A 259560-nucleotide genomic window follows, 5' to 3' on the forward strand; every position below is an offset into this window, starting at 1 on the left:
CAAAGTCCGACCGAAGCTTTTCAGAATTGGAGATCTGGTGCTGAGGCGAGCTAAGGCATCTCAACCTACGGAAGGTGGGAAGCTAGCGCCGAATTGGGAAGGCCCGTATAAAGTTCGTTGGGTAAACCGACCTGGCTCCTACCAGTTGGAAGCCCTAGATGGCCGAGAAATTCCAAGGGGCTGGAATTCCGCTAACCTGCGGATGTATTACCAGTAGAACAACAAGGCCAGAAAGACAATTTGAAAAGGTGCAACACTTTTCATTTCAATAATTTCTGGTTACAATGGCGTGCTCGTGTGATTACAAGGAATTCCCAGAGGGGAATTAGGGAGTAAAGAAAGCAAAGAAGAGGTGGAGAATCCGTGGAGCTGAGGACCGAGGATCCCAAACCCTCAACCCAAAGCAGCTGCAATCCCACCGGAAGTGGGTGCTTCTAACCGGAGGCGCCATCCAGCACCTCACCAAAAAGACGAGGAGCCGCCGCAGAAGAAGCTCCCGCTGCCCCCAGGGGAACGCCGCCTCCAAAGGATATTCCCATCCTCCCCAGTGGTAGGAAAGAGAAGGAATTCGAGGGGGAAGAGCATATGGAGGCGCGGTCCCGGACTGAGCGTCTGGTGCAGAGCTCAATCGGGAGGCTGAACTTCAAGGAGGGGAGATGTGATCCCGGATGAAACGCCTAGAGCGGAGTTCCGCCGGAAAGACCCTCCTTGTTGATCCCAGATGAAACGGCTAGTTGGCTGAAGTCGCAAGGGGAGCGCCTCCCCTTTCCTTCAACAGGAGTCTCTCAGTCATATGCCAAGGAGGAGGTCCGCGATCCATGGCAACCTGAACAGCTCCGGCTTGGCAAACTCCATCGTACCTGCACCTGTATTTATAGCCAAACTGCGGCCCCCTGGTCGTTCCGATGCGGGTGGCTCCAATAAATGCAGGCGCATTGAAACCGGAGCCGTTCCGGCTCCCGAGGCGTATCTCCCCGCGATTTCCTAAGCGTCATTCTCCTTAAACCGCATTCTTTGTGCAGGACAATCCGGGTGTCATGTACCCCTAGGTCCACATATCTCCGCTCGCGCCCAGGCCGTATCCTCCTCGAAGAACCCGCGTATCGCGGCCGCTCAACTAACACTCCTCGCAAGCAGCAGCTGGCGATCCAATTTTCCAGGTAACGCATTAATTAGCGTTTAATGCCCTTCTCGTGTTCCCCCAGGCAACGCTTAGAGAAAAGGAGAAACATGATCGCGGCTGGCCACGGAGAAACCCCGTCGGGCAGCGAGCGACAAGCGCACAACCAGCGAGCGGAATTTCCCGAGGCTCGGCCCTCGGATGCCTGGCTAGCCCGATGATCATCCCGGGAGCAGACTAGCCGGAAGCCCCAACCGGTCGCCTCGGCTTGCGCCAGCCTTGGCCGACCAACGAGTGGAATGTTCCGAGGCTCGGCCCTCGGATGCCTGGCTAGCCCGATGATCATCCCGGGAGCAGACTAGCCGGAAGCCCCAACCGGTCGCCTCGGCTTGCGCCAGCCTTGGCCGACCAACGAGTGGAATGTCCCGAGGCTCGGCCCTCGGATGCCTGGCTAGCCCGATGATCATCCCGGGAGCAGACTAGCCGGAAGCCCCAACCGGTCGCCTCGGCTTGCGCCAGCCTTGGCCGACCAACGAGTGGAATGTCCCGAGGCTCGGCCCTCGGATGCCTGGCTAGCCCGATGATCATCCCGGGAGCAGACTAGCCGGAAGCCCCAACCGGTCGCCTCGGCTTGCGCCAGCCTTGGCCGACCAACGAGCGGAATGTCCCGAGGCTCGGCCCTCGGATGCCAGGCTAACCCGATGATCATCCCGGGAGCAGACTAGCCTGAAGCCCCGACCGGTCGCCTCGGCTCGCGCCAGCCTTGGCCGACCAACGAGTGGAATTTCCTGAGGCTTGACAACCCTCGGATGCCAGGCTAACCCGACGATCATCCCGGAAGCAGACTAGCCTGAAGCCCCGACCGGTCGCCTCGGCTTGCGCCAGCCTTGGCCGACCAACGAGAGGAATTTCCTGAGGCTTGACAACCCTCGGATGCCAGGCTAACCCGACGATCATCCCGGGAGCAGACTAGCCTGAAGCCCCGACCGGTCGCCTCGGCTCGCGCCAGCCTTGGCCGACCAACGAGTGGAAGGTCCCGAGGCTCGGCCCTCGGATGCCAGGCTAACCCGATGACCATCCCGGGAGCAGACTAGCCTGAAGCCCCGACCAGTTGCCTCGGCATGCGCCAGCCTTGGTCGACCAACGAGTGGAATTTCCTGAGGCCTAACCCTCGGATGCCCGGCTTAGCGCCGGAAGAATTTCCTGAGGCCTAACCCTCGGATGCCTGGCTTAGCGCCGGAAGAATTTCCTGAGGCCCAACCCTCGGATGCCTGGCTTAGCGCCGGAAGAGTTTCCTGAGGCCTAACCCTCGGATGCCCGGCTTAGCGCCGGAAGAATTTCCTGAGGCCTAATCCTCGGATGCCTGGCTTAGCGCCGGAAGAGTTTCCTGAGGCCTAACCCTCGGATGCCCGGCTTAGCGCCGGAAGAATTTCCTGAGGCCTAACCCTCGGATGCCTGGCTTAGCGCCGGAAGAGTTTCCTGAGGCCTAACCCTCGGATGCCTGGCTTAGCGCCGGAAGAGTTTCCTGAGGCCTAACCCTCGGATGCCTGGCTTAGCGCCGGAAGAATTTCCTGAGGCCCAACCCTCGGATGCCTGGCTTAGCGCCGGAAGAGTTTCCTGAGGCCTAACCCTCGGATGCCTGGCCTAGCGCCGGAAGAATTTCGGGAGCCAGGAGTCAGCAAGACGCTACCGAGAGTTAAAAGAAAAAGAAGGACGAAGGCGAGATGAAGAAACATTCAACTTGCATTAATTTTCATTGTTTCAGGGCCGAGGCCCATACAATTTGGCAAAACGCCGGTATACAAAAAAAAAAAGAAGACAACGAAAGGTACAAGAGGTCAGCTTGGAGGAACTCCCGGGTCGGGAACGTCGGGCTCGTCCGCAGGAGGTAGGGAAGCAGCAGGAGAACCAACAGGCAATGGCGCCGGAGAGGAGTCGAGAAGGGAGATCTCGCTCAGGTCAACTTCGGGGTACTTAGCCGACACCCTTGCCAGGCCCTCCTCGAAGCCTAAGACAAAGGCTTCGGCCCCCGCGTCCGACGCGTCACGGACAAACTCGTCGGACTGACGATAGGTCTGTACTGCCTCCGACATATCATGAGCGAACTCGGCGGACTGGCGATAAGCCTCTACCGCCTGACGCCCGATTTCCGCACTCCTCTCGGCCAGCGCCGCCTCTGCCTGCTCCATAATCTGGGCTTTCGCCTCCAAGACCTTCGCCACAATCCGGCCTTCCGCCTCGGTGGAGACCCTCAGCAGCTCAGCCCGAGCCTCCTTGTGCTTCGCTTCGGCAGCAATGCGAGCAGCCTCAGCCTCCGTCAGGCGCGAATGAAGCTCCTGATCGCTCGCACGGGACTTCTCCAAGGCCGACTCCAATTCGCCCAGCTTAGCTTCAAGAGACCGGGTTCGGTTGCGGGCGTTGTCGGCTGACCGCTGGGCCTTCTCCCACCTCTCCCGGTAGTCGGCAGCCTTCCGGGACTGCTTCTCGGCCCGCTCATCCGCCTTCTTGACCTCGCCCTCGAGACCCGAGGCAACCTTGAGCTGCTCCTGAGCCTCCAATAGTTGCTTCTCGAGGGCAGCAAAGCCGAGTGCCCGCTCTTCGGCCTCCCGGAGCCTCGCCTCGAAGTCCCCGGTCGTCCTGCCTGCCACAGCCTGGCCTCCCTTTTCCACTGCTTTCAGCCGGTCCTCGGCCTTCGCCAGAAGCCCCGCCTGTTCCTTGTAGCACTCCTCCAGACGGATCATGTACTGGGCGAGCTAAGAAATAGGAAAAATAAGGGAGTCAGGCGGAGAACAACAGAGCCAATAAATGGTGAAAAGCGGCCAGAAGAACACTCACCGACATGAGACAGACACAGCTGGCAGCCCCAATGTCAGAGACCTCCAACTCCCGGACCCGCCGACGGTCCTTCTCCAGCAGCACTGTTTCGATGAGATTTCGGGCGCCATCGGTAGTGAAGGCAGACCCCGATTTCTCCCCAGAGCCGGACGGTGGTTCTGCAGCCTTACCCCTATCCATCGCCTGGGGAAGAGTCCGGCCGATCGCGCTCGGGGCGGGGGTCACCCCAGGAATTGATAGGGTCCCGCTCGGTCGGGGCCTCGGCGCGTCCCTCCTCGAGTCATCAGGAGCCGACCGAGTCGAAGGCCGGGTCGGGGACCGATCACGTCCGACCCGTCCGTCTCGGGCAGGCTCGGATGATACCTCCGGAGTAGCGGCAATCTTACCACCGGAGGGCTGATACAGCGTCAGCTGCCGGTCCGTGCCCACGACGTCTCCCTGATCGGTGGGCCCGGACTCGTCGGTCGGTGTCGGAGGCACCTCCTTACGGGACTTCTTCGCCGGTGGGGCCCCGCTCGGAAGAGCTCGTTTCCTCCTCTGGGCTGCTTCCAGCAGGGACGCCCTACCAACAGCCTTTGTCTTCACCGACCGCATGACGTCGTCGATCTCTGCAAAAAGGACGGGATAGTCGGAGACGGAGAAACCAAAGAAAAGAACGGGACGAAAGAAGGGAAAAAGTCAAGAAAGAATCGGTGGCGGACTCACGGTCGGTGGGGACCGAGCTCAGACCGACATTCACCAAAGTATCCTCGGAAATAAGGCGGGCCACCGGGGGGAGCTGGCCCTCGGCAACCAACCCCTTCAAGGCGGCCAAGCCATCGGACTCCTCCCTTGACAGTCTCGATAGGCCGATCGGAGACTTCATCGGGGTCTCCCAGGTCGCCCTGATTTCCCAAAAGGGATCTGCATCAACAAAAAAGAAGCGCTCCTTCCATTTGTGAATGGAGGTAGGAGCCTCCTTGACAAGGCCGCATCCTCGCCGCGCTGCGAAGCACCACCACCCTTTGTCCTGGGGGTGGCCGCTCAGGCTGTAGAACTCCCAAAAAACATTCAGGGTGGCGGGGATCTCGTGCATACGGCAGAGAACCTGGAAGACCGTCAGGGCCCGCCACGAGTTCGGCACCAGTTGCGTCGGTGCCACTCTTAAACCCCGTAGCACCTGCATGACCAAGTCCGAAGGGGGAAAGCGGAACCCGGCCTGGAGAATGCCCTCATTGATGGCGATCTTCCCTGGAGGAGGATGGGACATCCTCTCCTCAGGCCCCGGGAGCGTGGCGTTGCAGGCCTCGGGAAGGTGGTACCGAGCCACGAGTCTGTCTAAGTCTGTGGCGACCAGCTCCGACTTAATTTGGTCTGCTCTCACTTCGCCCATTCCTAATGGCCAATAAACCTACGGTCAGGACGGGGACAGGAAGGGGGGAAAGACCGGAGCGACTGGAGTACACTAGTATAAGAGGGGAAAGTATGGAGAGCCCTAAGTAGAAGAATGGGGAAAACTCACCGGAAAAGAGGTAAGAACGGCTCCGAGAGCGCCAAAAGGAGAAACAAATGAACAGTCCGACGGCAGCAACAGCTGCGCAAAGGGGAAACTTGAAAATATCTGTAAAGAAGAAGACGGACGGGGAAAGGCCCCCGATTAAATAGGCGGAAAGGCAAGTGACGCCTCGATGACGCCAGAGGACGCCTGGCTGCCGAAGGGTCGCTCGCGCCCCAAAGGCGAATCGACACCATTAAGGAAGGATGTCCGCCGAAATCCTCAGACTGCCAGGTCAGCAATAACCGCCATACGCCATAAAAAGGGCGGGGAGCTCGAAGCGCGCGCGCCTCTCCGAGGAACGGCGGCAATCCCGAAACATCACTCCCTTCACCTGTTCCCCTTCTGGTTCCAGGCTCGGAAGTGGGGGGCTACTCTTACGGGGGAAATAAGCCGCCATGCCCCACGTGACCGGCACGCGCGCCCAGGAAGACTACGGCTGCCCTTTGATCCAGCAATCCGATCCCGAGTCGGACATCCTCGGCTCCGCAGCCCGACCCCGAGTCGGCTGCCCTTTGATCCAGCGCTCCGACCCCGAGTCGGACATCCTCGGCTCCGCAGCCCGACCCCGAGTCGGCTGCCCTTTGATCCAGCGCTCCGACCCCGAGTCGGACATCCTCGGCTCCGCAGCCCGACCCCGAGTCGGCTGCCCTTTGATCCAGCGCTCCGACCCCGAGTCGGACGTCCTCGGCTCCGCAGCCCGACCCCGAGTCGGCTGCCCTTTGATCCAGCAATCCGACCCCGAGTCGGATATCCTCGGCTCCGCAGCCCGACCCCGAGTCGGCTGCCCTTTGATCCAGCAATCCGACCCTGAGTCGGATATCCTCGGCTCCGCAGCCCGACCCCGAGTCGGCTGCCCCTTGATCCAGTGCTCCGACCCCGAGTCGGAGATCTCTTGATAACGACAGGCTATTCCCCAGAGGCACGCCGCGGCCTCCTGCTCCACTACTCCCTGCAACGGCTGTATCCGATGCTGCTCCACGATCTCCTGCATCAGCCGTACAAAGCGGAGCCCCACTATGCCCTGACGTGGCCGTACCCGGTGCTGCTCCACGACGCCCTGTAACGGCCATGTCAGTGGCCACACCATCGTGCCCCACGATAACGAACCCCCCTGAGAGACCCCCCAGCCAGGTATATATGCGGCTGGGGGGAGAAAGGGGGGGAGGTGAGCAATATCTCCCAGAGCACTCTCTTACTTGCGATTATCACCTCTCCTCCTCCTCCAATCTCCTCTGACTTGACCGTCGGAGGGCCATCACCACCCTGGTGGTGGTGCAAGGCTTGTTTGCAGGTTTCTTGGCGGAAGGTGGAGCGCAACCAACACCAACCAAGACAACTCAGACGGAACCCCGTTCACACCGCAGTGCCAATCGTTCTCGGTTTGGACCACCAGCAACACATACATACATATATATATATACACACATACATATATATATATATACACATACATATATATATATATATACACATACATATATATATATATACACATACATATATATGTATATATGTATATATGTATATATCTATATGTGTATGTATATATGTATATATACATATATATGTATATATGTATATATGTATATATCTATATGTATATATGTATATATCTAGATGTGTATGTATATATGTATATATCTATATGTGTATGTATATATGTATATATCTATATGTGTATGTCTATATGTATATATCTATATGTGTATGTCTATATGTATATATATATATATATATATATATATATATATATATATGTATATATATATATATATATATATATATATATATATATATGTATATGTATCTATATGTGTATATATATATGTATATATATGTATATGTATATGTATCTATATGTGTATATATATATGTATATATATATATATGTATATATATATATATATGTGTGTGTGTGTGTGTGTGTGTTTTATATATATATGCATATGTGTATATATATATATATATATATGTGCGTGCGTGCGCGCGCGTGCGCATGCATGCGTGCCTATGTGTGCGTGCGCGTGTGCGTGCGTGTTGAAACTGCTAAATAGAGTTCTCAAATAAATTATAAAAAAATATACATGAATGGCTAGCAATAGGTCCATGCAATTTATATATAGAATTGTTCGGACAAACAAGTCATTATAAATTCTATAAAAATATATTAATTGTTATTATAGAATTATATATGTATATCATTATTTACATCCCATCTTGATAACTTGGCTGGAGGTTATGAGTAAGTGTTATATAGATCAGGTTTGATGGAATCAGAGAAAATAAGGGTCATATGCTCTCGTTAAAGTAGACAAAGGATTGGCCATGATGAATTTCACTAAGTGAGAAGGTATAGGCCAAAGAATGAAGGATTGGGTATTTATGCTTCACTTTAAGTAAAATGTATTTTTCAATGTTTAATTTATTGTTATTTTGTAGCTAACAGCATATACTTGTTGTCCATGATTTAATTTTTTAAGCATGTATTAGATATATTATTAATAAACTTCTTAAAATATGGAGTGCCTAGCTTAATTGACTCTTCAAGATATAATATTTAATATCATATACCTCCATCCAAACCCGAACACGAAACATATTTTTATTACCCTAACCTCGTTCCGACTTATCCTTCAATAGATCAATTGTTGAACAAAAGTTAAACCAGAAACCTGAACGAGTGGTCTAGGTTTAGTAACACTCGGATATGGCTCAACCAATAGCACTTCTAGGCCTAAGATGCCAAACATATGATTGGGCAATCCAACAATGATTTCCAGTAGAAAAGAAGCCATTCATCGCTTGACCCAAGCTGTGATGAGCAATAAGGGTGTTAAAATTCACTTCCATAATCTCTACTAATAGTCTCTGATTGAGCCATCTCTATGGAGTGTTGACAATGTACTAAAGATATATTGTAGAAACGGCAAAAAAAAAGAGAATTTTCAATATCATCTAATGCTTACAAGCGACAAGGACTTCGAGCCTTCCATAGTCAAGGGTTTTGCCTCATTGACAATGAAATAGAGGTAGATGGTTGTTGAAGTCTGCTCCCCTTCTTTCCATGCTTTTCACGTTGAGAGAGAGAGAGAGACTTCGATGAGGACTTGGTAACTACCGGACCAAATTAAGAAGTGGTTATCGATTGGAACAGGTCTACCACTCAGCTATTCGACCAATCCAACCACCAAGGGGCACATATAATGATGATCAAAACAAAAAAGAGGACGATACAAGTATGCTTATGCATGTTGCTTCTTGGTTGGACTAATCCACTTACTCAATGGTGGATCTGGTCCAATCAATAATTACACGGACCAAAAAGTCTACAGTGTTATATCACTTTTCATACAGCTATCCTAATCTTCGGAACCTTGAACTTAAATGCTGACTTTGTCTTTGACTAATTCAGCCTTCAACGTCAGCCATAGATCTGATATCTGATATTTTCATTTTTACATGATAAATTATTATTTTTATATTATTCAAAAATAGAGAGGGCTTCTACTTAGCCTACGAAGCTAAAGGTTGTATATGGGCCTCATCTCAAAGCAAGGAAAAAGGGACCATCTCATTTCTCATGTCCTCTTAAAATTTTACAATTTTTTTTTGTCCACTAGGCTACTTGTTTCTAGCAATTACTCTCATCTATTAAGTTCCAATCAAAATCTGCCGAATCAGTACCAGAACCTATATCGATTGACGCCTGGTATGGTTCGGTACCGGACCGAACTAGTAGGGCTGTGGTAGGTGGCTCGTATCCAACTCGATTCGAAATAAGGTTGACTTGGTGTGAACCTGCGAACCGACCGGTTCGCACCGCATCCGCACTGAACCAGCCAGTTCTGAGTGGTAAAGGACCAGTTCCGACCGGTAGGAGCTGGAAGCGAATGTGAATGACGAATCGACTCAATTTCGTACTGGGTCGGTTTGGTACGATCTGAACTGGACGGTTCGGTCTGGTTCGGCAAATCTTCATCTTAAATTTTTGAAACTGAGTATTTCCGAAGATATAGATTAAGATAATTCTCACTCATTCTCTCTCTCTCTCTCTAATTCCTTGGTGATGGGAAAAGCAACAGGAGTCAAGGAGATGACAGAGGGGAAGAAGAAGAGTTTAACATATTTCATTTATAGCCTTAAACCAATTTAATAAGTTTATTGCTGTCGTTATGCCACATAAGCTGTCCCATGCCTCTGTCCCACAGATGGTTAAAAATAGCATTTTCCTATTTTAAATTGAGTTATCAGGTAGTTGCATACCATACCTATTTTTATCTTTGCTAGGTGTATATTGAATCTACAAATCTAATTGTGGCTCCATTTGTTGGTCATTTATTGTAAAGAGTAAGAATTAAACAGATTCTCAATGAAAAGTTCCAGAATTAGATGTTTAAATAAACTAAAAAGAAGAAGAAATTAATGTGAAGAAAGAAATGATAAATCTAAGATGTGTTGTTTTCTCTAGTATTTTTAATATTTTTTATTCTTTCACTTGGCAGTGGAACTATATATTTTATAATCACGGAATCCAAATCTACATTAGCCCATAGTCTACTAGTATCTTAGAACATAATTTCTAGTTTTAAGGATTTATCCAATTTACGGATAAATGACCCATCAAATCAAAAAGTCATACCCAAACTCAACTTGTTCACAACTAGTGAAAGAATAATGCCCTACAAGATAGGATTTCTTTTGATTTTCCAACTCATGTACATGACATTTTATTATAAATAAAAAAAAGTATTATATTTCATCATATGCTGCATCTTATATTTATGATAAACCTTATAGATTAGGGCAATGGTTTTAGGGCTATGATGAGATCATGCAAGTGAGACCTAAAATCCTAAAATCCTAATCTAAAATATTTTTAGTTGTTGGTACATTAAGTCGGGGATCAATGTTACCGAAAAGACTAGCACATCCTTTGTATGCTTAATGGAGAGGGTGATTGATCTCACAATCACTTGTGTGGAGACACTAATACAAGAATGTGGGTGCTCATTAGAGAATGAGTTCACTGAATTGACCTGCTAAGAGAATATCTTATGGAGTCTTATTTACATGTCAAAAGATGATTCTCTTAGTGGGAGTTGTGCAACTGATCCTTTGACCTAAGAATATCATGGTATCTTGTGCACATGAATCCATATTTTGGTTCATACTCATTCATAACTAAAGTCGTGTACGAGGTGTTCTGGATATGGTAGATTGTGCACGAAGGTTGTGAGTAGGTCAACAAGAAATCAATCACTTCTAGTAAGAGAAAATCGCATCCTACTTACTCTAATCATATGATAATTCATAAAGTCTTTGATCAAAACAAAATGAAAATTAGAAAGAGCTTCTAATGTTTCATTATTAAAATTATCATTAAAAGATTGAGAGAGACATGAATATGTAATTGAGTTTGACATAGATCCATACTCATATACATATTCGGGATGCAGATTGATTGAAGAATTAAATTGCACATTAACTTGCCATTGAAGGATATATTTGGTATTTTTACCAAATTTTATATCTTCCAGGTAGACATAATACGTTGCTAGACGTCAATCTTGTCTTGTAGGTTTGATCGAATTAAAGAATTTGATTCGATCACCAATTAGAAAGAGTTCGAATTGTTAAGCTCGAGTTTGCACAGTTTGAACCTAAATTGATTAGAAGAATTCTAATCAAATCGGGTCAACTTGCACCTGGATCTACTGTTGGCTAGATATGGAACCCAATGGGTCACACACAAGAAAACTAATTAAGGATCTAATTAGATTAGATCATGTTTGCAGAATGAACATGCTAGCACGTGTTGCAAACTCTAGCTCCTAATTTGAATTGGATTTGAATTTGATTCTCGATTTGGATTGATCTAATTAAATTGGCCTTTTGGTTAGATCATATCCTAGTTTGGGTTAACCAAGAGTTGGCACCTAATTGGCTTGGTTTGAACCCAACTGGATTGGGTTTGATGGCGCCATAAATAGATAAGAATGAAAAATCTGTTTGGATAAAGGAATCTTATCCATTTAACTTTCTACTCTTATCTTATCTTTTCCTCTCTTATCTTCTCACGTCTGTATCCATATGGGGCGCCACCTTCTGATTAACTTCAGCCCTTGGATGATTGGTTGGCGCCTCACTAATGCTTGGCACCCCTTCGGAAAAAACACCGGTAAAATTCTGCATGAAGAGTCCTTCTGCTTTAAGGCGACTCTTCAGTGTTTTGGATTTAAATTTAAATCCAGAAGGGGTGTGGGCATGTAGGGCATGAAGAGATAAGGTCTAGAGGCGCCACTTATGGCGTGAAGAGATAAATGAGGCACCTCTTCCTTTTCTTTAGGCGTGTGGATAAGGATGCATCTTTGGAGATGCATCCTCCAGCCAAAGCCAAGCACCCCTCCGCCAACTATAAATAATTGGCATTTCTCAGGGTTTTACTCACTTAATTCCAATCCCTTCTTTCTTACATCTCTCTCCAAGGTTGTTCTAAATTAAGACAAAAGATCTTCTTTAAGACAAAAGGCTTAGAAGGAGAATTAGAAAGAAAAAGACAATTAGAAGGAGGAAGAAGGAAGCCAAGAGAAAAGGGAGAAAGGCAAAGCACTTGAAAAGTGTTATTTTGCCTAGAAGCCAATTGAATTCTTTAGAAATATTCAGCATCAAGAATCAAGTTCTTTCGGAGTTAGAATCTTAAAGCAAGTTCCCGTGTGGATCAACGTTGGAGGGCGAACACTTGGGCGCCTAGTGAAAATTCTGAATTTTGAAATTAGCGTTTCAGGTATTCTTCTATTTCTATATTTATTTTAAGTTTGATTGTAATCATTAAGGTGCTCTTGGGTTTAGAATTTGATGTTTCGAAATTTTATTATGAAAATTTTTTGAATTCCCGCGCTTTCACTGCGCCCCTACATCATAGAAATCCTAACAACTAGATGGGTCTCAAGTAAACAAACCGAATTATACTGAATATCTCATCCAACTTCATTTATATTTTGACGAGTTAATGGATTCTAATAATGAAATCCTCATCCATAATCAAAAAATTATCTAAAAGGTTGCTAACCCAAGTTTCACATAAAATTATCGAGGGTGAAAGTGATGTTTGACCTTGGACTAACACCCCAGCAGTCCACCTGCACGCGAACCCCTCATAAATCTTTTATATTTTTGCGCCAAAAGAAAGTTAAAACTATCACATATTACAAATTCGTGGAGTAGGAATCAGATACATTGCAAGCTAAGTTTGCTCCAAACTCCATAAAAAATCTTTGCCATTAGAGAACCAAAATTCTCAAGGTTTACTCACATGGTTCGAATTTGCAGCTGCATTGCTCTTGTGGTGAGTATTCACAAATTTATTTTGTTATACCATCGCTAATTTTAATACGATACGGTCAGTATGGTACATTTTTTTTTAAGTTTAAAATGGACTTGCTCACTAGCCAGTTTCACTAGGAACGAAGTTTACACTTTTCTTTTACATGGCAACATATATATTGTCATGAGATTATTTCATAATTCAATTTCATTTCATTTTCATAAAAGCAACATCTGTGAATGGAAGTCAAAAAAAAGGAAATCACTAAAATACTTTTAAAAGGAAAGCATTAAAAATGTAGATGCCACGCATGTTTGAGAGAAATTGGAGGTCCTGTTTTGAATTTTATTTACACCTTTAATTTGTTTCCATATGAATATTGTCAATTTGATTCAATTTGAGTCGTTCCTATATAAATATAGCCATTTCAATTTCAAATTGTTAGAACCATAAGATGCCAATTAATTTGCCAACTTCCATTCCTTTTCTATTGATACCTTGTACCAAATGAAATCTATGGATATTCCGCCATCACGGGGATTGGTCGTGCATTTTGTCCGGAGATTCTTCCAGCTTTTTGAAGCAAGCAAGGTGGCAATTTGCCGAGGATTTGGGAAGCCTATGACGTCCCCTGAAACCTAGAAGTTCCATTTTAGACATTTGAACAAATGGATACCATCACTCACGTCACTAATTCCTCGGCTCAATGATCTCGAAATTTGGTTCCTTTACTTCTAAAATCCCAAATGCCAGCACACCGAGGTCTTAATTAGTCCTCAATTTCAGTCATACACAGCATCTTTCCTTCTCAAATCCATGCTCATGGCCAACTTCCCAAATGGCCAATTTAATCCCAAAAGCATTATTAGCCTCCATGCTTTCAAATTCCTTTTGGTTTCTTGCAATTCCAACATTAGGTCCCACGCCGGTCCAACTTTTGTCGAGTTCGGCTCTGGTCCTCTGTGGAACACCTTAGAAAGTATAGTTGTAGCCTTACTTTAGTACATATTTACATCAAACCATGCAAAAAGATTGCACTTGTGTAACTTAGGTCGATCCTGACATCGTAAGATGATTCCATTGCATTCTTCAGCTGCTATTGCTAATGAAAATCTATGCCCAAGGAACTAATTTGCGACTTGAAAGAAAATGCAAAAATTGACAACTCTAAAGTTGTTTTTTTTCTTCACACCATACGAATATGAGTACAGCCAATCATATAAGAGAAAAGAAGTTGGCTAAACTCTAAAGTCGCGTTTGCGAGACACCAGAATCATATTGGTTTCTCTGTCTAAAAGGGCCGAAAGGGCCAAGGCCCACCTGTCCCCTGGAAAGGGAAAGAGTCACCCAACTTGACACAAGGCCTACAAAAGTTGGTCATTTTTTATAATAGGATCCCTCACTACTATCACTTCTTTTCATAGATTTTTCTTTGTCAACCAACATAACCAACCTCCTCCTTTGTATACTATTTACACTTTCTCAGTGTTTTATATTTTATTATGCTTTATCTCCACTCTTCCAGGCCAGCCGATAAGAACACATCACAAGATCCCTTAGGCCATGGCTGACCTCAATAAACAAAAGGGTCATGTGAACACCCCACAAGAGGGGCATGCGAGGGCCGGGCCACAGCCCAAAGGGTAATTGCAATGCCTTGGCCTAAAAGAAATGGCAAGCCTGCACCCTTTGCTTTCACCTTTTTATTTCCTCTCTTCTCTCTCTCTTCCCTCCACTTGTCCCCCCTTCAAAAATCCCAACCTCCCCTTATAAATCTCCACCTCCTTCCCCTTCTTTCCTCCACGGAAGTGAAAGGAGTCCATGGCCCAACAGCAGCAAGAGAAGTGGGTGACCTTCGACGAAGAAGAGGAGGCCCTTTCGCTCTCCGACTTTCCGGTGATCGCCGACGGAGCTAAACATGAGGAGAAAAGAAAGCCTTCTCCCGACCCCGTCGAGGACTTCGAGTTCCGGGTATCGGTAGGAGGGGGCCTTCTCTCCAAGGCGGCGGAGACCGACATGTGTGCTGCTGATGAAGTCTTCTTCCAGGGCCAAATCCTGCCACTAAGGCCCTCCGTTAGCTCCGACAGCAGCCTCTTCAGCACCAGCCGGTGCGCATCGAGGTCGGAGTCCATGGACCGATACTCCTCGGCCATTTCCAGCCTAGGATCTTGTGAAAGCAGCCGGAGCAACAGCAGCAGCAGTACAAGCAGCAACAGCGTCAGCAGAAGCCACTCATCCAGCAGTCGCTCCAGCATCATCTGCGATCCACCCCGGGCATCAGTATCCAATAACTTCTACACCCACCCGAGCCCGACGCCACAAGTTCGCATCGTCGGGGGGGGGAGGAGTGCAGGTCGGAGGAGCATCAGCTCATCAGCACCTGGGTGGGGAATCCTTCGGTTGGGCGTGGTCAAGACTCCCGAGATCGAGTTGTACGACTTGCGGTCTCGAAGATCCAGCAGTGGCGGCGTGAACAACCACCCCAAGAGGATCAATGGCGACGCCGAGCATCGGAAGAAGGTTTCGGAAGCCAACGATGGCAGCAGGAGTGCTGCATGTACTCATGATGCTGATGGCAAAAGGAAAGGTGAGGAAAAAGTGGAAAAGAAGGTGCAGTGGCTTATGGGACGTGGGTTCGGGTGCAAGTGCTCGCTGGATTCGGTGGAGATAATTTCTTCCAAGGTAGTGATTGCAAAGAAGAAAAAGGAGGAGGGGGAGGGCTTGAAAAGGGGTGAAAGCATGTGCCGCAGTAGGATTTTTGAATGGTTGGAGGACCTTTCTGTAACAAAGGCCACAGGGAATTAATAGGAGGAAGAGGAAGAGGATGTAGTTGGGGTGGAAAGAGGATGGTTTTGACTTGTCCATCATTTGAGTCCTGAGTTCTTTCCTTTTGTTCTGTGATGGTTTCTTTCTTTCTAGGGGGTTTAAATGGGTGGGTATGCTCTGCTTTATGGAGCTTTTGTTTTGTTTTTTTTTTTTCTTGTTTCTTTTCCTGCTCTCTGACATGTTTCTTGTGGGGAGATGGTATGGTGGGTTGGAGGTCATGATAAGGCCGTGAACTTTATACGGCGCACTGATGGTGGTGGTGGTGGTGGTGGAAATGGCAATGTACAATTTGGTTGGTTAAGGTACATAAGTTCAATGGTCTCTCTCAAATGTTGATGAGTTCATACTTGGTTTCTTTACCTTAGTATTCTTTTAAATGAATATTTTGATTTTTTTTTTTCAATTGTCAACTAAGTAATCAGTGATGAGGAAATTTGAATTGCTGTTATGAAATGGATGGATATCACAGTATTTTTTTTTTTAAGAAAATTTTGGCCACAATTCAATTAAGATCTTCTCTCTCTCTTTTTTCCCCTTCTTTTTCTTTAATATCCATTTCAAACATAACTTGCTTTCTTCCCTTCGCTTCACATGCGAGATAAAAAAGGGAAAGGTAAAAAGTCAGGGTCCAAATCCATAGAAAAAGAGAAAAGAGAATATAGATGAAGTTACGGAAGGGAAAAAAAAAAAGGCAAAAAGAAAAGAAAAAGGCAGTTCTACTGTAATTTGATGTGTCCAATAACAGATTTTTTTTTCATTTTTTCTACATCAAAAAACAAAAAAAACATTAAATAAGGAGGCTTTTGCATAAAACTACATCCTCCTCTTCCATTGGCAAATCGAGTTTCTTTTCTTTTTTCTTTTTTTTGCAGCTTTGTTATTTTTGACAAGAATATCTTGGCAGTCTAGCGTTATTCATATGTTTTGTTTACGAGAGTGGGGAGAGAAGGAAAACATAGGTAATTTAGAAGGGTCACGTCTCCCTGTTTCAACCCCCACCACCTCCTCTCTCTCCCTCTCTTAAACACTAAAACCTCTGTCTCTCTCTCTTACCCTTTCTTTTCCAATGGTCCAAGTCTGTCTCCCTCTTTCCCCAATCTATGCACAACACCACCCTTAACTACAAGCTTTTGGCTTCTCCTAGACTCAGTGAGGAGGACCAACGCAAGACATGGCTTTAAGTTTGAGATGGAACTTAAGGAACCAAGCTACGTCCGGTTCTCCAACCTCATCTACTATGAGAAGAGAATAGCAAGCGTTCATGCAATGGCAGACACGTCGAGCCATATGACTTTGTAGAGCATTGGATCATGGCGGATGCTACTATGCAATATAGCTAACAAAATCCAGCCTGCTCGTGTAAAAGAAAATTAACTAGAATGAAGGGATGAGCCAAGGATGAAGCTCCAAATGTTCGCATGCATCCTGGTCAACCATAGAAGAAGATATATCCAAAACCAACGCTGTAAAGTAAGAACAAGATGCAAAAATTGCATACAAAATGGACATAACCCAAGGTCGTGCAAGTTATGTGCATAGCATGCCTCCATATGGGAAGGCTTAGAAGTTGGAACTAATTTATCTTTCATTCCCAGACAAAGACTACATGTTCTCAGATAATTATGATCTTGTCTTGTTTTGCTTCAGCATTTTGTTGCAATCTTGTGGAGTTTTGAAATACATGTCATGTTTGTCCTCCTTTTTTGACTTTGTTAACAATACTCTATTTTGATCTTTTTTATGAATGAGATATTTTATGAACTTGGAGGTATGTATGGCCATCTCTGTTGTGCATACTTTGTAGTCCCTCGTAGCGTACAACTTGACAAGTTCATGTCAAAATTTACAAGAAAAAGGCTTGCACAAGTATTAATTAGGGAATGCCCAAGTGTTGAGCATGGAAGGGAACAAAATCGTCGATGGTGTTGATCAGAAAAAATCATATGGAGCGGGCCATTTTTTTTTCCACATCTTCTATAGCATGCAACTTAATATAGAAACTCAAAAGCCATATTGGGACGGAACTTTTTTTTTTTAATTAATGGAGTCTATCCGTTTTGTAACTTAAAAAAAAAAATATCACGATATATGCATGAAGAGGTTAGGCAATCCGCTCATCTGCATCTTCTCTTCTTCCTCATCAATCTTCTCTTTGTCCGTCCGTAAGATTTCCCTCCTCTTGAAGTATGTATTGGGTTGCCGGATAACTAATTTGTTAGGTATGTATCACCTAGCCATAGATTATGTACTAATAAATACTATATCCTGCGAACTATGTATCGATTTGTTTGGAGGAGTGTATTAGGTTCTTACTGTGTATATATCAAAAAAGCATATGGTATATATCAAGAAGCTGACAAGTATGTACCATCTAGTCATGTACTGTGTACTAGTAAATATGATATTCTGTAAACTTTGTATCGATTTGCCTGAAGGTATATTTGAGTCACTAGATGACTAATATGCAAAGTGTATATCGCTTGGTCATGTTCTATGTACTGGTAAATACCATATTCTAGAAACTGTGTATCGATTTACCTAGAGATATTTATTAGGATGCTGCTGGTTATATATCAAATGGGCTAAAAGTATGTATCGGCAAATCATCAAATATGTATTAGCCTCAAACTCCGTATCGCATAACCTCAAGTTCTATATTTGAAAAAAATGCAAAACCTTGAAATAACCCTATCATTTTTATTTGAATCAAAAAATCTCATGAGTGAGCAAAAGAGGAAAGTCTCACGGATAGACGGAGAGAAGTTTGAAGAGGAAGAAGAGAGGATGCATGTGGGTGGATAGCCTAACCTCTTCATATGTGTCTTGTGATTTTCTTTTTTAATTTTCTTAAGTTAGAAAACAGATGGACTCCGTTAGTGAGAAGAATCCTATCCGAATATGGCTCTTAAGTTTCCACATTAAGATGTACGCTATAGGAGATACGGTGAAAAAAGAAGCTCAGTTCATACAATTTTTTCTAGTGTATGTACTGGAGGATTTTTGTTCAAATATAAAAAAGATTTGATATTCCTCTTCAGTTAAATTCTAAAAGCAGGTTGACTATAAATATTGTGGATATATTTTCTTTTAAGCTCTTTAATTTCTCCTTCCATCACATTTTTAACTTTTGTCGTATCAATTTGCTTCTCCTCAACTAGTTCTTCTATATTTCCAACTTTTGATGGACCACAAGCTTGAAGATATGAGCATGTCAGAATACTCCAGAACTTATAATTTGAAAACATCAATATCTCGTGGGAGAAAATTAACCCATCCTCTCCCTCTTTTTCTTTTTCCCCTCTCTTCTCTCCTCCTTTCTTCTTCCTTTTCTCCTTTTCCCTGTCTTTTAACTCACCTCCCACCATGGGGCCAATATAGCTTCTTTTCCTTGGAGCTACTCTTAGCTTCTTCTTTACCACAATCCCAACTCCCGAAGCCTCTTTATTCTTGAATAACTCTGTTTTATTATTTATTTTGCAGAATCTTTGTGTCTTTGTGACTAACTTTAAAAGTATGAATGGGCTCATAAGCTTGAGTTCTAATACCACTATGAAGCATAGAAATCTAACATCAAAGTACTTAGATGTGAAGGTAGAGTCTCGAAGAGGATAGATAGAGCATAACATTATTATTTTCATTCCATGACTTCTTGCTTGCACCCAAGATGACTCTTTGCTAGGACTTACATAGTTACATTGTGATCAGGGGCGGCTCAACCCTTAGGCAACTGAGGCGGTCGCCTAAGGCCCCAGCCCAAAGAAGGCCCACCGTAGAAAATGCCTCAAAGATAAAATGAAAAAAAAGGCCCCTTGTGAATTCGCCTTAGGCCGGCCCACTGTAGAAAAGGCCTCAAAGACAAAATGGCCTTAGGCCCCCAAATACATTGGGCCGCTCCTGATTGTGATCCTTCCCATCTCCTTACATAAATGTATTATAAGTATCCTAAATATATTTCCTAAATAACTATTAAACATTGAGTGACATTATTGAAGAATATCAAAAAACATTCATCAACACTCTAGCATTAACACTTCATAAAATACCTAAACTCATATGACTCTTCACACTTGTCATAACTCTTGACTTATCTTGGACTTGTTCACTCCTTGATATTATAACGTAGGATGGCATGTAGGATTGCTCATGCGAAAAATCAAGTCTACTTTCCATCATATTCTATTTTGAAGGCATAATATACATATTGCCATTTTTGCTTCAGGCTATTATTGCTGATATCAAGTTTGATAGCTTGCAGCACTAATAAAGCAATAAAGAGCAAATCAATTATTTAAAAAATATAATAAATTATATTTCAATGATGTGCATCTCCTCTTTTTTTTTACCTAGCCAAGTAGAAGTCACCTTTGCCACACAACTACAGCATATCACTACCTCATGCCTTACTGACTCAAGCTTTCATTAGCTCTTACAGTTGACAGTCACAGGAGTTGTTGGCCAAAAGTACAGTTGTTAGCCAGAATTATACACACACACACACACACACACACACATATATATATATATATGGAGGTATGTATGTATATGTGCAAAGAAAACCTTCCGGATTATAATGGTCCCCCAATGGGCACCTCATGAAAAACAACAATCGGAGCTCTCTAACTTTTGACATGTTTTCAGAAAGATAAAAGAATGAGAGGGTCACCCCTATTATTACAGTAAGTCATCATGCCACAAGACGTCAGCAGTCTCCAGGCTCAATTACCAAGCTTTAAGCTCTCAAGCCATGCGCCCAAAGATGGCCGGATTTTGAGGCCTCGTTGCAAGATAAAGAAGAGAAATGGGAAAGTCATCCAATGGGAGAGGGCACAAACTCTAAGGATCAGCAACTGCATGTAAAAGCACAAGGGATGATGATTGCATGAGGTTAACGTGAATCAACCGGAAGGGAAAGGCATCTTTTTCCTTCTCTTGCTTGGTGAAACACTATAGTTACTCGAGTGGAATGCCCGGTCTGACCCACTGGGTGTTTGGTTGGAAGGTTTGGAGCCTTGGAGTTTAGGCTTGGAGGTGTTTGATTTGCTGAAGTCTAGCGGCAGTGGACTAATAGATAAAGGTTTAAATTAGCACAATCAGCTCCAACAATTGATAAGGAGGATTCGTCCATTTGAAACTAGCAGACAAATGGAATTTTGTAGGGGGCAGAGGCCATTTGACAGCACTCTGTTTTGGGCTTATATTATCCAAGTTCTTTTTAAGTGGTTTACATCAGATGCTGCTGGAATAGTTAATAAAAGTATTATGCACGCTAAGCAAACCAATCAAAGTTATAGAGTTTGAATTTGGACATTTTGATGAATCAGACAGGGGCAAGTGCAATCCGACGCAACAAGCAAGAATAACAAGTCTCCTCGCATTTTTGTGTCATCTGGCCCTACCTTGTTCTTATCCAGGATGAGAATGAAAAGCATTAGGCAACGGCAAACCCCCTTACCATGTCTCCAGCCCAATAGTATTGCTGGCTTGAAGAATGATGAAGTTTGTATTACCTAACTCGAGAGATATCAGAGATGTGGCATGGCAAAAGACCAAATTCACTATCAGCCAAGACCATGTAGTCCATCAAGAAGCCTTTTTCCACTAATTTTGTTTTTAAAACAAATTCGAACAACATACAACATATCATATTTTACACTCACAGGCACAATAACAAGCACATAAGAGAGAAGGCTGGTACAAGTTGTGCCTCTGCTAATCCAACAATACAAATGACATCACAAGAACAAAATCAGTTCTGTGGGCATCTCCAGCATTGGGCATGTCACGTAACGCTGCGAGAATAAATGAATAAGGGGTTCATTGGATCTTTGTATGTGTTGCCCCATAACCGAAAGATTATAGACTTGCCCGACAATATGGGCAATCCCCACAAGCCCGCAGCCATGGCTCCAAGCAAGTGAAATGGAACCTATGACCGCAACAGAGCTGAATCAGCTCATCCCCCACCAAGAACCTCTCCAGGCATATTGAACACTCGGGCAATGTTTTCATGGCATCACCACCTTCCTCCACATCTTTGAAAACCTCCAGCTGCAGGCTGCAGATAGCCTCCCAGCTGAGTCCCGGAGGCTTTTTCTTGCAAAAATTTTGGAGAGAATATACGTCATCTGCATCATAGGTGAGGTCGGTATATGGTATGCCTGATTCAAACCACTCTCCTGGAGTCTCAGATTCCCTGTCCGCAGAGTTTCTGATGTTGAAGTCATTGCTGAATGCAAATTCACCCAATGACATACCTGAACTTGTGGTTCTCCGCCTATGCAGAGATCGAGAAATGTTATCAACACGGTTTATTGAACTAGAACCCAAATTCTCCATATAAAAGGAATGCATATGAATGACTCTGAAAAACAAATGCTGGCATAATATTATGTGTTAGAGAACCAAATAGAATACGGACTGACCTCCTTTCTGTAAGAGACATTCCTCTAAATCGCTCTAGAAGCCTTGCCTGTGCCTGTATTACAGAACTCGGAAGTCGATCATTTTGAAGAAATCTCAAACTTTCGGCTCTGCTGTTGGCAGTTCCACCATAATTATTGTTGGGTGTCCCAGATATGTTGGTAGCACCATTATCTAACCAAACTGATTCATGTTCCTGAATATGCCAGAAATCAAACTAAGTTGTCATTTCGACATAACATCTCAATAGTTCTGATCTAATCAAAGAAACTCGTCTACCTATTCGTAAGAACTTCAACAATGTATTATTTGTAGGAAAGTCTTTAAGTTACTCGCTGTAGCTCGGATTCCGAAAATACAAGTGTCTTAACCAATAGAAGAGTTTATACTGATTTGATTATTAAAATGGCATATAGGTTCTTGCAAGCAGTAATGGGAGACTATGGATATTGTTGATTTCGATTATTGGCATTCTTAATAAAGGAAGAGACTCAACTGCCCAGGAAAGGTTTTCTTTTCTTTTCATATTTTGGAAGAAGCCCAAGAAAGTCTTTTCAGCTTCTCCGATGTCTTATGCAAATCTGGCATGGAAACCTTTCAGTTGCATTACGCTGCCTCTGGCTTCAGCAAGAGGCTGACCATTTGGTTAAAACTAGCATTGCTGTGACGAACCCTTCATTCTTCTGATTGGTTCTTCTAGTTGAATTGCAACAGGCCAAAGACAGACTTAAGCACTATGATTCAATATCTTCTTTGCTACATGTAAGCCATTAAATTTCATATCAACATAATCTAGAAGCTAAGAGACAGACTGTACTAGGGCAGAAAGAAGGAACCTTGTATTCTATGCAAGGATTCATGTCCCAACAATGCATGTTCTATTCACGACGGGTGTAAGACACTAGTTCTTTCTTGAATCAGGATGTTCGATGGGTGCAAGATAAGAGCTCTCTCTTCAACTAGCACATCCTAACCGTCCCAATTAGTATTGATTGGATGGATGAGGATGGTTGCTTCCCAACACTTGGGATGACTTCGCATCCCAGGACACAATTTTTGCTTCATTTTTTTTTTTTTGTTATTCTTGTTGTTAATGTTTCTCAATCTATCCCATCCATCTCGTTACTGTAGCCACCTAGGACCAGACTGGGACAAGCCCTGATAACAACATTTAGACTATCACTTGTATTTCTGCCTTATAGATGGATTAAGTTCCCCATATCAAAGCATACTTTCTTTACTAAGATCTTAGACTCTTCCAAGTCTCAGTTGAATCATATAAGGTTGCTTCTCGATGCATGAGCTTAAGCTCCATAACTAGTCAGATAGGATTGTTTATCAATCAAATAGTATGTGTCTCTATTTCCCAAAGTTACTTTCTTGGAACTTAGCACAATCATATGGTGCTCATTCAAGCACAGGATTGGTTGTAAAATCATTCTAAATCTGGCCTTTGTCTACAAAGCCAACCCCCAGAACAGATGTTGGCTAAGTTAATCATTACGGATGTTAGGATTTGGCAAATGTTCCAAATTTGCAGCATGTTAATAGTATTATTATCATGAGAAGCTGAATTGGAACACCTGCATCTGTGAACTGAAATATTATTGCTAAATTTAGTTCTCGGCATATTAGCAGAAGCTCCTGTCTGTCTAAGCTAGGAATGGGCAATCAATGCTAAAAGCTTTTCTCCATCATTCAACAATAAGCTGGGAACAGCTCGATACTTTTTAACCTCCCTTATAAATGAATCAAGAGAAAATGGCATCTGACGATTGAAAGAGTAGACATAAGGATTAACAAAAACTGGAACTCTCTTTAGAAGGCAGACCATACTAATTTAACCTTAGATCTTGTTCCTGTATACATATCTGAATCATGTCTTCTTTCCTTCTGCCTCCATTGATCACTAATGTAATAGAGCTGAAGAAGTTCTTATGTAACAAGGGAACAATGAAGAAGGAGCTATCATCTAGTGCAATGGAAAAGCATTTGCAAAAGCCTCAGGCAGGGAAGCCTGAGGGTTCAAAATGTCAGAAATAAGCATTTCCTCTATCAGATAATAGCATCAAAAATTTGATGAGGGCAATATTGGATTGTGGAAGATGCTTGCACTTTGCAATAAAAGCTATTAGCTGAGAAAGCTATTATAGAATATCAGTATTAAAAGATGGCATCTGCGTGCATGGCAAGCTGGAGGACAAACAGAGAATCGAGCATGCATTGCCATTTCTACATTAGATAATGATTTATTTAGACGATGACAATTTTTACTCTGAACCTACTGGTGCCCATGGAAGAAATCGAAAATTTATAAGAACTAATAATGTGAATGCATAATTGTGGAAGTACAGATATCAAATATGACGAGATGTTGCATGAAACAATTTTACAATTTTTTGAACTTTAAAAATGGGCAGGAATCGCATTGTCCCAGAATACTTGAAACAAATTCTAAACATTCTTGCCTCATTTTGGTATGAGCAAAAAAAACCTCTTGCCAGGGCTTTTAATAAAGCACAAGCAGGGTGCTCCTTTGTTGAAGAATGATAGATTCCATCCAATTTAGAGACTCAACTGGTCAATCCCAATTAGTTTAATGGACTGAAAGTTTTCACAGAGATTGAATGACTGCTAGCACAACAGGGGCTGTTGTGAGATCAATCTTAAGAGGAGATAGAACATATGATGGAGCCTACCATTGGATAATAGAAGCTGAATTTTCATCTCTTTTAAGATTGATTGGAAAGATAAATGACTCTCATAAGGAGCCCAAAGGATGGGAGTTTTAAGCCAAGAGTTGGCCAAGTCTTTCTTTAAAATCAGAGTAGGAAGTTGGCAATGCTGGAGTCTTGTGTCCGCAAGAGTTTTTGCAAGGATACAATCCACCAAAAGTGATGAGCAATGCATCAAGTTTGAAAACTGCAAAATATGACAATTTTTATCCTCAGTTATTTTAAAAAATTGGGGTACATGGATCTAAAAAGTGTTTTTCCTTTAATGATAAAACTTTTCACTCGCTAAAGGCATTGAAAATATTTGATCTTTTACAATGTTAAATAAAACTTAATTAATTAATTAGAATCATGGTCAGGCATTTGCTATTCATGTGGAGAGCATACACTAAATTTTGGAGGGAGAAAAAACAAAACTTAGAACAAAAAAAACATAGCCTTTTGTAGAATGAAAGTCATTAAAGATGTTGAAGTAGTTTGTGAATTCCCCTGGTATCCATGCTTGTTTGTCCAATATAAAAACTTAAAACAAATGTCATAAGACAATATTGACCTCAATATTGACTCCGGAAAAGCTTACTAAATAATCTGAAGCATCAGATCAAACACCTTGAGTGCATCATCTGTTATGTACAATCATTGTATGGATAATCAAAGATATAGAAATAAAATCTAGTTTCCAGTTTCTATTATGAACGAAAAATCTAAGACTTCTAGAACCAATTCCTGGATAACTTGATGGCGAAGACCTCATGGTATCGTCAATTTGAAGAACCGAAGACACCATGTACAAAAATTGTTCCACAATTTATCCCTCAAGATTTTACCTTCATATACGTTATACGTACCATTTGGGAGGCGCGATGGTGGCAGGGATGCCGGGCCGGGGGAGCCCCGGCGTTAAAGCGGCGCGAAAAATCGCAGCCATCCCCTCGGCGGTGGGGGCGGTCGCGCGGCGCGCGGCGGCGGTGGGGATGGCGGAGGCCGGTGTCTCGGTCGGATGAGGGGAGAAGCCCGAGCGCTGGCTCTGCCTCCGAGCTCCGGCCCAATCGAGACCTCCGGCTATAGAACAACTCCGAAGCGCTCGTCATGAAATAGACCCCGTCCCTCTTTTTCTCTTCTTCGTCCCTCTCTTGTTCGCAGATGGTTAATATATATATTTAATTGTAAGAAGAATAGGAGGCGGAGGAGGAGAAAGGTAATGAAACGCTTGGGATTTTTTGGCAGGAAAGAGCGAAGGAAGCTACGGTCGAAGACTTTGACGTAATGCGGAAGCTTCAGCGAAGGATCTTGATGAACGAACAGACGGGAACCGTCTATTATTTATGACGATAAGGGCAGTGTTACGAACGAGGACTGATGGCTGCGGCTGGGGCTCGGCTTTACTTCTGATTAAGCTTGAATCAGTTCAGATAAGCTAAACTTGGCTCAGAATTTTTGGACAAAAAGTTATTTCGGTTCAAGCCTGAGCATATCGAACCCCTACAGCTTGACCTGCTCTGGTTGTGCTAGGGCTGACCTTGAATCCAATCTAAACCTGATTTTAAGCTAAATCGAGCCCGACCAAGTCCAACTTAGCACAAACTGACCTAATGTATAAAAATATAATTCATAAAATATGAATTATATTTTATATAGATTATTTATATATTATATAATTATATTTTTTATAATATTGAAATTTATTTATTTTTTATTTTTTGGTATAACGGCAGCTCACATCCGACGAATATAAATGCAACCTATAAAATCATAAAACAAAAGGCGATAAAAAGGCTATGGCGCAGACTCGTGATCCACCCAGATGAACCCCCGAGTATAAACAGCGAAGAAGACAACCTAGTCAGCATCATCGTTTACCTTTCGGCTGCTCCTTAGTCGTGCATTATCGACCCCGAATCCATTCGATAATCATAATCAAATCCCCTTCCAAGAAAATACCGTCCGTGCCTAACATCCCTCGCACATAGGTGATGCCTTCCTATGTTGCGCGAAGCTCGGCGCACACCACGAACATGTTGAAGACCCAACGCCCTCCTGCTGCCACCTGGCATCGTAGTCTCTAAATAATTTATTAAATTATTTTCTGACATGAATTAGATGCCTAACAAAAACTGGTTTCCCACTTCAGCACAAAACCAGCAGTTTCACACCAAGATTCATTGAATAATACTGACCATATAACCGAGGCCTCCTCTTGACACTTTTGTTGTAACAAAAAGCATGCTTAGAAGAAACAAAGCATAAAGTAGACGTTACTGGTGAAAAACTTGGTTCTATTCTATTCTATATCAGAAAATACAAAAGGAAATACACATCAGATAGAAGCCAAGAAGTCAAACTATTCCACATGGTAGTTGATACATTCGTCAAGAATTAATACCGATTCTAAAAAATTGAAATGTTTTTCAACAGGCTCTGGTTTCAGTCACCTTAGTGTGAAACCCCATCATCCCACCCCATGCAGTAACTTTCAATGTCCGATTTACTGACGGAGTGAAGGCGGCAACATTCTCACAGTAAACATTAAAATACAATCACCTGCATCAACAGGAAGGAGGTAGCAGCATGCCATCAGATTAGGCAAATTAAACAGCACCTATCTGACAAATGTGTCCTGTGACCTGGGATAAACAAACTCCAGCTTGCCTTTCCCAATACTATGTTTCTTTGGATAGCCTATTGTTGCATCACTCCTGGGAGTCAAGTAGCTGAACAGCAGGGAACCATGGAAAAGAGCAGAACTCGAGATGGATGTCAATATCCCAAATCTTCAGGAAGGTACAGTCCACTACCTTCAATCTGGTTTCTTTTTATTTTTTTGTGCCTTTTGGCAAAGACCACACCGACAACTTGACCGAGCGTCTCAAACAAGTGCCTTCTCCCGCATCAGGTGTCATTCATCCATTGCCATGTTCTGGTGACCCACTACAGTTCTTTGAAACACAGCAACATGCCGCCGGCTGTCTCACAATCATTTCTCCATTGGAAGCTCAGGTGGCCAGTTGCACCTGCACTTCAATTCAAGTCTCAAACCAACAGGTTCCAACAAATGCGCTACTAACCATTAGGGCTGCCAAAAGTAAAACAGATAGCACCCACCCTTTGCATGCAAAGTATTCAAGCATTAAAAAAAATATCAATCATAGGAATTAAGACACATGAATGCACTTGTAATGTGAAATGCCGTGCCCACGCATGCCTTCAAGATTACCTGCTGCAACAGATGAACTCATACCTCTTCTTTTATCTTTTTGAATAATAACGCTTCAACGAGTGCAAGTCTGTAGGGACTGTTAGAATGCCAACCACTTTGTCTGTGAGATATCTCCCACATGCGTAAGTAATACTAAGGAGGCAGGCGGATGAAGAAATCAAAAAAATCAGAGAGAAGTCACCGACCCCACAATCCCAAGATTTTCAAGATACAAGAAATTATTATTGTGAAAGGTTGTCATCCTGAATTGGTACTGGCAGTTAACAGCCCCAATCACTCGACTTTATCTTTTTATTGACCTTCGCTATATAGCAACTCCCACCCATGTGAGAGATATCATGTGAACATGGGGCTGGGGCCTGTTTCGACCCTTAGCCACAATATCCCTGTGATAACTTCAAGTGAAATGTTCAAACGAGTAGGCCAGAGGATTTAGATGTGGAAGGGATTAGTTGAGACCATTGATCTCACAAACCTGACACAGATCGGTTTTAGACAGATTCTGATATCTCAAAAGTTTCAAGATATTGATTTAATAGCCTTTCTGATCATACCACTGGTCCCTACCTCTTAGCCCTCTCTTCCCAGCCAGCTCCAACTCACGTCGAGGATATGACATGGATACAACAGCATAGAATCCAAGAAACCAAAGTATGTACCGGTGACTACAATACCATAAAGTACTATCATGCCAAAGCCTCACAATCAAGATATGCATGCCTTCTACGCTTGAGGCTGTTTTTCAATATATTCGGGTAATATTGCTCCATATTGCAATTAACAGACCAAAAGCCACAATATGCATCAATACAACTGATCATACTATACTAGATCCAAACCTCATGAATATGTAACTTGTGTGAAATATGCTCTTAAAAGTTGTTATGCAGATATAGATTTATTTTCTACAGTTATTAAAGTTTGGTGTGTGTGGTTTAAGTGATATTCATTAGTAAAAATAAGGCTCACAACATTTAATTATTTTATAAGATTCACACAACTTATTAAGGATTGAGAACATTTTCATCATTAAAACTAACAATGATAGTTTATCCATGGAGGAAAGATAGCTTCCTGTCTCATCCATGTGAATATTTGTTAACAAACTTGTGTAAATTTCCTTGCCACATGCAAGCTTGTCACTTGGCAAGGTAAGCCACTGAGATTAAGTTAAAGTTATGACAAAATATTCAAATTCTTGACTAGCAATAATTTTAAATTTTAATTTTGCAAACCACCATCCTATGTATTACAATTAATGGCCAGATTACAAAGGGCAAAGAATATAGTGTGGGGACATTATATAGGGCATGCAGTTATTAAAAAACTGACCAACCCAATCAATTAATTGCATATGATTTCCTTGTGTAGCCAGATATCATTGAGAAGATTGCTCATCCATTTGCAGAACATAAGTGCAGTGGACATGGGTACAAGTTACAGAAATACATGTACGTACCTTATCAACTATTGAGGTAGCAAAGCTGTCTCCCCAGCCCATACACCAATGAAAAATTTCCACTAGCTCCTTTAAGTAGCACAAAATGCAAATATTACTGCATGAATGAGTTAAATGGTAAGGCTTTTGTCCAAAGCAGACAATTCTATCATTTGGAATAAAGAAAATCAAGAAACTAATATCATAGAAAGTTTAGCATTCTTATTTGTTTCTGTAATAAAATTGTTGTGATTTATTTGACATGATGCTCATTCTTGGCTTGAACGATTGATTAAAAGACAACATGGCAAATAAAAGATGTCACAATAGTGACACAACTCGCTAATCTCTACAATACTATTCTTCAAGATATTGTTATCAATGTCATACAGTCATGCAAAAGTTTTTAAGGTATGATATTTGTTTAAGTTCACATCAATGAATGTAGAGCACCACTTGTGGTATTGAGTTCAATAAACATAATACCAAATAAGACCATGGGTATTTCCTGATAAGCTAATAAACAGATCTGACAAAATTTTATTATTCACAAAGGTTCAAGCAAGAAGAATAGGAAATTTCAAGATGTGTTTGTCTTTATTCAATTCTTGAAATTCATATACTCATTGAAATCATCCATTGGTATCCCTCTCCTCGAAGCATGCATAGGAGAAAGTATCAGATTCCAAAACCAAGTGGCATTCCCACATATTCCAAAACAAAACAAAAAACGCTCATTAAAGAGTTGAAATAGATATAATTATGTTTCAACCCTATTTCAGCTTGTTTTGGACATAATTGAAAACATACAGCCTTAAGTATATAACTTGGATTTCATCCGAAACATATAAAAAAAAACCTAATTACATATACGACTTACTACAGCTTGGTACTCTTGCAACTAATGACTTTAAATATTTAAACAGTTAGCAAGTAAGCATTATTTTGATGTGTCAAGCTTTTTAATTTATTTACCAGTATTCATAGTTTTCATTATGATGTGATCAGTACTTTCACTACTTATTGTTCCGAAGTTCTAAACTATCATGCATTTTAACATATTTATCAACATTACTTATAAATCATTGATTGTGACTTCAGAGTATAACAGAAAAGTACAGACAAAAATTGTTAAGCCTTTAGATTTTTTCATACCATTCTGTTAACTTTTATAGTTCTTAGCAACTTTTCCTAATTTCTTCCCTTTTCTCTTAAGTTTAAAACTTCTGGTTGTAGCCCATATGTTCACACATTTTGGCCCAAAGCTGGATCAATCATTCTTTCTAAGCAAGATTTTGAACCTCAATCACATTTCATCGCACTGGGAAAAAAAATGAAAGACTTCCCCATGAAAATAGTATCTTGCATTTAAGGAATCAGATAGAATTTAAGCATGTTTTCTAAACCTAAATCCTAATTGGGATATATCCATGATTTACCTACAATATCCCTGGGTTTCTGCTGTATATATATTATAAAACAGATCTGGTTTCAGGTCTTGAAAAGTTCTGATTGCTTATGGCTCCAAGCTATTCCCTTTTATCTCATTTCTTCACTTCTACTACTGACTACTGTTTACAGCAAAAATCAGCAGTTAAGCAGAAGATAAAAAATTATTTCTTGCTGCTCATTATCAACGAGCAAACCAACTTATGTTATTATTTTCTTTCTCAAATAGTGGCCCACTTTCCTCTTCATGGCCAAATCAAATGTTTCGTTGAAAATTTAAAAACAATATAAACAAGGACTTGTTGCATATTAATCCCATTTCTTTTCGTTTATCCATCATATTCCAGTTCCAACGGGTAATCACTTTCAGCATGTAGGATTGAATATTCATAGGCAATTGGAGATTGAAGAGGATGTTGTCCAAAAGATCAAAGCATGTTGGATAAAATGGAAAAGTGCAATTGAGATATTTATGTGATAGTAGGATATCTGACGAGTTGAAGAGAAAAATTATAAAATAGACATACCACCAGCTATATTTTATAATACAAAATGATGGATAGTTAGAATACATCTGCACAAGATGAGTGTGGCTGAAATGAGAATGTTGAGATAAATATGTGGATAATAAGAGAAAAGATAAAATAAGAAATGTAGTCATTCGTAAAAAGGTAGAAGAAACACCGATTTAGGACAAATTGAGAGAAGAATAACTTAGATGGTTTGATGTATGATGTAGGCCGAGGGATGTACAATACAAAGGAGTGATTTCATTCGTGTAGAAGGAAAAGCAGGTAGAGGTAGACCAAAAATCACATGAGATCAAGGAGCAAGGAAAGACTTTGATATTTTTACATCTTTCAGAAAGTGTGCCTCTAAACAGAGCGGAATAGAGGAAAAGGATTCATGTAGTCAACCACAGCTAGTTAGGAATTAAGGATTAGACCATAATATTGCTTTGGTTGCCCACATTTTGTGTTTGCTATTTGCTAGGTTTGGTGTTACAGCCTGCTTGTTTCTCACTCTCTTCCTTTCATGCTTCTTCATCCTCAATTTTTAATGACTCTTCTAGCATTCCTTCCATCTTCTTGCAAATAGTCTCTTACTTTACAAATTCAAAGATAATAGAAACAAAAAATTTTACCCTTTTCCTAATTGATCAGCTAGGACTATCTATATTCAGTGACCCTATAGAAAACTAATCCATATCATTTTAACTGATAACCAGTATTGGCAAGGCAAATAGGCAAGATTCACCATCTAGGCGAAGAGTGCTCAATATGCTTAATTATATTTTTTTTATGTATGTTAATTCAAACTCAACATATTAGTTGTATAAAAATATATATATACCTAAACTAACTAATATATATATACTTCAGTATAAGAACCAACTTGCATACTATATTATAGATATAAATTTCGTATAATGAACACATATCACTTATACTAATGAGGTGTAGACATACTTATGATTCATTTAATAACAAAATCAATACACAAAACATACGTGACTATGTAAATTTTCTTTCGTATATAAATATTCAATACATAATTCACATATATCCTGACATAGTAAAGTACATGTTTTTGATATATATATATATATATATATATATATACACACACACACACCATTTACAAGTTGCAATAGTGTAATTAGTGTATGTATGTGTCAAAGAAAGTGGAATGTCTAATTCATTTAAAAGTTGCATGTAGAACCTACCTTAGTTTGACCTTACAGATTGACAAAGGAAGACCAGCAAGGTCCAATGTAGATCATAGATAACCCAAATGAACAATATTTAATTAGGAGTATAGGCATCAGGTTTGCATATTAAATATGACAATATTAAGACATCAACAACGCAACATCATGAATGATATATGCTTTGTACATTTCAACTCATTACGCCCTTCATAGAAATGAATGGTAGAAAAATGCTTACTTGTTATCAAGATCGGTGGAACCAACACCAAGACCCATTCTATTTGCCCCATGGTACAGTATGGTATGGTGTCGTGCCGCGCCAACTTGCGGCATACCAATAGAGGGGAGCCAAAGAGGGAAGGGGAGAAGGAGAAGGAAAGAGAGGAAGAGAGAGAGAAAGAGAGTGAGGGGGGGGGAGGGAGGGAGGAGGGGGGGAGAGGGGGAAAGGGGGGAAGGAGGAGAGGGAGGAGGAGAGAGAGAGCTTTTGAGCACCCTCTGCTCTAGTCACGGCGTAACAAGGGAGGAGCCCCTGTTGCATTCGAAACAGAGGCTTTGGCCCCTTTTTTGATTTTTTTTAAGTGAACTCGGAGCCAACTTCACTTAAAAAACGAAATAGGGCTCAGCCACCATTACAATGTGGCCTCCCTCCCCCCTCCTCTCTCTCTCTCTCTTCCTCTCTTCCCTTCTCCCTATCTGCCGACTTTACTTTAAAAAAATTCAAAAAAAAGATGGGTCTGAGCCCCTATTTCATTTCAAAACAAGGTTTCACCCCTGTTACGTCGTAGCCTCCCTCTCTATCTCCCTTCCTCCCTCTCCCTCTCCCTCCCTCTCTCTGTCTCTTTTTCCTCTCTTTCTTTCTCCCTTGCTAGTTTCTCGAACTAAGGGGAAAAACCGTGCCAGTCGGCTCAGTACGCCTCAAACTGAGCAGTTCAGGATGGTACCACCTTCCATGCTTGTTATAGCTATGGCCCTTTTCTTAACCAACTCACTTGCTATATCTTATGCTGTCATGGTTATGAACTTACAAGTTACAAGGTTTCTACTAGCTATTGAATATCTTCTTCTTTCTTGTATGTTCCTTTTTTATTAGTTTCCTTTTTTATCTTATACTCCTCTTCCTTCCCCTTTTCTCCTTACCATTCCTCTTCTCCTTCTATCTTTCCCTCTTCCCAAGACACTATGCATCCACTAGAATTGCAAGGGAACATCTTACCTCAAGCTCGGCTCAATAATGGCTTATTTCAACTCTGCTCAGCTAAAAAAGGAGGAAGCCTTAACATTTCTTAAGGCCTAGGTCATGTATGAGCCAAGCTTGAACACCTTGGACTTCCAAAAATCAAAAGCAGCTAGCTTAGCTAAATGAAAAGTTCATTCAAAATTAGTTCACATTACAAATGAACCAAGCTTGAGCACACATTCTCAAGCTTGACTTGAGTTCAGCTCGAACTCAATTACCCTTTTATATATAACAAGCCAACCCTGAGCAACTACCATATAGCTCAGCTTAGCTTGTTTACACCATAGCATCCACCAAAGGTATTTAGGGAAACAAACGGTCTAAAACCACTTAGACCCCAGGCCACAATCCAAAATTCTGTCCAAAGAGTATAGTTGTTTGAGAACAAATGGAATAAGCTCATTAATATGTGTTTTTTTGTTGTCGGGAAAACAACTTGAAGGGGATTGAGTTTCTTTCATATGTTTTGGTTTTCAAAATTTTGTTTTGCTTTTACAAATAAAAATGACTTAAGAGAACGAAGTTTTCTGTCCACTTTCTTTTCTTTTATTGTTTTTTGGAACATATTGCCATTGTTTAAAATCTGACGAAGGTCCAGAAATGTTTGACATCGTAAAGAGCACAAAGTATATGTCCTCAAATAATGAAAATGACTTTTTTCACTTTATAGAGTTGAAAAGGTAATCGGAGCCACCAACAACATAATCACACCAACAAAAAAAAGACATTTAAAGGAACTAACCAATCAATAAGGCAGCAAGGATTGCCCAAACAATAATCTGAATAGGCCGACCATACTGAATTTGATACTGAGACCTTTGAAGTTGTCTTTGAAGAGCACCAACCCACCCATCAAGCTGCTTATCACATTTCTCCTCTCCACAATCACTAAGGCAACTTTTACTTCTCTCGTAGCAAGCATTGAATTCCTTGAATAATAGACAAGGAAAAACAATATAATAACAATTAGTATCAATCACCAGAAGTAATCATAACCGCATCCTTGAACTATAATGAATGGACAAAAGACATTAAGACAAGCAGAAATTCTAACCTGATGATTTCGTACAGGGATCGAGCATGTTGCATCATGTTGGTGCCCTCCTTTCCACTTCCTGAACCCATTTTTGTACCATTTCATTCTAGATGTTGATTCTAAAGCACCAGTTAACACAGAGAAGCTAAGTATCCTTGGAACGGGAGCATTAGGTCGATCATCAGATGATATCTCAGAAGTCTCCTCACCCTCACTGGGAAACGAAATCTTCCATGCCCCGATATCAGCACTGGCACTTGCTGTCCTTCGAGGCTCAGGCACCCTCTCACCCCCCGTTTCCCATGAATATGATTCATTTGAGTTGCAAGAATTCTTTGAACTGCCAACAGAAGCCTCTCCATTCATTTTCATCACACCGTTCCTATTCTCAAGGTCACCAACAGATGGAATCATCAATGCCTCCTCTCTTTCCAAGACAGGGCAGGATAGGAATCGAGCGAGTTCGTCTCGTTCTCGCTCATCCAATCGGACCCAGGTCAGAGCAGTCTCGCCCGCCTCAAGATTTGATTCCTTCAAAGCATTCTCCATCACTGATATCCGATTTCCAATTGCTGCCACGAATTGGCTGTGCCGAGCTCTCGTATCTTCCCCCGCCAAAGAGGCCTCATCATTCGACCTGACCGCCCGCTCCAATTCCTCGAGCTGAGAATTAAAGTAATATCAAAATCCCATTTTCGAACAATTCCATCCATGAAAAAAAACCCAGGACCCGATTAAAATAGAAATTTTTGAAGAGAAAATGGGATCAAAATCCCATTTTGAACGACTCCTTCCATATAAATCCCTAGAAACGAATCAAAATCAGAGATTTTAGGGAAAAAAACAATGGGAACCAAAAATCACCTGCCACTTTGCGGTGCCGAGAGCTGTGTGAAGCTCTCTGTGGAGCTCGACGGAGGCGCATTCGCTTCTTCCTCGGAGCTTCGACGCCTGTTTCCTCTCTTGGATCCACTGCCTATAAATCGATTCCAACCTACAAAGCGGAGACACAACAAAACGCTAAAATCCTCCAAAGTCTAAAAGAGAATAAGAAGAAGAAGAGGAACAACAAAACCCTCAATGATCCCGTACCTGTCGGCGGATTCCTGGACCTCCTCGGCGGCGGAGAAGAAGGGATCCTTCTCCCATCGATCGAAGCTCGTGGCCATCCGAAGAAATCCCCTTCGAAATCGAAAGAAAACACGGGACAGGTTCGAGATTCCAGAAGAAAAAGAAACCTAACCCTAACCCTGGAGTCGTAGTTGGGTGGCGACCCTCTCCCTAATTTAAGAGGGCGAAGGGAGCGATTAGTTTTACGGAATTGTTAATTAGTTATGTGGATGCGATCAGGGCCGTCGGATCGGATCAGATTCTCCACCGACGGGTGCGGCTCGTCGCCGGCGGCGCGCGGACTTTCGAGAAGGGTGGGCGGATTTGAACGGAAATGGTTGAAGTTGCCATTCGGGAAATAATAAATATGAGAATTTCAGTTAAATCATAAATATTTATGTGCAGCCTTCCGTGATGTACTTGTGAAGGATAAGAAAATATTTATGTCACACATGGAACCCGTGTCTTAAGATAATTACACTGCTTTTTTTTTTTTTTTTTGGGTTAGGGTGCCCATAGGATTGGATAGGATAGTTGACAAAATTTCATATGGGACGAGATAAGACTGAAGTGCGACGGGATGGGGCAATTTATTATTCAATTTGATCCGAAAATGGTATATTTTAAATAGGTTTAAATTTGGCATAAATAAATTTGAATTATAAATGCATCAACCTATCTAAATTTGTTTATTAATGGATTGATTCAAATTTAGACCTTTAGCTCATTTAATTCTATTTTGATTCGTTCAATAATTAGATCGGATCATAATTTAACCTATTTAACATGTTTAACCTCTTTCTGACCAGTTAACTCGACCTACTTAATCTATTTAAATTTATTTAATTCATTAAAAATCTATTTAATCTATTTGATCCGTTTAATCTGATGTTTAATAAATAGATTATGGATGTCAGATTTGTTTAATAAACATGTCGGATTCAAATCTAAAAATTTAACCTATTTAATAAACAGTTCAAGTTTAAGTTGATTAATTTTGACTACTTGCATCTAATCCGATCCTTATATGATCTGTTTCAACTCAATTGCCATCTCTAAATACTGTTATGTTTGAAGTAATGATTGCCATAATATTTATTATAAAAAAAGATTACTATAGTATTATTATGACTAGTATATGAATTTGGCTAGCGATTTTTGCTTTACACGTTAGAACAACTATTTAAATAACACTAATTGCCTTTGGATGCTCTCAATGACATTCCTTTTTTTTCAACAGGTAATAAGAAGAGGTTTCGGGTTTGAATATAGAAAGGTAATGCTCTCGACCCTATTCCAGAAGTATACTAATTGATTTTTGTATTGCTTGTTTCCACTATTATAACTGAAGTTTTAAGAGGGTGCAATCCTTTCTCTGGAATTACACTTTCATCACCACTTCCATATGTATTCCCTATGCAAAATACTAATTATATTAAAATAAAATTTTTAAAATTCAAGAATACATATCCATGTCTATTTTGAACAACATCATTCCATCCGTAAATAAAGACCTGACTAACAATATTATTATTCATGTAATGATGTTTATCTTTTGATTATAGCTACTAACGAGGGAAAATTATTAATAATAGCTAATTGTCATTGCCATTGCCAATAGCCCATCTTCTTCCCCAGCGCATGTTCCGACACGACGAAGCACTTTCCGAAGCAGAGAATGCTCTCCACAGATCTCCTATCGCAGCTGTCAATGGCCTTGGCTGCGGTCTTGGGGATGAACAGTCTAGTCCACTGCAAGTCCCACTCCTATATGCCTGCTTCACCCCTCCAACGAGGTTGACCATGCCATCACCTTTGGCCTCAATTTCTAGGGGTCAACGCCTCCTGCCCTTCGGCAGCCTTCGCACCCCCTTGGTGGTGCGATTAGGGATTCCAACTCAAAACTTTGCAAGAAAGGAAGCCCTTCGCAAATCTGGGTTTAGATTCACTTGACCCTACCCGATTCAGATTTCCTTAATCAGATCTTGGGAGAACAATACTCATGCCAAATTGGCGTTGGAAGTGGAGTGTATCCATTTTGAAGACGATACAGCCATAGTGATCGACTGGACTCAAAAGAGTATTAACAGGCTCACTGTATTGACTGGCATCTACTATTATGAAATATGTGTGAGCTTGTGAGAGAGCTTATAGCTTTTCGGGCTACTCAAGTTTATCAAGAGGAGAATAGTGCTGCTGACTGAGTTGCTTCTTTCGCTGCGCATCATTTAAAAGAGTTATTTTGGGAGAGTTTTAATTCCATTCTTTCTCCTCTCCGTTTTTTTTTTTTTTTTATGATGTACTCATCGGCGTACGGCATGAGATACTACTGTATTTAGCAACATTTTCACTATAATTATTTTTTTATTCCATAAAACCATTTTATTCTCCTTAAGAGAATAGTACATAGTAGGAACTCATGTCACGAGGATGTGGGTTTACATATTAAAGAAGCGGATGGTCAAAGACGTCGCCTGCGGAAGGATCCGAAGCCGGCTTCTCCACACCTTCGAAGCTTCGCAGCCAATACGTTTGTCCAAAGCAGGAAGCACCACGTGGAACATCCTCCATCACCCATTCATGTCCTTTGGGATAATAAATCCCTGTCCTTGGATGCGGGACCCACCACGATGAATCATCCACCCTCCCGTGTCGCTCCGTCCCTCGTTCCTTCTGGTCTCCCCCACGTGCGAGCTCTTGGCTGAAGTGGCTGCGAGTTGATCGCCTTTGTTTCAGCTCCCTTCAAATAGAAGAAGCAGAAGCAGAAGCATGCATGAGCTGAGTTGCAAAATGAGTGAACTCCGGCATAATGATATGAACCATATCCAAAATTGAAATCTATGGATCAGACACAGGACCTAAGCGGAAGACTTAGATTTCCAACCAAGAACGATATGATTGAAATCACGGAAATAAACCTGATTTGATCAGTCATGAACAAAGAAGAATCTATTTCAGGTCTCTTGGTTCCAACCAGATACCTTTTAATTTATACATTAGAGCCTAGATCAGATCAAGCTTTAGATTTAGGAATAGCATGGTCTAGGTCTCGGTCAAACTGAACCTAGGCCTTTGTCAACCCACTTGCAGCTCTAAGCATAGGAGACAAGCTTCAGCTCCATGCAACACACTTGAACTGGGCTTGCTAGCTTTAGGAATGCGAAACAAAAAAGGATAGTTTTCCGCAATATGAAGTATTATGAAATATTACTTTCTTCATTTCCTCGATGCCTTTCGAACTAAAATTATAATAATATATTGATGAGAGTTATATATATATATATATATATATATTAAAAAACTGTTTTTGACATGCATACCTTAAGCTTGGATCCTCTACATAACCAAAACAACTATGACAAAAGTAGTGTATGCATGTTGAATAATAGATATTATATGTTTGCGTTCAACAAGCACCATGAAAATTTTCTCCAAATAAAGAAGCCAACTGGGAGGGAGAGAGGAAGATCTTTTCAGCATACTTGAAGGTCATGTTAGCTGGATTATTCTATGTATTGGTTTTCAAAAATATAGCTAGGCTAACTCACGAAATATATGTAAATTAATAACATTTTGCTTTTGTTCTTTTAAGAGGTTGGTAAAAATAATACGAAAAGAGCCACCAAATCATTATGCTTAAAATAAAATAATGCTACGAGAGGAAAAAAGAAGAAGAAGCAACATATGCTTAAATAAAAAGATGTCAAATTACATGCTGTGACATCTGTTGTCATACTTTTTCTCTTTTCTACTAAGCCTTAGAGAACAATTAATTCCATATGCCTTCTGCAGGGCAGCATCGATGCTAGCCAGATCAATCCACGAAATCCAAATATCTTGTAGCTACTAAGGCATAACTTTTTCCATCATCATGACAAGAATACGCTTTAAGAAAAGAAAATATTGGAAATATAGAGGGGATAAAGAAATAATGCATGATGGCAGCCACAGTTTAACTTGTCGCTGCCTTTTCTCTAGCTTGAAGTTGAGCCAAAAGTTTCGAATATGCTGGACTAGTAGCATGAGAAGTTATCAAGAGCTGGTCTTCATTTGAAGCGAATAAGCTGAGTGATAGATGGTAAACTCTGGGATTAATATATGCACCAAGCATGATTCCAATAAGGTGGCTAAAGTTAAAAAGAAAAGTGTTATACTTTAAATACGAAAACACAACTCTCAAAGTTTCTCCAGTTAAAACTTCCATCAGGCAGCCAAGTTTGATGCCACCGTCTAAATGTTCTTTCCAATTGATGGTGGAGTTTTAATGACTGTAGGCACTCATTCATTGAAGGAAAGACTCAAACAGCTATATCAATTAACATAGTGGTAAAGCAGCACCATCTGATGATGCCATTCATGGTTGAACCATATTGTTTCTTGAGGTGGAAATAATTATATCATCCCTGGGTATCACAATATTTGATTATCGCTTAAGACCATGAATAGACTTAGATATAATGCAAATAGACTATAGAGGATCAAAGAACTTTATAGGATAATGGAAACCAAATGAGCAAGAGCATATACTTGTTTAAAAAGAACAAGAGAAAAGAGAAAAAAAAAACAAGAAAAAAATGTTCAACCTCGTGGTCCGATCCAAAATAGGGAGCTTAACTGTACTAGCTAGACCAAACACCAAATTCTAAAAAGTTTAAAGATAAAGATCAACTGATTAATTAATCAATTCTACCCTCAAACAAGTTTGGAGGTAACAAAAGACGGCCTTAAAAGAAAATTTTAAAAAAAGAGAGAAAGAAATGAGAGTCAATATTACCGGATAAGCGTAGACGGTCTCGCAAGCATCGGTCTACTCATAATCAAAACCAAATAACACTTAATTCTCAGTTCTTGAACTCTAGCAGTATTAAGCTGCTCTTGATCGACTGAAAGCTATATGTTCTAACCCCACCCTAATTTATAGGATTACCTATAACTCAATTCCCCGTGGGCATACCTTAACTTCAACCACAGGAAAAGACACTCCAAAATTTTCCAATCTATGTGGCACTAAATGATTGGTACAACGTGTTAGATCAACTTAGTATGCCGACTTCCTCCATTGCTCACGAACCAACCTTTTTGTAGTGAGGGAATCAATTCTCTGAGGCCATTGAGTACCACGGATGCTTTAATTTACGCGCAAACCCCGTGTCCTTATTTTCCACGGGGTAAAGCTAAAGGAGCTTCCTTCCTCCCCTCTCTCTCTGCTCATAACCGTAGAGTGGGAACCCGTGTCCTCATTTTCCCCAGGGTAAAGCTAAAGGAGCTTCCTTCCCACCCTCTCTCTCTGCTCATAACCGTAGAGTGGGAGTGATTGAGTGAGAAAAGACTGCATTATAGAGAGTATTCGATCTTATATTCCAACCACAAGATTCCCATTAAAACTTCCAAAGGGACTTTAACTTTGAGATAAGGGAATGTTGTGGCAGTCTTCGATAACCTGCAAGGAATTTTTCCTATCAAGAGCAATAGTTTCGGCAAAGTGATGTTGCCTTTGTCAAAGGTGCTAATGGCCTTCTTTTTTTTTCTGGCAACCAATGACCTTCTTGGTTTGTGTTGAAGGTTTGAGAATAATTTAGCTGATGGTTGAGACAATTTTTCTGGGGAGCAAATTATCAGTTGAGTCAAAAGAGATATCATCAAATCAAGATCCCTTTGAGATAATTTGTGTAGTTTAAACTTGGATGATCACTCATTTAAACTCTTATATATCCTCCTCTCTTGGGTTATTTTTATGTTGAACTGGCAGTTTAACAGATCTCTAATTTAAACACATCTACTCACATCAATCAAAAAAATGTCCCAAAATTAAATGGGTAAAATTAAAACAGCCTCCTAAAACACCAACCACTATCGTCAGTCACATCTAAAGCCATCCAGTCTACCGCCCCATTTGCCTCTCTGGAGGTATGAAGGTATGCTTGAAAACATATGAAGTAATATTCTCTCAGGTCTCATATAGGGAATTCAGCTCAATGATATGTCGTGTAATTTATGACCTGAATCCTAAAGCAAGTTCATGCAATCTCTCCAATCAAAGTGAAGAGCTTCAACCCATGCGAGTTGTTTAGAGTTTGGATTTTGGGATTGGAGGGAGGTTGGAATTAATAGGTACTTCTGACCAAGTAAAGTAAAGAATCCTGACCTTTGTTTGAGATGAGCCGGTATACCTTTTTAACTGACTCATTTTATAGCATTGCCTTGATATCCATACGAGAAACTGGGTCCTCATTTTACAGCATTGCCTTGAAAAAGCATCGGGAATAAAACCACCAACGCTTTTTCGCGTCGGTATATACATTAAAAAACGTCGGTAATGTCTGATTTTTCTGCAGTAGCATAAGAAGCAGTTGGATGCAGGTGGCTTGGTTAGACCCAGTTTCAATCCAGTTTAGACCTAAAACATGCTCAAACTTAAGAACCACATTGAGTATGATTTTTCAAACAAAGATAGACCTCCAATCAGGTTGTATGTGGATCTCACAAAATTAGCTATGGATTAAATAATCATGCAAAATGAGGCCAACTTGCTCATGAGATAGGGCAAAACTGAGTAAAAAGGAAATTACTTTAAATTCCAATATTGAACCCTTAGAGCCAATTTGAGAAGAGCCTTGACTACTCTAGACCTGGAAGGTGATGAGCCTGGGGTTTATGTTTGAAGAGAGGTCCTGGTTTAATACTAGAAGATATCACTAAGCCAGCACATTCTCACTACAATAACATATGTTTTTAAGAAGAAAAAAGCCCCCAAAACTCATAAAATTGCCACTAAAAAACTACCACTACCGCACAGAGAATTGCTGAGAAGAAACTCAATAGACAGTGTTATGAAAAATTTAACAGGATTAAAATTTATATTTTAATTCAAAAAAGTTATCCCGGAGGAAAATTTTTTAGGGGCCATATTTTTGCTGCCGTAGGTTTGGTTTTTTAGAAGCAATTATTTTTGTCTCTATCTATGCAAAATATTTTTAGAGACAAATATTACTTTGCCACTATAAAAGTCATTGCTAAGATGATATATATTTTCTCATAGTAAATTTATTATTTTTATTGTTGATGCTCTTATTATTGTTATCGTTATTAAAAATAAATTTTAGACTGAAATCATCTAAAGATTACTGGCTCCTCTGAAAAATGTTCAATTCATGCTCTTTTTTTTTTTTTTTTTTTTTTGAACGATCAAAGACGAAGTTGGCATTTAGCTCTGTATTAATAATCACCCGCGTATGATGCTGAAAACTCAGGTTTACACTTCGCCGGAGAAGTTGGTGGTGAAATGTAAGAGCACCATATATGCATGAGGCCATGAATTTTGCACCATATGTCAAGCTTTAATAAGCCAAAATGTTCTAGGTGAAATTTTCCTCTTTTTTTTTCTTTGAAGAAATAATTTGGGGTTCAAAGCTGATACCATATGTAAAAATGTTTCATTTCCACATGTTATAGGGAGATTAGATTACGCTGACAACCTGAATGGCATCAATCACCTTTTGTCGGCATTTCTGTTTTGTTTAAACCAATGGCCATGTGAATTTGGTCTAAAGATGCACAGCATTTATGCTCCTGGCTGGAAAGAATTAATTTTTCTATGCTTCAGGTGGTAGAGGATTCTTATTTCTTAAATTGGACCCACAAGGACAATAAAACTAATGAGCTACAATCAGAACCAACATTGCAAACAATTTCAATCACAACAATTATTTCATGGGCTATTTATGGAGGTTATCTTCTATCAATGTCTAAATGCATAACATAGTGCTGGTTATCTTGAACTAACATAGTGAATATAGCATTATGGGGATTTGTGCAGATGTGTATTGAGTTCTATATCGATTATTTGTCGAAAAATTTTTGGATACTTATATAGGACTAGAAAACTTAAAAAAATATCTTTCGGCTAGTATTTTTTAGATGAAGTTCTGAATTGTTACAAGGATGTCGCGAATTTAAGAGAATCAACAATTTTTTTTTTTATAAGATAAAGTGCTTGAGTGGTTGCACTGCATCTGAACTGCCACCGATCGAGATGCACACCTCTCACCTTCCAATCACATCAAATTTGCCTAGCGTACGCGCACTTGGCATGCACATGCACCCATACCCATTAGCATTTGGCGCCATATAACAGCATGCATGGCTCTAAACACTAATTAATACTCATCATTTAACTGGACCACGTCACACCTTTGCATGGCTACCTAGCTTCTATTGCATGGTCCAAGATCTCCATAAAGCAAGCTCTCAATCCCCTCAAAAATTATACGTAAGTCGACAACTCAAAGGCAGACAACGGGTAGTGGAGGGGACTAGCAATAATGCACCTTCTATTAATTGCACGAATCTTCTTTATGTAAAGAAGCCGAGCTCCGACTCCTCATGCATGCACGTAGCTTGAGATTTACTCATCCTTCTCACTTGTAGTATTGCCTATAAAGAGGTGTTCTACAGACTTGTAATCTCATTGGTGAGATCTTGGGAGAAGATGAGGCGGTGCAACATTCTTTCGTGGCTGCTACTTATGCTATGCATTGGGGTGCTAATTAGCTACTTAGATGTGGAAGCAAGGGTGGGGAAGGCATTAGCTCATGAGGATAATGACTTGGGGAACGGAAACCAACCTTTATATAGAAGCTTGTTGTCAAACGGGGGCAATGGTGGAGGTGGCTATGGCTCGGCAGACGGCGGTGGAGTTATGGGTGGTGGGAGTGGAAATGGAGAAGGCCATGGTGGAGGATCGGGTTATGGTACGGGAGGTGGTGGTGGTGGTGGTGGTGGAGGGGGAGGACATGGCGGTGGCTATGGAGATGAAGAAGGAGAAGGACATGACGCGGGTGGTGGTTACGGTTCCGGAGGCGGTTTTGGTGGTGGAGGTGGTAATGGAGGAGGAGGCTTTGGCGGTGGAGGCGGTGGTGGGTTCGGCTCAGGCTCTAGCAGGGGCCAGGGAGGTGGCTACGGCTCGGGCTTTGGCAGTGGTGGTGGCTCTGGAGGAGGAAGTAATGGCGGTGGATATGGCTCCGGTGGTGGGGGTGGTGGTGGAGGTGGCTCTGGTGGCGGCGGCGTAGGTGGTGGGAGCGGCTATGGCTCAGGATTTGGTGGGGGTGGAGGGGTTGGGATTGGAGGTGGGCAAGGAGGTGGTGGAAAGTAGAGCTCCTCATGGTGGTAGTTTCTGCTGAGGTCCTGCGCGTCTTAGCATGACCCAGTAGAGACATATCTTGAGAATTAGAATAAGGGTTATTGTATCTGAAAGGCTCTAATTGTGTTATTGTAAGGGTCCTTAGTTTTCCTCCCTTTTTCGTGCTAAAGATTAATGTAAGTCCGTCTACCTTTCGTGCAAGTAATAAACCAGATGTTTAGAAAATTTCCCCAAGCATGAAGTCACATGAACACAATGGCATATATGGCTGGTAGACGTATCTTGAACATAAGCGTATTTCTCGCATTGATATTTCAGATTGCATGCATGATTGGGGCCGATGGTATGAGCATGGCGATGATGTAATCTACCAATAATGCTAGTTGCAATGGAATTTAGAGTGATATCCAAGGGATATTTATTTCCAGAAAAGATATCCAAAGGACATGACATCTATCTCGTTGTTGAGGACCTAATAGATCGTGCCAAGCAAGGAATATTAGAAAAATTAAAGAACGGGATATTTTTAGATATCTATTTTTATTTGTTTTTGTTTTTTTGAAATATCAGATTTCAAACATCAAACTATTGATCCCAAATAAAATTGAGTCCGCTTGTACTTTAATTGTTTTTCTATCGAATAATTGAAGGCATGTCATGCAATGAGATGCAAGTAAGAGAAAGTTGAGAGATGCTTCAATCTCGCAATCTTGCCTTTGAATTTACCTTTTAATCCATACTTGCCAACGTTTTCTTGAATGTGGACTCAATTGCAATTTATTAAATGTCAAAATTTAAAGGATTTTTTTTTTTTTGCATATATACTCTCCTAAATATATGAAATTACATAAATACCCTTGTAAAATTACTATTGGCATATATACACACACGCACTCTTTTAAATACTTATCTTGTATGCATATTTTATTATATGTATCCGTACCATCTAATGTCGTTAAAAAATAAATGACTTAAAATTAAAATGACTGAAATATCCTTACGACTGGACATGCAAAAAAAATTATAAGGGTATACATACAAATAACATATTTACGAAAGAATTCATGTAATTTTTTATATTTAGAAGAGCATACATTTAAATAATCCACTAAAAATAGATCAAAACTTGGCTGAGACTTGCCAAGTCTTTTAGGATTCAGTTGGATCAACAAGTCAGAAAAATAACAAATCACATTGTCAACTTCCCTTGCTTAAAATCTTGACTCCGTCAAGTTGGAATATTAGGTGATCATCTTGATAATTCTATTATTCATTTGATTTTGATATAATTATCATTATTGAATCTATGAGATTTATATACTCTTCATTATTTTTAAAAGGTTAAAGTATATCAAATTTAAATTAATTATAGATGCCTATATTAGTAAAATATTTTTTAATGATTTATAAATGTTGAGTTGTTGTTTGTTTGTTGATACGAGAATAATGTAAAAGTAATATATGATTTATTCTATAAAAGTTGATATTAATATGAGATCATGCAGCATGATAATATTATTATTTTTTATTATTTAATTAAAAATAAGAGAATTATCTTTACTAGATTTTGATATTTTTTAATTATTTTTTTAAAAAATGAATACCCTCCTAAATATGCAAAATTATGTAAATATTCTTACAAAGTTGCTATTTGTGTGTGTATCCTTATAAAGTTATTCTGCCTGTCTATTTGTAAGAATATTTCAGTTATTTTAAATTTAAGCTGTTTATTTTTTAACAGCATTAGATTGTATAAGTATATATATATATAAAAGAAAGAAATGAAGGATATACATGCAAAATAAGTATTTTATGAGGGTATACATATAAATAGCAACTTTATGAGGGTCTTCATATAATTTTGTATATTTATAAGGGTATACATATAAAAAAAACCAAATTTAAATCATTTGGCTAACATTAGTGAACAAGTATTAATTAAATAAACTCAAAACAAATCAATAAGTTCCCCAAAGATGAGACTATAATTTGATTTTGAAAAAATTACAGAGATACCCCTCTAAGTTTGGGTCATTATACTTAGGCCCCAAAAGTTTAAAAAGTTTTAGTTAGCCACCAAAACTTTATTTTCTTAAGCAATATGAATTAATCCTCTATCTAGATCCTGACACCATTAATGGAGTCAGAAAAAGATCAGAATACTATTTAGAGAGACTGGGACATAGCTTTATGTAATCTAAGAACACTTCGTCCTCTATGATTCATCCACTTGCACAGATCTCAAAGTGCTCCATTTTCTATGATTCATCAATTGCCTAGATCTCAAAATACTTCACCATCCATCTGCACAGATCTCAAAGTACTATATTTGGCATCCATCCGCCGCATAGATCTCAAAGTGCTATATTCTCTATCATTCATTAGTGTGTACAGATCATAAAGCATTATATCCTTCATCATTCATCCACCTGCACAGATCTTAAAGTGCTTCATTTTCTATAATACTAGTAAGGTCTCTTTTTCATAATTTAGCTTTCCAATATAGCAAATTTTGCTTGTGGACTATGTCCAACCCTACTCGTAGTAGTCAAAATGGCCTACATTGAGTCTGAAAATTCTTCTGAATCAACAAAGCACTTCGTTCTCTATCATCTATCCAACCTGCACAGATCTCAAAGTACTTCATCTTCTATCATCTATTTACCAGCATAGATCTCAAAGCGCTTCATCCTCTATTACCTATTTATCTGCACAGATCTCAAAGCTCTCCATCCTCTATCATTCATCCACTCGTACAGATCTCAAAGCACTCTATTTTTTGTTATTAATCCACCTGCGTAGATCTTAAATCACTCCATCCTCCACCATTCATTCACCTACACAGATCTCAAAGCAACCCATTCTTTGTCATTCATCTACTTGCACAAATCTCAAAGTACTCATAGATCTCAAAGCACTCATTCTCTATCATGCGTCCGTCTGCATAGATCTCAAAGCACTCATTCTCTATCATTCGTCCATCTGCGTAGATCTCAATGCAATCCAACTACTTACACAAATCTCAAAACACTCAATCTTTCATTAGTTGCGTGCTTGCATGGATCGTAAAGTGCTCCATCCACATTACTCTTCTTTCCTTCTTTTTCAATTCACCCCAAAACAAAAGTCCCTTACTAAGTTAGTAGGAAGAGTAATTCTAAAATTTTACAAATGTTTAGCTATCGGATGATCCTTATATAATAATATTTTGTAATGGAGATGGACGATTAGGCCATATTGCAATGAATTTGAAGTTTTTGCCGCTATTTGACATTTTTTAGACTTTTGAGGTTTAAGTGTAAATAGCTCAAACTTTGAGGAGTGCCTCCATAATTTTTCTTTTGATTTTTGAACTTTAGTTTGATTGGCATGATCCTATTGTTTGTTTTATAGACCAAATACAAACTTTATTCCTAATCCTTGATCTTGATAGCCATTTCAATCCTAGTGTTTGTTCTATAAATATGTATTAAATTTACAAAGAAAATTATTTTAGAACACCATTAGTTTTTTTTTTTTTTTGCTAAAGAACACCATTAGTTCACATATTTTTTTTTCTCATAACTCAACAACTCTTGTCGTACCGATTCTTGTAAGTCATGCAGATCCATAAGACGCACTCATCGCTTATCTGAAAATATGAATAAGCCTATACAAAGTCATAATTTTCTTTTTTCCCATCAATATATGTTTCAACTTTCATTTTATACTTTAAAATTATTTTTTGTAAATTTTTTACACTCTACCTTGAGATTGCAGCCCGCCTTTACACAGTACTATGATCAATTTCAAAAACTAAATATACAATCAAATATATTTTTAAAATTATATAAGCAATATCTAAGAACGCAGCAACCAATTTAATATTTTTCAAATAAATTTACTTTAGCCCAATAGTTTATTAGTTTGACCTAAGTTTTTGGAAAGAGACTCATACATGGTTTAAACTTGGTTTGCCGGGTCCTCCCCTTACCAGGAAAAGACCCTCCAAAAATTAGCGTATGCTGCTTTATGTGGCGAGCACACGGTATTCTTTAGTAAAAGGCGAAAGAATAGTTCGCTCTGCGCTCACCACGCAGCTGCGTGGTTTGGGACTGTTCCATCCAAATGTATATAAAAGTTTACGGTGCGGGGCACTTAAGAATATTAGCCGATGTGGGACTAAACGCATACGCGGGACACTTGCCTACCTCCTTACTCCCGTATTAACGGCTCCCTGGTTTCTGCTCCCAGAGTACGACCTCAGTCGCGTCCTGGCTATTCCTCCTCCTCGGTCCAGGTATTCTTTCCCGATCTACTCCTATTTCTGGCTTAGAATCGTAAAACCACGGTTTGGAACTCATGTATGCTGGATTTTCTGCCTTGCATCTTGTCTCTAGTTTGTATTGGTGGGTTATTTGATAAGTGGGTACTGTATTGTTCGGGTAACTGTTCTTTAATCTCTGCAAAGAAAGGCATTTCTTGATTCATGTACGGTTTTTATCATATGTTCACGCCATCAATTATGCGGTGTCTATGGAACCATCAAATATTTTGCATTTTAAATCAGTAGGAGAATGGGAAAAGCATGAGGTTTCCATCAAGTTAGATTGCAAGAGGGTGCACAATGCTACCCTAAGGAGGGATTAAATTTGAAGCTCCAACTTAGCTTTAGTTATTGAATGATGGTGGATATCTAGGAAGAAGAGTGTGGAGCTAGACTTTGGATGCTGGTTGTTGCTGGTAAGCATGGTTCTTTAGGGAATGCACGGGCTCAAGTTGGTCAAAGTTCTTCAAGTATTGGAACATTTCGTAGGTTTTTTCAACCAGTTGTAGATGTGAACCCTTGCATGTAATATTCCATCATAAATAAAAACAACAAGGTTTTCTATGATGTTACCTTTTGTTTCCAAAGTATGGTCCTTTGATGCTTTAAGAGACATATCTTTACCATTGAGCAGCAATTACCTCTCACTCATAAAAGTGGAAGCCTGGAATGATAAAATATTGGGCAATCCATACCTACCATGCCCATTAGTCAAACCATTGCTAAGCCACCATCTTTATGAAGAAATTACAAAGGAAAAGAAAAGAAAGGATGCATCATGTTTTAGGTGCACTGGGCTTGCCTTGTGTCTCCTCCTTGCAGCAAAAGCAACAGGAGGTGTGCTATTTAGTCAAAAACAACAAATATTTGTTTGTCAAAGCTTTTGCTAAGCATAGACAATCTATAAAGTATCATGTTCTGTTAAGAGATTGATGCTATGTGGGCTAATTCAGTAAATCATCCCACTTGCAGTACTGTCCGCCGGCTAAGGCACGATAAAATCTATCTCTGCAGTACACTGGCCTTCCATCAGCAGCCTTAGCTGCAGCAGCTGCTAGGTCGTCATCATCCTTCACTTCCACTGGTAAACTCAGCAACTCTTCTTTCCTAGAAGATAAAAGAAAAAAGAAAATCACTAAGAGGGAAGCCTAATTTGCATCCAATACCAGAACAGTAAGTGAATCTGTACCTTAAGTTGAATTTGTTCTTTGAAGAAGTTGGAAGATTCAAATTGTTTCCTTTTGCATCAAAAGCTGAATGGAGGAAGTCCTCCACTGGAGCAGCAAATATGAATAGCGATACAGCGGTAACAAGCAACACTCCAGTCCCAACTAATGTTTGTTTCAACAACTTAATGACCGGCTTTACCTATTTCAGAGGTTAGAGACATCTTTCAGGGAAACTGTCTACTTTTATTCATCTTTTAAGAAAATTTAGCTGCTAATGCATGAGATTTTGTGGGCGCAGGAAACATTATCTGCGAGATGTCATCCCAATAACTGGGTTATAAAGAATAGAAGCTCCATCTTATCTTTTTCTAGGGGAAATCTAATGTTCAAAAAGTTCTTTCTTTGAAACAGCAGAAAAAAGAGGGGAATTAAATTAATAGATAATAAGAGAAGAACAGGATGGTGGTGGTGGTGGGGTGTGTCACTATGTATCTTTGAGTCTTAGGGGTTCCTCCTCTTCTTTTTAACCGCTGGAATCGTGGAACTTAAAAAAGTTACTCCTCATCTTTTTCACCCTTCTCATCTTCTTCTTTTCTCATATAATTTTGCGATTAATCTCAGTCTAATTCAAGATAATCTATTTTGGAGAGATGTAAAAATTCCAAAGGAAGTGGGCTTTGTGTAAAGTGGGAACAAGATTGGAACTTAATCATTTAATCCTAGTTGTTCATCTAGGTGCAGAAGGAGGTAATATAGTGAATAGTTTTCTTACTATCAACGAAAGGCAGCTAAACCCATGCCCCAGTCTGAGTTTAGAAAGATATGCCAGTAATAATTTCCTCTAGACAATCCAAGGTTACCAGAGTACCATCTTATCCATATTCTCTGTACCTCGGTGTCTAGTGGTTACCAAAAAATTTAGAAAAGGGGCCAAGCATTCAATAACTATAAGATGTCCAAAGGAAATTGAAAATTCATGGAGGACAGTTGTGCCCCACCCCTCTGGTTCTGTCCTTGGTGGTGATATAGCATGGAAGATTAAAGACTTTATCTGAAAAATGCTCGAGGACAAGGAGACTTATGTTTTTCTCAAGAATGGGAAAGAAACATAGTTTTGGCATTGTCAAATACTTATCAATCATGAAGTCTTTCTGTTTGCCATTAATTTCAAATGACTAGGCAAAGGTGGCATACCAAATATTAGCAAGAATGCTCTGAGACCATAGTTTAGAATAGTCATCAATTTCCCTATTCCTGCTACTGATGCCCATGACCCAGAAAACAGAAAAAATGCTTTCTGATGCACTGGTATACAATTAAAAAGAGGCTTGTCAAATTGATGATTGGTTATTAGCTGTTCGCTAATATGGAGAACTGGAAATGGAGGAGGAATTACTTGTCATTGTAAGGAATCCTTTAAAAGGTATACTACTAGGAAGAGATTGCAGTTCATAGTATCTACTTTGAGGTGCTCCTCTGAGGTGGACGTTCGAGATGTTTCAATGGCATCATTTATATAATTCTGAAAATATGACTATGGTAATTGATGCCACAAAAAAACTATCATAGGTTGATTTGTCCTGCTCAAGGGACATGATATACCTGAAGGGACTACCCAAAATATTTTAGTCACCTATCATGTTTTAGCCTGGTAAATGTGAAAAGCGAGGAGCCTGGTGGTTTCCAGGAAATAATAGAGGAACCGCAACCAGTTCGATGAGCAACTACTCTGGCTATTCTGTTTCATAGAGAGAAGGGATTAACCTGTGATAAAACAGGATAGGGGGAATTGAATGGTGCAGTATTCCTTATGATTATGCTTCAAAAGGTCTGTGGATTGATTCATTGACAAAGCGGAAGTTTGTATATTATTAAATAACATAGCAGCAGAATTAGGGCTAAGTACTATTTTCCTTGAATCAGTGCTACAAATAAAGCTAAGTGATGTCATAGGGGATCTATTCTTCAGCTTCTTTGCATTAAGTCCACAAAGTAAAACTGTTATGTGTGCTGAAATATTGACAAAAAGAATAATAGGAGGGGAGAATAAGAAGAGGAGGGCGGTGGAATAGATGAAAAAGATGGAGTTCCGAGAGACCAAAGACCAAGATAGTGGGAGAAACCTCCGTAAAGGAGCTATTTTTATTCAAAATATTCCTTGAGTCATATAATATTCTCCCCTTCTTGTGGACTGCACGCTCCCAACATACCTATTGTGAACCCATAACTTGTATAGTTTGGCTTAACATAGGATTTCTAGTCAACTTAAAACTCCACTTCTTTAGAGCTAGTTGCTTCTTAATTAAATATAATTTGCATTGTTGTACATCTTTACATAGAAAGCCATGGAGATCATTACGAAACAAATTCCCATGTCTTGGAACCTTTCCTTAACCAACCTACATGTAAGTTATGAACTGGAGACAATAACCATACTCAGAATATGACCAAATGCGCATGTTTTGTGTTTGATGTAAAATGGAAAATGGGTTTTTGTGAGGGGGCCTGACTGCAATACATGGACACTAATATTCATGTTCAACAAGTTATCATGGAGTGCTTTAAGAATTTCAAAGAATGCCATGTATTGCAAGCTGGCTCCTAGTGGATTGTTACTCTATAATGGATCTAAACTGCACACGACTCAAAAACCTACTAGAGAAATAGCCCTAAAGTTTAGTAAAAAAATTGTAATAAAATACTAAGTACATGGACTTAGATAAAGGACTCCAAACACTCACCCAAAAAAAGAAGAAAATAAAAACAAAAAAAGAAAAAGGTCAATTAAGTAGAAATAGACTGCAAACAATTTAAAATTAACTAAATCTGAAGTCAAAAAAAAGAAAAAAACTCTTAGCTACATTAATCTAGAAGAAGTAGAATGAAAGGTAATGCTCATAGTTTCATTAAAACTGTGCTGGAAATAGTGCTGAGTGGGATATTGTACGGGATTAACCTTGCAATTCAAGAATGCCAAGTACATTGCTTTTGTTTAAAGTAGAGACCTCCATGGTGGTGTTGATGTTTTAAGGTGACAGCATATCAAAACTCTTTTCTTGAGTGATTGCAAAATTACAACAGAGAAGTGAACTAAGTGTGTGATGTGGTTAATTTGAGAAGTAAAGAAAACAGAGAGGAGGAAAGAACGAAAGAAGGAGGAGAAGTCAAGAGATAGGGAGTTCTCGACAAAAGAGCCTTTCTCTATTGAATTCAATTGGCTATATTAATAGCCTTACATCCAACAGAAATCAAGCACGTTACAACTAATGCCAAAAGACTAGGAGTTACAGCTAAAGAGTAGAACTGGTGCTGAAGAATAGGAACTCCTTCTGGAACTGGAGCATGACCTGGACTTCTCCAGCATATTTGATGCAGATGATGATAGCCAAGCACCCCACGTTCCAAGTGCCTGCCGAGAGTCAAGGAAAATGGAGCACGTAACATCCCCCCCCCCCACTCAAACTGTCCTTGTCCTCAAGGACGGAAATTGAGATAGGATTTGAAGAACCGCCACTCATTTTTCCAAGTGGCATCGGCTGAGGCTCCCACCCATTTGACTAGCACTTCAGATTTGGGGCGGTATTTCCCTTTCTGAATTTCACGTTAGGCCAAAATGGATTCTGGTTGGAGAAGGATGGAGGAGTCTTCCGCAACTGGAGGAAGGTGGGATGATGCAGGTGTAATGGAGCCTAAGTGCTTCTGCAACAAACTTACGTGGAAGACATTGTGAATTTGACAGCCCTCTGGAAGGTCGCTTGTAGGCCACAGGACCCACCCTCTCCACTACCTGGAAAGGACCATAAAACCGTGGAGAAAGCTTCAAAGAATCCCGAAATGCAACTGTAGTCTGGCGGTAGGGCTGTAACTTCAAGTACACATAATCGCCGACCTCAAAGGATACCTCTCGCCTATGTTGATTGGCATGGCTCGTCATCCTCTCCTGAGCAAGACAAAGATTCCGGCGGAGATCTCGCAGGAGGGTGTCTCGGTCTTGAAGGTATTCTTCAACAGCCTGAACTCGGGCTGTGCCTGGGACATAAGTTAGCAGGTTCGGGGGTGGAGTGCCATAGATAGCCTCAAAGGGCGTGATTTTGGTTGAGGAATGGGTCGAAGTGTTGTAGCTGAACTCCGCCCAGGGTAGCCATTCCACCCATTTCTTCGGCTGTTGGCCTACAAAACAGCGAAGGTACTGCTCCAAAATTCGGTTGACAACCTCCGTTTGACCATCGGTCTGGGGATGGTAACTGTAACTCATACACAGGTTGGTCCCTTGAAGGCGAAATAAATTCTGCCAAAATGAGCTAGTAAAGACCTTATCTCTGTCACTGACAATGAAGGTGGGAACTCCATGCAGTCGAACCACATTGGCAACGAAGGCCTTCGCAACCATGGCAGCAGTAAACGGATGTTTCAAAGGAACAAAATGAGCATATTTGGAGAGACGATCTACGACGACCATAATGACGGAGTAACCATTTGCAGTAGGAAGCCCTTCAATGAAGTCCATTGATACATCAGTCCAGATCCGAGTGGGAATAGGCAGGGGTTGAAGCAATCCCGCGGGTTGCATGCAGTCAGACTTGCATTGCTGGCAGACCTCACAGGTTCTCAGGAATTCCTTCACAGTCTGTCGCATTTTTGGCCAAATGAAGCTTTGTCTGATTTGGTAAAGGGTCTTGTGGGTCCCAAAATGTCCACCGATAGGAGAGGAGTGGCTGTCGGCCAGAATCAAAGGAATCAGAACGGAGGTGGGGCTCAAGAAAACTCTACCATGTTGGAACCAAACACCATTGTATAGAATCAACTTGTGGGAGGCATTCCTGCTTGCTAAGGAGGCATAAAATGGATCCTGTTGTACCTCCATATGTAGTTTAGGCCACCAATCGGCATGAGGAACCGAAATAGAGAGAAATTGTACCTCCCCTATACGAGATAAGGAGTCCGCAGCCTGGTTCTCCGGGCCTTTCTTGTACTCAATAGTGTAGTCGTATCCCAGAAGTTTGGGAAGCTACCGTGTCTGGGCAGGAGTGGTAATGCGTTGCTCCAACAAATATTTAAGGCTCTTATGATCTGTGCGAACTGTGAATGGTTTCCCGAGCAGGTAGGGCCGCCACTTCCTGATAGCCTTGACTATGGCTAATATTTCTTTCTCATATGTGGACAAGGTGAGTGCCGTTCCTTTGAGGGCTTCACTGAAATAAGCGATGGGCTTGTTGTGTTGAGTGAGGACTGCTCCAATCCCGGCTCTGCTGGCATCACATTCCACCACGAACGTTTGGGAAAAATCCGGTAGACATAAGGTTGGTGGGGTAGTGAGGGCTTGTTTGAGCTGATTGAATGCCGTCTCTGCCTCCTCAGTCCAGTGAAATTTCTCTTTGGTCAAGAGCTTGGTCATAGGTGCTGCCATGGTGCCAAAGTTGCGGATGAATTTCCTGTAATAGCCTGCTAAGCCAAGGAATCCCCGGACTTCCTTGGCCGTAGGGGGTGTGGGCCAAGCCACGACAGCTTGTACCTTGTCGGGATCGACGGATACTCCATCTTCAGTGATGATATGCCCCAAATACTTAACCTGTTGAACCCCAAAATGGCATTTCGATTCTTTGGCAAACAACTGGTGAGAGGATAAAATCGTAAGGACAAGATGCAAGTGAGTAAGGTGATCTTCCCATGATTTTGAGTACACCAGGATGTCGTCGAAGAACACCAGAATGAACTGTCGTAGATAGGGGCGGAAGAGGTCGTTCATGAGGCTTTGGAAGGTTGTCGGGGCGTTAGTGAGCCCAAAAGGCATGACAACGAACTCATAGTGTCCCTCATGAGTTCGAAACGCTGTCTTCGGAATATCATCTTCCTGCACACGAATTTGGTGGTACCCAGACCGCAGATTCAATTTCGAATAGAACTTAGCCCCATGGAGCTCATCAAGCAATTCATCAATCACAGGTATTGGATACTTATCTTTGATTGTAATGTTGTTTAGAGCCCGGTAGTCAATGCAGAATCGCCAAGTGCCATCTGCCTTTTTTATCAACAAAACTGGTGAGGAGAAGGGGCTCTTGCTTGGTCGTGTGAGTCCAGAGTCTAAGAGCTCCTTTACCATTCGTTCGATCTCTGTCTTCTGATAGTATGGATATCTATAGGGTCGTATGCTGACTGGTCCTGTGTTGGTTTGGAGTGGAATCCGGTGGTCTTGCTGGCGTTTTGGTGGAATACTGGTTGGTGAGGCGAAGATCCCCGCAAACTGGTCCAAGAGTCGTTTGATCTCGGGAGGATATGGAGGTGTTGGTGGCGTTGGGCTGACTTGTTGGATCTGGAAGAAGAACCCCATCTCTTGCAGGCCTGAATGCTCCTTGTTGTTGAGAGCCTCAATGCTAGACGCCTCAGCCATCCGTCCCAGTCCCTGAAGAGTATGTTTGACTCCCCCGATTTTGAAGGTCATGGTGAGGTGTTTGTAGTCCGTTTTGACTGGTCCAAGGGTCTCTAGCCACTGCACTCCTAGGACTACCTGACATGCTGCCACAGGAAGGACATAATAATCAACAATGATGGGAATACCTTGAATAGCTAACATGATCCCTCGGCATTGGCCAGCACATTCTATTCGTTCCCGATTGGCAACCACCACCTGAAGTTTCTTGTCTCGGATGATCGGTAGGCCAAACCGAGTTGCAGTTGTTTGGTCGATGAAATTATGGGTGCTGCCCCCATCGATCAACACCATCAGGTTCTTGTTTTTCAGCTTCCCTAAGACTCGAATGGTTTGGGGATGTTCAGCTCCGGCAATAGCATGAAATGAAATCTCAGGCGTTACCTCTATAAGCTCCGCTCCTTGCTGGGTTTCTTCAAAATTTTCATCCTCCTCGTAGGGGGAATCCTCGATCATGAACAATTGGGGCTGCTCACAGCGATGGCCAGTGGAGTACTTCTCGTCACAATAGTAGCATAGTCGCTTCTCTCGGCGTTCCTGTGCTTCCTGATTCGTGATTCGGCGGAACGGAGCGAGCGAAGGAGTGGTCCCAGCTCCTGCCCGTTGATTAGGGGTCGGACCCAGAATCCCAGGTGAAGGATTGGAGGTCCCTCTCGGCATTGTTGGCACTGGTAGTATGCGGCTGGTCGAGGTGGGTTTGCGTGGAAGCTGGTTGCGTTCCTCAATCAGTCGTGCCACTCCAATCGCATCTGCCAAAGTTTTGGGCCGTTTAATCTTGACGTCTAAGCGGATTTCGTCTCTTAACCCTGCGATAAAACAGCCGATTAGGAATGACTCTGGGAGGCCATCAATACGGTGGGAGAGTCGTTCAAAAGCTTCCTGATATACAGCCACAGTTGTTGTTTGTTTCAGTCGAGTCAAGGCCTCTCTGGGATCGTCATATTCAGTTGGACCGAATCTGAGTGAGATGGCCTTCGTGAGTTCGTCCCATGAGAGTGGTCCTCGGAATTTCGTCAACCATCGGTGCCACTGTAACGCGATGCCTTCGAAGTGGAATGAGGCTAGCTGCACTCGTTGTTCCGCTCCAATGCCTTGAAATTCGAAGTACTGTTCTGCTCTGTAGATCCAGCTAATCGGGTCGTCTCCAGTGAATTTCGGGAATTGCAGCTTGAGTTGAGGTGGTTGTGAATGATCGCAGCCGGCAACAGGATGCGGGCCGTGTGGCCGACGGGAAGAGGATTCTTGTGCAAATGGGTTGATTTCAGGTGTGATGGCTTGGGATCGTTGGACGGAGCGAATGGCTTGCAATTCTATGAGGATGGTTTGTAAGGCTGCATTGAGTTGGTCAAAGCTTGTCTCATGCCGAGCCAAAGTCTCATTGACTTCGTTGCGAAATTCGGCATTAGATTTCCCACGGATGTCCATGGGTTGTAAGGCTCTGATACCAAATGATGTGGTTAATTTGAGAAGCAAAGAAAACAGAGAGGAGGAAAGAACGAAAGAAGGAGAAGTCAAGAGATAGGGAGTTCTCAACAAAAGAGCCTTTCTCTATTGAATTCAACTGGCTATATTAATAGCCTTACATCCAACAGAAATCAAGCACGTTACAACTAATGCCAAATGACTAGGAGTTACAGCTAAAGAATAGAACTGGTGTTGAAGAATAGGAACTACTTCTGGAACTGGAGCATGACCTGGTCTTCTCCAGCATATTTGATGCAGATGATGATAGCCAAGCACCCCACATTCCAAGTGCCTGCCGAGAGTCAAGGAAAATGGAGCACGCAACAGTGTGGTCTGTAGGATTATATTATGTTTTAAGATTTCTTGATTGACTTATTTGGATTTAACATTTCTTATATACCAGGTCTTTCTGTTTCCTTGCTTTCTTCTTCATTTCCTTAGCACGTGTCTGTTCTCATGTTAGGTTAACAGCATGAATTTTCGGATGTGATGCGATTAAGCACAAGAATTAACTAAGATATTGTTTAGTCTTCCCCCCTTTTGGTGAGTGAGTAAGGTAGAATTGCTGAAAGTAACAGGCTTCCTCTACAAATGCAAATGCCACAGAATAATGAAGAGGTTTATGCACATCAGTGTGTACCTTATAGGATCCCAGCAGCCTGTCACGAGCCAATATCTAAGATAAAAGACATGTTGTAAACATTGTCTTAGAACCATGACAAAGTTTCTCAAATGCTCTGCAACCTAACTCAAGTACTAGCTTGGTTGCATCAAGTAGTTGAATTTTTCATGCTCATATCACATGTCATCATTTAATTCAGCTAGAAAGGCAGTGAAGTTACATTAAATTAATGGGATGGGCTATATGGGAACTTGTACAAGGCTCTACTACAAAGATGTAAACATGCAATGAAGGTTGAAAGGTCAAAACATAAGGAATTTCTGCTGGCTATTATTGGAAAAACTATAGTAGATTGACATTTTGAATGTGATTGTTTTAATAAAAAAGGCTTTGATGATCATAATCTTCACTCAAGATTTCATTTGAAAACAGCAGGATATTTAAAATATTTAAATGCAATAGTCATTGAGAAGGTTTCTAAAACTATGAACAATTGATCAAAAAAGTATTTTATTGCTCCATGTATAACCTTATGGGCGACTTGATGATGTGGTTTTTGAGGAGTTTCTCTTTTCAAGAATGGACCAGTAATTATTATGTTTTCTTAAACCTCAGTGCATAAATCCCAATAACTGTTAAAGCTTTGAATAATGACAATGCCGGACCCTGATGTATATTTTTCATTCTTTTCTGATAGTCAATTAACTTTATGTTTTAACTTGTATCTTCTTGGGACATAGCCATTTAGAAATGAGTAATGGCAGTGCTCTCTCTTTCTCTCTCTATGTGTGTGTGTGTGTGTGTGTGTACATGTGCATGTTTGTCTGTACCAACCCTCCCCCACCCCCACCCCCACCAAATGTGTATGCATGTGCTGGGTGAGTGCATGTGGCATGTGCACTTTTTGGGAGTCAGGGGCTTGTTGTTTGAATGTCTTCTTTCATAGCTATGAATTTGGATATTTGTAGACCTCATATTATGTTCCAATAAATGCATGGAAATCTTTATAATTTTAGATATATAGTGTGCTCTGTTCCATGTAGGCAAGCTAAGCTTCAATATTGTAATCAGAGCTCTAGCAATTGTCTTTTGCTTCCTTACTGTTGTTCATTCCTTAATATGGATTACTTTTCATTAATAGGCTTGCTTCTATAATGGTTGTGCACTAACCTCTGGTGGCTTTACCCACATCTGCCCATCGTACCACCCACTTTCCTCATAAGGTATCACTGCCGAAAGCAGCCTATCACCTACATAACTCCATCCCTGTGCAATTAAAATGCATAGAAAAATCAGTGATTTTACCATTACAACTGTTTTTCAACAAAACATAAATTCAATTTTATAACTGAAATTAGCATCTCAGATATGCCCCCACCCTTCTTCTCCAAGCGCAGAAAAGAGGAGAGGGAAGGGGGAAGGATTTACTTTATCTGGCATGGGTATTAGGTTCTGCTAGTTACGTCGGGTCCTTTAATACTCCTTTCCTTATGAAGTCTCAAAGACTCAAACCGACCTCTTTCTGACCTAACTTTGTATGGTAACTACTAATTTCTGTTGTGGCACATTTACACACTGTTTGTGGCTGCAAAACTATTGTATTGTTGAACATATATAGGGGCCATTAAACTAATATATATTTTAATTGTCCACTTACACTTAAAATTGAAAAGAAAATCTCAACACATAGAACTTGTGTATGCTGTATGCATACACACTATTTCTATCCATGACAGTAAGTGATAATATGACTTCCTTATCCTAATCCAGAATGCAGGGGACAACTTAAAGAACAATTCTTATGTCTAGATGATAGCATAGAAATTTCTGTGCTGGCTCGAGATATCTGCATTTCCCTGCTGAAGCTGTCTCATCACTTTTGTATGACAGTCATGTCGGCATCACACCCAGGGCAAAGCAACTCCTTACATGTACACGAGCATTTGGAAAATATTTCCTACTAAACATTGCTAATAGCTCTAAGTGACATTTTATTTTAATGGTTCTAGTTATGTCAAGTGCTAAATTTTCAACAACCTGTGTCATTAATGTACAGCCTTGTCAGGTGGAAAGTTACTTTCTTTTAATGTGTTATTTTTCTATTTTATATTTTTATGAACAATATCTAGAATTGAAGATACCAGATATATTCGCAGTACAACCAGAGACACCAGGAGAAGAGTTCCAGTCCCAGCAGCTAGGACAAATTTCAATGGGTCCTGCATGCCACCAAAAAGGAAAAAAAGTTGAGTCATTCGTAGAAAGAAATTGCTATTCTACAGATGACCCTAGCAGTTATGATTTTAGTTGCATGTCTAGTTTTAAATTAGTTTTTAAACAACATGTAATCTAGCAAAGGAACATTCTGTTTTCTGACTTGACTTTCCAGCTCATTTTCTGTAATAAAAAAATGTTGAATCTCATTTCTATAAAAGTGGGAGTTAAATTTTTTTAATCATTCTGCAGGGATTAATCCAGTTTATGACGAATAATTAACAGGTAAAGAATTATTTTCCACTAAGAAATAAGAAATTGAATTAGAGCTTTCTGTCATCCATGATATCAATAACATTAATGTGTGTTCTTGTAGTCCCCATTGCATTTCTTTAAGCTAGGTCTAACCAATTAAGTAGTACAATTTTTTGTCATGATTTCCTTCCTTTTTACAAAATGACAATGATTCAGTTTTTTTTTTTTCCCATGACAGAATATGGTAAAAATCTATGTACCTTGGCTGGCTTGTAGATTTTTCAAATTTCAGTGTTTTATTTATTTATGCTCCAAAATAAAATAAGCATCCAATTATACTCTCTCTTGCAGCATCAATACTGTAGTTGTTTGATATAGTTTGGACAGCCAATCATTATGACCTGTTGACTACTCTAGCATGTAAATCTTTGCCTTGTCATTTGAATTTCTTATGAAAGCAAGCAATCTGTACTTACCTTTTCTATGACACTTTGAATGTTTAAAAGACTTTGTATTAGTATGATGAGGATATGTATTATGACATACCTTGGAAGGGTTAAAACTTGCAGCTGCTATTGGTGCCCCTAGAACTGTAAAAGTTACCAGCCACAAGCTTCCAAGGCGAAGAAATAGTGACCGTGGACTTAGGTCTCCCCATGAGTAAAGGATGCTATTTTTCAACAAGGAATACTCGTTTACCTATCATACAGAATCATAAGCATGTGGAGAATGAAAACTATGTTAGATGATAACAATGCAAGAATTGGAAGCAATATTAACATGTCTAATGTTGCACTTAGATAACCACACCATGAGCTGTAAGACATTTAATGTGAATAGAATCAATCAGTTCGCATTTCGTGCAATGGTGATTGCAGTAGCATGATTTTAGCCAAGCAGAGTTACTAAAAGATATTTCTATAAATTTCTAAAGTGGCTTCTGAAGGAAAAGGTTGTTGTGGAAAAAGGTGTACCGGTTACTTCTGAAGAGTATGAAAGAGGCAACATAACTATTAATGATAGCTATTTTGCCATGGAGGCCCTTATTGTTGCCATCAAAATTGATCCTATGCTCTGTTTTATCGTAATCCGCATTATGGCAAATCATCTGACACATGGGCTCCATTTGTCAACATGACCATATTATGGCAAAAGTTATTCCATCATGTGCCTTTTTCTCCATTATAATTCTCCTAGATACACCTTTAACATAACTAACTAGTCTTTTCTCATTATTATAGGATTGATAAATTTTAGGAATGACCCGTTTAGTACAAAGCATTTCACATGAGCTTCCCATTTAGGCTTTTTGCAACCTACGGAAGAAGTTGGGAATCTGGACCAGCAGTGGACAGGCCACCTTTCAGTTGGGTCATGAATGCTCCTGCATTTTAAGAAGCATCTCGCTTAACCGAAGAATATCTCAAACAAAATTTTCAGTAAAACACTATATTCCTGGATGTATGGTTTTAGTAACTTTTATGCTAGACTGAACAACTCATATTTTGTCTTTGTTGTATTCATGTTAATGAGGTTTTGTCTGACTACCACTGATCCAATTTATATTTCTTTTCGTTATCTGGGTATACTTCCAGGAATATGGACAATCTAATCTTGAACCAGTCTCATAGATTTTTTTTCTGTATGTCTTTCATAAAGATTTGATATTTAATTGTACTTCGTATGTAGTTTTATATTTTCATTCAAGTTGCAGTTGTTGCTCTGCAGTCTTGTCTCTTCTTTATATCTGGAGCATGAGCCGCATAAGATCCATGATTCAAGTGACATGTTCCCCTTGGATACAAGCCTAACAACTTACATGTACTCTATAGAATCTTCATTAAGATAGGAGGTCGTTTCCTGTTTCCTATGATAATCAGTTATCTATCTCCTACCCAATTCTACGGAACCTTGTATTGACCCACCTACAGCAGATGAGGAAAAATGATTTAGATACAGCAATCCTTAATGTGATTAAACCTGTTCAACCTCACGGCAGATGTCACCTGATGGTCAAGAAGTCCTACGAGTATGGGATGGTTGAACTCAGGGATTAGTTATGTTTTTCTGCAATGTTATGAGTAGTAGCTCCTTTAAATAGTTTGTATTCCATTAAGAAAGTATGCCTACATATTTTCAGACAGGTGCTTTGGCACTGCTATTATGATGAAGTATGCCTACATGTTTTCAGACAGGTGCTCTGGCACTGCTATTATGATCTTTCAGTGATTTTTTCTAGTCATCATTGTACTATAGGTTGTAGTTTTCTTTCCTGCTTATATATTGTCAAGATGTGGCTGTGGACAGGCAATTGCGGGGAGAGAATCCTTTCGAACGAGAATTTTGTTGTCTTTATTTTACTCAATAATTATTTTCAAGTTACCATCTCGACCAGAGGAAGCTAGTTAGGTCAATCATCTATAGCGATTTATTGATTCAAAAAACTAATCAGGCTAATACTAGATGCCTCTCTTTCCAAAACTAAATTCAGGGCTTCGTGTCCCTCTGCTTTGCTCCGACTAAATGAATGCCTTAGTTCTGAGAACTGGTAAAAATATTTACTTCATGAGTCATATATGTAGGGGTTTGAGCCATGGTAGTTCTCTTCCTTTTCCGACAGATTTATTGCATCGTTCACAGATAATTATTATGCCTTCCTTGATTTCTTTTGAACTTTAGCATGGGGCCATAATTTTAATTTATCAGAATTTTTCTCAAGAAATCAAGAACCATCAAGCATAAGGCTAATATTCATTTGATATTCAAAATGCAAAGTGTTTGTTTGAAGGATATTTCCTTTCTTGTGAGTTCAGGCATCACATTTGACAGGCCAGATTTAGGAAAGGTGTTAGATTGCTGTTATGAGAAATGATTCAAGCTAATTTCTTCTCTCTACTCGGGGAGGAGAGGGTTTGTCTAGTGTATACAAAATCTGCTTCGGCTAAAACCACATGCAAAACCATAGGGGAAGGTAATGAAAAATTTTTAGTTATGCGGTTGTGTGTGCAGCTGATTTGTGTTGTTCCAAGAGTTTGGCCCATCTCTCAGGACTCTTGAAACATACAAAATTTTGGAAGTTTAATGACCTCACAAGTAAGCTTCTCTTGACTTTTCTATCTCATTCAAAGTATACCACTACACTTTCAGAAAAAAAATCAATCATTTTGTGCTTTCATCAGATGATTTATAGTTGCTACTCTACTGACCAGGATCCAAAGACTGTTTACTTCTGATATGATCCAGGTATGACATGCTCACCGGTCTCTGCTCGAAGGGGACTTCAATCTCCAAGCCAGGATCCCATCTTTGGCCAGCAAATCCACCCGCACCACCTTCAGCCTCATCTTTCAAGGCCTTGACAATGCTCACATGGTTCCACCTCGACGAGCAGTTCACTCGCCAAACTCGAAGAACCTGCTCGTTCCGATAGCCTCCAGAACATGGAAGTCTGTTGTCTCTGATTGCATGGCCGGAAATCTGTAGCCGGAGCATAGTTTTCAGCACATAGCTCATGATACTCTCAGTTTCATTTCTTCCAAGCCAACTAAAAGAAGACCATATCCAGCGAGAAAAGAAGGTTGCTATGTTTTGTTTGTGGCCATGCATCTTTTACGTGGTAGGAATAATACTGAGCTGGAAAATTTTGTGGCCGTTGTCTACAGAGAGGCAGCTGTTGTCTGAGTTTCTATGCACCAAATGCATGATATGGACTTTATGGAGAACAATAGCTGCTTTCTGATTGGAGATCCAAGGGTTCTGGGAGAATGTTTGATATGGGTGCAGCTTAGGTTCAGATTTCATGGTTCTGGAATAGATCTTATGTTATTTTTGTGGTCCTAAGGGAGCATATGGGAGAAGCTCTCCAACACGTGGCAGGTGGTTTCTTCACACGTTGCCTCTGCGTGCAGTACCTTAAGAATTGCCAACTGGGCAGGCACACATCATCAAGTTTAGCAAGATGGCTAAATAAAGGATTTATTTTTCTTAATTTTACTACTTCCCAAACTCAGTCTCTCTTGGCTGCTTCATATATAAATTATGAGCTGATACATGCATGACTGTGCTTGCACACTTCATGAATACTTATGCAGAATTCTGAATTTGTAAATATTTCGATGCAAATATATTTTTTTTCTTTCCGTGGACAACCATATCACTATTGGACATAATTCTACACATGTTCATTATCAGGTTAAAGGTTCAAATTCATTCAAATCTAATTACATATATCATGATCGACTTATGGTCAGCTCCAATAGATCCGTGTTACAGTATTTTCTAGTTTATATAACTTATGAGTCGAGTCTGCTCTAATACCATTTGTAATAATGTAGGATCTCATAGTTGGAAGGTATTATTTGAGTTTTTGATCATGTATAAGTACTGTAGATTTATCCAACGAATAATCAATGTGGAGCTAAATATGCATCCGTACGAATCTTTACAATAATATTTTATCAAATGGTTTACATTGCAATAGAGCTATTGTAGTAGTAGCATTGATGGTTTACAACCCAGCAAGGCAAGAGATGTTCCTTAGACGCAAAATGTTGTAGCTGCAATTAGCTACCATGCACTGCCCCACCCTCCATGTTCATGGAGCCTGTGGCCTGGATGGACTACGTACAACAAAATTATAAGCCTGCTCAGCTTGTGCCATTCTACTAAATTTGGCTAGTTCAAATGCTGCTCATCAACCAAGATGAAGCGCAAATTTCAAAAGCGGCTCGCGGAAAAGAAAAAAAAAAAAAAGGGAGAAAAGAGAAAGAAAATCTACAAGTCGCCAAAGGAATTTCCAACAAGCATCATATGATAAAAGGCATGCATGTAGTGATCTTGATCAGACCAGATGAGTTGAATGTTAGGTTGGTACCAGCAGAAATTTCTTTTAGAAAGCCGAAAATTAATGTCATTGCAAGGTCATTTTAAGCAGCAAACCAAGACAATGATAGTTTACAACTGAAGTTATTCTTCTTTAAAACATTTTATGATCTAGACAATAAAGATGAATCAGAAACAATGTCTACTTTCTGAGAATGTATTCGATGACATTAGGAAATAATAGGCCTGTTAACAAGCCGAGCCGAGCCCGAGCCTCCGCAGTGCAACAAAAAGCAGCAACCCAAGAAAATGATAGTTTACAACTGAAGTTATTCTTCTTTAAAACATTTTATGATCTAGACAATGAAGATGAATCACAAACAATGTCTACTTTCTGAGAATGTGTTCAATTACCGTAATTGATTAGGGAATAATAGGCCTGTTAATGAGCCGAACTGAGCCGAGGCTCGGGCTTGGACTTGGGCTTAGTACCGAGCTCTGTATTAGGCTCGAGCTCGGGCTTGCTTGGCAAATCAATGGCTCGGGCTTGAGCTCGTAAAACTCGTTTCAATAACAAGCTCAAATCCGAGCCCGAGCTCGATAAATCTAGCTCGGGCTCAGGCTTAAGCTCGATACTTTTTTTTCTAGTACGTAGAATTTTTTTTTACTTTTATGCTTCCGTCTAATAGAAGTATGTCTAGAATTTTTATAGGACGGTCCTCTATCACGAGAAAAGAAGAAAATGGGCGAAGAAAGACTTGAGGGATTGACTTGTCTGTTGCAGAACAAAGGAGGAAAAGTCTCCCTTTTTTTGTTTATTTGTTTGAGAAGGAACGTTGTAGAGAAAGATGTATCGACCGGCAAAATAAGCTCGGTTTTTAGAAATTAAGCATCCATGAACGTGACGAAGGCAAATGATGAGAGCTCATAAATCCAAATAAACCGTCAATCGAGCTACCGTTCCCTGCTCAGTTATTCGGTTCCATGCGGTACTCAAGAGTTGGAGTACGGGTGCTGGGTGAGCGTCGGGTAAGGCCCGGTGCGACTCAGTCATTTCATAGAGCACCACATCTGCGCGCAGAGTGGGACAGGAAGATTCAGGAGGCGGACAGGGTGAAGTCGGCCATGGATCCAGAGTTCTGGAGCTGCCTTCTCCTTTTTCGGCCGTCTATCGCCACCCACGTCCCCGACTACGCCGGGATCCGCCGCCTCTTCCTTCATCGCAAGGCCCAGTTCTTGCCGTTGATCGATCGCCGCAAGGTGCCTTTTTATTTGATCCATTAGTTGTCGTTTGTAGCCTGAATGGATCTTTAGCGGATTCTTGCCAAGGATGTGGCGAAAATTGTGAAATCTTTGCATCAAATTGAGTTGAACGAATGAAGATGCAATTGCAGAGGGTATGTGCCGTTTAGGAGACTTAGGAGAGCCGGTTGGATGTAGGGTTTCCAAATGAATTCCGATCTTATTTGGTCGTGTTAAGTTATGAGGTTATTTGGGCTCGTGAGCTACTCGGACTTGAGCTCGGGCTCGGACTTGGATTTAAACGGGCTTCATTTTGAGCTCGGGCTCGAGCTCGTTTAACTAACAAGTCGAGCCCGAGCCGAACTTTTACCGAGCTGAGCCCAAGTAGCTCGGCCTGTTAACAGCTCTAAGGAATAAAACTTTTTTTCTCTTGTGGATTGATGTTCCTAATTCAACTATGCTTCGTTAGTTGGTGCTAATGTTATGGGCTGTGCTTACATAAAAAGGATGTAATCTGAGGTTTTTTTTATATGAATAGAAAAAAAAGAGTGGGATCCGTTTCTCTCCAGAGGAGAGATATCTAGCTCTTTATTTTAAAATCAATAATGAAACATCAAAATTGAAAATCCATACTCCATATTGTTGATCATTATTTATACCATCAAAGAAACCCAAAAATCAAAAATTATATATTTCAATAATCTCTAATCCATGCAGTTTGTTAACACAAAACAGATGGTACGACAAAATGCATGGCAAATTGTTTAAATTGAGAATCTATTTCATTGATCTTGATTCATCACATATTAAAATGGATTGGTGCTGTACCTATTGTGCGAAAGAAATATTCATCCTGGGATCGCACAACAATTGCTCTAAGATCCGTGTAGATGGACGGATAAAAGAGTTTAGCATGCTTTGAGATTTGTGTTGAGTATGATCTAATGGTCAGCATCATGAAAGAAAAACAACCACCCCTTCGCACGAAAAGTATGCCCCGAACCTTATTAAAATTAGATTTTATCTATTAGATTAAGCACGACATGGTTCTAACTTTTTTTTTTTTTTTTATCATGTAGAGTGCAGACTAAATATTACCAAATCATATTTTTTTTGAATTTCGAGATATTTTTATTGAATTAGTTAAATATTTAATTTAAATATGTTATTATTGTTTTTGAAATTAAATAAAATGGGTATTTTTCTAGCAAACCGATACTGATGCGGAAAATACTGGCTCTGGCTCATCCCAGCAAGTGCAACCGGGTTAACGGGTCTGGCTGGACCATATGAACACAAACTTATCCTGTATAAGCCACACGACAAGTTGCGGTGTCCCACGATCGGAAGGCAGAGGAATTCTCGTGCGTTTCTTCTACGCGATTTCTTCCCGATATCTGGTCGCCGGTCGTCGGGCAAATCACCCGCAGAATATCGGAGTCTTAGCGAGAGGCGAAGGAAAAGGGGCAAAAAGAGAGCGGAACGAAAGATGCAGATATTCGTGAAGACGCTGACGGGGAAGACGATAACGCTCGAGATCGAGAGCAGCGACACCATCGACAATGTCAAAGCCAAGATCCAGGTCTCCCTTTTTTTCTAATCCCATCTACCCCGTTGGATTTTATGCTTCTTGTGTCGATTTCTTTGCTTTATTTTTCTTTTGTTCTGGATTTTTGGTAATCTTGGAGTTTGGAATCAAGGTTCCTACTCGCATTTCGTTGTCTGAAGTAACGAAATCTAGAGTTCGCTGCTATTAGGTTTTTCTCCTCCTCTCCCTGAGATGTTTAATGTTGTTGTTGATTTTTTTTCCTATTTATTGTAAAGTAAATGCCTGAAGATGTTTCATATTTGTAACTCTAATTGGGTGCGTCCATTTTTTATTTTAATTTCATTTTTGAACCTGTTCTTCCCTTTCTGTGCTCTACTATTGTTTGGATACGGTGATTACAACACGGAGAGTCCATAGTTTCTAGTGTTTCGGAATCTTTTCAATCATTGTTTTTGTTCAGCAGAATATGCTAAAATTATTTATTTTACTGACTGAATTTTCTTTCTCTTCTCCTATTACTCCGTTGATTGCTGATTCTGGATTTTGTGCGGAAGCGATCCTTTACTACAGCTGATATAATCAGGAAGATCCCGATGCATTTGAAAGTGGCAATAATCCCGCATAGAAGAGGAAAAGGACTTTAGTGTGCTTATATTCTCATGAGCCCATCCACCTGCTGGATTAAGTTTTTGGTTTGGATTTTAGCATGGTATTAGTGCCCATGATCCTTTTTGCCTGCCGATCCTCCATCAGTCACACTTGCAATCAACAGGTCTCACCCCTCTTTCAGGAGAGAAGTTGTCGAGGGAGTGGTAATAATCCTACATCGAATAGGGAAAGGACTTTAGTGGTGCTTATATACTCATGGGCCATCCACCAATTAGCTTAATTTTTTAGGTTGGACTTTCACAGCCCTCACAACCTCTTGGGGTGAAGAGTCGGTGCCTCATGGTTGGTAACATCCTTCCTTTATTTCTTAGTTCTAGTGATACAGTACTTTGTGGTTGGTACTTGGTAGCATTTTTCCTTTCCCGTATTGTTAGTTCTGGTGGGGCACTTGGAGTGAGTTATAGTTTTCCAGCATTTTGGTCCACTGGCCATACCATAGGATGTGGTTTATCATCATGTCTTGCCTGATCATAGCATAAGTGGTTGTTTATCATTATGTCTTGCTTGGTCATACCATAGAAGGTGGTTTAAATGGGAAGAGTATATGAGAACTTATGTGGGTATGTGTCTAGTCCCACAATAGTTATGCATTGTATAGATCTAGGTACTTATACAGATTTAAGAAATCCAAATTAATACTTTTTGGGTAGCCTTTTTGGATGAGTTCTTGGGTTGTTACAAATGATATAAGAGAATATTAGTTCCAAGACCCATGTGGATAAGGCGATGATACAGTACAAGCCCTTTTGGATCTAACCACAGGGCAATCATAGTGTTTTTTTTTTTGAATTTGCTTGGGTTTGGATCCTTAGTCTAGTGAGGATGTTAGAGTTTAAATGGTGGGGAGTATGTGAGAGTGTATGCATGCATGTGTTTAGTCCCACATTGATTGAGCACTAAGAAGATTTTAGATACTTATACAAGATCAAGCAACCAAATAAAAGCTTCCAACTAGACTTTTCGGACCAAGGGACATTAAAGCACCAGGCCCTTTGAGGCTGATTTGATTGGATTTGGACTCTTGGCTTGACGGCGATGTTAGAGTTTAATTAGAAGTGTGAGGATCCATGTGGATGTTTATTTATTCCCATGTTGGTTACACACTAGACAAACCCTGGGTATATATACAAGGTCAAGGAACTTAAGAAATACTTTCTGGTCATATAGTAGGAAGGCCATCATCATGTCTTGCTTGGTCATACCATAGGGGATGGTTATTATATCATGTCTTGCTTTTATTGGTCATATAGAAGAAAGGTCATCATGTCTTGCTTTATTTGTCTTATAATAGGAAGGCCATACATCATTATCATGCATCCCTATCGTTTTTAGACATGGTGCCCGACTCTAAGTTGTGGTTGAAGATTTGATATTCATATCTAGCACTTGATGTAGACTCTGAACCCTTTAATTAGTTTTTTCAATTTGTTAGTTTGATTTCTAAATAGAATCTTTGTAATATCATCCTTGTTAAATGGGCATGAGAGAGATAGGCAAGAAAAATTGTAAAGTTCACAATGGTTAACTACTTACGTCGTACATGAGGGGATTCATCATTTAGGATGGATGATGATTCATAAAACTTTGATAGATTTGGAGTGCAAGAATTAGTTGCATCCAAGATAATAATATCAAAAGTGAGCTTTTGTTCTTTTCAAAATTTGGTCAATATTGTAGGCTTAAAATAACTTTGAAAAATGTTTTTTTTGGAATCCTTAAGCTACTTGGGAAGTTTGGATGAGAAACATGGATTTTGGAATTTGGAAGACCGTAACAAATAATATCTTTTAATACTTTTTTAGTAAAATATGCAGACATACACGCTCATATACATATCGGTTAAAATTGTTTGTATATGTGTGTCCCCATATCTCCTTTTTTTCATCTTGCTGAGTCAAATGCTTGGGCACTTGTCTGCATCCAATTCTTGTGTCCTTATCCATTGACCACTATTTATATGCAGAAAGTTGATACTTAATTACTTTTGTTATATAATCACAATTAATGTCTTTGATTCAAATAATGGAATTCAAGGATACCCATATACGTGTTTATAATTGGTCAAGTATGTTGGAAATGAGAGAAAATTTTTCAGAGAAGAATGCTAGGTACAATGGAGGAGCATGAAAGATGGGGGGCATGCTTGATTGACGTATTAGACATAAGGGGTGTGTGCATGGGTATTTTTAGGAGGGGCGGTTCACTTGAAACTGTTATGAGGAGTTTGTCGGGGTTGTTTTGTGCTTGGTATATAGACAGGAAGCTCATGTAGCATCCAGTTTAATGTAATTTATCCATTTTTTTTAACAAGGAGGCTGATTTCTTGGTCATCTGAATGGATCAAGCTTTAGAATGAAATAAACAAAGGCAGTGAACCTGCAGAGAAAGTTAAGTGAATTTATCAATCATCTCATCATATGTAAAAATATGGATAAGTAAACTTTTGATAGGCAAACTCCCCTTACGTCTCTCTTGACATTTTTGAAAGAGAAATTTGTAAAAAGGTGCACTAATTACAAAAATGTATTGTTTTTTTATTTTCAGATCCTTTTTGATGAGAAAGTTTCCATCCTAGGTAAATATCTAGAAATCTGTCATACACACAAAGATGTACTTGTTTCTATAGTAAAATAGTCTTCCTTCTCTTCTCCTCCTCGCCCTCCAAGATTTCTACCATCCAATGTTTCTCCCAGTTTTTTGTTTTCAAACTATTAAAGCAACACATCTAGATGACACAAACCTGGATATCTTTGATGTTCTATTTCTCCACCCAGTTTGGGAAGACAATGGAGATTGACACTATTAAGTATTCAGTTAATCCTTGTTCAACTGTGAATCTTGTCTGATTGTTGGTTGTAACTTATAGTGAGATATTTCTGGATGATTTATTTTATAAAATTTAAGTTATTGTAAATTTAGCTTTTTGTCATGCACATATAGTCAGTCAATATCAGCTCTTTTGTTCTTTTTAACCTTCATTTAAAAATGCATTGTTTAAATGAAAAGAACAATGTACTTCCACCGGGACATTTCTTTGATACATGGCTCTTTTTCTTCTTTAGATGTTTTAAAATATTTTAGGCAGCAGATGTATGGCCAAGGGGCTGCTAATGCCTAGACACTAGGTGAGCCCTGAGGTCAGGCAGCCCAACAAATATAAAGTCAAAAAAGTAAAAGGAGAAAAAAATAGTTAATCCAAAATATGAACTTAAAATAGAAAATAAGATGTACAAAGTCAATGGGAAGAATCAATAGGCAATATTCAATGATAATTCATAAGTTGATTTCATCCTCCATGCTCATGCATAATACAAAAAAATTAAGCGAGTACCTAGGTGGCCATTGCAGGTATCTTGTGAAAACATTCTTTTCTTTTTTGCTACAGAATTCTATCGTTGAGACTTGTGAGTGATCATCTGTTGCACCTTATTCCACTCAAATTGTAGGGGTTACTGGAAGATAATTTTAATGGAGATAGACTGCATATAGGTCTTGAATTTGAATAATAACCACCTCACAAGAAACACTACATGATGATGACCTGTGGCAAGCATAAATATTTGCTATGTTTTTATTGCAGTAGCATATACTAAAACCTTGGATTAAACTAGAGATTACTATAGAGAACTTTTTATTTTTATTCTCAGCTAATGTCTTAAATTCTGGGGTTCACCATGCTATCAGCTTTGTCTTTCATATATCTGATTGGGTTTGCAGAACAAAATCCACTGCAATTGGTATGTGCAGAAAGAGGGCCACTCTTCCCCCTTTTTCCAGAAACAGTTTCTTTTGGATGCTGGACTTTACTGAACTATTATGCCCCTATCATCTGATGACTTGTGAACATTTATCTTACATACATGTAATGGATGCACATGTAATACAAGGCACTTCTCAAGAATGTTCTTATATATAGTTATTGGGCATAGATATAGCGGTCTATCAAAATTTAAAATTGACTGTTTCTGCCAAAAAAAAAAATGGCCTTTTCTGTAAGGTCAACAATTAAGTTGATCTGTTCTGCAAAATTCTCAATATCTTATTACTATTAGACAGAGAAAATTGATTGAGAAAGAATTTCTTTTACTAAAGTGGTAAGATAAAGTAAAAAAAATTAGAAGTGTACAGCGACGGCAATGAAAGACAAAGACATATTATATAGTAGTGAGCTTCGCTAATATGCTGACTTATAGAATCATCTGGGACTTGTAAAATGCGCACCCGGACATGTCTAGTGATAGTGTGGCTCTTTTAAAGGACCTTCCTTTGAGTTTCACCTAAAATGCAATAGGACTTCTCTTGTTAGTTTACCATTTTTATAACAATATGGTAGTTCCTATTTATCATCTGAAGGTCCACACAGTTAGTGGCAGGAGTATTATCACAAGGCAAATTTTTTTTACTTTTGAATAAAAATGAACAAGGTTGATCATGTTCTTATAAGTGATGACTTTGAAAGTAATAAAGGTATATAATTTTTCTTTTGTATCATTTGAAATGTGTAATTTGTTGATTTGCAGGACAAGGAGGGGATACCCCCAGATCAGCAAAGGCTGATTTTTGCTGGGAAACAGTTGGAAGATGGTCGAACTCTAGCTGATTACAATATTCAAAAAGAGTCGACTCTTCACCTGGTTTTGAGGCTTAGGGGTGGAACAATGATTAAGGTGAAGACCCTTACTGGAAAAGAAATTGAAATTGACATTGAACCCACTGACACCATTGATAGGATCAAAGAAAGGGTTGAGGAGAAAGAAGGCATTCCACCTGTCCAACAAAGGTACCCTTTTTTAATACCTGTAATTGATATTTTATTATGAAAGTACTCTCTGATTGATCTTCCGCCCTCCCGCTTTCTTCATTTCCTTATATTTTGATGGGTCTCGGTTAAGTAGCTATTAGTGTGTGCATATCAGTTTCCCTGCATCAGAAATTTTATCCTAATTTGCAGTAACTTTACATTCAATTGACATTTATTATGACCGAGTGGTTTTACTGGGCAGTTCATTTATACCTGGTGGTTTCTATTTAACCGAGCCTCTTTGTCAAGATTCTCTTACTTCATGAAGCACTTGTAAATTTTACTAGGCAAGAAATATCCATCTTTGTTTTCATAATAATTTGTTTTCTTTCCTCCACTAGTACATTTCTGATGTTGTTTATTGTTGTTGTCATATGCATTATTGTAAATGGACCATGTCAATTGTATATCAAGAACAAGTCACTTGGGTGGCCAGAAGGAGAAAAACTGCTTTGCTTCAACTTCGCTATGCTGTAAATGTCTTGGTTATGAATATCAATTTGTGTTACTTTAGATTGATCTTTGATATTGACACCTGCGGTTGGAAGTTGCCCTTCTTAGGATTTCTTGGTGATTAAGGATTCATAAAGCAGGCACACGATAGTTGGAAAATGCTTGATGGTTATGGTTTTGTATGGATAGCTTTCGCTTATATATCGTTCCTGAAACCACTTCAAAAGATAAGTTGTAAGTATGATTACAAACATCAACTGCTTTATGGATTTGTAGGATATAGACCTCCAAAACATATGATTTTTGATTTCTAGGCATTTTTAGAGGTGTAGATAAATGTGAACAATGTAAATCCTTAATTTGGATCGCTCATAGTTGCTTTTGAAATTGTTAAATCTTTTAATTGACATTTATTTTGTGGTTCAGCTGTTTGCAGTTTGATCGGAAAATCTATAGTTGGATGGTAGTGGCCAGGATTTTGTTTTGCAAACTCTACTGGAAGTCTTATCCATGTGAAGCTCTTAATCTCTTGATCCATGTGGTGTGCACCAAGGGACGACAGAAAATGTCCCAGTTCATACTCTTTTCATTATGAGGATGCCATGATGGCTTGGTCTTCTTCTTTTTATACAAAGGATTATGATGGCTAGATCTCTCTTTTAGGACCCAGTTCCTAAACAGTCATTTTTCTTAGCCGACCAAGATTACTTGTGGGTCATTGCCGTCTGCCACCAAAATACTGTTTTTAAACCTTTCTTTTCAGATGGCGGAGATGGATGGCAAATATGGTTGAAAGGTATGAGAAGGTATAGTGAACTCTCTCATAGGAGCTATTTTTGTTTGAGGGAAGTGAGTAATGGTGATCATGGATTGGTATATGGCGAGGATCGCTATGTCCACTTTAGAAAACACTCAGGTGTGCTTGTGGTTAGATAAAAAGAAAAGTACTGTTTTGTCATTGGATCCCAGAATAGCAACCAAATATAAAAAGATGCGATGGATATTCCTTGATTTTATGCCTTTAAAGCTTGGCAAGATGTCAAACAAAGTTATGTTTTGTTGTGGTTTCAGAAAAACAGGCCCAATGCTTCCTTTGGATAAATAAATTGCTGCTAAATTACTATGTTGTATGTGTGTTACTCTTCTAGTAGTTTTGAGACTCTGATGTTGAACCCCTCAGGGCGGCATATCACCAGTTTATTAGCTGTATCTGGTGGAACCTTTTTTTTCAGGCATGCATTTTTACTCAGTTCAGGAGCGGCCTAATGCATTTGGGGTTCTAAGGCGAACTCACTAAGAGAGGCTTTTTTCTTTCTATTTTGTCTTTGAGGCCTTTTCTGTAGTAGGCTGGCTTAAGACGAACTCACTAAGAAGGGTCTTTTTCCTTTCTGTTTTGTCTTTGAGGCCTTTCTTGCGGTAAGCCTTTTTTGGGCCGGAGCCTTAGGCGCCTAAGGGTTGAGCCGGCCCTGACTCAGTTACAAGCTCCGCAGCTAATAGCTTTCGTTTTATTTATTGATTCTTGTGCAGGCTGATATATGCAGGCAAGCAACTAGCTGATGACAAAACTGCGAAGGACTACAACATTGAGGGTGGTTCTGTCCTCCATCTCGTTCTTGCTCTAAGGGGTGGTAGCTCGTAGTGCTGGCTTCTGTGAAAACCATTTAGTAAGAAGCCAATAATTCCCATATGTTTTGATGAACTCTTTTTGCAAGAGATTCTTGAGACTAAATATGCAATGCTTTCTGTCAAAAGGCACTAGTTATTGCAAATGGTTGCTTGAAATAACAAGGAGAACGCTTCAATTGTACTCATTATAGTTCATGGTTGACTGTGCTACTGCCTTTTCATCGAAATATAACATGTTTGGTCCACTTTGTGATATGATTTGTGGGTTAGTCTTAACTGTTGAAAAGGAAAGGCCTGTTTGGAAGCCAGAATAAACCAATTCCTGGAATATATCTATATATGTTTATGGGAGAGGATAAGCTATCAAGGGAGGAGTTTAATCCTTTCTGAAAATCCAATCCCAAAGAAAGAATAAAGATAGGGTAAATCACCACCAGGGAGGAACTTAGTATCCCATTTTTCACAGGCTGACTAGTCTTGCTACTTTTCTTCTTGCCTTCAACCATTTTTGGATATTATTCATGGATAAATTATCCCTCCATGCAAACAGGCTCAGGATTTGTTATACTTCAATTCAGGAGCATGGAACTTTATGTGGTTGTTATAGTGACAGAAACTATATCATTGCATTCCTTTCGGCTGGCCAAAGGGAAACGGATGTTAGTAGGAGGGAGGCTTCTCTTGCCGCTACCGTACTCATTTATCATTGCTGCCTGCTGCAACCGTCCACTGTGGCTGCTGCCTGCCGCTCCAAAACCTGGTGAAGAGGACTGGATGACCTGCTTTTGTGTAGAGAAAGAGCCTATTTAATTTTTTTGAAAATAAAAAAATAAAAGAATTATCTTGATGCAACCAAATACAGTGACCTTCACCTACGTCATTCTTGATTTTGGAGTTATCACCCTATACTAAAAGCCCCCTTATAGTCATCATTTTTCTTTATTTCTGGTGTATGGCATCATGAATGGAGATGATTCCATCAATTTAATTGGGGAAGATCATAGTGATCTTATTTGTGTCTGCTAAACAACTTGCCATCCTAAGCTCTCCTACGAATAAGAGTAATTTTGGAAGAAATTTTTTTCAATATGGGCTTGAGTCAGCCAAGCACTGGCTTGCATTGCTGGTCGACTAATGGACTTAGATGGAAGTACAACATTGCAGACACAAAAAGGGGGCCTGTTGGTCCTTTTTTTTTTATATTTTTTTTAAAAATGTAACACGGAATTCAACTGTGCCTTGCTAAAGTACTCTAATTCTCCGTCCCCACCCTTCGGCGTGGTTCCCTGCGGTTTCCGCATACCGCAGTAGTAACCATTGTTGCATTTCAATCGTCCCCTTTCTTCCATTAAATATTATCTATTTTTATATTTTATATTTATTATAATATAATTATTGCACTGCCAACTAATTATTTAAAATAAAATAGAAGATTCAAATTAGCAAAAAAAAATTATACCTTCGCATATAAGAGAAATAAAAAAATTTTACTACTATTTTTTAAAAATAAATTTTCACTCTTCTACTCTCAACCTATTTTTTTTTCTTCCATCCAATCCTTCGGTCTCATTTCTCTGACCTATTGCCGAATTAATATTCTTATTTTCTCTCTCTTCTTTGTTTTTAACCATATTGCCTATCTCATCCCTGCTTTTCATTTCTCACCATTAGCACAATCGATGACCAGCATTGTAAAAAAAAATATAAACCAAATAAAAATTTTATTATCATAAATAAAAAAAAAGAAATAAAATTTCCACTTTTATATATTTTTTAAAAAATAAATAGGATGCCAATGCATCCTAACATGCTTAATTAAATCTTTTTAAAGAAAAAGGGGGCTATGTGTAAGCGGATGAGATCGAGAAGGTGCAAATATAACTTTTCGTTTAAATTATTACGTTTTTTTCTTTTCTTTTACTTTTCCCTCCTTCGACTCGTCGAGACCGGCCTCCTCCTCCGCGGCGTTAGCCTTGTGTTCTTGGAGCTTTCTTTTCCTCGTTTTCTTCTCTTACGACAAGAAAGCCGAACGCGCAAGGGAGAGATCGATCGATCTATCGATCGACGATGGGCGGAGGCAACGCTCAGAAGTCCAAGATGGCGCGGGAGAAGAACATGGACAAGAATAAGGCCTCCAAGGGTTAGTTTCCAAAATGCTCCTTCTCTCTCTGTGTCATTCTCCTAGTCTCGGTCTAGATCTCGTTGAAATCCTGAACGGCTTTTTCTTTCATTCTTTGATCCGTTAATTTATTTCCATATTTGTTGTGCAGGGAGCCAGCTGGAATCCAACAAGAAAGCCATGACCATCCAGGTTCTAATCGTTTTGCCTTTCTTTCTTTCTAATCCTTCTTCAATTTCCTTTACAGAAATTTATATTAAGGGTTTTAGGCTTGGGAATTTTAGGAATTCTCATCGCTTGGCCTCTATCGGAAGACAAATTCTTGGATAGAGCATGAGAGAGATATATGTTATGAAATTGCACGCAATCTTTCCAAAAATTAGGTGTTAATTTTTATTCTTTCTGATGTCAACCAAGGATAGACCGGAAATGGAAACTATCATGCATTGGAAGGTTGTTTTTACCTGTTTTTCCCCCTCTGTGAAATCTGAATCTTACTCATCTTTTGATTTGTTATGCCTGATCTACATTGATGAACGGTTCCCTAAAAACTTAAGCTCTTGGTCTCATGCAGTTAATTAGCATGGTAAGGTCTCCGGTTCATATTTCCTCCAACTTAATTGATTATTTAATTAATACAGTTCTTATCCCAACTCATTTGATGTCGTCTCATTTATCCCTCCATGTGCATGGTCTAGGCTTCACGGGAGGAGTATTTGAGCCTAAGATACATTGTTATCTAAAATCTTAGGCTATTAGGCCAACTGGTTAGGTAACAGATTGAGCAGAAGAGTAGGAGCTTCTTGTCTCAAAGTCTTTGTAGATGGTAAGGGACTCCCTTGGTTTTGGAGCAATGTATAATAAATCAAACCATTATTATGCTTTATGATTGGAATTTATTGTGACGAGATGGGAATATATTCTTGTACTCATGCAAAATAACTAGAGGATGTTTGACGTACCTGCAGCGCAATCATCATTACCTTTTCTTTTGAGCTATTGTGTGTTTTAGCCCATTTGGGTAGGTTATCTTTTTAAGATTGAGTTACTGATTGCTTTCATGTTTCTGATCTTGTAATTCTTGAGTGTTAGTTTCGCCAACTTATCCAACCATATGTTGAGTGAACATCTGAATTGAGATTTCATTGGTGAGATAGCTATTCGTCTTCCAAGGTCAATGGTGCCAGTTTGAGTCCCAGGGAAGCCACTTGTGCAAAAAAGAGGCTAAAGGTTAGGTTTGTAGCCCGGTCAGTCCCTCTTAGAATGCTGCATTGCAAGGACCATAACTGGTTAATAGCCTTTTTTAGATAGTTGTGAGCAAGGTACACCATACCGGCCCGAATCAGGTAGTACAGGGTATACTATACCATATCGGTTCGGTACTGATACCCGGTACAGGTGGCATACTGACATTCGGTATACCAAAAAAATTTTATACCGTACCATACTGACACTATGCTAGTGTAGTACTAGTACGGGGTTCGGTATTGAGATGGCGAACCTTGGCTACGAGTATCTCTGCTAATCAATTTACGCACTCTAAGATGGGGTTTTCGACTATGAGTGGTATGAGTGGGGATTATGGAGCATTTTCTTGCTCTTCATGATTAACATGCTAGGTGGTGATAGGTTTCGAGTGTTTTAATGCATAAACAATGAATGCTGTTTTAAAAGTCAACAACTTTGTTCTTGTTACTTTTATCCTCTTTTCTTTGGTAATATTTATAATGGTTTCCCTGTATTTTATGTTGACCTGAATGCCTGTTGAATGCAGTGCAAGGTGTGTATGCAGGCATTCATGTGTACCACATCGGAAGTTAAGTGCAGAGAGCATGCTGAAGCAAAACATCCAAAGTCAGATCTGTACCACTGTTTCCCCCACCTCAGAAAATAGAGGTAAAATAGAATGGAAGCATATCCTTGAATCAAATTAAATTTTATAGGGATTTGCCTGGATAAGCCCTCTAACTGGATGAAATATGTTGAACACTCTATCTGTCAAGACCATACAATTTGTCTTGTGTCGCTGTGCTTTATATTATATGACAGTGGACATGGTTTCTATGTGTAGACCCTTTTGCTGCTTTGGTTTTTCCTGCTGTATCTATATCACAATTTTAAATAACCTTGGTGGATTCATCTGATACTTGATTTCAAGATGAAGCAGAGTAGCAAGGCAACCATGCATTTTATATTCTTTAACACAAAAAATCATTCTTTAACCTGTTAAATGATTCTAAGGTTATCCTTGTCCACATAATAATATAGTCACCATAAGTTGATGCATTGATGCCTGCTGTAGATGGAGAGCAACCACCTGTTGCAATGTATTTTCTTTTTCTTTTTCTTCTTCTGAGTTTAGGAGGGGCTAATCCCCACCTGCTACCCTATACCCACCCCACCTCTTGAGGGTTGGCTCTAACTGTAATTGAACCCTCGTCCCCTGCTCAAGTGGCAAGGGGTGATACCATCCATGCAACTGCTCGGTGGTATCAATGCTTGTTTCCTGCTTGATATTCTTAGTTCGGAACTGTTGAGATTTAGAGGTTTAAGTTTTGGAAATTGAGCTTATTCTGCCTGATGCTTTAGTTGATCAAACTTTTTGAAATTGTTAGTCCCTGTAGTCACTCTCTTAATCACAAACCATATTTGTAGGATATCAAGTGTCATAATCTTCTGTTGCCTATGCTGTTTATTGTTCTTTATTGCATAGAATACAATCAGCATTATTTCATACTCTGTGATATATTTGTTTTTAAGAGTGATTGATCCTCTCAGTAAAACACTAAAATCTAATCATACCATTTGGTTAATAAAAGGTGAATCAACAATGAGTCTTGTTTGTGAGTGTGGTAAAATTTATGTACCATGAGTTGAACCTTGAAGCCCTATTTAGATTCTTTCTTTTTATGTTGTTCGTATATGTCTCCATTTATGGCTTTTCTTTTCTCTTTGGAGAGAGGGGGAGAGGAGTGGAATATGGTGCATAGTTTATATATACATGTTAATATAGCTATAATATTCATATTAAAACTGTTACTAGACACTAGAGCAGACAAGCACCTATAATATTGATAGATTATTGATCAATCTAACCATATATTGATTAATCAAAACTGAGATGACTTAAAAAAGTGACCACTGTATTTATATTTTCCAGCATTCTTTAATGAAATTGCCTTCTTGCTGAGTTTGTACATGTTAATTGTCACGACCTGGATCCATGACATGGCCGTGCTATTGCAGACTGCCGCCCACAATAGCACGAAGCCTCATAACCACATAACAGGATAGTCAAACTGGTCAACTTTTATATACAATATTTTCAATATAACTTACTGGGTAGTACAAAGTATAGGGCTTCTAAAACAGTTTATGTACACAAAATGTATGTTTTACCCAAAAGAAAACCCTGATGCAAAAAGTCTCTTGCTGCTAACCCTGGCGGTGGTCTGAAAGAAAAAATATAAATAAACTGGTATGAGCTACACGGCTCAGTAAGTAATTATGCATAATCTTACCGGATCAAATATAATACTAAACATTTTTAAGTAGGATTTGAGAAGCTAACATGTGCATCAAATAACAATTTTTCATAATAAAATATCCATACTTAGCTGGTAAATCAGTGTATGTGCCAACATATCTTTTCATGAGAATGCATCGTAAAACTTTATGCCGGTAATTCAGGTTTAAAATCTACACTCTCAGATTTTTAGCTACGGCCGTACTTAACTCCCATGGCAAAGATTGTTATGCCTAGTTATTCTTACCCACTGGCGGGGGCCCATATGCTAAGTTATTCTTACCCACTGGCGGGGCCATCCATAGGATCTGAGAGACTATAAGTAGTACTTTTCACAAATTATACTCATAAGTAGAGTGAAAACTCATTAATAGCATCTTAAACAACTAATCTTATGTTCATGCCACAAATACTATTTTTAATGTAATCATAACATCACAATTCATGTAGTGCATAATTTAGAATGCATAAATAATACTTTATAATTTCTATAAACAAAACATTTTCATGATCTATAAAACAATAAGATTAGGGCAGATTACTTATACTTTAATTTTTTCAGAAATCCCTTTAAACTTGCTTATTGGCTCTTTGATCACCTATCATGTCAAAGAGGACATTTATTTAGTAAGTATACTTATCTATTTAATTCCCCTAATTTCATAATTAATCTAGTCATTAAGACCCTACCCAGGGGTTTTGCTTGAATTCGAGTCGTATGGGGAACTTAGATTGAAATCCTCTTAAAATTTCTGGCTTGTTGGACTTTTAGGAATATGTGGAGAGATTAGGATGCACTTAAGAATGATATTGCGCTAACATGTGATTTATGGTTCTCCCATACCATTATACAAAAGGATGGAGAGATGATAATCTCAAATAAGAAACTGAATATGTTGTATAAAGTATACTAATTTTAATTTCTGCAAGATTATAATGAGGTTTCTATTCCAAGCTATGCGGTTAGATTTCTACATTTCCCAGATGATTGATTGCTAACAGAACAGGGATGATGAAATAAGGATTTCTAACTCATTGTCTCTAATTTCAGTTGCATGGGTATGCATTGGTTCTTTCCGTTTATTTGTTTATGATGAACACTAATTTCTGCGGGACAGTGCACTAAGAGTAAATTCTTATGTGGATTTCCTTTTAGATTGGACACTGATGTTTCTATGTGGACCAAAGCTTGGCGGGAAGATAGCTCTTTATTTGGCTACAGACCTATTTGATATGGAGCAACATACAAGAACAATAGAAGACAGATGAACCTTAAGATGTTTTTGGTCCAAATGTGATTAACATGAAATCCAGATAAAGGAATAACTATAAAAAAAAAACATTTTGGCATGTACATCTATTTCATTTCTTTCAAGGTTTGATTGTTCAGTTGCAGTGAAATCTTTAGAAAAGCATACACTTCCCCATTCTTCCATGACTTAAAGATGAGGTCTTGTGCTTGCCAAAGTGCCGTGAATCTGAGTATACTTCTTATGGTAAGCTACCAAAGTGCTGGCCTTCATGCCATCAGGTAGAGATCCGATACGGAATCTGAACTCAACAAAGGTTTAGTGCTTCTGAGAGAGCTCAGTAATTCTTTTCACTGTATTATGATTTACAATATCTTTACCTTTATTTCGTTTGTGTTTTCCAAGCAATTATTTGACTGCAGTTGATATATGATGAATCCACCAATTCAGGTTGCTCAGGGTTAGAAAGTAAATGAATTGGTAATCTTCAGAGTTTGGGATACTGAATTAATTGACTGCAGTTGATATATGATGAATTTACCAATGCTGGTTGCTAAGGATTAGAAAGTAAATGAATTGGTAACTTTCACAGTTTGGGTTACTGAATTCATACTTACTGCTGGCAGTGGAACTCAGCCTCCTAATCTGCTTGGAATTTAGCCATTTCTTTTCCCAGTTGTGGCTCTTTTCTGCGCTTTTGCTGTTACCCGTAAAATGAGAGCTGTTCCTCTTGGTCGTAGGACAAGCCGGTCGGTACCAAAGCAACAGCATGCTGCAGGAGAGCGTGGGTCAGGTAAGGTGGGCCCTCCATTCTGGTCCTCTCGCATAGAGTTGGGCAACGGGCCGTGCCGGGCCGGCCCGGCCCAGGCCCACCGGGCTCGAGGATTAAACGGGCCGTGCCTGGCCCGGCCCGCTTATGAAGCGGGCCGTGCCAGGCACGGCCCGTCCAGCACGGAACGCCAGCCCGGCCCGGCCCCAGGCCCGTCTATTGGCGGGCCGGGCCGGGCACGGCACGCCATGGGCCGTGCCAGGCACGGCCCGTAACGGGCGCAAACGGGCCGTGCCAGGCACGGCCCGCAACGGCTCCAAACCACACAGGCTCGCGATTGGGGTCGGGAGGGGAGAAGAGGGATTGGGGGGCGGAGAAGGGGACGAGGGGGGTGGAGGTGGAAAGGACGGAAGAGGGGGAGGAGAGGAGACCGTGAAGGGCGATGTTCCGGACGACGGCAGCGAGGAGGAGGAGATAGCTCTGGGCGGCGTGGGTGCGCTCGGCCTGGGCGAGCACCCAGAGGTGTCCGGCGACGTCGGAGAGGAGGAGGGGATTGGCACGCTCGAGCTCGCGGAGGGACTCGCAGGCGAGGGCGCGGGAGAGGCGGTCGGGGCCGTGGTTGGGGCGGTTGGCGACGGCGAGGAGGACCTCGGTGAGGGACTCGAGGTGGGAGGCGGCGGAGGGGGGGAGGGGAGAGGGGAGGGCGGCGACGGCGACGGCGGTGGCGGAGAGGATGGCCTGGTCGAGGACGGCGGCGGCGTCGGGGGATGGGGATTGGAGGAGGGCGCGGAGGGCGTCAAGGAGTGGGGGGAGGGCCGCGGCGGGGGACGGGAGGGGGAGGGGGGGGAACGAGTCCTCGAGGAAGATGAGGAGGTGGGGCTTGAGGGCGGAGGGGAAGTCGCGGCGGAGGAGGGCGTGGAGGGCGAGATCGAGGAGGGGGAGGGAGAGCCACCGTGCGAAGCGGCCATGGACGCCGGACTGGAAGTCGTCGATGAGGGTCTCCCAGTCCTGTGGGGAGAGCTGCAGCGGCGGCGGCGCCCCCGCTGGCGGGTGCCGGCCGGAGGCCTGCTTCTCCATCGGGTTCGGAAACACTAATAACCCTGACCGTAGATTCGGGAGGACGGAGGGTTCCTCATGGATTCCGGTATGATAGACTGGGGGAAGAGGAGATGGGTGAGGGTTTGAGGCGTTATTCCGGTATGATAGTTGGGCCGTGCCGTGCTTGGCCCGCGGGCCTAGAGCGGGCCGTGCCGGGCTTGGCCCGCGGGCCAGTACCCTGTGACCCAGCACGGCCCTCTCAAATGGGCCGTGCCAGGCACGGCCCGGCACTGTAGCTAGCGGGCCGTGCCTGGCACGGCCCGCTTCGTGCCGGGCCGTGCCGGGCCGTGGGCGGCCCGGCCCAGTGCCCAACTCTACTCTCGCATGTGAATCTAATTGCCTCCAACCTGAATGAACATTAACTCTAAACTTCGCACATCGAACCAAAGGACGTGAAAAGTCCTCGTCTCATTACTGTTTATAGATTTCTTGCGAAATAATTAGCAGGGGTAGATGCGGAGCTCCATCTGCTTTTATTGGACTGGAGTGAAAGGTGGTATATAAACCAAGCTTAGTAGTAACATTTCCGCTGAAAGATGCTCTTTTGCCGGTATATGTCTAGTTATAAATATAATGGATAATGACTCCGCGTACTTCTTTTTCTTGTTTCTTTTTTTTTTCTTTTTATTTTATTTTATTTATCTATTTATTTAAACTTTTTTTTATTGAGAAGAAGAACCAAAGAGCTCTAGCTAATTTAAATCAAGCCAGATATCAACCTCCTTCTGAAGGGATTAAAATTAGTAGTGGCAATGCTTAACTGTTTGATTTGCATAATTTTTTTCAATTTATTATAGCTTAGATTAAATTATTTATTTAATAAAATAGTCAAATTTAAATTTAAATTTTTGATCGCCGGATAGCTTAGATAATGACTCCAAAATACTTCTTCTTCTTTCTTTTCTTTTCCTTACTTTTCTTTTCTTTTGTTTTATTTATTTATTTATTTGAGAAGAAGAACCAAAGTGCTCTAGCTAATTTAAATCAATTCAGATATCAACCTACTTCTGAGGGGATTAAAATTAGCTATTTTAATTTATTATAGCTTAGATTAGATTATCTATTTAATAAAATAGCTAAATTTGAATTTAAATTTTTGATCATCGGATTTGGATTGATAGATATTTTTTTTTCCCATCATGTATCGGTCCGGATCGTATTTTGTGCGATCGTACTGCCACTCTTAATTAAAACTCTAAAAAGTTAATGATCTCCATGGCTTGATTGAAGGATAGGGAGTGAACCTATTGCTCGTTCAAAGCTCAACAAATGATCTCCACCGTCGAATGAGAAGACACGCTCCCTCCTAACGCCTAATTTTGCACCACCTCCGGTTTTTCTGTCACGTGCGGCCCTAGCATTTGGGTTTCAGAGTTACGGGCTGCCCACCAGCCTGCCCGCTTCCGTGATACGAAACACAGCATGACGCATGCATGCGACGACGGCGACGGACTTGCCGACTATTCGCCCCACGACGAGACTCGAGGGTCGGGAAGACCTACCAACTCCTCCCCTTCTCTCTCCTTCCACTTTTGTTTTGAAATCCTGCCCCGCGGGGCCCACCAACGCGCAAAGCCAAGCCCCACGCCCACGCGCATGGCGTGCCACTTGCGCTCTCTCTCTCTCTCTCTTTATGTTTCCGTCCTTTGACTGCTGACTTCCATGATGTCTCGCGTTGACTGCTGGTAGTGCCTTCCACCTTCCCCATCCCTCCCTTCCTTCCCCCACTTCCATTTCCCCCATTTCAAAAGCATCCACATCTCTCTCTCTCTCTCTCTCTCTCTCATGGCGTCCCGGCTCCGCTTCGTCTCCTTCCTTCTTCTCCTTGCTGTGTATCCTGCCATCTCCACCAACTCCGAAGGTACTCCACTTCTCCTCTCATCTCTTTCTCTTTCTAATTTAATGGATTCTACCACCCTGCCTTTCTTCCGACCAGGAAGCGAGAAACTTGACTCTGTTTGATCTTTGATCTTCTCCTAGTACTGATTAGTTAATGACAAACAGGGGAGGCGCTGCATGCGCTGAGGGCGAGGCTCTCCGACCCGACCAACGTGCTCCAGAGCTGGGACCCCACCCTCGTCAACCCTTGCACTTGGTTCCATGTCACCTGCGACGATCGCAACCGCGTCATCCGCCTGTCCGCCCCTTACTTCCCCCCTTCCTCTTGCCTCCAAGTAATTCCTTCGTTGTTTACCTAAAAACGACGCCTTTTTTCTTTTGGTTTTCAGGGATTTGGGCAATTCCAACATCTCTGGTCCTCTGGGTCCCGAGCTCGGCCGCCTCCAGCACCTTCAGTATCTGTGAGCACTTCTACGTCTTAATCTTTGCTTCCTTGGATGCATGTTTTTGGTTCGAAGATGGGATTTTTGTTGATGGTTGGTGTTGGATTTGGCTCGGTGAATACAGGGAGCTTTACAGGAACAACTTCGAGGGGAAGATCCCTGAAGAATTGGGCAATTTGAAGAGCCTCATCAGCATGGATATGTACGGAAACCGATTGCAGGGAGAAATCCCCAAGTCTTTGGCCAAGTTGAAAGCGCTCCGATTCCTGTAAGATTGACAATTTCCTGGTGGTCATAGAAAAGTTTTTTTTAATTTTTTTTTCTAATGTTATAATTGAAGATTTGGTCTGAAAGTTTCACCTTTAATTTTTGTGGAAATGGTTGATACAGGCGTCTGAACAACAACAAGCTTTCGGGATCCATCCCAAGAGAGCTTGCCACTCTCTCGAACCTAAAAGTCTTGTAAGAAGAACTAACTAGGAAACCATTTTTGTAGCTTCTTTGCATGACTTTATGATTCAGTGTTGAATTGGTGCTTTTGATATCTGCAGTGATGTTTCCAACAATGATCTTTGTGGAACCATTCCGGTCGATGGCCCGTTCACCAATTTCCCCTTCCAAAGGTAATGATGGAAAAACCCATCTTTAATATGATATAGAACTATTTAACTTCTAATTTAGACTTTTCAAATCACCCACAAAATACTTTGACTTTAGATGTTTGTATTATTGATCTTTCTTGAATATGATGAAAGCAGAATGTAGAGTGATCAAGGGCATATTAAGAGTATAGGATACCAACTGGCTGAGTTGGTAAAGTCACCATATATGTATATATGGTGGTCCTCTATTCTCCCATGCGTCTAATGTCTATTAAGTGTTCATGCATATGAAGTCTTATTTGCGGATGCATCTAATTAGACTCTAGGACCCCCAGGGCTAGATAAAATCTAACTGTGGTGAGAAGATATGATCATTAGTTTTCTCTGCGTGTCTCAGCAAACTCAATTGCTTGAGCTCAGGTGAGCGAAAAATCAAATGGCAGGACTCCTGTAGCTAAATCAGGGTGAACCATCAGTATGACTTGTGGAGTTGGAGTTATATTTGAATGATGTAAGTTGGTCCGGTAAAGAATTGGAGCAGGTTCTTGGAGATCATGGAAGTAATATATAATCTGGTCGAGCTGCAGGTTCTGATGTGGATGCATAGACGTAGTTACATCCATGAAACTATGATATCTTATTTGTTTTATTTTTGGTTACGGACTGGAGAGGAGACTGACTAACAGGAAGAAATTCCTGTTTTCATGTGAGCAAAAATTTCTTCCATCAAGATTTTTCATGTCAGGAAATAAACTTGTCCTATGGAGAAGAGTAATTTGGAGAATAACTAGTTACAAAGGGGATAACTTAAGAAGAAAATAGCAAGAGGTAGCCCTTGAATCTAGCCGGCGATAGTAATTGGTGTGTATTAAAGAAGGCATTTCAAATAACAAAGATAGCATATTTAATGAGAACTTATGATGCATAAAAGGTATGGATATTTATCTTAGATAACTTTTGGATACCATCATTAGTTGAACACTTCATGATTAACAGTCAAGAGCTCAGTCAAATCTTCAAGGTAAGCTTCAAGACTTTATTCAGTGAGCCAATAGGAAGCTGAATCTATGGGGTTAGAGCACCAAGATAAGAATATAATCGAAGCTGCACATTTCTTTATCCCATAGGTATGCTTCAAAACTTAAATGCACTAACTAATTTTTACCAGTTAATAAACATATAGGTTTGAAATGGTGAATACATGCAAAGAAACTTAATAACAAAGCAGAAGAAAATTGATTAACATCCTAAGATCTTCTTTATTCTGAATTTTCATTCACTGCAATCTTGATCATTAATCAGTCACCCTATAAAGCATCATGATCACTTGAAAGAAAGTGAACTCTTTGAAAACATGAAGTTTGTAATAGGCAATTTCCGAAGTTGGCTTTTACAATGGATCAAATCTTTGCCTTTCACCCCCTTTTCCAGAACCTTGGGAGGTCGCTACATAACTGCATGTCTTAGACTGCATGGTGAATATGGTAGGTCTCTCTGCTCACCAATTGACCTTATAGTGTTCATGACAAGCACATCTTTTATCAAAGTTCTGGGAACCATGTGCCAATGCAAAAGAGGGTAGAATGTTATTTTTTGACAATAATGCCTTGATCCTCAAAGTTATGAGGGGGGATGAAGCTTGTTAAAAAGGCTAATCAACTGTTTTTCATCTAGCACATGAACAGCATCTCCAACGACTCCAAATCACCTTATAGATCAGAAGCTATGGTCCTTAGGTGGTTTCATGTGAGATTTCATTGCTCAGTTATTGTTGAAGGGGCATCAGTTGCTGAAAAATTATTACAAATGTCTCATGAAACCATTTTATTTAGATCTGAGTTGCAAGATCATCTTTAGGTTATAATTGATGCATGTATTTTCAGGATAATGTTGTTGTATTGTTGTTAATACCTGTGGTCAAATCTTGGTGCAAAGAAGTCGTCCATTTGTTTGATGGCTAAAATTTGGTTGATGTTAACATGTTGAATCAACTATCCTGCCTCTCACCTTGTTTAAGAGCAAGCATATGTGGTTTCTTGCTTGTAAGAGTGCAAGGCCATCTCTTTTGCATCCATGGTTTGTGAACCAACGAATGCCAACCTGACATTTACAACAATGCGGGGCTTGAACATCTCATGCAAGTGTTGGTGTATCGCCTGCATGATGTATGGTCATGATGTCATGTGAGCCTGCCTAGAGATAATTCACCAACTTCTATCTTTAACAAAGAGAAACCATTATATACTAAAGACTGTCACTCTGTGGAAAGCTTCCATTCCAATGTGATGTAATGGAAGCATCTCAAGTTGTGCATATGAACTTGTAATGTGGATCACGAATTTGTGTACATAAACATTTACACTGTAGTGCTGTGAATTTTATTCAATTTTCCTGTAAACATGTACAATTTCTTGTTTATATGAGACTGCAGAATATACATTCGCTATCTAGGCTATCAGAAAGTTCAGTAGCTTGGATGACCGTAAATGAATGATATAATTTTATTACCTTAATATGCTAACTCTTTACTCTTCTTGCTATATGGAGGCATCAAAGTTCTTATTACTAAATCATAGTCTTAGCAATATCTGAATGTTTGCCTCTCTCTTTCCTTTTGGCATTTCAGTTTTGAAAACAACAGCAGACTTAATGGGCCGGAGCTGCAAGGACTAGTCCCTTATGATTTTGGATGTTGAACATTACACGATCTACTACCCCTGGAGAGGGAAGCTATTGTAGAAAAGTATAGAAAGCCGGAAGGCAGGTGGAGCTATATTTATGATGTTACCTACAACAGCATCAATGAACACTCAAAGATGATGCTAAGATTGATAAGTTTATATTATGCTGAATTGCACTCTTTCATATCCTTACGATTCTCTTTCTTTCCATTGCTTTTCGAAAAAATATTTAAGCTCTCGCTAGTCTTGAAACAGTAATTAGAAACTATGAGTTAGTGTTGTAAGTGGGGTTCCTGTTTGTCAGTGTTTCCCTGCAAACCAAATTGAACCTTAAACAGGCCCGAAGTTTTGTCCCAACAGTCAAGCCTGGCACTAACCATCAGAAGCCTCCGAAAATTGAACCATGTTGTATCAACATATTCGCGGAACTATGGAAGATAAGCGCATACTATGTTTCTTGGCAGGTCGATCATTTAAACTTAGTCAACTGTTTCAACATATATTCTGAATTTGGATATATAATCTTATTTGGAGATATAATCTTTCCATTCCAATCAGAAAATTTAACTTAAAAATCATAGAAAATTAGATTTTGTGAATTCTTGATCCGATTATAATATACTCTTAGGCATTTGCTTATTGGTTGATGGAATCATGGCCATTGATTCATTGCGAGAATGAAACAACAAAGTACCAATAGTAGGAAACTCCGCACAGCTTTAAACACTCACATACCCTACCACCTTCCTCTCGTCTTACGAAGATGCATTCAGGGCTGGTGCAAGTTTCAGAAGCTTCTTCTCACTACATCCTCCATGCGTCCTTGAATGCAGTAGTAGCTAAATCCGAATTTACTCCTGGGAAAACCCATGCACTCCTGCATCTCACCCTTTTCTCCATGATGGTTTGATCCATCGACTGGGACTCTAGTCATCTTTTTCTTCAGGTTAGATATTTCATGAGGGTGAATGGTCCCCCTGCTTCAGGGGTTTTGGTCAGAGTACTTTTAGACAAGCTTGCAATGAGTCTGTTCCCATGGTAAACTTAGATGGATCATTAACTAAATCTAAAGATCAACGATGGAGTAGCTCAATCTTGCCGACTAGGTGGATGCTCAACCTTTTCATGTACAAGGTTTGATAGACAAATTCTTCTTTGAAAATGGTCATCCATCCTGATAATTTCAGTTGGCTTGTGCAAAGGGTGCGAACAACAAATCAATCATAACAAGAGTAGTGCATAGCCAATGCTTACCTTCCCCAACAAAGTTGAAAACAAGCTTCTATCTGTGGTTGAGCTTCAAATCAACAGAAAAACCATCTTCCTCTGCCCCCTTTTCTCTGTTCTGCTTTTATTTTTCACTCTATTTGAGCTTCAAATCAACAGAAAAACTATCTTTCCTCTGCCCCCCTTTTCTCTGTTCTGCTTTTAGTTTTCACTCCATGCACTGTCAACTAGATGGCATGGGCTTTTGCCGAAGATTATCAACTGCAAGAAGTTCAAATTTATGGCACAAGGCATGCACCAAACGCTGCAGATTAATTTCCATGGTCAACAAGAACTGGCAAGGATAATTGGAACAGAGCAAAAATGACAGCCATAGATCCGGTTGCACTACTCTCTAATCACCAATGGAGGATTATTGTCGACATAGTATGTTGATCAAAGTTGCCACTGCCTAAGGAACTTGTGATTACCACCAAGACACCATACTCGTGCTCGAAAGAGATTGCTTGCCTATAGGTCCAATCTCTCTAGGCCAAGGTATATACCCTACCTAGGAGCTTGCGTGCCTAGGTAATTGCAAGGAAGAGATTTTATGGAACTACAACTACTTGCATGCAGTGACTAAATTCTTAGATTTATAGTCTTCTTATAGGCTTACGAGATCCTAATCAATCTTACCCATTAGATTTGATATACATGAAGGTGCTGCTATTGGATTTGATCGCCTTTCAAACAAGATTCACTGTACTGATACGTACCGCACAATACTGAGTATACCTACTATACTGCCACCAAACGTATTGAGACAGAAACTTTGTTTTTAATTGTTTATAGAGTTAATCTTAGCCTTCAGATAAGTAAGAAAAATTTTCGGCCATTAGAATTTACATGGCCTACTTTAAAATGGTTCGATGAGACTAATAAACCAAGTCCAATTAACTCTTATCCATTGATCCTCTAACCTAACTTATTGACAATGAGATAAAAAAAAGGTTTATGAGTTTGAAAATGTAATGTATTAGATCCATTCAATTCTTGTCGAAACGTTGTCTTATTAATTGTTACATGAGCAACTCGTTTAAATTTTCTCTGAACAAGCTCCTCTCCCATCTTGATGGGGATATTGATGCAAAGGTGCCTTCATGCACATATATTTGTGGATCTAAAAACCAACATAAACAAAGAAATTATGGCAAGGTTTTAGGGGGAATGATCTGGTATTGGTTTCACTCACCCTATAAGCTCGAACCAGTTCGAAATTTGGCATTGGAGGCTCCCATAATATGCACAGAAAAATAATTCTCTTGCCATGGGGCAGGAAGGGATTGACGTAACTCATGGAATTTGCAACCAAACAAGGAGGTTAGTTCATTGATGAGTTGCAAAATCAGCAAGTATGAACTTGATAAACTTTTCGTTTGTGCATAATGGTTTCACCAAAGTATTTCTTTTTCTGTCTCTAGAACCATTTCGAGATTTGGTATGAGATATGCTTATCCTAGATTTTCTCTATATTTAGAACCATTTTGAGATCTAGCATTGGATTCACTCTCCCTCGTTGTCATCTATTGGGAGCTATTTTGAGATTTGGTATTGGGTTCACTTACCCTAGATATCTACACCTAAAACCATTTTAAGATTTGGTATTAAGTCCCTAGATATTGTATATCCGGAAAAATTTTGACATTTGACCATATATTCACTTGCTCTGGATTCCGCGTATCTAGAACCATTTTCAGATGTGGCATTGGATTGACTCACCCTAGGAGCCATGTATCTAGAACCATTTTAGATTTGGTGTTGGATTCGCTCACGCTAGATGCGATGTATCTAGAGCCATTTTGAGATTTGGTATTCGATTAGCTCACGCTAGATGCCATGTAACTATGCCATTAATTACTAGATTTGGTAATGGATTCACTCATTGTATATTCAGATCCATTTTGAGATTTCGTGTACCCAAAATTTTCTGTATCTTGAACCATTTTGGGATTTGGTTTTGGATTCACTCGTCTTAGATGCAATGTATTTAGTGCCAGTTTTGAGCTATAAATTGGCCATCCACTCCATATTGGCCGGAGTCTGAAGTAAAATATAGAGGCGGCAGTGAGAGAATCAGTATACCATGCCATTCTACTCTATCTTTCCATCATGTAGGGATCGTGCAATTGTGAAAACTAGTCTCGGTGATCATAACAATGATTTTTCTATGCAAAATGCAGCAACATCTTTTTTTTTTTTTGAGGCTTTGAGTTTGATCCCAACCTACCTATCATCGAGGAGTCATCCCGTAAGTATGAAAATCGAATTACATATATATTTCTCTAATAAAGGCGTCATGCATTTTACATTTTCTTTTTTATTTTTCTTCATTCTTCTATGATTGTCAATTTTTTAAAAAAATAAATCAAATAATAGCATATGTACCTTAATTCTTGAAGGGGTGGTGCATAATTGGCTTTCCTCTTCTCAACAAGAAGAGCCAATGACACTGTAATAACCGCCCATAACCTCACTCAAAAAGACTAGTCATACTCTTCTTGCTTAACCGACCGTACGGGTTCTCACATACTTCTCTCGATTAAACCATGACGTCCTTGTCAGGCCAAGGCTTCAAATTTATTTAAATCTATTCATAAGTACCATAATCAGTCCGTGATCAGTCTCAATGAGCCCTTACTGTAGTGTCCCTCAGTCCATACGGGCAATTGGCCGGATAAGGCATCACTTAAAAAAATTAGCCGAAAGATATTTTTTAAATTTTTTAATTCTATATAAATATCCAAGATTTCTCGGACGAAGAATCGATAAAGGACTAAATATACGTTCGCACGAATCCTCGTGATAATAATTCAGTTTGGAGCAACTACTAACATATTCCTTTGAATTTTGCATTTACAGTGAATCTGAGATCGCTGATGATTCCCCTTCACCAGCTTACTACAAGCCTAAAACCAAGAATGGGTGAGGACTTCTTTGAGAGCACGATCGGCATGAATTGTGCTTATGAGTACGCAAAGAAGTACTGCACAGCTGGGCTCTTTACAACTCTGGTTCGAGGTTTGTTTCCCTGGAGCTGCTTCCATGAAAACAGGCGGGGAGGCCAGAGATTGATGATAGAAGCTGTGCGATAAGAGATGGAGAGGCAGTACACTGGTGCTGTTCCAGGTCAATCCGGTTCGACTGCATCCAACTCGATTGGCAGCAATCTCCTTCCTGTCTTCTTGAGTAGAGTAAAGGAGTGGACGAACGAGTTTTTGAGTCCTCAATCATCTTCATAGCGGTCCGAGCAGATGCAGCTTGGGATGTCATCATTCTATGATTCTATCCAATGTTTTCCATGTAAAGCATAGAGCATAAAATTATATTGCTTTGGTGTAGCATTGTAAATTGGACCATTTTAGCATTGTACACGTTCATAAGGGCGTTATTGTGAAGTGACCATATGTATAATGAGAAGGTCTGAATGGGATTTTTATTCACCCTCGAATCATCTCCTGGCTTCATATAATGACTACTTGAGCTGAAATCTTGCTTACTGAATCAAAGTATTCCATCATAGTTAAGCTAGGTTGCAAAAATTATCGTTTGTGCGCGTTCCATTTTCAAAATTTGCTTATAGGGGACAAGATTTTGGGGAATGACTCAAAAGTGAAGCCAAGCGATTTGGACGAGGCTGGAGAATGGTCGATCAAAAATTTAAATGCCATTACATGGATGTTAGATTCTAATATCCACAAGGATCTTCATATACTCCCTCCATTAAAGCTCTAACATTTTCGTCAGGAAAAAAGTTTAAATTCATTCAAATCTAATCACAAATACCACGATCGGCCCGTGGTCAGTCATGAACTCGTGCTACAGTGTCCCTTAGTTCACATAGGCTATGGGTCGAGTTCGCTCTGGTACCATTTGTAACAATTTAGAATCTCACCGAAAAAAACTAGCCGGAAGATATTTTTTCGGAATCCTTAGTTCTGTATAAGTACCTAAAATCTTCTCGATGAATAACCAATATAGGACTAAACATATACCCGCACGGGTCCTCACAAATGAACAAAAAAAAACAAGCCATTCAAGAATTTTTATGCTAGCATGTCATCCTTATGGTGTGAAATGGCAATCTAGAACCAAACTGCTCAGGTGAAGCAATTTGGATGGTTTATGAATGCTGCAACTGCGCTTGACTGGTGCAATTTTTGATGAAGTTTTAACCAGAATTTGAGCATGCTAGATGCATCAAGAAACTCTTCTCATGTTAGATAAAGCCATTTTCTGATCTCATATCTTTAAACCCTGGGTTTCAATCTTCATAACCACCTTCACCAGATATTATTTTGCTTGCAGGCTACACAAAATTGAGGAGGGACAGGAGCAGTGTCCAATGCTACAATTGTAAGAAGATGGAACATATGTCATCACAATGCAAGAAGCTGCCTATCTACAACTACTGCAAGGAAATAGGCCATACCATTTCCCAATGTAATAAAAGACCTCAAATTCGAGAGGCCACAAGCAAGGCTTATTTTCCAACAGCTACCACTTACCCATCTATGCCTCCTAGTACTCAAATCAGAACGTGCTACACAGCATCCATCTACAAGCTCTCCATCATCCTATCTATCACCTGAGGTATCCAACAAATTTTTCAGGTACTAGCAGGAGCTAGATGTTCAAGTAAACCCCCCTTCGAGGTATTCGGGGTCTTAGATTCAGGGCTACTTATCAAATGACAGGTAATAGGGACATTTTGATCACATAAAGCATCATTGTTGTGGAAGTAGAAATAAAATGCTGATGGTGATGCTCTCAATGTTTGTGGGCTGGCTCTATTGCTGTCTCTCCATCCGCTGCACATTCCATTCATTTATCTGAAGTTCTTTAAGTTGCAAATCTTGAAGCAGATCTTATTTCTGTTGGACAACTTATGGATGATATCTTGTCTCCTTTTCTGTCTCTGGTTGTCTCGTGCAGGATCTAGTAATCGGGAAAGCGACTTGGGAGAGGCCGTAAGGATGGGAGGCTGTTCTATAACTCCTAGGACATCCTTTTCTTCTTCTACTGCCTGCCTTCTTGCACCTCCTATTAAAGATATGGATGAGACAAATAGACTATGGAAACCATCGCATAGTCGTTAAAGACATCCTAACACTGTTAAATTATCTTCTTTGCTTGATCTGATTTGTTTGATTATGAATTTGGTTTTGATGTGCAAGCTTTTACTATCGATCATGCTTTTGAAAGTCGTAGACTTGCTGAAGGAATTTCAGCGTCCTTTAGTCTAAATACTGCAAAATCCGCTTCGGAACCCTCTCTCTCATCCACTTATAAATCCTTAAGTTGTTTGCAAGTTTAGTTTTGTTATCACTTGTAGCCTGGCAAATTTAATACACGTGAGAAGGGTTAATCAGAAGCTTGTGTAATGCGATGGACCGCCATTTTCGTGATAAAAATCCCCAATCATCTCCGTGGCAAAGTTCATTGCATGAGCCCAGAAAATCACCAAAATATTGGCATTGCCAAATTGTTCAACAATTTTATGAGCCAGAAAAGGACATGTTCTGCCTTTTTATGTGGAGCTGATGTGGCACGTTCTGATTTGACAAACACCTGTGAATAGGACAAGCCTCCTCATGCCACGTCAGCATAAGGTACTCCTGGTGTGATTTGTGGCACCTCATAGCACCTATTCCGTCAGCACTTCTTTTCTTCGCCCATTCATTCCTCCAGGAGCATATGGAACTTGAGGTTTGAGGTACAAAAAAAAACACAATTAGATACACTTCCACAGATACAAATACTGCAAAACTTTTTTTTCCAAGTATAAATGGCTCATGTAGGAAAATGCAGGTGTTTTTCCCCTCTCCTGATAAAAGGTAGGAGTTAATACATGCATTCATATTCATAAATTACAAAGAGTAACAAACACAGATCAAACGGTTAGAGAAACTGCAAATATCTCAGGCAACCGGTCGCGACTACAGCAAGACTTGTTGATACAAATATAAGTGCCCCAAATCAATGACAACATCCATTCTGAAGAGTATAGCCACCAAGATCACCTGAATCTCCACTACTGAGTGCGCATCCTGCTGTTCTCTGCAGCTCTCACTTGAAAAAAATAAGGATGTGCCTGCAATATTAAGACGACCAAGATCAGAACACTAAAGTAAAATTATAGTACAATAAAATCACCTGCATCTACACTAAAACAACACGAACAACCATGCGAAATTCCTACAGCTGCATCCAGCGGAACGACGCATGACATGGGATGTAGACCTGGTCATTACCAAACCGAAGACTGAATACACTGGCAGGTATTAATATTTACTTTTTTTCTAGAGAAATTGCATACTCCAATATAAGAGAATGTGCCTACAAGATGGATCTTAGCTATTCACTCAACTTATTTTTCATATCATTTTGCTCCAACAGAAATTCCTTATGATGTCATTTCACAGCTGTTCAGATATGATCACAAGCTTGCTTAACGATGCTTGTATACTGTATATTCATATGTATCCATCGAGGCAGGAAGGCATGTGCTGTACGATGAAACCAATTCTTTTGAAGATGAGATTAGAGCTGCTTCAAGTTCTACACACGTTAGTGCAGGCAAGAGAGAGGGCAGGTACAGATATAGCTTACCAAACCAAAAACAATTATGCAGGCCAATCACCTGACATCTGATCCGATCTTCTTTCAATCAAGATCACTCGTGCAACCAATGTCATACAAACATTTCCACTTTGTGGCCTTGATCCTAAGAGAAAAGGTGTAACGGACCATGACCATAAGCAGGTCTTCACCCACTCAGGCTCTAGATATCCTCTTGCTATTATCTCTATTTGGTAACAACTTCTCTGCCTGATGCAAATTTATTCAAATCCACACGTCATAACTTTTTTAATCCTCTGATGTACCATGGCCTCCTATGTAATGAACCTTTACAACTTTATCGCAGTCAGTTCCACTTGTTTTGTAGATATCCTAATGGTGTAGTATTTGTTTTGTAGTTGGAATATAACGTATACAATAACTCAATTAAAATGAGATTTGCAATATACTGAAATATCTGAACTATACAACTAGCGACATCTATTATTAATCATCCTACTTTGCCCTTCCCTCATGTCCTCTCTTGTGCCAAAAGGAAGGCATCATGTTGGCACTCATGCCCGTGCACAGGAAATCATATACAAGCAGTGCATCAGCATCCAAACACGCCCCCCCCCCCCCCCCCCCCCCCCCCCCCCCCCCCCAAGTCTGCAGATAACTGCTCAAGGAGATCATTAGCATGAACACCATCAGAAACTCCCCAACATAATACTTTTTCTATCATCTAAAATAACAAGTCATACCAGATTTAGATGTTTGCAATCAAAATTTCAATTGCATGGTTTCTTTTCAAGTACTATTCAAGGTCCCATATTAAGAACCCCATCCATAGGTCAAACCAAGGATCATCCCTGTCAATTCCAATCACTGTCTTATCCGTTAAGGACCACCTTTTCCATTAACTTGTATCATTTCCAAGGAGTAAGTTATATATCCTTGAATTAAGATGCTTAATAAATAAAGTAACTTCCTTTGCAATGGTTGTTGGATGATATGATGTTAAGTTAGATACTAAAGCTAGGTAATGTAGAGAGTTGCACTCACAGCTAACACTGTCAAACTAAATAAAAGTTCAAAATATTACCATTGCCTCTCGTGCTGTAAGCCTATCCTGGTGATCATAGCGAAGAAGCTTATCAAGAAAATCTATTGCCTGCATGCCACATCAAGCCAGAGTGATGCAAAGTAGTGAGGATGCTGATGATGCTAAAAATTATAAACAAGATGCTGATTGTTTGTAAATTACAATAATAACCTCTGGAGAAACAAGATGCTGATTGTCTACGTTGATAAACTTAGACCAAGGTTTCCTGCTGTGCCTACAGAAAGAAAAGCAAGCATGACAACAAAAAATGTGCTAATCAGTTCTTGGATAAGGTGCCCATCACATGACCTGTTACTACAAAATTCTAACATCGATTATAAATCCATGTCAGAAGAAATATACCTTCCAACAAGAGCTTCAAGCTGAGGATCAAGCTCCAAACGATACTTATTTAAATAAGCATGTAGTTCATCTGTACCAAGTACCTGGAAAATTAAATAAAAAATTCAGCTCCAAGCCATCAATACCTCATCTAGTAGTCACATAATACAGCTGAATACACCTAGCACACTGATGTAGTGGCAAATGGACATTTATATTTGACATGACACTCATAATCTGTTTGGACTTTGTCCTATTCTCTCTCTCTCTCTCTCTCTCTCTCTCTCTCTCTCTCTCTCATACGCACGCAAGCATAACCTAACCAGGTTCGTGCATAACCTAACCAGGTTACTGAACTATCTTTCTATATTGTACTATTTTTTATTTGTAAGATGACTTTTGATACCAAAGCTTCAAGTTCTAAATATTCATTGACTGACTGGTGTAACAAAGTAGCTCTGGATAAATATCAACATCAGATATGAGCAGGAGATGGCACAAAACACAATCATACCATTTTGTCACATCATCTTCGACATAGAAGTAGAACATCAATATGAACGCTAAAGAACACCAACTATGAGAAAGAAATGATAGCAAGTTATTCTAATAGTAGAACATTGATTTAGGGGGTCAATGCTAGCACTTGCGCAAGATAGAGTCACGATATGCTGTCAAATTTTAATTAATGATGCCTCAATCCATAACTTAACTTTTATAGGCAAATGCCCAGACTAATGACCAAGGTTAAGACTAAGGTGACTATCATAAGTTGAAACTGAGCATTGAAACTAATGCAAGTCAAAGTTCAGATTATCAAGCTCAACATAGTAATTTAGAAACCAATATGGCAAATATTCAATATATATATGGACGTTTGTATGTACACATACATACATACATGCATTCATGTATCTATGTATTGTATGCATTTATATCAAAAGGAGGTCATAGATCTCCAACTAATGATCAGAAAAAATGATATGGATCTAATGCAGAAAAGATTTGTAAGATCCAAACCTAGAAGCAGAGATATTTTCCAGAAACAGCACAAATACAATATAAGAAATCAAAATGCTTGTGACCTTGGCAATTTTAACAAGCTGATCATGATTATCATGGCCATAGAAGAAGGGTTCCTTGCGAAATATCTGCAAGACAACAGCAGAGAATTGTCACCACTCACCATAATCAAGAAGTCATTGATGAGCAAGAAGGAACAATCTAATAGCATTTAAGGTAACTAAGGAACTAAGATAAGATAAAGTTAAAAGCTTTTGGCACGTACCATTCCAGCAAACATGCAACCAAGACTCCACATGTCCAGGGAGTAGTCATAATCTTGCAAGTCCACAAGGAGTTCAGGCCCCTTGAAATATCTGATTTTGAATGTAAAAAAAAATGAATATTAAGTAGCCAAGCAATTGTATAATAGAGTAACATCAGCATTTGCTCCATCCACTTGTAATCATGTCCACAAATCTATAGCTATTTATATATCAGAAATAGAGAACCTCATTCAGAAAGGCAAAAGAGCTGCAAGACTCAGCTGATGCATGGCTTTCCCTATGACTTCAGCAGTATATAACCCATGGGACACTATTTAAGAACACAATAAATATCATCCAAATTTCTTCAAAACATTATACAGAAACAGTTGGAAAATATTGTTCCTATAACCACCATTATGATGCTTTCTTTTTTTTCTATTGCTACATGAATGAAACCTACAAAGTCCGAGCCAATAATATCTAAATCAGGGTCGGTAGAACCATCTCGAATCAGGCGGTTTCGGTCGTACCGAGCCATCCCGGCGGCAGACTGGGACGGTTTCAACAACAAAAATAAAACTCGTCGCCGGAGGGGGAGAAGGATAAGGAAAGAGAAAGCGAGCGGGGGAGGGAGGGAGACGGGGAGGAAGAAGAGAGAGGGAGGTAGAGGCCGGTCGGCGGAGGGCTAGCAGAGACCGACAAGCTGTGTGGAGGAGGCTCTTCCGGGCTTCGTAGCCGGATCTCCTGTTTCATTCAAAACAGGGGTCCGACAGCTTTTTTTAATTTTGTGATATTTAAGTGAAGTCGGCAAGCAATTTGCCAGCTTCACTTAAAAGTTGCAAAAATAAAAAAGCAGTTGGATCACAGTTTCGAATGCAATAGGAAATCCGGCCGCGGAGCCCTCCTCTGCCTGGGTTGCCGGCCTTCGCCATCCTTCTCTCCCTCCCTCTCTCCCCCTTCTCTCTCTTTTTCTCTCTCTTGTTCGCCTTCTCTCCTGCCTCCTCTACTGTGTCGGTACATGCACAACACGGCGCAGGCCCATACCTACCCGAGCCATCGGACAACCGGTCCGGAGCCAGGTACCGGCAAAGCAGACACTGATCTAAATCCTTTAAAAATATTCTCTGTGCTTCACAGGTACAATAATACCTTTGTCAAGCTGCAATTGTTAGGAATTATACATGGCAACATGGGCTCCTCGTATCAAGACAGGATGTATAGTTTTTTTATAACACGTTTGTTATAAGAGAGAATGAGATTGGAAAGAGAAAGTTGTGAGAATTTGAACAAAGCAAAGGGTCGTAGGAGGTCAAGGTGGGAAGTTCCCCTCCAACACCAACTAATTGTTATAATAATTATAGCAACACAATGTTCGTATTGTATATTTTTTGTGACTTTACTATTTTATTTGTTTGAGCAAATATTAAAAATATCTATCTATTACTAACATGAAATCCTTGATTAACTAAAACAACATATCAATTTTAATTAACAATAATAGGGATATAAGATGTTTATTTGATTTTTGGTATTTGGTATTTTGTAAATAAAGCCAATATTATATAGATATACGATCATGATTTTTTCTCATAATATTATGTAGAAAAAAGGTTAACCATTATAATACATTACAAGGTAGTGGGTAACTTTACCGTTCACTTTAAGCGTGACTGCATCCCAGCACTTTCAATACAACCAAACAACAAAACTGGCTGGAAGCCAATCCAACAAGCAAATGCCAGAAGTCTTAGAACTATAGTTGTCTAGCATTTACTTCCCAGACAAACTAAACACAACAATTATCACTTTAGCAAAAGTAACTCATCAAAACTCGCCATTTCCCACTTGGGCCACTTCGGTGCAACCAAACAGGCCCTTAGTCCTTGTTGAACTCCCACTCTTGGTTTTGAAGAAAACTGAATTTCAATTTTACCAAGGTAAAAGACCACTTAGCCTCTAATAAAATGCCTTATCCTTTCTCCCTCAACACACCCCCTCTCCCAGTTGGATCCATTTGGCAATGTGAACCACTCCCTCCACCTTGACCCATCCAATATCCACTTTTATAAACCCTCATGAGTCCAAGGTTCGTCGTACCAGTACTGAATCCCGTACCGATGCCGCACTAGTATAGGCGTACCGAGTATTGGTACGGTACGGTATGCGGTACGTCAGGCATACTGATACTAGTAGCCATCGGTACGGATACGGTACGTCCGGTACCAACCGGTATCGATCGGTACGGCATACCATGCTCACGACACTTTTTGCTCTTTTGGAAAGGGCTATGATCTTAATCTAACTAGGCTTTTTTGATGTTATTCTATCTCCTAGTGCAGTTGAAGGATTATACCTGGCCCTTTTATTGGGCTCTAAGTCATCCAAATTTGAGTCCACCTAGTTTATCTATTTTGGTCCACCAAAGTCCACCCTTTTATTGCCGGTTGTTTGTCCGATATAGTCACACCAGCAGTGTCAACAAAAAGAGAGAGAGGGGGGGAAGAAAGGGAAGGGGAGGGGGAAGGAAGAGAGAGAAAGAGAGAGAGAGAGAGCAGAAGAGGAAAAAAAACTCAAGAGTTGCCAGCCTTCCGGCAAAGCCGCTGCTCGCTGCTGGTTCCTCTCACTCTCCAACTCCATTCTCTACGTGGATGTTAGGGTTCAAGAAAAAATCAGATGTGGAGAAAGGGGAATTAGAAGATTAGTCAATTCAATGCTTCAATTGGGTCTAGTTGCTTGCAGAAATTTCTAGACAACATCCAGAAATTACTTAGAATGCATAATCTGTCTTCCAAAAGAGCACGCAGACCCACTTTTGTCAAGCCATGACCCTCAGACTACATCACAACTACAGGATATCAGCTTCCTAATATAACACAAGGATAATTCTGCTGAGTAGTAAAAGCCAAGTCATCTCAGAGGGATCAATTGATCTATTTTCATATGCTAACAATTTTAATTTATAATAAAAAAATAAAATAGTAAAACTAATAATGGCATGGCTCGTAAATAAATTGTCAACTCATCTAAAATTACTTCTTGACAAGTAAATCTCTCTTGTCCTTAGTCTTCACGTATCAATATGTTTAGAAATATTGCTATACAGCCACCATCTACACCAGATTCTCTCTTATATGTGAGTACTTGTAAGAAACTATCTGAATAATCAATATGCCTACAATCTCCCCTCAGAATACCCATTGGACACTAAAAAAACAATAATCTGGTTGATAATGAGGTCAAATGAAATATTTATATATAACTTCGTCGGTAATGAGGTCAAATAATATTAAATTATTGCTTCTTTGAAGTTGTGAAAGTAGTTTGACTACTCTTTAAGGAACATTCATGGAATAAGTACAGGAATATAGAGTTGAAGAAAAACAAAAAATCTAATCAATTTGGAGTAAAAGGCATGGCCAATTGCTAGATGAACAAGCATTAAGGCATGAGATAAGATCCATGTGGTCACACTTACCTTGAAGCCACACGAACATTGTACTCCTTTCCAGGATGGTAGAATTCAGCGAGTCCCCAGTCTATTAAGCGGAGTTTTCGGAGTTCATGATCGATCATAACATTGTGAGGCTTGACATCCCGGTGCATTATTCCTTGGGAATGACAGTAATCTAATGCCTGCAGTTATAAGAAGTTAATAATGCAATACTGAAGAAACTCCTATTACCACTGAAGCACTTTGAAATCAATAGCAAGATAAATAATCTCAACAACTTCAAGTAAAAAAGTGCTGCAACTAAATGATTATCATGATAAGCATTCCTAATCTCTAATAACAGCTGCAAACAAGAATGCTTAGGGATGTCTATATAAAGGAAACACAACAAGGTAGAATCAGAAGGGATGGAGAATTAGAAGAAGAAGAATAAGAAGAAGAACAACAACAACAACATGACACCTTCATCATAGACAATAAAGAACTACAAAACATCACATACAAATGTTCAGCTGTTGCAGTAACAGAAAGAAGTTTAGCTTAAAGCTAACACCCATTAAACAAAAAATAGTAACATAATTGGTGTTATTACTTTTATATATGGGTATTGTGAGAGATACTTATTAGATCTCATGCATAAAAATTGCAAGAAAAGGTTTGGAAGAGGTTGTGGTGAGAATTGTTCCAGCCTCAGTAGGAATAATTGTCAAGAATGGTTTTTGACCTGATTGACAGTTGGGACCAGTCTGGATGACTATGGTTTATGGAGGGGTGTGTTTGCTTCGGCATAGAGCTGACCAACTCACCTGAATAGTGGTTACACGTGGACATTGTTTGAAAGGCAGGTTTGAGACTCAACTTGCCTCATGCCTCAAGATGAGACTCTACAGAAACACCTTGAGACTCATTAGTGAGGCTTCCTGATGTGAAGACTATCAAGCTAATATTTCATCATTCATGTAAGGCGCAGTCAATTTATGTTTATATTATACCTTATGTGGGAGGCAAACAAGTTAGGTTTTTACTATTTTCATAGTCAAATAGAAGAGAAGAAAAAAATTTATAATTTCTGCATGTTCTGTGAATCTAAATCCAAAACCTGGGCATAATAAGAAACATTACCGTGTGCTACACTTTAGAATTTGCACAGCATTGGTATGTACAATCACACCAAATTGCATATTCATGTAAAACTAAATAGGATTAACATTGACATTTTTTTACCTTGCATATTTCATATTATTTTTTTCATACATTCTAAACCATATAAAAAAATAAATGAGACCTATTGACATGCCTTAAAATGAACTACTTGGTTTCTTTTTTTTTTCAACTTGTTTTAGTTTTACCAATCTTTTCCTTCTGTATGCTAATATACAAGAGAGGAAAATAGACTGCCCCTTGTTAATATAAAGCCTCGCAAGACCCAAACTGGCCCATACCATCGTTCAACCTTCAGTCGACGACACTTCAAGCCTGTACCTGTTGGTTACTCAAGTAAACTGAGTGCATACCAATTCATAGGATGAACCATACCAGTTACAGACTCAGACTGTGACCTGCTAGTTTTTGATTCTGAGACATATTGAATATGAAATTGCTAGATATCTACAGTCATACAGGTTCTACTTCTTCACAGGTTTTGCAAGAATATAAACATTTCATCATTAGATTGATTTCTCGTCAAGAGTTAAAGAACAGAATGCTTTATTTTTACCTGTAACATCTGACAATCTAATAATTATGTTTGCAAAAATGTGACAGGTAATAGGGTCACTTTAAAAGACGCAAAATTAAGCTTCCCCTCAATCAGTACTCGGACAAGATATGACATGCAACTGCAGGATGTTACACTAAATTAAAAGCCGCCAGTGAGGTTATGATGGAATACATTTTTTCTCTAATATCAATGGACATGTTTCAGATAACTCAAATAGAGCAAGTAAAACACCAATAGAATAAAAAAATGAAATGGGGATTCTAGCACTACAAGTACCTGCAAGAAGTAAATCACAATATCACAGTCTAAAAGCACCAAGAAAACAAAGGAATACAATGCACATACAAAAATCAGCACTCACCAACAACCTAATGTTCTCGCACTCTAAGAGACAAGCATCTATACTCCTTTTCTCTATTGGTGGACCAACCACTGGCTCTAAGTTATTCACCTTCTTTTCTTTTATCCAACTACACTTTCCAACATCTCAAAATTGACACTAGTTCAGAGGCCCTAAGCATGCTATTGAGGAAAAAATATGTGCATTCAGGTTGCAGGATATGTTTAACCTATCACTTAATGAGGCTAAACAAAGTGCCCATCATCACTTGTGATTCGCGAAAGCTATTGTTTCTCCTAGTTGTGTTTGGCATTTTCCCTTTCAATGGATGCATATATGAAAAATATGAAAATTCGCTGCTGTGGTCAATATATTGTGCACAAAACAAGCACGAGACAGACCACGTATAAACATAATAGGGAAGAGTAAGTTGAAAATGAACCTTGAGAAGCTCATATATGTAGTAGCGTATGTCATAATCTGTTAGCGTGGGATATAAGATTTTGAAATCTGTACTGTTCACATATTCAAATATTAAGCTAGGAGTTTTCGAATGCTGATCCCTGACAATATCAAGAAGCTTGACAATATTTGGACCACCACAGAGGTTCTGAAGTATTTTAATCTCCCTCTTTATCTGCAAAAAGTGACAACAGAGAACTTATTTGTAAGAAGCTCGAAGATAAACCAGATTAACCAAATGTTGTCATTGTTGTTTTCCCCGTAATTTCAATAACTGAGAGACAGTGCCAACAGAGTACAAAAATCACTCAGATAATGAAAGCATTGTAAGAAAATTGAAAACTAAACCACATGCAAGAAGAGTAAAAATGACAATTACTACTAGATGCAAATCTTCCATGATCAACCCATATTCAACTATACACTCCCAGTTTCTTTTTGTGAATGTTTTGTCAATCAAACAACTATTATGAAAATCAGTAGTTACAAACTACCCAAAAAAAAACATTAGTTATTAAAATTGCCAAAAGGGATGAGAAAGTATCTTGGTCCATCTTAGAAAAGGGATGGGATAAAACTAGAATAAGAGGTCCTGATGTAATTCAAGAGACTTGTGATGTAAAATACCCACTCAAAAAGGGTTAACAGCTGAGGAGTAAATTAAAGCATCTACCGCCTCATTAGGTCTTCCTCAACAGGTCTATAATAAAGGGAAGGGAATAGAGAGAGAAATATTCAGATAGGAAAATTTTTCCCTTCTTGCAAAGACATCTTGGCCCTTTTTTCTTGTTCTTCACATATGTTATCCTTATCTTTCTACAATTACAAAAAATAACTTGGCAATTATTTTCAAAGTACTCGGACAAAGTGGCTAAAAAAAGATAAAAATACGCCTTGTTCCTAAAGTAACTACATTACATCTTAACCAGAATGTTGTCTCCCTCAGTTAAGCGATACTCTGAAACCATGCTAACTTGAGAAATAAGCATATCTAGGTCAGATTATGTAAAATGGACAGTCAAAATGTTCATGGCATGATCTATTAAATTAAGTGGTAATAATGAACCTGTCATTGGGATTTTTTTTTTTTAATCTAGATAATGAGCCTGTCCATGGACCTGATTGATGAAAAAATGAAGGTGCAATTACAACAGAACTTCAGAAGACAACTGCACCTTAGCTAGTAGATCATAAAACCTGTTCAGAAATAGATCTTACAACTTCATAGTACTGACTTAAAAAATGGTTAAACTGGAGTATTTTATATAATCTACATTTTTTGGAATCACAAATGGATCACCACCGCATACCTGAACATCAGTTCACAAATTGAATGGTTACATCTTGACTCTTGAAGGTACTTGATTTAAGTGTTAAATTGATATAATACATTGTGCTTTGATTTTGTTAAGAACTTCATGGGTAATTTTAGGGTAATTTTAATGCTATTACGAAGACATCAGTTCATTTCACTCATCTAGATTCCTGAATTATCATACTGCAAGAATAAGCTATGTTCTACTTCCCCTCCTTGTCATATCTAACTTATTAGGGAACAACAAAATCTGACTCCCACAATTATAGCCATTAAGCTTTTGTGTTTATGTTTATCACTCTTAATATCAAAATAGCAAAAAATATAAAGAAAAAAAAAACAGAAAAAGACAACAAACTAGTAGATTCATGTTGGTTCTGAACAGCATAATTGAATGCTAATAATATTATGAATACCTTCTTCTTCTTAACAGGCTTAAGGATCTTGATGATGCACCGTTCATTGTTGGATACATTTATACCTTCAAAGACCTCGCTGTACTTTCCTCTCCCAACTTTCCTGACAACCTCGTAATCTTCCTGATCACTGGAGAGAGAGAGAGAGAGAGAGAGAGAGAGAATTTAACAATTTGATCATAACCATTTTGGCTTTCTATAAATTTCAGACTATTTGTAGCTTGCAGCTAACTAAAGAACATAATCAGTTCCATGATCTAGTGGTTATGACATAAAGGCCATTGCTTGATGCAATAGTAAAAGGCTTGGGCTGACAAACGCAACGGCACTAGTTCAAGTCCTAAGACAGCCACTTTGTGCCAAAAAAAAAGGGCAAAAGGTTAAGTTTGTCCCCAGTTTGCCCCTCTCAGAATACCGGATTGCCAGAACCATAATTGGGTAATGGCCTTTTTTAGCTATGTCATGCAAAATGACATATATGCAAACAGTGCAGCTACGTGAAATATTTATTGATTACAAAAAAAATGTATTTTGCAGAATCTTTTTATAGGTACTCAAAAGTTCCAGATATTAAGGGCACAGGCCAAAAGTTGCAAAAATAAATTACAATGGTATCAAAAAAAAAAAGAGAGAGAAAAGAAAATGTAATGAAGTAGGGTATCATTTTCTTTCTAGAAATTTAGGTGTATAAACTCAAAAAACAATATTTATTCAATTTAAATTAATGGAGCATAACAGTTTTAAGAAGTTAAGAATCAATAGAGCACCTAGAAACATCCAATATAATCTTAATTGATGAATAAAATTTACAATATCAAGCATAACACATATACACCATAACGTAAAATCTAAATTACAAGGAGAAAAGGTTGAACAAAATGTTTATTAGTAACCTCATTTAGTATCGTCACTCTTAAAGACCTTGTGAAAAGGCATTTATTGCTGATACATAATCTCTTTAATTACAAACAAAATGTCACTAATATAAAGTGATGGAAAAACACAATGCGCTAATAATCTAGCATCGTCGTACCAAGTGCACTTAGGTTCTGAAACTAGAAATGGTACATCGTCCATTTCATCTGACTAAATCCTGAGCTCTATTATTGGAGTCTTTTTGTATAATGACAGGAATTTACAAAACATGTTGCTATGGTTTCCACCTTTATTTGCTGGGTGGTAGGGAAGCAGTGTAACAAGCACGTCTTCTAAATGAATACTTACAAACGGAAGACATTAGTCTAAATACTGTATCCTCTCTATCTTTAATTCAAGAATTTCAGAAGAATAGTCGCTAAAGAACTTGTAGCTTTGTTTTTTCCACTTCCAATCCCTTTAACCTGTTTCACTGAAACACTGAGGTCATTGTATTCTTCACCTTTCCAAATTTGAAGAATCATATTGCTTCAGCAAGTAATAATTGGTTACTCCTGACCACTTTGAAGGATTTCCAACAAGAAATCAACGAAGAAATATCTGTCTAAGTTTGGTAACTTCACAGTATAGCATTTGTCATGAGGCTCTATATTTCATTAATATTAAATATGCTACAAGATGAAAAGTGGCTTCACAATATGAAGTAACATATCTATGAAAAGAATGGGAAGTTTTGGAGCATTGGAAAGGATATAATTAAGAACCTGTTAGGCTGGTTAAAAATGAAAGAAAAGAAAGAAAAATTAGTTGAAGGCGAGAAAATCGAGTATTTTTTCATGTTTCATTAGAGAAAGAGCAGAAGTTGAGAATGTGGTTAGAAAAGGGTTAAATTAGCTTGAGAAATTTGCCTAGCGGTCATTTTCTCTCAAAATTGCTAACTTTCAGAGAGAAAATTTACACTTGTTGGAGAAAATATTGTCCCTATACTCTCTTTGAAACAGTATCTCCTTCCAAATGCACAAAATCAATGCAAGAAAAATGGAGTAGCTTCAAGTAAAGGTTCTCTGAAGAAGGGGAAGAAGGCATATCGTCAGTTGGTGAATAGAAGACAATTATGATCTTAGGAGGCCTAGAATGAAAATAACAAAACTCCATAGTATGAACTAAGGTGCTATCTGAATAGCAAACCAACTTATTTATATAATATGTCCCACTTGAGTGGGAATGGGTGAAAAGAAGATGGAAGGATAAAGGAAAAGATTTGGAGGGTTTGGAATTTATAGGCCTGACAAGCCTAAAAATTTTGGGGTACTAGATATTATTCTTCTAAATGATTCCAACACCCAAAACCTAAGGGTCATAAGAGTCGTAACGACGAGAATTCCTTGCACTTTTTTCTTATTTTCTTTCCACCATATAGCATTTACCACTGTAATGATAGATATCTCCTAGATAGGGCATTCAAGCGCCTGAACATAAGTTGCTTTTGTAATTTAACAAACAGCAAAAGGCATATGAAGCATTAATGAAGGACCTTATCAAGAAAAGAAGCATTACTAAAAATGGGAAAGCAATCTTCAACTTCAAAAACTTATCGCACTTCAAACTCATTGTAGCATTATTTGAAATATGCAAACTTCGGGAATTCAAGCAGTCTGTACAACATATTGAAGCTCTGCCCTCTCTAAAACATATGGTTCACATATATTTTGATGATTTTCTACATCACCTCTTTGGAACCCAAACAATAAAGTCCCTTTTGGAATTACTTTAGGAGGGACAAAAAGTGCTTTCTCTAGAGCCCAAAAGTGTGTGATATATAGGTATTTGGTAACAAGCCTGAAATAGCTTTCTAGTCCTCCCAAAGCTAAAAAAACTCTACTTGGCAAAAGCTCTAATTTCCCCAATAATGCTTTTTGAAGGCCTTCGGGAAGTTATTTGAGCAACCAAAATACCCTTAAACTTTGTAAATATTATAATAAGTTATAGATTAACAATACTTTGCAATAATAATTTTACATTGATATATTTTAATAATATTATACTATGTAATAATATATTAATATGTTATAATAATAATGATTGTAGTACTGTATATCAAAACACCGTATTGTAATTATTAACTATAACAGATAATTAGATTAAATTATATTATATTACTTTATCTTATTATACCATGCTATACTATAACATATTACATTAAACCAATATTATGACAACAATACATAATTATCATTATTATATCATAAGAATCATATTTCAATAATATGTCATTATCATATTCCTATAATACTATACTATTATATTACAATATTATACTATCCTAATATTATACTATTCAAAATAAATAATTTGTAAATTAAGATATTTTATAATAATAGTTCTTGATAATATAAAAAGTTTAAAAATTGAAAGCACTCTGCAATGTCCTTTATTGTCATTTTCCCATAATAAAAGCACTTTTTCAGCTCTACTACCAATTGCAATCCCAAACAGAGCCTAGGACCAATAACTATAGCGGCAAAGGGAGTGAAAAAGGCATGAAACAAATCATAGTTTTATGTTTTAAATATTAAAAGAGGTGTATGCATAAACAGGGAAGAAAGACAGAGTGTTCAATTGAAAAATAGCTGAAACACCATAATTTCAGAAAAACTGCAGATTCTAGCAATCTAAGTTAATACCAAGAGAGAATCTACATAACTAGCAAGCAACTCTCCTTTTCTATCGGATATTTCATACCTTTCCGGCAATTTAAGTTCCGAGATTCAAGTCAAACACCGCACTTCTTTAATCAGCACTCGTTATTGCCTTCTTTTAAATCAATTCAGTCAAAAAAAGAACAAGAGATGAAAACAAAATATTCGGTGACCAAAGAACATCTCAACATCAGGAAACCACAATTTTTGGATCAACAAATTTTTCAGGAAGAAGAATCCAATCGAATCCATCAGATGATTCGGATCCCACCCGATCGCTAAAACTGGATCAGATCAATAAAGCAAAATCGCAAAAGGGGAAACCACAGTCAGAGCTAGGGTTCCAGAAATCCAATCTTACCCCCATTGGACGGTGAGGGACTCGTAGTCCCAGTAATCCTTAGGGCGGTGGACGTTGACGTCGGCGTAGACCCGAGCCTTCGACATGGCAGCGCCGCCGGCCCTCCGACGAGATCTCGCGGCGGATCCCTGCGGCCGCTTCACCCGACGGCCGTCGGGGCCTTCGCGCGAGAGGGCGAGCGATAGACAGAGAGAGAGCGCAGAGGATTTCTCCTATCGATCGATCGTATTATACCGATGGACACGGAAATATCATAGTGGGGGCTGGGGCGGCGAGGAGAGCGTGACGAGGAAAGGGCGCGGGGGCTCGGGCGCGTCGCGGATTGGGGGGCGCCCACGGGATTTTGCACAGAGCCCCGGGCTTGGTTCGCGCGCGCGGAGCTTCCGAGGGCCCGTAACCGTTTGGGGATGTGATCGATGTGATGGCAGTGTATCTTGATCTGTGAGCCGACTCCGATTTCGGAAATAAAATAGGTCCGGGCATGAATGAGTTTATTAGGATTTGGATCCAGATCTAACTCATTTTATTTTTACTCCTCTAGGAAAAGTAGAAGTGTTCAATTATTCAATTTTTTTTTTATTGTCCATGTTCTCTAAAAAATTGAAGTTTATATAAATATTTTTTCAAAATTAATATTTATATATGTATTCTTAAATATTTATTTTATGTGTGTACTTTTTTTTAATTGCATATGTACCTAAATTATCTAATGTCGTCAAAAATTTAGCAGTTTAAAATTAAAAATAACTAAAATATTTTTAATTGGTAGATATATAAAAAAATATTTATAAGGGTATATATGCAAATAACAACTTTGTGTGGGTATTTATTCAATTTCATATATTTAGGACAGTTTATATGAAAAAAAAATCTAACTTTATTTTTGTCTATTTTAACTTATTTTAATACTCGGATTTGTCTAGTACCCACTTCTCAATATTCTGTAAAAATATTGCTCAAGAAAAAGATTTATTCAACAATTGGATAATACAAAGAGTTTTGAAAATTCTTTTACTAATCATGGGATTATTTTACTTTATTCTTCTTCATTTATAACGACCACTATATTTATTTCATCGAAACATAGCTTGTAATATTTATTGTTATCGATGTATATATAAGGGCATGCATTAAAATATAGAATCTCTTAAAGACACATGATAGATTATAATGATCAAGCTTCTTTGCTATTGTTATGTTTATAGGTGGAAAAACAATATCAATTATCCCCAAGCAAAATCATTGAAGGATTATTAACAACCTCTGTGGCCATATGGTAGAAGGTCATACTTTACGTTGTGCACCTTAAGCCACTTTTCTTTAAAGCTTCGATTTTCTAGAAGAACAAAAAATCTAGTGTATAGGGCCCATCTTGTCACAGTAATATTAAATCAACCACCAATATGCATACGAAAAATTATTCGAGCCTAAAAGATAAATATTGCAAAGCTCATACACTAAAAGATAAATATTGCAAAGGTTTCATAACACTTTTCTATATTTCATAAAGCTAAAAATAGGATCTGACCAATTTCATATAAAAAAAGAATACAATGAAGGGTTGCGTAGGGTAGAGAAGGAAGTCGAGGAAATGATTTTGATTACGAAAAAGTGAGAGAGGATCGAGGGAGATCAAAAAATTTGTAAAAGGAAGTAGAGATATTAATTTCCAACGAGACTTATTAACATGTTACCCACTTCAAAGGTAAAAAGATAATTTCATAATTTTAATTATTTTTTTAATTTAAATAAATATAATTTCAGCTAACTACATCAGCTGAATCGCTATGTCAAAGGTATTTATACAAAAATAGCTTTTCTCCGAGGCCCGATAGCACCGGTAAGTACCGTGCGTGTCTCTCGGGGCATTCGCTATTCCTATTTTATGAGGGCATGCATGTATATATGTCAATTTGGAGGGCATTTATGCAAATTTTAATATTTAGAAGGATATCAGTGGCCTGCTACGGGGTTATCTTGACGCTTGGGTCATATGTGTTCTGGAAAGTGAATAGGACGGCCGATTGGGTGGCATCCTTTGTTGCCGAGCATTCTAGTAGTCTATTGTGGGATGGTCTGGAGTCTTCTCCCCTTCTCCTTTACCCTCTTTTCTTTTCTGATTTTGTTGGTTGTACTCATACTACAATGGTATGATATTATCCATGTTATCAAAAAATATATACTTATTTAGAAGGATATTTATGCAAAAAACCAAAAAATTTTGTTTACCTGTATACCCTCTTTAATATATGAAATTGCATGGATATTCTCCAAAATTACTATTTACATGTATATCCACGTTTCTTTTTACATGCTTACCCGTTAAGAGCATTTTTGTCAATTCAATTTTAAACCGCTAACTTCTTAACGGCGTTAGATGGCATGAGTACACATATAAAAAAAAAACATACAAAATAAATATTATATATATATATATATATATATATATATATATATATATATATATATATATATATATATATATATATGCAAATATGAAGGTATTCATGTGAATTCAAATATTTAGAAAGATATGTACGCAAAAAACCTCTTTTTTTCTTTTACAAGGCTAGATGTTGTCTTCTGATTTAATGAACCAAACTAAGGAAGCCACAAGCCTTCTAGCTTAAATTCCAAAAAATTATGGCCTGACAAAATACAGCAACACATTTCTTGCCATGTAATGCTTTACCGAGTCCGGATTTGCATTTGTATACCAAGCACATCTTTGTACATCCTACCTCTTTACCCACCTCCCATAGTTTACTTCACCTTTGATGAATACTTCTTTATCAGCTCAGTTCTTATTCTGAAAGAGGAAACAAAGTCTAGCTCCCAAAGTTGGATTCTATTTATCAAGAAATATAGGCAACATTTAAATAAAAAAAAAAATCCATTGATGCAAGGTTCTACTTCCCATACTTCTTCTGACACATATTGCATATGTGAGGTTGCAGTTTCCCACAGATTACCATGAGGCGTGCAGAGTGGTCGTTCCCATAAGCCATAACACTGGGTCCGTTGGCCGGAAATGGAGTCAGGTTGGTTGGATTACCGAAATACAATTCAGCTACAGATCGCACAGAATACTGCAGCTGACTGCTTTGCTCTTCTTTCAATTAAGAGAGTCTCCACAGGCAACACTCCCACTGCGGATGCTCTCGCAGTTTTTAGAATCTGGACAGTAAAAGGATAAAGTATTTTCCACCAGATATTATATCTATCGATATGACAACTCATCTATAAGCTATAAAGAAAAAAAATTTCAACACAGAAATCCTCTGGGGCTGGAGTTTCTCTCTCTCCCTCTACCCACAAATGTTACAGTATATTATGATGTATTAATATAATATACAAATTACATTTTCAAGAACAGATAAGATAAATATACAGTAGTTGATTCCTATACAAATAGTCGTACTTTCCTAATCTTTGCCCCTATAACCTTCAGGATGGGTGCTGCTGAATTCCATACTCGAAGGTGGCAAACATCCTGAATCTAAGAACGGCAAACAATGGTTCAACTGGTTGGACATGCTTGCTGTTGTCCAAATTCAAACTACTGTGCTGCAGAATCACCAGATAATCTCTCATACAATCGATAGATTAGAGTTGATTTTGACATCTGAGGCTCCCTCTCAAGGGCTGCGATCACATCCTTGACAGAAATGTTGTGTGCCATTCTTGGAAGGGGCACCGCCGCTGTGCTTCTCCCAAATTTCCTTATGCCGCCTAGGACATTAAAATAGAGATGTTTAGTATTCATCGGTGGTTCTTCAAAGTTCAATCTTTTCTCCAGGATAGGGACATGCACCCAACCCAAGTTGAACTGCATGCTTTGTAATTTATAACTATTCTTTAAGACAGTAAAGGAAAAAGAGTGCATCACTCTTACCAGATACAGCAGCAGCAGATGAACCTTTCTTTTCAGCTTCTTTCTGTTCTCTTGAAATTCTTCCAAAGCTTGATAAAGGCTTGCCAGTGGTAGTTTTACCGGACTGTGAACCAGAGGCTCCATCCAGTCCTTCACGTTTCTGCCGAGCCTGCTCAGCCATGAGTTGCCACTTTGAAAGCATATCATCTCCCCCAACAGCAACTCGGGCAGCGACATTTGCAGCTGTTGTTCTCATCTTATCATCCTCTTCCTTGTTGGCCTGCATGCAGTGGAGAAATTCTTCAGTGGAAAAAGGACATGGACAACTCTCCTAATAAAGAACAAGAGTTTCAAAGAATGATACCTTAAGGGTCTTTGAACGCCCTTCATCCTTATCCTTGTCAGCATCAGCCCCTGCATTCCCCTCCACCTGTGATTCCAGATGAGGAAAATAATAGCTAATATAGATTTTGTTCATTTACAATTCTCTTCACGGACATGCTTGAATTTATAAATAACATAAACAAAATTGAAGGAACACAGCACACAGAAAAGTCTGAGGCGATATTTTGACTCCTAAAAACTGCTTAGTTTCATTCATAATCAAAACTAGTGGCTAGATTTATAAATAGAAGTGCAGGGATGCCTGGCTCAGAGATGTTAATCTCATTTTGTGTGGACCGGGAAAACTTCCACAGACCAATGCTTCAAGTTTTCTTCCAAGATTTGATGGTCATTTTCACTGAAAATGCTATGGTGAATGAGGATATAGAATCACATTTATCGGCTACATGGTGGACTGCCTATCTCTTATATCGTACTAGGTTAATAAATATATTAATCCACACCCAGTTCCAGATTCTCTGGACCTTCCTTTGTACATGGGCTATCTCTTTGATTTTAAACAATTCAATTTTCATATCCATTCACACTCTGTTCTCCCTTCTTGGCCTTTGTGAAAGCTAACTGCTAGACCTCAAACATTGCGGAGTTTTAATTGAAGACTTCCTTGGTACTCACATTTTTTCCACTATAAAATCATAAGAAGTTAATGGAAGATTAATGAACTGGCTTACAATCATAATTTCTTAAAATTAAGCACATCTTATCCTATGAACACTAGATCAAAAAAAAGAAAAAGCTAGAAGGAAAAAACATCCAGAACTTTGAAAGTTGAACAAAGATTTACTAAAGACAGCTAGAAATAGAGAAGCAAGCATCAAAATAAAAATAAGACAAACTTAAGGGAATATTTTGCTGAAGAAGTAAATGATGCCAATAGTGTGACAGAACAAAGTTCAGTAAGAAATAATAAGACACCCAACTACTTACTTCATTTAGTTTACGGAGCTTTTCAGCTTCTTCAGCCTGCTTTTTGTCCCACTCCTCCTTAGCTTTCTTGTTCATTAACAAAATCTGGCGTCGAACGTCTGAAGTAATGACAAGTCGATGTCTTGTCTTCTCAATATCAACCCTCTATTGACAAATACAACATAGTTAGAAGATGGAAGATAACAAGAGGCTAAGATTAAGGGGTAAAGAATATTTACCTGTTTCGACAGTCTTATTAGATAACTTATCAAACCCTGCAAACGCTCTTCCACACACTGCAAAATAAAACCAAATGAAATTAGGACATCAATTCAACCTTAAGAAAGGAAATTAATAGGTAATATTTCACCATTGACAAGCAACGCTCCACATCACTGCTTATGCCCTTTAAACCACATCCGGACACTGCCACAAACACAATTAATCATTTGCTTCATGTTCTACAACTTCCATAACATCTTAAATGTAATTAGAAAAGGAATTGTATCTGGTTCAGGTGCAAAAGTTGGTAACTGATATTTGCTAGCTTTTTCTGAAGGGGACCATTCTGCAGAATCAACCGTTCTTCTTCCTCTTGTACAACTCTTCTAGTTGCTTCTGAAGCTCGGTTCTCCTCCTTGGGGGCAGTTAATAGTTGTTCTTCCTCTTCCTAAAAGAATCAGTGGGAAGTTAAGTTTCTAACAGTAAATTATTTAATAATGAACTAATCAAATAACTAAAAGCACAAATTCTCTGTAAAGAAATGCGAGAGATAAAGTTCATACCCTCAGGTTAACTCCACTAACAGCTGTAACATCATTTAGTTGTTCAATGCTTTGATCAAGAAAGGCCCCAGATGTCTTTTGCTTTTTGCTAATGGTATAATTTAAAAGATTTGTGGAAGTAAATAACAGAACTAAAAAAGATTGAAGTACGAATAAGATCAAATGAACTATGAATGAAAACTGCACACTAAAGGCATGAGGCTAACCTGGACGTGGGTGGGGTAGTGCCTAGTGCTTCATGCGGCTTCTTCTGTCCAGCAGACGGTTTCTTTTGGGGAGTTTTCGTACCAGATAAAATCTGAGATTGCATCCGATTCTAAGTTGTGGCCAAAAGAGTTTACAAGTGCTAAGATATTTATGTTACATTACATGGAAATGCTGTTTTACAAGGGTGAAAAAAAAAAACAAGAAAATTTTTCTAGTAATATAAAAGCAAGTAGTTCAGTAATTTAGAACAATATTCTACAATATTCCACAGATATACCTATAAAGAATGAGCAATTTAGCATACCACATATCCTGCCCTCTCACGTGTTTTCTTAAGGCGTGTAAGCAGGTCAAGATATTAGAATGCTAAGTAATGAATCTAATGATATAATGATACTAAAGGCCATGCAGCTGGCAGTTTTGCATGGAGATGGAAAATAGAGTTAGATAACAACATAACTGACCATTTACTTTGGGCAAGAGGGAAAAAATTGATAGGGTCATAGATAGGCAAAAAATGCTGATTAAGTATTTTCAGTACTACATAATTGAATAACATTAAATAGGTAATTTTGTTACAGTGTTTTAGCTTCTATACAATTAACAGAGTGCTCCTCTATTGATAAAGCCCAATCAAGTATTGTATCACATTGACTTCAAATATTCTAAATTCTAATTATTATGACTTCTTTTATGTGCATGAAAAGGAGAGTAAATTAGTGGCGCTTGAATCGATTCTAGAACTTGACCTGAATTCCAGAGGTTAAAGTCCAGCAATATTTAAATTTTATTGAAATGAAATTTTTTTGTTTAGTAAGTGTCTGACATGTATGCTACTCATCAATACATGCTGAATGGATTCTTCAAGCTTGGTGGGAGATTGAAAGAGGCCAAAAGCCAAGTAAAACAGACAAGATTTATCGGAATCAACATTCCATGGAAACCCAAGTAAGCTACCTCAAGTAGGATCATTTGAGGGCTCTTGTAAGTCTGCACACACTAGCAACCCATGGAAAGTGGCTTGACAGTTTGCATGTTTGGATGCCTAAGATGTGCAGCAGGATGCCACTTCAAGTAAGCTACCTCTTGGGAGTGGATGTGTAATGTCTCCTCGGTGAAAGCATAATATAGTGCACTTTCACCACCAAAAGAGAAAAGGAAGCTAAACATAATTCTTATTAGATAGCGTAATCAACAAACTGATTTATCAAAAAGAAAGCAGCTCTAATAGATAAATCCTTCTCTTCATTAAACTGCTTAGAATTAATTATTAGCATGATTAAGATGTACAATAACTTTTAGCCTTCTGTTGAAGAAGAGAAGAGCATCTAAAATTCTGCATCTCTTCTCCTTTTAATAATAATAATAATAATACACTTGTACCCCAGTCAATGGCTTACTTGTAGCACTCAGAACCTAAAGATTTGATAATGCAACTACTAGTCCACAACATGTGCCCATCTCTTTCTAAAATTGAGAAATTATAATAGGCAAATGCCGTGAATAAATTATTCTGTGGTGAACAAGGAATGTGGAACTATCCCGAACTGCTTGGTTCAGAACGTACCGAGCCATGGAGGAGGAGAGGAAGAAGGAAGGAGAGGAAAAGAGAGAGAGCGGGGGGGAGGGGAGGGGGAGAGAGAGAAGGAAGAAAGATGGAGGCCGCCAGAGGGGGCCATCTCTCTCCCTCTCCCTCTCCTTCCCTCTCTCTCTCGCTCTCGCTTTTCCTCTCTCACGTTCTTCCTCTCTCCCACCCTCTCTATCGTTTCGGACTGCACTCCACCGGCCTTCACTGTCTCTCACCTCCCTTCTTTCCTCTCCCTCCCTCCCATGCTCCCTCTTCCCCCCTCTACTGTGTTGGTATGGGCCCAGTATAGAACGACATGGGGGCAATACCGAACTGTGCCGCCGGTTGATTGGTACGAGCCCTAATACTGGCACAACGATCCTTGGTGGTGAAACATGGACTAGCCAAAAAAGAATAAAGAAGTTAAATTTAACGGTCTTTGAAGATTATATTAGAGTGTGTTGTTCTTTGCCATCTCTACGGAGTCACAAGCATTTGACTACAGATAAGAGCAGTTCTTCATTTTGAAAAAGAGTTGAAAAAAGTTTAGGGAATTCTGTTGATTTTGTCATTTATAAGAACATAAAATCCTGCCAACTAACAAGGTAGATAGGCAAATAAATCTCCTTGACTAGGTGAGTCAAATTTCCTATAGTCACCCCTAGTTATGGTGAAAAGAAGGGAAATTTATTGTCATAGTTATAATCACAGTTGACAAAGTTTTTGCTAGTTCTAACTGATATCAAGATAGTATGTTAAGATTGAATGCTATTCCAAATTGACCTTCTTAACTTTTAAGTAATTAAAAAAAGCATTTATCTTTGGTATTAATGTTATCGTCAGAAATCATGGTAAAAATAAATCTAAAGACATACTTCAACCTTCCCAGGACATTAGCCACACTGTTCACCTTTCTTATCCAAACAAGACAATTATCTTACAAGATAACTTTAACGAATGTAGTCAATGATCTTATCTAGGATATGCAAACAGCATCATCAACACTTGTATTAATAACACTGCAACAGATATCACCAATATCCGCAATCTATCTTTTCCATTGCAACACTAGCATCGTTAGCATCATAATGCATTTAACATTGAAGTTTGAAGTAAATGGTGCAATCAACATAATATCACCATAATATTTGAAGTAACAAAAGCAACCGATTCATTAAAATCATGCTAATACATGCTCCTTATTTCTTTGATGATAAGATGGTTTGTAACGTGTTAGACCCAGAACGAACTTGATACGACACCTCGTTAGTTACAGAGTAGATTTAGTATAAATTGGTGAATGTTTTGTGATGATGTTAGGACTTAATATACTTTTTTTAATATACCATCAATTATGAGTAATTAAATAGTCACCAAGGAAGCCATGATCTTAAGGTTTTTAAATAATTATGGCACAAAGAGTTATTACCTGTTGAAAGGACATGATGTGATAGGTCACTGAAGAATCATCTTGACTAGTCAAAAAGTAAGCATTTGACGGGTCATTGAAAAGTCATCTAGGGTCATTAGCAAGTTATGGTATTCTCCTCAACTGGAAGTTGTAAAATCTAAATTATGCTCTCTTTCTTTTCTTAACTTTGTTTCTTCACCTTTCTTTCTCTACAAATATATAAACTATTTCCCCTCATACTGCACTCAACTTTTCTACAAACCTTCTCTATTACATTCTTCATATGGAAATTCAAGTCTTCCTGTTATCATCTTTACTAGGACACCCACAAATCATGGCATCTTTTGCTGAATAAATTTATCAAGAATCTTCTCCATTTTATCCACCATTTATAGCTTTTAAAATCACTTATTGACTTCTAGAATCTCAAGTCTTTGATAACTTTTCAATAGAAGCAAACTGAAACCCCCAAAAAACTTGATAGTCTATATTGGCTAAATTTTCAATCTGGGTTAACAAAACTTTCCACACTCAGATCTTGTAAAAGAAGCTTTGTGATAAAATTATAGTAGTAATTGTTACCATCTTTATCTCTCACCATTTCTTTTGATATGATCACTGAAAGAAATAAACTTTTTGGTACATGGATTGAAATTATTGAATTGTTACAAAGGTCTAGATCATTTGCCTTGTTATTTGCATGCATGAATAGGCTTGCATTGCATAATACATCAGCATGATAAGAGTTGTTCCAGATTCTGTGGTACGATAACGGAACAAAATTTATCGTTCTTTGAATAGTTGTATGCAATGTGCCGATCAAGACTAATATAATTATGAGGTAACATGGCTGGAGATACTCTCCAGCCAAGGTGGAATCTTCCCAACATGAGGAAGACTTAGTAATCCTAAGCTACTAATATTCTACCTAAATTTCCCAGATATCATAATTCATATGGAACTAATCACAATATGCAACTCATTTAAGTATAGTTTCTGCCAAATTCCATCATTTTTTATTTACCTTTTCTCTTGGCTCTCTCTTGTTTAAATCTTTGGATAACTAATAACTCTCAACTTATAAAAGAAATCATCATTACCGATACAGCCTTCAACAAAAACTTGGAATGACCACCTTCAACATGAGATTGTTGGTGTAGTATCCACCTAGAGTAGGTCATGTGCGAAACATGTGCAATTTTATTTTTAATAATAAAATTTATAAAAATAAATAAAAAATAAATTCTAGAGCAAGGATTTAAACTATGGTCTGCCATATTGGTCCATACCGGCCGGTACGTACTGGTCCAGTCTGAGACCGGTACCGGATCAGCGTGGAATCCGATATCGGTAGATTATCGTTGGAGAACCGGTACGGAACCGGTCCCAGGCCGGACCAGCGTGGATCACGAAACCAGTACCGGACCGGTACAGGACAGTACAGAACCAGTATCGGGCCGCCACCGATACGCTGACCAGTACCGGTACGGCAGACCTTGATTCAAACCTTTCAACTCTTAGTTAACAACCACATGCTCTAACCAATGCAGTTGGGATGGGGAAACACAAGGATGGGAAATGGACGATCAAACATTCCTCATGCATGGTGACAGAGGAGTTGGTGTTATATGGTAGAATATATATAGGCTTGAATTCCACAAGGGACCATTTAGTGGTAATGACCCAGCATCTTAATGTATAAACAGGGCTACAAGTACAACATACTAAAGTCTTCATTATTATTTCCTTTTGCTTTACCCTTTTTCAAGAGTAATGAAAAAGCACTTTTTTTGTTTCCATCCTACAACTGTTGGAATGCTATGCAATTAAGGCTACATGAGCTTTTAAAAACCAAAAAAGTTATGATGCCTTGATTGAAGACTTCTCTTCTAGTTTCCCCCTTTTGACTTTAAATATAGTAGTATGAAACCATGATGTTGTCGAAATTCCAAATAGTGAATATATGCATAAAATGTGCGCCACTAACGGTTTGAAATATACTAGGTAGGTATTTGCAATGAGTACCACAAATAATGGAGCTCTACCAACTTCAATAACTCCAAAGTAACTGTAAGTTATTATATTATGAACCAAAATTAGCAGAACCGTCCCAAATCGGGCATACTGAAGCGAAGCAGTCAAGAATCGGACAGTTCAAGTGACCAGGATGGTTCGACCCTGCAGTCCCAAATTTCACTCATCTCTCTCCCCCTCTCTCACTCTCTCGTGATCTCTCTCTCCCACTTCCACCATGATGAGAGATCATGCACAACATGTGGCTATCTATTTCCTTTTGGGCGCAGCCTCTAGAGGGTTCTCAAAACTCTGAGAAGGGGGGGAATGGAGAAAAAGGGGAGGACAAGGTTCAATGATGGTGAGCCTCACCACAGCTGCCTTCTCTAGCAACGGCTTTGCCCAGCGAAGAAGGATGAAAGGAAAGGAAAGAAAGAAAGAGGCAAGGCGATGGCAAGCATCACTATCACACTCTCCTCCTCTGAAAAGTTTTCCATCATCCATGGCCTCCTTCACTACTAGATTCGCACTCCCTAGACCATGATCTCGGCTATCGAGCATCCCTTGAGATCTATGATGCTGGGGATGCACGGGATCTATGTGGTGCTAGCATTGGACTCATCATCACCTACGACCTCTGGATCTACCCTAAGTCACTTATTTGCCATAAAAGGAGACCGATCTAGCCCTTGCCACCATCCTTAGTCTCGCTCCCACTGTCTCCGGTGACCATTGGGGGCAAGACTGCCGCCTATCTATGGTCTTTGAGGTTGCATGTCGCAGTGTCGAAGGTCCAAAAGGTGGGGTACATAAGATCAATCTCTCTCTAGATCTCTCATGCGCGCGTGATCGATCCTCTCCCTCCCTTCCTCTTCTTCTTCCTCTCCTCCTTCTCCCTCTCTATCCTTCTCCCTCTCCCCCTTCTCTCTCTCTTTTGGTACGCTTAGGAATAGCACAGTACGGACTTGTACTGTCCCGAACCAGTTGCCGGCCAGAACGAGCCCCAATACCGGTTCGGCAAACCTTGTTATGAGCTATATAATTGAGTTATAAAAACTTCCATCACTAAATGCAAAATAGGACAACAATGCACGAAATGTCATAGAAAATAGCACACAAAGATCTAATTGACAAAAGGCAATGTCTTCCATATTGACTTTTTGATGGCTCAACAATAAATTCAGAGTTCCAGTTTTAAAAAGAATTGATTTCAAGACATACAAATGATTTCAAATGCTTAGCCTCAAAGGATGAAGAAACATAGAAATAATGGTGAATGCTAACCTGCAAGGTTTGTTCCCCATGGGTTGCCATGGGACTTGAAACCTGAGTTGTTCCCATCACACTTGCAAGTGTAGAGTATCCCATTTTAGACGACTGTTTTTCTAATATTTCCTCCTTTGATGATCCAAGATTTTGATTTCTTTGGTTAATATTCAGTGAAACAAATGAAGAGCCCTCTGAAGTTGAGAATTGAGACTTGCTAGGAGGTTCCGAAGGTTGATCAGCAACTTCTTGTTTCCCAAAAGGCATTGGCGGGAAAGCACTGTTCCGCTGCTCTTTGTTCGCTGATAATTGCCGTGCCCCTGGACTTTGCTGTGGTGTTGCATGGCTCGTCAAAGATCCACCATGTAGTCTCTTGGTTTCACTGGTAGTATTTTGTACTTCATATTTAGGCATGTTCATTACATTCATTGGCCGAGTTGACCCTGACTGCACCATAACCACTCCTTGAGGATGTGGAGCTTGCCTCATAACTGAATCTTGAGTTTGAGATTTAAGAGAAGTTGTTGCAGAACTGATAGATGGCCTAGGATATGCATGGGCATGAAAATTACTTTGAGTGCTTCCATACATCGAGAAAGACGTCTGTGGAAGTTCTGTGTGTTGCAGCTGCTTGTTAACTGCTTGTAACGAATTCATAGAAATGTCTCTTTCTGGATTTGCCGTACTCACATTACTGGGATAATTCTGGGTAACCTGCACCCCCTTCCCATCTGACTTCTTTTCAATTTCTCGAGACTTCTGACTATTGCTATCAAGTTTTGAAGTATCATTCTGCATTTGGACTGTTGAAGTAGGAACATAAGACTGGCGTGGAGGTGATCTGGTGCCTTTCTGGTTCTGAGATGAAGGCATTGAATGAAGAGGTGGAACTGATTGCGACTCAATGAACTGTTGAGCACCACCAGATGCCATTTGCTGAGAAGAAGCTTCAGTCTGTAAGGAGTATTGGTTTGGATTTGTTTGCAGATTTCGAGCTGCCTGGGCCTGGGTATGAAGCTGCCGACAGATTTTAACAAAAGAAAATTGTGAAAATAATTAAATTTATTCCAATACCAGAACAATAAGTGTGTAGCATCTAGATGGGCTGGCATGACAAACCATGTATAACGAATTATTCTAATCAAGGATCATAAGTTCCAAAATTATTAAGTAAAAATAACCAAAACTCCATCAAATGCATGATCTACTCACCTGCATTTGTACTTTGTGAGCTGCCTGCCTAAGCATCTGATCCCCAACAATATTCCTTATGACTCTTAAAAAGTCTTCTTTGCTGACTTCATTGGTCTAGGGAAAACAGCAAGTGCAATGCAAAGTCAGAGTCCAGATTTTATCCAGGAGGTGTGGGAAATGGTTCTCAGTATTACTGCAAATTTTAAGTTATTAATCAAACAATTCCTATAATTTCCTGAATTAGACAAATTCATTGAGTTCGCCTATATATCAATGACCTAATCATTTTCTCTTCTTTTTCTACTGCACCATCAGAAATAATATAGATGCAGCATTTATCCAACTCCCTGAATTTTACAGATCATATGTGATCTTGCCCAACTAGTTCTGAAGCCTGGGTTCTGATTTAAATGACCATGACTCCAGCTAAATAGCAGAGCACAAATATTAAGAATATGATTGTCAAAAGACCCACCCTTAGTTTTGAAAATATGGACATAAGCTGCATGGATCTGTCTTTGTCAAGGTGTGGGCGTAAGATTGGAATCAACATGTGGAATGGTATGCTAGAATTAACTTTCATCCTCTTCATTGCATTGTTCGCTTGGTTAGCAGCTGGTGCTTGCTGACTATTCAACTGCTGCATTGTATGCTGCTGCAGGCTCTCAGAATGCTGACCAATCTCATGTTCTGGGCCCTGAACAGTAGTTTGCTCAGACGTGTTGGCCTGCTCTTTTTCAGAAAATTGTTGGGAATTCGATTCTGACTGTCGCTGCTGATTATCAGAATGAGATTGCTCTTGTTGTAACAGCAACCTGTCATGTTCTGGTTGGCTGTTAACTTGTGGATCTGGATCTTTGGTGCCAGATTCTTGCTGTGTTGGCTCTGTTTGAGATAACTGCTGCTCTGAGGACTGCAAATGGTGTTCTTCTTCTTGTTGGATTTGCTGGCCAGGATTGTCCTCCTGCGTACAAGTTTCCCATTGTCCTCGCATTTTGTTTGATGCAGAACTGCTTACTTGGGATGATACTCCCACTGATGTCATGTAAAGGTCAAAACTTATAATAAGTTAAATCAGTAATATAAAATAAATTAAAAATAAAAGGTCGACCACAATATGAAAAAATAAAGATAAAATAAATAAACAATATCATTTTCTGCATAATTATATGAAATGAAAAAGTAGGCATAATTATCCAGTCAAGTTTAACATAACCATTTTGCCAATTGACGGGTACTGACTGATGATAATAAAAGCCTACCATGCTAAAAGCATAGTGGGAATTTTTTGCTAACCACTATACAGGCCTCAATATGAAAGCCAGATCTGGCAAGGCCATTGTTAATTGTCTATTAGATATCCCTTTCCACAGAATTCAGTAGAGATTGAGCTATTTGCATCTTGTAAAGTGTCGTATGATCATATGGAAAAATAAAGAGCATGCATGAACCAAATAAAAGGATACAGCTGCATGGAACTCATCCTAGTGATAGATTTGGCACATTTTGTCATGAAAAGCAATCAAAATTGTCTTCTTTATTGTGACCAATGATCCACAACATGTGTAATGCTTACCCAGAAACTTCCATTTTATTGAATTTCCAAGTGCCAGCACATTTTGGATGATTCTATACATTTCTATTTTACATATTGTATCAGATAAAGGTGTCCCATGCCAGGATCTTCTTGAGGTAAGTGTTGGATGCTAGGAGACTTGGATTAGAGAGATAGAAAAGGGGCCTGGGTTGGATTGGAGAAACAAATATGAGGTTTTGTGTGGCGAGAATGTTAGCTGGTAGCTAAGGAGAGGAGTGAGATCCACTTATTGACAAAAATATAGAATGGGGCTAGGCCTGTTGATTAAGGAAAAGATAGAAGAGGCAGGGGACATGGGCATTTATTGAGGCAGGTATCCTACCCTTCCCAAACAGCACTAAAAGTTACATAGCTATGCTTCTTATGATTTTTCATAATTTTTTTGAAAGACATCCCTTTTAGAATTTCAGATTTGTCTCTTTCTTTCTTTTCCTTTTGGATGCAAAAACTTTGTTACTTTTATTGAATGATAAGATATTCACCTATATTTAACTCTAAATTGTGAAATTTTCTTATCATACATATATTGGTGGGGCACTATAGAAAACCTTGTAGACATATCTGATCATCTATGTTATTTTAATATCAAGTACTATTAAATGTTTATATTCCTGCACCTTTTATATATGCTTCTCTATAGTAACTATGTTCAAGCATTAAACTCATTTTTTTTGTAAAAAAATAAAACAGGGGAACAAGCAATTGTTCAGTCATCTCAATCTGCTGTCTCTTGAAGTTCATTTTGTTATCTTTTTTAATTTTTTTCTCTTATTAGGATAAATAAAACATGCTGAAATCTCTCACAAGCTCCGAAAAGATAGCAATTAACATGAAAACTATTTAGTGATATTAACTTAAATTGTTTTATGTTATAACCAAGGTTCGTCGTCTCGGTACTGGACCCCATACCGGTGCCACACTAGTACAGTGTGGGTACGGTACACTAGCACATCTTCGTAGAAGATTTTCATTCTTATCAATCTAAGTTCCACAACAGGAAGATCCTAGGGGCTCGTTTGGTTCGCAGGAAAAGGAGGGGGGAAAGTATGGTCAACGGGAAAGTAATGAAATGCCTCTTGTTTGGTTGGAGTTTTCAAAGGAGAGAGATGGGAAAGTTGTATTCCCATGGGAATATGATTCCCACATTTCATGGGAAAGTCTTTCCCATGAGAAACATGGGAAAGTTACTTTCCCATGTGGTGGGAATCACTCCTTTTTTATTTTTTCCCAAAAAGACCCTTCAGCATTAAAGAAGCATTAAAGAGACATTAAAGACCTAATTTTTATTAAGGGCATAATAGGAATTATACTTAACTTTCCTAGGAAAGTGGATGGTCAACCAAACATAAGCACTTTGGAAATTTGTTACTTTCCCATGGTTAACCAAACATGCCAAAAGTACTTTCCTAGGTATCCTCTTCCTAGGAATCTGATTCCCAGGAATCATATTCCCTTGGAGGAAAATACTTCCCGCGAACCAAACAAGCCCTAGAAGACAAAGTCTCGATAACTTTGAAAAATCTGTCAAGAATACAAGTAACTCAATTAATAAATCTTGAAGAGGAAGGGGTGGTGCAAATCCTTAAATCCTCACCATGGTTATTGTAGGGAAGAACCCTTAGATGCCAAGGCAGGAGGTGCTGGCAACCAAATTGATAAATCAATTGCTTGCCCAAGATCTTTGCAAAATGTTCACCAATGGGAGGTTGCTCAAAAGCATATAAAAGAATTGGTTGCACACCCTATGGTTGCAGATTGATATTAGAAATTCTGTTCCTATGATCACCTTTTTAGCCACTGCCCTCTGAATCCTTCCCTCAATGAATTCACTATATCTTCAATAAGTTCAATTTGTTAAGTCCATAATTCCATTACGACAGCTAACCTTCTATGTCTCATCAACCAACTCCATTCTGCCTCTGATTCCTTGTGCCATTTCAGAACATTTGTCATCAAATAAAATGCAATATCTTCTTGTAAAAATACAGGCTTGTTCACAGAAAGGAAAATAGAGCAGAGATAACCACTCCTTCCACCCTATATGATGTTTACTGCCTTCTCATTAAACCTTTGCACACACATCAAAATTCACATTTTCCTCCTGCTAACTGGGATTTAAGAAAAAGTTTTAATTTTTTCCTTTTTCTTTTTAAGGAGACACCTTCATAATGATCTGTGTGGCATTCCAGTCTTCATACAATACTAGCGGCCATAAAAAAAAAAAATTCAAACGAGGAAAATTGAACCAAGAAAAATTCATGAAAGAACGAAAGAGTAAATGGATTTTACCAGCATCGGGCTGGGAGATGGCGGCAGCGTCGCCTCCGATATCTCGATTCAGCGCAGCCGTGAATGCCTCCACATCCGCACCAGAATGCATGCTCTCATCCTGCTCACGAGCATCAAACAATCTTAGGTCAAAACACTCGGAAAAACAATTAGGGCACAATGTTCCGATATGCTAGCATCGAGTGAGGCTTTAGCATAAGAAAACCAAGAGATGGAAGAGAGGAGGAGGAGGAGGACAACCTCGTCGTCTTCGAGGAGCTTCATGATGGATGGATCCATGGCGGTGAGCTGTGGATTTTGGGAGCGGAGCGTTACGGCGAGGCTCGAAGCCCCGGAGCTCGGTAGGGGGCAAAGGTGGCTGGGGTTTTATAGGCGCCTAGGGTCGGAAGCTGGTCACCGCTTCAAGTCGTGACGGCTCGCGGAGGGTGGGAGGCCGACAGGGTTTTGCGATGAAGCAGCGAGGCTTTGGGCTTCGATCCTTACGGAGTTACGGACGCCGCTGGTCACAACCGGTGCGCATACCAGGTGCACGGTCGATATATATATATAGAGAGAGAAAGGGAAGAATATAAGATGGATGGCTAAGATTTTATCAATAAATGATATATTTTACAATAAAAACTGATTATGCTTTAACATCATCAGCTAAAAATACAAATTTTTTTTTTTTGGTGCACACTAAAAATACAATTGGAGAGGCAATGTTGTATAAACAAATATCATTTGATAGATATATGTCTAAATAGTAATTTTTAAACAATAAATATGTAATAAATCATATTTATCTGCAAAAGGAACCATATTTCTTGAGTTTATAGTTTATGGATTATCTTCCTTCTCTAATTCTTGACTATCTTTCAATAATACAAAAAATGTATTGGAGAATATATGCTAATGTAAAAGCAAAAAAAAAAAAGATCAACCCATCTAGATCTATTCATTAAATGGATTAGATTCAAGTTTAAATTTTTGATTCGTTTAAGCCATTTTGACTCGTTTAATAATTGGATCGGCTCACAACCCGACCCATTTAACCCATTTAAGATATATTTAACCTATTTCTGTCATGTTTAACCTAATATGTTTAACTTGTTTAATATATATAAATCTATTTAAACTATTAAAAATCTATTTAACCGTTTAACTTAACTTGATTTATTTAATAAATGGGTTATGTGGATTGGGTTGTGTTACGGGGGAACTTAGCCACCATGCCCTACGTGACCGGCACGCGCGCCCAGGAAGACTACGGCTGCCCCTTGATCCAGCAATCCGACCTCGGGTCGGATATCTTCGGCTCCGCAGCCCGACCCCGAGTCGGCTGCCCCTTGGTCCAGCAATCCGACCCCGGGTCGGATATCTTCGGCTCCGCAGCCCGACCCCGAGTCGGCTGCCCCTTGGTCCAGCAATCCGACCCCGGGTCGGATATCTTCGGCTCCGCAGCCCGACCCCGGGTCGGCTGCCCCTTGATCCAGCAATCCGACCCCAAGTCGGCAATCTCTTGACAACAACAGACTGTTCCCCTGAGGCACGCCGCGGCCCCCTGCTCCACTACTCACTGCAACGGCCGTATCCGGCGCTGCCCCACGATCCCCTGTAACAGCCGTACAAAGCGGAGCTCCACTACGCCCTGCCATGGCCGTACCCGGCGCTGCCCCACGACGTCCTGTAACGACCATGTCAGTGGCAACCCCATCGTGCCACACGATGACCAATCCCCAAAAAAAACCCCCCAGCCTGATATAAATGCGGCTGGGGGGGAAGGGGAGGGTAAGCAAGATTTTCCAGAGTATTATCTTACCTGCTACCTCTTCTTCTCCTTCGATCTCCCCTAACTTGATCGTCGGAGGGCCCCCACTACCCCGGTGGTGGTGCGAGGCTTGCTTGCAGGTCTCCCGACGGAAGGCGGAGTGCGATCGAAGTAATTCCAAGGGAACCCCATTCACACCGCTGTGCCAATCGTTCTCGGTTTGGACTCCCAGCAACAGTTGGCGCTAGAAGGAGGGGCCCGGATCTCAGAGCGATCGTAATGGCACGGCGAGGTGGTCGTGGAGCTTCCAATGCTCCCGGTCGCGGGGCCTCTCGCGCCTCTGGTCGGGAGGCCGCTGCATCTCCAACACACTCTCAGCAACACTCCACCGCCCCACCGCCCATTCAGACGGTCGAAGCCGCCCAGTTCGACCAGCTAACCCAGCAGGTTCGCACCCTCGCGGAGGCGGTGCAGAATCTGCAGGGTGCGATGTCCCGGGCGCCGCAGCGGGCTCAGGAGCCGCCGCTGCCTGAGCGTTCGCCTGTCCTCCTCAACCCGCGCTCCTTCCTCTCCCATGGGGAGGAGCGCCGGCGCGAGGAGGATTCTCGAGCACGCTCCATTCTGCCGGGACCTTCCCACCGGAGCTGCGCGGGGTACGAGAGGCGGGCCCGGGCGCGTTCCCAGACCCCCCAGTCCTCGAGGAACTCGCGCTCCAGTCGGTCCCCCTCTCGCCGCTCCTTGTCTCCCACCCACCGGTCGCACTCCCTGGACCGGCGGGTGGACGATCTCCACCGACAACTCCAGGTCCTGAAGGGCCATTCCAAAGATCCCTTCGCCGACTTAGAGATCTCCTCCCAGCCGGTGCTTGCCTCGAGGATCCTGCGGACCCCGAATCCGCCGGGGTTCAAAATGCCGGCGATCGAGCCCTATGACGGGGCGGCGGACCCGCGGGATCACGTCGAGAGTTTCAGGACCCTTATGCTCCTCCACGGAGCATCAGATCCCCTTCTCTGCAAGGCTTTCCCGGCAACCCTCCGTGGCCCGGCGAGGGCGTGGTTCGCCGGGCTGGAGGCTGACTCAATCCGGTCCTTCGACCAGTTCACCCGCCTCTTCATCACTCATTTCGCCGTCAGTAGCCGGCGGCGACTGGTCTCCGACTCCCTCTTTGATGTCCGGCAAAACGAGGGAGAAAGCCTGCGGGATTATCTTACCCGCTTCAACAGGGCTACGCTGGAGGTCCGGAACCTGAGTCAGGAGGTAGCTCTTTCAGCCCTGAAGCGTGGCTTCCGGAAGGGCAGACTCACCTTCTCCCTGGACAAACGCCTGCCGCGGAGCTTCCCAGAGCTGTTGTCCCGGGCGAACCAGTATGCGGACGCCGAGGAGGCGGCCGCCCACCGGAGCAAAGAGGCCGTCGAAATCCCTCCAAAGCTTGGGAAGAAAAGGCGGAAAGAGGCACGCCAGAGGAGGAGCCCGACGCCCCAGCGTCGGCGCAGAAGCCCGTCGTCGGCGAAGAACCACGGCGCCCCACGCCCTCGTTCTCCGCCCCGACGTTTCAACCGGTACACCCCTCTCCTGACTCCCCGGGCCCAGATCCTTATGGAGATCAAGGGGCGGGAGGACCTCCCGGCCTCGAGACAGATGCGGAGGATACCTGGGAAGAGGCCCTCCCGGGCGTACTGTGAGTACCACCGAGACCACGGCCACGACACAGAGGACTGCTTCCAGCTTCGGGACGAGATCGAGGCTCTCATCCGTCGGGGGCATCTCGGTCGATATGTGAGCGACCGACGTCCCCCCGCAGACCCGCGTCCGGCCGACCCGGCTCCTCCGGAGCCTCGGGAGCAGAATCGACCCGTTGCGGGGGTGATCCACACTATCACTGGGGGCTGCCCCCGGCCCGTGAGGAACGCAGGGGGCTCGACGGAGGCATTAGGGGCGGCCGTCGCAAAGAGGCAGAGGGTCGGCAATGTAATCACCTTTTGTGATGAGGATGTAAAGGGGGTTCAGACCCCCCACGATGACGCCATGGTGATCTCCCTCACTATGGCAAACTATGATGTAAGGCGTGTTCTTGTGGATAGTGGAAGCTCAGCTGATATCTTGTTTTACGAGGCCTTCCAAAAGATGGGCTGGTCCAGACAATTGTTGCACAAAATATCCACCCCCCTTATAGGATTCACCGGTGACGCTGTCCCGGCGGAAGGTGTTGTTGAGCTGCCTGTGACTGCGGGCGTCGCACCCGCAGAAGCCACGGTGCGACTCGGGTTCTTGGTCGTCCGTGTTCCCTCGGCCTACAACGCTATCCTCGGACGACCCGGACTGAACGCCCTTCGCGCGGTGGTCTCTACGTACCACTTGCTCATGCGGTTCCCCACGGCGGTCGGGATCGGAGAGGTCCGAGGCGACCAACCGACCGCACGGCAATGTTTCCTAGCGACCCTCAAAGGGAAGAAGCCCGCAGAAGCCCTAAGCGTCGAGTCCCTTGATGCCAGAGACGAGGTGGCCTTGCGGCAGGGGGAGCCGGCCGAGGGTGTGGTCGAAGTTCCCCTCGAGGAAGGCCGCCGGGACCGGGTGGTCCGGGTCGGCGCCAATCTCGACCCGGGAGCTCGGGCCCGGTTGGTGGAATTCCTCCGAGCCAATGCCGATGTATTTGCCTGGTCGGCGGCCGATGTACCTGGGATCGACCCGGAGGTCATTTCTCACGCCCTCAACGTCGACCCGACCCACCGGCCAGTGAAGCAGAAGAAGAGACACTGTGCCCCGGATCGGATCCGGGTGGTCGACCAGGAGGTAGACAAACTCTTGGAGGCAGGATTCATAAGGGAGGTGAGTTACCCCGAGTGGCTGGCAAATGTTGTACTTGTCCGGAAGGCGAGCGGGAAGTGGAGGATGTGCGTCGACTATACCGACTTGAACAAGGCGTGCCCTAAGGATAGCTTCCCGCTTCCGCGGATAGACCAACTGGTCGACGCGACTTCCGGATATCAGCTGCTGTCTTTCATGGACGCCTTCTCCGGTTACAACCAGATAATGATGGCCCCACAGGACGAGGAGAAAACTGCCTTTATAACGGACCGGGGGCTGTACTGCTACAAGGTAATGCCCTTCGGTCTGAAGAACGCTGGCGCCACTTACCAGCGCCTTGTCAACAAAATCTTCAAAGAGCAAATCGGCCGGAACATGGAGGTGTACGTGGACGATATGCTGGTGAAGAGCCGCCAGGCAGACCAGCACATCGTGGATCTGGAGGAGACTTTCACCACCTTGCGGAAGTTTCGCATGAAGCTGAACCCAGCGAAGTGCGCCTTTGGCGCTTCGGCCGGGAGGTTCCTCGGTTTCATTGTCAACCAGCGGGGTATCGAAGCCAACCCGGACAAAATCAAGGCTATCCAAGGTATGTCCCCTCCGACCAAAGTGAAGGAGGTTCAGGAGCTCGCTGGAAGGGTTGCCGCGCTCGGACGATTTGTGGCAAAATCGGCCGAACGCTGCCAACCATTCTTCAAGGTGTTAAAACGCCCGAAAGACTTCCTCTGGACGGCCGAATGTCAAGCAGCGTTCGACCAGCTCAAGGAATACCTGGCGTCTCCTCCCCTGCTATCCAAGCCGCAGGAAGGGAAGATGCTCTACCTCTATCTGGCGGTCTCCCCAACCGCGGTCAGTGCGGTGCTGGTTCGGGAAGAGGCAAAGCTCCAGAAGCCTGTGTACTACATCAGCCGGGTCCTACGGGACGCCGAGACGCGGTATACGAAGGCTGAAAAGATCGCCTTCGCGCTGCTGACCGCGACCAGGAGGCTCCGCCCCTATTTCCAGGCCCATTCTGTCACCCTCTTAACTGATCAACCGTTACGACAGATCCTCAGCAACCCCGAGAATGCGGGACGGCTGGTGAAGTGGGCAGTAGAACTCGGTGAGTTCGACATCCGCTACCAGCCTCGACCCGCCATCAAGGCCCAGGTGCTCGCGGACTTCCTCGCTGAGTGCACGGTGCAGGAGGCGGAACCTAGACCGCCGGAAACGCCCAGCCTCGACCTCCCGACCTGGACGCTTCACATCGATGGGTCGTCGAACCCCGAGGGTGGAGGGGCCAGGCTGGTCCTTACCAGTCCTGATGGAGTGATAGCCGAGTATGCCTTGAGGTTTGGATTTCCAGTTACCAACAACGAGGCGGAATACGAGGCCCTAGTCGCGGGACTCAAACTCACCGGGGAGCTCGGCATCCGGCGTTTGAAGGTTTTCACCGACTCCCAGCTGGTGGTCGGGCAGGTCCGTGGGGAGTTCGAGGCCCGGAGCCCGACCATGCAGAACTACGTCCGGAAGGTGCAAGCACTCATTCCCGACCTCGGCAGTGTCGACATCCAGCAGGTCCCCAGAAGCGAAAATGCCAGGGCCGACAGGTTGTCCCGCTTGGTGGGTGCAGAGGCGCACAACTTGTCGAGGGCAATCTACCTGGAGACCCTGGATGCCCCGAGCATCGGCGAGGCTGGAGCGGTGATGGCGATTGATCCGGAGCCGTCTTGGATGGACCCGCTCGTCGCCTACCTCGCCGAAGGGATCCTCTCTGAAGACGAAGATCAAGCTCGGCGACTTGTCAAGAAGTCCGCCCACTACGTACTCTATGAAGGGAGGCTGTATCGGACCTCGTTTACCGCCCCCCTCTTAAGGTGCCTCCGCCCCTCGGAGGCGGCCTACGTCCTCGGCGAAGTCCACGAGGGCGTCTGCGGATCCCACTCGGGGGCTAGGTCCTTGGCGCACAAGATCATGAGGCAAGGCTATTATTGGCCTACCTTGTTGGAGGACTCAAAGGATTATGTACGGAAATGCGACGCCTGCCAGCGCCACGCCAACGTCCAGAGAGTCCCTTCTGTCCCCTTGGCACCAATCACCGCACCCTGGCCCTTCGCACAGTGGGGAATGGATATCCTCGGACCATTCCCCGTCGCTTCAGCCCAGCAGAAATTCTTGATTGTTGCAATCGACTACTTCACCAAGTGGGTGGAGGCAGAGCCGCTGGCCACTATCACGGAGGCGCAAGTCCGGAAGTTCGTGAAGAAAAACATCATTGTCCGATTTGGGGTACCCCGGGTCCTCATCTCGGATAATGGTCGACAGTTCGACAACAAGCATTTCCGTGACTTCTGCGAGGAGTTCGGGATCGAGCATCGGTTCACATCTGTGTCGCATCCCCAAACCAACGGTGAGGCCGAGGTGACAAACCGGACAATCCTCTAAGGAATTAAGGCGTGAATCGGTCGGACGGGGCAAGCTTGGGTCGAAGAACTCGAGAACGTCCTTTGGGCGTATCGGACCACGCATCGGACCCCTACCGGAGAGACGCCTTTCAGCCTAACCTATGGCACGGAAGCGGTTGTCCCCGTGGAGCTCGGACTCCCCTCGCCCCGGGTGGCTGCGCACCGACCCGAGGCCAATTCGGAGCAACTCCGAGGGAACCTGGACCTCTTGGAAGAAGCGAGGGAAATGGCGCAGGTCCGGATGGTGATGTATCAGCGGAGGGTGGCCCGATATTATAACTCCAAGGTCCGACCAAAACTTTTCAGAATCGGAGATCTGGTGCTAAGGCGAGCCAAAGCATCTCAACCCGCGGAAGGTGGGAAGCTGGCGCCAAATTGGGAAGGCCCGTATAGGGTTCGCTGGGTAAACCGACCTGGCTCCTACCAGTTGGAGGCCCTAGATGGTCGAGAAATTCCAAGGAGCTGGAATTCCGCTAACCTGCGGGTATATTGCCAGTAGAAAGACAAAGCCAGAAAGACAGTTCAAAAAATGTATAGTCCTTTTCATCTCAATAATTCCTGGTTACAATGGCGTGTTCGTGTGATTACAAAGAATTCCCGGAGGGGAATTGGGGAGTAAAGAAAGTAAGAAAGAGGTGGGGACTCCGTGGAGCTGAAGATCCGGGATCCCGAACCCTCCATCCGAAGCAGCTGCAATCCCACCGGACGTGGGTGCTTCCCCCCGGAGGCGCCATCGACGCTTCACGCAAAAGACGAAGAGCCAGCGCGGACGAAGAAGTTCGCACTGCTTCTAGAGGAACGCCACATCCAAGGGATATTCCGGTCCTCCCCAGGAGAAGGGGAGGAAAGGAATACAAGGGAGAAGAGCGCGAGGAGGCGCGATCCCGGATGAAGCGTCTAGCGCAGAGCTCAATCGGGAGGTGGGACTGAAAAGAGGGGGGATGTGATCCCGGATGAAACGCCTAGAGCGGAGTTCCACCGGAGAGAATCTCCCTGTTGATCCCCGATGAAACGACTAGTTGGCGGAAGTTGCGAGGGGCGCGCCTCCCGTTCCTCCGGCGGGGGTTTCCCAGCCACGCGCCGGAGAGGAGGTCCACGATCCATGGCAACCTGAACAGCTCCGGCTTGGCAGGCTCCACCGCACCTGCGCTTATATTTATAGCCAAACTGTGGCCCCCTGGTCGTTCCGATGCGGGTGGCTCCAATAAATGCGGGCACATCGAATCAGGAGCCGTTCCGGCTCTCGAGGTTTATCCCCCCACGATCTCCTAAGCGTCGTTCTCCTTAATTGCATTCTTCGTGCAGGACACTCCGGGCGGCGTGTATCCCGCGGCCCACATATCTCCGCACGCGTCCAGGCCGCATCCGCCTCGAAGAACGTGCGTATCGCGGCCGCTTAACTGGCACTCCCCGCAAGCAGCAACTGGCCGGTCCGATTTCCCAGGTAACGCCTCAATTAGCATTTAATGGCCTTCTGGTGTTCCCCAGGCGACGCTTCGAGAGGAGGAGAAACACGATCGCAGCTGGCTACGGAGAAACCCCGTCGAGCGGCAAGTGATAGGGGCGCGACCAACGAGCGGAATTCTCCGAGGCTTGGCCCTCGGATGCCAGGCTAACCCGATGATCATCCCGGGAGCAGACTAGCCTGAAGCCCCGACCGGTCGCCTCGGCTTGCGCCAGCCTTGGCCGACCAACGAGCGGAATTCCCCGAGGCTTGGCCCTCGGATGCCAGGCTAACCCGATGATCATCCCGGGAGCAGACTAGCCTGAAGCCCCGACCGGTCGCCTCGGCTTGCGCCAGCCTTGGCCGACCAACGAGCGGAATTCCCCGAGGCTTGGCCCTCAGATGCCAGGCTAACCCGATGATCATCCCGGGAGCAGACTAGCCTGAAGCCCCGACCGGTCGCCTCGGCTTGCGCCAGCCTTGGCCGACCAACGAGCAGAATTCCCCGAGGCTCGGTCCTCGGATGCCAGGCTAACCCGATGACCATCCCGGGAGTAGACTAGCCTGAAGCCCCAACCGGTCGCCTCGGCTTGCGCCAGCCTTGGCCGACCAACGAGCGGAATTCCCCGAGGCTCGGCCCTCGGATGCCAGGCTAACCCGATGACCATCCCGGGAGCGGACTAGCCTGAAGCCCCGACCGGTTGCCTCGGCTTGCGCCAGCCTTGGCCGACCAACAAGCGGAATTTCCCGAGGCTCGGCCCTCGGATGCCGGGCTAACCCGATGATCATCCCGGGAGCAGACTAGCCTGAAGCCCCGACCGGTCGCCTCGGCTTGCGCCAGCCTTGGCCGACCAACGAGCGGAATTCCCCGAGGCTTGGTCCTCGGATGCCAGGCTAACCCGATGACCATCCCGGGAGCAGACTAGCTTGAAGCCCCGACCGGTCGCCTCGGCTTGCGCCAGCCTTGGCCGACCAACAAGCGGAATTCTCCGAGGCTCGGCCCTCGGATGCCGGGCTAATCCGATGATCATCCCGAGAGCAGACTAGCCTGAAGCCCCGACCGGTCGCCTCGGCTTGCGCCAGCCTTGGCCGACCAACGAGCGGAATTCCCCGAGGCTCGGCCCTCGGATGCCAGGCTAACCCGATGATCATCCCGGGAGCAGACTAGCCTGAAGCCCCGACCGGTCGCCTCGGCTTGCGCCAGCCTTGGCCGACCAACGAGCGGAATTCCCCGAGGCTCGGCCCTCGGATGCCAGGCTAACCCGATGATCATCCCGGGAGCAGACTAGCCTGAAGCCCTGACCGATCGCCTCGGCTTGCGCCAGCCTTGGCCGACCAACGAGCGGAATTCTCCGAGGCTCGGTCCTCGGATGCCAGGCTAACCCGATGATCATCCCGGGAGCAGACTAGCCTGAAGCCCCGACCGGTCGCCTCGGCTTGCGCCAGCCTTGGCCGACCAACGAGCGGAATTTCCTGAGGCCTAACCCTCGGATGCCTGGCCTAGCGCCGGAAGAATTTCCTGAGGCCTAACCCTCGGATGCCTGGCCTAGCGCCGGAAGAATTTTCTGAGGCCTAACCCTCGGATGCCCGGCCTAGCGCCGGAAGAATTTCCTGAGGCCTAACCCTCGGATGCCCGGCCTAGCGCCGGAAGAATTTCCTGAGGCCTAACCCTCGGATGCCCGGCCTAGCGCCGGAAGAATTTCCTGAGGCCTAACCCTCGGATGCCTGGCCTAGCGCCGGAAGAACTTCAAGAGTCAGGAGTCGGCGAGGCACTACCAGGAGTTAAAAAGAGGAAGGACGAAAGTGAAATGAGGAAACACTTTGTTTGCATTAACTTTCGTTGCATCAGGGTCGAGACCCATACAACGTGGCAAAACGCCAACATACAAAGAAAAGAACAAAGAAAAGTACAGAGAGTCAGCTTGGAGGAGCCCCTGGGTCGGGAACGGCGAGCGCGTTCGCGAAGGGTAGGGAGACGGTTGGAGAATCGGCAGGCAATGGCATCGGAGGGGAGTCGAGGAGGGAGACCCCACTCAGGTCAATTCCGGGGTATTTAGCGGATACCCTTGCCAGGCCTTCATCGAAGCCTAAGGCAAAGGAGTCGGACCCCGCGTCTGACATGTCACGGATGAACTCGGCGGACTGACGATAGGCCTGTACCGCCTGACGCCCGATTTCCGCGCTCTTCTCGGCCAGCGCCGCCTCCGCTCGCTCCGTAATCTGAGCTTTCGCTTCCATGACCTTCGCCACAATCCGGTCGTCCGCCTCGGAAGAGACCCTCAGCAGATCGGCCCGAGCCTCCATGTGCTTCGCCTCGGCAGCGACGCGAGCAGCCTCAGCCTCCTCCAGGCGCGAATGAAGCTCCTGGTTGCTCGCACGAGTCCCCTCAAAGGCCGACTTCAATTCGGCCAGCTTGGCTTCGAGAGATCGGGTTCGGTTGCGGGCGTTGTCGGCCGACTGCTGGGCCTTCTCCCACCTCTCCCGGAAGTCGGCAGCCTTCCGGGACTGCTTTTCGGCCCGCTCCTCCGCTTTCCTGATCTCGCTTTCGAGACCCGAGGCAACCTTGAGTTGCTCCTGAGCCTCCAACAGTTGCCTCTCGAGGGCGGCGAAGCCGAGTGCCCGCTCTTCGGCCACCTGGAGCCTCGTCTCGAGGTCCCTGGTCATCCTCCCCGCCGCAGCCCGGCCTCCCTCCTCTACAGCTTTCAATCGGCTCTCGGCCCTCGCCAGAAGCCTCGCCTGTTCCTCGTGGCTCTCCTCCAGGCGGATCATGTATTGGGCGAGCTAAGAGGTAGGAAAAATGAGAGCGTCAGACGGGGATCAATAGAGCCTATAAATGACGAGAGCGACCAAAAGAACACTCACCGACATGAGACAGACGCAGCTGGCAGCTCCAACTTCAGGGATACCCATCTGCCGGACCTGCCTACGGTCCCCCTCCAGCAGCACCGTCTCGACGAGGTTTCGGGCGCCGGCGAAAGTGAAGGCCGACCCCGACTTCGCCCCGGAGCCGGATGGTGGTTCTGCAGCCTTACCCTTACCCATCGCTTGGGGGAGAGTCATGCCGACCGTGCTCGGGGCGGGGGCCGCGCCAGAAATCGACAGGGTCCCGCTCGGCCGGGGCCTCGGCGCGCCCCTCCTTCCCGTATCATCCGAAGCCGACCGAGTCGAAGGCCGGGCTGGGGACCGACCGCGTCCGACCCGGCCTTTTCGGGCGCGCCCGGATGACACCTCTAGAAAAACGGTAGTCTCATCACCGGAGGGCTGATGCGGCGTCAACTGTCGGTCCGAGCCCGCGGCGTCCCCCTGATCGGTGGGCCCGGACCCGTCTGTCGGCGTCGGAGTCGCCTGCTGGCGGGGCTTCTTCGCCGGTGGGACCCCGCTCGGAGGAGTCCGTTTCTTTCTCCGGACCGCTTCCAGTAGGGACGCCCTACTAACAGCCATTGCCTTGTCCGACTGCATGACGTCGTCGATTTCTGCAAAAAGAACGAGATGGTTAGAAACCGAAAAACTGATGGAAAGAAGAAATGAAAGAGGAGAAAAGAGCTAAAAAGAAGAAGTAGTGGCGGGCTCACGGTCGGCGGGGACCGAGCTCAGACCGACGTTCACCAAGGCATCCTCGGAAATAAGGCGAGCCACCGGGGGGAGCCGGCCCTCGGCAACCAACCCCCTCAAGACAGCGACGCCATCGGACTCCTCCCTCGACAACCTCGATAGGCCGATCGGGGACTTCATCGGCGTCTCCCAGGTTGTCCCGATTCCCCAAGAGGGATCTACGTCGATGAAAAAGAAACGCTCCTTCCAGCCATGAATGGAGGAAGGAGCCTCCTTGACGAGGCCGCACCCTCGCCGCGCCGCAAAGCACCACCACCCTCTGTCCCGGGGGTGGCCGTTCAGGCCGTAGCATTCTCAAAAGACGTTCAGGGTGGCGGGAACCTCGTGCATGCGGCAGAGAACCTGGAAGGCCGTCAGGGTACGCCATGAGTTCGGCACCAGTTGCGTCGGCGCCACTCTTAAACCTCGAAGCACCTGCACGACTAAGTCCGAGAGGGGAAAGCGGAATCCAGCCCGAAGGATGTCCTCATTGATGGCGACCTTCCCTGGAGGAGGATGGGACATCCTCTCCTCAGGCCCCGGAAGCGTAACGTTGCAGGCTTCGGGAAGGTGGTACCAGGCCACGAACCTATCTAGGTCTTCGGGGACCAGCTCCGACTGAATGCGGTCCGCTCTTACTTCGTCCATCCCTAACGGCCAGTGAATCTACGGTCAGGACGGGGTCAAGAGGGGAGAAGGGACCGGAATGACTGGGGTACACTAATACGAAAGGAGAAAGTACGGAGAGCCCTAAATTGAAGAGTGGGGCAACTCACCGGAAGGGAAGGAAGAACGGCTCCGAGAGCGTCAAAGGAGGAGCGAACGAACAGTTCGACGGCAACGGCAGCAGCACAAGGGAGAAACTCGAGGATGCCTGTGAAGAGAAAGACGGACGGGGGAGGGCCCCCGGTTAAATAGGTAGAAAGGCGGGTGACGCCTCGGTGACGCCAGAGGACGCCTGGCTACCGAAGGATCATTCGCGCCCCAAAGGCGAATCGACGCCATTAAGGAAGGATGTCCGCCGAAATCCGCAGACCGCCAGATCAGCGACAACCGCCATACGCCATAAAGAAGGCGGGGAGCTCGGAGCGCGCGCGCCTTTTCGAGGGATGGCGGCAATCTCGAAGCATCACTCCCTTCACCCGTTCCCCTCCTGGTTCCAGGCTCGGAAGTGGGGGGCTACTGTTACGGGGGAACTTAGCCACCATGCCCCACGTGACCGGCACGCGCGCCCAGGAAGACTACGGCTGCCCCTTGATCCAGCAATCCGACCTCGGGTCGGATTTCTTCGGCTCCGCAGCCCGACCCCGAGTCGGCTGCCCCTTGGTCCAGCAATCCGACCCCGGGTCGGATATCTTCGGCTCCGCAGCCCGACCCCGGGTCGGCTGCCCCTTGATCCAGCAATCCGACCCCAAGTCGGCAATCTCTTGACAACAACAGACTGTTCCCCTGAGGCACGCCGCGGCCCCCTGCTCCACTACTCCCTGCAACGGCCGTATCCGGCGCTGCCCCACGATCCCCTGTAACAGCCGTACAAAGCGGAGCTCCACTACGCCCTGCCATGGCCGTACCCGGCGCTGCCCCACGACGCCCTGTAACGACCATGTCAGTGGCAACCCCATCGTGCCACACGATGACCAATCCCCAAAAAAAACCCCCCAGCCTGATATATATGCGGCTGGGGGGGAAGGGGAGGGTAAGCAAGATTTTCCAGAGTATTATCTTACCTGCTACCTCTTCTTCTCCTTCGATCTCCCCTAACTTGATCGTCGGAGGGCCCCCACTACCCCGGTGGTGGTGCGAGGCTTGCTTGCAGGTCTCCCGGCGGAAGGCGGAGCGCGACCGAAGTAATTCCAAGGGAACCCCATTCACACCGCTGTGCCAATCGTTCTCGGTTTGGACTCCCAGCAACAGGTTGGATTATCTATTTAATAAACAGATCGGATCTGAACCTAAATTTTTGACCAATTTAATAAGTAGGTAGGATTTGGGTTGACGAATTTTTGGTCAAGTCTGTATCCAACCCGACCCAATTGTCATCCTTAACAATAAAGGAGATCGATCTCTTAAGTCAGATTTAATGAAGGCAAAGCAGAGGAAAGGGTGGACCTTGTTGAATGGTGGTATGTGATTGTGTTTGATGAAATGGCAGGATAAATGCTACAGGTTAATTACATTATACATTGATTTTCTTTATTTTTTACTCATAGTTCAATGGATTCATTATTTTTTCCTTCATTTTCTTTCATAGTTCGATTGATTCATTCTTTCCCCTTCATTTTCTTTCTTTTTAATAGTTTATTTATTTATTTATTTTAAAAGAGGAGATAGAGGGCTTCGAAGATTTGATCACTGGCTTTAACATTGCCAGCATGGCCATCAACAACCATGCCAATGCAGCAGCATGGATTCTCTCAAATTCAAGAAGTTATGGAGCAAGTGAGCAAATGCCACCATAAACATGCTCCATCTAGCTATGCTACGTGAGTTATAGTGGCTGAGGAAGATTCTAAGCAACATGGATGCTTAAATATAAGAACTGTACCTACAAGGTTTGGGAGGCTAACTAATACTTTTTTCCTACTAATTGTGCTTGAAGATTTTCTTGAAAAAAAATATGCTAATAGAATCATAACTAGCTTCAGTCCATGTTCTTCACGATAGAATTTATGAGTTATGTATTAGTTGTCAGTACGTTTTTCTTCCATCAATTTTTCTTCTTTTGGGCATTAAAAAAGCTTCCTTTTGATTTTTCACTTGGGATAAGCTAACACCTTCAAAGAATTTAGGAGGACTTCTTATATGTCAGTTGCACCAATGGGGAAAGGCTTTGTTTGAAAGCAATCTACAAAATTAATTTTTGAACCTAATAGTTTATGGAGCAGGAATGTCACAACTAAGATTTTTTTTTTTTTTAACTGTCTCATGGTGGAAATGTAATCTCGCAAGGTCATCCTTAACAGCATGGAGAACTTCTCGTAATGTAGGGATGGACGTTGTTGTAGTGGTTCTCGAATTTAGTCCCACATCGACCGAGTAGCGAAAAGGTCTATGCCTTAAATTGGGGGGCTCAAAGTCTTTCCTCAAGAGGCGCCTTTTGTAGGGCAAAACCATGCGGGGTGGCTCCCTCCGCGAGCTTAGCGCTCGGAGTGGTCGACGATTCCCAAAGCGGACAATACCTTCTGGGGGACGCAGCTCGCTTTCCCAGCTCGACTCGGTGTGGGACTGTGCTATTGACCGGATCAGACCCGACAATAGATGGCGCGCCAGGAAGGGGCCCCGACCGGCACAGGACCTTCCCGCTAGGAGGGCTGCGTTGTAGGGGTTTCCAAATTTAGTCCCACATTGACTGAGTAGAGGAAATGTCTGTGCCTTAAATTGGGGGGCTCAAAGCCTTTCCTCAAGAGGCGCCTTTTGTGGGGCAAAACTGTGAAGGGTGGCTCCCTCCGCGAGCTTAACGCTCGGAGCAGTCAACGATCTCCAAAGCGGACAATATTACCTGGGGGACGCAGCTCTCTTTCCATGCTCGGCTCGGTGGGGACTGTGCTGTTGACCGGATCAGCTCGGCAACAGACGTCACATGTATGCTCTCCTGAGCCATGGTTGATGGTGACATATCTATCCTTCACTCTCCCTTGCTTTCACATATACACATGGAATGGATAGCCTTGGAGTTGAACTACTAGGCTTTCACATATACACATAGAAGGATCACCTACTGCACAGATCTCAAAGCAGTCTAAATCTCTTCAGTTGTCCATCTGCAAAGATTTCAAAGCATCTTTAGTGTACATAAGGATCACCCATTACACATATCTCAGAGCACCCCTTAGTATATCTCGTATAGTTAGGGATCACTCGTCGTACAGATCTCAAAGCATTTTAAAGCTTTTCATTTGTCCGTACTTTGAAGAGAGCTTGGGTATTTTAGTCATATGTAACAACAGGCTAATGCCGTTCGCTGGATAGGAAGCCAGAGGACCAGTTTAGAAACTTGAAGGATCTGTTTGAAACTTTAAAATCAAGAAAAAATCTCTAAAACAAATCCTAGATTGAGAGGGGGTCTCTATAATTTATAGGGTTCGGGTTATATCTTTCGTATGAAATAATAATTGATCTTCTTTTCCGACGTCAACTATTGGATCACCCATTGTATATATCTCAAAGCATTTCAATCTCTTTCTTCCATCATTTTGTGTAGATCTTAAATTGCATGATCTAATGGTTGATGTTAAGATGAGCCATTCTTTCACACAAAAGATACAACCTGAACCCTAATTTATGTTGCACAGGGGACCAAGGGAGCAAATTATGCACACGTCATACATGGGAACGATCTAAACCGCCGACAAGTCAGTCGGTCAACCCAGTGACGGGTCAAAACACCATTCGCAATCTCTCTTCCGATTATACCCGCCTCTTTATCATGGGACCACCACCCAGGATCTCGGAGATACCAGCAACCCAAATCCTAGGAATTTAAAAGACACCCAAAATCGCAGTGGATTCCCCCACCCTATCCTGGCGTCCGGTTAACAAAATGCGCACGAATGAATGCAGCAGTAATTAATTTATCATATATTGGAACGGGTCCTATTTCGAGTCCACGATAGACGTCCGTTTCCCATGCGGCTCACGTCAAACAGAACCGGTCCGACCGCGTGGGACCCGGCTCAAAGTCCCCCTCCCCTACCTCTTCGCGCCTCTCCGCGATAAAAGGACGGGCGGGCGGGCGGGCGGGCATGCGGGCGAGGGCGAAATAGAGGGGTGGGAGAAAGGGCGAAGAGAGAAAGCGAAAAGGGGGAAACCAAAGAGAAGAAAAGAGATGAGCGGTGGCCTCCTACGAAGCGGCGGCCGGCACGCCCACCAGCTCCTCCTCCACCACTCCCGGCCTTCCCTCTCCGATGCTCTCACCAAACACTCGCCGGCGAGAGCCTACGTCCGAACCCATCTTCTCTCTTCCAAGTTCAAGGAGTCCTCGTCCCATTTCTCGCCCGCCTCTCCTTCCCTCTTCGCGTCCTCTTTGTCCTCTCCCTCTGCCTCTGCCGCTGCTTCCTTCGCGCGGAATGGGTTCGTGAAATGGTATTTGCGAATGATCAAAGCCCGCCCGGTCCTCACAAAGAGCCTCACCTCGGGTGCGATCTTCGTTGCCGCGGATGCCTCTTCTCAGGTCCATGTCCATTGCTCTGTCTCCGTTTTCTCATTTTTTGCTATAAAATTCCTATCTTGCTGCGTGTTTTTTTGGTGAATTCTTCTGGTTTTGGGGTTTGGATGTGCGCGGAAACAAAGGGATGTCTGCTGAGCTCTAAAGCTGCCTTGAATCTCAAGTTGTTGATTACTTTATTGAATTCTAATTGTCGGTAGGCAAACTGGAAGTGGGTTGAGTTATATAAGAACCGACGTGTCACGTGTGACTATCCATTGTATTCCTAAAACTAGTTAAAAATTTCACTTGATAAGAAATTAAGGACCAAACTTTCTTGAATTGATGATTGTAGGAAAAATGTATCTCTGTGTCTAGAGAAAATCCCTGTTGTTATCTTATCTAAGAGAGATCGGTTAAAAGAAGATGTCTGAGAATGGGAAGAATTTGTAGTCTTCATTCCCATTGCCATAACTTTACCCCATCCAGATTTTATCTTGAATACTCTATTTTTCTAGTGTTTATGCTTTGTGCATACTGATTCTAGATTTAAAGTTTATTTTTATTGCTCTCTGTATGCATTTGGATCTCAAAAAGAATGGGATTCCTTAAGGCTGACCCCTACCGAGTGACAATTCTAAGTTGCCAAACCGCACAAGGGCGATGCCTTAATATCAGAACCAATAGGCTCATGGTAATCTGATTCTTAATTCATCTTATATAGAATAGAAGGAAAAAGAATCTTGTTATGATTGCTGCACCTAGTTCCCAATTGTAATAACTAATAATACATGAGACAATATGAAACACATACAGATAATATATTCCAATTTTGAAGCAATGCTTTATCTCTAGGTTTTATATAGGAGCTATATATGAAACAACTTGTGACCATTATGAAACACTAAATGGTAATATGTACATGAGCTTAAATCAAAAAGATATTAAATATTTTCAGCATGTATCCTCGAGCAAGTTTCATTGTACCATCCCAAAGAGCATACTTAGCTGTACCATGGGTAGACTGATACCATTATGTCCCTTAGTTTGAGAAACCGACGAGGGAAGGGGAGGGGGAGAAGGAAAGAGAGGAAGAGAGAGGGAGGGAGGGAGGGAGAGAGAGGCAGGAGGGAGTGATGTTGGGAGAGGGAGAAAGAGGGGGCCTGAAAGTCCTCCTCTCCTCCAGTTGTCTGTAGATCCTGCTGGGCAGAGCTCTTACTTTGAATAAAACAAGGGCTTGACCAAATTCCTTTTGTCGTTCTTTAGGTGAAGTGTTGACTCTCTCCCTGCAGACGAGCGGAGGAGGAGGGTGGGTTTCCGAGCCTCCTCTCTCTCTCTCTCTCCCGACATCTCTCTCCCCCTCCCTCTCCTTCCTTCTTTCTCTTGGTTTGAAACAGAGGCTCCGCCTAGCAAGTCCAGTGGATGAGTGAAGGAGGAGAGAAGGGCTTCTGAGCTCCCTCTCTCGGCATCTCTCTTCTCCCCTCCCTCTCCTTCTCTCCCACCCTTCCACTCTCTCTCTCTCTCTCTCTCTCTCTCTTGGTCAAGTCTTGGTTTGTTCAAAATAGGAGCCCTGCCCATTGGGCTTGCAGATAAGCAGAGGAGGAGAGGAGAGCTTTTGGGCCCATCTCCCTCTTCTAGCATCCCTTTATCTCCCTCTCTCCCTCGCTCTCTGATTTTTCTTTGTCGGTACGTATTGGAATGGCATAGCACATTACCATACCGGACTGTACTTTTGGCCTACCGGCATTGGTGCCGGTTTCGGTACTATGGACCTCGTATCCAAACCTTGAAAAATCATCACCAAGAGTTTATATATGAGAAATTTGGAAGACAGACAATTCTATGAGATATTATGAGGCAAGATTAACAAAAGATCTAAATTTTGACTTATATCAATTTAACATCCAACGATAATATTCTATATTTATTATAGTTGTTCTTCTCAAAATCATAACATTCTAGTTTTGGCTAAAATTGTCTCGAAAATTCAAGAGATTCTATAAGGTTTTGACTGGTTTCATTTGAAATCAAGTCGTTTTGGTTGTTTTGTGCTACCTTTTGAGCATTTTGTAGCATCATTTCCATATATTTTCTTTATTAAGTTAAGATCTCAGTAGCTGGAATCTTCTACTTAGGCTAATACGTGCTTCCTTCCACTTCCCTGAACTTGCAAACATATATGCTTCCGCACCTCTACCCAAATCTGGCAACTAAGCTTAAGATAGGGGCATATCAACTATAGGTGATCGGTCAAGACTTCAAGCTGTGACTTTTGTGAAGTTTTGAGAATACTTATGCTTGTTCTTGAGCAAGTCAATCTATGTATGATTTATTTATTTTTTAATCATTTTTATCGGTAGTTTTCCATTGATTTATAATAGGAAGGCTTGATATATTATACTTGATTTATGTTATCTAAGCAATTCTTATATCTATAGTTACTTCTTTGATTGCTTTTCATGATCATTCTTTTATTACTTATTATTTTTAGCTGATTTGATGCCTTAAACTTCAGATTTAGTATTCAATTGTTGCCTGTTACTTAGATGTTTCCCCAAGGTTGCACCATTCTGTGTTAGATTGTCATCTTATAATTCACTACTACATTCTATAATGACATTCAATATATTCTTTATCCAATATATATTCTTAGACTTGTTCTATCATCTCTAGTATTTTCTTCTTACCCGCTTAGACTGATTTCTTTGAAAATTATACCAAAGAACATATGATAAATGAAAATGATATTGCATGCATACTTCTTTATCTTTTTTAAAGTTTGTCTTTTTGTTTGTTCCCATTTTGAAATAGCTTTGGACAAATCCCTGCCAAAATTACTGAAATGTTGAAATGTTCGAGTGTAGTCTCTGAGAGAAACTGCCAACAAATTTTAGTTCTTAAACTTGCTGTAGTCCTTTTTCATTTGCTTTCTAGATATGGATGTGGCATGATTAGGTCTTGTATTTGAATTTGAAATGTTGGTATGGGCTTTGAATTAGTTTGCAGGGTTATGGGGATTCGTAGTTTGTCTTATATGCAGGCACGAATTTGCAGATGTGGGTCTGTTGCTCAATGAACATAATACACTTAGAGAGAATACAATAAACCGAAAGAAATAGTTACTGTTAGACTCTAGTTAGAATGCCAAGAAAGTACACAAACTCCTTAGAGAATATACCTCGTAGCTAGGCTTCATTTCTGTTATTTTCTCTCATGGATTTATCTTAGTTCAACTGCAGCTTTCATTACAGCTGGCTCAATTTGCTCTATTCAACCAGCTACGGAAACAGTTTTAGAAATTTTCACATATGCCCCGTAAAGTAGGGCTGTCAAATGAGCAAGCTGTTTCTTGAGCTAGCTTGAGTTTGGCTTGCTTGGTTAAGAAACAAGCCAAGCTAGACCAAGGGTTATCTCACTCAATCTCAGCTCGAATTAGCTCAAAATACTGTTTTATAAGTATTTTATCTATTTTTATATTATTTTGCTTATTATTATTTAAAAATAACTATTTTATATTATTTACTATAAATTATTATAGGCTATGTAGAATATACTGTATTTTAACTCTGGTTTAAAAAAAATAATGGGGACTATTACTTCAGACTGTATAAATGAAATCCTTGAATGATCCTAGACTCTCACTGGATATCTTATACAAGCTGTTCCGAAGCAGCTCTAGCTTGCTCAAAATTAAATGGGCTAGCTCGAGCTTGGCTTGATTATTAAATGAGCTGAGCTAGAGCTAGGTCAGGCTCAGGTCTTGTTAGGCTTTTTTATACCCTTACTCTAAAGTATAGATATAATGCGATATTCAATCACATGATACGTGGATTTTTATCTGTAACGTATTATAAAAGGGGAGTTTTGAATTTTGGAACATTTCTTGTATATTCCATCTGTCAATCTTTTTGACCAAATTCCTCTTCAATTAATTTCAAAATATTTTACACTCTCTAAAATATAATCTCACTTGGGCTCATCTTTATTTCCTTAAAAAATCAGCCACTCAATGCCGACTTCTCTCTTCTTTGGCTTCTTTCCAAACAAACCAGCCTTCTTTAACCGCTAATAATAAGGAAGCAAGTGAGGAAATAATGGCTGTAATGTTGTTTCTTAATTTGTTAGAATATATTTATTCAAGGGTATTTTTAAGAGAGGCCCTTATTGTTAAGGGTCCTCATAGAAAGTGGATTATCAGGGTTCTCAGATTCATAATCTGGCATAGAGTGGTCTATGAGCATAATGATGTTGATGGCTGTTATGCTTTTCTTTTCTTTGTACTGTATATTGCTTTTATTTTGTTTTATATTATTCTCTATTTTAAGTTTTTTCCTTTTTTTGTTTTGTTTTATTTTTTATTTTTAATTTTCTGTTTTATAAGTATATATCTATTTTTTCTTGTCGTAAATCATATTTTTCTCTTTCACATGCATCACATGTGCCAATTTGCCAATAGCATTAAAAAAATCTTGCTATTAACTACAGATAGAATGTTACAAGCTGAATATTCTTTCATAGAATGGCGTTTAGCAATAATTAACCACTAACCTTATTCTGGCCTAGTCTTAAAGCAATGCTGATGGCTCTATTGTGGTTGCCTTGATGATCTACTGCATCCGTCCTAGTCTTAAGTCAATGTTTATGACTAAGGGCTGTTTGGATGTCTCTCTTTTCCTAAAACAGATGGTCATAAGGCATAATACTCTGTAAAATAGGTTTTATGAAAACTAGGGAAAGGCTTATTTTTCAAGAAACTTACTTTTCAGGCTTTATGACTTTGTCAATCTTGACAAAAAATGTTTTATAAATTAACAACCAAACTGTCATTTTTATAAAACCCATTGATTTTAGTATTTTAGCCAGCCTGTTTTACTAAAACTAGTAAACCAAACTGCCCCTAAGTCTCTAACATTGTTGTTTCGATGATCTACTCCATTTGTTGCATGGATCTGAAAATTCCTGCCGCATCACAAGATATATGGTTGCCTTTCTTTGCAATTTTTTGTAGATATGTTTATTTGGCGGTTACATGACACTTGCACAAGTTGCTAGACATGTGTCGACTCCATTGGAAGTAAGAACTTTGAGTATTCAATTTATATTACTAGCATCTTGACAAGGTAGCATAAATGCTTGAAAGCTCTTCGTCATGAATGCATCTTGACAGGGTAGCATAAATGCTTGAAAGCTCCTGGTCATGAATCCATTTTAGTCAAGACCCATGCCTTAGTTGGCAAGGGGTCAAGGCATCAATGGTCTTGGTTCGAAAACTTATTTGAAAGTAGTTAGGTGAATCAACTTTCCAGGGTCATGTTAAGAATTTATGACAGTGAATTGTGTCTTACGGACTTCTATTTGTTCATGATTTTCTGAAGATCAAGAATAGTTATAAAGAACTTTCATTGTAGACTAGTGAGGGATCTTTATGATAATTTGAACGCACAGTCACCTTTTTCTTCTAATGCATTCTAAAATATTGCTTATTTATCATGTAATAAACAATCTAATGTTTTTTGCCATGTCATTTTGTTCGTTCATTTGTGCACTTTGAAGTGCATTTGTGCTTGTTTATTGATGTTTATTTTGGGTTGCAAAAAGGCCGAGGGGAAATCTGGTTGTTTTTGTGCCACAGAATTGTTTAGCATACCTAGACTATGTCAGTGAATAATTACTCAGTTGTGATTTATGAGAGCATGCTGGAAAAATGAGTAATATGTAACATTGGGAAAGGAAGAAACATCGAAGGACTCAATTCATCATTTTTCTACTAAATGTGAAACTGTCTTTGTAGAATGTTTTTATTTAACTCTTCCTTTTGTTTTGCTTTATCTGTGAGTTAGAAAGATGACAAGATGTAAATCTCATTAATCATTAGTTTCAGGGCATTGAACTTAAAATTAGTAAAGATAGAGCAATTGAATTAAGTAAATGGATTAAATTAGCAGTATTGGATACTAAATTGAGCATAAAATCTATACTTCCATGCTTTCCATCCATTAGATGAATGTGGGAGACTAGGGGCAGCAATGGGCTAGCCCAAGGTACACCATAACATAATGAACCGGGCGGTATGGGACATATTGAACTGTATCGGTTCAGTACCAATACATGGTACGGGAGGCATACTGACACTCGGTATATGCCGAACCAGCCCCTATACTGGGCGTACCGACATAGTAACAACGTGACACTAATATGGGGCCGGGTACCGAGATGGTGTACCTTGGGCCAGGTAATGTTAGGTCAATTTGGATTGAGATTTAGATAAGTGGCAAGCAAACTCAACCTATACAATGAAGAAGTTAAAACCTCTAACCAAAAGTTTATTTGTTCATTGGATTGGAAACATGATATGACTCTTGTAACTTGTTTATTAGTTCAAGTAGGATCGTGTGTGTCAGGATGCAAGTGACTTGTTGACTTGATGTGTTTGAACAGTCAACTTGATATGAACTTGATAAGCTTGATCAACGAAGGTTTCAAATATTTCCTGGCGTTGACCTCCTATCAATTATAATTGAATATTTATTGCATCATTTGCATGTGTGCACTGTAGGTATTGTTGGTGCAGGTTTATAATTCTTGCACATGATTTATATCTGAGTCATGCTCATTATTCAATATAGGATAGGAATGTTCATATCATATTAACATGGAGGACTTTGAAATTTAAGTATAGGCTATGTGGTAGACTATGAGGTAGATCATCATTAAGAAGCAAGGGAGTTTTAATTAAAAAAAGAAATAACTATGCAAGGATCTTTATGCCATAAGATATTTACAATGATTGGCGAGGCCCCTGAGAAAAATTTCACTTGAAATGAGAATTATAATCATATGCTTATTAATAATCTTTTTTATAAGATTAAGTTTTCTAATTTGTTTTGATTGGAGTAAACAATGGCATTTCATTTGTCAGTGAAACCATGCCTGCTGTATGAATGCTTAATCGATGATTATAATTAGAAAGGAATATAAGCTGAATGTATGTCATGAATGTATGTCTTTTTGATTCCTTAGCATTCCTCTTACATGAAACCTGCTCCATTTGAATTCACTCCTTTCTGATTCTTGGATTTTATCTTATCAGATGATCACACTTCCACCCTTTGATTCTTTTGATTTAATCAGAACATTGCGCATGGCTGGTTTTGGAATGCTAGTTTCGGGACCCTCATTGCATTTATGGTTCAATTTCTTGTCAAAAATACTGCCAAAACAAGATGTTCCCACTACTTTTAAGAAGATGTTTCTTGGGCAGGCTTTATATGCACCTATAATGAACGCAGTTTTCTACTCAGTAAATTCAGCATTACAAGGTATTGTTAATTTTTTTACCCTCCCATGATATGTAAATTGAAAGTTTACATATATGATATGAAAAGATATATTATGTCATACATGATGGTCACATTTCTTTTTCACTATTGAGTTTTGATAGTCAAGGCAATAAATTGTATGTTCTTTTCTCTGTTTTCTAGAAATTCTGTATTTTTGGGTTCATATTTTCTTGTATGACATCATTCTTTAGGTGAAACTGGTGCTGAGATCATTGCCAGATTGAAGAGAGACTTGATCCCTACATTGAAAAGTGGGCTTGTGTACTGGCCCATGTGTGATTTCATCACTTTCAGATTCATCCCTGTCCATCTACAGGTAACATCTGAGACTTATTCTGTTGACAACTGCTAATTTAAAGTGAGCTGCGACTGCTCTAAACATGGATGCGATTCATTTTTCAGCCCTTAGTGAGCAATTCATTCTCATTTCTTTGGACCATCTACATCACGTACATGGCAAGCTTGCAGAAGGCAGGTGTGGAAAGGATCTCAACTGACTGACTCCGTCTCCATGCTATATGTTTGTCTCACCATTCATATCCGTTCAATTTTTGCAAGTTGCCTGAATGGCACAGACCAGAATGATATTGACAAGCAAGGTGGATTAGCACCTCTGCATTTGTTGGATTCTGTAGAAAATGATATATTTCACATGCTAGCCCATTTTAAATAGGCTTGTTTATTCTTGCCATGGTTCTTTTATAAGTGTTGAGCACTGCAAAACCTTTTTCCATTATTCCAGTTAAAAAGTTAATTACTGGCCGGGAGCCATTTTTGTCAAGATCAGCTTTGTATGTGTTATTGTAACATGATTTCATGATGCTATATAGTGTTTTATGCACTTTTACACATTGGTTGCATATCTTCTCACCGGAGACAGTCACCTAATTATCATTTTGACCCTGGGTGCAAGTGAATAAAGGTTTAGCTGTCCACTTCATGCTTGCAGATGAGGGTACATATGATTTTAGTTGCATGTCCCATGGTGTTATCTCAATTTACAGCTTGGGAGAAACTCTTCTGGGCAGTAGGTTTCTTATTTCACTGTCTGAAAGAGGATGAGCAGAGTTCCCTTACATGATACTGATAGAATCCCAATCAACAGCTCATGAGGTTATGATGCTAATAACTTTCCTGCTTCATATCTGGTCTGTAGCCTACCAAGTTTTCCATCAGCTCTTCTTTTCTGTTGTCTGCTGACAAGGACAGCTCACAATTATTTTATCCACTCCATGAGCAAACTTTGATTTAGTCTTGATTACATTTCCTTGTCTTACAGTAGTTGATATTGTTTATTTCGATCAATTTTGAATTCAGACATTACATGTCCTTTGATCAAACCAACCAACGTCAGTCCCCACCCTTCTGTGTTTTCCAACCAAGCCAGGCAGCCTTTGCATGATGTCGTCGGACACTGCCAAGAATGCCTGTCAATAGTCGTTGGTCCTTTGACAGCAACTGTCTCCAGCCACTCTTGGACATGGGGGCTCCTGGCTAACCTCAGCATTAGAAATTGGAACACCTTTGATGGAAGGATTTGTGTGCTGTTCTTTTAGTTATTCCTAAGGTTGCAGATGGGCTCCCTGGGTCCAACCTGGTATGATCCAGACCTAAACTGAATCAATTTGAGGTCCTGTGTCTAGGCTAGAATGAAACCATGAAAGTATTAACTCAAGTAGCTTAACTCAGCTGTGTCCCTGGGTTTCAGTAAGCAGTGAGTTGGCAGTGGACCCTGACCAGGTTCACAGTATCTGATGATTCTGATCCCTTCACACTGCAGTTAGATGGCAGAGACTACAAGCCTTCAACCAATTGCCAACTATCTGCCAAGCTTAGCTTCCACCTTGGACTGTTGAAAGGGTCAAGTTCAGCAACAGAACAAAAATGAAAACCAAAAGTTCTGCAACCAAGAGAAGCAGACAATGCCCTACGTCTCCTTCAGCTACTTGGCCTTTCATGCTTGGACTGAAGCAGCATAGTAATCTGGATCGCATAACGTGTGGCTGATCTCACGCCGATTCCAGCTGCGATGATTCTAATCTTATCAGATCAGGTAGGCCATCCCGCAATCTGCGGGAGAAAGCCGGGCAATCTCTGGTCATTCTTTCTCTACAAGAGATAGGCCAAATGATGCTTTCTCACAGCATGTGGCCTTGCCAGAGTGTACCTCAGACCAGGGGCCCCGGAGATCATGAACTGGCCTTGGCAAGGTGATTGTTGTTGCTATTTTTCCACTCTTTCCTCCATGTTAGAAGTCCCTAATACTTGGGTTACCTTTTCAGTTCTATGGCCATGATTAAGTCAAAAGTCCATGAATGAACAGAAATATTTTGCAGTACCGTGTTGCTAATTTGCTCTTGAGCTTATACAAGCTGCTTGCCAAATCGCAAAAAACACGAGATTCTTCTGCTTTGTAGAAATTATTGAGCTTATAACGTGGGCTTAAATTTTGAGGGGCAGAAGACCTCCAACATGATAGTCTATAGAGAAGCATTTTCGAAATCCAGGAGTCAAGTCTGTGATTTCTGTGGGTGTATGTAGAAGGACAAGACAATTAATCAAGATATAAGCTACTAAGCAACTATTAGTCCATTAAAGCCTTTCCCCTAATCACTATCATTAGAAATTCTTGGTTAGCCGCTTAGATTCCTAAACATTCCAAATGCATGCTACAATTGCAAACATAAACTGTTGATGAAGCAAATCAAACTGAGTCATTTTACTTTGGTTTTGTCACGCCTAGGTTGGCTATGTGACACAACCGCACACTCTCTAAAGCAGGGTCTTAGAGAATATACTAGGCCTCATAAACTTATTACAACCTTAGTATCCACGAACAAAAATGGTCTCATTTCATAGCAAGTAACAAACTTGTACAAAATTACCAGATTTATTCATTCAACCGGAAATAAGGATGCTCTATCTATTCATCCCTTCCATCTATGATTTTAACTACAGCCAAGTACTACGTAACCTGCAACTCCCAAAAAAAAAGCAAAAAAGAATATGAGCTTTTTCAGCCCAGTAAGAATCCTGAACCGCTATACCATAAGTAATAGAAAAATAATTAAATGAACAATACTAGATAAAATGAATACCATATCAATATTCGAAAAACTAATACAAATAACATGCACATAAGCCCTCATTATCATCTTATCAAAAAAGCATATATATATATATATATATATATATATATATATCTCAAACTGAACCAATTGTTCAATAGATGTTTTTTTATGACATGTCATTTATTTCTTATTAACTTGATTTTCAAATTTTATAGTAATATTTTTTCGGCTTGGAATAACCAAGATCATGATCCAGTCCAACGTTGACAAAATTCCATGTGTAAGCCCATGGACGCATCTCTCTATGCATAAGCTTGTGGAGGCTATCCCATGTATAAGCCTATCGACACCATCCCACGCATAAGCCTGTGGAGACTATCCTATGCATAAGCTCGTGGAGGCTATCCCATGTATAAGCCCATAGACACTATCCTACGCATAAGCCCGTGGAGGCTATAGTATAATAAGGTTAGTCCAAACCATATCTTATTTGTTTGATTTACATGTTACCCTTATCGAATCAATTTTCACTTATACAGTGCATTTCTCTCAAATTCAAGGTATTATTGTTCATATAATCATACTTTCAATAACTGATATATATAATATCCATACAAGTATATTTATACTGAAAATTATATAAATCATACCATCACATGCCAAATCAAATTTATCGATGTAAAACTCACAATGCAAATCCAACAGTGCAAATCAATATTTATAATGGTAACCAAGCACATGGATCCTTACATCTATCGAAGACCGATTAAACATAGCAATCATTGACCCACTTCACGATCTATGAGCTGGGGTGCATAGTGCTCTAATCAGAACCTTTTTGCGTAGATGACTCTTCCCCTACAGAATGAAACTCGATTATCAAAAGAAAGTTATATAATGGACTCGCAACCTAGACCACCTACTGGCATCCACCAGAGGTCCATCACTAGAGAGAGATGACACTAAGAGAGAGAAACTATAGAGAGGAGAGAGAAAGAGAGAAGGAGGAGAAGAGAGGAACATCTCTTCTCTCTTCATAAATAGGGAGATTCATCACCCCTCTCCCTTCGGTCAGCACCAGGGGCAGCCACAGTGGCGTAGCCTCGCTCTCGATGGTGGCCACAAGCGGCCTGCAACCTCAGCCACAAACATTGTCGACGACGGTGTCCGATCGGTGCAAAGGAGAAGAAGGAAAGAAGAAGTCGACACCAATCAAGCCATCAGTTCATCCATTACCGTGACTGTTTCTCTAACCCATCACCACATGATTTCAAGGGTCCCTAGGGGCAGCAAGACCGGCTAAATTTGGTGGCCGGTGGCGGCGAGCATAGCAAAAAGAGAGACCGAAATAAGGCGTCCTTGTTTCAGACAACACAAATGGTGGCAACAAAGCTATAAAAAGAAGGAGAGAAAAGCGGACGATGCTTACCTTGGTCCTCCAAGGTGGTTCGGTGGCTCTTTCTGGTGAAAATTCGAGAGAGGAACTCGGTAAGAAGAGCTTAAAACCGGCAGCGTTCTTCAAGGGTTTTGCGATGGTTTCAACATAGAAGGAAGAAATTTTTAATAGGAGAGATCTCGAACTTATCCGACCGGTGGTTGGACCACCTTAGACTCTCGTAGTTCGGCATGATTAGTGAGGTTTAGAGTTTTCTTCTCCCCCTCTCCACAATCGGTCGACCATGATTCGGTTGACCGTGATCAATAAGGCAGATAGGCCTGACCTCTTCAGGCTTGCTTATTAGCCCAAAAAACTGGGCTACTACAGGTTTATTTGTAAGACATCATCAATTGGTCTGATATATCTCATAATGAGAGGAAAAAATGTAGAGAGAGATTGCCAGATTAAGTTACAATTCTAATATTCTTAATGAATGGATGATTGGGCTCCAATCTCTTACATCGAAAGACAATTTTAAGATTGTTAGACTTCATAATATTATCAATCTTGAGGCTATGCAGCATTTCTTTCAATTAAGTGTACCATCTTCTTTTGACATGGGCCATGAGAAGGCTTTTGCCAATTTGATTTAGAAGTTGTATTTATACACATCTTGCAAAATAGTATGATACACAACGTTAATGAAACGATATTTTTAGCTAACCTTGTTAAGAGGAGGAAACTGTGGGTGTGCTCTCAAAGGCATCATGCTGAGATAATGTTAGAATAATGTCCCCTCGGATAAAATTATTACACGAAAAGATTTCAGTTATCTCAGTGTAACGAAGGCGACTGATCGCCTCCAACTGAAATAAGGAAACAAACGTGAGGAACAAAAATAGGACGTGCGCTTGAGGGGTTGCTTTAAACCTTCACCACATCCTTCAATGTCATCAACTGGAATCTTTTTTTTTTTTTTTTTTCCCGATGCAAGGGAGACTGGAAAAACACCCAGCCACCCAAATTTATTAAAGATGAGAAGGTATTTGCAAGAGAGATGGAAGAATTTACAGGTTGGTTGAAGAGATTACAACCGGAAAAAAGAGAAGAGGAAGCTTTCAAAGTTTACATCAATCGGAAGCTGATGAGAGAAGATGCAAACTTACCAACTAGTCCAGAAGTCTTCACTTTCCTTATACAAACCAGATGGAGAAGACATAAGGACAGTGAGGGAGAAAACAGAATAAAAGGAGCGGTGATTGAGGTACAATGCGACGGATTCCTTTTTATCTTCTCCCAGACTCCGACAAAACCCGGCATGTCTTTGCTTCTACAAGAGAGCGACCATCAATTGGAATCTTAATCTATACCTCCTCTCTTCTTCTTCTTCTACTACTGCTCACTTGTCTTCCATGTGATGGAGACATGGTCAAGATAAAGAAGAGGAAGAGAAAGAAGTATAAAGAAGAGCAAAGAGATAAGCCTCTGGAGCCAGAGGAATGCTGGGGGTTGATCAGGAAACTGCACCACCACCTGCTGCCATATCTAAAAGGAGACAGTTGCGTTCGACTGCCATGAAGAGAACCAGTGAATGGTATTGTTTCTTCTCTTAGCCCTTCTTTTCTTTTCCTTTCCTCTGCTTCATATTTCATTTGGGCCTCTCTTATAGTTCATTATAATCATTTGAGAACTCTTATATAATTCGGCTTGTGTCTTTCTTTGTCAGGAATAGCGGTTCTCTATGATAGAAACGTTCATGCAAAAATATGTTCTTAGAGATCTAGTAACTAATCCTGCTTTCTCTCTTCAGTTTCCGTTTTCCTTGGTTTGCTTCTCGTGATTCATTTGGGTTCTCATACGTTTTCTGGATGACCACCTATTCTTCTTCTTCTTCTTCTTCTTCTTTTTCTAGAGTGAGAGGTATGGTGTTTAAGGGTGTCTGCGATACATGGAAAAGATAATTCACAGAAATTTTGATCTTTGTAGGATACTATCCCAGGAGATCCCCAGTGACATCACCATCCATGCCGGAGGATCCGCTTTCGCCTTACACAAGGTAATTCAAAACCATGGTTCCAAAAGATAAACAACTCTGAAAGAGAATCTGTTCCTTGTCAACTCATGGGTCTTCAAATAAATGGAACTGGATGTTGCCAATTGACTCTCCATAGTCCATACAAATTTAAACATATGAGCTAAAGAAAGCTAGATACATCCCATGATCATATATAAGATTCACTTTAAAAATCATTGGCAGATGAAAAGCCTTGAAGGGTTATCCTTTTAGCGTTTCTTATTCAGATTCATCCCAATTAAAATTCCAATACTAATATTCGACAGCCTTTCGGTGCAGCTCCCTCTGGTCTCCAAGTGTGGTTATATACGGAGGCTGGTCTCTGAAGCCAATGGCTCAAACATCTCAGTCATTGAAATCCCAGATGTTCCTGGTGGTGCTGAAGCATTCAAATTTGCAGCGAAGTTTTGTTATGGGATAAATTTTGAGATCACCACGGAGAACATTGCGATGCTTCGATGTGTGGCAGGGTACTTGGAAATGACAGAGGACTATGCAGCTGGAAACCTAGTGAATAGAACTGAGGGCTATTTGGAGGAGGTAGCATTGATGAGCCTCTCAGGTGCAGTCACTGTTCTGCACAAATCTGAGGACCTTCTTCCCATGGCTGAGAAAGTAAAATTAGTAAGCAGGTGCATCGATGCCGTAGCTTATACAGCCTGCAAGGATAGCCAGTTCGGTATATCCTTGAGGACCGAAAATAGCCATGAGAACTTGACTTCTTCAGGATTACAAACTAAAGCAATTGTGGATTGGTGGGCAGAGGAGTTAACAGTTTTGAGGATAGATACTTTTCAAAGAGTTCTCATGGCAATGAAAGCTAGGGGCTTTAAACAGTATGCTCTTGGACCGGTAATTATGCTCTACGCGCAGGAGTCTCTGCGTGGTTTGGTGAGCCACAATCTTTCCTTAGTCTCCTTCTTTCTCAATTTTTGCTTTTGTGCTACAAACATAAGAAATCTGCTTATGATACAAAGGAAAGGTTAATTGGTAGTGTTAAACTAGATTGCCTGCACTAAATTCGATATTTGAGAAAAAGTCCAATCCTCATGCCGGACTAAGGGGTGTGACTTCATCATCAAACTCAGATTGCTTCTGTGAGGATTCGTACAGCATTGTATTTAGTTTCACATCGGTTATTCGCTGGATAGATCTTGCATACTTATACAATATCAAGAAATCGAAATATTACCTTCCAGCTAGCTATTTTGGGTGAGGTTCTCGGTTGTCACACTGAGTCCACTCTGATACCATTTGTAACAATGGATCTCACCCAAAATGGCCAGCGGAAGGTATTATTTAGATTTCTTGATTCTATATAAGTACCCGAGATTTATCCAGCGAATAATCGATGTGAAACTAAATATATGCCCGCACGGGTCCTCACACTTGGCCCATAATATATGTAGATTAGGAAACACTGCAGCATAGATCCATTGGAGCTGCAGTGAAAAGCAACCTGAACTTTGCCTTGCATGTTTCTGTTTGTGACATTTTATTGTATATATAATTCTTTAGTTTGATGCAGGACATGTTTGGAAGAGGGAGGAAGAAAATTGATCCAAAACAAGAGCACGAGAAAAGGGTAGTGTTGGAGACAATTGTCAGCCTTTTGCCGAGGGAAAGGAATGCAATGTCGGTCAGCTTTCTCTCTTTGCTTCTAAGAGCAGCAATATATCTCGAGACAACAGTGGCTTGCCGGCTCGATCTAGAGAAGAGGATGGGCTTGCAATTAGAGCAGGCAGTACTGGATGATCTATTGATCCCTTCATTTTCCTTCAATGGTGACCCAGTGTTTGATGTTGATACAGTTCAAAGGATCTTTGTGAACTACCTCGAACTTGAGGTAGATGGAATCCACTTTGGTTATAACACGGATGATACTTATGCTTCTTCACTGCCTAGTGACATTGAGAGGGTTGCAAGGCTTATGGAGAGCTACCTCGCTGAGATTGCTTCTGATCACAATTTGACCATTGAAAGGTTCATTAGCCTTGCTGAATTGATTCCAGAACAGGCAAGAGTCATTGAAGATGGAATGTACAGAGCGATTGATATATACCTGAAGGTTCTCTTCCTTTTACCTTTAAAAGGTTGCCTTGCTCATTGTTTTTAACACCATTTTCTGATACATTTTTCTTAAAGAATAATGGCCAACCATTTTAGACAAATGATGTGGAACCTCCTCCAAATATAGAGGTGCAACTGTCGGGCCATAATCCAGTTTTGTCCATGTTTTATTTATTGACTTGCATAAGCTTTTGGTCATAATTTTCAGTACACAGACTTCACATTTTCTGTTTGTTTCTTTTGCTCTTTATCATAATTCTGTAACAAATAGTGACATCACTGCCTGTTAATCATCTTGCATATGGGAGCCAGATTTTTTTTAGCAGCCTGCAGGTTGTAAATGCATAGTTTATTGTACATGAAGGCATCCTTGTAGTTAAATTTTCTTTTAAAGGTGATCACATAAATTTATGATCTTATTACACATCATTTACATGTAGTGCTCTTTTAGATTTCATGCATGAATTGCAACCTTATCTTCCAATAATATGTTGTACTCCTTTTTGTATTGTTATCATTTACCGCTGCTGAGTTTACAGGCTCATCCATCTTTGAGTGTCGTGGAAAGGAAAAAGGTCTGCAGCTTGATGGACTGCCAGAGGCTATCGAGAGAGGCTTGTGCCCATGCAGCTCAGAATGATAGGCTTCCAGTGCAGCTAGTTGTTCAGGTGCTTTATTATGAGCAGCAACGCCATAGAGATGTGATGAGTACTGGAAACTTGTCTGGTGGAGAATCTCCTGCGCTATCCCAGAAGGCAACTCCATATGGTATTGGATATCATAATGCCCCGGATGAGCTCTCGCGCTTGCGAAGAGAGAATGCTGACCTGAAACTCGAATTGTTCAGAATGCGAATGCAGTTACAAGAAATTGAGAAGTCTTCAGGAAATACAACTTCTGCAGGGAAGCCTCCATTGCCAAAGAAGTCATTCATTAATTCTGTATCGAAAAAGCTTGGGCGCCTTTACCCCTTCATGCGTTCTGACAATGAAAAAACTCTCTCTGGTAAAACCCGGAAAAAGCCACCCAAAGATCGGAGGCATTCAATCTCTTGATACACAATTCCGATTGGATGCTGTATATGTTTCACTGCTTGAACTCACTTGGACAAAAACTCATTTTCGCTTTGTGTAAGGCATGAAAGATAAGGGGTCAACTGTTCTCTTTCTCTTGTTTCATGTGAATATCAGTTTCAGCAATCATTGATCTTTCACTAGATGGCATGCTGTAGAGAAAATGGAAAATAATTTTCTCGAATTATGGGAATTTTTGTTGTTGTATGTGCATAAGTAAATGCTATAGTTTCCTTGATATTAGCCTGCTCATTTGCTCTAAGATTAGAACTTGAGGTCTTTTTAAATAAATTTATTTTTATACATAACTCGAGTTGTTCTGTGTCTTTTCATTTTACCACAGATATGGCATCATCTGGAGTTCTGCAAATAAATTAGCGCAGGAATCTGCAATACTGCTGAATGATCTTACAACAACTACCCACAGGATACAGAAAGGAATCAGTGACTCGGAAACATTCTTAGATTACTTAATTATCCTTTTTTTCTTAGACAGAAGGAGGGAAAACCCCAATTCAGTTTATTTCTTGTGTCATTAGAATGTGATTTTTAAGGAATCATCAGCAACAAGGATAACCCAATAATTTAAATTTTAGAAACAAATTCAAGTGCTTTGGACAAATTCTTTCTTCAAGCATATATCTTCACAAATTTCTAATTCCAACTTTGACATGCAGCACTAATCATTATCCTGTATGCCAAATTTATTTGGGTGATGGTTTCCATCTAGCCAGTCATTCCATGTAAATGTCATTTCCATGAAGATGAGGCTTCTTGTTAAATATGGCTATTCTAATGCTAATGAAGGGCTAAACTTTCTAGATAGTCCAAGTATAATTTCATCTCACAAAAATGCATTATAGATTGAAAAGCTTCATACTTTGTCATCACGTATACAAAAAATCATATGAGATAGAGAATTATAATGAAGAAACTTCATTTACAACTTGCATTTAAGAAAGCAAAGAGGGCGAGAATTGACTTTCTCCTGGAATTTGCATATAATATTATTGGTTTGATGTATTGCTACTTCAACAAAAACAAGAAGTCTGAGGTTGTTCTAAATGATACATGTCCAAAAGGTTCTCGGCATTTTTTTTGGAAAAATAAGAGCTTGTATGTAGGCCAGTTGGGACATTGGTCCATTTCTGAACTCTAGAATACTTTTAGATCTCATAATATCACACTATAGCGGCACCATGGATGGGATGTGATTGTCTCACTGCTTTGTTGGAGTACTTGGCTTAGGACGGAATGAGACAATCTTTAGAAGTCAAGCTAAATCTTGTACCGTGGTTAAGAACAACATTGCTTTCATTACCTTCAATTGGATGACAATGTGTTTGGCGAAAAAAACTTACTCTTATGGGACCTGCATTTGATCTCTTCAAACATGGGATGTAAATTTCATCACTTTCAGATTCATCCCATGTGTTTGGAGAAAAAAACTTACTCTTATGTTACCTTCTGATTTGACATAGAACTAGAAAATTGGGACCAAGCCTATTTAGGCCAACTAGAATAAAACAACTAAGGTTTCAACAACAATTGGTGCTCAAGTGGCATTTAACTAGAGTTTCCAATGGGATAATGGAATGAGCGAACAATATACCATCCAAAAAGGATCAATACCTTCTAGATCGACGAGTCTTTATTGCTTATGTTTTTCCAAATGGAAGGTGTAATGGGAGCAATCAATGCACCATGATTAGGGAAGGAGTGAACAATATACTATCGAAAAAGGATCAATACCTTCTGATTTGATGTAGAACTAGAAAACTGGGACGAAGCCTATTTAGGCCAACTAGTATAAAACAGCTAAGGTTTCAACAACAATTGGTGCTCAGGTAGCATTTAACTAGGATTTCCAATGGGATAATGGAAGGAGTGAACAATAAATATACTATCCAAAAAGAATCAATACCTTCTAGGTCTGCGAGTCCTTGTTGCTCATGTTTTTCCAAATGGAAGGTGTAATGGAAGCAATCAATGCACCATAATTAAGAAAGGAGTGAAATGGAAGGTGTAATGGGCGCAATCGACGCACCATGATTAAGAAAAGAGTAAAATGGAAAGTGTAATGGGAGCAATCAATGCACAATATTAAGGAAGGAGTGAACAATATACCATCCAGGAAAGAGCAATACCTTCTGATTTGACTAAGAACTGGTTTAAACAACAATTAGTGCTCGGTGGCATTTAACAAAAAATTTAGTGCTCAAGTGGCATTTAACAAAAAAAATACCTAATATAATAAAATTTAACCATTTGGCAACAGGTTCAGTTGGGCCCAACTAGTATGTCAACCCACTAAAAGAAAAAAAGGATTTTTTCCGGCGTTTTTTTTTATCCTTTACCGACGCTTATAAGCGTGGGTAAAGATCCACCCAACGCTATCCAAAACGTCGCCGAAGCATCAGCGATACCTGAGTGGAAAAAGTTTTTTCCGATGCTTTTGGAAAGCATCGTGAAAGGTCGGTTTTTAGCGACACTCTTAAAAGCGTCGCTAAAAGACTTAAAACCGACGCTTATAAGCGTCGGCTTTTAGCCTTCTATTTTTTTAAAAAAAATTAAAAAAGAAAGAGCTCCCGATGGGTCATGGCTTGGAAGGAGAAATTTTACAAAGATTCCATGAAAGAAGAGCCAATATAAATTAAATTTATCAAGTAAGAACCAGTAATGATCTAAAGGAACCATAAAGCCAAGATGAACCTGGGAACAGTCGATTGATGAGGATGAGAGAGAGGGGAACCAGTGCATGGCACTCGTCGGCCTGGAAGGAGAGCTGATGGTTCATGGCCTGGGTGTAGAACTAAGAGAGTGAGTTGGCCGCGTTGCAGAAGATGGAGTAGAGTGTCCGATCCATCTCATCGAGGCGCGTCGCGTCTGATTTCCACTTCCGCGCCATGGATTCGATTTCGAGGAGAAGAAATACAAATGATCGCGAACAATCCGTAATGGAGGAGGAGGAATTATAGAAGAACTCTCTATCCTCTCTAAATCCCTAAGCTGCTTCAGAAACGAGAAAGGAAGCGCCTATAATTTTTAAGGCCCGGAAGCACCTGCAATCACCAAGAAAGGAAAGGGATCTACAAAAAATTCCAAATATCAACAGCAAATACTAGCCTCGCCAAGAGCAAAAAACGCAAGAAGCGAGAGAAGAAGAAGGGCACCGAAAGAGGGCGAGGTCGACGGTGGCGGGGAAGCGGAATAGAGAACGCCAATCGGAGCTCGGGAAGCAAGATGGGGAGGCGATGGATTGATGTTGGCGCAGGGATGTCGATCGGAGCTCGAAAAGTGAGATGGGGAGGCGATGGATTGATGTCGGCGCGGGGACGCCGATCGGAGCTCGGAAAGCGAGATGGGGAGGCGATGGATTGATGTCGGCATGGGGACGCCGATCGGAGCTCGGGAAGCGAGATGGGGAGGCGATGGATTGATGTCGGCGTGGGGACGCCGATCGGAGCTCGGGAAGCAAGATGGGGAGGCGATCGGAGCTCGGGGATGCTTTTGAATGAGAAGAGAAGAGACGAGACATTTTTAAGGCAGCTAGGGCATCAATCGAGAATGGAGCGAGGCGTTGGAAAGGATTTGGCCTCCGACGATGCTTATAAGTATTGTTGTAGGTCCAGCTTACAGCGACGCTCGTCGATTCTAAAGATGTACCGACGCTTTTTAAAAGTGTTAGTAAAATTTGGCGCTAAACCAAAATATCTGGACGCTTTCTTCTAGCGTCGGAAAAAAAGCGTTGGAAAATCTATCTTTTTCTGTAGCGACCACTTCACTTTTTTTCTTGTTATCCGATATGGGGCTAGTTTTCACAGAATCAGGTTACCTCGCCATATCGCAGGATCAGCTCTCCTAAGAACCATGTCTGAGCCCGCACTTTGGATCAGCACCCTTCACCATAGGGTCACTTGCTGCATCGAGCCCATGCTCAAACCCCGCGTCTTGCTTTATTGAGTCCACTTCCCATACTTTGGATCGGCACCTTATTACTTTTGATACCACACTGGGGAGGAGGGGAGTTGGAACCACATGATTTAACACAGCAAATTGAGCACCCAAAGTTTAGGTCATTGAGTTTTGGACCCGACTAGTATATAAACCCTTTCATCTTTCTTTTACTGTCTGATTGTAGGACTATCTTTCCAATTCCCAGCAACCAAATCCCTCATTCATCTCCGCTTTGTGCTTTATCTTCCAATTGACTAGATAGGAGAAACTATTAGCCACTGTATGACCTCTCCGAGGAAAAAATTGTTGAAATTTGTTTTTTTTTTTATTACCATACCTTCCAGGCATTCCAAGTTGTTTGTTTTTGTATATGATGTAATATAAATAGAGCAAATTTTAAATCTGAAGTTTCTCCTTCCACCAATCCTAAACCATCCCAGAGTCTGTGGGCAGTCGCATTCACAGCCGAATAAGATGGTTTAGGGCCAACAAAATATTTACGTAATCTCATGATTCTTTCCGCCACCCATGTTTGTGTTGACATCTAATCAAGCGTGTATCATGGTTGCTGATTAAAGGATACTTGACTAACAATGCTGAGCAAGGATTTTCTTGATTGAGAAATGTGAGGATCCATAAGGCATGTGTGTACTCCACAACAGCTATGCACTAGGTAGATTTTTGATTTTTATACAAGGTCAAGAAATCTAAAGAATATATCTTTTATTAATTTTTTTTAGGTAGGGTCTAAGGTTGTTACAAATGGTATCAAAAGAAATCCAGTTCATTTCCTATGTGGATTAAAGGATACTGCAGCATGAACCTATTTAGGACCGAATATAGTTGATCATGGTGTTTATGATTGGATTTGAATTCTTAGCTTGCCGAGGATACTGTAGTTTAGATGGAGAGAGTATGTGAGGATAGACCAAGACTTGTTTGCTGAGCTTTTAAGCTCACTCGCATGCAGTCATCCCAAAGGTGGCACATAACTTTCGGTTGGTTATATAATATATCTCGTTAGCATTTAATTCTTTCAATGGTTTATTACATTTTCTATACTTTTTTCCTTTCAGTGACTTTTTTTTGAGTGAAAAATCCTTTCAGCAACTTGTTATAGCACCCAGCTGGGAGAGCGGGTGAGTGAAAAGGACCCAAGGAGAGCGGGTGAGAACGGGTTCATCAAGATTCGTGAAGCCGGGAGGACCACATAGGGGTTTCGTCGAACAGGTGTCGGGTGTGGGACATGGCCACACGCGGTGGTGGGGATTCGGCGACGCTAGTGGCCGAGGAGCATGGAGGGCCGAGCAACCCTGTCCCGAGGGACGCGGCGAAGCCTTCTACGTGGGCGGAGGTGGCTAAGGGGGTGCTAAGGCAGCCAGCTTGGACGAGCCACCGAGTTTCCTCGAGCGAGCTGGAGGTGCTGCAAAGGAAGTTCACCGAGGTCGTGGAGGTGCCGGAGGACGAGCTGGAGGGGACCAGATCGGAGTGGAGGAGCACCACGGTTATTGTGCGGAGCTTGGGAAGGAGTGTTCCGGTGGACTGGGTGGCGAAGGAGATCCGACGGGTGGGGAGACTGGGATATGACGTTGAATGCTTCCCGCTGTTGAACGGCTTCATCGCAGTTCGGTTTGCTAATGAAGAAGACCGGGAGGCTGCTCTGCTGAATGGTCCTTGGATGGTGGCTGGGTAGCTACTGGCTATGGACCGGTGGCGTCCCGATTTTGTCTCGGATGCTAGCGGCGTTGGCCGAGTGGTAGCTTGGCTACGTCTGTCGGGGCTGCCTTTGGATTACTGGAAGAGGGAGACGATCTTGCGGATAGCTGCTAAGGCAGGCAACCCTTTGGGGATGGATGGCTTCACAGAGCAGGGCAGGCTGTTCGGTTTTGCAAGGGTGAAGATGGAGCTGGGCTGCTCATCTCCACTCACGTCGGGGACGTTTGTGAAGGGGAAATCGGAGGGGGCAGGGGAGAAATTCTGGCAGGGTTTCATCTATGAAAACCTGCCAGTCCCCTGTTCCACATGTGGGCGGATCGGCCACCAGGCGAAGGAGTGTGGCGGCCCTTTTCCGGCAATGGCGGAGGTGGATGCGGCGGCGCATTGTGGGATAGGGACGAATGGAACCGAGAAGGCCCGTCCGGAGGTCTCAGTGCAGGCGGAGGGGGAGGGAGAGGCATCAGGGGTGCAGGGTGTCTACGGTCCATGGATGGTCACCAGCCGGATCCAGAACCAGAAGGTGGCCAAAGCGACAAGCCGGAGGAAGGAGACGACCGAGTCGGGGGCGAGGCGGAACTCGGCGCCAACCCAACCCCGGTCGGGTCAGAATCCAGCTGGGAACAAGCCGGTCTCAAGCTCATCACCGGTGGCGAGCACCTCACCGGTTGACCTCGAGGGATGGCAGAAACCCTCTAAGGTTGCCCGACGGAAGACGCTGGAGAAAGATGTCTCGGCGGCTGACTCGGGCGTGTCCAAGGTGGGGCCGAGTCAACCCGGTCACGGGTCCGAGCCATACGCTGAGTCGAGCCGCAGGGCGGGTCCGGGCTGGACCAACCTCCCCTTGGGCCGGGCCGAGGAGAGGGCCAACATTGAGGGCGCGCCAGGCTTGGGCGGGCTAGGCAACGACGCAGCAGAGATCAAGCCCTCTCCTCCTCCTGGATGTCTCTGATCCTCTTCCATCGGCACCGCCATCACCTCCACCTTGTTTCCTTCTTCTCCTTTGGCCGCGGCCGCCTCATTGCCACCCCCTATATCAGCCTCTCCATGAAGCTCGGCACTATCAGAGAGTTTGAAGTTATTCTCCAACTCTCCCATGTTTGGTCGGTCGTGGTCGACCTCAGCAGGCGCTAATGGGCCTGGCCTCTTCAGTCCGGTCCATTAGCCTTGTAATGGCCGGCAGTTGCACTTATTAGTTATTACCGCATATTAATTGTGGGCAAAGCATGATCTATGTGGTCTCTTGTTAGTTGATTCGTAGCATCTCCTCTTCCTGATGATTCCGATTAATAATATTTTGCTGCTTGCATCTTTATGAATCTTCTTATGAAGAACCAACCTTTGGTCCGGAAAGGTTATACAAATCTGTCACTTTAATAGCCCTGTCAAATCATGCTACCTTGTTTATTCAGTACAAGATCCAGGTTGCTTATCAAGGGAAAAGACAACAGGAGAACCACCAAAAGGGGTACTTTTACTAGTTACAACTTACTCTATGGAAAGATGGCGTTTTGGTGCTTTATCTCCTAATTTTCTTGAGAGTAATGATTGCTGCTTCTAATTCACGCTACATATCTAGGACATGTTAAGTAGCAGTTGTCGGGAAACTAGTTTCACCTGCTCTGAGAATGTCATGCAAACAAGTTTTTGTCACAGAAAACTCTGACGAAGTGATGCTTGTCACGCATACAAGAATTAATCAAAAGCATCCTAGCTGCAGCAACAACGCAATGCAAGTTGTATACCTCTGGAGTGTTAACAGTCACAAGTGATAAGATGCTCAGCACCATTGGCATTACAGGCCAACCTGGGGAGGGTGGAGTTCTTTAAGTATTCAATCAGAAAATCAACTTTGCTTTGTCTGCTTATATCTTTTAATACCATGTTGAAGCGTCACCCTGGTCAGGACATTGTAATTTCCAAGTTAGAGTTCAATTTAACCAGTGAGGAACCTTTCAGAATTATCTATCTGTGCAATTATTATCTGAATGACAATGTGAAAAATTCAGTAGGGCATTAAGTTTTCAGATCCAATCATTTTGATATTAGAGGATCTGCAAATAGAATTAACTTCATTATAGTTGAGTTATAAGATCTCAATTTTCCTCCTCAGACTTCATTCATGTCACATCATAGTTTGCAACTTTGGCACCATGGGTTATCTTGTTTTCCTTTCATAATAATTATAGTTTAGTCCCCTCAGGATTAAAAAAATACTAGATACCTTGTATACTTCAGCAATAAAAATATTGGCAATCAATCAAAACACCAGATATGGTTAACTATTCCCATATATAGTTTTTTCTATTGTTGAATCATCTCCAACTTTATTCCTCAACATCAGATTTATATCACCTACTGACTTGGTCATCCTCTTCTGTTCTCTTTGACTGTTTGATTGTGTACCATTCCATCTTTTGAAGCTGCATAGGAGCAGAGAAACGATGTCCATCTTTTGTTGACGTTTTAACATGGTTTTTGGTTGAAGTCAATGTAGAGCGTTTGAGTCCTTTAAGGGGTGGTTTCATGTCAGAGCTTCCGTGAACATTTCAGAAGATCAATCTGGCATGCACAAATTTAACATGCGCTGTCATTCTTCAGAGCCTCATGTTCGCATTTGTTGTTTAACTTGTCAAAGGCTTCTATATATCTAATCATGCAATGTGTCTGTGGTGTGAATTATTTGTGACTCCAGCTCATAGTCTGAAACCTAAGTTTCAGATCTAGCAGAAACTACAAATTTGTTAGTGTGGAACATGCTAATTCCTTGATATGTCTGTTTACCAACTACAGTGACATTGACCATAGCAATCTAAGAAGGCTATCATGTCATGTTTAGATTCAAACATTGGAAGAGCCAAGGAGGCTGCTTCAGGCCATCTTGTCCCATTCTTTCTTCCACACTAAAACCACTCTTCCTCTCATCTTGAAAGCTCATGGTTATGCCCGGCACTTGACATAGTCCCCACTCTTGGCCGTTTAACTTCACTGCACCGGAGTCGCTTGAAGATGAAGAAAAGCTTACTCCAGAATCTGAAGTAAATGATGCCTCTTCTTTCTTCCTTTGCCTTCTGCTGCTTCCAATTGCCAACGTCAGCTCTAAGTAGCTTTCATCTTTGGCCTCTAGCATCGTATCTCCATCATCTTTTCCAATGCACTCTTCTGCTGGGACTTCCAGATCAAGTGTCTGATCATGAGGCTTCCTCTGATCCAAGTAACTACTGTAACATGGTTGATTTGAACCTCTCTCATTCTCTACAATCCATCTCTCAAGACCGGGTCGGTAATGCGCCGATGCCCGTTGCCTCTTCATTGTATCTCTCATCAACAGCTTCTGGACTCGGTACAGACGGTGGAGTTCATGTACCTGAACTAGGATAAAAGGAACAAAGCTAAGAATCTGTTGAAATTTTTTTGGAGTGATTGGCATAAAGGAAAAAATTAGAGAATTTAACATGCTTCATGTTACCTGGTGTCTGAATGTTTCTTCCTGCTTCAACATAGCCATCTTCATGAATTCTTTTTCATACTTTTTCAGAGATCTCTCCATTGGTAAATCGACCAAGATAGTTCAGTTAAACTGTTATTGTTGGCTGCTAGACGTGACAGGCAGAAAAATCCAAAGTGCTGCTTGCTTTTCTCCACCTCTTCCTTGGATTTGAGTGTGTTAAGTCTTGCCGCCAAACTGGCCTATTCCCTACACATAGTCGCATATTAGTGTAATGCTTTCACTGATTAATTATTCAGAGTAGAACTTAGCTTGGTAGCTAACATAATAAATATGGAACTGCTATATGTAAGTATTGGACACTCTAAGCAAAGGATTTAATAGTTGCAAGAAACTAGATCAGCTTGCAACAGAGGAAGTCACTAAGCAAGGAGTTAAAGGAAAGTTATTTGTGGAAATTTTGCTTCAGCCAATCCAGGGTGGACAACTCACTTGTCTAAATCGATGTCATGGCTTAGCTAATGTTCAAACTCATCAACTCTGATTTGCAGGAGGTTAGGTCAGATCTAAAAAAGACAGGTCACCTACCGGCCAACTGGTTTTTTTTAACTTTCGGATCAGGCTCCTCTTACTCAAAGTTGTCTTTTTCAGGAATTTGGCATCATCTCTTAGGAGGCTTGATACCATTTCCAGAATCCAAGTACTCTCGAATGTCAAAGATCACATCTGGATCTGTAAAACTAGCACTACATAAATGTGATACCGATCATTGGTCCTTGGCTAAAAAAATTCGGTAAGCAGAGTGTACATAGGAATTTGGATGAGTTTTTTTTTCTTTTCCAAATAATTCACCAGTAATTTGAGGACAGCACGGAGGGTTCTTCAAAATAATCTCTTTAGATATCAAATCAAGAATCCCCTCATGTGGCCAGCTTAGAACCTCACTCATTCACAAAACCAGGGAGGAGTGTTTCTTGGTTAATCTGAAGAAGAGATGTTTCACTGAAACAATCTCCAAGAAATAAGAAAATTAAGCAAGAATGAGAACACATATATGCCAACAAACAAATCCAGAATAATCCATATATGCAGACAGAATTACAAATACTTGGATCCAGATGGCAGTAGCAAACTTCAAAAACAGTTGAAGAATTCAAATGGGTTATAATTGTAATCGATTGTAGCGATGTATAAATAACATAAAAAAAAAAGTATAGTGGTGTATAAAATGATTCTAGAGACAATTAAAAGAAACTACTTCATAACAGCATGATTTAGCAAACAACCCCCTGCTCTGTTGTAGAAGCTTTAAATAATTTGACATGAATTCATGCTGCCATAACATCAGAAGTTTTCTTAACACAATCTTTTATGAACCACCAACACAGTTGAGATCTTCAAGAACAAAAAAGAAGTAACTTAAAAGCAATAATAACTAAGCCCCTCACGCAACCTTGCCAACATGCAGTTAGGATGACCATGGAAAGAGAAAGACAAGGGGAAAAATCTGAAAGATAGCTCATGACTACTGGTGGGAGCAAGAGAGAAGGAAAGAGGGGATCCTCACCTGTGAAATTCTATCAGCTGCAGTCAGAGGTGCAACCATGGATAGCTTTGTTCTCCTCCTTCACATACCACCCTTAGGCCGCAGTTTCCTTGGAACAAAACAACAATTCCACATACCCAATCTGTTGAGGCTGGGGGAGGATTTAAGATTCAATTCACAGACTCTCACCAGAAATATTTTAGTGGGCTCTCAAGGCAGGCCAAACAATCCCAGTCTCTTGGCCAATGCAGGTCAAGTATATGTGGAGGGAAAAGATGCCCCCAGACAGTGCCAACAAAGGGCAGCATTAAACAAAGGAGACCCACTTCTTAATATTTGTTCAAATCATGGAGCACTGCTCCAAAAGAATCATTAAACACAGCTAAACCTGCCATGGTAGATCACATGTGCCCTGGAGTTCTATGATCATCACCACTTGTCTCAACTCATATATTATTGTCTCAATGTCTACAGATAAACAGGACATCATATGATGGATTGTGATGGATAAATGGAGGGTTAGAAAGATGATAGGATATGTTGCTGAGTCTTATACATGTGAATAGTAAGATTATGTACAACATACTTTATTGTACATTCTTTATGACTTGGAAGGATTCAATAAGTGTGTACAGCTCATGCATTCAAATCTAGCTGGGGATGCATGGAATAATTTGTCCCACAACTTGTCCTGAATGTCATCATCTCTACCTGCCAAGAGCTGAATTTTTCTTGCAGTATAACAAATGACAGAGGCCCTGACAACCTGTACCGGTCCATCAGGCGTACTTGGCCAATATGCACTTCGTGGATCCTACAATGTTTCCTTTGGTACTCGATTGGGCAAGACCTGGATAAGTCTTTGCATCCACGTTTAAGGAGTGCTCCTTGAATTTGTTACATTTATGATGATGTGGTCTTGGTCTGAAGCCTAGATGAAAAAAGTTAGAAGATTTAATGCCATAAAGTCTAGTGGTTTCTAGCAGGAAAGAAGACATATACCTAATATATAAGCCTGTCTCTGACAACACTCAATTTTGCGCATTCTCAAATGACATATCCATTCATGTGGAGCCAAATGGTAATCTGGTAAGTGTTGCAAGAACTAATCTTGATCTATTTACTAGTATTACGTATTAAATGATTGGGATAAGGTTTGATGGTTACGACGAACGATGGCATGAAAGCTAACCCTAATTCGTCACGGTGATGGCTTGATATTTGATTGAGCGATAATTTGCATCTAGGCGCAAATAGATTTGCATCTACAATCTCTTGGTCCAAAGTTGAGATGAAAAACGTTAGAAGATTTAATGCCACAAAGTCTACTGGTTCGTAGCAGGAAAGAAGACAGATACCTAATATATAAGCTTGTCTCTGACAACACTCAATTTCGCACATTCTCGAATGACATATCCATTCATATGGAGTCCAAATGGTAATTTGGTAAGTATTGCAAGAACTAATCTTGATCTATTTACCAGTATTACATGTTGAATGATTGGGATAAGGCTTGATGGTTACGACGAACGATGGCACGAAAGCCAACCCTAATTCGTCACGATGATGGCTTGATGTTTGATTGAGCGGTAATTTGTTTAATTGTAATACACGATCGCGCAAATATAGGCACAAATAGATTTGCATCCACAACCTTTTGGATCATGCCAAAGGATGGATACATGCTTCCAAAGGTTTAACTACCTGGTAAGCATCACTTCAAACAAGGCACAAGGGATGACACATGGGTGTGTGTGTGTGCATTATTGTTACAATAATACAAATCCCTTCCCTTTCTTTGGGAGGAGGGAAGGCTTGGTCTTGTCCTTGCAGTACTGGCAAGGCTCCTCTATTCTAAACAAAGAGGGCAAGAAGGGGATCCAATCCCATGAAATGAGTGGATACATACAGAGCATGGAGACTAGGATGGGTGGAAACTCTCTATAAAAAATGGATGCATATAATTTTTTTTAATTGGGGCTACCAAGAAGGGGATCACATGCCCGGGTCAAGTGGATTACTCTTTATCTTTTATTCCTTCCCCTTCTTTCCCCTCCATCTTGTAACTCTCTTTTGTTTTCTTCTCCGACCCCAAAAACGCCAGAGGGGGGCCGACAATGGAGCACGCCTTGCCGGTCCGGGGAGGCACAGACGTATGGGGTGGGGGGCCCCACGAGAGGGGCTTGCCCAAAGGAGGAGCCATGAGGGCTGCCTCATGCACTGATGCACCCCACCTTTTTTTTTAAAAAAAATCTTTTGCCCTCCAATGGAGAATCATTAGAAGGAATAGATGAGATCATCATATAAAACAAAACTCTCACTTTCACCTCTAATGAAGGGTGGGGAATTACTTTCCCTTCATCTAATGAAAAGTGATTTGCCAACCACTTAGCTAGCAAAGTGGGGAAATACAAAGAAAAGCTACTTTCTCTACTCACAAAACCAAGTGCTTGGTTGATTGATGCATTAATTTAGTTGGAGGTGACCAAGCAACTTGTGGGAGGTGATTAAGCATAAGATGACCTCCAATTTAAGGTAGTCTAACTAATCATCTCCGAAGTGGATTTTGTTGCCTCCAAGTCAATTGCAAGATTGGACTATTGGTGATTCGATCGGGTTCGGTACCTTGTTTTAAGCCTAGAATTCGATTTAGGTTTTGTTTATGCACTTGATGAGTTTGAATTAGATACGGTTCAATATTGATGGAGTTTGTGTTGCTCTTCTAAGTTTTCTCGCCAAATTTATCATTTTCATATAACCTCGGCCAAGCTTGTTTGGATATCCATTCTAAACTAATTAAAAAATTAACTAAATTTGAGATTTTTTAAAGCGATATTCTAGATTTGAACATTGGAAGAACCTCCAAGAGGAAGTCTTAAAAAGGAGGTGCCGACCTTGGCTTAGATCTGAAACTATACTTTTTATGAGTACAGGTTTTCCTTACTTAGATCGCACCTAACTCGCTTGCACCGTAAATTAGTTACTTTGACCTTATAGATCCTTTGACGCATGTTAAGCAATATTATAACTAAACTTAGTCAAATAACTCGATCACTATTATATTTTCCTTAAACTAGAGTAATTAAGGATCTAATCTTTCCTTCGCCAGAGAATATTTATCCTGTTCTCACCTTCTACCACGTTCCAATAGTGGTGTCAAATGATGCGTTTCCGACACGTTTCTCCAACCTCATCTCATTTGGTCTCAATGATTGGTGCCACAGTTGGCCGCTTGAACTTGGAAATCCCACGTCCACCTGATTCACAGTGTGGAGCACTTGTTTCTATCGGACACGACTTGACCAGGAGAGGATTTGAGAGGTGATGGCGATGGAGATATTTGTAACAAAAATTTATGAGGTGGGGCTACGTTCTATGGTTGTGGGGAATGAGAGGTCCACCTGAGACCTTGACTTAATAGCATACTAATCTTTACCCATATTATTTCCTGAGACTGATATTAATGCACCTTCATATCTAGTTGTCATCCAATGATGGTACTTGTGATGCATGCATGCCTTGATGAATGTAATTAATTTTTGGAGATTATCTCCATGGATAACTGCTATTATTGTGGTTGTTTGAAAATATGTTGTCGTTGTTCCTACAGGAGGTTAACTGTTCTTTCATTGATCTATTTTCTTGGAGAAACAATGTATGGCCATATTTTTCAAATGATTTACAACTCAAATACTTTGCAGATAAATGAACCTTTCTATAGAAGGCATGAAAAATATTACACAGTAATTTTATTGCTCTTTTGTTATGCCTAAGTTCGCGTATTTCAAAATGTGTACGGAAGGATAGAATTATTATTATATAACAAAAGCATTAACAGTTCCCTGTCAAATATTCGTATTTTTAAGCGCAAGAATTACAACTGCTTTACCGACGATGCTCCTTGATTTTCTTCTCCTTTTCTTTTGGTATTTTTCGGTAATGCTGTTATTCTGTGTGCACACGCACTAGTTTGTGCTTGTACATGCAAGCATGTATAAACATTTCATTCTTTTGTAATTTGAAAAGTATATAAATGTAGGATCTAATGCAATAATGTCTTAAGTTCTATTATTTAACAATAATTGGGCATTATTTGTTTAACATTTTCATATCATTGCTCCATCAATTTAAAACAATTAAAATTTCATTCCTCTTGATAAAGGGTACAAATACCTTTGGAGCTACTTCAATGTTTCATCAAAATAGTGCGACTAAAATTTGATGCCCTATGATTCCGGGTACGAATAATGGTCTAACTATTGACAAATCATACTTTAATATCAATTGTATTCTTTTTGATTGGGGTGCAAACTCTACCACAGAGAATTATTTCCATATTGAATACATGAGATATTCTATTACAAAATAGCTACGCTCAATAATGATGAGAGACTTGTGAAGGAGTTACTGTAGAAGTTTCATAATCCTTTTGTCCCCTGTACTCCTCTTAGTATTGGACCCAAACCCTAATACTTAACTCTCACCCTCAAGCCATTTAGGGAAGAAGAGCTTTTGGTGGTGGGCCCCAAGACCTGATCTTCCGGCCAAGCACCTCAAGCTGGGAGGAAGCGAAAGCAATGATGCCTTTGACGGGAAAGTCGCGCAGACGGTTCGAGGCCTTGGGGGAGGCAAAGAAACATCATTACCACCCAAAAAATATGAACAAGAACATCATTATCCCACAAAGCATGCCCATCATTTCGGAAACTATAAGCCTCATCAAATTCAGAACTTAGCTTCTGAAAAGCACGTCATTCTCTCTGCGGTTTTGCCATGAAGTTCCTCATGTCAAGTTCTTCTTTAATCATAAACTTAATATTTTACTATTGCCTTAGCTTAGGCTGTGCTCCAAACTCGAGAGGTGGGGATGGTTAATTTATATGCGCGTGAGGCCGTGAGCACCATGCACGAGGTATTCAGTAGTTTAACCTCGTTCTCTCTGCTTCTGTTTGCTATCCTCCTCGCGTCTACTCGTACACAGGTGTGTGTATGCCTGTTCAACCATCCATCTCCATCATTTTCAAGAGACGAGCTGCTAGGTTACCCTCTTATATAACCAGACTATAGCACTTTGGATTTTTTTTTCTTTTTTTCAAAACTTAAAAATATGAAGTTCATGCCATGAATCTATATCTTGTATGTATTTGTTTCACGCAGGGGCCAAACAATCTACAACGTATTACATCTTAGGTTAATGGACCATCCTATCTACGTTAGTTTGATACATCATATCACCTTATACATGATAGTGTCATGGTTCTCATTCCTGGTGGCATCATGGACATGAGGCATCAAAGCATGCCGAGTTGGGCACCTCGACCTAACTCGCATTCCTATTGATGCAGTTTTATTGGAGTGCTTAAATGAGCATGTAGAACACTTGTTTATTAATCGAATTCATGTGGGGAAAACAAGGGAGAAGCTTAGCATGTAATGTCCGGGCCCAATACAGACTAGGCCCAATACTGTAGGGCCCAGTTTGAGGGTATTGGGCCAGGATGCAGGGTTAGCAGGCCCAGAAAGAATAGGCTCCCATCTTCCCCGAGGGCTGAAAAGACAGGATCACAGATGGCCAACGGAGAGACCCCCACAAGCATGCACAACCGGAGCCCGCCACCTCCCTCCTCCTCGGCAGCTGGGCCTCGACCTGGCCTGAAGAGGGGGGGGTAGCTGGTGGCTCCCGAAGCCCTGAGCAAGGAGAGGATGCCACCTCTCCTTGGGGTCAAATCACAAGCTTAGTTTTTATAGACCTAAGCCCTGCTAACCCTAATCTTGGATATACCCTCTTAAGCTTCTAACCCTCTGATATTCGGTACCAGAGAGCTAGATCCTGGAGCTGGAGGTGGAAGGTGCCCCGCAGCCCCAAGAGAGGAGGAGAAAGGGTGAAGAGAGGAGGGAGTGAAGAGTCGGGAAGGTTCTGGAAAAGAGAAGAAAAAGAAAAGAAAAGAGGGAGAAAGAAAAAGAAAAAGAAAAAAAAAAGGAAAAAGGAAAAGAAAAGAAGAAAAAAAAAAAAAGAGAGAGAAGAGCCCCTTAACGGGTCCGGCCTAACGGGACGGATCGGAGTTCGGGTCCGAAACCCGTTAAGCTCAATAATAAGAAATTGGTTTAGCCAATTGAACCTGAACCCGAGCCCAATCAGATTGGGCTAAGTCTGGACGAGCCCAAACTGCAAATTGGGTCAAATCTGAACCGAATTAAGCCCAAATTAAATTGGGTCCGAATCCAATTAAGCTGAGTTGGTCTCGGCAGACCTAATTGATTGTAAATTAGGCCCAATTCAAGCCCAATTCAACTGACAGAAGGTCGAATTGACCTTGGGCTAATCCTGACTCAGGCCCAAATGAGCCACATTGACCAAATCAGAGGATCCAATTGGCTAGAAAAGGTTGGACCCAATTATAAACAAGGCCCAATCCTTTAATTAAAAACCCAATCAACCCATGTGGACCCAATTTGGTTTTAAATCGAACCCTAAAGGCTTCAAATTGGACTTGGGCTAAATCCTTGGATAGGACCCAAGCAAGTAAGTTCATAGTATGATGAACTAAGAGATTTTATAATAAATAAATGGGAAATAATGTAAACCCTATGATGTTGTTTTAGGTGATTAAGAATTTGTCACCTGGACTTGAGCAATTTGGAAAGCGAATTGATGTAAGTAATCTGTCTTAATCTTATCGTAGATCTTGTATTACGTTTTATAAGATGAACCAGTGTTTTTCATACAATTTGAATTGTATACATGATTTGTGAAGAAAGTAAGTAACCTGTCCAAATCCTGTTATGGATCATGCCATGTTATTAATGTTTCCCAAGCATTTATATATGTTTCATGCATGATATGTTACAATGCATAAGTAACTTGCATGATCCCAGAAGCTATGGCTATGTATGCCACATGATGATACTGATATTTTAATCATGCATGTAAGTTTATAAAGTCTTAGCTAGCCCAGAGGCACTATAATGGGCTCAAAGATGCTACTGAGAATGACTGAGCCGCCAGTGGCTGAATAGTAACTGAGCTTGCCCCGCCAGTGGCTGAATAGTAACTGAGCTGCCCCGCCAGTGGCTGAATAGTAACTGAGCCTGCCCCGCCAGTGGCTGAATAGTAATTGGGCCTGCCCCGCCAGTGGCTGAATAGTAACTGAGCTTGCCCCGCCAGTGGCTGAATAGTAACTGAGCCTGCCCCGCCAGTGGCTGAATAGTAACTAAGCTGGCCCCGCCAGTGGTCGAGTCTGACTTCGCAGTAGCATCCGAGAGAAAAAGGACCACGGCATGCCGGGGGCACGGTTTCATATGCATAATTTTATGAAAATTTTTGTGATTTGCACTACTGCTTTGTTTAAATTGCATACATGTTATGCCATGATGATTATTAGATAAACATGCATGTCAGCTTCTCAAACCCTGATTTACATGTTTAGCCTACTGGTTGATCCGGTAGGATTATGCAAGATTACTTACTGAGCCGTGTAGCTCACATCTGTTTATGCTTCGTTTTCTTTCAGATCCTCACCAGTGATCGCCATCAGATATGTTTTTATTTTGTTACAGAGCTTCGTTATTTTTGGAGAAGCTTATATACTTTTGTACATTTGAATAGCATAGAAGTTCTGTATTTTTGGTTTCAAACTTCAAGGTTGTACTGCAAAACTTTTAACATATATATAAGTTTGAATCCTTTTGGCTACCTGTTACCCCTGTATGAGGCTGCGTGCTACTGTGGGCGATAGTCGGCAATAGCACGGCCGTGTCACGGATCCGGATCCGGGGCGTGACATCTAGTGGTATCAGAGCCTTAGGTTAAACAATAGAATAACCATAAAATGCCTAAGGAAAGGGGTAGTTAAGAATGTCACCGTCATAGAAAATGTTATAATATACTAGTTTATCATAATCTCACTGAAAAAAAAAAAAAATTGACTGCTAGGCGATCATTAGGAAGACATGGACGACGACCGGAGACCACCCTCCCCAGAGCCCAGCGAGCGGTCAGCTTTCCCGGATACTCCACGGTCTGCAGCAGGTCAAGCAGGCCTTGCCGGGGTATATCAGCTTATGGCACAAGTGCTGCAACAGCAACAGATGATGCAGCTGGCCGCTATGCCACCGGCAGGCACCTGCTATGAGAGGTTTCGCCGACTAAACCCTCCGACCTTTGAGGGTGGGCCTGACCCTATGGCAGCAGAAGCATGGATCCGGGAAATAGAGAAGATGTTCCGAGCTCTTCTTTTCCCCGATGAGGTGAAGGTCCGGCTGGAGGCCTCTATGCTGACAGGAAACGCCGAATACTGGTGGACGGCCATGGAGACGGCTTATGCCGTTGACGGACTTACATGGAGGGACTTCAAGAGGTTGTTTTACAACCAATATTTTCCGGATTCAGTCAACCAGTCTAAGCAGAATGAATTCTTGGCGCTGACCCAGACCGACCGGATGTCTGTTCTGGAGTATGCCAATAAATTCAACGAGCTGGGACGATTTTGCCCCCAGTTCATGGAGGAGGAGAGAAGTCAGGTGAACCGGTTTGAACAGGGATTGAGGTACGGGATTTGATCCCGAATATCCTCCCATCTGTTCTCAAGCTACAAGGATGTACTGGACCGAGCCTTGAAGGTTGAGGCTGACCTGATACGGTCCGGGAGGGAGAGAGAAGACATGAAGAGGACCCGATCGTCGGGAGCTCAGAGTAGTGGATCCGGGGGCAGCAAGGGGTCGGAGCCCAAGAAGAAACAGAACAGAAGCTGCCCCACCTGCGATAGGAACCATGGCGGACCCTGCTTAAGGAAGACCGGAGCTTGTTTCTCTTGCGGGCAGACAGGACACATCGCCCGCGACTGCCCGAGTCGAGAGAAGGACGAGCCCAGACACACTGCACCAGACGACCAGAGATCGAGGGGTAACCCTCGAGTTTTCGCACTGACTCGACAGGATGCCAGTGCTAGCGATCAGGTGGTGACAGGTACACTTCTGGTCAACTCGGTTCCTGCCCTCATTCTATTTGATTCTGGTTCTACGCATTCTTTCGTGTCAGTTAGCTTTTCCAGACAATTACTTAGCACATCTGAGAAATTAGTGGAACCATGGCATGTTGCTACACCCCTTCAGAAAACCGCAATTGTTGACACTAAATATAAAGATTGCATAATTCAGATAAGGGAAAGAGAATTAGAGACAAATCTTTTACAGCTTGACATGCAAGACTTTGATATTATCTTGGGCATGGACTGGATGTCACAGTATCACGCCCACATTGATTGTTACCACAAGAGGGTGGTATTTCGGATACCTGGGGAGCAAGAATTTTTTCTTTCAGGGCGACATACCCCTTCAGGGTGCTCCTACATTGCACTTCATTTCTGCTTTGAAAGCTGGAAAGGCTCTGAAAAAGGGGCGTATGGCCTATCTGGCCTGTGTAAAGAATGCTCAGAAAGAGATCAAAACTGGAGGATATTCCAGTAGTCAGAGAATATCTGGATGTTTTTCCGGAGGAATTACCGGGATTACCCTCAGACCGAGAGATCGAATTTGCTATCGACCTCGCACCAGGAGAGGGGCCAGTCCCCAAGGCTCCTGATTAAGCAAAGGCTTCAGGCTGCCCAAGACAGACAGAAAAGATGGGCTGACAGAGGAAGAAGGGCCTTGGAATTTTTGGAGGGAAACTTTGCCTACCTGAAAATATTCTTTTCAAGGGTGTTGCCCGATTTGGGCGATACGGCAAAATGAGTCCTCGCTACATCGGTCCACTTGAGGTGTGACTAATTTCGAGGACGAAATTTATTTAAGGGGGGAAGGATGTAATGTCCGGGCCCAATACAGACTAGGCCCAATACTGTAGGGCCCAGTTTGAGGGTATTGGGCCAGGATGCAGGGTTAGCAGGCCCAGAAAGAATAGGCTCCCATCTTCCCCGAGGGCTGAAAAGACAGGATCACAGATGGCTAACGGAGAGACCCCCACAGGCATGCACAACCGGAGCCCGCCACCTCCCTCCTCCTCGGCAGCTGGGCCTCGACCTGGCCTGAAGAGGGGGGGGTAGCTGGTGGCTCCCGAAGCCCTGAGCAAGGAGAGGATGCCACCTCTCCTTGGGGTCAAATCACAAGCTTAGTTTTTATAGACCTAAGCCCTGCTAACCCTAATCTTGGATATACCCTCTTAAGCTTCTAACCCTCTGATATTCGGTACCAGAGAGCTAGATCCTGGAGCTGGAGGTGGAAGGTGCCCCGCAGCCCCAAGAGAGGAGGAGAAAGGGTGAAGAGAGGAGGGAGTGAAGAGTCGGGAAGGTTCTGGAAAAGAGAAGAAAAAGAAAAGAAAAGAGGAAAAAAGAAAAAGAAAAAGAAAAAAAAAGGGAAAAGAAAAAGAAAAGAAGAAGAAAAAAAAAAAAGAGAGAAGAGCCCCTTAACGGGTCCGGCCTAACGGGACGGATCGGAGTTCGGATCCGAAACCCGTTAAGCTCAATAATAAGAAATTGGTTTAGCCAATTGAACCTGAACCCGAGCCCAATCAGATTGGGCTAAGTCTGGACGAGCCCAAACTGCAAATTGGGTCAAATCTGAACCGAATTAAGCCCAAATTAAATTGGGTCCGAATCCAATTAAGCTGAGTTGGTCTCAGCGGACCTAATTGATTGTAAATTAGGCCCAATTCAAGCCCAATTCAACTGACAGAAGGTCGAATTGACCTTGGGCTAATCCTGACTCAGGCTCAAATGAGCCACATTGACCAAATCAGAGGATCCAATTGGCTAGAAAAGGTTGGACCCAATTATAAACAAGGCCCAATCCTTTAATTAAAAACCCAATCAACCCATGTGGACCCAATTTGGTTTTAAATCGAACCCTAAAGGCTTCAAATTGGACTTGGGCTAAATCCTTGGATAGGACCCAAGCAAGTAAGTTCATAGTATGATGAACTAAGAGATTTTATAATAAATAAATGGGGAATAATGTAAACCCTATGATGTTGTTTTAGGTGATTAAGGATTTGTCACCTGGACTTGAGCAATTTGGAAAGCGAATTGATGTAAGTAATCTGTCTTAATCTTATCGTAGATCTTGTATTACGTTTTATAAGATGAACCAGTGTTTTTCATACAATTTGAATTGTATACATGATTTGTGAAGAAAGTAAGTAACCTGTCCAAATCCTGTTATGGATCATGCCATGTTATTAATGTTTCCCAAGCATTTATATATGTTTCATGCATGATATGTTACAATGCATAAGTAACTTGCATGATCCCAGAAGCTATGGCTATGTATGCGACATGATGATACTGATATTTTAATCATGCATGTAAGTTTATAAAGTCCTAGCTAGCCCAGAGGCACTATAATGGGCTCAAAGATGCTACTGAGAATGACTGAGCCGCCAGTGACTGAATAGTAACTGAGCTTGCCCCGCCAGTGGCTGAGTAGTAACTGAGCTGCCCCGCCAGTGGCTGAATAGTAACTGAGCCTGCCCCGCCAGTGGCTGAATAGTAATTGGGCCTGCCCCGCCAGTGGCTGAATAGTAACTGAGCTTGCCCCGCCAGTGGCTGAATAGTAACTGAGCCTGCCCCGCCAGTGGCTGAATAGTAACTGAGCTGGCCCCGCCAGTGGTCGAGTCTGACTTTGCAGTAGCATCCGAGAGAAAAAGGACCACGGCATGCCGGGGGCACGGTTTCATATGCATAATTTTATGAAAATTTTTGTGATTTGCACTACTGCTTTGTTTAAATTGCATACATGTTATGCCATGATGATTATTAGATAAACATGCATGTCAGCTTCTCAAACCCTAATTTACATGTTTAGCCTACTGGTTGATCCGGTAGGATTATGCAGGATTAGCTCACATCTGTTTATGCTTCGTTTTCTTTCAGATCCTCACCAGTGATCGCCATCAGATATGTTTTTATTTTGTTACAGAGCTTCGTTATTTTTGGAGAAGCTTATATACTTTTGTACATTTGAATAGCATAGAAGTTTTGTATTTTTGGTTTCAAACTTCAAGGTTGTACTGCAAAACTTTTAACATATATATAAGTTTGAATCCTTTTGGCTATCTGTTACCTCTGTATGAGGCTGCGTGCTACTGTGGGCGATAGTCGGCAATAGCACGGCCGTGTCACGGATCCGAGTCCGGGGCGTGACATCTCTGCTCTCATCCTTGCATTAATTTATTGGAGACACTATGTTGATGATGATTTGTGCAAGCAAATGGAGCATATATGCAAACTAGCTAGGTGTCCAAGACCAATCGTCGTTTTCTTTGAGCAACAAGATTTTTCATCTGAAAATCCTTGCTATATATGCTTTAGAGTTGTTCATGGGAAATTATAACTATTCATTAATTTTCGCCTTCTAATCTAGTACGAGAACAATCTTGATTAGTCATGGGGCATCAAAATGAATAGCCAAATGGCTCTCCACCTAGCCACAAAATGTGAAAAATAGAAACTTACACTGAACCCATGCATATGCTTTCAATTTTTCTTTCATTTTCTAATCTATTGTGATTGCATGCAAAAGAGGGATGGTTGCATATTAATTAATTTTCTTTTATTTCTTTTGTTTTTCCAGTTTATCTTCGTTTTTACACTTATTAAAGAATTTTAATGGATTTCCCTTTTGTTTGGAATGAAATATACTTGTGTTTTGTATTCTTTTGAGTTATGGGCCACTTGATGATCGGAGGAGCTTAAGCTGCAAAACGGATCTTAAGGCCCATGATATTTTTATGGGCCTCCCCCCCTACTTGTTATGGACCACACGATGAAATAATATAGGAGCTAGAGAAGGAGATTAAGATGCAAAATGGATCATAAGAGGGGCTATCGTATTTGTTTGGGGTTCTCATACCTTTCACTTCAAAAGGGATTGTTGGTCATATGGATGAGATGGTGCTGCTGATTTATTGTTATTTATCTATATATCATTTGTTTGTTATTATAGTATTTTTCTTTGCTGTGACTTATTGAAATAGGATGTATTTGCAAATGGGTGAAAAATAAAGACCTTAGATCGATGAATTTGATATCATATTTTTTTGAAGTAGATTCGATAAATATACTCTCCAATATGTGTTTATCTTTTTCTTCTTTCTTGATCATTAATTATATAGTGAAAATGGAGCAATGTACCTATAAGAAGAGTGAAGAAAATGACCTTGCAGGCATTTTATGCATTTGTTTTATACCATAACTGAAATACAGGGATAAAAGATGTAGTGCTTGGCACATACAATATTTATGATAGAATAATTGATGGCTATGGTTCAATTTTGTCCAATAAAAGTTTTTTTTGTTATTTCTGAACCTTGAGAAAGGCACTTCTTTCCTCTCTTTTTTTTTGTTTAGAAAAATAGGGAGGATGGATGGAAACCCTTCCCCACCTAATTTGTTATGAAAAGAATTAGAAACAAAAGTTAGTTACTTATATTATTAAGTAAGAAAAATAACTGAGAATGAGAACAAGAAAGCAAATGAGGGTAAATAGCTTGGACTTTTTCTAAGAATACTTTGTTTTTGTCTATAAGTATAAGCTGCCTCAAGACTTAAAGACTCTAAGAGCAGATATCAACACCGTAATAAGGATTTTTTTCCCTATCAAGATGCATTCTTTGGTCGTGCTCTTACCAAATTTCTACGAAGAAATCTTCTGGCATGTAATTTTATTTGCATTATTAACATTTTTATACCCTAACATTATTTTTATATTTATTATGCATTTGCGTTCAAAAAAATGTATTAATTGTAGTTCTATTTTTGCAAGAAAAACTAGCTTTTGTATCTAGATATCATCTACATTTAGATATAACAACAGCTTTTCATGCAATGATCATTTCAAATAAACTTATTAGTATTTTGTGCATCATTTAATTTTCAATACAACTATAAATTTTTCCAATCGCTACCTCACTACTAATATTTTTATTTTATGTAATTAAATCTCGCCACATAGAATGGGTTACTTGCTAGTAAATATATAAATTGTAACTTCTAGCTGATATTTGAATTTTGAGGCATATAGATGACCTCTTACTTGGATGCCGATGATGATAAATGTAGAATCAAAAATCTCATATTTAATACATGCCCATCGCTTGAGGCAATCATCAATTTGTAGTTCAAAACCCTAATATAATATTCTCGTATGAAGCAACCAAGTATCCATTTTATAGTTAACCATTGTTTTTCTTAAACGAAGTATTGCCATACACATCATACGAGAAAAGCCACCACATATATTACCTCAAACAAACACTATTTAAGATTTTCAGTATGGAGTTTTTTTGCCTTGTAAGAAACCATAGATTGATTATTCCCATACTCCATTTTGCCCATAAGCAATAAACACAAGGTGGCCACACACATGGCAACTATACACCCCATCAACTATCCCGTGGACAATGCATGCACAATTCATGGGGCCCAAATCCAATCAACATGGACCCAATGTGCTACCTTTTCTTAATCCCTACCTCTTTCGGACTTCTCAAAATAATCAAAGAAGCCACATGCCCTTCGATATGCTTTTTATCTCTTTCTTTTGATGCTTTCCTCTTGGGCCTATGTAGTCTTTAGGGAATAGTTGATGAGATAGGAAATAAGGATAGGGTAGTTCGAGTAGTTTTAAATCAAGATTTGTACTAAATGTGTGGTGTGGAGTCCTGAGAGATTTTGTATTGTGGGAACAGATGGCATTTTATCCCCTCACATTGCACCACACTTGTATGTGATGTGAGTATAGATTCTAGTATTTGGAGAATCTTTTATTCATGCCTTTTAAGGTGCACACATATCGGGTAATATTATTACAGTTCCTTGACATATTTTTGAACTAATAAAGAAAAATATTTGTCCATATGAGCTGTATTTATATGTTAAAAATTCCTATAAATACATTTAGAAACCTACATAATACTTATAAGCGTATAAGGAAACTCGAAAATTTATGATTAGGCATCTAGAGTCAATGTCATTGCCAAGTGGTTAGTAGTTGCAAAGTTAAACATGGTTGAGGTACTTGAAAATATCTTTAGTATTTTGCAGCATAACATGGAGCTATTTTTAGGTGAGTGAATTATAAAATTTATTGCTGAAGCTAAGAAGAAAATTTATAGTACATGAAAGTGCAAGTGTCTCATTCCTTTCTAGATGTTATAACGCAAGTTAAATCTCTACAGTTTCTTTGAGGAAATATATTCGAACTTTTTCTTTTGGCAAAAAGACCACCTCAAATTACAATGGATGCTTCCTAGCTTTAGACCATATCTATGTTATATATATTAGTATACACTCACATGCAATGCATGCAGGGGTAAAGTTAAATTTATTTAAAATTATTTGTTTTCTAACAAAGAAAAACAACACCATTTTATAGCAAGATCATGCAAAAGGAAGAAAAGGCAAAGCAAGAAGAAATTTAGAAATGAGATATAAGATAAATTGGATAGAGTATGATAAAGGGAGAGCAATTATTAGAGTGAGATGAAAATAAGGTTGGCAAAAAGTGATCCGACCTATCAACCTGACCCACATCCGAATTGCAATAAACAAGTGTGGGTATGGGTCAAATAGGTTTAGATCATAAACTAGTTAATCTGTCTTGAACTATTTATTTAATGGGCCGAGTTTGGGTTTCAGACTCTTAACCTGTTTAACCCATTTAATAATTGGGTCACATTGGGTTCTTCCATTTATACCCACAAGTACTTGCCTATTTTTCTCTCTTGAGTCTATTTTAAATACCACTTATCACCATATTAACCCTTAGGGTTTCAATCGCCTTCTCGAGAGTTTTGAGAGTGCCGTTTTCATTCCTAATGAACGGAGCGGCGAAAGCCCCTCTTTTCTCTCCTCTTTTTTCTCTCTCTGTCCCCTTCTCATCTTCCCTTCGCCCGATCTCCTTTTCTTCTCTCATCTCTTCCTTTCCTCTTCTATTCTGATATTCTCTTCTTCTTTGTCTTATCATATAGATGAGCAAGAATTAGAGGAACTTGAAGGATCTTGGGAGGTTAGCCTAGTCCTTTACATGATCATTGCAAGTATGGGTTTATGACATAGAAACTAAGCCCTTTTGACGATCCACTGTAAACTTTCAGAAAGAAGCAAAGAAGGGGAGAGAGTGACTATTAAGGGAGGAAAAAGCATTAGTAAGGAGAGGTTAAGGTGCAATGCTATGCTCTGCAATGTCGTTGTCTCTTCTGCTAACTTCTCCAGCAGTATGGAAACTTTACGAGTTCTGCAGCAGCTCCAGGTATTTCTTTTTTTTTGTTGTTGCCTTTTCTTGGTTGTGATGCATCGGTTGTTTAGCTCTCTTTCTTGTTTTTGCTCTTTTTTCATTCTACATCTTTGGGAGAGGGGGTGTTCCCATTGTGGTTCTTGTGTTAGGATCCTATTTTCATGAAATAATGGAAAGAAGGTTAAATCTACTGTGAAGAAATAGGTGATCTATAAAAATTAGAACCTTTTGGTTTCGATTTATATTTTCTTCATCTACTAAGGATCGGAGTGATCTAAGATTTAGAATAAGTTACAGAGCATTGGATCTATTAAAAGATGGTGTTTTGGTAGCACTAGCTCTACATTTAAGGGTTACGGTTTTGAATTTTTTCTTAGATTAGCTATCTTTCTTTTCTATTTCCTACAAATCTTTCCTTTCACTCTTAGATGGGTTTTGATATTTTTTCTCTTAATAATTCTTGAACTTTTTTTTTGGTAGTTCTTTCTTGATTGTTAAAATAATTTATTTCTTGATTACATTCTGAGTCTAGATCTTGAGATCATAATTTCTTGATTCTGAATCTAGATCTTGAGACTTATTCCTAATTTATTGGTTAATTGATACACTCTGTTTTCTTTTTATTTTGGGGTTTTGGGGATTAGATCCTAAGATCTGCTTGATTAATTTATATGAACTATTCTATTTGTTTCTCCATTTCTTTGGGTGATCGAATGAGTTTTTAAAAGTAGGATTGGCCTTCTTTAGATTAGATAATCTTTATGTATTAAAACACTGACTTCTATATTAAATAGGGTAAGCTGGTCATATCAGGTTACCTGCTTATTATACATAACAGGTTCTGATTTCATATCCTAACCTATTTAATAAATAGGTCAGATTCATATTCGTATTTTTTTTGACTTGACTTGTATTTGACCTGACTGTATATGACCCAACCTGGCACAATGGCCATCCGTGGATGAAATATTGTAATTGATAGAAATATATTTGAGGGTATTTTATTCGAGTTTTACTGTGAAAATACTTGACATAGTAAAATTTAGTGTGCCCACTAGGTTTTTGATTTTTTTCTTGAGAGCAATAGCATGCCCAGTAGTTATTATTCTATATCATAGACATGATGGCAGAGCCAAGGTCTCTAATGCAAGGGTGTGATCCATCATCCTCACATGTATGAACTTCTGAGAAAATGATATCTAATATATCATATATACGACTATATGAAAAATAAAAAGAAAATCAGGGACCATCTTTTCAAAGTTCCATACAAATTTCTCATTTGGCAAACAACCTTTCCACTTTCATTCTATGGCCCAAACTTCATGATGCTCTTGGATAAGAAAACTTTTATAAGGAGTTGCCCATGTTTTTGTCCGTTTCCTTGGCCTTAGTTCAAGATACAAAAGTAAGTAAGAAAAAAAGGTAGAAGGGTGCAGAATCTAAAGAAGATGGACCATTATTGACCCTAAAGACCATGATTAAAATTGAAGGCTAATGTGGGTCAGTCCTGATGTCACCAGCCCTGACATCATGCATGGCCATTAGAGGCACCTCTCTCTGATTAAGAGAGAGGCCATATGTGTAATGTGAGCTCTTCTAATGGAGTGTTCTTTTAATCAATCTATCTTCAAGTCCCTTACTTTTCAGATAATGAGAATACTAGTGTGATGATGTGCACTTGGGTCGATGGCTATCAAAGCATGATACAAGTTTTGACTACATGACTTTGTTGATGTTTAATTGCACCAAGCTCGATGAAGATTGTTTTTACCAATTATGGAGAGAACCAATTATATAAGGCAATGTCAAATAATAATGATATTTATTCTTTGTTTTGATGAAAGATTGTAGGCAAGTCCAAGTTTACTTATGTTTTTTTAGCTAAGAATTTATTTAATTATGTCAATATGTAGCAACCTAAGCCTATAGCGACGAATTTTCTCAGTCATAAAGTACCTCCTCCTCTCCTTTTGCGCATGCATGGCTGTTAGTATATTTTTCAAAGCAGTTCTATTGCTGAACAATGTTACAACCATAAAGCTCAATGAAGTTCGGTGCTCTTTATTCAATAACTAAATTTTATTTTTAAAAATATACCATTGTTAACTAACTAATGAGGTATGACATTCTTTATTTGATAAAATACACTTCTTTTTTTTAGAAGGACGTTGTTGTTAACTAGTCAACACACCCCAAATTATGTAGCTCTTTGGTTGATAAAGGAAAATAATTTTGGGTACATATTAGTCCACACTAGATGTTCCATAAGCCCATACAATGCTAACTTTGTAACACAATATTTACCCATCCGTTTATATACTGCACTAATATATGCAAGCTACATTCTCCTCATGTTATGTGGCAGAGAAAAGTAAATTTGGCAGCTAGATCTAGTCGCGTATTCCTATTTCATTTTATATATAATATAAATAATTATTTGACTTTTTTTGGTCTATATGGTCAAAAAATTGGCCCCCTTCTTCCAAAATATTTGCTATCAATTTTCCTAGCTTAATGCGAAGTTTTTTAATTTTGAAATCATGACAATATCCATTTTATGCATGAAGTTTTATTTTTAAAGGAGATTTATAAATCCGATAAATGAAGTTTGTTTAACTAAATAAATAACCTTGTTAAATTTAAAAATAGAAATAAATTTAAGACAATAAGGAATTCCAAAATATAATGTAATGACTTAGAATCTTACCACAAAAGGCCAGCTATAGGGTATTATTTGTCCTAAAGCCATTTTGTCCTTGAGGCCTTCCTTGCAGTGAGCCGGCCTAAGGCGAACTCACAGAGGGCCTTTTTTTTTTTCTCATTTTATCTTTGAGGCCTTTCCTGCGGTGGGCCTTCTTTGGGCCGGAGCCTTAGGCGACCTCCTCAGTCACCCAAGGGCTGGGCCGGCCCTAAAAATATCCTTACACACCCCCTCCTACTTTTTTTTTATATAAAAAAATACAAACTTTGGTATTGAGATTTCTGGTCTATGTTTCTCGTATGTTCATGCGAGATCATCTCCATGCTATTCTCTTCACTGCTTCCCAAAAATGGATGAAAGCAGTTGTGAGGACTTTCTTTTTTCGGTAAATGATTTTTCTTTCCATAAGTAATACTAAGATTGGTAAGCTAGATTCCATAGTGTTGTTTGTAGGAAATAATTAGAGATGGGGATGATTTGAACCCATATTAGATAGCAGTAAGCCAATTGCTTTCCCTAAGCTTGCATCCTCCTTATTTCATCTTTTTTACTACAGAGTCGAATTGAGTCCTTGAGATTGTGCTAGCACAAAATGTCATCCTTAGAAAAGTCGATGGGTCTTAAGCTTCAAGTGCTGTAAAAAATAAGCATTGACAATTCCAAGTTTAACCATTACTTAATGCTCTAGGGAAAAAGGATCCTGTCTAAAGGCGTTGTCGCACAAAATGAGCCCATAGTCAGGCCCAAGCTCCTGAGCCTAGCCCTAGGTTCTTAGCATATGGGCTAAACCAAGCCAATTTCCTGTTTAGACTGGACCTAGTTACGGGCCGGACGGCCTACCCAACCAGCTTGGTCCACTCAAGCCCGAAGCATGGACTCGGTCCAAATGTTTATGCTCCTGCCAGGCTGGGTTGGACCTTGAAAATAGGCTCATTTCATAATCTATCTAGGCTTGGGCTTGAGATTTCAGGCCTGGTTCATGCTTGGCTAGACACAAATTTTTATTTTTCTTTTAGATTGGTTGCTTAAATTTGATGTGTTTGTGGACTTAATGAATAATGTCATTGATATGTAAAATTGTTAGGATAATAGATGGTCGTTGGCAATACTTAATTATTCAATTTAGCATTCTACAAATAGTTTTACTATTTTTAGGAAAAATAAAAAGGGCCAGGAAGTCTGAGGCCCGGCCCAAAGCTCGATTAAGAGCCATGCTCGATCGCCTCAGCCTAAGAAAATTGTGTTGATCTTTGAGCAAGGCTCGATTCGAGCCTAGCCTAGCCCCACTCATGAGCAAGTCTAGCTACCTCAGACTTCATTCTCATATCAAGTTTATCTCTATTAAGTTTCATTAAGAAACCAAATAATTAAATTTTTAGATCAATCTAGTAGTAATGCCCAAAGCAAATATGCTTTAACATCGTTGTTGTTCAAGAGGCATTAAAATTTACGAGTATCAAAGAAATTTATCCCTCGACCACTCATTTTTGAATTTAGAGCATGGGTAAGCCCATTTGCATCATTTGCCATGCGCAAAAGACATACATGAATTGCATCTTTATCTTATTTAAGTGAAAACTCTTGTTTTGTAGCCAATATAAATCATGCCTTTGGTCCATAGTATATACATGTTTTTGTAAGTTATTATGAGAATATCAGATCTCAACATTCATCCTTGTGAAGGAATCAAATTTCTAGTGATTTGCTGGAATGAGATATAGACAACAACTAGCCCATTAATCAATTACCCATTGATCTTAACCAAACTGTTTGATTGGAGGATGCACCTTCTTTTATTATTGAATCAGTTTCTAGAAGATATTGTAATAAGTTCCACAGATTAACATTTTTATTCCCTTATTGGAGGAAGGCTTTCCAACCAGTCATCGTATTCTTGTACACATGCATGCAGTCAATCACCAATATACGATGAAGTCAAGATATTAGACATTGAGACATGAGTTCGCAGAGAGTAAACATTGCCATTAGGCAAAGCTTGAAAGTAAAATTTTTTATCCAAAAATGAAGAAATTTTATATACACCATTTAGACAAATACAGAGGCCCACATCACCTAGATAATGGTGGTTTACAACATCTTATTTTTTATTTTATACAAAAAACAATTGATAGATGATTATTTGAATAAAGTAGATGTTTTACATATTACTTTGTCCCACCATCTTTGCATCTTCTACTTGGATGTAGATGCTTCAAACCAACGCCACCATGGACAAGCTCATGAATTGTGGATAGAAACAAGGCATCTGGAGAAGGGAAAGAAAAAATTGGTAGTTAGAGAACATGAAGAATATTTCAAATTCTCGTAGTAGAGTTTATCTAGCTTCGACTTAAAGTGACAATTTCAATTAGAATAAACAAAAAGTTTTATATGTAACAAGAGGGAAATCCTACCCCTTAAAAGTCTAGAATTATATTACAAGGAAAACCTTTTGGCTCCTTTAGATGCCTAAAAATATAATATTTTACACCTACCACTTGCATCTGGAAATGAGAAGACTGTACAATACTTTGAGTTCCATCTTACTCTCTTAAAATTTATATTAAGAATTAAATTTCCTTTAGAAATTGTAATAGAATAAAATTTTGGATTAAAATTATTATATTAAAATTACGAGAAAAGAATTTGAAGCATGCTTACCATCCCTACAATAGGGGTGTAAGAAGTTGGGATCAAGACTCTGAGCCTTATGAGATATTGCTATATTACTACTGCCAGTGGCATTGTAGTCATCACCAGGATTAGGATCAGTTGATGTTCTATTCTCTGTACTAATACTTTAAATGGAGAAGAAGGATATGTGGAACTATTAGCTATGGAGCTCTATGAAGCATGCCTCAAATGGACGTCCAATTTATAGCCTGACATAACTCCAGATACATAGCATCCTGTGTAGGAGAATCTAATATGATAGCTTTGCAAATAAATTCTTGTAGTAGTCATCCTTCTAGAAAAAAATTGAATTTAGGATATTATCCCATTGCAAAATAACTTCTTGCCATGGTCACCTTCAAAAAAAAAAATGGTTTTAGGATATGATAGCATTGCAAAATAAATTCTTGCCATGGTCACATTCCAAAAATATATTGAATTTAAGATACAATATCTTTGCAAATAAATTCTTTCCATGATCTCCCTTCAAAAATTCAATTAGCTATCTTGTATTCATCCACAGAAAATTAGCCATCTTTTATTCACCCACAGAAAATTAGCCATCTTTGATTCTTCCCTCTTGGGCTTATATGTTCTTTAAGGAATGACTGATGAGATAGGCGACAAGGGCTGGATAGTTGGAGAGAAATTTTAAATCAAGGCTCATACCAATATGCCATGTGGAATCCCAAGGAGACCTTGCATAGTTGCTTCATAGGAACACATGGCATCGTATCCCCACATGTTCCACCATCCTTATATGTCAAGTTAGCACCAAATTATAGGGTTTGGAGAATTTTTCTATCAATACCTTTTAAGAAACAAACATACTTTAGCATATTTTTGGACCCATAAAGGAACAAATTTATTTGTATGAGCTGGATTTATGTGTTAAATATGTTGATAGATATATTTACAAACTATTGTTATACTTTTGGATGGTATTTTGATCTAAAAAAATCATAGAACTCGATGTGGACTTACGAGTATTTAAGAGAATCACCGAGCTCAATATGGATCACTTTGCCTACTCTGAGTATTTAAAGGGATTACCAAACTCCATATGGATCACTTTGCCCACTCCGAATATTCAAAGGAATCACCAAACTTGATATGGAATACTTTGGCCACTACGAATATTTAGTAGGGTCACCAAATTCTATGCTTAACACTTTGGCCGCTATAAGTATTCAGAAAGATCACCAGACTCGATTTGAACCATTTTGGCCACTATAAATATCTAAAAGAATCACCATACTCGATTTGGAATACTTTGACTACTATGAATATGGCTAGACAGGGTTTAGAAGTAAGATTCGCCACATCAGAAGGTCAAGTAGCAGGCCAAATTTTAAGAAGCTATACTTTGGTCATACGATGCCTGATTGAGATTATCTTTTTTTAAAAAAAATTTGGTACATTTTCGAGATCTACAACATTGGACCAATCTCCTAGAAGGTTGAACCGGACCAAAATTCTATTCTTTAGGTTTCAAAATGGGCCCATCAAACATAAAGTTTTTTTGGGATAAACCTTTGATCAGGCATAGCACTCAATTCGAGAAGAATCAGACGTAGCAACAGAAGGCAGAGTTGATGTAGAAATCGAGATCAAGCTCAACTTTTTTAGCTTTTTGCAGAAGATTTCTACTAGAGATATTTATTTTAGAAAAAATAGTTTTACTAGATTTAGGAAGAGAAATTTGACCCAAATTGTGTTAGGACGGATATTACATTATAAATAGAGACTATGTACCCCATTTTCTTTGGAGGATTAATGATAGAAAAGAGGACTTAAAGCCCTATTTTTGCGATTCCTTTATATACTTTTCTTTTGAGAGATCTGAGTTCAGTGGGTTGAAGAAAATATTTTTTCTTCCCGATTGGATCATATTTGGTATGGCGTAATGACCTTAATATCTATAGTGATGTTGGTGGAAGTGATGAGGTCACTACATTTGGTTGCGACTTAGTGATCCTATATGATAGTGATCTCAAATCACCTTTACTCTCAAAATTACTAGGTTGCAAAATCACTAGCCAATGTGACGATTTTAAACATAAGCAATATTTCTTTTGATAAGATAGATTCCTTTTTTTTTTTTAAGGAAATAATCGAAGATGGAGATGATATCAACCCATAATAGATAGCAGTGAACCAATAGGTTAGCATCCTCCCTAGTTTATCTCTGTGACTATAGAATCCAATTGAGTCCTTGAGATTGTGCCAGCACAACATGTCATCATTAGGAAAGTCAATGATTCTTAATCTTAATTCTTAAAGTGTCGTCATCCACAAAATGAGCTGTTAGTCAGGGCCAACCACCTGAGCCTAGCCATAGGTATTGAGCATATGGGCTAAACCAAGGTTATATTTGGCTAGCCCATGTTACCAGCCCAAACTAGACCTATTTATGGGCCAAATAGCCTGCCTAAACTGCCCAGCCTGCTCAAGCACAGCCCCTGGCGTGGCCTTGGGCTAAATATTTAGGCCCGCCAAGCTAGGCGGGACCTAAAAAATAGGCCCATTTAATAATCAATCCATGCTTAGGCTTGGGAATTAAAGCCCAACCCAAGCTCAGCTCAACCTGATTTTTTGATTTTTCTTGGATTGGTGTTTATGTTCGATATGTTTGAAGACTTAATTAACAACTGCCATTAACACATAAAATTAATAGGATATTAGATAGTTGTTGGCAATATTTAATTACGTATTTATTATTTTAAAAATCCTTCAAATATTTTTGGTATTTTTTAGAATAAATAATAAAATGGGATATAAAGTCCGAGGTTCGGGCTAAAGCTCGAGTAAGATCTAGGCTTGGGCCTAGAAGGTAGGCCCAAAGGCCAGGTCAGGTTGGGCTTGGGCCTACAAAATTTGTTGATCTTTGTGCAAGGCCTAACTCGAGCCTCACCCATGAGCAGGTCTAGCTACCTCAAACTTGATTCTTATATCAACTTTACCTCTATTTCATTTCATTTAATAAAACCAAATAATTAAAAATTTTAGATCACTATAGGAGCAATGCTCGAGGCGAGTGTGCTTTACATTGATGTTGTTCAAGGGGCATTAAAATTTACGAGTATCAAAGAAATTTTTTGCTTGACCGCTAACTTTTGAATTTATACTAGAGCATGGATAAGCTCAATTCGCATCATATGCCATGCACAAAAACATACATGAGTTGCATCTTTATCTTGTTTGGGTGGAAATTCTTGTTTTGTAACCGATGTGATCCATGCCTTTGATCCACAATATATGGTCTTGCACGCATGCATTTATCAATCACCAATCCACTATGAAGTCAAGATATACATTAGACATTCAAACTTGAGTTCGTCTAGAATAAGTATTGCCGTTGAGACAAATAAAAGAAAAGAAAGAACAAACAATGCTCGAAAGTAAATTTTCTTATCCAAGAATGAAGATATGTTATACTCAACCTTTAGGCAAATACAAAGGCTCACATCACCTATATAAAGGTGGTTTACAACATCTATTTTTTAAAAAATAAAAACAATTCATAGATGATTATTTTAGGAATCATATTGCTTTGTCCTGTATCTTCGCATCTTCAACTTGGATTCAGAAGCTTCAAACCAACGCTTGGGCGATGGACAAGTTCATGAATTGTGGATAGAAACAAGTTATCTGGAGAAGGGCAAGAAAAAATAGGCATGTTAGAGAACATGAAGAATATTTTGAATTCTCATAGTAAAGTTTATCTAGCTTTGACTTAAAGTGACAATTGTAATTAGAATAAACAAAAAGTTTTATACGTAATTAGAGGGAAATGTTACCCCTTCAAAGTCTAGATTTATATTACAAGGAAAACTTTTTGGCTCCTTTAGGTGCCTAAAAATATAATATTTTAAAACTACCACTTGCATCTAGAAATTAGAAAACTATACAATACTTTGAGTTCCATCTTACTCTCTTACAATTTATATTAAGAATTAAATTTCCTTAAGAAATTGTAATAAAATAAAATTTTGGATTAAAAATACTAAAATTATGAGAAAAGAATTTGAAGCATGCTTACCATCCCTGCAATAGGGGAGTGTAGGAAATTGGGATCAAGACTTTGAGCCTTATGAGATATTGCTATATCGCCACCACCATTGGAACCATCGTCAGGATTAGGACTAGTTGATGCTCTATTCTCCCTACTAATATTTTAAATGGAGAAGGACATGCATCTATTAGCTATGAATCTCTATGAAATATGTGGAACTACTAGCTATGGAGCTCTATGAAAAATATGCCAAATGATCGTCCAATTTATAGCCTGACATGACTCTAGATACATAGCATCTTGTATAGGAGAATCCAATATGACAGCTTTACAGATAAATTCTTTCAATCGTTATCCTTCTAAAAAAAATAAATTTAGGATATTATCGCTTCGCAAAATAAATTCTTGCTAGGGTCACCTTCAAAAAAATTATTGAATTTAAGATATGACAGCTTTGCAAATAAATTCTTTCCATGGTCACCTTTTCTAAATTGAATTAGCGATCTTTTATTTATCCACAGAAAATTAGCCATCTTTGATTCACCCACAGAAAATTAGCTATCTTTGATTCTTCCTGCTTGGGCCTATACGGTATTGAGATTTTTGGTCCAGGTTCCTCGTATGTTCATGCAAGGTGAATCTGATCATCTCCATGCTATTCTCTTCACTACTTCCCAAAAATGGATGAAAGCATTTGTGAGGATTTTCTTTTTTCAGCAAATGATTTTTCTTTCCATAAGTAATACTAAGATTGGTAAGCCAGATTCCATAGTGTTGTTTGTAGGAAATAATAAGAGATGGGGATGATTTGAACCCATATTAGATAGCAGTAAGCCAATTGTTTTCCCCAAGCTTGCATCCTCCTTATTTCATCCTTTTTTCTACAGAGTTGAATTGAGTCCTTGAGATTGTGCTAGCACAAAATGTCATCATTAGAAAAGTCGATGAGTCTTAAGCTTCAAGTGCTGTAAAAAATAAGCATTGACAATTCCAAGTTTAACCATTACTTAATGTTCTAGAGAAAAAGGATCATGTCTAAAAGACATTGTCACACAAAATAGTCAGGCCCAAGCACCTGAGCCTAGCCTTAGGTTCTTAGAATATGGGCTAAACCAAGCCCATTTCCTCTGTTTAGACTAGACGTATTTACAGGCCGGACGGCCTACCTAACCAGCTTGGTCCACACAAGCCCAAAGCCTTTTGCATGGACTCGGTCCAAATATTTAGGATCCTGCTAGACTAGGTTGGACCTAAAAAATGGGCTTATTTAATAATCGATCCAGGCTTGGGCCTGTGATTTCAGGCCTAGCTCACACTTGGCTAGACATGAATTTTTATTTTTTTTCTTAGATTGTTTGCTTAAATTTGATGTGTTTGTGGACTTAATGAATAATGTCATTGATATGTAAAATCAATAGGATAATAGATGGTCGTCGGCAATACTTAATTATTCAATTTAGCATTCTACAAATATTTTTACTGTTTGTAGGAAAAATAAAAAAGATCAGAAAGTCTGAGGGCCGGCCCGAAGCTCGAGTAAGGGCCATGCTCGATCCTAGAAGATAGGCCCAAAGGCTAGGCCAAGCTGGGCCCCAGTCTAGGAAAATTTTGTTGACCTTTGGGCAAAGCTAGTCTAGCCTAGCCCCGCTCATGAGCAAGTCTAGCTACCTTAGACTTCATTCTCATATCAAGTTTATCTCTATTTTGTTTCATTAAGAAATCCAAATAATTAAAAATTTTAGATCACACTAGTAGTAAATGCCTGAAGCGAATATGCTTTAACATCGATGTTGTTCAAGTGACATTAAAATTTACGAGTATCATAGAAATTTATCCCTCGACTACTCATTTTTGAATTTAGAGCATGGATAAGCCCATTTGCATCATATGCCATGCGCAAAAGACATTCATGAATTTCATCTTTATCTTACTTAAGTGAAAACTCTTGTTTTGTAGCCAATATGAACCATGCCTTTGCTCCATAGTATTTACATGTTTTTGGAAGTCATTATGAGAATATCAGATCTCAACATTCATCCTTGTGAAGGAATCAAATTCCTAGTGATTTGCTGGAATGAGGTATAGACAACAACTAGCCCATTGATCAATTATCCATTGATCTTAAACAAACTATTTGATTGAAGGATGCACCTTATTTTATTATTGAATCAGTTTTTAGAAGATATTGTAATAAGTGCTACAGATTAACATTTCTATTCTCTTATTGGAGGAAGGAATCTGATCCCAATTTTTTTCCAACCAGTCATCCTATTCGTGTACACATCCAAATTAAATTCTTGCCATGGTCACATTCCAAGAAAATATTGAATTTAAGATACAATATCTTTGCAAATAAATTCTTTCCATGATCTCCCTTCCAAAATTGAATTAGTTATCTTGTATTCATCCACAGAAAATTAGCCATATTTTATTCACCCATAGAAAATTAGCCGTCTTTGATTCTTCACTCTTGGGCTTTTATGTTCTTTAGGGAATGACTGATGAGATAGGCGACAAGGGTTGGATAGTTAGAGAGAAATTTTAAATCAAGGCTCATACCAATATGCCAGGTGGAATCCCAGGAGACCTAGCATAGTTGCTTCATAGGAACACATGGCATCGTACCCCCACATGTTCCACCGTCTTTATATGTCAAGTTAGCACCAAATTATAGGGTTTGGAATACCTTTCAAGAAACAAACATACTTTAGCATATTTTTGGACCCATGAAGGAAGAAATTTGTTTGTATGAGCTGGATTTATGTGTTAAATATGTTGATAGATATATCTACAAACAACTGTTATACTTTTAGATGGTATTTTGACCCAGGAGGATCATATAACTCGATGTCAACTTCGTTAGCCACTCCGAGAATTTAGGAGGATTACCAATCTCTATATGGATCACTTTGCCCACTTCGAGTATTCAAAGGGATCACCAAACTCGATGTGGAATACTTTGGCTACTACGAATATTTAGTAGAATCACCAAATTCTATGTATAACATTTTGGCCGCTCTCAGTATTCAGAAAGATCACTAGACTCGATTTGAACTATTTTGGCCATTACAAATATCTAAGAGAATCACCAGACTTGATATGGAATACTTTGGCCACTACAAATATAGCTAGACAGGGTTTAGAAGTAAGATCCGCCACATTAGAAAGCCAAGTAGCAGGCCAAACTTTAAGAGGCTATACTTTGGTCATACAATGCCTGATTGAGATTTTCTTTTTTTTAAAAAAAAATTGTACATTTTCGAGATCTACAACTTTGGACCAATCTCCTAGAAGGTTGAACCGGACCAAAATTCTATTGTTAAGGTTTTAAAATGGGCCTGTCAAACAGAAAGTTTTTTTTAGATAAATTTTTGATCATGCATAGCTCTCAATTTGAGAAGAATCAGACGCAGCAATAGAAGGCAGAGTTGATGTAGAAATCGGGATCTAGCTCAATTTTTTTAGCTTCTTCTAGAAGATTTTTACTAGAGATATTTATTTTAGGAAAAACAGTTCTACTAGATTTAGGAAGAGGAATCCGACCCAAATTATATTAGGACGGACTTTACATTATAAATAGAGACTACGTACCTCATTTTTTTGGAGGATTAATGATAGAAAAGAAGACTTAAAGCCCTACTTTTACAATTCCTTCCATATACTTTTCTTTTGAGAGATCTGAGTTCAGCGGGTTGAAGAAAATATTTTTTCTTCCTGATCGGATCATATTTGGTACGGGGTAATGACCTTAATATCTATAGTGATGTGGGTGGAGGTGATGAGGTCACTGCATTTGGTTGTGACTTAGTGATCCTATGTGATAGTGATCTCAAATTACCTTTACTCTCAAAATTACTGGGTTGCAAAATCACTAGCCAACATGATGATTTTAAACATAAGCAATATTTTTTTGACAAGCTAGATTCCTTATTATTTTTTTTCAGAAAATAACCGAAGATGGAGATGATATCAACCCATAATAGATAACAGTGAGCCAATAGGTTAGCATCCTCCCTAGTTTATCTTTGTGACTATAGAATCCAATTGAGTCCTTGAGATTGTGCCAGCACAACATGTCATCATTAGAAAAGTCGATGATTCTTAATCTTAAAGTGTCGTGATCCACAAAATGAGCCGTTAGTCAGGGCGAACCACCTGAGCCTGGCCATAGGCATTGAGCATATGGGCTAAACCAAGGTTTTGGCTAGCCCATGATACCAGCCCAGACTAGACCTATTTATGGGCCAAATAGCCTGCCTAAACTGCCCGGCCTGCTCAAGCACAGCCCTTGGCGTAACCTTGGGCTATTTTTTTTTGATTTTTCTTGGATTGGTGTTTATGTTCGATATGTTTGTAGACTTAATTAACAACTGCTGTTAACACATAAAATTAATAGGATAATAGATAGTTGTTGGAAATATTTAATTACGTATTTATTATTTTAAAAATACTTTAAATATTTTTAGTATTTTTTAAAAAACAATAAAATGGGATATGAAGTCTAAGGCTCGGGCTAAAGCTCGAGTAAGATTTAGGCTTGGGCCTAGAAGGTAGGCCCAAAGGCCGGGTCAGGTTGGGCTTGGGCCTACAAAAATTTGTTGATCTTTGCGCAAGGCCTAACTCGAGCCTCTTCCATGAGCAGGTCTAGCTACCTCAAACTTGATTCTTATATCAACTTTACCTTTATTTCATTTCTTTTAATAAAACCAAATAATTAAAAATTTTAGATCACTCTAGGAGCAATGCCCGAGGCGAGTGTGCTTTACATCAATGTTGTTCAAGGGGAATTAAAGTTTACGAGTATCAAAGAAATTTTTTGCTTGACCACAAACTTTTGAATTTATACTAGAGCATGGATAAGCTCAATTCGCATCATATGCCATTGATCCATGCCTTTGCTTGGGTGGAAACTCTTGTTTTGTAACCGATGTGATCCATGCCTTTGATCCACAATATATGATCTTGCACACATGCATTTATCAATCACCAATCCACAATGAAGTCAAGATATACATTGGACATTCAGACATGAGTTCGTATAGAGTAAGCATTGCCATTAAGACAAATAAAATAAAAAAAAGAACAAACAATGCTAGAAAGTAAATTTTCTTATCCAAGAATGAAGAAATGTTATACTCAACCTTTGGGCAAATACAAAGGCTCACATCACCTATATAAAGGTGGTTTACAACATCCATTTTTTAAAAAATGAAAACAATTCATAGGTGATTATTTTAGGAAACATATTGCTTTGTCCTGTTATCTTCGCATCTTCAACTTGAATTCAGATGCTTCAAATCAATGCCTGGGCGATGGACAAGTTCATGAATTGTGGATAGAAACAAGTTATCTGGAGAAGGGCAAGAAAAAATAGGTATGTTAGAGAACATGAAGAATATTTTGAATTCTCATAGTAGAGTTTATCTAGCTTTGACTTAAAGTGACAATTGTAATTAGAGGGAAATCTTACCCCTTCAAAGTCTAGATTTATGTTACAAGGAAAACCTTTTGGCTCCTTTAGGTGCCTAAAAATATAATATTTTGAAACTTCCACTTGCATCTAGAAATTAGAAAACTGTACAATACTTTGAGTTCCATCTACTCTCTTAAAATTTATATTAAGAATTAAATTTCCTTAAGAAATTGTAATAAAATAAAACTTTGGATTAAAAATACTAAAACTATGAGAAAATAATTTGAAGCATGCTTACCATCCCTGCAATAGGGGTGTGTAGGAAATTGGGATCAAGACTTTGAGCCTTATGAGATATTGCTATATTGCCACCACCATTGGAACCATCGTTAGGATTAGGACTAGTTGATGCTCTATTCTCCCTACTAATATTTTAATTGGAGAAGGACATGCGTCTATTAGCTATGGATCTCTATGAAATATGTGGAACTATTAGCTATGGATCTCTATGAAATATGTGGAACTATTAGCTATGGAGCTCTATGAAAAATGTGCCAAATGGTTGTCCAATTTATAGCCTGACATGACTCCAAATACATAGCATCTTGTGTAGGAGAATCCAATATGACAGCTTTGCAAATAAATTCTTGCAATCATTATCCTTCTAAAAAAAATGAATTTAGGATATTATCGCTTTGCAAAATAAATTCTTGCCATGGTCGCCTTCAAAATAAATATCGAACTTAAGATATGGCAGCTTTGCAAATAAATTCTTTCCGTGGTCACCTTTTCTAAACTGAATTAGCTATCTTTTATTTACCCACAGAAAATTAGTCGTCTTTGATTCACCCAATGAAAATTAGCTATCTTTGATTCTTCCTGCTTGGGCCTATATGTTCTTTAGAGAATGACTGACGAGATAAGCGGCAAGGGTGGCATGTTTAGAGAGTAATTTTAAATCATGGCTCATACCAAATGTGTCATGTGGAATCCTGAGATGCCTTGCATTGTTGCATCAAAGGAACATACGTTGAGTTAGCACCAAACTATAGGGTTTGGAAAATTTTTCTATCCATACCTTTTATAGTGCAAACATACTTTACATATTTTTAGATAAATAAAGGGATACATTTATCCATATGAGCTGGATTTATGTATTAAATATGTATATAAATATATTTATAAACCATTGTGATACTTTTAGGTGGTGTTTGGTATCAGGTGATGACCATGACATCAATAGTAATATAGGTGGAGATGCGAAGATCACCATGTTTGGTTGCACCTTAGTGATCCTATATAGCAGTAATATAAAATCACATCCACTCCCAAAATCACCATCCAACCCTATGATTTTATATCCGACCTTGAGGATAGGTTTTCTAGATTACATCCAACCCTATTATTTATTTGAGAATTATGTTTAATAGTTTCAAATATCTAGAATATTTTAAGGACAATTAAAGCAACTTAAAGAATAATTATCAGTTATAAAAGAAGAAAGCAAATTGTATTTTGAAAATGAACGATGTATGAATGTGAAACACTTTAGTCAAAAATTATATTCTCATTTTCAAAAAAGATATTGCAAGTAACAGACCACTAAACTCCAAATGAATAGCTAACCACTAGAGATATTGTGATCCAAGAGAAAATGTGATGACCTATGTGGGCATGTGTTTAGTCTTATATCGATTGTGCACCGGATAGATCTTAGATACTTATATAGGGTCAAAAAATCTAAATAACACTTTTTGTCTAGCCTTTTTAGGTTAGGTTTCGGGTTATTACAAATGGTATCAGCCCATTTCCTATATAAATGGTATCTAGGTGCTTATATATATATATATATATATATATATATATATATATATATATATATATATATATATATATAATGTGGCACATATTTGCACAATATATATACACGTATATAAAAGTACGTAGATGTATATATGTTTCTATGCATATATATGCGTACGTATATACATATCTATATATGTACACACACGTATATATGTCATAAAAATATAAAAATATATGCCTATATATATGTACAAATATATATCTATACATACAGGTAGATATATATATGTACATTTACAAATATATGGACATATATATATACATGCACATATATGTATATATATACGTATGAATATGTGTGTGTGTGTGTGTATATATATGCACGTACGCGAACAGAAGCATCCGCATCCGCCGAATCCGAATCATCCGCCGAAACAGACGCAGCTACCACTAAAGCATCAGCATCAAAAGAAGCAGAAGCTTAAGCAGAAACAGAAGCATCCGTATCAGAAAAAGTGTTGCCCAGTAGATACAACCCAAGAGGGGGGGGTGAATTGGGTCTTTTAAAACTTTTAAGCTACTTCTAGCACTTTTTGATTAATTATGCTAAGTTGTATATATGCGCAGTGAAAGTTGAACTTAGCGACAGTTTGATGTATAGAATGTGACTTGATTGAGTATGCTTGCAACTAAAGAATTCGCGGATAATAGTTAAGCAAGCAATTTATCTAAGTGAGTAAGTGTGTGAGTTAGATAATGACAAAAAGCATTACAAACACAGCAAACATATAGTGGTTCGGTGCACCCCAGCACCTACATCCACTCCCCAAGACTTCTTGGGAATTTTACTATAATCCTACAGATTACAGTCGGTTGTTTTACAAGCTCACAACCCAACTTGTTGTTTTACGAGCGCACAACGAACTCGGTCGGTTTTTCCAGGCTCACCGACTAGAACCTCCCCGATTGTTTTCCCGGGATCACAATCAAACCCTTACACGTTGGTTTTACCCTCGGCTCACCAACAAACCTATCACCGTTGGTTTTCCCTTTGGCTCACCAACAAACCTTAACCCCTTGATTCAATCCCTTGATTGAATCAAGTTACAAGATATTAAAACAAAGTATAAAACAAAACAAAGCTTCTTAAACAAGCAAATATGACAATATAAACAAATAGAGTAAAGAGAAGCCCTCAAACGAGTTTTGAAGATGGAGGAGCTCGGCTTCTTCTTTACTTGATCCTCCTCTGATTTGGCATGAAGTAGAGGATCCCTGAGGCAGCACACGGATGGAGAGGAAGCTTTCGGATTCACTTGAATGCTCTTCTTCTCTCTATTTCGTTTTGGATGGCCCTTTTGTGCTTATGGGAGATTTCCTTTGTAATCTCTTTGAGATCTCTTTCCTAGATGATCTCTCCCACTTCCATTAGTTCTCCCCTAGCTCTCTTCTTGTTTTTATAGCTTTAGATGGCGTGGAAACAAGAATATAGCCGTTAGAGACAAGAAAAAGAGCCGTTGGACACAGTCTGCATTTTCTGACAATGTTACCGTTGGGATCGGAGTCGACTCGCGCGATCAGGAGTCGGCTCGCCTGTTGCAGGAGTCGGCTCGTGTTTTACCGGAGACGACTCGGCCACTGTTCCAAATTTGAATTAATGTGCTTGCCTCGACTGGGAGTCGACTTGTCTTAACCTGGAGTCGACTCGCCAACTTCTGGAGCTGACTTGGCAATTTCGGAGTCGGCTCATCCACTGAAGTCCGTGGATCCAATTTTGAATTTTGTCCTCTCGAGTCGACTCGACTGTCCTTGGAGTCGACTCGAATCTCAGAGCCCGAACTCCCGATTCTCTGTCTTTTGGCTCGTCCAGTCTTGGAGTCGACTCGAACTTCCTTGGAGTCAACTCGGCTCTCAGTTTGCGAAACACAGCCTTCTGCCATCTTGGTGTAGCGCTGCCTTGGAGTCGACTCGAGCTGTCTGGGAGTCGACTCGAATCTCAGAGGCAGTAACTTGGTTTTTCTGTCTGTTGATGGTCGCGGAGTCTCGGAGTCGACTCGTGCAATGCGGGAGTCGACTCGAATCTCAGAGTCCCAAAAATGCTCTCTGACTTTTTCTTTGTGTTCCGCTGAGAGTCGACTCTTGCTTTCTTTGGAGTCGACCTACCAACCATCGGAGTCGACTCGCGTTCCACTGGAGTCGACTCGAAGACTGTTCTTTTGAATTTTTCTTTTGATTTTACTCCTCCAATTTGAATCCTTTGAACTTTAAACTTGGGCCAATAAATTGTAGCTTTCTTCCAACTTGAGAGCTTTGGAGGCCTTCTTGTGTTCTTCCAACTTGCTATGTTCCTTGCAAAATAAATATCTTTCTCCTTGCAACATAAACATTAGTGTCTATACTTCAAGGTTTTGTGATCATCAAAATCAATCTATGAATCAATCTTTGGGTCATCAATCTCCCCCTTTTTGATGATGACAAAACTTGGAGTATATGCAATATAAAAGATATTGATTTCTAGAAGTAATACATAGCTAAGTTGCATGAAGTGGAAAACATATATATTTAAAAACATACTTCATGATAATGCTTTAGATTTAATCAGCTTAACACAATCAACATATTTAAATTTTAAGCTGATTTGTATTTAATTCAAAGTAATAAAGCATTCTGAGTATATAGCATATACTTAGATATTTCTCCCCCTTTTTGACAACATCAAAAAGATAGTGAAACATTAAGTACAAAGATCAGAGCAGAACACATCGAGTGTGAATTCAAGAGGTTTTTTTAATTTGATACTACAGATAGTTTTCTAATCAAGTGTAGGTGGAATCTTGCTTAGGTTAATTCAAGAAGTACCACAAATGATATTCAAGGAAAAATATGAGTGGAAATCTAACCTCTCTTCACTAAGTATGAAAGCTTGTTCATTTAAGACCTTTTGCCCAATCTATTAAGTATTTTATCAACATGAGAGCAATTTAATTGATTTTCAGAGTAAAAGATCAAAACTTATATACTTGAAAAAACATATCATCATGTTGGATCATGACTTCAAAGTTCTTTTTATGATAATAAGAGCATTGGGGCACAAATACCAAAATATGAATTCATGCAATTTATGATATATCTTAGAGCTCTTTTAAGGACTTTCTTTTATTCCTTTAGAAAATAAGCACGATTTGATACATATATAAAAATATGAATTGGCACAATATTGAAGTTCTAAAGAGCAAGCCAATTAGGACTCATTAGTGAATTCCAAAATAGATTTTCTACGAGATACTCAAGAAAATTTAACACGTTATTCTCCCCTTTTTTCATTAAATTAGAGGCTCTTAAGATCAACTATTTGAATTGCAATTTGGTTCATGATTTGTGCAGAAGATATATTAACCAAATAACATGCCTCAAGGTGTATCATAAAGATTTTCAGATTTAAATTTCAGATGATACATATTGGAGAGTATTAGGATCACTTTTCATTTAGTATTTTTTCCCTCTCCTATAGATTTATGTAATTAAGTTCCATAAGACCTCTCCTTCTGAAATTTTCTTTCTCCCCCTCAATTGATCATTCCATTTAAGAGTTTAGAATCCTAAGATAATGTTCAATAAGATTGTCAATCTCAAAAAATATAGTTTGAGATAAGACAACCTTTATAGAACTCATCTCAAGAAAATTAAAGCATGTCTTGCAATATAAGGAGGTTCATCAAAATCAATCCATAAAATTCAAAGTATCCATAAATAAAGTGTCTTTGGGATAGGATACTGAATATCTAAAGCTCCCCCTCAAAAGATGCATTCTTCTTTAATCATTTTAATTGTTGAATTTCAGATTTTAGTGATAAACGTGAATAACACTAAAATTCTGTAATATCAAGAATGTAGAGTGATCTAGAATTATTCAGAATTTATAGTAATCACTCTTTCTAATCCTTTAAGAACAAGTTATGCTTTCTCCTAATCTTAGAGAAAATGTATAAAAGTATTAATCAGAAAATGATTCAATTGAAGCTCAGTTTCTTTCAAAAGCATTTACATTTTCTTTCTTTTAGAGTCATTTGAGTGAGGTGAAATGTTTCTAGCTTTAAGATCATTCACTCTATTGATGGAAGTCTTTAATAATGTAGGAGAGAAAAATATATAGATGATCATTGAGGTATATATATTTATAGAACTCAATTTCTTAATCATAGTTTTTCAGCAATGTATACATGAAGCACAATAAATATTTTTTTTTTAATATCAAAATAGAATCATATATTTAGAAATTTTTGTTTGCAATCAAGATCATCGAAAGACACATCATTTGAACCAATATTAGTATACTTTGAAGATAAGAAATGATATGTTTCGGATGCGTATCGGAGCAATCATCAAAGGCATCAAAATTAATTCTGTTTTTCTTAAAGTAAGACTTTATTTTAAAAATCACATTTAGTTTAAGCTTTTATACAAAATCAGATTCGGAATTACATAGGATTTTCAATCATACTTTGAGATATGTATCTTCCACATTATAGCTCATCTTAAATGATTACGATTGAAAATACATATTTCAAACATATAAGAGCATATTCAGAATCTTTGTATTAAATGTTGAGTTTTGGTACGAATTTGAACATTATATACCAAATTTAGGCAAGTTGAAGGATAAAACAAAATCAATTTATTTTCCCTAAATAGAGATGTTCTTCTCTTCTCCTTTCTACAATTTTATTTAGCTTTCAGATTTTAAAGATGATTGTGAACGACAAATCTGAAATTTCTTTTCAATAATACCCAAAAATTTATGCAGTATTTCAAACATTCAATTAAATTATCTAAGCATGGAGCATTACAAAATATTGAGAACCCATAATTCAAAACATCATACCATATGCACACTATATTAAGTGTCAAGTCATACATTAAAATAATAAGAACAAGCATGTCAAGGATCAAAATCAATTCTTTTCAAATAAACTCCTCCTATTTAAATATTATCTTGCATTGATTTCATCCTTAAATTATGTTTTCAAGTGATAAAAAAGACTTGATTCTTCTTATATACTTTCATTTACTTTGTCTTTCATTTTTACTTTCTTATGCTCTATACTCTATTTGCTCCCTATCCGGTGGAGTTGGGAAGGGGCACGAGGTACTACCACTAGCCTCCCTCTTGTGCCGTCCCTAATATGCCCTACACCGAATAGTTGGGTCAAATAGTGCCGGGTACTACCACTAGCCTCCCCATTGGCACCATCCCTATGATGAGCAATATAGAAAGGTTAAAATGTTCACTTCAAACTCTCCCTGTTTAAGTGTAATTAATTATGGATTTTATCCCTTCCAAAAGAATGCTCACACAAGTCTCACAAATGTGCCGAATATATTATGTTCGTTTTGCTTTTTCTTAAGATTGAAGTATTTGCCTTTACTTAGATTTTACTTCTCTTGAATAACATCCATTTTCTTTTCTTTATCTCTCTCTCTTTTTGTTATTCTCAAGTAATTTACATGAAAGAGCAGAATAAAGAAAATGCAAACAACATTTTCATTGTGCTCAAGGATTCATAACTTCTCACAAGTTATTTTACATCAAAATTTTAAGCATATACTTGTGTATTTCATGGTTATGACATAGGCAAAGATATATTTTAGTTTGGACAAACCATGAAATAATTTCTAAAAGTATAAGTCAGTCAATACACATATAGACATGATATCAAAAATTAATAATTAAAGAATTTAATCATGCCATAATAGGATTTAAGTTATTGACTTTGCTCAATTAATTTGTGAGAAAGGTATCTAAAATTACCTATTCATTGTATGTTCTTCAAGCCAAACTAGATTTCTTATGTGTGAACTTTTGGCTGAAGAAGATCCTCTCTCTTGTTTGCATGTGAATGTTTAGTGTATCTTACATGAAGATATCCTTCAAGTTGAAATTTCTCATTTTTCTTTCTTGAAGGAAGGTTATTAGTTTCTTTAAGATACAAAGCATTCATCCAACATATATATTTTTTAACTAGATGACTCAATATAAGATATGACAATAGTTGCATGTTGAGTCACTTTACTCAAGAGATTCCCTAAATATAAGCAAGCACATATCACTTGAACTAAAGAGATAGTTTCATTAAATCAGATGGTTCAAGGACAAGCATGTGAGGCAATAGATAGATTTATCAAGGTCAAATCAATTTCTTATTTTCAAAATTAATTTAGTTTAGATTTTATTCAATAAGGCACGCTAGCTAAGTTTTAATCAACTTATCTTAAACAGTTGTTTCTATCACAATTCATATTATGATTTATTTGTTTATCAATAAAATATGATTCATTAAAGTTAGATTGATGTCTTGCACAAGGTCACATAATGAGCATACAACCTGGTCTACTAGCTGTATGATAAAATAATTATTCTATCATGCTTCAATACAGCTTTAAACAGTAGATCTATTTTGCTCATTCTTTTCAAATTCTACAAGATGGGGTCATAGACATACCTTCTTCATGCCAATCTTCTATGAGAGTTTTCTTGTGGACTAATATTGGTCAATGAAGATCCCCTTTCCTGTTTGTCTTAATTTGGAGTTTGAGAGAAGATGTTAATTCATTCATCATACATATTTCAAACTCACCTTGCAATATAACTCTTCATTAGTAGAACCAGAAATGATGTCATTAATGTATACTTTGAGCAAGTGAGGTGTCACACATTTTTTGATGCAAAGAATTATCACTATTACCTTCTATCAAAAAGGTTATTTAAGCTTTTATATCATGCTCTTGATGCTTGTATCAAACTATATATTGCTTTATCATATTTGTAATGAGTGTTTTCAAATATGGTGGTTATTTAACATATATAAAGTAAGCACATAGGAGTCCATTCTACACACTCATTTGATAGGATATAACGTTTATAAAGCAAACAAATGATAAAGGTGATTTTTACTTCTAATCATGCAAGAATCTTATCAAGATCTATTTCATCTTTTCTTGATTTAATCTTTTAGTAGTCATCATTAAGTGTATATCTGAAAAATCCAATTTGGTTCTAATTAACAAGTTTTTCAGATTGTTATATGTAAAAGATTTAACCATATAATTTGATTTTAGTATTTTGATAATAGATCATTAGTCTCATAAAGAATAAAATGAATTGATACTTCTACATCTAGAATTTTTCATGAATGTTCTATATGCATTGCTTGATGAATGATATCCAAGGATAGAAATATCTTTATTAGATTTGGCATTATTTTTCAAGAGAACATATCAAGCATAACATGTACGACTGAAAAATATGAGAGATACGCAATAGTTCGTTTTCTATTTTTCAGAAGATCAAAAGAAGTTTTCATCAAAGATAGATCTAATAGAAGTCATATGTATGACAAGCAGTGATGATAGCTTTTAAAAATCATTTTAAGTAGATGACTATCATACAACATTGCCTTTTTCAATTCTTCAAAGATTCTATTAATCCTATTTTACCTATAGTGTTCTTGGTGCAGAAAGAATTGTATTCAATATTATTTTCTGTGCACAACTTAACACAAAAATTGGTTTTCAAAACTATACCGTGATTCATAGTTTGCAAACCTTTATCATTTGATCGCTTTTTGTGAGTTTGTGCCAATGCAGAAAATATTTCAATTTGAGTGCCAAGAACAAGGCTAATGTAAGCTTTTGAAAAATTAGTGTTGGAAACAACATCTCTAGATTTAGAAATTATTTTTGTTTGTTTCCTTAGTTAGCATGCATAGTAAAACTTTGACCTTTAAGAGGATAATCTAAGTAAGCCTATGGCAAGGTCTTTTGAGATTAAGTACATACTAGCATGAGCTGATTTCATATGCCAAATATGGTTTCTTTAATCTTGGTATTCAAAGTGCATATATTCAAAAGCATACCAAGTACACATTATCATATCTATGATCAATAAACAATAATGCCATAGATAAAAACTCTCAATCAAGCATATAGAGAATTCATAGAGTTATTCTTAATAAGTTGATTAATCATTTAGCACCTTATCCAATAGTGAGTAAAATGAAATGATTTGATTATATTTCCAAAAGTATTTTCTATATCACAAAATTGATCACTACTAGCAAATCATATCAAATACTAAAGCACAAATAATAATGAAATGCAAGAATTACTGATTTCCTTATTATTATTATTATTATTATTTTTATTTAAAATTACTTTTCATAAGTATGTTTTAAGTTTCAGTGTGTCTAGAACACCCACTTGTATGAGTTTATTTGTTCCATGGGTATCTTGGCACATCTATGTCTACATCCTCATATTTTCATTTTGGGTACCCAAGCTTGCTTGGGTCCTTGAGAGTTAGGACATATGGTTCCTTTTGGAACCCAAATCTGTTTAATAGTAATAATTTTACCATTTGATTTAATTGTGTTAGAATGATGGAAAAGGTTGTTATGCCCATTCTTTTCATGTTTGAGATAAGTTATCTTATTTAATGGTTTGCATGGTGAATTGATAACCTTTTTCTCTAGAGGTTTATTGTTAAGTAAAGGAGTCAAGCCAAGTTTTGATTTATCATAAGCAACATATTGGCTTTCAAACATCATTTTCAATCGTTCTGAGCTTACGGTGAATTTGTTAATAAAAGATTTTAATTGATTAATTTCTTTACTTAAGTTTTGATTTTCTCTAATTAAGCTATGATTTTTCTGAATTAATTCTTCTGAAAATGACCTTAAGCTTTCATTTTCAGAATTTAGTTTCTCTTGTATTTCATCATTAGAATTTCTTTCTTTTGAAATTTTCAGATTTAGTTTCTTAAGATTTTTATTCTTTACAGCTAATTTTCTACATTCACTATACAAATCGTGAAAAGCATTTAATAATTCATCATAAGAGAATTCGTCTTGAAAATCATTTGAGGTAAAAGTAGATTCAGATTTTACCTTGTCTTCCTGTGCCATAAAGCACAAGTCCGTTACCTCTTGTAGTTTCTTGGAGCTAATATCATCATTGTTGCTCCTAACTTTTATTTTCTGGCTTGACTCTTTCTTGGTCAAGGCTTTCTTCCTTTTTATCTCTTTCTTCCTTTCTTCTTGCTTCCTCTTTTTCTTTGTCTTTAGGAAGCTGATTTGCCTCGGAGTCGACTCGGACCTTATTGGAGTCGACTCGGTTATCTTGAGGGTCGACTCTGAAATACTTGGAGTCGACTCGACTGCGGTGGGAGATTCAACACCTTTTTCTGCAGTCTCATTGTTAGAATGTAATTGAAGCACATGAGAGCTAATCTGAGATTTATCATAAATATTTTCTAAAGTATCCCAGATCTCCTTAGCAGATAGGCATGCAGAAATTTCATTAAACTTTGTTTCTTGAATAGCACAATATAATATGTTCATAGCATTAGCATTTAATTGTGCTAAGTCCTTCTCATTAATATGAGAGAGTGTGTGAAGGTCATTTATTATGATTTTCCATAGATAATAGTTTTGTGATTGAATGAAAATGCGCATGCGTATTTTCCAATGTGGGTAGTTTATACCATTAAACAGTGGAGGTGTATCAATTGATTGTCCTTCTCCTAGAAAACTATCTATTTGAGTTGTCATGATCTTTGGCTCTAGTCGGTTAAGACTACAAATAATATTTGAGCACCTGCTCTGATACCACTTGTTGCCCAGTAGATACAACCCAAGAGGGGGGGGGGGGTGAATTGGGTCTTTTAAAACTTTTAAGCTACTTCTAGCACTTTTTGATTAATTATGCTAAGTTGTATATATGCGCAGTGAAAGTTGAACTTAGCGACAGTTTGATGTATAGAATGTGACTTGATTGAGTATGCTTGCAACTAAAGAATTCGCGGATAATAGTTAAGCAAGCAATTTATCTAAGTGAGTAAGTGTGTGAGTTAGATAATGACAAAAAGCATTACAAATACAGCAAACATATAGTGGTTCGGTGCACCCCAGCACCTACATCCACTCCCCAAGACTTCTTGAGAATTTCACTATAATCCTACAGATTACAGTCGGTTGTTTTACAAGCTCACAACCCAACTTGTTGTTTTACGAGCGCACAACGAACTCGGTCGGTTTTCCCAGGCTCACCGACTAGAACCTCCCCGATTGTTTTTCCGGGATCACAATCAAACCCTTACACGTTGGTTTTACCCTCGGCTCACCAACAAACCTATCACCGTTGGTTTTTCCTTTGGCTCACCAACAAACCTTAACCCCTTGATTCAATCCCTTGATTGAATCAAGTTACAAGATATTAAAACAAAGTATAAAACAAAACAAAGCTTCTTAAACAAGCAAATATGACAATATAAACAAATAGAGTAAAGAGAAGCCCTCAAACGAGTTTTGAAGATGGAGGAGCTCGGCTTCTTCTTTACTTGATCCTCCTCTGATTTGGCATGAAGTAGAGGATCCCTGAGGCAGCACACGGATGGAGAGGAAGCTTTCGGATTCACTTGGATGCTCTTCTTCTCTCTATTTCGTTTTGGATGGCCCTTTTGTGCTTATGGGAGATTTTCTTTGTAATCTCTTTGAGATCTCTTTCCTAGATGATCTCTCCCACTTCCATTAGTTCTCCCCTAGCTCTCTTCTTGTTTTTATAGCTTTAGATGGCGTGGAAACAAGAATATAGCCGTTAGAGACAAGAAAAAGAGCCGTTGGACACAGTCTGCATTTCCTGACAATGTTACCGTTGGGATCGGAGTCGACTCGCGCGATCAGGAGTCGGCTCGCCTGTTGCAGGAGTCGGCTCGTGTTTTACCGGAGACGACTCGGCCACTGTTCCAAATTTGAATTAATGTGCTTGCCTCGACTGGGAGTCGACTCGTCTTAACCTGGAGTCGACTCGCCAACTTCTGGAGCTGACTTGGCAATTTCGGAGTCGGCTCATCCACTGAAGTCCGTGGATCCAATTTTGAATTTTGTCCTCTCGAGTCGACTCGACTGTCCTTGGAGTCGACTCGAATCTCAGAGCCCGAACTCCCGATTCTCTGTCTTTTGGCTCGTCCAGTCTTGGAGTCGACTCGAACTTCCTTGGAGTCGACTCGGCTCTCAGTTTGCGAAACACAGCCTTCTGCCATCTTGGTGTAGCGCTGCCTTGGAGTCGACTCGAGCTGTCTGGGAGTCGACTCGAATCTCAGAAGCAGTAACTTGGTTTTTCTGTCTGTTGATGGTCGCGGAGTCTCGGAGTCGACTCGTGCAATGCGGGAGTCGACTCGAATCTCAGAGTCCCAAAAATGCTCTCTGACTTTTTCTTTGTGTTCCGCTGAGAGTCGACTCTTGCTTTCTTTGGAGTCGACCTACCAACCATCGGAGTCGACTCGCGTTCCACTGGAGTCGACTCGAAGACTGTTCTTTTGAATTTTTCTTTTGATTTTACTCCTCCAATTTGAATCCTTTGAACTTTAAACTTGGGCCAATAAATTGTAGCTTTCTTCCAACTTGAGAGCTTTGGAGGCCTTCTTGTGTTCTTCCAACTTGCTATGTTCCTTGCAAAATAAATATCTTTCTCCTTGCAACATAAACATTAGTGTCTATACTTCAAGGTTTTGTGATCATCAAAATCAATCTATGAATCAATCTTTGGGTCATCAAAAAGCTAAAGCCGAACCAGACGCTGAAGAGGGGAAGAGTTCCAACAACCGTGATCCCAATTCTGAGTCTTTTGACTTGTTTAGGAAGGAGGGCTTTTTCAAATCTCAAACTTATGAAGCATCAGATGAAGCGAGAGCTAGCTTTTTAGCTGAATCTAGGGCAGAGGATTGAGTTTCTTTATATATATATATATATATATATATATATATATATATATATATATATATATATCTATGTATGTATGTATGTATGTGTGTATATATATATATACACATAGATATATATGTATAAAATTTATAGTAGATGAAAGTGCAAGTGTCTCATTTTTTTTAGATGTTATTACTTGAGTTAAATCTCTACAGTTTCTTTGAGGAAATATATTCGAACTTCTTATTTTGCCAAAAAGACCACCTCAAATTACAATGGATGTTTCTTAGCTTTAGACCATATCTATGTTATATATATCACTATACACTCACATGCAATGCATGCAAGGATAAAGTTAAATTTATTTAAAATTACTTGTTTTCTAATAAAGAAAAACAACACCATTTTATAACAAGATCATACAAAAGGAAGAAATGGCAAAGCAAGAAGAAATTTAGAATTGAGTTGGAAGAGAATTTGGATAGAGTATGATTAAGGGAGATCAATTATGAGAGTGAGATGAAAATAAGGTTGGCAAAAAGTGACCCAACCTATAAACTTGACCCATATCCGAATTGCAATAAACAAGTTTGGGTATGGGTTAAATAGCTTTAGGTCATAAACTAGTTAATCTATCTTGAACTATTTATTTAATGGGCCAAGTTTGGGTTTCAAACTCTTAACCTATTTAACCCATTTAATAATTGGGTCATATTGGGTTCTTTCATTTATACCCACATGTACTTACCTATTTTTGTCTCTTGAGTCTACTTTAAATACCACCTATCACCGTATTAGTCCTTAGGGTTTCAATCGCCTTTTCGAGAGTTCTAAGAGCGCCGTTTTCATTCCTAATGAACGGAGCGGCGAATGCCCCTTTTTTCTCTTCTTTTTTTCCTCTCTTTGTCCCCTTCTCATTTTTCCTTCCCCCGATCTCCTTTTCTTCTCTCATCTTTTCCTTTCCTCTTCTATTCCAATATCCTCTTCTTCTTTGTCTTATCATATAGATAACTAGGAATTAGAGAAACCTAAAGGATTTTGGGAAGTTAGCCTAGTTCTTTACATGATCATTGCAGGTATGGATTTATGATATAGAAGCTAAGCCCTTTTGACGATCCACTGTAAACTTTCAGGAAGAAGCGAAAAAAAGGGGAGAGAGTGATTATTGAGGGAGAAAAAAGCATTAGAGAGGAGAGGTTAAGGTGTGATGCTATGCTCTGCAATGTCGTTGTCTCTCCTGTCAACTTCTCCAGCTGTATAGAAGCTTTACGAGTTCTGCAGCAGCTCCAAGTATTTCTTTTTTTTGTTGTTGTTGTTTTTTCTTAGTTGCGATGCGTCATTGTTTTGCTCTCTTTCTTGGTTTTGCTCTTTTTCATTCTACATCTTTGGGGGAGGGGGTGTTCCCATTGTGATTCTTGTATTAGGATCCTATTTTCATGAAATAATGGAAAGAAGGTTAAATCTACTGAGAAAAGAAATGGGTGATCTATAAAAACTAGGACATGTTGATTTTGATTTATATTTTCTTCTTCTACTGAGGATCGGAGTGATCTAAGATTTAGAATAAGTTACAGCGCATTGGATCTATTGAAAGATGGTGTTTTGGTAGCACAAGCTCTAGATTTAAGAGTTAGGGTTTTGAATTTTTTTCTTAGATTAGCTATCTTCCTTTTCTATTTCCTACAAATCTTTCCTTTCACTCTTAGATGGGTTTTGATAGTTTTTCTCTTAATAATGGTCGGACTTTTTTTTTTGGTAGTTCTTTCTTGATTGTTAAAATAATTTATTTCTTGATTACATTGTAAGTCTAAATCTTGAGATCATAATTTCTTGATTCTGAATCTAGATCTTGAGACTTATTCCTAATTTATTGGTTAATTGATACACTGTTTTCTTTTTATTTTGGGGTTTTAGGGATTAGATCTTGAGACATGCTTGATTAATTTATGTGAACTATTCTATATGTCTTTCCATTTCTTTGGGTGATCGAATGGGTTTTTAAAAGTAGGATTGGCCTTCTTTAGATTAGATAATCTTTATGTATTAAAACACTGACTTGTTTATTAAATAGGGTAAGCTAGTCAGATCAGGTTACCTGCTTATTAAACATAACAGGTTCCGATTTCATATCCTGACCTATTTAATAAATAGAGCAGATTCATATTTGTATTTTTTTGACTTGACTTGTATTTGACCTGGCTGTATATGACCCAACCCGGCACAGTGGCCATCCATGAATGAAATAATGTAATTGATAGAAATATATTTGAGGGTATTTTATTCAAGTTTTACTGTGAAAACACTTTACATAGTAAAATTTAGTGTGCCCACTAGGTTTTTGATTTTTTTTTCTTGAGAGCAATAGCATGCCTAGTAGTTATTATTCTATATCATAGACATGATGGCGGAGCTAAGGTCTCTAATGCAAGAGTGTGATGCATCATCCTCACATGTATGAACATTTAAGAAAATGATATCTAATATATCGTATACTCGACTATATGAAAAATAAAAAGAAAATCAGTGACAATCTTTTCAAAGTTCCATACAAATTTCTCATTTGGCAGACAACCTTCCACTTTCATTCTATGGCTCGAACTTCATGATATTCTTGGATAAGAAAACTTTTATAAGGAGTTGCTCATGTTTTTGTCCATATTCTTGGCCTTAGTTCAAGATACCAAAGTAAGTAAGAAAAAAAGGTTGAAGGGTGCAGAATCTAAAGAAGATGGACCATTATTGACCCTAAAGACCATGATTAAAATTGAAGGCTAATGTGGGTCAGTCATGATGTCACCAGCCCTGACATCATGCATGTCCTTTAGAGGCACCTCTCTCTAATAATTATACTAATATTAGTAATAATATATATATATATATATATGTGTGTGTGTGTGTCTCTATATATATATATATATATATATATATGCGGTATGTATGAAGCTCTTTAGTTGATAACGGAAAATATTTTTGGGTAAATATTGGTCCACACTAGTTCCCTATGCCCATATAATGCTAACTGGGCAACTCGTTTTTTTAACCATAGGAAATAATCAAAGATGGGGATGATGCCATTGCCAATTGTTTTTGCCTAGGTTAGTATCCTCCCTAGTTCATCTTTTTTACTATGTAATCTAATTGAGTTCTTTAGATTTTCGCAGGACACCATGTCATCATTTGAAAAGTCAATGACTCTTAATCTTCAAGTGCAGTAACAAATTAGCATTGACAATTACAAGTTTAACACACTACTTAAATCTCTAGAGAAAAAGGGTCCACAAAATGAGCTCAATCAAGCCCAACCGCCCAAGCCTACACTCAGTATTAAGCATGCGGCTAAACCATGGTTATATTTGACTAGACCATTTCACCAACTCATACTAGACCAATTCATGAGTTGGACGGCTCGCGTGTCCTGCTTGCCTGCTCAAGCTCAAAGCCTTTTGGGCAAGCTCAGACCAAATATTTAGGCCCACCAGACCAAGCTAGGCCTCTAAAATAGGCCCATTTAATAATCTATCGGGCTTCAGACTAGAGACTAAAGCCTTGTTTTTTTTTAATTATTTCTTAGATTGTGTTTATTTTTGATGTGTTTGTAGACTTAATTGACAATTGTCATTGATATGTGAAATTCATGGGATAATAGACGATTGTCGGCAATATTTCATTATTTATATTTAACATTTTTAAATATTTGTAAATATTATTTTAGTATTTCTTAAAAAAATAATAATTGACATAAAACCAAAGGCCAGGCTGAAAACTTAAAGTAAGGGCGGGCTCGAGCCTAGAAGGTAGGCCCAAATCCAGGCCAGGGCTTAAGACAATTGTGTTAGCCACAAAGCTAACCCAAGCTCGGCCAAGCTTGGCCCATAAACAGGTCTAGCTCTAACTTGATTCTCATATCAAAGTTTATCTCTCTACCATTTCATTGAAGAAAATCCAAATAATTAAAAATTTTAGAACAGTCTAGCATCAAATGCTTGGGGTGAGTATGTTTTAGACCGATGTTGTACAAGGGGAATTAAAATTTGCGAGTATTAAAAAAATTTCTCCATAGACTACTAGCTTTCAAATTTATACCAGAGCATGGATAGGCACCATTTGCATCATAAGCTATCTCAAAAAGCATAAATGAATTACATCTTGATCTTGTTTAAGTGCAAATTAACTCTTGTTTTGTAGCCAATGTGATCCATTCCTTTGCTCCACAGTATATGTATGATTTGGGAAGTCATTATGAGAATATAAGGTCTCAGCATCCATCCTTGAGAAGGAATCAAAGGCCTATTGATCAGCTGGCATGAGATATGGACAACAGCTAGCCCATTGATCACTTACTCAGCGGACTTGCTGCAGTTGTTAGAGGTTGAATGTGAATGATATTTGAAATAAAATTATAGAAATATCTCCTTGATGATCCTCAACAGTTGAGGATGCTCCTTTTATTATTGAATCAATTTTTAGAAGATTATTTTTTTGATGAAGGTATTGTAATGAGTGTTATAGTTTAACAAATTTTTATTTCTTTATTAGAAGAAGAAATCCGATACCAATTTTTTTATCCAACCTATCATGATGATATTGCACACATGCACGTAATCAATCATCAATCCGCAGGGAAGTCAAGATATTAGACATTTAGCCAAGAGTTTTTAGAGAATAGACATTGCCATTTAGAAAAATAAAAGAAATACAGGACAATGATATCTTGAAAATAAACTTTTTTTAACCAAAAAGAAGAAATCTCCTATTCACCATTTAGGCAAATATGAAGGTACACATCACCTATAGAAAGGTGGTTTGGAACATCTTTCTTAAAAAAATAAAAAATAAAAACAACTGATTATTTCAATGAAGTAGAGGCTTTAATATTTCTTTGCCTCATAATCCTTGCATTATCTACTTGAATGCATGCAGGTGCTTCAAACCAGCGCCTATCGATGACCGTGACTTCAATTGCCATGCCCCAGCTTCTTACGTGGCTGTTCAAACTATCTTGGATAATGCCCTGAATTGTGGATAGAAACAAGAAATCTGAAGAAGGGAAAGAAATATGTATGTTAGAGAACATGAAATATAGTGCAAATTCTCATATTAGAGTTTTGTCCAGCTTGGACTTAAAGTAACTATTTTAATTAGAATAGACAAGAAGTCTTATATGTAACAAGAGGGAAATCCTAGCCTTCTAAAATCTGGATTTAAATTACAAGGAAAACATTTTGGGTCCTTCCGATGCTTAAAAATATAATATTTAAAACTACCACTTGCATCTAGAAATAAGAAAACTGTACAATACTTTGAATTCCTTCTTGTTCTCTTAATATTTATATTAACACTTAAGTTTGCTTTAGAAATTATAATAAGATAGAACTTTGGATTAAGGATATAAAAAATATGGAAAATGAATTTGAAGCATTCTTACATTACTCCACAGGGCAGTGTAGGAAGTTGGGATCAAACTTTGAGCCTCATGAAGATATTGCTGAATTCTTGCCACCGTTAGCACCATGATAACCATCACCAGGATCAGAACTAGTTGATGCTTCGTTCTCCCTACTAAAATTGAAAATGGTGAAGAAGGACATGTCTCTATTTGCTATGGATCTCTATGAACCATGTATAAAACTATAGGCATTGGATTTCTATGAAACATATGTCGAATGGCTGTCCAATTTATATAGCTTGATATAACTCTAGATACATAGCATCCCATGTAAGAGAATCCAATATGACAGCTTTGCAAACAAATTCTTGCCCTAATCAACCTTCCAAAAATAAATTGAATTTGAGATACGATAGTTTCCAAATATATTCTTTCCATGATCACCCTTCGAAAATCGAATATAAGATATGTTAGCTTTACAAAATAATTCTTCTCATGGTCAACCTTCCAAAATTTTACTTACAAATATGGCAACTTTGCAAATAAATTCTTTCTTTAGTCATCCTTCCAAAATTGATTTTGAGATATGACAAATTTGCAAATAAATTCTTACCCACAAAAGATGAGCCATCCTTGATTCTTCCCTCTTGGTCCTATATATTCTTTAGGGAATGACTATTAAGATAGGCGATAAGGATAGGGTAGTTCGAGTAATTTTAAATCAAGGCTTGGGCCAAATATGTCACGTGGAATTCCAAGAGACCTTGCATGGAGGGAACACGTGGCATCCTGTCTCCATCCTTGCATGCCAAGTTGGCACCAAATTATAGGGTTGAAAATTTTTTCGCCGCTTTGGAGATCTATTTGTGCAGGGGCTGATTGTGTTGAATATAAGTTCACTTGGCAAGTCGGCAATGGTCGGGCAATAAGTCTTCTAACAGATCCGTGGATTACCAATGTCTCTATTAACCAAAGTCCTATTCCTATTAACTGAAATTCATGTTTTTTTTTTTTTAACTAAACCGGAAGTATCATACTACACGAGTACAAATATAGCCAAAAAAAATCAAAAAACAGTACATCTCGGAGAGCACTAGGCAACTCCGCCTCACCCACCTAAAGATGTCCCCCAAAATGATTGGCAACAAAAGAAGCCACTCAATCGGCAACCCCATTGGCCTCACGGAAAATATGCTTTGCCTGAATGGCGCCAACCATTTCGAACCATGGCCCGGATATCCCTCAGCAACGTGTGATAATCGCCAATCCTCCCTGAAGACAGCTGAATCCACCCAATGATTGTCGCAGAGTCGCCCTCTAAAATCACCATCCTCGCCTACAGAGCATGCCGCACATAGCACAACCCAGACAATGTCGTTCTCAACTCAGCCCCAGGCCCAAGGTGTCAAACAGCTGGCAGCCTCCGGCAGCAACCCCTCTGGAGTCTGGGCCTCTAACCACAAAGCCTGCACCTCCTCTCGCACCACCCTGCAGGACGCAACCATCGAAGTTGACCTTGAGGAAACTCGGGAGTGGGGGCTCTCAGGTGAAAACCATCGTACGGGGCGCTCTATGAGCAGAGGTAGAGCTCCAAATGTCCCGAGCAATAAAAGGTCTGTCCGAATGGTCCGCCTGAGAGATCTCCACTACCAGCAGTCTCGCTCTCTCCACCACCAGTCCGAGAGAGGGGGCTCAACATCCCAAACGTCCATGAGTTCCTCGCAAGCCATATCTGATAGGTAGTATAGGTCGCCCTCACCGCCTCCGGTTTGGACTGCGAGGCCTCCGCCAGATATCCCAGTACCTTCAGAAAGGATGCCGCATGACAGCAGAGCTCCAAGGGAAACCTAGCTCGACTCCAGATCTCCCTCGCACGATGGCACTGAAAAACAACATGATCTAGCGACTTGTTTGTCAAACACTCAGGGCACTAGGGATGGATAGCCATGCCCCTCTCAAAGAGTAGAAGCCTCGTCGATAGACGACCCCGAGCGTCCTTCCAAAGGAACAGAGCCACCATCGGGTGCAACCCAAACCGCCAAATCCAACCAAAATCCACCGCTCGCTACTCATCCTCCTGGACAACATTCCAGATGTTGGCCACCATGACTGTAGATCTACAACACGAGCTCCAAACTCTAACATCCGGACATAGGTGAACTGGAATTGGAATCGTCCGGATCCATTCTGCAAGTGGCTCACCGAACAGCTGACTGATCTGGCAGGTATCCGCTCTATAATTCATGTTTGGATGGCTGGAAAGCTGCTGGTTTGTTTAACTATGATGGCACATGGAATGAAGAACTATTGCATCAGTTATTCTCTACGGACATTGTTGCAAAAATCATGGCTATTCCAATTCCAAGGAATCAATGCAATGACAGACTCGTTTGGAATAATTCTGGGACTACCAAGCTGATGAAATCCAAAGATGTTTAATAAGGTCCTTCAAAAGGAATCTGAAGTTGAAGATGACATTAATCTCAGCTGGTTGTGGAAATTAACTCTTGCTCCTAGAGCTAAAATTTTTTTGGTAGAACATTTGCTGGGGCCAGTTGATGTGCAAGGAATTGCTTCACTCTAGAGGCCTTATTCAAGATCAAGATGCTACCTGCGATATTGGTCATACTTGTACGGAGGATATTCAGCATGCCTTTTGCATTGCCCTCATGCCGCAGAGGTATGGATTGAGCTAAGGAAACATCACCCAGCCATTCCTCTATTTCCTTCAACCCAATTCTTTTTTGAAAGTTGCTCTAATCACTTGCTTAGTGAGTACAATTGGACTTCTCATTTGTTATGCCACATGGGCTATATGGGCTATATGGCACTCAAGCAATGGGTGCCTTATTTTAGAGAAAACAAAATAATGGTATTGTGAGAACCCATGCAAGCGTGTGTTTGGTCCTACATCGGTTATTCGCTAGGTAGATCTTGAGTACTTATATAGTATCTAGAAACCTAAATAATACCTTTCAGATTACAAATAATATCAGAGCGAGCTCGGCCCATAGCCTATGTAGACTAGAGGACAATGCAGCATGAGTTTATGAAGACTGACTACAGCCGATTGTAGTGCTTATGATTAAATTTGAATGAATTTAAACTTTTATTGGGACTAAGGAACCTAAAGAATTTCTTCCGGCTAGCCTTTTTGGATGAGGCCTTGGGTTGTAATAAGTGTTACGTACCATATATCATCTTGACCATAGATTAGCTGATGAATATTTCAGCACAATACAAAAAATTTATTTTACACTAATGGTCTGCAGAACAGGAAACCGGCAGCTCAGTGAGCTCATGTAATCCTAGGGGTGGCAAAATATGACCCACCCGCCAACCCGACCCGCGTTCGACCCGCCATAAATAGGTTCGGGTTTGGCCTAAACAGGTTCAGGTCGTAAACAGGTTGACTTGTTTAACCTGTTTATTAATTGGGTCAGATACAGGTTTAGTTGTTGGACCTGTTTAACCTATTTAACCTATAAATATAAAATAATTTTCTAATCCGTATCCCTTACAAATCACAGACATAGTGTTTTCCCCTTTCGACCTTTCGATTTCCTAATCCATATCCGGTATCCAGAATCCATCGCTCTCATCGTCATCGCTCGAATCCAGTCTTTGTTCATCATCACCTGCAAATTCGGTATCCCGATCGGCGCCCTCATCGTTGTCGCTCGAATCTCTCCGGATTTCTTCCCTTTCTCGTCGGCGAGACAGGATTAAGAGAATCCGAAAAATATAGGGTTTTTCCGGCATGAGGTTGGATGGGTAAAGAATGTCGAAGCTCCATAGCAGAGTGCGGAAGGGACGAGCGCAGGCGAACCCGATAGTTTAGGCCGAGAAGCCGACTGCCGCCAGGAGGAGGAGGGCTCAGCAGTGGCGGCTCGGTGCGGCGCTGCAACGGCGGCACAGCGGCAATCGTGGTAAATCTTGAGGTGGTGGTTCGACCAGTGAAACTCCGGCAGTGACGCGACAAGGCAGAGGCCGCAGGCGGTGCAGGGTGGCGGCTCAGGCGTAGTCGTAGCGAGGGAGGCCGATCGGGGAAGAAGATGAGCAGGAAATTTTTTTTCTTCTCCTTTACGGCTTTACTCTCTGAGTCTCTCTCTCTGTCTCTCTCTCTCTCTCGTCTCTCTCTCTCTCTCATCTTTTCCCCTCTCATCTCCGATCCTTTTCTTTCCTTAAACAGGTTGGGTTAGGTGACCTATTTATTAAACAGGTCGAATTCAGGTAGTAATTCCTGACCTATTTAATAAACAAGTCGGGTTCAAGTTTATAATTTTCTGACCCAACTTGTATCTGACCCAACCTGTTTATACTTGACCCGACCCGATTGCCACCCCCAGTAATTCTTTCTCTCGTCTCATCTCATGGGTTCCCCCTCCCCGTCGCCTAATCAAAGTGAATTCTGATGCTTCTTGATCTGAAGGACATGCTGGGATTGGCTTCATCATAAGAGAGGAAACTCCTCCCCTGTTTTCGACCATTGCAAGAATAAACAAGAATTCTCATAGGTAACAGGAAAGAAATCCTAGCTTTTCAAAATCCAAACACAAATTACCATGAAAACCATTTGGCTCGTTTAGATGCCTAAAAATAAAATATTTTAAAACTACCACTTGCATCTAAAAATTAAAAAACTTGACAATACTTTGAAGTCCTTCATGCTCTCCTACATTTATATTAATAGTTAAATTTTCATTAGAAATTATAATGAAACAAAACTTTGGATTAAAGATATAGAAGTTATGAAAAAAGAAATAGCATGCTTACTATTCCTACATCAGACGGTGTAGGAAGTTGAGATTAGACTTTGAGCCTCATGATATGCTATATTCCCATCGCTATTAGCACCATCGTGGCCATGAACAGGATGAGGACCAGTTGATGCTTCATTCTCCTGTCCTTCAATTGCAAATGGAGAAGGACATGCCTCTACTTTCTATAGATCAATACAAAACATGTGTGGAACTATTAGCTATGGATCTTTATGAAACATGTATTGAATGGCTGCCTAATTTATAGTCTGACATAACTCTGGATACATAGCATCCCCATGTAGGAGAATCTAATATGACTGCTTTGCAAATAAATTCTTGTCATGGTCACCCTTCCAAAAAAATAAATTTAAGATACAACAGCTTTGCAAGAAAATTCTTGCCATGGTAACCCTTCCAAAAAAAATAAATTTAAGATATGACAGCTTTGCAAAAAAACTCTTGCTATGGTCACCCTTCCAAAATTGAATTTGAGATATGACAACATTGCAAATAAATTTTTGCCATGGTCATGGTTTGGAAGTCGAATTAGCCATCTTTGATTCACCCAAGAAAACTAGACAACTTTGATTCTTCCCTCTTGGGCCTACATGTTCTTTAGGGAATGACTGATGAGTTAGGTGATAAGGGTAGGGTAGTTCGAGTAAATTTAAATCAAGACTCATACTAACATATGGTGTGGAATTCATGATATCCTTTCCTCACACATTCCACCATCCTTTCATGTCACATTAACACAAATTATAGGATTTGGAGAATTTCTCTTTTTATATCTTTTAAGGCACAAACATATTTTAACATATTTTTTGACCAATAAAAGAACACATTTGTCTGTACCAACTGATATTATATGGCAAATATGTCTATAAATATATTTAGAAACCATCCAGATATTACTTTTGGGTGTATACGGGAAGTCAAAAATTTATGATTAGGCATCGAGAACCAATTTTTTGCCAAGTGGTAAGTACTCTTTTCTCTTTAGTGGTTGCAAAGTCAAACATAATTGAGGTGCTTAAGATCATTAGTATTTTGTGAATGTGGCAGTGATAGAGGCATTAGAGTTGTGGCACACATAATAGAAAGCTATTTCTAGGGGCGTGAATTATGGAACCTATTGTTGAAGTCAACAAAAAAATTCATGGTAATGGAGATCCAAGTGTCTTGCATCCTTTTAGATGCTGCTACCTTAGTCAAAGCTCCATTACTTTCTTTGAGAAAATGTATTCGAACTTCTTATTTTGCTACAAATACTACCTCCACTTAAGATGGATGCTTTCTTAAATACCTCAGCCTCTTGATTGGAGAGCAAGTTCTCCAGCTCAACAATTGGGGTTGAGTTCTCCATCGTTGGATAGATGTTAAGAAGAGAAAAATACTTTTTTCTTTATGCCCTGGATTAAATACCATCTTAATCTAGCCTCACTAACTGGTTTCTCTGAATCTTATAAGTCCCAAATCTCCAAATAAATGCTCCTCTGTATCTAACACGCAACAAACTGATTATTGCGAGTTAATGCTTCCAAATACTGAGAAGAGTCTCAACTCATTCATCCTAAAATTATTACCATGGTTTGGTGGTGAAACAAAGAGACTCAATTGTAATTGGTGATTTATGGAATTGGACCTCTCTAATTTCAACCAAAAAATGAGACTCAAAAATTTTCTTAATCAAATATTAATTCGGTAAGTGGGTACTGAAGAGTCCACTGCGCTACGAGAATCCACCCTTCCCCTACACACATGCCCGCCACTCCAGCTACAGATAGCTGATAGCTGCCTCTCCTTCACATCCCTTCTTTTTTTTCTTTTGCTTTCCTCTCTTCTCCTGTTCCCTTATCCTCGTTTCATTAGAGCCCTCGTCTTATTTTCTCCTCTCTCTTTCACACACACACACACGCACGCACACAAACTGGCACGAGCCAATCCTTATATATCCTCTCTACCACAATTCAAAACCCCAAACTCTCTCTTTCTCTCACACTCACACACATTCACTAACTAGAAGATGGGAAACCTTAGGATGGCACTCATAGTGCTCACACTAGCCCTATGCCAATTTTCACAACCAGGAGCCGCCCAACTCCGGAAGAACTACTACGCCAAGAGCTGTCCCAACGTCGAGAACATCGTGAGGAAAGTCGTAGAGAAAAAATTCAAGCAGACGTTTGTCACTGTGCCTGCCGTTCTCCGCCTCTTCTTCCACGACTGCTTCGTTAACGTACAAATCATGACCATAAACTATATACAACCAATCGAGCTCTCTAATTTAGTCTTCGCTCCATCAACTTTGCAGGGCTGCGACGCATCAGTGATCGTAGCATCCACAGCTAACAACACGGCCGAGAAGGACCACCCGGACAACTTGTCGCTCGCCGGGGACGGGTTTGACACCGTGATCAAGGCCAAGGCAGCTGTCGATGCTGTGCCACCGTGCCGGAACAACGTGTCGTGCGCCGACATTCTCGCCATCGCTGCAAGAGATGTCGTAGCACTGGTTTGCCAATTTACTGCTCTATGATCCTTCTATCTTTTTTCTTCTTAATTATAAGCAGATAACTACTAATGCATGAGTAGTTGAATTATATTGTTGTGCAAAACTTAGTCTGGTGGACCATCATACGAGGTGGAGCTCGGGAGGCTGGACGGCCTAAGCTCGACGGCGGCGAGCGTGAACGGGAATTTGCCACAGCCAGTGTTCAATCTGGATCAGCTCACGGCTATGTTTGCAAAGAATGGCCTTTCTCTGAAGGACATGGTGGCTCTCTCAGGTATCTTTCAATCAATAATGATCGGCTTATAAAAAATGAAGTGCATTTGCCTTTGGGTTAGCATGGGCCTACCGGTCACATGGCAGCGAGTACGATACTGCTGGCTTTTTCCAAAGAACGTGAGAGAGGACGGTGAGTTTCCCTGAAAGATAAGGAGAAAGAAACACTAGTTAAATGGTGGAATGAATCCCCACTTGAGTTATTTTAGTGGTGCAGAGAAATTTCATGATAGGGAGGCAAAAGAAAGTGGGATAAGTTTAGCTACTACGCCATGCTGATTGGATATGGTGGAAGCTTACTGGATGGTGGAGATAGGACGAAAGTTAAGGCCCACACTTCGCCATAGCCTGCTATTTTTCTTACCCATCTGAATGAATGTCCCCTAAAATTATTTGAGCTTTGATTTCTAGTGCGACATTTGAAGAGACGAGTGTTTTAATGTGAGGCCAAGTTGTCAACTTTGCTCTTGTCGATACCTGGAAATTTTGATTTGCATGTGTCCCAAGAATCTTTTGAGGGACACGAAGCGAGCTATTTTTTTTAGTTTAATATATAGAATAGAGTTGTGCAATTTCCCCTCGTGGATTGAAACACAATAATTGCATTTTTTAAGGCAGTAAATCTTTTTCCATTAAGTCGATCGTAGAAAGTTCATTCAATAATACAACTTGATGGACCACAAAAAAAAGAAGGAACGACAAGATTCTCCCTTTGTTTTAAACAACCTTGAGTACAGTTTTCCAGCTAAAAAGAGTGCTATCATAAGCTTCTATCTCTTTTTTAAGCCAGAAGTATTCATGCTTGACTTGTTTATAGTCGATCTTTAAGGGTAGTCTGCTCTTGGTTCATCCCATGATCTAATTAACACAATGGGTTCATGAACAATTTAGTTTATTGACAGTCCTGCCTAGAATTGCTCTTGAAGGAGGTTGAGGGTATGATTGAAGGAAGAGGCGTTTAGTTCTAGCTAGAAGCCATCCTAGAGACAAAGGTACAAATCACGGACGTGGTTAGATTCTATGCAGGAGAGAGAGAGAGAGAGAGGGGGGGGGGGGCTCAGTTGCTTTAGTGGAATCAAATTAAAGACTTTTCTAACCAAAGTGGGCTCCTTGGATTCTTCCTATGAAGCCTAACATTGAAGCTTTTAATGATTGGATGGTCTCGTATGTAGCTAACTACTCGGGAGATACATTTTAGGTTGGAAAGAGAGAGTTGCCTGGTGCGCTCTAGACCTAGTGTTTTTCAACTTTTTAGCTATTTTTATATTCACATTGTATGATACATCCGGTTTAGTAAAAAAAATAAAATAAAAAAGCTAATGATGTGCTTCTTTTCTTGGCAGCGGCACACACATTGGGATTCTCGCACTGCGACAAGTTTGCCAAACGTATATACAGCTTCAGCCCACAAAGTTCAGTTGATCCAACTCTGAACGAGGGCTATGCGGCCCAGCTCCAGTCCATGTGCCCCAAGGGTGTAGACCCAAGAATAGCCATCAACATGGATCCTGTCACACCTCGAACCTTTGATAACCAGTACTACAAGAATCTCCAGCATGGCAAGGGCCTCTTTACTTCAGACCAGGTCCTCTTTACCGACCCCCGGTCCAAGCCCATTGTCAACTTCTGGGCTCAGAGCCCATCATCTTTCCAACGGGGCTTCGTCTCTGCCATCACCAAGCTGGGCCGGGTCGGGGTTAAGACCGGATCCAATGGCAACATTCGCCATGACTGTGCCATCTTCAACTAAGGGAAATAATCTTCCTCTCGATGTGAATTTTGGTGACAATGCAGCTGAGATAGTTTCTAAATTAGATACTTATTAATGATAAGGCATGTCGAAGGCATGGGGCTACTAGGTTGGCCGGACCGGCGAGTGGATTTTTTTTTTTTTGTGGTTTTGATATAATAAAGGTGATCTAAGAACATGTCTTTCTTCTCTTGTTGTTCTATTTTGCATGATTATGAAGTGGGAATCACTGATCAAACTCTTATGTTCTTTTTCATGTAAAATTAACCTCTGCTTGGCATTTAAGTTGCTTTACAATAAAGTGATAATTAGTTGCAGTATTTTTAATATTTTAACTAGCTTATATTAGATTGCTTTAGTTGTAAAGATTTCCAATTGGCCTCATGTTAGATGGTTAATTTCGTCCAGTCAGCTGTCGAATTCACACCCAGTTCTCCATCTATCCCAATTTTTTCCTTGCAGAAGTTGAGCTATCTTTCTCAGCCCATTTACAACCCCAAGATAATTTTGACTCCAACTATGACACTATAGAGTATCTAGGTGATTGTTGGATTCATTCACACTTTGTTCGCCTTTAGGGTGTCTCGGTAGCTTGGCTACCTTTGTGTTCAACTTAATGTCTCGAATTGTCTACAAGCAATACGCATGCACGTGTTAGGTTGGGTCTAGACTAGGCCAAATTCGAGCTCGATCAAAAAACTCGAACCCGTCTGAATTTGACCAATTTTATACACAGACTTGTCCTTTGTGTCTGATCTGATCAAGCTCAGCCCATGTCAAAACTGCTAACCCTTGTGGTGATATATTGTGGCTGCCCCTCTCCTTTTCAGTTCCACCAATCACCTCCTACCTCAACTAGGCTTATCTCATCACCACACCCCTCTTCTTATGGTCCCATTGGTGACCCCCCCTCCTCAAACAAACTCCTTTGTTGTTTCCTCCTCTCCAACGGTCCTAATGCCCTTTTGAGTTCACTGCAACCTATGTGTTTGCTGTGTTTGGTTCATTGTTAAGATCAAATGGCCTAAATAGGTTTGTGAGCCAAGCCTGAACCAAGCCCACATTCTAACCTATGTGTTGGGTAGAGGTGTCTACGTCAGAAGAATCTTGATCCAAACCTTCTTTTATTTTAGACAAGGGCGAGGTGGGTACGAGTTAACATTTGTCAAGCCTCCTTAGAAGAAGAATTATTAGTTTACTAAAGCTGCTTATCAACATTATGAAGTTTTGGCATCCATGGATTTACATGAGATGGTTTTTGTTCACTATATGAGAACTCACAAAAGCTAATTACTCAAAACTCAGTATTTCTCATGTTGGTCAACAGGAGTTGGTACATTTCGATGAAATAACGTGAGGCCCATAGTGAACAGTAATGACTTTTTTTAATTGGTAGTCATTGAGCAGTTTTAGTTTACTTGCCACTAACTGCCTTGGCAGAACAATCAAGGTGTAAGATATGATAAAGAACATACCAAGGTGGAAGATATGCTAATCTTTAGAATTATGAGTATATGATTAGGGTATACGTATCCTATAGTCTAAACTCTCTAGTTCTTTGCCTTTGTAGGCCACCTAGTTGACTAGCTAGTGCAATTAGTGGATTACAAAAACTGGTTGGGAACATCATTCTTATACAAAATCTGCTCTTCCATCATGCAAACTTATAATTCAGACATACTTTATCATATGTACTTCAATCTTTTAATCTTTACATAATGACCTTGAATAAACTAATATTTAGCAATCATGGATCAATACATTTTTTACACTGTGTCTAATGGTGTGATGCTCTGATTTGTTATTCCAAGAAATCGTGCTTGCATCAATGCTTTGGGCATGGATACGCAAAGTCACCAACAGATGATCACAAAACTAATGTAAGTTATGTGAGAACCAGTTTTAATCTTAAGATGACAAATTTTTTTCTCAAAAGGTTTAATATTATCACAGTTGAAATTCAAACAAGTCAAATATATGATATCAAATTTGTCGTTGTCTTAACCAAATGTCACAAAGAATTAGGTTTTTATGTGGCCAAGTGCAAACAAGTCATAAGACCCTCTTTAAATCCATATAAACTAAATTCATGCCTTCATGCTATATGGATCGTGATCGCATTATTTGCACAAATGATATTGTATTCCATTTGATAAGCATCGCAATAAAATCTAAAAAAGAAATAGATAGCATTTTTACTGGAAGAAGAAAACCATGTCAACTAGAGGGACCATAAGAACTAATCCGATACATGATTTGTTTGTAAGAGAATCCTTGTGCTACCCTAACAATTTTCAATCTTTAAATAGCTTAACAAGAATTCCTTAATACGAATATCTTCTCTAGTAGAACATTGACGTTTGTGCTGACCTCCGGTTTGATAGAACATCCAAACTATAGGTTATCTTTGAAGTTATTTTGATAAGCAATATAAATTTTACACATTAACTATATATTTTTATGTATAATTTTTTTTATCTTATGGAAACAATGATAAATATTGAACATCATAACAAGAGTTAGTTGGTAAAGAATATCCACTCGAAAGGGATATGGTGGTTAGACTAGGTTATATTGGTGAACCATCCCAACTGCTGCAGACAATCATATGATTCTTCCACTTTGTCACCTCACAAATTAACTAATTCATATACTTTTGATGGATTATCATTTGGTATTGCGAGATCATGAAGGTTTTCAGACAAATTCCCGGATGACCAAGATTCTGATCATATATTATAAAATTGATGGATTATTAGATATTTAATCCTTCTAAGTTACAACCATCCACCCACCTAATCATTTTGGTTTGGTTCCGGGCCTTCAGCTTATCATTTTTACATTTACACCCTTCTCAACTATCTGATTTCCTTACGAAAATGAGTTTCTAGATACACCAAAACTGCGAACCCAGATTCACACCACATCACTAAAAGCTGAGTTCCTTCTAACCACATATGCCATGGCACTCATAGGGTGTATTTTTGGTGGTTATTTCATGAGTAAAACTAAGCCCAGAACCATATAGCCTTCTCACTCTCGGCAGGGTGCAAACAGTGACGCAAAAAGGACACGCGGCCCACAGATGTTTTCCGTGCTCTCCCGCCAAAAACGTGACGTGGGGCCCCGAAGAAACGACCGCCACGTACCCATCTCGGCCCAATAAACAAATAGAATTAGTCAGGCAGCGGAAAAAACAAATGAAATTAGTTAGACAGCAAAACTGACCCACTTGCAGCCCCTGCTGCCGTCCCCGTCCCTCTCCGACAACAGCCGTACGATGCCATAAGATCGGCCTACGTGGAAGAATCCGATGTGTCCTTATATTCGCCGGAGCAAACCTCCACCGCGCAATGGACTCTCAAAAAAAAGAAGAAAACCGCCACGTGTACGTACTCAAACGGCCAGGAACCGGCACCTGCCGGATGGTACCTAGGCTCGGGCCGCGACCGGTTGCTTTAAAAGAGGAGGTCTGCGGCGGAGGAACGCGTGCTGGTCCTGGTTGTGGTTCTCCTCGGCGATCCGGCGGGATTACTACGGCGGGATGGAGTGGTGGGATCGCGTGGCGTTCCCGATGAGGAGGGCCTGGATCGGCGTCACCGCTCGACTCGGCCTCCGGAAGACCGGTAAGATGATCTATGCCCTCCGTCGTCGGACCATCGGATGATGGACGGTCCGGATCGGTTCTGATGTGTTTTCCAAGTTCTTTTTTATATAATTTTAATTAGGGTTGGGGAGGCTGAGGAAGGAGGTGAGTACGTGCGAGTACGAGGACGTGCACGTGATGTGGGAGCTGCTGCGGAGGACGGACGCGGAGGTGGCGAGGATGAGACCGGGGGGGAGGAGGAGGAGGAGGAGGGGGCGGCACGTGTGGGACGTGTTCGGGTGGGCTCGGCGAGCGGCGCCGTGCAACTACTGCCGGGGCTTCTGAGCCTCTGGCACGTGTGAGAGCCCCCTGTGTCTGTGTGTCCTTTTCCCTTTCTCTGTTGTTATGCCATGGGGATTTTACTTTGTGAGTCATCATCCTTCTTCGTTGTAGATACCACCAACTACAGAGAATGGGAATGGAGAGGGGAGAGATGCCACTTGTTGGTTCTCTCTCTCTTGTTGATGCCATGGTGTTCGGCTAAGATATTTTTTGTTTCTTGATATATTTAGTATGAATAAATGATTATAGATTTTAATTATGGCTATTTTATTTTTTGTTTTATGCTAACATTTGATGGTAGTATGGAAGTAGGGTTACAATGGTTTTTTTTAGATAAACTGAATTTATTAAATCAATCTAGTGTAAATACATTCATGAGAGTCAAAAAAAATTAAATATTAAAAAATTTAAAAAAATATAGCGATTATGACAGTCCACAATATTGTTTTCATATAATTGATCATATAAGTCACCATTCAGCTCGCAGCAATAGACAATATGAATGGTGGATAGCAGCATTCTGCGACTTGACTAATTAATTGACCGAGTTAGAAAAATTGTTGATGTTGGGTGAGCTGGACTTAAACCCACCTGCACCTTATGGCTGAACCATTTAAAGGTGACTCAGCTATGGTATTCTGTTGGATTTAAGAGATTCGAGCAGTGGTGGATAGGTCATCCCTGCATTGAGACATCTGGGCAATGGTGAGGGATGGGATGGCCTTTCAGGCCGAACATGTATTCAGAGAGGCTAACGGGGCTACTGACTCGATAGCTGCTTATGCGGCTAACTACTCTGGGGGCACCCTATGGGCTGAAGAGAAAGAGTTGCCTTGGGTACTCCATGATCGGTTGTTTTCTGATTTTGTTGAATATAACTGTACTCATATTGTATGACATATCTGTTTTAGCAAAAAAAAAAAAATTATTTAACTTTATTTTACATGAACGTGCCATGCAAACAAAGTGCAGCCTTTCGATTCTTGCTATCTTATTTTTCAATTTACTAACTTTTGAGCTACTAATCTTAAAATAATTTCAGGAATCTTAAGTTTTGGGATTGTACTATCTTGATGCTCTTCTTGTCAAACATCATCCTTCTGATTGCTGGTCCTCTCTAACCTATTTGAAGAACTTATGCATAGATAACATATCACAGCATCTAAGGATGTTAAGGAGGATTATTTAATTGGTGTGTCAATTTTTATATTCATGAGATTTTTTTTTTCATGTTGTTGATTGTGTAAGTAGGAACCCTCTTTAATTTGTGTTTGCCTCCCCGTGCATTTGCACATCTACAGTTCCAGTATCATTTCGGGCACAAATAGCCAAAAGATTATATTATCCAACTCAAACAAATAATATTTTAAAAATAAAATAAGTAATTATAACTTAATATAAAGGAAACAAAGAAATAAAATAGACCAAACCACTAAAAACACAGCAGGTAATTAAAAAGGAAAAAAATCTAAAAATACAAAACCTGAGTACTTAAAAATAATAAGATAAAAATTAGTCCAAATAAAATAAAACATAAATATATAAAATAAAATAAAAAAGAAAAGAAATAATATGGAAGAAACAAATTCAATATACTAAGTAAAATGGTGCAATTCCTGGTTCACAAAAATAATACTTCCTCTGCATTTAACATTTCATATGACTTGCTGTTGTAGTTCAACATTTTCCAGTGCAGATTCAATTCAACAATCCAGTTTCCACTAATGAGCCTTGGGGTTCGACTTGTACTCGCTTAAGATAAGAAAAGCCGCTTGAATACCACCTTTATTTTGGTGTGAAGCTGAAGGCAAGACGGTTTGTGATTGCGACCAATAAAGCTATGATTGGGACAGTAGATGGTGCCTTTTGAAAAAAAAAAAGAAAAAAGGCAGCAACAAAATGCTTAGGATACCTTATCCCTCACTAATGCACTAATGTCTATGTGATGAACAAGAAAAGAAGTACCTTAAGTTCAAAGAAATGCATATGATTAGATATAATTTGTGCGCAGATAACTTATAAAAGACCCATGAATAAAAGATTAGGTAATATAAGATGGGTAATAGAGTTCAGACTCCAAAACACAAGGAAATTATTTAAAAACAGCCTTTTCTACTTCTATTGAACCTGAGCAAAGCAAGCTATATAGGCTAATAATAAGTTGCATCCCTGCACCCATTGCATAGAAGGATGCAAGCATCCTCCCTCCCCCCATCCCCTCAGTCCTCACCCCATTTTTTTATGAGTGAAAGAAAGGAAAAAGATGAGGCCCACCCAATTTCATTAAGGAGTTAGAGTAGTACCAATACATTTTTTTTCTTTTTTGACAAAATGGAGCCCTGCTTCAGTTCTTTTCTGAGAGGATGAAAGAAGTCCAAAATGCTTAGCGCAACGCTTAAACTTTTGGACCATTTCACGGTTTGTTCTTGTCATTCTTATCGGTATGGCTTATGCGTTCACACAAATGTAACATTATTGGTATGGTCCCGCCTCATATGGGACCCACATCATTTAAAACAATAATAATAAAGTAATAAGAGAAACCGCGGGCTTGGGTAAGTTTATGGCAAAATTCAGATGATTAGATGGTTGATTTTATTCATATTTGGCTGAAATTTCAAAGAGCTACAGATTAAATGATTTGGATCGTTGAAAAGCCTTCTCTATTAATTATTTCAAAATCAATACTTGCCTCTAGTTGAACTAGAGAGAATCTATTATTATTCCATTATTTCTAAATAGTGGAAGTTTTTGGCTAGAGTAGATTCCGTATTTTTTTTTCCCTTCATATAGAAAGGTTTTTCATATTAAAAATTATGTTGCCCTTTGTGTGTGGATTGTTCGATTATTTTGCTTGTTATTTTGCCTTGAGTAGATTGTAGAAATTATCGTTACTTGATGAGTGATATCCCATTTAATTATAGAAAGAGGAAAAAGAAGTTTGCGGCATCATTATTTCTTGAATACATATTTTTCCAACAAAGTGGCATTAAAGCAGATTGTTAGTGGCTGAATTTTTTTTTGTATTTATTAAATAGAAAAGCATTCAGGTGGCAATATAGTTAAACTCGTATCTTCCAATTATTTAATTTAAAAGCTCCGAATAGAAGATTTATTATTTTACAAAGATTTGTATGATCCTATTGAAGGAGATAGTGCCAAATCAAATGACAAAACTTGGCAAGAGTGGGAGAATATGAACAAGAAGATAGTTGGTTTAATCAGGTAGTGGATAGATGATAGTATTTTTCATCATGTTGCTATGGAGACTAATGCCCATAGTTTATGGAAGAATTAGAGAGTCTCTATGAGCGGAAGACTGCACAGAACAAGACATTCGTGATTAGAAAACTTGTTAAATATGAAGTATAAGGTGGAAAGTTCAATGGCCAAGCATTTGAGTAGATTTTAGGATGTGGTAAATCAGCTAACTACTATGAAAATGGTGTTAGATGGTGAGTTGCAAGCATTGTTGTTGCTCAGCTCCTTGACTTACAATTATGAAACTCTGGTTGTATCACTTACAATTCAGCTCCTAATAGCATGGTAACATTGAAAATGGTAAAAAAATAGTATGCTTAATAAGAAGACTAGAAGAAGAGAATATGGTGTGACTATACAGTTAGAGACATTGGTTACAGAAAGGTAGAGGAGGAGTATAACTAGAATCTTACAAAATTCTAACAATCATGATAAGTCAAGAAGAAGGTCCAAATTCAGAAAAGAGATAAAATATATTTATTGTGGCAAGCTAGGGCACATAAAAATAGAGTGCAGAAAATTTAAAAGAGAGCAATCAACGGAAAGATGTAAAAAAAAGAAGAAAATGATACAACAACAATTGCATCTGATGGTGATGTTAATATTATTGTGATGATGCTTGTATAAACCTTACATGCAAGGATTGTACTTGGGTTGTTAACTCGGACGTCTCTTTTCATGTTACTTCTCGATGGGACTTCTTCACATTCTATACTAGTGGTGATCTTGGCAATATCAAGAGAAAAAATGATGAAGTAACTAAGATTATTGGCATGGGAGACGTTTGTTTGGAAACCGGCATTGGGTGTTAACTATTTCTGAAAAATGTGAGACATGTTTCAGATGCCCGCTTCCATTTGATCTCTACTAGAGTACTTGATGATGAACGTTACCACAATTACTTTGGTGAAGGAAAATGAAAGCTTACCAATGGTTCTCTAGTAATAACAAGAGAAAAGAAATAGAGCACACTTTACATGATGCAAACAAAATGGTGCAAAAGAGAGGTGAATGCAGTTGAAGACTCTTTCATTGAATTATGACATAAGTAGCTTGGACCGAGGAGTGAGAAGGGACTTAATATTCTAGCAAAAGAAAAACTCATTTCTATAAAAAAAAAATACACCCCTAAAGACATGTACTCATTGTTTAGCTGGCAAACAACATAGAGTTGTATTTTATAAATTCCCTCCATATAGAAGATCACATGTTTTGGATTTAATTCATACTGATGTTTGCACTATAGATGCTAGAACTTTCGGTGGTGCTTTATATTTTGTTACTTTTATTAATGATCATTCCATAAAAGTATGAGTCTTTGCTTTAAAATTTAAAGACCATGTACTCGATGTATTCAAACATTTTCACGCTAGTGTTGAAAGAGAAATGAAAAGACAATTGAAGTGTATTCGAGCAGATAATGATGGTGAATACAGAGGTCTATTTGAGAAATATTGTTGAGATCATGGCATTAGACTTAAAAAATCATTTCTAAAATACCTCAACATAATGAGTTGTCAAGAGAATGAAATTATTTAAAAACAAACTTTTCTACTTATATTGAACCTGAGCAAAGCAAGCTGTATTGTCTAATAATAAGTTGCATCGCTAACCGATTGCATAGAAGGATGCAAGCATCCTCCCTCCCCCCACCCCCTCACCCCAATTTTTTATGAGTGAAAGAAGGAAAATGATGAGGCCCACCCAATTTCATCAAGGAGTTAGAGTAGTGCCAATAGAATTTTTTTCTTTTTTGACAAAATGGAGCCCTGCTTCAGCTGCTTTTCTGAGAGGATGAAAGAAGTACAAAACGCTTAGTGCAACAATTAAACTTTTGGACCATTTCACGGCTTGTTCTTGTCATTCTTATCAGTATAGCTTATGCTTTCACACCAATGTAACATAAAGCTTAAAAGGTTTTATCCTGCTGCCTAAAATCTTAAAGCAAAACTTCTAATAATTTCCCACATGAATCAAATTTATTACTTATGTCTATTTTAAACTAGTGAAAACCATCTTTCGTATATATGTTCTTGCCATGACAAATATCTCAAGAAAATTATGAATGGAAAAACTTAAAAACTCATTGCCTACAATCTTTGTATTCTTTAAGAAACTATTGTTTTCTATATATTATCAGAAAACAGATAATATTATAGAATATATCTTTAAATTTCATAGAAGTAAAATGCAACAGTATTATAGTCTCTTAGCTCATCTTACTCCTAAATAATTAGGAAGCCTTAATATGATTAAAAAAAACTGTCCTTCTTGGATGCACTCATGATCAATTCATTAAGGAGCCTCATATGCCTCATTATTAAGTAAAAATCCATCTTGGTAGAAAAATAGTTGCTAGGTACACTTTATGCTAGCTGATTATCTTTCTTGATCAAGCCTTTTAGTATTCTATTATTGAGAGCTTAATACCTAATTGTTAAGAACTTTAAACCATCTCTAGAGAGGCAAAAAAGGAACTTAAAAATTCCGTTGATTTTAACAAATAAGAAGAAGGTGATTTAAGAGAATTTTGATTTTAACAATTCGAAAAGCATTGAAATTTGAAGAAATATTATTATTGGGAAGATTAAGAGAGATAAATAATGAAAACAAATAATAATGCGTTCCCTTTACACAACAAACATGAAGAGGCAGCAATAGCAATACAAATAATTATTTTATTCTTTGCTTGAAGCTTACGTTCTACCAGCTTACTAACTAATTTGAATATCTTTATAATGATGGTTACATGAATGTTCTAGAAGTATTTAGAAATAATGTACCACGAGTCGAAGAAAATTCAGGTTGAGCCCCTGTCACTTTCTTTTTTTCACATTTTCTCTCCTCACCTTCCCTTCCCGGACGTCCAGAAAGTCTAAAGTGGGACGGACCATGTTTTGCTCTGATCCTTTTCTTTAGGGACCAAGTTGTCGAGAATCTCATAAAAGCCAATCAATCTCGCTCTCATAATAGTGAAAGCCACTTTTGCCAACAATTCTTTTGCTTCAATCATATATTCACACTGGAGCCTAGCCTATGCTATGATAGTTCTATTCTCTCTGTCTATCTATCTATTTATCAATCTATCTATCTCATGCGCATGCACGTATAACTTCAAGTGGAAATTGTAAGTTGTCTGTTCATATTAGGGCGAGCCTTTGCAAATTGAGGTTTAGTGCATTTTGCCGTTCTTGCAAGCTTAGTAACTCTTTTAGATTTATGCAACATTTTGAGCAACTTATTGGGAGAGTAGGTTATCAATCATGAATTATTGAAATAGAAAATTATGAAGTTGAACGGCAAAGAAATAGAAAATCATCAAGATGTGGCTGTGGGGCAAAAATGGTAATATCAAAAGACATTGTTGATGGAGTTTCTCAATGGAAAGTTAGTAAATTTGATAATGTTTACAATCATGAATTATTGAAAGATAATGAGGTTCGATTTCTTCCTGCATATCGTGACATAGATGTCGTTGATCAACAACGTATTGAAATTTTATTAAAACCTAGTTGTTCGATAAAAATCATAATGAGGGTTCTTGAATTGGAAAAGGGATTGGAATAAGGTAATTTACCATTTACAGATTGGGGTGTTAGAAACTTAGGGCTCGTTTGGTTCGCAAGAAGCATTTTCCCTCCTATGAATATAATACTTAAGAAGCAGATTCCTAGAAAGAGGATGCCTAGAAAAATACTTTGGGCATGTTTGGTTGACCATGGGAAAGTGATAGATTTTCAAAGTGCTTATGTTTGGTCGACCATCCACTTTTCTGGGAAAGTTATGTGTGAGGCCCAATAGTCCCACATCGGAAAGACTCGTTCCAGAGCCTGGGCATATGAGGCGGGTGACTCCAAATCCTGCAGACGCGTTTTGGGAGGAAAACAAAATCGGGAAGGGATGAAGGACGCTTGCGTGAAGCCCCAGAACCGAACAATATCTGGCAGGGAAGCCCCGTGTTTCCCCCTTATGTGGCCCCCACGTGGGCACTAGGTGCCTCACGTGCCTCGCAAAGGCGGAGGCGTGACATTTGGTATCAGAGCCGAGGACGGCTCTTGTCCGATGGTGGGAAGGGTGTGAGGCCCAATATTCCACATCGGAAAGACTCGTTCCAGAGCCTGGGCATATGAGGCGGGTGACTCCAAATCCTGCAGACGCGTTTTGGGAGGAAAACAAAACCGAGGAGGGGTGAAGGACGCTTGCGTGAAGCCCCAGAACCGGACAATATTTGGCAGGGGAGCCCCGTGTTTCCCTCTCATGTGGCCTCCACGTGGGCACTAGGTACCTCACGTGCCTCGCAGAGGCGGAGGCGTGATATTTGTGAGGCCCAATAGTCCCACATCGGAAAGACTCGTTCCAGAGCCTGGGCATATGAGGCGGGTGTCTCCTAATCCTGCAGACGCGTTTTGGGTGGAAAATAAAACCGGGGAGGGGTGAAGGACGCTTGCGTGAAGCTCCGGAACCGGACAATATCTGGCAGGGGAGCCCCGCGGTCCCTCCTCATGTGGCCCCCACGTGGGCACTGGGTGCCTCACGTGCTCTGCGCAGAGGCGGGGGCGTGACATTATGTATAATTCCTATCATACCCTTAATAAAAATTAGGTTTTTAATGCCTCTTTAATACTTCTTTAATGCTGAAGGGTCTTTTTGGAAAAAAAATAAAAAATGGAGTGATTTCCGCCTCATGGGAAAGTAACTTTCCTATGTTTCTCATGAAAAAGACTTTTCCATGAAATGTGGGAATCATATTCTCATGGGAATACAACTTTTCCATCTCTCTCTTTTGAAAACTCCAACTAAACAAGAGGCATCTCATTACTTTCCCGTTGACCAAACTTTCCTCCCTTCTTTTCCCGCGAACCAAACGAGCCCTTAATTCATTCTCAAAGTTATTAAGGACGAGAATTAGAACTTCTTAAGTTGTGTAAGAGTTTGAAAGACCAAGATGCAGACTTTTTGTTATGACTTTATGGTGGATAAAAATCAGAAGCTGCAACAAATTATTTGGTGTTTTGGTGACTCTGTTTGAGCATATCAGACTTTTGGTGGTGTGCTTGTCTTTGATACAACATATCGTTTGAATCGTTACGAACAACTTTGTCCAAAAAAGCTTTCTACTCCCACCTACCCGACGCTCTTGCGATGCTTTTCAAAGCGTCGACGCCAAAATTACCGACGCTTATAAGGGTCGATACATGCTCTAAAAAGCGTAAGAAAAGACTATTTTCTTGTAGTGCAAAGAAGCTCTGACCGCTCTGGTGCCCGAGCAACCTACTGGATTGACCACCGCATCTCTATAGCATGTTCCTAAAACCCACTAATAATAAACTCTGTTGAATGTTCTTGACCCTGATCAAGTTCATGCCCTATGATTTATTGTTCGATTGCCCATGCCTGACCCACCAGAATTATTGAACGCCATCATCCAGTTAATCATCCTTGTTTCTTATTATTTTAATTCTATTCAAGTAATTGAATATAAATTAATTTTATTTTTGATGTTTTAAATAGGTTTAGCATATTCACCTAATGAATTTGGAAGTCTAAGGTGGTAGAGGTAAATAGATCTTGTACTCATTATTTTTTAAATTATCATGTTTTTTATGCATAGATTTGCTTGTGAAGATATCATGTTTTTTAAAAAATTAAGGATCAAGCATATGATATTATAAAACTCATGATTTATTATGAAATAATAGTTTCATGAATATTTTAATATTAATAACTTATTTATGAACTACGAACTTTATAGTTTTGAAATTTGTATTTTTGTTATGAAAGAATAGTTTCTTGATTTTTATACTATTAAAGGGTTAATTATGGACTATGAACTCTTTATAACCTTTTAGAAATTTATTCATGTATGATTCAAAAAAATATAATTTTAAAAAATATTACTTAAGAAAAATTATTTTAAGAACTATGGCAAAAGGCTCTTATATAGCTATGTATGACCCCTGAAAGTGGCATAGATTGACATCTGGAGCTAGTTCTATATGACCCTACTAACGGATAATAGTAGTTGGCATATGACTCTACGAGCGGGTAATAGTAGTTGGCATATGACCCTACCAACAAGTAATAGTAGTTGGTATTTTGTCGATTACGACTTTATCACAGATATAATAGTAACCTTAGCATTTAGTTTGAGAGTAGTAATTTAATCAATGATATGATTGAATGGTAATAATTTATAATTTTATTTATTCTATACATCTGGAGCCATATTTATAACATATTGATGATTTATGCATGCATAATTGATTTTATGACTTACTTTATCATATGATACTATAAAGAGTTCTATCTTGTAATAATTGTTATTTTCTCCATATGATGCATCGATTCATGCAAAAAACTTATGCTTAAGCTTACTTATATCATTTTTCTTTCTCTCTGCAGACGAATAGGGTCAGTAGGAACAAAGGATGGTCCAGACTTGAAGTTTGTGCTAGTAAGCCTGGCAATTTGAAGCGGAATTTTAGTTCTTTATTTCGTTATAAATTTGTAGCTTAATAATTTTCTAAATATTGCAGATTATGGGTTTGGTATTTATGTTTGGATTTAAATGCTTTGAACCATTGTTTATTTTGTTATTTCATGGATGATGAAATTAGACTTTTAATTATTATATTTTGTTTGTGATGGATTTTGAAGCTAAGATGTAATAGTTAGCTTCGTGTTATTGTGGGCTATATCACTCGGTAGCATGGTTGGGTTATATCTTGGATTTAGGGCGTGACAGTTTTCCCATACTATCATACTGATTAGAATTTTATATTGGAATAGGCATGAATAATTTTAAGATATAGCCCTTTTTTTTTTTCCAGACGAGACAAACCAGATGCCCATTAACTTTCATTACGAGCATGAAATGTGTTAAAGAAGCACGCCCAAGAAGCAAGATTCAAAAAAGGCTCATGAGGAACCATCATTGTTGAATGACCAACAACTGAAACATACTTAAAAAGAAACAACATTAATTTATGCTATCCTCTTTGTTAGGCCAAGCTCTTGGGGAGCCAAATAAGGTGCAAAGAGCAACCATTAAGCAAGGTTTATCTCTTAATAAAAAGGAAGCATGGCATTATCAATCGTGTCAAGTGGTATGTCCTTGCATAATTTGGCTTTTAGAATCTCTGCATACACGAATCTCTCTTTTTGTATTCCAAGCTGGCTTCCTAATGGATTCAACATGCAAGCATCCATAAATGTCCACATTTCATCAAATCAGATTCAACATTATAGAGAGATACGCCACTAAAACACATCTAATTCCATGCCAAAGCCTCCAATAACCTGTCCTTATTCCATTCCCTCATGCTACAATTATTCAAGCCAGCTTTGTTCTTGGATTTTGAATCTAATTCCCATGCTCTGTACTACCAAATCTTTGCTATATATACTAACCCCCGGGCAGTGGCAAAGTACCCAAGCCAAGGACCACTTCCAAGACTTCTTCTTAGCTTCCTGTTGTGTGAGAGGAATGGCATCCATGCAGGCTGCGAAACCTGGGCTAATAGCACAGCCCAAGCCAGGTGAGAGTTCACACAAGACCCATGCTTCCAAGCAGGCCCCCAAAAAGGTTGAGCAAAAGCCCCGAGAGCCCAAGAGGAAGGTAAACAGGATTATTTTATTGCATGCTTGTCTCCCTCTGAAAAGGTTTTAGACAGTCTCATAGGACTGCTCAGCCTTGTGATATCTTTAATTTTTCCGTCTGTCAGAAAAGTTTTAAAGGAATATTTAGAATCAATATCAGAATTAGATAGAGGCAAATAGGTAGAAATATGGGTTCTTTTTGTTTTCTTTATTGTAGTTCTAATCAATTCGATTTTATTCTCAAGCAGGCTAAGAGTGGCAAACCAGCAGCTAAGAATTAATGGCAGCAGCTAGAAAGTTGGGGATGTCCCCCTTGGACTTGAGTTACCTGAGACTTATCTTTTATTTTCCTCTTTTTATTTCTTGCTGTTATAGTGATGTTTGTGCCCTGAACTCTTGGAGTTTGTTGGATGTTGGACTTGGCCTAGTGAAATAAAGGTATTTACTAAAACAAAACTAGTAATTGTGTGACCATGCTATGATCAAATAAACTGGTAATTTATTGCAGGGCTGGTTCTGGATTGCTTTGAACGAGAAACAAAATTCTGAACCTGTGATCAGAGATTTAATTAGTTGGTATCTTTGCAATCCTGCTGGGATTCCTAAAATCAGTATATGTATTGGACCATGGCTCACAGAACTTAAAAACCCATACTGTGGAAAAAAAGAGGCTTTTGGCTTGATAGATAATTGTACCATATCAAATAAAATGGATGAAGGAGCAAAAGGATTTAAACTTCTAAGCTGAGACGCTCCTAGAGAGTACAGGGCTTAAGCTTTTCCAGAACAGGGAATAAGATCAGAAAACAGTCCGAGAACCAAAAAGAAGAAACATTTTCTTTGGTGATTCAGAATTCAGCATCACTACAGCTGCAGATGGATTGGATTCATTGGCTTCTGATCTGGACCCAATCCAAAATTAACTTAGTCTAAAACTAAAGTTATTTAGATTACGTTTGAGTTCAAAACATGACTCATTTCGAATATGGATTTGGATTACTAAATTTTCAATCCGAATACAAACTGAGCCGAACGAATCCCTAACTAGCATAAGAAATTAGTCTTGTTTTGATCATATAGGTAGTCAATAATATATGCTGGTAATTATAACTATACATGGCTATCAATCTATATATACTTATTTGTTCTGTGCTAAGATTATTTTTGACATGATGTGATCCTAAAATCTAATAGATTGATAAAATCAATTTTATAACCGACCCGACCTAACATGAATCGAATTAAATTAGGCATGGATTCTATGCTTTCATCCGATCCAAATGCAGATTGAAATTTTGATAGTACCCATCCCTAATCCAACCCAACCGGATTTGATCCCTCATCAATAATAAGCCGAAAAGTTGAACTGGAAGCATACATGGCAGTTAGTCATCTAGAAATTGAAATGTAAATATGGAACCAAGCTGGATTACAGTCCTCCTACATCAGCAACAAAAGGTCAACTATAGTTTATAAGAGAGTTTGTTCGTCTACACAAATATTGTAATACCCTGAAAAAAAAAAAAAAAAAAAGGAAAGGGGGACGGGCCGGCCCGAAAAGACCGGGCCCATCCCCTTATCACGATCGTGCCCTAGGCATGATCGTGGTGGACGAAGGGAGGGGGGCAAGGGGCGACGACGGCGGCGGCGGCATTGGAGAGGTGACTCGCCGGAGGAGACCGAGCGCCGGAGACCCGAGATCCGGGCGGCTGCGGGGAAGCCCTCCTCTTTTCTTCGGTGATTTGTAATCCGGATTGCTCACGGATTCTTCCACCCATCTCTTGCCGGAAAGATCGCCGGAACATCCCGTCGGACCGAGGTAAGTGTGGTTCCTCTCCTTGCATGTCATTTGCTAGATTTAGGGTGGCGTTGGAGGGGTTTTGGCCGCCAAAACCGTCGGAGAGGGATCCGAAACAGGGTACCCCTGTTTCGGCCCCTTCTTTCCGGTTTTTGGCCGCCGCCGGCCGCCGGGTTGGCCGGGATCCATGGCGGCGGGGTTGGTCGGGTGTGTGAGGGTCAGAGAGGATTTTCTAGGCTGTGTATGTGATGAGGGAGGGTGGATCCGAGGTCTTCTTCCTCGGGATCCCATCCTCTCCTCCTCTTCCCCTCGTCGGTTGGCCACCGGCGGCGACGACGGCAGCTGGGTGCCGTCGGGTGGGGGCCGAGCCACCATCACGGTGGCTGCGAGGATCCGTGCGGGTCTTCCGTGGATGATGGGGGAGGGGGAAGGGAGGAAGGAGGGTTGCCGGTTCTTGGAGAAGAAAGAGGAAAAGCCTCTTCTCTTCTTCCCTTGGCCGGTCACCATCGCCGGCGGCTGCAACAATGGCGGCCGGCGATGGTTCGGCCAGTGGTGTTGTCGGGTTGGGGAAGGAGAGGGCACAGCCACCATGGTTGTTGCCCTTGGATCAAAAAGGATTTGAGGGAGGGAGATGTATTCCCAACCATGAAGAGAGAGGAATCATCCCTTTATGTTGGTCTCTTCATCGGGACCGGCCATCGTCGCCGGCATGGCTGCGGCCACGGCTGGCGACGACATAGGCCGATGGTGCAAGGTGGGAGTCAGGCCACCCCGACTGTCCTAGATCTAGAGGGATTGAGATGTTTGGGGACCTGGTGATGGACCCCATAGTAGATGTGAATTTTGGTTTAGAATATTTAAATATTAAATAATTTAGTTTGTGATTTATAATTGATGTTGTAGGGGAAGAGTCAGCGGTGCCAGGAGGTTTTGATCAGGGGACTCAGCACCCCAGCTCGTAGGTTATGATCCAGATCTGTATTTGAGTCTGTCTACAATTTCGGTAAGATTCCTTGTACGCCAATCCTACATGATATAAATATTTTGCACTATATATATGTTTGATATGCTATGATCCAAACAAAGCAAAAAATAGTTTATATTAAATTATATTTTGGTCGTGTTGGCTTGTGATTGGAATTATGATGGATGCATGTATGTGTATAACCTATATCTGCATAATTGGATTTATGGATGTGGTGGCATGGACTAACCATGTTATATTGATTGCCCTGTCACGGGCTGGAAACGTGACCATGGTTAGTCTAGGTCGGATAAAGTGGAAAAGGGAATGGATGTGTGTTTGTGAATTGATTAAATAAACAGGGACTTTGGGCTTATCTCGTTATTATTGATTGCCCCATCACAGGCTGGAAATGTGATATTATCGATTGCCCCGTCACAGGCTGGAAATGTGATACTATCGATTGCCCCGTCACAGGCTGGAAATGTGACACTATCGATTGCCCCATCACAGGCCGAAAATGTGATACTATCGATTGCCCCGTCACGGGCCGGAAACGTGACCGGGATGTAGCCCAAAGTCGGAAAGATAATTGATCCGGATCAAGTTAACATGGAATGGGAAGAAAAAGCATTGAAAATAGTCATAGTGATTTATAAGCTATATATATACTATATCATTCTTATGTGGCCAGATTTTCATTGATGTTTGATGTATAATTATGGACTTTTATTGATGCTTGATATTCATAATTATATTGATTATTTGAGTCTTATGGAAACTGTTTATGATTTCATGAAATGTGCATCGATTTGTCGTGGTTTTCGAATTCATATTATTATTGTGTTGGTATGGATGTGTAGGGATTCTTACTGGGCTGTAAAGCTCACCCCCCCTTTTTCTTCTTTTTCTTTACCAGAGTTGCAGGATGCATAGTTTTGGATGGGATGGGCGCAGAGTGCGAGCACCAGAGTCATTAGTTAGTTAGTTGTTTATCCTTCTTTGATGTCGATGAACATTTGAAGAGCTCGTAATTGAACTAATTTATTTATTTGGACATGTCGGATTTGTCTATTTGAATTTCTAAATTAGTTGTGGATTTATTGGAATTTTTGTTAATCATAGGCCTTGCATGATCTTTAGGGCACTGCTCTAGGGCTCATGCGGCCGGTCGTGTACCGGACCCAGGTGCTGGGTTCGGGGCGTGACAGAGTGGTATCAGAGCTTAAGGTTAAGGTATCCTAGGGCTTAGGTTCAGGTGAGTGTGAGTGGAGAATTATGATAGAAAAACTATCAGAGCCTTGGTTTATAATCACCTGAGATTGTAACAGGAATGATATTGTAATCTAAGGTTTAAGACCACTAGGGACTGTAGCCTTAGTGGCATTAGAGTTTGACGTTTAAGATCATTAGAGATTGTGACAGAAAAATATCATAGCTTAAGGTTATGATCATTTGGGACGTGACAATTAAATTCGGTGCTTAGGGTGTAAAATCACTGGGCATAGTGATAAAATGTATGCATCGGGTTTGGTTTTCGATGAGTGTGGAAGGAAAGTATAAATTGTCTTTGATCATGATAAAAAAAAAGAGGTTTGACCTAAGATAACTGTACGAAGGTCAACAATGCCATATCGGTTGTACCATATTCAGATATTATTTAAATGACCTAGAAGTTCAAACTTGATATGGGTTATGATGTGATCGTACTTTTGGTTTTGCTACTAATTATTAGAGTGGGATTTGTACGTAGATCTTCCATAGTATTGGAGTGAGCTAAGAAGATTTCATAATATTGAAAGGAATGTTCTTCGAAGTTGAATATGTATGTGAATCTGTATGTGGTATTGGCATGTTTGGATATTACAAATAGGTCTATTTCCTATTGATATATTTGATTTTATTTTGAGGCTATTGAGTTGGCATATTGATGGGGAAATTCTAATTATTGAATTCATATATTTGGATTGGGCTACTGAATTTTTCTTATAATTGTTGGAGACTATTGGATGTGTTAACTTGAACTAAAGTGTAGATTTATGATCTAACTATGAATCTTTGCCATTGAGTAGAGATTTAGATTTTGAGATGCTTATGTGAGTTATCATATGTAGCATTGATCATACATATTAAAAATCTTGGTGAAGAAAGATTTGAAGGTTTATAGAGTTAATTTCTAATCATAGTGATATTGGCTCAATGATTTTTTAACCCATTGAATTTGAAGTAAATTCTTTTGGAAGGAAGGTTAATCTAAATTATGTAATTGAATTGCTAAGAAATCCAGAGTTAATTAAATCTGGATATTTTGGATTCTAAGTTGTGGAGATCATGTAGTGACCTTAAACTTGATTAATGGCTTGAGGGTTAGTTATGGTTAGTATCTTCTACATAAATTTCAATTAAAGTTTTGAAATCTGGATTTTCTTATTCCTAGTGCAAAGTGATATTTTGGTCATAAATCACTTAGAGACCTTAGAGTATTTAATGGATTAAATCAGAGTGCACAGCGGAAGTGTGGTGGTTTGAGTTATTTTGAAATTGGTTAAGGACATTAATATTTGATGTAAAAGGTATTATGATGGAACACTTGAGTTAGTTTCTAGTAGAGGAGAATGGTGTTGATTCTATGGATGATCTAGAGGTAGCTATGTAACTTTCACCAATGGGTTCTTCTTTTGTTGACAACCTTTGGAAGAAACTTGGGCATGTTAAATTTAGTGTTAACGGTTGATGATTCCTTGGTTGGTTTTAGACTTGGAATGTTTTAACATGAATCTCCTACTCCTAGCTCCGACATTGTTAATCTACCAATTTGAAAAGGTTTGAGGTTTTCCTAAAACAAAGGTTGATCATTAAATCATGAGCGATGTTAAGAGAAGAAGGAGGATTATAGATTATGAAGAGCATTTGATGCTAAAGCCTTCTCTTATTTATGTTTAGCCGATTATGATCTCTATGTAGAATCAAGAGAAATTAATTTCTTTGGGATATAATTATGGCATTTTAATCCAAGGTTGGGAGTTTGGAATTCTTTTGAAGGAGATCAAAAGAACTTACTACATGTGATAAATAGAAAGGATCAAGTTTTGAGATGCTGTGATTTTTGTATGTCAAAATCTTGTGAGTAGGTACTCCGAGAGGAAGACTATTTGAGATCTCAGGGATGATATAACGGATGCATATTTTTAAAGTTTGAGGCTTTAAGTAAGTTAATTTCGAGGACGAAATTTTTTTTTAAGGGGGAGAGTATGTAATACCCTGAAAAAAAAAAAAAAAGGAAAGGGGGACGGGCCGGCCCGAAAAGACCGGGCCCATCCCCTTATCACGATCGTGCCCTAGACATGATCGTGGTGGACGAAGGGAGGGGGGCAAGGGGCGACGACGGCGGCGGCGGCATTGGAGAGGTGACTCGCCGGAGGAGACCGAGCACCGGAGACCCGAGATCCGGGCGGCTGCGGGGAAGCCCTCCTCTTTTCTTCGGTGATTTGTAATCCGGATTGCTCACGGATTCTTCCACCCATCTCTTGCCGGAAAGATCGCCGGAACATCCCGTCGGACCGAGGTAAGTGTGGTTCCTCTCCTTGCATGTCATTTGCTAGATTTAGGGTGGCGTTGGAGGGGTTTTGGCCGCCAAAACCGTCGGAGAGGGATCCGAAACAGGGTACCCCTGTTTCGGCCCCTTCTTTCCGGTTTTTGGCCGCCGCCGGCCGCCGGGTTGGCCGGGATCCATGGCGGCGGGGTTGGTCGGGTGTGTGAGGGTCAGAGAGGATTTTCTAGGCTGTGTATGTGATGAGGGAGGGTGGATCCGAGGTCTTCTTCCTCGGGATCCCATCCTCTCCTCCTCTTCCCCTCGTCGGTTGGCCACCGGCGGCGACGACGGCAGCTGGGTGCCGTCGGGTGGGGGCCGAGCCACCATCACGGTGGCTGCGAGGATCCGTGCGGGTCTTCCGTGGATGATGGGGGAGGGGGAAGGGAGGAAGGAGGGTTGCCGGTTCTTGGAGAAGAAAGAGGAAAAGCCTCTTCTCTTCTTCCCTTGGCCGGTCACCATCGCCGGCGGCTGCAACAATGGCGGCCGGCGATGGTTCGGCCAGTGGTGTTGTCGGGTTGGGGAAGGAGAGGGCACAGCCACCATGGTTGTTGCCCTTGGATCAAAAAGGATTTGAGGGAGGGAGATGTATTCCCAACCATGAAGAGAGAGGAATCATCCCTTTATGTTGGTCTCTTCATCGGGACCGGCCATCGTCGCCGGCATGGCTGCGGCCACGGCTGGCGACGACATAGGCCGATGGTGCAAGGTGGGAGTCAGGCCACCCCGACTGTCCTAGATCTGGAGGGATTGAGATGTTTGGGGACCTGGTGATGGACCCCATAGTAGATGTGAATTTTGGTTTAGAATATTTAAATATTAAATAATTTAGTTTGTGATTTATAATTGATGTTGTAGGGGAAGAGTCAGCGGTGCCAGGAGGTTTTGATCAGGGGACTCAGCACCCCAGCTCGTAGGTTGTGATCCGATCTGTATTTGAGTCTGTCTACAATTTCGGTAAGATTCCTTGTACGCCAATCCTACATGATATAAATATTTTGCACTATATATATGTTTGATATGCTATGATCCAAACAAAGCAAAAAATAGTTTATATTAAATTATATTTTGGTCGTGTTGGCTTGTGATTGGAATTATGATGGATGCATGTATGTGTATAACCTATATCTGCATAATTGGATTTATGGATGTGGTGGCATGGACTAACCATGTTATATTGATTGCCCTGTCACGGGCTGGAAACGTGACCATGGTTAGTCTAGGTCGGATAAAGTGGAAAAGGGAATGGATGTGTGTTTGTGAATTGATTAAATAAACAGGAACTTTGGGCTTATCTCGTTATTATTGATTGCCCCATCACAGGCTGGAAATGTGATATTATCGATTGCCCCGTCACAGGCTGGAAATGTGATACTATCGATTGCCCCGTCACAGGCTGGAAATGTGACACTATCGATTGCCCCATCACAGGCCGGAAATGTGATACTATCGATTGCCCCGTCACGGGCCGGAAACGTGACCGGGATGTAGCCCAAAGTCGGAAAGATAATTGATCCGGATCAAGTTAACATGGAATGGGAAGAAAAAGCATTGAAAATAGTCATAGTGATTTATAAGCTATATATATACTATATCATTCTTATGTGGCCAGATTTTCATTGATGTTTGATGTATAATTATGGACTTTTATTGATGCTTGATGTTCATGATTATATTGATTATTTGAGTCTTATGGAAACTGTTTATGATTTCATGAAATGTGCATCGATTTGTCGTGGTTTTCGAATTCATATTATTATTGTGTTGGTATGGATGTGTAGGGATTCTTACTGGGTTGTAAAGCTCACCCCCCTTTTTCTTCTTTTTCTTTACCAGAGTTGCAGGATGCATAGTTTTGGATGGGATGGGCGCAGAGTGCGAGCACCAGAGTCATTAGTTAGTTAGTTGTTTATCCTTCTTTGATGTCGATGAACATTTGAAGAGCTCGTAATTGAACTAATTTATTTATTTGGACATGTCGGATTTGTCTATTTGAATTTCTAAATTAGTTGTGGATTTATTGGAATTTTTGTTAATCATAGGCCTTGCATGATCTTTAGGGCACTGCTCTAGGGCTCATGCGGCCGGTCGCGTACCGGACCCGGGTGCTGGGTTCGGGGCGTGACAAATATTGCAGAAGAAAATCTCTAAGATAGACAAATCAAATATATATCCTCAGGTTTTGGCACTATAATTTTTCATGCTAGCCCAAAATGGAGGGGTGATTGCTATTCAGTTCAGGTTCTTGTGCAGCTTCTGCAAATTCGCAGTATGGTAGCAATGCTGCAGCTTCATTTAATATCATGGACAAGTTGAAATTGCTGAACAGTGAACTCTCTGGCATTATAACCCAGAAAAAAGACATACCAAGAATTCATAGTAGGTGTCTGATGCCATCATGGTCTATTTCAAACTACAAAAAAGTATCCCTTCGTTTTGTTCATCAAGAACAGTGTTCAGTAGGTTTGAAACCAATTACTTTTAAATTTTCAGCTTACAGTATTGAAAACAAAATGAACGCCCTATGTTGCTATGCTTATAATAGGTTTATGAACTGTTCCATAAATACCTTTCCTCTGGTTAGTAGGGGTGACAATTAAGTCAGGTCGGATCAAATCGGATCATATACAAGTTAGGTCAAAAATTCATCAATCCGATTTGTTTATTAAATACGTCCAAATTTTAAATCCGAATTCAATTTGTTTATTAACTAGGTAACCCGACCTGACCGACATAACTTATTTATTAAATAGGTCGAATCAGGTTAAATAGGTTTTAACAAATTAAAAAGATTTTAAATAGATTAAATAGGTTAGGTTATGATCCAACTCAATTATTAAACGAGTTAAATGGATCAAAGATCTAAATCTAAATCCAACCCATTTAATAAATAGATCTAGATGGGTTGATCAGTCTATCACCCAAATCTATTTATGTCAAATCTAAATCTGCTTAAAGCAGATCGTTCGTGGATCAGGTTGACGATCGGGTCATAAATTGCTACCCTCAACAACAGGTAAACAATTTATCTATCTCTCTATATATAGTCTTCACCTATCTCTATTGATAGAAAGTGTATCCTATAACAGAGTCCAATGATTTGATTTGATTATAGATGGAATTATTTGCAAAAAAGTTGTACATAACCTGGATCAGAACATCCTTGTCTAATTAGAATTCTACTGCTTACATATCCCTAGTGAGGATGATGATACAACAAGCAGGGCAGCAGATATCGCAGCCATCTGCAACGTTCCTCAGTTTGGTCTCGCAATTAGTGTGATGGATGTTTGGTTATATATGTGCAGTCTGTCTGTCCTTAATTTTATAAAAGCATGGCACTAAAATTCCCTTTTTAAAATCACTTAATTAGGCTTGCTTGGAAACAATCCGCCAACCCAGGTAGACTGGGAGGGTAAAAGAATGCCGGAGGGAGAGAGAAGCAGGTAGTGGGACTTGATCCTAATCTAAATGAAGATAGGCCTATGGGCTGTTTGGATATTCCTGAAAGAACA

General features: G+C 40.1%; 16 protein-coding genes, 3 long non-coding RNA genes and 1 other non-coding gene across 31 annotated transcripts; 12 read left to right on the forward strand and 8 right to left on the reverse strand.

Moving 5' to 3' along the window:
* Window positions 1–14506: 14506 nt before the first annotated feature.
* Window positions 14507–15963, forward strand: LOC103705265 (uncharacterized). The gene has a single exon (XM_088701057.2). The coding sequence runs from the start codon at window positions 14638–14640 to the stop codon at window positions 15619–15621; it is 984 nt and encodes a 327-aa protein (XP_088557183.1). The 5' UTR covers window positions 14507–14637; the 3' UTR covers window positions 15622–15963.
* Window positions 15964–21215: 5252 nt separating this feature from the next.
* On the reverse strand, window positions 21216–26022 carry LOC103705266 (putative E3 ubiquitin-protein ligase RHY1A). The gene is made up of 3 exons (XM_008788921.4): window positions 25646–26022; window positions 22065–22258; window positions 21216–21916 (listed from the first exon to the last, which is right to left on the reverse strand). Exons 1-3 carry the CDS (start codon window positions 25886–25888, stop codon window positions 21496–21498), a joined length of 858 nt encoding a protein of 285 aa, XP_008787143.3. The 5' UTR covers window positions 25889–26022; the 3' UTR covers window positions 21216–21495.
* A 1034-nt stretch (window positions 26023–27056) lies between these two features.
* On the reverse strand, window positions 27057–36348 carry LOC103705267 (uncharacterized). Of its 2 annotated transcripts, none has more exons than XM_039127478.2 (6): window positions 35978–36348; window positions 35750–35879; window positions 34904–35548; window positions 34592–34778; window positions 29474–29570; window positions 27057–27808 (listed from the first exon to the last, which is right to left on the reverse strand). In XM_039127478.2, the coding sequence occupies exons 1-5, from the start codon at window positions 36052–36054 to the stop codon at window positions 29545–29547; spliced, it is 1065 nt and encodes a 354-aa protein (XP_038983406.2). In that variant the 5' UTR covers window positions 36055–36348; the 3' UTR covers window positions 27057–27808; window positions 29474–29544. The 2 variants fall into 2 exon arrangements, with proteins under 2 accessions (XP_038983406.2, XP_038983407.2); XM_039127479.2 differs by having other exon boundaries at window positions 27057–27813.
* An 8105-nt stretch (window positions 36349–44453) lies between these two features.
* LOC103705331 (uncharacterized) lies at window positions 44454–45426 on the forward strand. Its single transcript, XM_008788997.3, has one exon. The coding sequence runs from the start codon at window positions 44484–44486 to the stop codon at window positions 45144–45146; it is 663 nt and encodes a 220-aa protein (XP_008787219.3). The 5' UTR covers window positions 44454–44483; the 3' UTR covers window positions 45147–45426.
* A 3660-nt stretch (window positions 45427–49086) lies between these two features.
* On the reverse strand, window positions 49087–65543 carry CGLD27 (DUF1230 family protein (DUF1230)). 3 transcript variants are annotated; one of them, XM_039127472.3, is made up of 7 exons: window positions 64850–65532; window positions 62138–62290; window positions 61264–61341; window positions 60293–60388; window positions 59141–59176; window positions 50630–50808; window positions 49087–50547 (listed from the first exon to the last, which is right to left on the reverse strand). In XM_039127472.3, exons 1-7 carry the CDS (start codon window positions 65195–65197, stop codon window positions 50385–50387), a joined length of 1053 nt encoding a protein of 350 aa, XP_038983400.3. In that variant the 5' UTR covers window positions 65198–65532; the 3' UTR covers window positions 49087–50384. The 3 variants fall into 3 exon arrangements, with proteins under 3 accessions (XP_038983400.3, XP_038983401.3, XP_089780334.1); XM_039127473.3 differs by lacking the exon at window positions 59141–59176 and having other exon boundaries at window positions 64850–65530; XM_089924208.1 differs by lacking the exons at window positions 49087–50547; window positions 50630–50808 and adding an exon at window positions 58563–58792 and having other exon boundaries at window positions 64850–65543.
* Window positions 49099–49215, reverse strand: LOC113462598 (U5 spliceosomal RNA). Its single transcript, XR_003385324.3, has one exon. It is a non-coding gene; the product is annotated as a U5 spliceosomal RNA (small nuclear RNA).
* Window positions 65544–68912: 3369 nt separating the features above from the next.
* LOC103705271 (ubiquitin-NEDD8-like protein RUB2) lies at window positions 68913–77007 on the forward strand. Of its 4 annotated transcripts, none has more exons than XR_015967237.1 (4): window positions 68913–69236; window positions 74393–74652; window positions 75553–75922; window positions 76654–77007. XR_015967237.1 is itself a non-coding variant. In XM_008788929.4 (3 exons), exons 1-3 carry the CDS (start codon window positions 69144–69146, stop codon window positions 76763–76765), a joined length of 465 nt encoding a protein of 154 aa, XP_008787151.3. In that variant the 5' UTR covers window positions 68913–69143; the 3' UTR covers window positions 76766–77007. The 4 variants fall into 4 exon arrangements, 2 of the variants coding, with proteins under 2 accessions (XP_008787151.3, XP_088557185.1); XR_015967239.1 differs by lacking the exon at window positions 76654–77007 and adding an exon at window positions 74876–75360 and having other exon boundaries at window positions 75553–75690; XM_008788929.4 differs by lacking the exon at window positions 75553–75922.
* Window positions 77008–77982: 975 nt separating this feature from the next.
* Window positions 77983–87039, forward strand: LOC120111080 (uncharacterized protein At2g23090-like). 4 transcript variants are annotated; one of them, XM_088701060.2, is made up of 4 exons: window positions 77983–78892; window positions 79023–79063; window positions 80646–80767; window positions 86745–87039. In XM_088701060.2, exons 1-3 carry the CDS (start codon window positions 78820–78822, stop codon window positions 80763–80765), a joined length of 234 nt encoding a protein of 77 aa, XP_088557186.1. In that variant the 5' UTR covers window positions 77983–78819; the 3' UTR covers window positions 80766–80767; window positions 86745–87039. The 4 variants fall into 4 exon arrangements, with proteins under 4 accessions (XP_088557186.1, XP_088557187.1, XP_038983398.1 ...); XM_088701061.2 differs by having other exon boundaries at window positions 86750–87039; XM_039127470.3 differs by lacking the exon at window positions 86745–87039 and adding an exon at window positions 84388–84499.
* Window positions 87040–87181: 142 nt separating this feature from the next.
* Window positions 87182–91265, forward strand: LOC103705272 (leucine-rich repeat protein 2-like). The gene is made up of 7 exons (XM_039127758.2): window positions 87182–87375; window positions 87519–87651; window positions 87743–87814; window positions 87921–88064; window positions 88187–88258; window positions 88348–88419; window positions 91025–91265. Exons 1-7 carry the CDS (start codon window positions 87300–87302, stop codon window positions 91092–91094), a joined length of 639 nt encoding a protein of 212 aa, XP_038983686.2. The 5' UTR covers window positions 87182–87299; the 3' UTR covers window positions 91095–91265.
* Window positions 91266–98096: 6831 nt separating this feature from the next.
* Window positions 98097–113668, reverse strand: LOC103705273 (casein kinase II subunit alpha-2). Of its 2 annotated transcripts, none has more exons than XM_008788931.5 (10): window positions 113265–113668; window positions 109329–109458; window positions 107578–107772; window positions 105100–105257; window positions 101642–101732; window positions 101439–101504; window positions 100375–100457; window positions 100183–100246; window positions 100012–100080; window positions 98097–98439 (listed from the first exon to the last, which is right to left on the reverse strand). In XM_008788931.5, the coding sequence occupies exons 1-10, from the start codon at window positions 113348–113350 to the stop codon at window positions 98380–98382; spliced, it is 1002 nt and encodes a 333-aa protein (XP_008787153.1). In that variant the 5' UTR covers window positions 113351–113668; the 3' UTR covers window positions 98097–98379. The 2 variants fall into 2 exon arrangements, with proteins under 2 accessions (XP_008787153.1, XP_088557184.1); XM_088701058.1 differs by having other exon boundaries at window positions 100174–100246; window positions 113265–113652.
* Window positions 113669–116527: 2859 nt separating this feature from the next.
* On the reverse strand, window positions 116528–131294 carry LOC103705274 (transcription initiation factor TFIID subunit 4b-like). Of its 2 annotated transcripts, none has more exons than XM_008788933.5 (14): window positions 131019–131294; window positions 130779–130878; window positions 127368–127927; window positions 126911–127006; window positions 125717–126715; window positions 119441–119532; window positions 119235–119322; window positions 118984–119119; window positions 118820–118875; window positions 118689–118745; window positions 118471–118614; window positions 117503–117568; window positions 117160–117418; window positions 116528–116996 (listed from the first exon to the last, which is right to left on the reverse strand). In XM_008788933.5, exons 1-14 carry the CDS (start codon window positions 131055–131057, stop codon window positions 116824–116826), a joined length of 2865 nt encoding a protein of 954 aa, XP_008787155.1. In that variant the 5' UTR covers window positions 131058–131294; the 3' UTR covers window positions 116528–116823. The 2 variants fall into 2 exon arrangements, with proteins under 2 accessions (XP_008787155.1, XP_008787154.1); XM_008788932.5 differs by having other exon boundaries at window positions 119441–119550; window positions 131019–131292.
* Window positions 131295–131559: 265 nt separating this feature from the next.
* Window positions 131560–142407, reverse strand: LOC148702863 (uncharacterized). Its single transcript, XM_088700814.1, has 3 exons — window positions 142084–142407; window positions 141698–142002; window positions 131560–131563 (listed from the first exon to the last, which is right to left on the reverse strand). The coding sequence occupies exons 1-3, from the start codon at window positions 142279–142281 to the stop codon at window positions 131560–131562; spliced, it is 507 nt and encodes a 168-aa protein (XP_088556940.1). The 5' UTR covers window positions 142282–142407.
* Window positions 142408–147560: 5153 nt separating this feature from the next.
* LOC103705275 (uncharacterized) lies at window positions 147561–156115 on the forward strand. Its single transcript, XM_008788934.5, has 4 exons — window positions 147561–147982; window positions 155046–155274; window positions 155487–155611; window positions 155698–156115. The coding sequence occupies exons 1-4, from the start codon at window positions 147638–147640 to the stop codon at window positions 155794–155796; spliced, it is 798 nt and encodes a 265-aa protein (XP_008787156.1). The 5' UTR covers window positions 147561–147637; the 3' UTR covers window positions 155797–156115.
* Window positions 156116–159287: 3172 nt separating this feature from the next.
* Window positions 159288–165104, forward strand: LOC103705276 (Phototropic-responsive NPH3 family protein). The gene is made up of 5 exons (XM_008788935.5): window positions 159288–161338; window positions 161731–161800; window positions 162098–162709; window positions 163347–163886; window positions 164428–165104. The coding sequence occupies exons 1-5, from the start codon at window positions 161244–161246 to the stop codon at window positions 164941–164943; spliced, it is 1833 nt and encodes a 610-aa protein (XP_008787157.1). The 5' UTR covers window positions 159288–161243; the 3' UTR covers window positions 164944–165104.
* Window positions 165105–173371: 8267 nt separating this feature from the next.
* Window positions 173372–176146, reverse strand: LOC103705278 (uncharacterized). The gene is made up of 3 exons (XM_008788936.6): window positions 175647–176146; window positions 174101–174328; window positions 173372–173998 (listed from the first exon to the last, which is right to left on the reverse strand). The coding sequence occupies exons 2-3, from the start codon at window positions 174179–174181 to the stop codon at window positions 173456–173458; spliced, it is 624 nt and encodes a 207-aa protein (XP_008787158.1). The 5' UTR covers window positions 174182–174328; window positions 175647–176146; the 3' UTR covers window positions 173372–173455.
* Window positions 176147–191005: 14859 nt separating this feature from the next.
* LOC149753110 (uncharacterized) lies at window positions 191006–224980 on the forward strand. The gene is made up of 3 exons (XR_016395872.1): window positions 191006–191867; window positions 221353–221509; window positions 224405–224980. It is a non-coding gene; the product is annotated as an uncharacterized LOC149753110 (long non-coding RNA).
* A 7203-nt stretch (window positions 224981–232183) lies between these two features.
* LOC103705279 (peroxidase 50) lies at window positions 232184–235241 on the forward strand. The gene is made up of 4 exons (XM_008788937.6): window positions 232184–232607; window positions 232683–232883; window positions 232992–233157; window positions 234500–235241. Exons 1-4 carry the CDS (start codon window positions 232395–232397, stop codon window positions 234904–234906), a joined length of 987 nt encoding a protein of 328 aa, XP_008787159.4. The 5' UTR covers window positions 232184–232394; the 3' UTR covers window positions 234907–235241.
* Window positions 235242–238386: 3145 nt separating this feature from the next.
* Window positions 238387–239090, forward strand: LOC103705280 (uncharacterized). The gene is made up of 2 exons (XM_088701062.1): window positions 238387–238532; window positions 238635–239090. Exons 1-2 carry the CDS (start codon window positions 238451–238453, stop codon window positions 238835–238837), a joined length of 285 nt encoding a protein of 94 aa, XP_088557188.1. The 5' UTR covers window positions 238387–238450; the 3' UTR covers window positions 238838–239090.
* Window positions 239091–248993: 9903 nt separating this feature from the next.
* On the forward strand, window positions 248994–250150 carry LOC103705281 (uncharacterized). Its single transcript, XR_603774.6, has 2 exons — window positions 248994–249713; window positions 249943–250150. It is a non-coding gene; the product is annotated as an uncharacterized LOC103705281 (long non-coding RNA).
* Window positions 250151–251225: 1075 nt separating this feature from the next.
* Window positions 251226–258021, forward strand: LOC148703164 (uncharacterized). Its single transcript, XR_015987903.2, has 5 exons — window positions 251226–251513; window positions 252396–252495; window positions 253376–256021; window positions 256904–256962; window positions 257882–258021. It is a non-coding gene; the product is annotated as an uncharacterized LOC148703164 (long non-coding RNA).
* Window positions 258022–259560: the final 1539 nt, after the last annotated feature.

The sequence above is a fragment of the Phoenix dactylifera genome, chromosome 7, assembly GCF_051530095.1.
Source record: "Phoenix dactylifera cultivar Ajwa chromosome 7, Ajwa_hap1_PhDact_Kaust_v1.1, whole genome shotgun sequence".
Lineage (NCBI taxonomy): Eukaryota > Viridiplantae > Streptophyta > Magnoliopsida > Arecales > Arecaceae > Phoenix > Phoenix dactylifera.

Excerpts from the sequence above, each read along its gene's own strand:
- LOC103705265 (XM_088701057.2), top strand. The coding sequence starts at position 14,638 with ATGGCCCAACAGCAGCAAGAGAAGTGGGTGACCTTCGACGAAGAAGAG.
- LOC103705266 (XM_008788921.4), bottom strand. The coding sequence starts at position 25,888 with ATGACGAGCGCTTCGGAGTTGTTCTATAGCCGGAGGTCTCGATTGGGC. Across the intron at positions 22,259-25,645 it reads ACCATCGCGCCTCCCAAATG|GAACATGAATCAGTTTGGTT; the intron begins GTACGTATAACG and ends TGGCATATTCAG. Across the intron at positions 21,917-22,064 it reads ATGTCTCTTACAGAAAGGAG|GCGGAGAACCACAAGTTCAG; the intron begins GTCAGTCCGTAT and ends ATCTCTGCATAG.
- LOC103705267 (XM_039127478.2), bottom strand. The coding sequence starts at position 36,054 with ATGGCCACGAGCTTCGATCGATGGGAGAAGGATCCCTTCTTCTCCGCC. Across the intron at positions 35,880-35,977 it reads GTCCAGGAATCCGCCGACAG|GTTGGAATCGATTTATAGGC; the intron begins GTACGGGATCAT and ends TCCGCTTTGTAG. Across the intron at positions 35,549-35,749 it reads TCGGCACCGCAAAGTGGCAG|CTCGAGGAATTGGAGCGGGC; the intron begins GTGATTTTTGGT and ends TTTAATTCTCAG.
- LOC103705331 (XM_008788997.3), top strand. The coding sequence starts at position 44,484 with ATGAGGCGGTGCAACATTCTTTCGTGGCTGCTACTTATGCTATGCATT.
- CGLD27 (XM_039127472.3), bottom strand. The coding sequence starts at position 65,197 with ATGCATGGCCACAAACAAAACATAGCAACCTTCTTTTCTCGCTGGATA. Across the intron at positions 61,342-62,137 it reads CAAGTTTTAACCCTTCCAAG|GACCCATTGAAATTTGTCCT; the intron begins GTATGTCATAAT and ends GGTGGCATGCAG. Across the intron at positions 59,177-60,292 it reads TGTGGGTAAAGCCACCAGAG|ATATTGGCTCGTGACAGGCT; the intron begins GTTAGTGCACAA and ends CTTTTATCTTAG.
- LOC103705271 (XM_008788929.4), top strand. The coding sequence starts at position 69,144 with ATGCAGATATTCGTGAAGACGCTGACGGGGAAGACGATAACGCTCGAG. Across the intron at positions 69,237-74,392 it reads ATGTCAAAGCCAAGATCCAG|GACAAGGAGGGGATACCCCC; the intron begins GTCTCCCTTTTT and ends GTTGATTTGCAG. Across the intron at positions 74,653-76,653 it reads ATTCCACCTGTCCAACAAAG|GCTGATATATGCAGGCAAGC; the intron begins GTACCCTTTTTT and ends ATTCTTGTGCAG.
- LOC120111080 (XM_088701060.2), top strand. The coding sequence starts at position 78,820 with ATGGGCGGAGGCAACGCTCAGAAGTCCAAGATGGCGCGGGAGAAGAAC. Across the intron at positions 78,893-79,022 it reads CAAGAATAAGGCCTCCAAGG|GGAGCCAGCTGGAATCCAAC; the intron begins GTTAGTTTCCAA and ends TTTGTTGTGCAG. Across the intron at positions 79,064-80,645 it reads AGAAAGCCATGACCATCCAG|TGCAAGGTGTGTATGCAGGC; the intron begins GTTCTAATCGTT and ends TGTTGAATGCAG.
- LOC103705272 (XM_039127758.2), top strand. The coding sequence starts at position 87,300 with ATGGCGTCCCGGCTCCGCTTCGTCTCCTTCCTTCTTCTCCTTGCTGTG. Across the intron at positions 88,259-88,347 it reads CTCTCGAACCTAAAAGTCTT|TGATGTTTCCAACAATGATC; the intron begins GTAAGAAGAACT and ends TGATATCTGCAG. Across the intron at positions 88,420-91,024 it reads ACCAATTTCCCCTTCCAAAG|TTTTGAAAACAACAGCAGAC; the intron begins GTAATGATGGAA and ends TTGGCATTTCAG.
- LOC103705273 (XM_088701058.1), bottom strand. The coding sequence starts at position 113,350 with ATGTCGAAGGCTCGGGTCTACGCCGACGTCAACGTCCACCGCCCTAAG. Across the intron at positions 107,773-109,328 it reads AGCCTGTTAAGAAGAAGAAG|ATAAAGAGGGAGATTAAAAT; the intron begins GTATTCATAATA and ends CACTTTTTGCAG. Across the intron at positions 100,247-100,374 it reads CTTGAAGCTCTTGTTGGAAG|GCACAGCAGGAAACCTTGGT; the intron begins GTATATTTCTTC and ends TTCTTTCTGTAG.
- LOC103705274 (XM_008788932.5), bottom strand. The coding sequence starts at position 131,057 with ATGGATCCATCCATCATGAAGCTCCTCGAAGACGACGAG. Across the intron at positions 119,551-125,716 it reads ATGGGGAACAAACCTTGCAG|AATCGGATGCAATCTCAGAT; the intron begins GTTAGCATTCAC and ends GCCACAACTTAG. Across the intron at positions 118,746-118,819 it reads TGGAGCGTTGCTTGTCAATG|TGTGTGGAAGAGCGTTTGCA; the intron begins GTGAAATATTAC and ends TTTATTTTGCAG.
- LOC148702863 (XM_088700814.1), bottom strand. The coding sequence starts at position 142,281 with ATGACTCTCCCCCAAGCGATGGGTAAGGGTAAGGCTGCAGAACCACCA. Across the intron at positions 142,003-142,083 it reads GCTGCGTCTGTCTCATGTCG|CTCGCCCAATACATGATCCG; the intron begins GTGAGTGTTCTT and ends CCTACCTCTTAG.
- LOC103705275 (XM_008788934.5), top strand. The coding sequence starts at position 147,638 with ATGAGCGGTGGCCTCCTACGAAGCGGCGGCCGGCACGCCCACCAGCTC. Across the intron at positions 155,275-155,486 it reads AGTAAATTCAGCATTACAAG|GTGAAACTGGTGCTGAGATC; the intron begins GTATTGTTAATT and ends ATCATTCTTTAG. Across the intron at positions 155,612-155,697 it reads TCATCCCTGTCCATCTACAG|CCCTTAGTGAGCAATTCATT; the intron begins GTAACATCTGAG and ends TTCATTTTTCAG.
- LOC103705276 (XM_008788935.5), top strand. The coding sequence starts at position 161,244 with ATGCTGGGGGTTGATCAGGAAACTGCACCACCACCTGCTGCCATATCT. Across the intron at positions 161,339-161,730 it reads ATGAAGAGAACCAGTGAATG|GATACTATCCCAGGAGATCC; the intron begins GTATTGTTTCTT and ends TGATCTTTGTAG. Across the intron at positions 161,801-162,097 it reads CCGCTTTCGCCTTACACAAG|CTCCCTCTGGTCTCCAAGTG; the intron begins GTAATTCAAAAC and ends CTTTCGGTGCAG.
- LOC103705278 (XM_008788936.6), bottom strand. The coding sequence starts at position 174,181 with ATGGAGAGATCTCTGAAAAAGTATGAAAAAGAATTCATGAAGATGGCT. Across the intron at positions 173,999-174,100 it reads AAGAAACATTCAGACACCAG|GTACATGAACTCCACCGTCT; the intron begins GTAACATGAAGC and ends ATCCTAGTTCAG.
- LOC103705279 (XM_008788937.6), top strand. The coding sequence starts at position 232,395 with ATGGGAAACCTTAGGATGGCACTCATAGTGCTCACACTAGCCCTATGC. Across the intron at positions 232,884-232,991 it reads CAAGAGATGTCGTAGCACTG|TCTGGTGGACCATCATACGA; the intron begins GTTTGCCAATTT and ends TGCAAAACTTAG. Across the intron at positions 233,158-234,499 it reads GGACATGGTGGCTCTCTCAG|CGGCACACACATTGGGATTC; the intron begins GTATCTTTCAAT and ends TTTTCTTGGCAG.
- LOC103705280 (XM_088701062.1), top strand. The coding sequence starts at position 238,451 with ATGGAGTGGTGGGATCGCGTGGCGTTCCCGATGAGGAGGGCCTGGATC. Across the intron at positions 238,533-238,634 it reads ACTCGGCCTCCGGAAGACCG|GGTTGGGGAGGCTGAGGAAG; the intron begins GTAAGATGATCT and ends AATTTTAATTAG.